Source organism: Xenopus laevis, chromosome 4L (assembly GCF_017654675.1).
Source record: "Xenopus laevis strain J_2021 chromosome 4L, Xenopus_laevis_v10.1, whole genome shotgun sequence".
Lineage (NCBI taxonomy): Eukaryota > Metazoa > Chordata > Amphibia > Anura > Pipidae > Xenopus > Xenopus laevis.
This window is the reverse complement of record NC_054377.1, coordinates 103,592,863-103,830,636: the sequence shown is the minus strand read 5'-3', so window position 1 is coordinate 103,830,636 and position 237,774 is coordinate 103,592,863. Positions and strand designations below refer to the sequence as shown.

Sequence of the window (237,774 nt, the reverse complement as noted above, 5' to 3'; positions counted from 1 at the left end):
ATATTAATGCATAGCTTATACAGACCACTTAGCATTTACCTAGCGGTGTTTTAGGAGGTTTCACCCAACAACTCCCAGTGATCAGTAATCACTCTTTAGGTCAGTGAAATACAAAATGAGGGTGATAGTGAGTGATGGAGAAACCATGGAGTACAACACCCTGTACAAGAAGGGTAAAGGCAGCCAGGTTGCTAATTTTATACCTAACCAAAGTACAGGATGGGATCCTTTATCCGGAAATCAGTTATCCAGAAAGCTTCGAATTACAGGAAGGACATCTCCATAGACTCCATTTTATCCAAATAATTAAAACATTTTAAAACTGATTTCTTTTTTTCTCTGTAATACTAAAACAGTAGCTTCTACTTGATCCAACTAATATATAATTAATGCTTATTGGCGGCAAAGCCAGCCTATTGGGTTTATTTAAGGTTTAAATTATTTTTCTAGTAGACTTAAGGTATGACGATCCAAATTACAGAAAGATCGGTTATCCGGAAAACTCCAGGTCCCAAGCATTCTGGATAACAGGTCCCATAACCTGTATGCATATCTCTAAAAAGGCATCTAATGATTTTAAACAAAAAGTTTAGTGTGCCCTGTGAAATAGCCTGGCCAAGTTAAAGGTCAGTTTTGATTTGGCAGCAAGTCATTTGTTTTTTTTGCTTTGTTTTTTTTAGCCGTCAGTAAATGCACATTCGCATGTTAGCTTTACATTTGATACAAAGTGTACAGGATGAGATGCTGGACTATTTGACTATGGTGGACTGTACTCCACTTTGCACCACAGTGTTTGCTTCACATGTGTCAGGAATTTAATTAGGTTCCCCTTTCTTAAAGGGGTTGTTCATCTTTGAATTAACTCTTGGCATTATGTAGAGAGTGATATTCTAACAGATTTTTTAAATTGCGTTTTTTTGAGTAATTTCATTTTCTATTCAGCAGCTCGCCAGTTTGGGATTTTAGAAGCAATTTGGTTGCTAGAATCTAAATGGCCCTAGCAACTAGGCAAGGATTTAAAAGAGAGGTTGGAATATGAATAGGAGAAGACCTGAATAGAAAGATGAATAACAAAAAATAGCAATAACAATAAAAACTGTAGCATCACAGAGCATTTGTTTTTTAGATGCCGGGTTCAGTGACCCCCCATTTGAAAGTCCTCTTTTCCTCTACCTCATCCTTCTTGTATGTCACATTACCTCCATTCTAGCTATTCATTTGTCCTGTGTCCTCTTTCTATTCCTCTGTTATAACTCTTTCTACCACATTCATCTTTACAGTTCTCCACAACTACTATAATTCCTAATGGTCCTTTCATTTTTTCCAAAGTTTCCTTAGCCCTAAAGCCAAAGGCCCACAGGGCATATTGTCCACAGTTGCCACTTAGTGGAAAATAATGGCAGTCAGTGGCGGGCAACATGCTGCTGTCCATCTCTCACTCAATGTATTAAATGGAAAGTGTGCTGACTGATGCTTACGGACAGGGTGTTCTTACTGCCCCTGGTTGACATGTATCCCTATGTATCATTTAAATTTACTTGCTTCTTTTCATTACTTCCACTTTACTTCCTTAAGCCCATTTTCATTCCTATATGTGTATTTCTAAAACTGAAATCCCCCTTTCACCTGTTTTTTTGTTTCAATTCTCTTAATTGTATTTCCAAAAACTGAAGAACCACACACCACTCACAGTAAATACTAATTTTGAGACCCACTGAAACGATGCCTAAAATGTCCTGTCAAGTAGTTCTTGTGTTTGCTTTCTTTATCATTTTGTTTTGCAAAAACCCAAAATAAGGAGTAAAAGGACTAAGCTTTGCGTATTTTGATTTTGGTCAAGTAACATGGTGTATTATTTAGTGATACTTGATATATTTTTAAAACAGTGGCACTAAATTCCTTTTAAATGTGTTTATATTGAGGCAGATGGTGGCACTTTATTGTTACTGGACTACAGATTGGAGAAAGTCATAGGAAATCTATTGCTGCCAAGGTCTTGTTGTTCTGCCTGGAAAATGACTCATACATTTACAGAAAGATCATGTTTTTAAGACATACTGTTATTCTGCTACTACTTCTTTCACAACACATTCATCACATTTTGTGTTCTTTAGCGTTCACTTATTATTAGGTGGAATAACCAGTATCTTTCATATTCAGCTAAGAAATAAATAAAGACACATTAAATCTTTACTAAAGTAAATGGAACATCATAGAGATAATATATTTAGTGAGCAGTCAAAAACAAGGACCTAGTTATACCAGGCGGTGCCAGACAGTTTGGCTGAATTCACCAGATTAGAATACCATAAAATTATTTGTATATGAATGATTATTGCTGACTTCTAAACTAGGAAACTACAGATAACTGCCTGTTCACCTTTTAAATTATCCACAAATTATAGTGCTAACAAACTGCTGCAGTCTATAAGGCCTGTCCAAAGGGTCAGTTATTGGAATATAGCCCCCAGTTCAAAGGGCACATATATCAAGTCCAAAAGATATATTCCAAAACATTCTATTTCAAGTTAAAAAATTAATCTTTATTTAGCATAATTTTAAAAAGAATAGGCATTCAGACTTGATGTTCCACCCTACGCGTTTCATACCCACCGGTACTTATTCATAGGCACTTTTAATTATGCCCATAGGCATTGCCACAAGTCTTTTATAATAGGTAAAAAAATTATGTTTTAATGTACGGACATACCTCATTCCTTTCTATTTACACTCTTCCTAAAAAACATGGTACAGGTATGGGACCTGTTATCCAGAATGCTCGGGACCTGGAGTTTACCGGATAATGGATCTTTCTGTAATTTGGGTCTTCATACCTTAAGTCTACTACAAATTCATGGAAACATTAAATAAACCCAATAGGCTGGGTTTGCTTCCAATAAGGATTAATTACATCTTAGTTGGGATCAAGTACAAGCTTCTGTTTTATTATTACAGAGAAAAAGGAAGTAATTTTTAAAAATTTGGATTATTTGGATAAAATGGAGTCTATGGGAGACAGCTATTCCGTAATTCAGAGCTTTCTGGATATCGGGTTTTTGGATAAGGATCCTATATTATATTTATTACCCTGTCCTGTGATTCATACAACCATGTTTCAACAAAACCAATGACTTCATACAGTGCCATTAACCCAAGCTTGTCCGTTATAACAGCCAAGCTGTTTGCATTAGTGAACATACATTTAATATTGCTGCCAGTTTGTCTTTATCTAACCTTATCTTCACAGTTATTTTCACTGCTAATGTCTAGTACAGGTATAGGATCCATTATCTTGTAACTAGTAGACTTATAATATTGTGATCCAAATTGTGGAAAGAACCCTTTATCCGGAAAACCCCAGGTGCAAAGCATTCTGGTAACAGGTCCCATATCTGTATGAAATCTCCTTCAACGCTCTAGCTATCCTTCCCCAAGACAGCCACAAAGTCATTAAGCATTAAGCTTAATACAACCCTAAGACACCCCACACTAAGCTGATCTGAATAAGATGGTGTTAACATGAGATCACAGAAAATGATTGGTAAGATGCAGTTTGATTTTGGAAACCAAGCAACTGCATTAGAATGGTAGACCGTATCAGAGACAGAGGAATACTACAAGTGAATGAGAATACATTGCTTTGGCAATCTGGGACATCTTCAGGTACCTTGTTAAGGGACTTCCTGCACTACTTACCCTTGAATTATCTGGCTTACTTCAGTAACACCACACCACAAGCTGGAAAGAAAATAAGTTGGGTGTTTCTTTTTCTTTAAAACAGGTGCCATTCCCAGACATGTCTTTGTTCTGAACCAGTGCCCCAAAATAACAAACACTTTAACAGTTAAACGTTTATGTAAAAATATTAATTTATTAAGCTATACATTAGCATCTACATTTACAGACAGTGATGATGCACTTCAATGTTGTCTTTCTTTGGGAGGTGGGGTACAACACACATCCAAGTTTCTGTGTAACATTGTTAGAAACTCAGGAATGCTCCATAGAGAACCTGTTAAAATAAATCAGCATTAGTGTGACAAAGTGTGTTATATACAATACATCATATACTGGCCTGCAATTAACTATTAATGATACTTTTTATAAAATAGTAATTTGTTATGGCTATTCCAGTGGCATAACTAGAGAGGAAGCACACCCCACAGGACAAGGCCAAGGGGGTCATGCAGGTACACATGTTATCGGGGGAGCGTGGGGGCTGGGTAGGTTTGTGTGCACGTAGGACCCGTCCGCAGACTTTTTCCCGAGGGGGGCAGCGCCCTATCATTACACTGCTGGCTTGATCTACACAATGGTTGTCTAAATCACAAATAATGATACATCTACCTTATTTCATGAAAGTCTATGGCTTGCGACAGATTGCATGTTGTGACAGCAAACAAAGTGTCTGACAGTTGCACATGAAGAAAAACAAACCGACAAACCTCGCTTATTGTTTAATCTATTCTTAGGTATTTATGACACATGGGAGTATATAGTTCCAAGGATATTTTCACCATTTTATAACTATTTCTCCACTGTAGACTGCACTGGAAAAAAGGGGATATGTATATCCACACCACTCTCTGCCTCCCAGGTTAAATACAATTATTAAATGCTGCATTAATTCTGTCTGATTTTACCATCATGAGAAGTATTATGGTTGTTTAAGGGGAAACAACAGGTTTAAATATAAAACAAATGCATATCCCAAAACAACTTATTTATAAAAATGTACTTGGTAATGTACCTTAGATATTTAAACATCAAACCTTGGTGCCATTCTGGATAAAGTACTCAGACATTTCTTTTAAAGCACGATACCGGTGAGAGATTGTATTCTTCACTTCCTTAGGGAGCTCAGCATAACTGTAAAGAGAGGGACATCACAAATGGAAGAACACTAGGTCCTCTGGTTTAGAGTTATTCATTCATCCCTCCCTCTCTGATGTTATACTACTGTGCGTATGCAAGCCTAATCTTTTACAAAGAACTCCTGGGAGAGGGAGAAGTAAAACAGCAACGCGACATGCCTTTAGAAATGTTTCAGAGCTGGTGCAGTTTTTTTTTTCTTCGGGGAAAAAACGTAGCAATTTCATTCAAGTGTATCAGCCTTTTCTCGTCCTTTAAAGCAGTCTAGTTATATTATTTTACAGCATAAATAATGAAATCTGCTTTCTGATTTCAGTAAACAGTTCCAGTAAAATGGTGGCTACAATGGAACCGGATAGCTAGGCCATAATAACATGCATATAAATGCTTACGTTTGTTGAAACCCATCAGGCTGGAAACAAGGATCCCATCCAAAGTCCCTTGGGCCTCTTGGAAATACAATTTGCCCCTGAAGAATAAAATAATTAGGAGACAAGGTGTCAATCAACCTTGCAAATTCCATATACAGATGGGCAGCTACTAGAACTGTATTGCTAAATTAATTGTACAATCTCAATGCTAAGTCTTTAGAGTCATTAGATGTGTAGAAGTTTTTTTAAAGGAATTTGTGCAGAGAGGGTGACCTGCTCATTGTTGTCAGCTGGGGAGGTCATTATTTCTCACCATGGCAATGCTGAATTCAACGGATTAAAATTATTCATACTTAACAGGCATTCTGAAAAAGGTCATGACGAATGTGTATTATCAGCCATCAAAAGGAATTTATAACCTTGTCACATTACAGCTGGGGACTACATACGCCTACATAATTAAAGCCAAATATTTAAGCAACTAGTGGAACAAATTCCTATTACTTGATATTGGGGATGTTCTGTCTCTAGAGCAGTCCAGGAAGTGTTGCTGTCTTTGTGCTTCCAGTATCTGTCATTACAGATGTAGTTTACCCTTTTTATGGTCAGTATGTAAACAGAATACTTTGTACACTTTATACAAACCATAGTTTTGCCTCTGAAAAGAAGAACTGTATCATCAGGATTTCCATTGCAATAAGCAAACGTGCACAGAGCAATGGCTGACTTGTCCTCAAATCCTTGTAGCATCTGATGCAATCCTGTGAATATATCTTATCAGTGAGACATCTAAAAAGCCCAGATTTAAATTATCTAATGAACAAATAAAAGTCAACGATAAACCTTCCAAGCCTACGTAAAAAAAACAAAGCTAACTCAGAAAAATTAAAACAATTATGATACAAACCAACCACTAAGCATATCTTTAAATTCTACCATGTTATAAAACCTGGCATTTAACAGGTCCCAAATATTCAAGATAGCTTCTAATAAAATATAGTTCAGACAGCGGCGTAACTACAGCTAACCGGGCCCCCCTGCAAAAAAAACTTCAGGGGCCCCGGCTTAGCTGCACGCACGCACGTACACCTGCATGCGCATACACGCGCTGTCCCTTCGCATACACGAGGCTGTCCCTTCGGAAAGCCTCAGATCCGCCCCGCCGCTCCATTACTTGTGGCAAGCGGCAATCTTGGTCGCCGCACACACACACAGTGTGCAAGGAATTTCAGTTCAGCAGACCCCGTGGTCCGGGCCCCTCTGTGCCCCCCGCAACCGCGGGGTCTGCTGTATTATAGTTAAGCCACTGAGTTCAGATTTAAGATCAAAAGTGTGCATTATAATGAGGATAACAAAGTGATAAAAATTAAAGGGATACTGTCATGGAAAAACATGTTTTTTGAAAAATGCATCAGTTAATAGTGCTGCTCCAGCAAAATTCTTCACTGAAATCCATTTCTCAAAAGAGCAAACAGATTTTTTTATATTCAATTTTGAGATCTGACATGGGGCTAGATATATTGTCAATTTCCCAGATGCCCCCAGTTATGTGACTTGTGCTCTGATTAACTTCAGTCACACTTTACTGCAAGTTGGAGTACACCCTCCCTTTCTCCCCGCCCAGCAGCCTAACAACAGAACAATGGGAAGGTAACCAGATAGCAGCTCCCTGGAAGATCCAAGAACAACACTAAGGGTAAGGCCAGACGAGGAAAAAAAACAAAGCTAACTCAGAAAAATTAAAACAATTATGATACAAACCAACCACTAAGCATATCTTTAAATTCTACCATGTTATAAAACCTGGCATTTAACAGGTCCCAAATATTCAAGATAGCTTCTAATAAAATATAGTTCAGACAGCGGCGTAACTACAGCTAACCGGGCCCCCCTGCAAAAAAAACTTCAGGGGCCCCGGCTTAGCTGCACGCACGCACGTACACCTGCATGCGCATACACGCGCTGTCCCTTCGCATACACGAGGCTGTCCCTTCGGAAAGCCTCAGATCCGCCCCGCCGCTCCATTACTTGTGGCAAGCGGCAATCTTGGTCGCCGCACACACACACAGTGTGCAAGGAATTTCAGTTCAGCAGACCCCGTGGTCCGGGCCCCTCTGTGCCCCCCGCAACCGCGGGGTCTGCTGTATTATAGTTAAGCCACTGAGTTCAGATTTAAGATCAAAAGTGTGCATTATAATGAGGATAACAAAGTGATAAAAATTAAAGGGATACTGTCATGGAAAAACATGTTTTTTGAAAAATGCATCAGTTAATAGTGCTGCTCCAGCAAAATTCTTCACTGAAATCCATTTCTCAAAAGAGCAAACAGATTTTTTTATATTCAATTTTGAGATCTGACATGGGGCTAGATATATTGTCAATTTCCCAGATGCCCCCAGTTATGTGACTTGTGCTCTGATTAACTTCAGTCACACTTTACTGCAAGTTGGAGTACACCCTCCCTTTCTCCCCGCCCAGCAGCCTAACAACAGAACAATGGGAAGGTAACCAGATAGCAGCTCCCTGGAAGATCCAAGAACAACACTAAGGGTAAGGCCAGACGAGGAGATTTTGTCGTCTGGCGACTTATCGGCACGTCTTTTGCACGACTATCTCCCCGAACTGCCTCAGCGTCTTTTCCCCATAGGCTACAGCGCAAAATCGCCAGCGCTAATGCACATGCGGCGATGCGTTTTCAATAGTCGCCCAAAGTTGTAATTTTGGGCGACTATTGAAAATGCCTCGCCACGTGTGCATTAGGGCAGGCAATTTTGCACTGTAGCCTATGGGGTAAAGACGCAGAGGCAGTTCGGGGAGATAGTCGCGCAAAAGACATGGCGATAAGTCGCCAGGCGACAAAATCTCCCCGAATCTCCTAGTCTGGCCTTACCCTTAAAGGGCAAGTAACACTAAAAATTTTTAAGTAAAAAATCCATTCCTCCCCCCTCCAATAATACTGCTATCCTGGACAAAGTTAACTCTCTTTAATATCTAATACATAAATAAAGCAACGAAATCTCACTTCCGGTTTTTGTAAAACGGCGATGCGGCGACCTGCACTTACGTGCGCGATCCAATGTCCTGCTAACCGGCTTCTAAAACCGGAAGTTACTGGTGATGCCGATGTTCAGCTGGTGACGTTTTATTAGCTTGTCTCCTTCGCTGTCGAGCTTGGTAGCTGCTCACTCCCCCCTCCCCTCTTCTTTCCCAGCCACCTCGTTCCCCACACGGACTCACACAGAGCAGGCTCCACCACAGCACCACATATCGACTCGCTGCCGGAAGTTGCTGGGTCAGCTGCTGTTCAGCCTCTCTGCGCTCTCTCTCTCTGCACACACACCACGTAGCGGGCAAAATTCATCACAGACTGTTCTGTGGCGCCATTCTGTGCACCGAGCAGAGGCCGAACAGCAGCTGCCCCGGTAACTTCCGTCAGTGAGTCACTATGTGATATGTAGTACTGTGGCGGAGCCCGTTCTGCTCTGTGTGAGTCTTTGTGGAGAACAAGGTGGCTGGGAAAGGAGAGGGAAGGAGGGGGGGTTTGAGCAGCTACCAAGCTTGATAGAGAATGAGACAAGCTAATAAAAAGTCACCGGCTGAACAGCAGCAACACCAGTAACTTCCGGTTTTAGAAAGAAGCCAGCTAGCAGGACATTGGAGCACGCACGTAAGTGCAGGTCGCCATATCGCCGTTTTACAACAAACCATTAGTGAGATTTCATTGCTTTATTTATGTATTAGATATTAAAGAGAGTTAACTTTGTCCAGGATAGCAGTATTATTGGAGGGGGGAGGAATGGATTTTTTTACTTAGAAAATTTTAGTGTTACTTGCCCTTTAATAGTAAAAGCCAAGTCCCACTGAGACTGATTCAGTTACATTAAGTAGGAGAAACAACAGCCTGCCAGAAAGTAATTTACTGATGCGTTTTTAAAAAAAAAACATGGTTTTCCATGACAGGATCCCTTTAAGCTTTCTAAGGTAAGAATGGTATTAAGAATACATACTAAAGCTGATTTATGAAAACAGGTGCTAAATTGCACAAGGGCAGTTGCTAATGATGAATCAAATTACAGAAAATAAAAAACATTATCCAGAAAAACTCCAGGTCCCAAGCATTTTGGAAAACAGACCCTGTACTGGTAGATTATTTTAGAGTAGTTGGTACAGGCAAACTGCACTTGTGCAATATAGAACCTTGTAGATCAGCCTGTAAACAAACATACAATGCAAGCTTAGGGCAACTGGCACATGTGATGACTTCATGCAAGTGGCCATTTTACTTTCTCTGCTAAAAATGCCTGACATTGTCCTGTTAGTCCCAGCTGGGAATCATCAGTGCAGGTGATAGTCATGAAATATTAGCCTGTGAACCCAGCCATGAATTTAGAGGGATTTCATTATGAAATCTGACTATCCCTGGGGTGATGCTGTATGGTTACCAGCTGTTTGTCTGTAAAAGCCAAACTTTTTTGTAAAAGGTACATGGCTACAAAAATAAATTAAATATTAGCAGAGGAATACCAGTTAACAGTAAAGAACAAAACCACCACAAACATAAAGAGTATCCCACAATGCTATTTACTTGTATAGGCCTTTGGCATGCGTCTTGTAAACACTTGCTCACTGTAGGGCTTGTCCCCTTAAGGGGGTCAAGTGCAGTGGAAGGGAGGGGGCAGCCTGATAAAATAGGCAGCTGAATGTTTACATAATATGTTGGACATCCCTGCAACTATAGGACAATGGCCTAACCAAATGACTGACCAAAAAGTAAGGCTTGACTAAATATTGGAAGACCTTTGCCTTAGATAAATATTCCCCTAGGTCAATTGACTCAATGTTGTTTTATACATAGGACTGTAAATATGTACCTTCTGGCTGGATCTTCTCAAGAAACCATTTTCTGTAGGATACAAAGACACTGTTATTAAGCAGCATAACCCCATTTCTTATGTCATATTAATACATTATAAATCCATTTCTTATGTATATAAAAGGAGAACAAATTATTTTTCTTAACCTTGCCTTTAAACAATGGCAGAAAAAAAAATACAAACAAAGAGGGAATTCACAAAAATGTCAGTAAAAAAAAAAGTAAAAAAGAAAATTACATTTTTGTACCATTTTTCCACCTCTACCACCAGTTTTTAAAAAAAACGTTGTTATTAAGTGGGCATGGTTACTTTCAGTCTTATGTATGACCTTTTTGAAAATGTTACACACATTTTACAAAAATGTCAAAAATATTGATAGGTTAATTTGTCTTAAGTCTGTATAAAGAACATTTTTTTGGCACAAATCCATAAAAACTACAAGATAGCTTCTGTGAATTTGTCATGATTGTGAAATTTTTACAATTTGGCGACCAAAACGTTTGTGAATTCCACCCTTAAAGAGTTAATATACTTACATATAGGGTCCAGGAAGACCTCCCAAAGCATTAAAGCACAAGCAAGTGTCCTCTACAATAACTGGGCCTTGAATCTGTCCATAAATAAAAATATACAAATATACAGAAGTCACAAAACTTGAGTTTGAATTGTTGGTGAGATAGTATATATAACAGCATGCTTATTGGTACAAATTTTGTATCTTATATTAGTTGCCCTGACTTTTCAATTATACATTATTCCTAAGCGCTCCCACCTCCCCATATACTGCTCACTTATGGGTCACCTGTTTCTTGTTCTTTATTAGCATAATAAAGCCCACAGCCTGCCTATGCAGCACTGGCAATTACACACACATCTTCTGGAGTTTAGTATTCAAGTAAAAACGTCCCAATACCAAAACATAATACCCAGTTATGAGGTAAGACCCCATCTTAGGTATTTTATATTATATATTCAATGAGTTTTTGATTATGAAATCTAGCATTTAAATGAAGATGTTAGCATTTTACAGCATTCATGAAAAACAATAATTTGTTAAAGCAAATGATGTACAAGATACCCGATAGGCTTAATCCATTCTATTGCTAGAGGATTATGCTATATGACTAAAAGTGACAAATAATTACGGAAAGAATTGTGTATTTGATTTTTTTTTTCTTTTAATTTCTGACTTGGGACCAAATATTGTAGCCGGAAAGGACTATTATACCTGCAGCCCTCCTGATAAATATTGTATGGTTGGGTGCCATAAAGAATAATGTAATGTCTTTTTATGGGACAGAGTAGTGCAGTAAAACCATAAAATATTAAGGGTGACACTGAAATACACCATGAGGAAAGTGGTATGAGCACCACTAATTAACACAAATAAAATAAAATGGAACAGGGCTTACCTGTTTTGCTGCCTCTCTGCATTTCTGAATGGAAATCTCATCTGGTTCTCCCTGATACTCTGGCACTAGATAAGGTTAATATGAAAATAGTTAGTTGCATAGCAATAATAACTTAAGTGCTTAAAGGACCAGTAACATCAAAAAATGTATTTGTTTTAAAGTAATAAAAATATAATGCAGTGTTGCCATGCAATAGTAAAACTACTGTGTTTGCTTCAGAAACACTACTATTGTTTATATAAATAAGCTGCTGTGTAGCCATGGGGGCAGCCATTCAAAGGAGAAAAGGCTCAAGTTACACAGCAGATAAGCTCTGTAGAACACAATGTTATCGGTTATCCGCTATTTAACCTGTGCCATATAGACAATTTTCAATTTCCGCCATTGCTACTCAGCAGCTTTTTTATATAAACAATAGTAGTGTTTCTGAAGTAAACATCAGTTTTACCAGTGCAGGGCAATACTACATTATATTTTCATTACTTTAAAATATTAATTTGTTGGTGTTAATGTTCCTTTAAATTCCAAGTTTTAATGGTGTAATTAACACAATGTATTACAAAAATGTACTTACAGTCAATTTTCTTGGCTACTAATTTGCATGGAAATTTGTCTCCGAGAATCTGAACAACCTGTCAAAGAAATGCGGGGAAAAAAGTGAGCGTGTCTGTAACAAGTTGAACAATGATAGGCAGTTGCTGAAGCTTTTTGTTCATGTTCAGAAGGTGGGTATGCTTTTATGGGGGTGCTCAATATAAACTGCTTTTTTTTTACCATACAGCAAAGTTATTGTATCAATTTAATAAAATCATTCATTTGGAAAAATGAGGCTTGATTCTCTTAATAGCAGCAGGTGCAAAAAGACCCAAGCAAGAACTACTCCGAACGGAGTAGGTTTGTGTGTCTCTGCACAGCATCAATGAGTCTCAAGTAAGGAGCAACTCCAGCACTCATTGCTTGAATCAGCAAAAGGGCATGCACCTGCTTTTCCTACTTGCTGGAGGCTTATTGTACATCCACCAAATGTAAATCTGCTTATTTTCCATTGCCTGCAACTCTGGTCAGTAGACATAAACAGGGTCGGACTGGGGGGACCGGGGCCCACCGGGACTGCTGGTCCAGGGCCCCCCGCCCCCTTACTGCGCCGCTCGAACGCCGCCATGCGCATACGCGAGCGCACTTCTCGGTGCGCAAGCGCCGATGCGCAAGCGTTGATGCGATGCGCATCGCAGGAAACTTTTTATACTATTAGAGGGGGTCTGGCCCGGCGGGGGCCCACGAGGGTCGGGGCCCACCGGGTTTTTTCCCGGTGTCCCGCCGGGCCAGTCCGACACTGGACATAAAAGCCACTGGTCCTCCTACTAACCAGAGAATTAACATTTGCTGTTATTGAACTTCAAGGTTCTATGGGTAAAATGAACTATTTCATTATAAAAACAGTTTTCCTGTATTGCAACAACTGTATTGCAATTATGTACATTTTTACATCCCCTTAAAACACAATCTTTTATGACATCGTAGCCAATACAGTGCACAGTGCATAACTGAACACAGGCTAAGCAGTGGTTTTCAAAAAATATTTTTCCATACAGAACTGATTTTTGTTTCCAATGGTTCCTGATCACATCAGTGCACATCAGGATATTGAACACTAGCAAGCAATATTTCATCAAAGTGTACATTTATCATGCTGTGTTAAAAGTGGAGTGGAACACTGGTGGTAGTCATGTGCAGGCTGGTCTGAAACACACTATGAGTTTGTGCCAGCATGGTTTTGTGCGTAATAGATCTTGCCAGACTAACTTAATTTCTTTTTATGAGAAGGTAAGTAGAGACCTCAATTCTGGGATGGCAGTGGATGTGATTTACTTAGACTTTGCTAAAGCATTTGATACAGTGCCACACAAAAGGTTACTGGTTAAATTAAGGAATGTTGGCCTGGAACATAGTATTTGTACCTGGATAGAGAACTGGCTAAAATATAGACTACAAAGAGTGGTGGTAAATGGAACATTTTCTAATTGGACCAGTGTTGTTAGTGGAGTACCGCAGGGCTCTGTACTAGGTCCCTTACTTTTCAACTAATTTATTAATGACCTGGAGGTGGGCATTGAAAGTACTGTTTCTATTTTTGCAGATGATACTAAATTGTGCAGAACTATAGGTTCCATGCAGGATGCTGCCACTTTGCAGAGTGATTTGTCTAAATTGGAAAACTGGGCAGCAAACTGGAAAATGAGGTTCAATGTTGATAAATGCAGGTTATGCACTTTGGCAAAAATAATATAAATGCAAGTTATACACTAAATGGCAGTGTGTTGGGAGTTTCCTTAAATGAGAAGGATCTAGGGGTCTTTGTAGATAACACGTTGTCTAATTCTGGGCAGTGTCATTCTGTGACTACTAAAGCAAATAAAGTTCTGTCTTGCATAAAAAAGGGCATTAACTCAAGAGATGAAAACATAATTATGCCTCTTTATAGGTCCCTGGTAAGGCCTCATCTGGAGTATGCAGTGCCGTTTTGGACTCCAGTCCTTAAGAGGGATATAAATGAGCTGGAGAGAGTGCAGAAACGTGCAACTAAATTGGTTAGAGGGACGGAAGACTTAAATTATGTGGGTAGACTGTCAAGGTTGGGGTTGTTTTCTCTGGAAAAAAGGTGCTTGCGAGGGGACATGATTACACTTTACAAGTACATTAGAGGACATTATAGACAAATAGCAGGGGACCTTTTTACCCATAAAGATGATCACTGTACCAGAGGCCACCTCTTTAGACTAGAAGAAAAGAACTTTCATTTGAAGCAACGTAGGGGGTTCTTCACAGTCAGGACAGTGAGGTTGTGGAATGCACTGCCGGGTGATGTTGTGATGGCTGATTCAGTTAATGCCTTTAAGAATGGCTTGGATGATTTTTTGGACAGACATAATATCAAAGGCTATTATGATACTAAGCTCTATAGTTAGTATAGGTATGGGTATATAGAATTTAATTAAAAGTATGGAGGGGTGTGTGTATGGATGCTGGGTTTTCATTTGGAGGGGTTGAACTTGATGGACTTTGTCTTTTTTCAACCCAATTTAACTATGTAACTATGTAACACGGGTCGGGCAGGTTCGGGCCGGCTACCACAAAAAAATCTTCGAGTTGCTCTTATAGACTTGTGCCTGACCCTTTCTTGACATCACATGCGGGTTGAGGTTGGGAGGGGGAAGGTGCGGATCAAGGAACACTCGATTCACACATCACTAATTGCCAGCAATGGTTCTCAGATCTTTGCTTTTGTTTTCTAACTGTTGAAATCTAATTGCCCATTGGTTGCTCTGGGCAACATCACTGATAATGCTTCACTCAAGTTTTTACACAGTATGATAAATAGGCCCCTAACTGGGAAGTAACTTGCAGTGAAACTAAACTCACTACAATGATCAGAACTCGTCTTGCCATGGTCCTCACTGTGAACAGAAGTGAGAGGGTTAAAGCAGGGGATACAGAGGAATGCTGGTCCCTTGGGCAATAATGGCAACATTCACAAGTCTGGGTTTCCTTTAAAATTAATTGAATGTTGCAGCTGGCAGTGCCCCTGTCTATCTGCTCAGATCAATATACATATAGTTTGTCCCACACGGAGCGTGCGTGCCTGAGCACAGCTCCAATGGAGGTAGCATTTTTGGGGGCAATATATGCTATAAAAATTGTGGTTCAGTAACTGCAAAAGTGATTTATAGGTGTCAACAACACATTAGGTTTTTATAGATCTATATGGGCATGAACATTTGTATTTAAATGATAATTATACTGCAAAATGCATATGCAAATATAAAATAAGAAGCAGCTATGCCAAAGAAGCAGTGAAAAACAAACCGTGAGCGAGGCTGCATATTTCCCCAAGATTGCTTGCAGCTGCTCTCACTTACTTTGCATTTACATACCAAGGCTTCCTATAGTTATGAAACTACTGAGATTGAATTAGATCTTGGCACACCATGTGATACACAGAATGATGACCTGAGAGCTGGAGGGTTGCAGGAGCAGGAAACCATATAAGCCTCTGCCCAACATCTGTGCTAAACTGGCCTTGGGGGGTACTGCTTAAATCATTCATTGTATTAACTCTTTCAGTACGTCAACAAAAATTGATTGATACTTTTCTTGGTTTATGAGTCTATACTCACACATGCAACACTATTCGAACACACCAGAAGGCTTCTGATGATTAATCCTTTAACAGCAGACAGTTTTACCATTCTACTAATAAGAGTCCTCCACACAGTAGAGCAACTGTCATATGTTTCAGCTTTGGAAACCTAGAGAGACTTAAAGGCACCACCCATTTTTAAAGCTGACAGGCAGTTTTTCCTGAAATCATTATCAGCCAGTAATATAGAGATTTACATTTGGGCTAAAAGCTATTCTTATCTTTAAAAAATGACACCTTTTTGTTCCTGCCCATAGAAACTATCTGATAGGTGTTTGCGATATACTGAGTGTGTCCCAATGCTTATTCTTTAGAAACACAGTAGCATGTCACTGGTTTAACCTTTAGCCAATCACATCTTTGCAGGCAATAAGCTGAGAAAAAATGTAAACTTATACATATGCATTTATCAAGTAGGGTGAGAGCAACTGCTATTTTATCAATACACACACTAAGGTCTTCATAAGCCAGGCCATAGAAACGACAGTCTGGTTATATATATAAAAACACAAGGGCAAACGCTGAGTACTTTTATGCAGGTCATGGAACTGCGAGGTGTCTAATATCCTCATATTTTTCAACAGGGGGTACGTTATTAAAATACACAAGTTTCAGTGAGTCAAGTGACAAATGAAATCACTAAGTCCCAATTATAACTGATGACATCAGCCAGCACCGTTTATAAGGATATAATTTACAGGATATTTATGGCTTGTGTAATTTAGTAATATATTTAAATGAGCACATTTTCCTAAGCGATTTTATTTAAGGGCCACGCTATGGGAGATTTTGATTCGATTTTATGGGTCAGAGTTTACCGGTCTTCTCTCATCTTGTGATGCAACAGCACAAAATTTTAATGGGACCCTTCAAAATCTGATCCCCACTGCTGTCATTGAAGTCAGATCAGAAGTTGTATGGTATGCTTTGTTCATATGCTTTGTTCATACATCTAAATCAGCAGCTAGCAGGACCTGATAGGGAACTGAAGCCTGTCTGTGCTTGTGTGACTGCAGGGCTGTGATTGGCTGTCCCCCTCCTACTGCGCTTCTGGCAGGGACCGTTAGGACACGCCCAGCCCTCATTTGAAACAGGGACCAGTGAATATCTATATGGAGCTTCAATAAAAGGGCACATTTTAAAGATATTATTTTTTAGCACCATGTAAAAGCAGCACGAAATATTACTTTTAATTGCCTACAAAAGGGTTTTTTCATTTATCCTATATGTCTCCTTTAACAGCAGGCCTGGACTGGCAATCTGTGAATTATATTGTATTATATTGTGTCTAGATTCAGGCAAATGCAGGGGGACTTATGTAAAATGCCACAGACATGTCACTAGTTATTGGGTCTGTGGGGGGGGGGGCTGTTTGGGCCTCTGTGTACCTGAAATGCCAGGACCTGTTTTGAATTCAAGTCCGGACCTGAATAACAGACTTATTTCCTATTTAGAAAGCTGATGGACTGTTCCTAGAGAAGCAGTATTAAGGGGGGGGGGGGCCTTGGGTGCCTATATAGTTGGGAAAAACCCCACAACTCACCAGCCTAAATTCAGTATTGGAGGTCACGTAGGGTTGCCACCTGGCCAGTAAAAATAATGATTGATCACAATATAGGGAAAAAAGATAAAAAATATAGGCAGGCCGGTATTTTTTTCCAGAAAAGGTGGCAACCCTAGGTGGGAGGGAAGGTATCCCACTTGTCTACAATTGGCTCAGACTGTACCGCAACCAGAATGATTGTGAGGCTTCTGTTTCATTACTTTTCTATTGCTTGTTATTCTATCAAGACCCTCCACAAACCATCTTCTATCCTGACTTTACTATTACCTCTTGGCTGCAAATAAAAGTGCACCTGGCATAGCAATTTTTCCCCCCTCAGAGATTTTCAGCCGTGATTCATTTAGGTAAAATAAAATAAATTGTCCCATGAAACATTCCTTTAGAATAGTTGGGGTGACCTAACCTTGTAGTTGTGCAAGTCAATAATCAGAAAAACGCAAACAAAAGACGCAAGGACTGTTTTCTACACAGGAAGGCGACATAGGTGGAGAATAAGGAAGATTCAAGAAAACTCCCACCAAGAGGCGCCAATCCTCACTAAAATCAAAGGTTTTTCCCTTAGAACGAAACGCACTGATCTCTAAATAAAGACTACTGAGAAATCCGCCACTACCTCTTCCAGCTTTTTAGCGTTCCCGGTTACAAAGACGATACTCCTGCCGGCTGCAGCAGCTATCATCAGCGCTATGTATTGCTAAGCTTCAAACCAGCATGACCACATGCCATTTCCGGGTCAGTCTTTCGCTGGCCAATCAGGGAGTAGAGAACTGTCGCGCCGGCATAGGCAAAGTACGGCGGCCTGCAGCACTGAAACTACAATTCCCAGAATGCCTATATCCCAAAACGGCGCTAGAGTGAGAAATATTACAAAATCCCAACTTTCTAGGCAACGTTGACCCGGAAGCACTGGCACATGCTGCTCATTCTGGTGACAGAATGGATTTGCTACCGAAAAGTTCCAAGGAGTTTGCTGTTCCTGAGTACTGGGAACAATTCTTCCGGCGCCGGGGCGAGCGGGCCTTTGAGTGATATGTAGACTACCTTGAGCTGTGCGGGCTGCTGCATAAGTACATCAAGCCCAAAGACAACGTGTGTGTCCCTAATGTTGTGGTTTCATCTCCCCCACCGCCCCCTTTAGCTTTCTATAAGGTGGCTGACTTAAAAACTGAGAAAGCCCTAACAGGCACTCACGTACAATATCTAGATATTTAACTATAGTTATCAGGAAGTCTAACACAGTAAATAGACTTTCACCCTCAGCAGTGGTGTAACTAGTTGTTACTGGGCCCCATAGCAAATTCAATTTAGGGCCCCAAAATATTTATAAGTTGGCCTATTTGACCAAGATATATTAAAATTGCAAACTAATTAGGGTCTCACTGGGCCCCCTACACTCTGGGCCCCCCTGCAACCGCAGGGTCTGCTTCCTCTATAGTTACGCCCCTGACCCTCAGATATGGCTGTACGACTAGCTTCAGAGTTGCCAGGTCTCATTTTCAAAAGCAGCCAAGGTCAGTAACAAAACCAGCCCAAACTAGCCAAGAGGCACTTCAAGAGTAGCCCAAAAATAGCACAATATGTACAGTGAAAAAAAAAAAGTCTAAAGAATAAATGAATATATGGGAAAATTCTGAACATTTTAACATGAAGCAAAATGGGACATTCACCCGTCACCAGGTGCATAACTACAGAGGGGGGCCCAGAAGGTATAGGTGCCCCATAAGACCCTAATACATATACAATTTCATTAAACATTGGTAAAACAGTTCAACCTTTTTGGTGGCCAGCAGATTTATGCCCCAATATTGTCTGAAATTGAGGAAAGTCAAAACCAGCCTGGTAGCCCAATTTGGCTCGAAAACCACCAACTTGGCAACCCTGACTAGCTTCTACACTGGTACAGCCCCATAGTTTGGGGACCATTGTTCTAATGCCTGTGCAGGCTGCTGCATAAGTACATCAAGACCAAAAACAAGGTGTGTGTCCCTAATAGGGTTGCCACCTTTTCTGGAAAAAAATTCCGGCCATCCTATATATTTCTCTTTTTTCCCCATTAATAACATTGGGATCAACCATCATTTTTACTGGCCAGGCCAGTAAAATACCGGCCAGGTGGCAACCCTAGTCCCTAATGTTGTGGCTTCATCTCCCCCCACCACCCCTTTTAGCTTTCTATAAGGTGGCTGACTTATAAACTGAGAAAGCCCTAACAGGCACTCACCTACAATATTTAGATATATAACTATAGTTATAAGGAAGTCTAACAGTAAATATACATTCACCCTCAGATATGGCTGTACGACTAGCTTCAGAGTTGCCAGGTCTCATTTTCAAAACCAGCCAAGGTCAGTTACAATACCAGCCCAAACTAGCCAAGAGGCACTTCAAAAGTAGCCAAAAAATAGCACAATATGTGCAGTGAATAAAAGGCTAAAAAAATAAATGAATATATGGGAAAATTCACAATTTTTTCCATGAAGCAAAATGGTACCGATTCAGCCATCACCAGGAGCATAAATACAGAGGGGGCCCAGAAGGTAAAGGGGCCCCATAAGACCTTAATACATATACAATTTCATTAAACATTGGTAAAACAGTTCAACCTTTTTGGTGGCCAGCAGATTTATGCCTCAATATTGTCTGAAATTGAGGAAAGCCACTGGAAAATGTGAGAATGCTTAAGAGGGATGGGATACTTCGGTAACACTCGACTTCTACATAAGTTCGTCCCATTGCCTGCTGGGTATTGTAGTTGTACATTAAACTTGGCAGTCAGGAAATTGTTAAACAAAAACTACATTACCCAACATGCACTTGCAGAAAATATAAGAAAGCAGGTATTTTTGTTTCCTAAAAAAGTGTGGCAAACCAAGTCTGTTCCCAACTCGTTATGTAACTGAACTGAACCTTTCAGACAGAGATCAGGACTTCTTGGCTTAAGCCTTGTACACCACTCTGTTCCTGAGTCTATATCTAGATTTAAAACAGGACTAGAAACAATTGTGAGTTAAAGGAAATCCAACCAGTAAAGATTTCTGCCTCTCAAATTGAAATGTCTTAAATTATATTCAAACTTATTTGCAAACATAGCAAAGCAAATAATAATTTATCCTCCGTAGGGAATGGAAAATCCCACTGTTAGTCAGATGAAAGCCAATTTGAATGTTGTAACTCTGTAGGAGTAGTCTTGATGAGCAGCTTCGTTTCTGCTCAAACCCTATGTTTATCTCAACATAGCGCAGTCCTTTTGTAATGATAAGCAACTCCCAGCATCTTCTAAATGGCAAAGGCTGTGTTTTAAGGTCAGCGCAGTACTGGGAGTTGCTCTATGCTAGATGCAGTTGTAGGATGGTCATCCCTATACAAAAGATAGAAAGAAACATTAAACTGTACATGCTGTTAAATAAACTATGGAAATGCATTTGTCAAACAGAATGATTTGTTAGCCGCAACAAAATTTCCTCCCATATGCAAGCATATAATAGCCATAAGTATCTCAGTAAATTAAAATAGTCGTATGTAAATGCTTCGATGTGCGGTTTAGGTTGATTACGCTCTTTTACTGTTCTGCCTGCAGTGATTCGAATGCTTACCTATGGGAATGTATCTTGGGGTGCCAGCCTGCCATTGAGGAATGAATGATTCAGCCAAACTCTTCTCTTTGTCAAATACTTGTAGTGGGCTGTGGCAACTCCGAGCTGAGCGAGCGACTTTACGATGCTGGATGTCAGAACCTGACTAATATTGATGTGAGTGAGGTGGTTATTCGTCAGATGAATGAACGAAATACCAGTCGACGAACCAACATGACATTCCAGGTAATGGATGCTACACAGACAACTTTTGATGACGCTAACTTTCAGGCAGTTCTGGATAAGGGGACTTTGGATGCCATCATGACAGACACCGATAAAGGGACATTAGAAACAGCAGACAAAATGATGTCTGAGATTGGTCGTCTCCTAACATGTGGAGGACGTTTCTTGTGTGTTTCTCTGGCCCAGGCCCATGTTTTAGAGAAACTTGTTGGAAAATTCTCACAGGGTGGCTGGATGGTCCGAGTTCATCTAGTAATGCAGGGCGGCACTTCAGAAAGTGGCAGCCAGTTCCCCATGCCAGTGTTTGTCTTTGTGATGACCAAGGTTCAGCAGATGTCTGGTTTCCCTACAGTTTTAGAAGTGATGCCAGATAAGGAGGGAGGAAACCTGCTCGCTGGGCAAGTCCTGAGGAATTAATGGAAGCTGTGAAGGAGCGGCAACGTTATGCATTGATCCGAAATAGACTGAAACAAAACCAAAGTTTTCAGGAGGTTTCATTAGACTTGTGTGATGGGGATTCAAGAAAAAGGCGTTATACCTTTTATATTGTGGATAGTCCAGCAATCAGACTATCCCATTCCAATCATTTTGCCATCTTTATCAGTGAGTATGGACCATGCACTTTGTATAAATCTGTATATTCATGCAAATACAAGGCTATTTTAAAGATATGCCACTTGTTTTTAAGAGACCTGTAGAAGCATATTCTTGTAACTACTGGCAAATATAATGGATAATTCAGAAGGGCATGACAAATGTAATTTATGTTTTTAATGCAACGTTAAGCATTTTTTTTAGTTTAGGAGCTATATTACAATGCAGTTATTGGGGTTCAATTAAGTATTAATCCTAATTAGCAGAGACATCAAGCTGTTTTTCTTGATTGATTCATAAACCTGTAATGGTGGCGGATGGGAAAAAAATAGAAATAGGTTTTGCAGAATCTGATAGTATTGTGTGCAAATGCATCACATAGTCCTACTGTGTCCGAGAAAAAATGCTAGGCGATGCACCTTGTCGAAATGGCCAGTTAAGAATTGTATTTCCATTGCCCCTTTGCTGTTTGCACACAGTATCATAATTTTTGTAGCTGTCCAGTTTTAGCAGCATGAAAAATGAGACCTACATTTTTATTCACGTTAATTGTAAATTCCACTGTAGATTCAAAACCAACTAGTTTTATTAAAATCTATTTATTTACAGTTTCCATTAGACCCACAGAGATAATTTGACACTGGATTCTTGGTCCACTTCCATCAGACAGTGATATATGATGCCCATAGACAGATTTAATCAATATAGAAATGCAAGGCATTTGATGGTGTCAGAAGTTTGTCTCTGTTTGAGAGTGCTACAGTACATTTTGAGGGGCCACAATGCTGTGAGCATTTATTATACTGCCTCTTTGCTGGCATTTACACAGTTTACATTCAAAGCAACATATTCTCCTACCATTTGTTAAAAAATATTCCGCTAAATGCAAATCTCACATATACTATAGGTCTGTATTGTGGGCATTTGAGTGCAGGAGGCATACTTAACTACAGAAAAAAAAGTAATTCATGGTACATAGAAAAGATGACTCTTGACTCATTATTATTATTTTGGTGTTTAAAGGAGAAGTAAAGGTATAATCACTGAGGGTTGCTAAAATCTTTTGCACCCCCAAACCCCAGTGATTATAATTGCTTACGTGATACCTTGGGCTGGTGCTCCTGTTTGCAAAAATCTGCACCGGCCCGTGGTACTTCTGTAGGAGCTGATCGTTGTCATCTTCATCGACTTCGTCTATCTCTCCTTTGTTCCAGTCTGTGTGCACATATGCAGTAGAGTGCAAGACAAACTTTGAAGCAAAAAGCTGTCTTTTCATTCTCCTGCACATGCACACCAGGCCTAGGATTGAAGACAAGCCAAAAGATTTGAAAGATGATGTTGTTGTCCTACAGTAATACCCTCGGCTGGTGCCGTTTTTTTTTAGCATACAGGAACCCTGACCTGGGGTAGCAATAACAATCAGTGGGGGTGCCTATGCAAGTTTATATGGGTCTATAAAGGAAACAGAAGTAAGCACTCACTCAAGTTCCCAGTGTATGTTGCTACACGTCCTATGTTTTTTTTTGCTTATGATTGAATTTATAAATTTTTCCTGCCTGTCACATTCTTCACAATGATTTGCCTTAATGAAAGTGTTTATTTCTAATTATTTTTAATGTTTGCTATGCTTGGAATTTTCATGTTTTTACCAGTCCCTCATGGAAGAGAAACAGAATGGCTATTTGGATTAGAGCAGGGGCGCAGGCAGCTGGCAGGAAACGGGTTCCGCAGACTGATAATTGTGGCATTGCACCGGGATCAGCAGTACACAGACATGAAAGCTATTCAGTCAGAATTGTCTTCAAAGGTTCTGGAACTTGCTCCTCCTGGTCTGCCAGATAATCAGCAGGTAACAAAAATCAGTTCTACCAATTTTCTGCAAGTAGCTGAACAAGCTGTCTTGATTCTCTCTTTAATCAGCTGGATGGAAAATAAAGACATTTAAGTTAGAAGATTTTTTATTTACTTGTAATAATAAAAATAGCAAAGTTCCTGTTTCATGTTCAGCTTTTGAAGTACATAAAGCAAAATTTGATTATGGTAGCAAAATACTTTAATACTAAATGCGCAATGAACAAAACTAAAATCTTCCAAATGCTTATGGATCTTATGAGCAACTGTGGGAGGAGAAGGTAAATAAAGAAATGACCTGTTCACTGAGAAGCCATGTGTATAAAGAGCTCCTTTTTATTCCAAATTCTCATGATGGTGAGATCAGTCGTCCACAATAAATCCTCTCTACTGCAGTGCAGGCAACTAATCTCCCGAAAATGCTTTCCACAACGGCAGTAATGTAAATCGCAGGTGGGAAAACGTACACTTCATTTTTTCTAAGTTGCCCCACGAAGATACTTTGGACTAAAAACAGAGTGACGCATTTGTTTCCCCAAAATCCATGGCCATGAAGGCTACAGCTGGGGGAAGCGGAGATTTTGTTTATGTTCATAGCTCATTATCTCCATTTGAATTATCCTTTTAACAGAGGGAGAGAATATGAGGGAGTAAAGGTAAAACCAAAACAATTACCCGTCAGTGATTAGGATAGAAATAAATTAGCAGAGTATAGATTATAGAGGGAAAAAAAGAAATAAAATATATTTATTGTTTTCATATTGAACCTAGGTATGTATATACTGCCACGTTAAAGACAACTGATCCGCCTGTATATTCACTCTATACTTATTTATATCTCCTGTTAATCTGCTATGCAAATGTGGATCCTGCAGCCCTAGTGAAATTTAAGGAGAATGAAACGTAAGTTAATTTGGAAGGTTTGCCACCTCAACAGTTTGTAGCTGTCTAGCTCATGGCTAAATACACATAATAGTATTATTTAGTTGTATAAAAATGTTTTAGAGCTTTTGAAGCATGCAGTCAGAAATTTACTAGTGCTAAATAACTGTTATACTTATACTTATACTAGTAACCCTTTACAAATGTTACAGGTTTCTGTTAGAGCCTGGATCAATGCTACCTATATATCACCTGAATAAAAAAAAAAAGAGCATTGGCACTGCCCAAGAGAGGTGGGTCAAATCATACCCAGTGCTGGCAGCCATATGTAAAGGTCATGCACATTAATAAATCAGAACCTTTCCAGTTTAAGAAAGTCTGTTCCAGAAAAGAGTAATGGGGTTTGCAGTTTGGCAACCTAGTCAAGGGTACCAAAGCTCCTTGGCTAAACTCTGACTAATACTCAAAAGTACACACATAACAATCTTTATATTCCTTTTAAATTTATCCTGCAACCAGATTTGAGGGCAAAAAAAAGGGGGGGGGGTTGCAGTTCCCATCATTGAAGAGGGAGACACTAGGGGATGGAGAAAGACTTAAAAACTTTTATCAGAACATCACATTTTAAAGGCCACACCTACGTAGGCAGCACCAAAACCCAAAAAGATGTAATGTAAGCAGAACCAAGTCCTTTAATGTAACAGCAAACTATTATGAAGCCACTGGAAAAAACATTTTTTGCAAAATCCTACCAATTTGGGTGGACATATCGTTTAAATTCACACAGCTGAGCTGCAGAAAACGAAAAAAATAATCATAATAAGAACATAATTTTAAAGGGGGCAACTATTAGACAATTTAAAGGGGTGGTTCACCTTTAAGTTAACTTTTAGAATGTTATAGAATGACTAATTCTAAGCACTTAATTGGCCTTCACATTTTTATACTTTTTTAATTATTTGCCTTCTTCTTTCCAGCTTTCAAATGGGGGTCACTGACCCCCATCTAAAATCAAATGCTCTGTAAAGCTACAAATGTATTGTTATTGCTACTTTTCATTACTCATCTTTCTATTCAGACATCTTCTATTCATATTCCAGTCTCTTCTTCATACCAATGCATGGTTACTAGGGTAATATGGATCCTAGCAACTGGATTACGAAATTTACAATCTGGAGAGCTCCTAAATAAAAAGCAAAATAACTCAAAAAACCACAAATAATAAAACTAATTGCAGATTGTCTCAGAATATCACTCTCTATATCATACTAAAAGTTTACTCAAAGGTGAACAACCCCTTTAATAATTAAAATGATGCATACAAAAGTGCCTGAATTCAAGAACAGCTAACTAAAATTCCAGCCTTGCAATTATTCTGCTGCATGGTAATTTGTAATCTCAAATTAAAGAGAGGCAGGAAAAGAGAAACAATATAACAGATATAAAGCAATCACTGGATGTTATCCTACATCAAGGCAGATTTTTATTTATTATTTATAGGCACTTTATTCTTGAGGACCAGGAACTTTTGGACAGACCCTTTTGTATGTGTGCTATTTTTAATTTAATAGAAAATGCTTGGTTCGTTATTTGATAAATAATGTACCCCCTTTTCTAAAATATAAGGATATTATAAGTCATCAGGGAGTTCCATGTCCATATATAAGCATAGAAATGACATCACTAGGCACACATTATAACTGATGATATCACCATGCACCAGTTCTAGAAACGTAATTTACTGGATATTCATGGCTCTTGTATATTTTAAATAGAAAATGTTTTAACACATTTTGGTAAAGCTTATTAAGAATGTTTTAGCATCACTTTCTTAATTAACATGTTGATGTGTGCACTGTCATTTTGAAATAATTCATGGGGCAGCTGAGGTTGTTAGGAAAATTCCAAATATTTTAGTTCAAATGATCTGACTTCAGCATCTCAGCTAGAAAGTGCTGTCCCACTGAACTCCAGGCTTCCTAAGGTTTTTCTCCAAGTTTTTTGCTGATTCTTTAAGTTCCAAAGAGCTGAATTTCCTTTTTGAATTTGGACAGCAAAACAATCAAAGGACATAAATCAAAGGGAAGACTTCATGGAGAACATCCAGCACCTTCAATCTCAGAACTGCATCACAGCATACCAAGTTTAGAATGAAAACACCTATGTAAAACAGACATTGTTTCAATAGCACGGGTTAGAGGAAAAGTTATCAAAGATGTACTGATAAAAGGTATTTAGAATAAATGTATAATCCATTCAAGAAACTATGATTTTAAAATGTAATCGCTTTCCCTATAAAAACGTTCATTAAAATATAAGTTCTTTTTTTACTAATAGATATTTTTTCTTATAGCTTTCACATATTAATGGTTTCTTTGTGTGGTTTTTCAGCCTTTTAACTACGGTAAAAACCCAACGATTCTGTTTGTCAGTAGTGCATTGCAAAGTAGAGCAATCAGTCAGTGACACGGTGTTGTTTGCAGTTTGTCAGACTGAGGAACCCACAAATAATTTATCAACAATATATATAAAAATAGCTGTAAAAAAATAAAATAAATAAAAACTATATGTGAAATTGATTTTTTAAGCATCTATTACTTGTCAGTAAAACAGTTTACTTAGATTAAGCAGGTTTAATATGCACTAAACCATCTGCAAGGTGAACATTCATGCGCTTACCTTGACAGAAGCTGAACCAGCTGCAGGCCACATCAAGCACAGATGGATCTATTTCAACAACTTCAACTCTTGAGCCTAAGAAGTAGTCATTTTTGAATTTTCAAATATTGACAGCACCAGTCATGGATTTCTTTGCTTAAAATGCCTTTAGTGAGACATGGGCTCAGACCCTGATACACTTGACAACGTTTCTGACCGCCATCGGTCTTTTATCAAGCTTGATCAGGGGGCTTGATAAAAGACAGATGGCGGTCTGAAACGTTGCCAAGTGTATCTGGGTCTGAGCCCATGTCTCAATAAATGCATTGTAAGCAAAGAAATCCATGACTGGTGCTGTCAATATTTGAAAATTGTGAGTGAACGGATACATGGTGGAAACCGTTGTACGTGCACCAGGCTCTAAGAATTTGGAGGCTACAGGTGCTGACTAAGAAACCTGCTTAAAGGGATGTTAAAATCAGTTTTTTTCTTAAGGATGGTGATAGAAGCATCATCCCTTTAAGGTATAGAAGGTAATTCAATGTCACAGTCGTGCAGGGTAATAGCATATAAAACATTAGCGTCTCTATTTATGGGAGCAAAATGTGCAATTAAGGCTAAATGTGTGTATATATATATATATTTATATGTGTGTTTATATATATGTGTATATATATGTGTGTATATATATATATATATATATATATATTGGTCCAACCAGATCGCACTCCATATTTAAAACATAGCTTTTATTAGCTTGTTAAAATGTATCACAAAATGGCATTCTTCACAACATAGTAGCAGCGTCATTTGTATCAAGACACTTATCTGTTAAAAGTCCAGCATAAACGCTATATCCATCCATCCGCTATATCCGTCGGGAGGGTGGAGATATGTGGTGACTGACGTGCAGATCCGGCCTCCAGGTGAGGAAGCATCATCACAGTTACTTACCACGTATGCCCCGCCTAACGAGGAAGCAGAAAGTGTGTGCAATGGAGTCCTACACGCTACTACACGATACATACGCTTGAGAAAGGGAACGGATGTGTCCCGAAACGTCGCGTGAGTGTGGATGGATATAGCGTTTATGCTGGACTTTTAACAGATAAGTGTCTTGATACAAATGACGCTGCTACTATGTTGTGAAGAATGCCATTTTGTGATACATTTTAACAAGCTAATAAAAGCTATGTTTTAAATATGGAGTGCGATCTGGTTGGACCAATATAACTAAGAAGCGGAATTACTCACTGCTATTGGGATCAGCACCCTTGACTTTGATATACATTGGGATTAGTGCATCATAAACGTTGGAATTGTATATATATATATATATATATATATATATATATATATATATATATATATATATATATGAAGCTACTTTATTTATTTTTATATTGTTGCTTTTAGTAAGATTGGAAGGATGATCGTTGTAATCAAGCCAGAACCTCTGTGATAAGTGATACATTTTTCCTACAATATAATAATGTGTATAGTTTTTATAAAGATTGAGATTAGTTGTAGTGAGTGACCACTAGATGGCACTGGATACAAATGTATTTAAAGGAAATAATAACTATGATTAGCTTGCCAAAGTGCTGTATAGGCTTGAAACACTGCTACTTTGTGCCCAAAAATTGTAAAAGAACTAATGGGTACCCACATCATGAATGGCTAAAGAATGAGTTGCGCTTAAAGCCCATCCCTCCAGCACCACAGACAGCGCCTGCCCAGGACCAGGCAGAGTACATATTCTCAGCCCAGTTCTGTACAGTGTGAGGGCAGTCAACGTCTGGCTGGGCAATAACAGAGAAATGGAGGAACTAATACCACTAGTAAACCGGTTACAGGATGCCTTCAGTGCCATTGGGCAGAACTACCAGGTGGATTTGCCACAGATCTCTGTGGTGGGTGGTCAGAGTGCAGGAAAGAGCTCGGTATTAGAGAATTTGGTGGGCAGGTAAGTGCTGGATCAAGTGTTGCCAGTCACTCTGCAAAAGCACCAGTCATATGATGATGAGCGCAGAGCTATTCAGGGAAAATGCTAGAGCCAATTGAATTGCCTTTGGCTGCATGTTATAGGTATGGGCATTCTGAGAAGCCTGTCAGGATTTAAAAAAAAAAAAAGTCAGGAACATTCTTCACTCCAGTTTATGTAATGGAGCCATAAATTTCACCCCATCAAAAATCAGCATTCAAACATAAACAAAATAGTGTTCCAGTGCAATTACATGTTTAATTCGATTTTGCATACAGATCCCCGAAATGGTAACTTTATAATTGTGTGGATATATTGATTACAGATATGTTTCTGTTGAAATCCACAATAACTCTTCTCTTTACATATGGGAGAGTTCTAAAAAGTGATCAGCTATTATTGTTACATAACAAGTGTTAATATGCAGTCCAGCTATTACCTCTGTATTGGTCATAAAATGGTTTCAAGAAGATCCTTTCTAAAATGAAAATGTATAGTAATAGTTTTAAGCAGTGCCGGCTAGTTTAGCACAGTCAATGAACTGGTTACATGTAGCAAACATTCCAAATTGTATTCCTCTATGCAGAAATAAAAATGTATGACTTAATATTTAGATGTCTATTATGAGAGTATATAGTTATAAATAATGCTTTATTTTGCAATGTTAGAATTATTACGTGCTCTTATACATTCTGATGAACTGTGCCCAAATGGATTTTGTATGAGCTAGGCTCTATCCATTACTATAAACTAGTGTGTTACTGGGGCTGCAGCATGTGACTTTTTTTAACGTTTGTAAACAAAAAAAGCATATTAATGTAGGTTTGCTGGTGACAGAAATTACATGTGATGTTTTTTCTAAAAATTAGTAAAAATGTGCAGTTTTTGCTGACCATACCTTCTGTTCATGATTGTTTCTTACTTTCTCTTTTCCAAGCAGATAAATTGTTCTTCAACTTGAAATGATACTTTTGTTTCCAAAACCAGCACTTTATACCCTAAGAATGTCAGCATTTATAACATTTCACTTCCCAAGCGGTTTATCATGTCCAATAGTCTGACTATTGACTAGTCATGACTGTCTGCATTCATTCTAGCAGCACCTGCAGAAATGGCTGGGCACAGAGCTGTTTCATAGACCAATGAGTCAGTCTTGTTCTAGGAAGTCCCAACAATGAGCCTCTATTTAGACACAGGCAAAAAGAATCTGATGCTGTTGGTTTAAAATTAGCGTTTGTATTTAAAGATTGGAGAATCTGCAAAATAATGAAAACTACAGTTTCTGAATTACAAACAGCAAAATTAAATTACATTTTAACATTCAAATTGTGGTATTTCCATTGCACTTTCCCAATATATATATAAAAAGGGAGAATTAAGAGGAGATTAAACAAGTATTGACAGGGAGACAAAATTGGGAAAAAAGTAAGGAATCCTCTGCTTGTCTTTGGAATCAGTTTTTATGGCCAACCTAAGGATGCATAGAAATCCATTACCAGAGTAGTAGTATACACCCAGTGATACAGTATACAACCCTCTGGGTTTGCTGTCCTGATGTATAAGGTGGAAGTGTGTAGTACACAGTTCATCAGCAAACGTGTGCCAAGCTGTGGTCTAACTTTATAAAATGTACCATTAAAGCATTCATCTCTGCACAAAAATACGATTTTGTTTTTTTTTTACGTGGTACTTAACTAGCAAAATATAACTTCCCAGGAAACAAAAATAATAAATGCTAACAGTGTATCCTCTGGAAATAGCATGTACAGGTACAAAAGCCAACCACTGTGTGATACAAGCAATGGCAACAGACTGGGTCATTTTTGAGAGAGCACCCCCCACATATATGACGAGTTAGATCCTTTGGGAAGAGAGTTATATGTATGAGTCAATTGGAACTTCCACCTCTCCTAATAAATTGTATATGTTTTAGAGAACCTTATTGCAAGGGTCTTTTAAGGAATAAAGCTACATTTAACGAGGTCTGGAATGCCAAAAAGCAGAACTAAAACCTAAAACAGAGAATGGCTTGAAATGTATCATATAAACAGAACATATGGCACTGGTCCAGAAGTGCAGTAGTCATAACTAATGATCCAGGCCTTCAAAGATCTCCACAGCAGCTCCCCTCTTGGATATTTATAGTCTAACCCAGAGGTGTCCAACCTGCGGCCCTCATGCTCCTTGGATGGATATGAATGTGTCCCAGCTTGAACTTCCGCTAATCCAGGAAACGTCATGTTGCAATGTCACGCACAGAGAGTGTATGTACGCGGTTGCTAATTGTGTGCATTTTTGCTTAAGATTTTACATGGGGTGTGCGGTGTGTGGCTTCCTAGACAGGGGCGATCCTGGCCCCTCCGCCGCCTGAGGCAGCAGCAGTTGCTGCTAACCCCCCCTCCTGGAAATTCGCTCTTAAAGTACCAGGAGCAGCATTTTTGCTGCCCCTGGTACCTAGTGGGGCGCTGCCACCTGAGGCGAAAGCCTCATTGGCGAAGCACCCCTGTTCCTAGAACAGGAAAAGCAGTTAACAAGTGAGCGTTCAGTTACTTACAAAGGCAGGTAAGCATTCTTCAGCGGCATCGCCCGCTATGCTAGGTATATATGCGGCGCCTACATTTGTGAGCAACGTTTTTTCAAGAATGAACACACTAAGAGTTAAATGAGAACCAAATTATCTGATGAGCACCTTGAGAATTCACTGAGAATTGCAACTACTTCCATTCAACCAGATATTGATACATCAAACACGATGTCAAAAATCTCACTAGGTTTATGATACCCTCTTTTCTTTTACTTTTACAATAAAATAAATCAAAAGTTAGCCTTTGTGTGTATTTCGAGTGTGGCCCCAGAACATTTTTCTTCTTCCAATGTGGCCCAGAGAAGCCAAAAGTTTGGACACTCCTGGTCTAATCTAACGTATGAGAGTCAGTGGTGCTGCACATGCTCAGTGTTATCTGAGCAGCTGCTGAGAAACTAGGCTTAGTGGTCATCAGAAATCAATTTCAACAGCAGAAAGTATCTGTCACAGAGGCTGGTGCTACAGAGCCGACTATTATTTATTAAGCAGAATGCAGTGATTTCTAAGGTACCATGTCATTTTTTTATCCATAAGGGGAACAACTGGGGGCATTTTAGAGGCACAAATCTTCACAGTTAAAGGGCTGGTACAGAAGAGGATTACGATTTAAATAAACAAAAATGTCATGTATGTCTGCTCCTAAGGAGTAAGTATACATATAGGGGGTTATTTACTAATATCCAAATTTATCTCATATTTTATAAAAAAAACCCACAAATAAACTCCCATGCCCGATTTTAGCTTATTTATTTAAAAAAAACCGCTATTTAATTATTAAATTAAAAACTTGATAAAATGTAGCCAAAACTCAAATCGTACAATTTTTTCAGGCTATTTTCCTAAATTGTTTGATTTTTTTGAGTTTTTGTTATAGGTGGCTCTCCCATTGACTTAAACAGGCCCGCAACAGGTCTGAGATGGCGGATTTTCAGATTCTATCTTTTTGCAGTATCGGGGTATAATAAATCCCGAAAAGTCAAGGTTTTTTTCCACAAAAAAATTGAAGTTTTGCCAAAATTTTTTTTTGAAGTTTAGTAAATAACCGTTACAAAAAATATATTACCATGCGGTCTCATCACAAAGAACCTTAGTCCAAGGGTTGCCAAAAATTGGAAACCTCAAAATGGGTGAAAAAGACCCACTAGTAGTAAATGCAGTAGCAAAAGTAGTTATTAAATGTATCATACAACCATTTAAAATGATTTGCAAATGTTTGTATAATTTCTTTTCCAGTGATTGTGCAGTCTGAGCACAGTTTTATGTTCTATAATTTCAGCTCCCAGCATTACTGTAGTCTGATATATCTGGTTTAGATGGTAAAGTTTCCATATCTGCAGGAGTGGGGTTGGATTTCTGTGTGCCCCAAAGCCAGCCATGGCCCACACCACCCAACTGTCAAAACTTTTTTGCCTCAGGGGACTGAGTTGGCCATGCGGGAGATTTAAACAAATGTCAAATGCACAAATGATAACCTTTTAACTTACAATGTGGATACATAAAAGGCAAATGTTGCAGGCCACAGTAATAAGCAAGCCAGTAAAACCTATTGGTTTAGGCAGAAATAAAAATTAGGCAGAGTAATGGTAGGTAACATGCTTGGCTGCACAAAAAGAACCCTACGAATATCATGTAGCCCCATAGTCATGCGGGGGCACAGTCAGGAGGAGTTCCAGCAGTAAAAAAACAATGCAATCAGTATGTAAGCAATCAAAAGTTATCTCTTAATCTTAAAGGACGATTTCATTATTTCAAACAAACACACAACAAAATAAAAAAAGAGAGAGTGTTTTATTGACTTGAGTCGTTGATTTGTTAGAAAGTTTCAAACGTCCGGGATTCTGGTGGCTTCTGCAATGGGGACAGAAGAGGAGATTTATATAGCTGTCAGGCTCTTGAGTTCCCAGTTATTGGGTGATGATCAGAATAGGAGTACCTTACCATGTCCAGACTGGCAATCTGTGAGTTTTGGCAAATTCCCATTCACTCTTAGGGGGGCTGTTTGAGCCTCTGTACTAGAAATGCCATGGCCTATTTTGAATCCCCCCAATCATCCCACAATCAAATCCAACCCCAATTATCTTTATTGTAATGGGTTGTTATTCCTGTAATCTGGTGACCTTTACAAGAAAATCTCTCTTTAAACTTTAGGGATTTTCTACCACGAGGATCGGGTATCGTTACACGACGTCCCCTTGTACTGCAGCTTATCACTGCCAGCACAGGTAAAAGATTCTCTTTAAGTTGTACAATACAATTATGTATATGTATAGGCACTAATAAGGGTTCACTTTAGCAAATTGCACCTGGACCACGTTTTTCCGTATATTTTGTGTCTTTGTCCATTAATTAATAACGGCTTAAGTACCCAATTCACTTGGCATAAAACAGTTGCTGCTATGAAGCCAAGCCTCTAAGTAGTGGTTGTTACACTTCTTTGGGGGGGGGGGGGGAGAGTCACAGCAATACCCCCAGCAATAGAGAAATGTTGGACGGTCTCCATACTATGTATAAACTTGGCAATGCTACCTGCAATCTCCCCATCCACATGAAATTATTTTTACCCATAATAGCAATCCTTGGGGTCTCTTCTCCCTCTGAGACCCTCTGTAGCCATGGGGCTGGCTTGCAGGTTTCTCAGGATAGCACACTCTACATCATACTAAAAATAATTTAAAGGTGAACAACCCTTTAAAGGTTTAAAATTTGATTCAGCTGAATCTGTATGCCTATAAAAGTGTTTGGATTGGGAGAAATCTGGATCCAGATCCTGAAATTGGTTTATCTCCTGTACAAATATAGATGTGTACAACATACTATCCCATTTCATCTTCTATTTCATACTTATTTTAAACAAGATATGTACTGTATCTATAATATCCTTGTCACGTTATGGTATAAACTATACAAATATATTATATTCTACAGAATATGCTGAGTTCCTGCATTGCAAAGGAACTCGATTTTTAGATTTCAATGAGGTGCGCCAGGAAATTGAAGAAGAAACAGAAAGAGCTACGGGTTTAAATAAAGGAATTTCTGCCATTCCCATCAGTTTGAGGATTTATTCACCACATGGTATGTGGGGTTAATAAAGGGAAACTAAATATAAAATTTATTTTTCTGTAAGATGCACAATGACTAACACTTTTGAAAATATTTCTGATTAGCCATAGCTAAATCTCTTTAACTTGATGTTTTTTTAGCCAGTCTTAGAAAAAAAAAATTCCCACTGGCTGTATCCATTAATTTTGGGGAAGGTTGTAAAACTCACTTAGGGGTTCTTTAAGTCTCACACTCTTCTGCAACACCATTGTGGATAGGAAGCCTAAGAGCCATTAATATTCTGTAAATGATATCCTTATAAATGGTGTAATTTCTGTCACATGACTCACTCTGAAACTAAAAGGCCTTCGGCCTTGTTGTGTTATATGGTCATGGAACTCCTTAGTGATTTATAATATCCTTTTATTTTACAATGGGGGGTTTCATTATTCACTATATATTTGACAACTTATTATATCATCGTTGTTTAATGGCAACTTATGGCGTTGATATTTTAAACATATTTTATTCAGTGTTGAATCTGTCCCTTGTTGATTTACCGGGAGTCACAAAAGTTCCAGTGGGTGACCAGCCAGCAGACATCGAGATACAAATCAGAGATATGATCCTGCAGTTCATCAGCAGAGAAAATTGTCTTATTCTTGCTGTGACTCCTGCCAATACAGACCTTGCAAATTCTGATGCTCTCAAACTCGCCAAAGAAGTAGATCCTCAAGGTAATATGCATTTTATATTGTGTAAAACAAAAGCAATAATTCCTTATTGATCAAAATTAAGGGCAGGATTGCTATTATAATATTTGAGTGTTTTTCAAGAAAGGGGGGGTTCACCTTAAGATGAAGATTTAGTATCCTGTAACTAGTAATTTTTTGAGATTGCAACTGTTTTTTTTTTTCTTTTCTTTATGGGTTTGAGCCATTTTGAGAAGATTTATTCCTAGGCTTTAAAGATGTTTTTAATAATGTTTATAGTAAGTGGCAATGGAATAGAGATGGAGTTTAAATGCCAAACTAGAATGCTGCAGCTAGCGAATATAAAAAGCACGAAACAATCAAGACCAGTTGCAAGCTGTCACACACACCTGCTCATCTAAACATTAATAAGGACACCAAGCACTTGTGTTCCATGCCCAAGTATAAGACTTACATTGTAAGATCCTGGGTCAATTGTAATTTGTTTAACTGCTTAATTTTCTGGTTCCTGTCGTACTCTACATTCTACTCTCACACTATTCTGATAACTGCCAGCCTTGACCTTTGTCTGATATTTGCATAAAACTCCTATATGTAAAAAAAGGCAATGAGTTTGCCCAGGATCAGTAAGCCATAGAAGCCAATAAGATGTTTGCTTTTTAAACAGGTCACCAGTAAATGCTACAAGCTGGTTGGTTGCTAGGGGTTACTGCTTCTGGGCAAACTTGATACCTTTTATTACATTAACCCCAAAGACTCTAAACACGGAAACTTGGCGAAAAAAAAATAATTTTTATCACTTCCATTTATTATGGATTTATGATGGAAGCTAATAAATGGCATACAGAACAATCATTTTGCTTTAGATTTGACATATTTGTGGTACAATTACATGTAATTAGTCCCAGCAATAGCTTGGTGTATGTTGAATAAGCCCTGCTGCATTATTTCTCACTTTGTCTTAATAACTGAACTAATCTGTTTTTTATTCTCTGCATTTGCAGTAAACTGACGCCTTAAAGGAGAAGGAAAGGTTAAAACTACGTAAGCCTTATCAGAAAGGTCCATATAAATATACCAGTAAACCCCAAAAGTAATGTTGCTCTGAGTCCCCTGTCAAAAGAAACACTGCATTTCTTTCCTTCTATTGTGTACACATGGGCTTCTGTATCAGACTTCCTGTTTTCAGCTTAAACCTCCTTGCCCTGGGCAAGAGCATGCTCAGTTTGCTCCTCTTCCCTTCTCTACTGTAATCTGAGCCCAGAGCAGGGAGAGACTCAGGCAGGAAGTGATGTCACACCATGTTAATATTGCAGCTCCTATTCTAAACAAACAGAGAGTTTCTAGAGCTTTTTACTCAGGTATGGTAAAACATTCTACAGAATAAATATAACATTCTAGCTTGCACTATTGCAGCTTATCTATTGGCAATAAAATACCTCCGTAGCTTTCCTTCTCCTTTAATGGCAGTTACTGAAACTAGAGTAATAACATGGTGGCGTCCAATGAATTAAGAATTAAATTAATAAGCATTTAATAATGAACAAGTGTTACTTTGTCTTCCTTTCCCTCTGTCTCACTGATGACTCAGAGATGGCATTTATATTAATACACTGTAATCTTGAACTAAAGTGAAATGGATGTGGGAAAATGATCTTTTGCAGGCTAGTTCGATTAATTCATACAGCGATATTCAATACTATGTTTGTTAGCACTGGAGTTTAAACAGTAGCATGGTGGGCAACTGGTTTACTGTTAAACCACTCTGTGAATTGTTCAATGCTTACGCAAACAGTGTAATAACAGCTTTATTCTGTTTCCTATCAGATATGATTGTTAAGCCAATGGGCTGTTAAGATTTCCCTAGGATGTAATTTTTTTCACTTTATTTTAGGAGTATGTTCATACACAGAATTTGTGACTTCCCCTTTTAAAATATATTTTTTGCACTCTAGAAGGGATATCCATGAAGGAGACCAATGTAGCAGGGATTCACAATAGTATTAAAATCTTATAAAGCCTTACTTGATAGGGGAGCATGGTGATGTTGAGCAAATTCCATTGTTATGGGGATTTATTTATTTAGACTTACCTAAGTTAGGTAAGAGAGATCACAGAGATCACAGAGATCACAGTTAAGGATTTCCTTTCATAGTCAGCTTTTTGCTCTAGGTTTGCATAGGCTTCTGAAAGTTAATGCAATAAGTCCCTATTGCCATATAATTCCCAGAATATTGGGAAATAGAAGTGGAGGCTTTGTTCATTTTCAAACACTTTTTTTTCAGTTCAGTCGATTTTAGATAGTTTAGCAGAAATAAAAAAAATTTTCAATTATTTGCAATATTCTGTGTGTCCATTTTTAAAATATTGAAGTTTAAAGTTTCATTTTACACTTTCTTATGTCTTTCTGACACAGCTATTGGGGGGGGGGTCTGTAAACTGTTTGATACATTTCTTATCTTTTCCTTGCTGAGCAGTATCTCTGAGATTCATTAAAGGACCAGTAACATCAAAAAAAAATTAAAACAATTTGTTAGTATACATTGAAAAAAAAACACCAAGACAAACTAACCTTTTAAGAAATAACTTACCGAAAACGTGCTTGGGCGATCCATCATCCGGCGCTCAATTTCTCCTCCCTGCCTTCCTAATAGGAGATAGCCAGGGAGGAGAAATCGAGCACCACACGATGGATCGACGCCCTGTCGCATTTTCTGAAGAGGAGCGGAAGTGGAGTTTCGGTGATGTATTTCTTTATAAAGGCTTTGCGATTTTAAAGTTGAATTTGTCTTTTTTTTTTTTCGTTAGTATACTAATGATTTTTTTTTAAAAAAAAGAAATTGATGTTACTGGTCCTTTAAAGGCAGATATAATTATAATTGATACAATAGTTGCTAATATTCCACATATGCTACTGAGAAATGTATCAACTAATGTAGCAAATTGTAACAGTTCAGAATTTGCACCTGAATTACTGAGCTGTCAGACTGAAACACCAGAGACACGAACATTAAAACTTTAAACTTCAAAAAAAAAAAATTGAAAAGTGGTAAGAAAATATAAAATGGAAAGCAATTGAATAAAAAAAGTCTTTATTTCTGGTGATCTGAAAACAAATGAACCGAAAAAAAGCCCCCCCTTCCAGCACTACGCTACCTGCACTGGGAGGGAGCTCCCGGTGCGAGCAGCCATGTTGTGTCACGCGCATGCGCATAATGAGCAATTTGTGGCACATTTTAATTATGCGCATGCGAGTAACCAGACATGGCTGCTCGCACCAGGAGCTCCCTCCCAGTGCAGGTAGCGCATCGCTGACGCCCGGGCATTTAAAAAAAGACCAAAAAAACTACTGTTATCCCCAACCGGAATGCGGGCTTTATGAGCCTGCACCTTTGGTTGGGGATAACATTTTACCAAACAGGTGCCCTTTAATGGAGTGCTATCTATTTTATACTAGTAAACTTAATAGATTCCTTGACAGTTGAACACATTTAAATAATCAAGAAAGGGGAAAAAACAGGGTATGGGAAGCAGTCCACTCATATCTAGTTACATTTCTCTCTGCCTCATGTAATATACATTAATTAGAAGAGAGGTGTACAAGTTTGCTCTGTAGGCATCATTTAAAACCATTGCACTAAGGGGGCTAAAACATTCCCTTGTTCTCTTACACTGAGTATGGAGGAGTGCAATATTAATCTATTATTGAAAAATAAATTACTTTTTTTGTATTAAAAAGAACTGAAAACTCTATTGCACTTATGATGAACATTATATTTTACAGGTCTTTTAAGAGCACAGTTGCCATTGTTCATTTCCTCTGACTCCATTTTTAAATGCTACCAGCAGAGTCTGGTGTAGTCTGTTCCAACCCTCAGTTTATAATAAAGCACAGGGCTACTTGAGAATCATTCTCCCTTAACGTTTACTATAAAGAACTATTCAGTGACTTCATTTGAAATATACTTCTTCTGTAGGTCTTAGAACCATTGGTGTGATCACTAAACTGGATCTTATGGATGAAGGAACCAATGCACGAGAAATATTGGAGAACAAGTTGCTTCCCCTTCGCAGAGGTATAATTCCTTATTAATGTGATTGGTAATAACATATTCTGGGGTGTTTCCATTGCTTAGTATACATCTTTGATGATGAAGATGATGATGAATTAGCTGCTCTATATTTTTTGTCAATGTTAGACTCTAATCTTTAGACCTGGTAGCTCGCACTATACCTTGGATGGAATTAGTATACAGTAAGGGGCAAATGTATCAAGGGTCTAATATCGAGGGTTAATTAACCCTCGATACTCGACTGGGGAATTAAAATCCTTCGACTTCGAATATCGAAGTCGAAGGATTTTGGGCAAATAGTTTGATCGATCGAAGGAATAATCGTTCGATCGAACGGTTAAATCCTTCGAATCGAACGATTCGAAGGATTTTAATCCATCGATCGAAGGATTATCCTTCGACCAAAAAAAGATAGCTAAGCCAATGTGGACCTTCCACATAGGCTAACATTGACTTCGGTAGCTTTTAGGTGGCGAACTAGGGGGTCGAAGTTTTTTCTTAAAGAGACAGTACTTCAACTATTGAATGGTCGAATAGTCGAACGATTTTTAGTTCGAAACGTTTGATTCGAAGGTCGAAGTAGCCCATTCGCTAGTCGAAGTAGCCAAAAAAACACTCCAAATTCGAAGTATTTTTTCTTCTATTCCTTCACTCGAACTTAATGAATGGGCCCCTAAGTGTATTATGGTGTTTTCATGTGTGTGTTTGTGACTACATGGATAATGATGTGTTTGTTACAGAATTAACAGATTTATGTGTCACGCATGAGAACTGTGCCAAGGAGCATACACCACTGCAAAATACATATTGAAAGGAAGGATACATTTCAGATTTTGCTCTAGATCAAAAATTCTGATTGAGCTGTTTAAAAAATGAAAATAAAGTTATTGAATGATCCTTTCAGCTTTTTAAATCAGTGGGGTTTTAGACTTTACCACAAGAAACTTTTACTTATTCCATCCTAGGTATAGTCCTTAAAAATGCTTGTTTGACTAATGGTAAGTTTGTACATGAAACAAATAAAGAGATCCCCAGAGAACACTGCAGCCAATATTTGCACACAAAGAGAGAGAAAATTATTGTCAATCCTGATGGTGTACTTAATCTGTGTGGCATTTAAAATGTTAGCAATATAGGTATGGGATCTGTTATCTAGAAAGCTCCAAATTATGGAAAGGCTGGCTCCCACAGACTCCATTTTATCGAAATAATCTACATTTTTGTAATAATAAAACAATACCTTGTACTTGATCCAAACTAAGAGATAATCCTTATTAGAAGCAAAATCAGCCTATTGAGATTATCTAGTAGACTTAAGGTGATGAAGATTCAAATTATTTCCTTATCCGGAAGCCCCAGCATTCTGGATAACAGGTCCCATACATATATATATATATATATATATATCTTCCCTGGTGTAACACGTGGCCCAGCTGCTCAGGCCTGAGCCTTTCAGTTTGAAGAGACGTTGTGGTGTGTAGGCACACACTAAAGACCCACAAATCAGGTGGAGTAAGAAACATATTAGGTATGTGAAAACCTTCTCGTTTCATGCTTTAAGCATAGGCACTATGACTTATTTGTGGGTCTTCAGTATGTGCCTGCTTAAATCTTGCAACAAACGGAATAGCCCATATTAACCATTAATCAGCCTTTTAAGTCAGCTGCAGTTAGAACAATGAAAGCAAGCATTTGATTGGTTGCCATGGGTTCCTGTCTAGATGGAAACTTTCCCAGTAAGTAAACTCTAAATTAGTAATTGTCTCTTGAACAAATAGTCTAAGTCATTCAGACCGTTAGGTTATGTACATAATTATGCTTTTTGATTAAATAATTATGTTCTATACTTATATAATGAATTCTTCAATTACCTCCATTCTAGGCTATGTTGGTGTTGTAAACAGAAGCCAGAAAGATATAGATGGGAAAAAGAATATTATTGCTGCACTGCAGGCTGAAAAAATGTTCTTCACAACCCATCCAGCTTACAGACACATGACAGACCGAATGGGAACATCACACCTTCAAAAGATGCTAAATCAGGTATTAGGAAGAAATGGAAACTTTCAGTTCCCAACTCAGTTTAATTTTTGTAACTTGAATCACAAAGGACATTAATGCACAACTCTTACATGACTAGAATGCAGGGGGTGTAATAGTTGTATTTTTTTGTTTTTTTTTATAAAGTGAGTTGATTAACTGATATCTATAGTAATAAGTCAAATCAACTAGATGTATTTTTTTTTTCCCTTATTACTATAAATATACCATGACCTGGATGAATGAGAACCTTTACAGACATATTGATTAACTGATATGAGTTAAAGATCAATAGCACGTGGGGAGATCTGAGGCATTTTGTGATGTTTTTAACTAAAACAATGCAACAGGCAAAGTTTCTAAAATCACCACATGTGTCAGCGGCCTAAATACAATAGAGCAATAGGTCAATTAATATAAAAATTGGCATTTGTTTATTTCCATATATCAGTCATATTTGGTTATCTTGTTTGTCTTACAGCAGTTGACTAACCACATTCGAGAAACCCTGCCTGATTTGAGAAGCCAACTCCAAGACCAGCTTCTGTTACTACAACATGATGTTGAGGTTTACAAAAGCTTTAACCAAGACGATCCATCAAGGAAGACTAAGGCATTGCTGCAGTAAGTAAGCTCTCTTGCTGTATTTATAACTTCCTGCATGTTTATTATAGAGGGCCTCCTACCCTCCAGTCCGATGCTGGTATTAAGTGCCATTGCCTCTGTTGTGCCTCTTCTACTGAATTGAGAACAAATGTGCCTGCTGATGCTGGGGAATCCTGGAGCTACTGAACATGGTGGTTACTTCAGGGTTCCCACAGTGGGTTGCATTAATAGATTCTGCAGAAGTATCAAATGCTAATGCTGTTTAATGTTGTGAGTCAGAGGTGACACAATTCCCACTCTGAAAACATTAGCCACAATTGGCATCCGATTTGTGAACACACACACACGTGCAGTTGTGGCAGGTGCAACTCCCCATCCGGCCATAAATAAACTGGAATTATGGGAAAGTAACGCTGCATTGTGGTTATAAAACATGGTGTTAAGGTGGCCATACACGATCAGATCCACTCGTTTGGCAAGGTCGCCAAACAAACTGATCTTAACCCGATATGCCAATCAAAGGCAGAGTGAGTGATATCGGGTTAATCTGATCGTTCAGCCCTAGGGCCAAATGATCGGATTACAATAAAGGAAATGGGCACAGACGGGACGGGATCACCAAAAAAACCAAGCCTGCACGCTCAATTTATGACAAATTTTTGAGCTGATATGGATCGGGGAGACCCGTAGGAATGCCTGCTACATGTGCAGATAAGGTGCCAAATTGGTCTAAAGGACCAATATTGGCATCTTTAATCTGCGCGTGTATGGCCAGCCTTACATGTCCAAAAATTGCACTTTGCACTCGGTGTTCATAAATTACCCTTTTTGTCTCGTTCTCTTAGCATGGTCCAACATTTTGCAGTGGATTTTGAGAAGAGGATTGCAGGGTCAGGCGATCAAGTGGACACCATGGAACTTTCAGGCGGTGCTAAAATTAACCGTATTTTTCATGAACGTTTTCCATTTGAACTTGTGAAGGTAAGCAGAGGCATCTCACTACTGCTTTAAACTGAACTTACAATACTATAACATTCCATCTCCGCATTCTAGAGTAAGAGAGATAAAGAGAGTAAATGCAAATTTACGGCAGCAGTCTCTAACAAATAAGGTGAATACTGGAAAATGATTAAGAAGCTAAATGGTTTCCTCATTGTACAGTACTTATGAAATAATCAAATTTTTTGTTTGACATAACATTTTTGCAAGTTGCTTGACCTTCATCACAAATACAAATGTACACGCATCTTCCCCACCCCCAAATAACCCACACACATATATTTTCCAAGGCAACTAGCTACAGCCACATTGCAACATGAAATCACAAGACAAACATATTAGATTAGAAGCATTGTTAACTACAAGTTTCCTGAACCAAACGGATGGGATTGATGATGCAATTAATTAATTGAATAGACTAATAAGGTTCATTTTTTTGGAAAAATATTTCACTTTGTGACCACTACAAGATTGCACATTTGCAAGTTGCTGTAAAGCTCATGCAAAGTGCATGAGTATCAATGTGGGCATGCAGCTGTTAGTCTTCCATTTGTACACTTTTCGGCCGCATAAAATAATCTGGGCACTAATAAACTATAGAATTGACAATCTGACAAAGGTGGATTGGGATATATGCAAATTTTCACAATAGCTGCTACTATGTACACTGGGTGCAACAAATTTGAACCGAATGACCATGGTAAATTATATGCAAATTGTAATCTCTATGGATACAGAATAGAGCATATTTATGTACTCTGCACCACAAACCAGCCATGTAGTCTGGATATTTTGAAGGAAGTTCTGCAGACAGACCCCTTGAAACCAAAGGTAGGTAAAATTAGGCATCACTCAAAGAAGCTGTTCATAAGGTAATTAAAAGAGCCGATACTGTGCTCTGCTATGGGATCATTTTCCTTTACCAGAACTTCTCTGTATGTATACTGCTAGGGCCTTGATGAAATCCTACTATGTTTACCATAGGTAGCTGCTTCATGACTCCTCGGGTAAAACTACACAGGAGATTTTGATCAGATTTTGTGGGTCAGATTTTATCTGATGTTGCCATTCAACACCACGCAACACACAATGTGATCCAAAAAAAATCGAGAATGACCAACTGTTTAGTGAAAAGGTAGCCCAAACATTTTTTCTAAAAGTTAAAAATCTTTATTAGGACATACATTAGCCTAACATTTTTAGTGCCGAGGTGGGCACTTACTGGGCCTATGAGTAAGTGAGTACCTCGGCATGAAACGCGTTAGGCTAATGCATGTCCTAATAAAGATTTTTTACTTTTAAAAAAAATGTGTGGGCTACCTTTTCACTAAACAGTAGGTCATTCTCGATTTTTTGTTTTTGATGTGCTTTACCAAATGATGTATAACCCTTGGACTGGGGGTTTTCTTGGACATGACCACTGTATATTATTCTGGACTTAACTGAGCAATAGTTTTTTTTCTTTAATTGGATTTATGACCATTGCTTTAAGGTAGAACTACACATCACAGTAATGTAATACAACATCTGATCTCCCTATAGCTAAAATGAAGTCGGATCAGATGAAGTCAGATGGTGTAGTCTGCATCTACATCCGACAGTGGGGAAAAAACAAAGACGGTCAGATGCCATCAGATTTTACCTTGATGCATCATGCAGAGTTTGCATCCGACAGTTGTGACCATGTAGTTTATACATCAGATTTTTGTATCAGTGCCATTATATTTTGACCCATGTGACTGCATCTGACTTGTAGGATGAATTTTGTCAATCTCACACCATCAAACAAAATCTCCTGTGGAGTTTAGCACCTAAGTCCATCATACTCTATCAGTTCAGGCCATTAAGCTATCTATCTAACAGCAAACTTAGACCAGACAAGACAATCATTTTAAAGTTAATGTGATACACATTAACTTTAAAATTATTGCCTTGTCTGGTCTAGGTTTGCTGTTCGATAGATAACAATGCTGAGCTAGGTAAACTGTCTAGGTTTTAAGAAGACACAAATTAGACATCTATACATGACAGTGAAGGAGTTAATATTATAAGGTACAAAGATAGGAAACATACAACTGAACAGCCGAGCACAATGAGCCATGTTTGCTAGAGCCTAGAGGGAACCATTTACTGTTCCTTTAAGAAATGTGCATTATTTATCTAGTACTTATTAGATTTGCCTTACAAGACATACCAGTGTCACCATTTGCAGAATAGTCACGGGAATCTGTACTGTATATTGACTTATTATCTTACTTTAGATGGTTTTTGATGAGAAAGAACTTCGGAGAGAAATAAGTTATGCAATCAAAAACATCCATGGCGTCAGGTAAATTCTACATTTTCTACTTTTATGAAGGATGTTTTGCATTATCTCAGTACTACTATATCTACAGTATAATTTTACATCCCTGAGTTTAATTTTTCCTCATTTTACATAATATTATGTGGCCCACCAATATATTACACATAATACATTTCCCTGTTATTACATATTCCTGGACTTTACACAATTTTTTTCTGGTCCCCTGAAACATGTAAAATGGGGGTTCCACTATAATTATTTTGTTACTATGGTTTGCAGGGTTGCACCAAATCCATAGTAGAACATAGGGATCAGTACAAAAACTATGTGCTATGTATGTATTGTACTTTGTTAAAGCAATTCAGTTTTTTTAATTATTTTCTTTTTCTTTTTATAATAAAACAGTACCTTTTATTTGATGGTAACATGAATCCATATTGGTGGCGAACAATTCTGTTCAGTTTATTTTTACATTTTTTTTTACATCCAAATTCCAGAAAACAGACCCCACATGCTAATTGATTAAAGGAGTAGTTCACCTTAACTTTTAGTATTTTGTAAAGAGGCCAATTCTTAGCAACTTTTCAATTGTTCTTAATTTTTTATTCTTTATAGTTATTTCCCTTCTTCTTCTGACTCTTTCAGGTTTCAAATGGGGGTCACTGACCCCGCAGCCAAAAAACTATTTATTATTGTTACTTTTATAACTTGTTTTTTTATTCAGGTCCTCCCTATTCATATACCAGTCTCTCATTCAAATATGTCTGGTAGCTAGGTTAATTTAGACCCTAGCAACCAGATAGGTGCCGAAATACCAAACAGAAGAGTTGAGCAAGAAGCTTAAAAATTCTAAAACTACAAATAAAAAAATGGAAACCAATTGCAAATGGTCTCAGAATATCACTTTCTACATCAGACTAAAAGTTTATTTTTAAGTGAACATGATTACTTTTTTATGTGATTGCTGTAAATAAAAAAATGGCATTTTCCCCCACATTTTGTAAACCCATGTCTTGGTAGGTTTTAGGTGGTGAGATTTTTTTTTTTTTAATTTTCTTTAGAAAAAATAAACTTGACAAAAAATGTCCATAGTTGCGGGGGGAATAAACATAATTCAAGAAAAAACTCAATGTTGAAAAATAATGAATCAGCCCTTTATTGATGGCTTTCTGTGCAGAGTTTATGCTAATGCTTCCCAGATAAATGTCTGTCCTGCAGCATCATACAGGTGTCATTATTGTTTATTCTCTGGATATAGCACCCAGACATTTATTTAGCTGAGCAAATGATAACACAAAGTCTTTATAAAACAGAATATTAGCAGATCCTACCCACTAGAGCTTACATTCTAAAGGGGGTTCCAGGAGTGAAACTGTGAACAAGGCAAACACATATTATTCCCACAAATGTAAACTGGCAGTATTAATGTTGCAATATAAAATTAATTTTGCTAATTTCACTTTCAAATGAGCTTTCCTTCAGTGAGTATTCTCTTCCTTTATTACAGAACTGGACTGTTCACTCCAGACCTTGCATTTGAAGCTATAGTAAAGAAACAGATTGTGAAACTGAAGGGGCCAACTCTGAAGTGTGTGGACCTAGTAATGCAAGAGTTAATTAATACAATCAAGAAGTGCACATCTAAGGTATTATAACAACAAAAGTTTTTTTTTAAAACAGAGCCTGGATACTTGATTCATAATCAAAGAGCAACTAAAGCCAAGCAGAAACAATGGGCAGGCATGGCAAGGGGACCTCCTAAGTACCTCTCCCCATCCCACATGAATACATTGCTCTTGAATGCAGGCAGTGCTGTATTACTGGGGTGTAAGGGTGAGATTTCACCCCTGGTAGTTAGAACACTGTTATGAGAGAGCAGATCTGTAGCAATTCAATAAAAAGGAAATTTGGGCCTTTTTTTTGCACTTTGCACACTGGTCTGCACTTTTCTGAATTGTCACATGTATCTGCTTTCCATAAAATGGTGCAGAAACCCATCAATTATACAGCACTTCCTGCATTCCAATCCTTTGTTATAACCCAACATTTTGGAAATAGAAAGAAGGCTCGAAAATTTTTCAACCATGCCTGGTTTGTGGCCACACCCGCTAATTACCATGTTAATTTTACAAAATTTGGCAGGTTATGAATGTTTCTAACATATCTCTATTGTTACCAAAGTATCTGAGTGCACCTGCCACTTATTCTGGGCTATCTGACAAAATGCCAATTATGTTTTAGAAACTTTGTATCTTTTTCTGGCTGTTCAGTTCAGGAGATCAATTCAGTTATAATCTGGGACTGCGGGTTGAGCTGTCAAAAATTGGGACTGTCCTGAGAAAAATGGAGCTGAAACTGTGTAAAAATGGCAACACTGAAACACTCCTCAGATGTTAGTCGAATGACAAACATACCTTGATCAGATTTTTTTTCCAGATTCGTTACTGAAATTTCTCTCCCCACTGCTATTTCAGAACAGAAAATAAGATTTACAGGCACGTTCCACCTCTATACCTATAGTTACAGTGGCATCTAGTGGTACATTCCAATACTAGCACTCATACAGTTTCTTACTGCCACTGGGAGATTAGTCCCCCAGTGACAAATCTCCTCTTCTTCGGGGCGTCTAATCTCCCCAAACTGCCTCCCTCCTGCTAAAATATATTTAACTTATGAGGAAACAAATATGTCAAAAGCTATAAAAAATAAAATGAAGCCCAATTCAGAAGTTGCTAAGAATTGGCCATTCCATAACATAGTAAAAGTAACTTAATGGTGAACTTCCCCTTTAAAGGAATGTTTCATGTTTTTGAAAATGCATCTGACCTTATGATGCCCAAACCAAATAAATTCTTTAGCTTTTGGTTCATTATTGAAACCCTGACTGTTCCAAAACATCTAGTCATGCAGGACAAATGACTATTAGAATTGAACTCGATATTGAATAATATAGTATTTAAATTAAATTTAAGAATACTCCTAATAAATTGATTTATATATAGATTTAGATTATCAGCTTTCTGATGCACTTGCCAATGTTTCTTGCCTGGATGTTTGGGAATACTGTCCCACTGAGTTTGTTTTCATACCACTTGTTTTAATGCACCAATGTTATTATAGTGATTCTGATCTTCAGCTTTCAAGCACATTCTCATCGCCAGATTAATAACATGCCAATATACGTTAAAGAGTCGGTGGCCTATACTTTTTAAAATTGAGTGCCATATCTTCATCTAATCCAAGCTTTTTATTGAACACACTCAATCACAAGACTGCTGGGTAATACCAAGGGTGGATAACCGGTGCCCCTAGGTGGAGTGCCCTGCAGTTCTGTCTTCCATTACCCTCAAAGTAAACCAGGGAGTTACAGGTCAGTGAGTGGATGTGTCCTGTATAAAGCCTGCACTCATAAAAGACAAAGGGATATATGCTCACTACTTGATAAAGTGCTCCAGGCAGGTCTTTATTAATCAGAAAAAACTGAAATGATAAGCAAAGAACATGCATATATTTAGATTTCTTAAAAAAAGCTTCTAAGAAAATATTTATGATGGTACTTTCTGTGCTAAAATATTGAAAAGGCTTAACTTCAAAACTGTATGTCACCCATAGGGTGGGGGGTAGAAAGTGATGGAAAGGGGCAGATTGATGATGAAAGGGTTGGAGTGATGTTGAGATGGACAGGTGGAGGCCGAATTATGCAGCATTCAGGGAAGAAAAAAGGTAAGTTTGGGGTGGATTGGTGATTTAAGTGGGTCAAGGGCTTAAAGTAAGAGTGTTAAATATTGCTACATTGATTATAAATTTGTAATACCAACGCGGCCATGGCAGGTGTTTTACCGGCCAGGTACCAACCCTAGTCACCTGCAACATGCAAAAAGTCACGGATGACACCCCAACATACAGAAAATCATGCGTGACCCACCGATAACCACCATGAGCACTGCAGCATAATCTGGTCCCTGAGCATTGTGTCACTGCCGCTCCCATTTCCTCACCAATCCGTCCCTTTGCATCACTTTCCCACCCCCCAACTCCTGAGGCCTGCTTCCTCTATATAGGAGCTCATGGGTAACCCACGATTTCACACGCATCAATGTTCATCTGCAATTTCAAAGTGGGCTCTGCTTCCTCTATAGTTACCCCACTGCCAGCCTGGGAAACAAATGTGTTCTAGGCAATGCTAAACTGCAAGCAAAATCAGTAACATATTCATAATACTTAGGGCAGTTAAGCAATAGGAAATGCATTGACCACTTAATATTTTAGGCATTTTAGAAGAAAAATACAAACAGAACATAAAATGAAATGTTCATATACTTGATGTACTTGATATACTCTACATATTGTATTTAGGGTTCTGAATCGGTCCAGGATTCGGCTGAATCCTTCATGAAAGATTAGGGATTCGGCCTAGTCCCCAAATATTGGATTTGGTACATCGCTAATTCATATATTAGCCATTATTTGTAAACACTTTTAAAAAACTTTTATTTTCTGTTGTTACTGACCCTTTAAAATGCTGGTGGCACTGCTCAGTTAAGGAATAGTAAGGGTCATTTACAGCCGCAAGTGTAGTGCTCAAACTTGCTCCTTGCACTTGCGTGCCATTGTATCTGTCCGGTTAGCTGTTCAAGTGCAAGTTCTCCTATGTGCAATAGGGAATAAGTAACTACTGCCAACCCAAATGGCAGAGATGTAAGGGTTCCCATTGGTGCTTTCTTATTATATTTCTTTTGATAAATCAGGTAAGATTGTAATTTAGCTTTTGAATTAATAATTATTTTGATATATTACTTACTTTATGTATAGATTTTGATGGAAAGTGAAAAGATGACTCACCGTATTCAACCACTAGATGTCCCTCTGACAAAATGTATAACAGGGATCAGCTCCATTGTAATTCTTATTTCTGCGTGATATAGATAACACAAATGGTGAAAACATTGCTGTTTGAAGTCCTTGCTCTTGACTAACTTGGGGAATGCAAAATCGAGCCCATCTCTAATATTTAGCAGCACTTTTTCTAATGAATCAACTTCAATTGTTGATTCTATACTAAAGAATTTAGATATCATTGAGACAAGACAGGATATAGATACAAGATAGAGTATAAGTTGATATGGACCAGCACCAATGCTTTACACATGTCGTGGTGCCCATGTGGATCAGTGTACAGGGGTAAAGAACCACTTTCCATGAGCATATGAAACATTACTACTCTGGTCCACATTCAATGCTAACAAGGCAGAACAACCTCTATCCAAACACATTTTAATGGTCAATTTATAGTTGGTGGGTTATCGCTATCACTAACCGGCAAAAATTCACCAGCGATGGCTTTGTGCACATCGCAACACTTCGCCAGGCGTAAATTCGCCTGGACAACGCTAATTCACATAGATCCGAAGTTGCGCACAGGGTACCGTACACCAGCAAAATTACGCTCAGCAGTTTGAAGTTACACTAGTGTTGGCTAATTAGCATTTGTGTGCAGTTAAAGTACAATGGGCGTGTATGCTGCAGCAAATACTTTACACTACACAAGGCCAGTGAACCTTAATAAAATTATATGGAGGTGTTAAATTGCCCTACACATGTGCCCACAGTATAGTTTAGGTGCCATATGTTAGCAAATGTAGGGGGGAAGGAGGGTACCCCAAAAAAAAATTTACAATCTTTTTCAGTCTATTACCCTTTAAACAGGAAAAAACACCAGCGTTTATGCACTTTGCTTGGTCTAAGGTGGCAAAGGCAAGTCTGGCGATAGAGGTAACGGTCAGAAAATGAAAAACCTAGTGAATTTGCGTAGTAAAGCTCTTTCGCCAGACCGAATATTCGCCTGGAGTTAGAGTGCGAAGTTGCACCAGAGTCTATCTCCTTGGCGAAATTACGCCAGCTACCGTTAGTAAATCGGCGAATTGCCGAAATGACGTCACGCTGGCGATTATTCACCAGTGTTAGCCACTTCGCCCTTTAGTAAATTTCCCCCCTGGTTCCTGCCACACTATGTATTTAAGATGGTGGTTTTGTTGGTACTTTGATAAAGGCTGAGGAGTCAGCCGAAACGTTAGTCCACAATAAATTTTACTTTATATTTATACTAAGTCCTGTGAGTGCGACTCCTTCTGACGACTATATATATATATATATATATATATATATATATATATATATATATATATATATATATATATATATATATATATTTACAGTATATATATATATATATATATATATATATATATATATATATATATATATATATAATACACAAAAGCCATGAATACCTTGTATATTATATCCTTATAAACGGTTCTGATTCTGATGTCATCAGTTATAAACGGTGAGTTTTGATGTCATTTCTGTCACATGACTCACTGAAACTTGTGTATTATCATAAATAAAGTACCCTCAGCTGTAAAATATGAGGATATTAGAAGTTACCTCGGAGTTCCATGACCTGTATAAAAGCACTTGGCCTTCGGTCATGTAGCTCCTCTGTAACTTATAATATCCTCATATTTTACAAGACGGGGTACTTTATTCACTATATAAACTTTGAATAGAGTCTGCACTCTCAGGACTTAAAAGTAAAACTTTTTTACTAATACAAGCTACTGAGAAAGGCCTCAAGGGGCCGAAACGTCAGTCAGTGTTTGTGTTACATTTACTTGATTCTGCACCCAGGCATATTATTTTGTGTTTTTCGAGAGTGCTGGCATCTTGGACTATATATATATATATATATATATATATATATAAAAATATAAATATATTTGTAAATGGGTGCACACCAGGAACGTTTAACACCAAGTTACTTAAAACATACTTTATTGTAGAAAATTATAAATATTAAGCTGTTTTCCCAAGGGATTTCGGGTCTTGATAATGGTCTGAGAAGGAGACCGAAACGTTGGCCTGTTTTTATAATTTTCTACAATAAAGTATGTTTTAAGTAACTTGGTGTTAAACGTTCCTGGTGTGCACCCATTTACAAATATTTTTATTCTACTTCATTTATGGGTAGCACCTGGGTCATTTACCTCTATTTGGAGTGCGGAGAAAACTCAAGGACTTTATATATATATATATATATATATATATATATATATATATATATATACATATATATATATATATATATATATATATATATATAGATAAAAAACAAAAAATTCCAGACTTCATATATGCGTGAAAACAAGAACATTTCTTTATCAGAGAACTTTGCATGTTTCAAGGGCTCCCGGAAGAAGCTTCGAATCGTTGCATGTTTCTCTAATAAAGACATTTTCTTGTTTTCAAGCAAATCTGAAGTCTGGACTTTTTTGTTTTATATGTAATTTGTCCACAGTGTGGACTAAGTAATAAATAGGGACTCCGCTCCATTCCATTTTGTTCGAATAAATATATATATACAGGTATGGGACCTGGGGTTTTCCGCATGGATCTTTCTGTAATTGGATCTTCATACCATAAGTCTACTAGAAAATTATGTAAATATTAAATATCTTAGTTTGGACCAAGTACAAGGTACTGTTTTATTATTACAGTGAAAAAGGAAATCATTTTAAAAATGTAAATTATATGGATAAAATGGAGTCTATGAGAGACAGCCTTTCTGTAATGATGAGCTTTTTTGCTCTACAACATATAATATACAGTTCTGTGGAACTTAGGTCCTTTGATCCATAGAACATAGATTCTATGTCTTGTGGCAATGAAACAATTAAATCATTGTAGAATTTATCAGCAAATTTCCTTTCTACTTTTGGAGCCAAAACAAATAGAACTGTGTCATTATATTGCCTGGTGCTTGTGCTATAGTGCTGTCCGAAACGAACATTGTCCCTTTGAAATATTGCTCTTCACATTTACATATATTTTTCATTTTAGCTTTCAAACTATCCAAGACTTTGTGAGGAAACAGAAAGAATTGTTACTTTTCACATAAGAGAGAGTGAAGGAAAAACTAAAGACCAGGTAAGTATCTTCACTTCATCTGTTGTACTTAGGAAGAGAGGTAATTGAACGGGACGTTCACCTTTATATTTAGTTATAGTATGTTATCGATGAACCTTCTTTTTTCAGTTGGTCTTTATTATTTAAACTGTATTTTTTTTAAATATTAGCTCTCCTCTTTTGCCTATTTCCAGCCTGCAACTAAAATGTTATCTGGTTGCCGGGGTCAGTGACCTCGGCAACCAGCAAAATAGATTATCTGTGAGAGCTCAGTTGTATTGTTAGTTATTCTTTTTAATTGCATATCTTTATTTTGTATTCCTATTCTAATGATTTTTCATTTTGATTTTCAAACTGCTGTCTTGTTTTAAGCCTAAATAAACATTAGTGACCAAAAAGCATTTAAAATTCCAAACCTGAGGCATGTAGAGATATATTTTTTTAAAAAAAAGTAAACGCTAAGGGTGAGACATTAATAATCACAATTGCAATTTTTCCACAAAATAAGCAAAATAATTGTGACCATGACTTTTACAGTGTTCATTATTTTTTTTACTGCAATTTACAACAATTTTGTTAAATTTTGCACCAGTCTCAGTTTAAAGGAAAACAGATAAAGGGGAAAATGCGATGTGCAACTTTTTCTGCAATTGTTTTTGCTATGACAATGCAATTGTCATGAACCAGTTAGAATGTTCTTATAAATAAGCTCTAATTCACAGGAACAAAACTCAATCACCTGAAAAGCCATGGTCGCGGTTAATTGTCATTTTTTTTACAGGTAAGGGACCTGTTATCCAGAATGCTTGGGACCTGGGGTTTTCTGGAGAAGGAATCTTTCCACAATTTGGATCTTCATACCTTAACGCTACAAAAAGATCTTGTAAACATTAATCAAACCGAATTGGAAATCGTTTTTAAAAATTTTAATTAAATTTAAATTGATTAAATTAAATAAAATTAATTTGATTAAAATAGAGTCTATGGGAGATGGCCTTCCATAATTGGAGCCTCTTGGATAATGGGTTTCCGTGTAATGGATCCTATACCTGTATGTCCCTAATAATTTGTCTTAGTATACTGACTGATGTCTAGACTGTTTAGCCCTCCACTATGAACCTTCATATAATACCCGAATCCTTCACGAAGGATTCGGCCGAATACCGAACAGAATCGAATCCTAATTTGCATATGCATATGCAAATTAGGAGTGGGAAGGGAAAAACATTCTTTACTTCCTTGTTTTGTGACAAAAAGTCGGAGATTTCCCTCTCCGCCCCTAATTTGCATATGCAAATTAGGATTCGGATTCGGTTCGGCTGGACAGAACGATTCGGCCGAATCCGAATCCTGCTGAAAAAGGCCGAATCCCGAACTGAATTCGGTGCATCCCTAGTTTAACACAAGAATTATTCTTCAAAATGGGCCCTTTTAGGTTCATTTGGGAGATAGCTAAGTAGAGTTAGGGCATTTGTTTTATTTCTGAGTAGAATTTTCTAGTAATGGAACAAAACTAGCAAACCTTATGATAAAGTCATTTATTTAAAGTCATGGCCTATTTTTTAAGTGGGGCTAAGTGTGATATAGAGAATGCATAGAGAATGCACTCAAGGTACAGATAAAAACAACAGGCTGAAACTAAACGTAGATAAACAGTTAAATGTATGGGAGCTGAAACCGATCCTTTACTAGGGATGTCGCGGACTGTTCGCCCGCGAACTAATTCGCGCGAACATCGACTGTTCGCGTCCGCCGAATGTTCGCGAACGTCGCGCGACGTTCGCCAATTTGGGTTCGCCTTAGCTGGCGCTTATTTTTGACCTCTCACCCCAGACCAGCAGATACATGGCAGCCAATCAGGAAGCTCTCCCTCCTGGACCACCCCCACACCCCCTGGACCACTCCCCTTCCATATATAAACTGAAGCCCTGCAGCGTTTTTTCATTCTGCCTGTGTGTGCTTGGAAGAGCTAGTGTAGGGAGAGAGCTGTTGAGTGATTTGAGGGACAGTTGATAGTAACTTTGCTGGCTACTAATCTACTTGATACTGCTCTGTATTGTAGGGACAGAACTCTGCAGGGATTTGAGGGACATTTTAGGTTAGGTAGCTTTGCTGGCTAGTAATCTACCTTCTACTACAGTGCTCTGTATGTAGCTGCTGTGGGCAGCTGTCCTGCTGCTGATCTCTCATCTGCTGACTGCTGCCTGTAACCCAATAGTCCTTATAAGGACTGATTTTATTTTTTTTTTGTTTTTTTACTTTGCTACTATAAGAGCCCAGTGCTATTAGTCTAGCTGTGTTGGGGAGTGGGACTGGTGTGCTGCTCCTAGTAGTTCAGCACCAACCAGAGTAATTTTTTTTTTAATATACATATATATATTATTTTATTTTACTTATCTTACTGTTCTTTAACGTGTCCAGTGCTGTTTGCTGTTCTTCATAGTAGTGCACTTGCAGGCATTGTTTGCCCAGTGTGTTCTTCAAACAACTGCCACCTAGCTGTGTGAGCTTGTTCACATTCTGTCTAAATATCAATAATAATACCGTCTCCAGAAACACCACCTGAGTGACGTTTTCCAAGCAGCAATAATATATTCCGTATCCACTGCTGTAGTGTATACGTTGACCTTGCAGACATTGTTTGCCCAGTGTGTTCTTCAAACAACTGCCGCCTAGCTGTGTGAGCTTTTTCACATTCCGTGTCCAGAAACATCACCTGAGTGACGTAGTGTGATTTCTGCCCTTTACAGCACAAAACGCAGCGCTGTGTCAACAATGTATTTTTCAGATACATTTTTGCCCTTGATCCCCCTCTGGCATGCCACTGTCCAGGTCGTTGCACCCTTTAAACAACTTTAAAATCATTTTTCTGGCCAGAAATTTCTTTTCTAGCTTTTAAAATTCGCCTTCCCATTGAAGTCTATGGGGTTCGCGACGTTCGCGAACTGTTCGCATTTTTTGACGCAAGTTCGCGAATATGTTCGCGAACATTTTTTCCGCCGTTCAATACATCCCTATCCTTTACTATACAGAATTTTCCTACATGAATTCTTACTACACAAATGCCCACATTAATCTTGATATTATTTCACCTTATTTAATGCATTGTTTCTGCTGTGACTGTTACAAAGAAAACATTGACACAGTTATGCAAGTCTACTTTATAACAACTACAGATGAGGGAAATCTTTTTAATCACCATCCTTTGTATTTTCTAAAGGTTCTACTCATGATTGAAATGCAGCTATCTTACATCAACACAAATCATGAAGACTTCATTGGGTTCGTAAAGTAAGTTTTCTGTAACACCAGATTAACAAATATCTAATTGTGCGGAAAAATAAATATATATATATATATATATATATATATATATATATATATATATATATATGTAAGGGCAGATTTATCAAATGAAATGAAAAGGTATTGTGATATTGATCTCAACCAATCAAAAGTTTCCTAGCAGATCAAGAATTAAAAAGATTTAACAATTTATCAGCTAGCAGTTAGGCAGGTTAAATACAGACTTAAGGTTGAACCTGATGGGCGTGTGCCTTTTTTCAACCTAACTTACTGTGTACTATGGTACTGGAAATTTCTCTGGTCTTTTCGGTTGCATTTACTCACTTAGAATTTGTGAGCTCAGACTTACTAAAAACTTTTGAAACCAAAGCATGTGCTTGAATAGAAATCTTATACAGTTTGAGGGAAGCACAAGGGATGAAAACATAATTATGCCTCTTTATAGGTCCATGGTAAGGCCTTATCTGGAGTATGCAGTGCATACTATAGATAGATAGATCAGAGTTTATGTGAGTATATGGAAGGGTCAGTATGATTGTGTAGGTTTGTGCACTAGGATTCATTTGGAGGGGGTTGAACTTGATGGACTTTGGTCTTTTTTCGACCCAATTTAACTATGCAACTATGTATGTATTAAGTGTTCAGCCTAGTCTAGGGGCACAGGATCCCAAAATCTGCCCATGGGATATATTTAGTAGGCTTGGGCTTCTGCAAATGCAGTATATTAAAATGTTCTACTTTAAGTATGCTGCAAGTTTGGAAGCCAAAGCCTACACAAGGGATCCCTGGGAATAAAAACTAAGATGTCTGTGTAGCTCTTCATTGGAAAGATTCAGGGGCCAGTGCAATTTTCTCTGAAAAGGACTAACTGATCAAGAAAAACACTTTCATTTTCGCTGGGGGGGGGGGGACGGCTAACATTTTGGCACCCTGATAGTGAATTTTCCTTTCCATGTCTTTTATATAAATATGCCCCACTATTTGAATTATACTTTAGGAGATTATTTCAGTTTCCCTTACAAAAGCAAGATATTTAGGCAATGAACATTGTATCGCAGCCTCCCCTATGCACACTGCATTTGTTGGGTCAGGGATTAAAAAAGTACAAATATGTGATGTCAAGGAGATTCAGGGTCAAAGGATTTGTAAAACTTTGCAAAATTTACGTTTGGTAGTCAGCCTGAATACGAAATGATAAATGGAATGTTTTTAAGGTACATATTAATGTAAATATATATATATGTAGATACAAATGACTAATCACTGAACTTCATTGTCATTTGCTAGCGCTCAACAAAGATGCAGCCTGCTTCAGAAGAAAACTCCAATAGGAAACCAGGTACTATTATTAATCATTTTCATTTCATGTACTTCATGGAAAATAAGAATGACAGTAATCTATTTGAGATTAATGAAAGATGATGAAGTCAGACTATGGGGCAGATTTATTAAGGTTCGAATGGTAAATTTGGTTGTGAATTTTCATTTTTTTTTTTTTGGTCAAGACTCACAAATTTGAGTTTTAAACCACCAACTCTAATTTAAATTAGAATGTGAGATTTATCACACCTCGACCCTGGAAACAGTTCTAATTCAAATATTTGCCACCTAAAACCTGACGAGTTAATTTACAAGTCAATGGCAGAGATCCGTTGAACCATTTGAAGATATTAATTGCCTTCCTGACATTTGAGTTTTTTTCGGAGGGAAAACTCGATTCAAATTTAATTTAATTTTCGGGTCGTTCGTATTCGACCGAATACTAGACGTTCATAAATAACCACCCATTCGAGTTGTGAGTACATTTGAATTTATTAGAGTTAAAAAAAAAATTCACATAACTTCAAAATTCAACCTTTGATAAATCTGCATGGGGCTAATTTATCAGCACTGGCCAGATTTGCCCATGGGCAGTTACCTATAGCAACCAATCACTGATTAGCATTTATATGGGTTACTGCCCATGGGCAAATTTGCCCAGTGTTGATAAATGACCCCCTATGTGTTTAAATACGATTACTATCCTTTAAGGTCTTGACATTAATTGACATAAAACTGGAAATTGCAAATAAATCTAGTAAATAAACTAAAGCAGCCATCTAAACTGTACATTTATTCTCCATATTTTTATTTCAGTATGTAATCTGCTTTTGCCGATAGCCCTGCAAATTATGAACTAAAGGGATAAATTAAAACATAGGCTCACATCTGCACAAACACGTATTCAGGGCAATATCAGAAATCCATTTTTACTCTGGAGCATTGAAATACTGACGCATAATAAATATTATTGCTAGACCTGGCTAACAAACTGGCTATTGGAGTTCCAGCCTTTGGTTTTACTGGTAGACTTTGTTTGATACCAGAAGAAATACTTTTATAAAACAATACTTGTTGATTATTCCTAAATCCTGAAGGCATACTCCATGCACAGTTATCATACTGACACTATTGGTTTGTGTGTGTTGAGACATGTAATAGCTATTTTTTATGTTTAAGATTTGTAAAAAATGTCTTATTTGTGATTACAAGCTATGGCAATTTTGAATTAGTAAGTACACTTATGACTCTTGTGCAAATACCTCTGTGGTTGTGTATAGTCCTGGTTAGAAACATGCTTATAGTTAGTAAGAATATTTCCTTTTTTATTACCTCCTCAAAACTCAAAGACAAATATAGTATAGCCAAGGAAAAGGAATTCACGTTTGGAATACATTCTACTGCCAGACTTGATTCTCTGCAGTTTATTTAAGGGGCAGCTCACCTTTAAATTAACTTTTTGTTTGTATAAAAAAACTTTTTTCTTAGCCAATTTTCAAATGGTCTTTATTTTTTGTTATAGTTTTATTTGCCTGCCTCTTTCCAGCTTTCAAATGGGGTCACCGACTCCAGGAGCTGAAAGACTAAGGGGCAGATTCACGAATCAGCGAAAAGTTGCCAGCGACTGCTTTGCACGATTTGCTACACCTCGGTAGACGAAAATTTGCTCAGACAACGCTAATTCACTAAAATGCGGAGTTTCGCCGTGGGTGCCGAACGCTGGCAACTTTCCGCTAACTTTACTTCAGCAATGCGAGCAATTCAAAGCGAAGTTGCGCTAGCGTTGATTTCTGCCTAGCCCAAATTCGCTAGAGGTCTTGCGCTCAGGTTAATTTGCATACAGTGGGAAATTTAAAGTTGAATGGACGTCTTTATGTTATATGTTGCAGCAAATTCATAAAATTTCCACTGTTAATTACACATGTCCAGGGAACCTTAACTAAGACAATAGAGTTGTTATAATGCCCTACACACGAGCCCACTGTATAATTAATGTTCTATTTTTTAGAAAATGTATGGGGGAAACCGGTTACCCAAAAAATTTTTTTAAGGACTTTTGTAGGAAAAGACACCAGCGTTTTTTGAACTTTGATGCTTTTTCCACTCAGAATATGATGTAGGATTGAGGAAGATCTATGCACTCCATTGCACTTTGCCTGGTCTGAGCTGGCAATGGCAAGTCTGGCGAAAGAGGTAACGTTCAGCAAAATCCACATTTTAGTGAATTTGTGGAATAACGTCCATTCACCAGAGCGAATTTTCGTCTGGCGATAGAGTGCAAAAGAGCGAATCTCTTTTGCTGGCGAATTGGCGCCTGCGTTCGTTAGTAAATCTACGATGTCCCTGTGGGCGGTAAAGCTGGCGAATTGTCGCCAGCGTTTGCCACTTCGCCCTTTAGTTCTGTGAGGCTACAATTTTATTGTTATTGTTACATTTTATTGCTTAAGTCAGTGCCAGAACTAGGTGTAGGCAGAAGAGGCATACGTCTCGGTGCCGTGGTGAAGGGGACATTAGGACCCTAGGCACATACCTCCAATTCTGGTCCTGCGCTTAGTTGCTACACGCTTAGCTGCCACTTAGTTGGGGAAGAGTTAGAGGAAGGCTTAGTGAAAGTTGTCGAGTAGTGCATTGGTCACCCTTACTTGTTGTTCTGGCTCTGGCTTATACTTATATTCCCACTCATCTTTCAGTCTCTCATTCAAACCACTGTCTGGTTACTAGGGTAACATGGACCCTAGCACCAATATAGCTGCTAAAATTCGAAACTGGAGTGCTGCTGAACAAAATGCTTAATACTTCAAAATTCACCAAAAACAAAAAATGAAGACCAATTGTAAATTGTCTCAGAATATCACTGTCTACATCATACTAACAGTTAATGTAAAGGTGAACTACCTCTTTAACATTTCAGGTTTTCGTATAAAATGTAAAAAAACAAAACCTAAACTTTCTAAACCTTGGGTTCCTCAATGCTGAGGAACTGCAATTCCCAAAACTCTTGATTCTAAATTAGAATTTGAACGAACTTTTGCAACCCAGGGTTAAGAAACAGTAGACTAAAGCTTGCAATGTAAAAATGTTATGCTTAATTCTGTATATCATTTGTTCAACTATTCTAGGGAATGAATCAGCCACCTTCAAAGCAAACAGTGCGAGCTACCATACCGTAAGCTTTACTGTTGCATTTACTTTAACCTCATCTGAAAACATGGCAAGATATTTTCTTTGTTGAAGGAGAAGGAAACCTACTGAAGCAGTTTATTGCCAATAGATTAGCCAAAATAGTGCAAGCTATAAAACTATATTAATTCTGCAGAATGCTTTATCATACCTGAGTAAACAGATCTAGAAGCTCTCTCTGTTTGTTTAGGATAGCAGCTGCCATTTTAGCTTGCTGTGACATCAGTTCCTGCCTGAGTCTCTCCCTGCTCCCACATAGCTCTGGGCTCAGATTACAGCAGGAAATTGAGGGGAAGAGAGGAGCAAACTGAGTATGCTCATGCCGAGCCCTGGAGGTTTAAGATGAAGACAGGAAGTCTGATACAGAAGTCCATGTATATACAATAGAAGACAGGGGACTCAGGGCAGCATTATTTGAGGGTTTACTGGTGTATTTATATAGACCTTTATGATAAAGCTTACTTCATTTTAGCCTTTCCTTCTCCTTTAATAACAAGCTAGCAAAAGCACATTGCAATGCTTATCCACACCATATTATGTTGGGAAACTGGTCATGTTTACCAAACTTGTCTCATAGTACCCAATAAATGTCCCAGCTAACAGTTAAGAGAGCTCCACAATTCATTTCACAGCTATACATCAGTATCATAAATGTTACATGTTTATTCTTTAATACTGTGCTTTGTCAAGGATGAGATATATCCTGTCTTTGATTTGAAGAACACTGGTTTGCTTTAATGACTTCTTGAAGTCCACAACTCCTCTCTGAATTACAGGGGGACTTAACTGTTGAGTGTTAAATGTTACTGTACTAATGGAATTAATTATGTTGAACTCCTAAATCCATGTAAGCTCAGTTAAATAGTATATTTGTGGCATAGATCTAGATGCAATGTAGATAGTTTAATTGCTGGCCCTAACTCAGGCCTTTAGTAATTATGACATACCCATAGTGCCTTAAATGATGAATACATATCAGACAAATAGCATTTTGGTTTGCCATATAGTTTGTTGGAGTTATTTTTTCTTGTGGGGCACTCACATGTAACCCCCATATATATGGAGTCACCATACTTAGTTGTACATTGCACCCAGTCTCTCCCCATACCACCGATAGAGTGACTTCTCAGACTTACTAGTAATCACCCCAGAAACTATTAGACTATTATTCTTGTCATATACATTGTCAGGAAAAAGGCTAGGCTTGCATATCCTCTTGTTATCACCATTCCTGGCAAATAAAAATTAAAATCATTTTTTTTTTTTACTTTGGAAATAACATTTAATTATTTTAAAGGATACAGATTTATGCCTGATTGGTGTGTGAAGTATTAAATGTATTTTGAGTATTATGGTACTTGTAGTTTCTGTTTTTAGAAGTTACAACAAAGTACATTTTTTGCATGTGCCAGGCGCAGAAATTTTAGCACTTCAATAAGAACCTATTAAAAGAAATGCTTGGAAATGAGACACATCATTTAGGAGGTATGTTTAGGCAAATAGTCTTACAGATAAATGCTGCAAATGAATGAATCTTATCTGCCACTTAGCAGCCCAGATTGGCAGTTTGTCAAAATCCTGTTGCAAGAATGCCACATCCTAGATGGAATTAATTGGGCTGCAAAGTTTGTGTGATATGCAAACACTGATACATTACTTATAATACTCTCCCTTAAGTCATTAATGAAATAGTCAAATAGTGCTTGTAAATGAGACACATCGTTTAGGAGATGTGTTTAGGCAAATAGTTTGACAGATTAATGCTTGCAAATGAATAATGTTTCTATATCCGGTTTTCATGGTCTTTTTTACCAGGAAAAGTAGTTTCTAGGTTACTTGTACAGTGATCCTATTAACAGTCCGCCTCATCTGCCATTATTGTTTTTATAAAGTCACAGAATAGACTACAGTATCAATGTTTTTTCCCCGTAGCACTTGTACCAAGACCCAGGAACCTGAAGACCTTCCTCGAGCATCCCCTAACCGTGCTTTTTGTGTGGTAAGGTGGCTACTCCCATTCTGGTTTTACTATATAGCACTAGAAATAACTACTTATAGGTCTTGTGGATATTCACAATGTTGATACTAGTTACAGGGGCTGAATGTTGTAGCTTTTGGCACATGAGATTTAATACTCCCCTTTCAATTTCATTTCTAAGTCTGGCCACAGACATGCCAACATTCTAAGAAGGATCAATAAAATCTGGCAATATCTGTAACTTAGTCATGCTTACATTTCACTGCATCTATGTTAATATGTCATGTGCCCTAAACATCACTTGTGGAAATGTGCCACATAATTCAAGGTACCATTGCAGAGGCAATAAGATAACAACACTGCAGCACAGTGGCTCAGTGAGTCTCACTTCTGCTTTGCAGCACTGGGGTCATCAGTTTGATTCCGGCTTTGGCACTTCAAGGAGTTTTATGTTCTTCCAATGCATTCATGGTTTTCCTGTGGGTACTCCGATCTTCTCCCACACTCCAAAAAACATACAGGTAGACTAATTGGCTCCGGATAAAATTGTCCCTACTGTGTGTGAATGTGATAGGGCCCATAGACTGGGGCAGGGGCAGATGTGCATGATGTATAATCTCTATATGGTACTTCAGAAACAATGTGATTGTTTGCCATTGGTTACTGCTCAGGTGCAATAATGGAAATCTGCCCATGTGTCACTTAAATAGTTTAAAAAACATTACATTATTATACTCTTTTTTTAAAAACAGCATCTATGATTTAATGAACCCATATCTATATATATATATATATATATATATATATATATATATATATATATATATATATATATATATATATATATATATATATATATATATATATATATATATATGTGTGTATATATATATATATATACACACACACTTTTATCCTGTGTGTAATGTTGCTGATATTCTTAGCAAACAGAGACTGCCCCTTTTGAGGAAATAAATAGAAAATATCTCTGATTTTTGACTTCAGACTTGGTCAACAGATGATTTGTTTTACTGAGTTGCAACTAACAAAACCTTTTTCTACCTAAAAATACACAGATGGAATAATGCTGATATTGTGTTCCACAAATTACTTTCCTTCCTACTATTGTCAGATTTCTGGACATCTTTTGAAATAGTATCATTTCTTATCTCTATCTCTACATGTAAAAATGTAAATATCTTAGAAACCCTCTGATCATTGTATATTTTTGTTTTAAATTATATAACAACATCATTTTTACATATCAATTGTCTTTATCAATGCTCATAATGACTTCATGTTAACAGGGCAGGAAGTGCCTAAGCAGTAACTGTGAATATCAGCTGTAGAACTGTAGGGGGAAAATGTAATAAAAATTATGTTTACTTGATTTTCTAGTAGACTTAGATCCAAATTACGTAAAGTTCTATTATTTGAAAAATCCCATGGCTTGAGCATTCTGTATAACAGGTCCCATACCTGTATATATATGTGTATATATTCTCAAAGGTATTTTGTGTCTGTACATGCTCTTTAGTACTTGCACATTGCATCAAAAATGCTGGTTTGTGCTTTTCTAAAAGAAGGGCAACGATACAAGGCAGCACTGGGTTTATCACCTACCAGGGCTTCTTTTGCCTCCTTTATATGCAACTAACTAATTAATCCGATTCTAATGCCATTTCATGCATTGACACAAATTGCCATTTTGGTCTCTAACTTGGTTTGCCACCTTTTGTGGTGGGGAAGTCTGGACAGTGAGCGGGACAGAAGACATCAGGGGTGGAATCGGGTGATGTTTCAAGATGGGTCTATGCCATCAGAGGGTGGGTTTCTGGCATGGTAATCAGTGATTGGTTGATTGCCTCACCATTCACTTCAGTTAACTTGATTAAATCCAGACAGGCCGACAGGTAGCAAACCTATTGCTAACTGATATCCGTATTAGTAAGATGTATAGAAGTTTAAGCATTGGCTACTTGGTGGCCCTTCTGTTATGGAGAAATTTTGGGAGAAAATTATACAGTACATTACTACCACCCCACCATGAATAGTAATTTGTCTTTGAAACATTTTATTAACTATGTTTTTGTTAGACTTTTGGGTGGTAGGATTCATAAGCAGGTTCCAGAAAAGCATGCTTGTAACTCCTCTAAATACAGGCATCTGTTAATGAAGCCAAGTATTTTGTGCCCTACACTGAAAGTTGAGCCTTTGCATTACTTTGTATTACTGTATTACTGAGGGGGTTTTTTTGGACATTGCAGAGTTTGAAAGTGATGATTCAGACGGCACAACTGCTTTCTCAACAATAGAAAAATCTTGTTTTCCTGTTGACCTGTTGATCAAGGGAAGGGTTGTTTTTACGAGTTTAAATAATCTATCACTCTCTCTTCCTTTTTTGCTTTTTTCACATATGTAAAGCCAATTCAGTTCAGCTCTGGAACCGAGCAGGAAGGAACAGTGTTATTTTTTCACTCATCCTGTCAAGGACCCTGCTGACAGTTGCAATATTATCTCCTATTCTAGCTACTGTTGCATAAGTTCTGGTCCATCCTTTGATGATTATATATATATATATATATATATATATATATATATATATATATATATATATATATATATATATATATATATATGTATAATATATATATATATATATAACAGTACACAATCTGCACACAATTCCTTATGAGACTGAGGTGCACAATCAATATGGTAAATGCAGAATGATGAAGGATCAGCACACTCATTTAAATCTTGTGAACTAAGTGTTTATTTGTAACACTGCTGTGTTACAAATAAACACTTCGTTCACAAGATTTAAATGAGTGTGCTGACCCTTCATCATTATATATATATATATATATATATATATATATATATATATATATATATATATATATATATATATATATATATATATATATATGTATGTAGAACCCCATTTTACATTTTCCAGCGGACCAGAAAAAATGGTGTAAAATCCCCAGATGCTTATAAATTAATCATGCTCAAAACAGACGAGATTATGGGATGGGATGGTGCAATATTTTGGGTCATTCTTTCCTCTCAATAAAACGTTTCTATGAATTCCTATGGGATTTTTAGATGCATATCAAAAGGTGAACTTTAACCCATTTATAAATATGCTTCTAAAAATCCAACAGGATTATTAGACATTGGGTTATTTTTAATGTGACAAGCTTTGATTTCACACTTTGATAAATCTGCCCCTAAATGTTGAAAATGGTTTAGGTGCAAATTTGTCTATGTTCTTTTCTATTTTTATAAATACATGTATGGGACCTGTTTTCCAGAATGCTTGGGACTTAAGGGTTAAGGGGTCTTTCCATAATTTAGTTCTTCATACCTTAAGTCTTATTGGTTATATCTTATTGTATAAAAAGAACAGATCAGAAGAGTTATATTGTATTGCAACAACCATGTGCCGTGATTATAGTGTGATAAAAAGGAGAAAGAAAATGAATGAATACAATTCATGGTGAGAAATTTCTCACCATGAATTGTGTTCATTAGTTTTCTTTCATTTTCTTTAATGCAGTTTTTTGCCGCTCCTGGTAACTGGCTGCTCCATACCCCCTGAAGCAAAGTTCTCATCATGCCTCATGGCAGGAGCGGCCCTGATTACAATATGTATAAATTATGGTTGCACCGAATCCAGGATTCGGTTCGGGATTCGGCCGAATCGTTCTGCCTCGCCGAATCTGAATCCTAATTTGCATATGCAAATTAGGTGTGAGGAGGGAAATTGCTTGACTTTTTGTCACAAAACAAGGAAGTAAAAAATGTTTTCCCCTTCCCACCCATAATTTGCATATGAAAATTAGGGTTTGGATTCAGTTCGGTATTGGGCCGAATCTTTCGTGAAGTATTCGGGGGTTCGGCCAAATCCAAAATAGTGGATTCGGTGCATCCCTAGTATAAATAGCTGTACAACTCAATTTTGTTATATTTTTAAACACTCAGTAGATGAATAGTAAAGTCACAATTGCAAAAAAGGGCCAAAGTTGAGAATTTTTATTATTTGTGCTAGTTATCACATTAGGTTAGTATGCCAAGCTGTCATTCAAAGTGTGCCATCAATTCTTCTGGTGCACTTACTGTCTACAGTCCTTTAGAATTCATTTCAGCTAAAAATGTAGCACTATCCATGCCCCAAGAGGAGCCCCTTCAACACCAGCATCCAGTGTCTGACTGGGGTGTCCGGGGCCCACCAGGGATGCCCCACCCCATGGACATAAGCTCTATACCCGATGCTGCCAAACCTGGCAAACTCCAATATTCCCCCTGCCACATGGACTGCACAACTTTCTGCATCTGCCTTCGATCATCGGGCTGATAGTGTACCCACACTTCCATAGGAGCGGGCCCAGGTTGCTGGGGATAACTAAACGCAGGGTTTTCAATAAAAAAACTTTCCAAAGTTCATATTTCCTCATAGAGTAATATCTAATAATTGGGAATACTCAAAGTTGAAAATGGTGTATAAAAGTTAAAACACATTCATGCATCATTATTAGTCAATACCACAGGGAGGTAAAAACGTTGGTTTATTGAAAACCCTTTATTTAGTTATTGAACAGGAAATACAGGTATGGGACTTGTTATCCAGAATGCTTGGGACCTGGGGTTTTCTGGATAAGGGATCTTTCCGTGATTTGGGTCACCATACCGTGTCTACTAAAAAATAATTTAAACATTAAATTAACCCAATAGACTGTTTTGCCTTCAATGAGCATTAATTATATCTTAGTTGGCACTGTACTGTGTCTTTATTACAGAGAAAAAGGATATTGTTTTTTAAAATTTAAGGTATTTGATTAAAACTGAGTCTATCGGAAATGGACATGCCATAATTCTGAGCTTTCTGGATAACAGGTTTCCAGATCCCAGACCTGTACTATAAAGCACACTCTATGTATAGCCAAGTTTAAAAGAGTAGGAATGCACATAGTTATTTTTTATTCAGCCAAATCCTGCCAAAAAAAGGTTCAGATTCTGACAAATTCCAAACCTCAACTGGGATGCAGTGCAGTCCAGACAATGCTTTTTAGGGACACCTGACCTTAGAACCACACCTTTGGGCAGATTTACTAAAGAGCAAAGTGGCTAATCATAGCGACAATTCACTAGCGTTGCCACCTGCAGGGACATCGCTAATTCGCTAGTGAACCAGACTGTTGCTATCGCAGCTTTAGACCCCATCGCCAGGGGTATCTTCGCTCAAGCGAATGGCCGCTACATCAGCAAATTCACTGTGCAGATTTTACTGAACTTTACCTCTTTCGCCAGAGTTGACTTCGCCACCTCAGACCAGATGAAGTGCTATAAAGCAGCTAGATCTTCCTCAATCAAATCAAATATGATGGTCATGTAAACCAAATCATAATCAATAAACCAAAAACAGATTTGTGATACTCTGCAGCAATGGGGCAGTTATTGCACTATATATATCACAAGTATTATGTAGGGCTATAGTGCATTTACACTATCACATGTTAGTCGATAGCATAAAAACTAACCAGCAGATGGAGCTGTTGTTACAAAATGTGTTATATTAGTTTATGAACAGCTTAAGAGCTTTAAAACCAAAAAAACAAATTAATGTAAATTGTGCAAAAGTGCTTAGAATACCTTATGTACATTTCCTTTCTTTTTAAGATTTACATATCCTTACAGTTCATTTTGTATTCTGACCTATAATTTAAGAACACTGTTAAGTGTAGGTAGATGTCCAGGACACTGCAATGTAGGTACAAATATTTTTTTTTCTATGATAAAGATGTTTTTGTAATGAAATATATATATATGTTTTTAAAAACTTGAAAAAATAGTGATGAACTTTTTATTTTGGCTAGGTAATTCGAAAGGGTTGGCTAACAATTAGCAACATCAGCATCATGAAAGGAGGAGCCAAGGACTACTGGTTTATTCTAACTGCAGAGAGCCTTTCCTGGTATAAGGATGATGAAGTAAGTTAAGCTTCATGAATATTTTGTTATTTTGCCTGTATGATTACAGTTCTATAATTGTACAATTGCAGCAAACACTTGACTGATGTTCTAGTTTCCCACCTCTTCTATTAATAGATTATAAGATCTTCAGGGTTGGAACCTCATCCAAACTGCTACTTATCCCTGTTTTCATTTACACCTTGGAAAACAGTGTCGATTTGTGGTGCTATATATAAATAAATACATAATAACATTTTGTAGGTTTCAGCGATAATATCTTTTTCTTTGAAAAAGACTGTTGGTCCAGCAGAATCGGTGTGCCTGGCATAAAGCATTGGGTTATTCATAAGCCATTTGCAATGCCGATTAGTTTTCTTGATGAATATAGAATGCAGTCAAAGTCTGAGACCCAGTTATAAGTGAATCCCTGCTTCTTTTTGTATACTAGCTTTATGTATCTGACTGTATGCTTTTGACTCTACTCATAATTAACAGAATTGCATTCACTCTAAGTAATCCTTGGCACACATGAGAAAAATCACTTGCACTTTCCTAATTTGGCCACCCATGCACTAGGCCAAAGCAGGCTGATACACCCTTTTGGCTCCTAATGGCTATTTAGACCTTTCGACAGAGGAGAACTTCAATGAAATTTCCTAACCTGCCCAATACATATCTAGATGATTTTTGCCCAGACATCAGTTGGGTACGCAGTCAGAAGGGCCCCAAACATGTACCAATAAGGTGCTGACTTAGTCTTGAAGGAGTTTTACATCCACTTTTAGTGAGTTATTGTTATACCTTCCCCCCCTTTGAAAAATGGACAGCTGTTATTGACAACAGTTCATCAAGAATAAGAAAAGTGGTATAAGACAATTTAGAATACAGTTTATATTAAGTTATGACATAGATTACATCACCTTTGTTACCAGACATTTTTTTATTTGCAGTTAAGTCATAGGTTCCCAAACTATTGGGCTCTAAACTACAAGGTTGCTAGAGGGAGTTGCCGGATTTGCTGTGAATGAAACATGTATTTCAAGTTGGTTGTAAAAAAGGATGGAGAATGGTATATTTATTTTAGCAGCACATTTGAAATATGTTAAGCAACCAATTCAAACAATTTCCCAACAGAAATTTTCACCTCAGAGGGAGAATTTACCAGCCACATTCAGTATTATTCATTGTATGCAGCTAGGCACAATTGAAGAAGTCTAAAGTAATTTGAACACAGCCTAATGTATAATCTCACACCATGAATATTGGGTGTACATTAAATAAGCATGGGAATTTGTTTGATGAGGTGGTCTGCCCACATTTATTTGTTTCTCCAAAACTATTTGAATAGTTATAGCAGATAATTTGATTCAAAGAGTGACAGCCTTTTTATAGGCAAAAGGGGGTCCAGAGCAAGTGCTGCATTTAAAATGGGGCTTTGAACCTAGGTGGCTTGTAAAGCTCTTATTTCATACAAGTAATTTGCTCTGTGTACATTATAAGGAAACAGGGATTAAAATAACTGAAAGTTATAAACAACATGAATCAGAATTAAAGACATTGCTTTATTGCTGCTTTTGATAAACATAATCGCTCCAAAATATCTCTGATTTTGTAAGGGGATGGAACTTTTTTTTGTATATAGTGCTGACTATTAAAGTGTGCTCTTTCAGATGCACACCAAGTATTTTAGTATTGTTTTTAGAAACAGGAAATTAATACATCCAGCTTGGGACTGTAAAGTCACAGCTTTTATTAACAAATAAGAACATATTAAGAAATGCAAATACCATGATAAATTATAAGCAATGGTTAAACTTACAATGGACATCAAACAGTATATGGGGCAAATTCACTAACCTGCGGAAATTCGGCAGCGACGGCTTCGCTCACATCGCCACACTTCGGCATGCAAAAATTCGCCAGGACAACGCTAATTCACTGAAATGCGAAGTTGCGTCCAGGGTGCTGAACGATGGTGAAGTTTCGCTAGCGTTAATTCGGCAAGCAAAGCGAAGCTGCACTAGCGTTAACTAATTTGCATACGGTGGGAAGTTAAATTTCAATGTATATGTATATGTTGCAGCAAGTACATTACACTACACAAAACCTTAAAAAAATAAAGTTGTTATATTGCCCTACACATGAGCCCAGTGTATAGTTTATTTGCCATATGTTATGAAATGTAGGGGGGAAGCCAGGTACCCTAAAAAAATTTACAATCTTTTGCAGCCTATCACCCTAAAAAACTGAAAAGTCGCCAGCGTTTTTTGGGACTTAGAAACATTTTCAACAATTTTTGGAGGAAGTCCTATCTACTCTATTGCACTTTGCCTGGTCTGAGGTGGCGAAGGCAAGTCTGGCGCAAGTTACGTCCATTCACCAGAGTGAAAATTTGCCTGCCTTAGCTAGTGAATTTATGCCTGCACCCTTAGTATATCGGCGAAGTGCCAAAATGCTGGCAAATTTTTGCTAACGTTAGTCACTTCACCCTTTGGTGAATTTCCCCCCTTGTATCGGAAGTATACCTTAAAGGAATGCTTGCCAAAGTAACCCCTTGACTGTCTGACATGCTAACAACCCAAGGGAGTCAGATGCACAATTTAAACCAGGCAACCATGTTACCACCTTGTGGAACTTGCACCCACATCAAGCCTGTGTCAATACCAGTTGGCTATGTTGCCATAATAATCACTGGACATGAGCCCCAAAAACGGGCAGCATTCCCTAGCCCGAACTGCTTGATAACTTAAAGAGGTTGTTCACCTTTCAAACACTTTTTTCTTCAGATTAGTTGTTTTCAGATTGTCAATCATAAATAAATACTTTTTAAAATTGCTTTCCATTTTGTATTTTTTTTACCATTCTTCCAAAACTGAAATTTAAAGGGATACTGTCATGGGATATAATATCAGTTAATAGTGCTGCTCCAGCAGAATTCTGCACTGAAACCCGTTTCTCAAAAGAGCAAACAGATTTTTTTATATTTATTTTTGAAATCTGACATGGGAATAGACATATTGTCAGTTTCCCAGCTGCCCCAGTCATGTGACGTGTGCTCTGATAAACTTCAGTCACTCTTTACTCCAAGTTGGAGTGTTATCAACCCCCTCCTTTCCACCCCCCAGCAGCCTAACAACAGAACAATGGGAAGGTAACCCGATAGCAGCTCCTTAACACAAGATAACAGCTGCCTGGTAGATATAAGAACAGCACTAAAATCCAGGTCCCACTGAGACACATTCAGTAACATTGAGTAGGAGAAACAACAGCCTACCAGAAAGCAGTTAGATCCAAGTGCAGGCACTTTCTGAAAGCACATGACCAGGCAAAATGACCTGAGATGGCTGCCAAAGATAAGAAATGATATCAAACATAAGAAATGTATCAACTAAATGTATAAATTTAGAACAGTTATACAGAGTAGGTGCCCATAACTGCTTTAGAAAGACATAAGAAGCAAAACTGAAACTTTAAACTTTAGTATTATATCTGAATCTAGCTCAATGGTAGAAAATGGTAGGTTACGGACCCCTGGAACCCTTGCAGAGGTTGCAGGCACGCCATCTGCTCCACCCACCAGAGTCCACCGAAGAAAATCGTCTGTATATAACTGTTGCTCTCTCTGTATTTATCATGCCAAGAGGTCCCTCAGGCTTTCCACTATTATTCCCCAAGGGCCCCCTCCTGGCATAGCTTCCCCTGCTGACACCTCCTGGGACATACTGGCAGCCATTGACTGGGCCTTGCCTGCTGCTCTGACCGAGTCTCCTGACCTTGTGTGAATGAGGTAAGGATGCAGTACCAGTGTATCACTGGTCTAACTCTGGGGGCTCCTTGGCATGTCTTGGAGTGAAGGCACCTGTATGGCCACAGCTGTTCTCTTTACCAGGGTTGCTGGCCCATGAATCATCAGAAACAACACTAGCATTGCAAATATCACACTGACCATAATCACCCTCTGATTCCTGATGATCTGTACTTGGTGGAATTCCCACCAGATTGGGCACCCAAGCACCCACATTTCTGCTTCCTGCCTTCACCTGAAAAATGGGATTTCTAGTGTCTCTAGTGTATTTTAAACCAAAAAAAGTGTGTGATTTAGTGAAGAATTGAATAGCCATTTATATATCTGTTAGTACTAACACCCAGCTTCCTATTTTAATATATTTTAATTTAATATCCTGGTTAACTTATAAATGAGTCGGCCAGTGGAATTTATCCCAAAATGATACAATTCAAATTACTTGGTAAATGGTGTACGTACGATATATTCGCTTAAGGAAAGTAAACTTGTGTTGAAGTGTCATTGTATAAAACTTTTTTTTAACTAACTATTCCAAAAGAAAGTTTACTAGACTAGCACCAATCTCTTTCTTGCCCCATGTTTTACCCCTGTGTTACAGGACTGCGTGTCATATGTAACACTATGGGGCCCATTTACTTGAGGTAAATCCTTCGACTTTGATATTCGAAGTCGAAGGATTTCAATTCGGCAGTTGAATATCGAGGGTTAATTAACCTTCGATATTCGAACTTAAGTAAATTTGCCCCTAAGTATAAACAGATAATAAATATAAAACATTTATGTGTGTTTGTATCATATATACTTTTCCCAAAAGGTTATGTCTCTACTTTTAACACACTTCACTTTTTTTTTTTTTTTTAAATAAAATGTCTACATTTATCTGGAATACATTTTCAAGATGTTGCGCATTTTCCAGTTGGAATTTGAAAATGAGACCATCTGGTATATAGCGTTGTTACCCTTTCTGCAAAAGAGGGCCCCCAACAAGCCATGAAAAGAAAGGCTCTGTTATCCTTTAACTGTCGCTCATAACCCTCACCACTGGAATGAGCCCAATTAGGGAGGCCTTTGCTGCTCTCGGATTGCTTTCATATGTTAACCGTCAAACTACTGGAGCAGATTCCCAGCAGATGTTGAAAATGAGGTGTTTTTTGTATTTGCTTTTGTTTTAAAAACTAATTCTAGATGCAGTTCATCAACCACTTTTTTATTTTTCAAAGCCTCTTGACCAAGTGTTTGAAAGTTTTTTTTGATTATATAGTACCTATAGCAAGCAATCAAGCCTTTGTCAAAGCTGACTTTTGATTGGCCGACTTGCTTTAGTTGCCAGGGGCAAATGTGCCTATGTTATGATCAAAAGAACCAAAGAATGTTTGGAAACCTTCGCTTTAGAAGCTCTTACCAGCTTCAAATAGAAATGCGTACAGAATCACATACAGTAGGAGAGATCTTTAATTGTTGTTGTATTGTTTTAATCTAATGCATTACTGCATTAAGCTCTAGTTTTAAATATTTGACTCAAAAACCCATGGAGAAAATGAGTTTTCTCTTCATAAGAGAAACCATACTTGAAGTCAGCTTCTATTGCCTTAAGAGCTGTCATAATCTGTTTGGCTTCAGGACATTTTAACTCTTCTAGGAACCTCTACATACAAAAAAGAAATTAAATAGTCTTCACAACACACGCCTACTGAAAAGCAACAGCATCCCCACTCACTTTAGTTGGTAGATGGATGCTAAGGATGTTAGGCAATGCATGTGTATCTGTTTTTGTTATTTCTCCGTCTTGTCTTACCTGAATCAGACAAAAGGCCCAAGTGATGTGTCTCTTATAGTGTATAAATGATCCCTTCATAGTGTGCAATAGTTCCAAGATAGCAATATTCTAGAAATCAGGGCAACAATGTACAACAATGTGTTTTTATTGTGGATGTGGGTTCATTGTAATTGGCCTAAGGATTTCAATTGAATTGGACCATATGTGAAATGATTTCCAGCTAATAAAAATGTACACACACTACATGAACAAGCAACAGAATGAAAGCACCTCTTGGTTGCTGTAGATGCATCTGATGCAGTTGAACTGCTACTCATGATGTGGTTGCTATAGTTTCCAGGGCTGCGCCGTCATTGGCTGGTTGTCATTCAGGCTGGGTTGTCATGTGACTGCCTGTCTGTGCCTGCTGTACAGGTGAGAGGATGTTCTGCACAGCAAGTGTAGACAGGCAGACACATGACAACTCCTTCCAGCCAATCCCACGGATCCATCGACACAGGGTGTTAGAAAGAAATCTGCATCACATTTTGCAGAATGATTATTTTTTGGGATAGGTAGAACAATGAGATACAAAGGAGGGAAACATACATATAAAATCTAAGTCATTACAGAACTGTTAACCCAAACATTGTACTTTATTAACTATTGGTTGCATAAAAAATATACAGAGAGTCAACATTAAAAATGATTGAATGGTATCACACTCTTGGGTAACATCATCACATCATTTTTTTTTGAATGTCAGCCTATACTATCCCACTTCGAGCAAACTGCATATTCTTGTAAAATACATGGAAATAAAATATTATTAACCGTTCTTCATTAATGTCCCATAGCAACACATCTAAATTTCCTTAAGTAGGTAGGTCACATGCCGTAGGGTCACATGCCATGCTTTTCTGTAAAAAGGCATCCCCAAACTTTTATTATATATATTGGTTCAGTTGTGCAAATGGATAAAGAACCGCAATGGTTTGAAAAAAAGTTTTAATTAGTGTGTTAATAGAAAATATGAATTGATGCCCCTTAAAATAAACCTTAGTGTAAACTTGAATCAAGCCAGAATGAAGCAGAAGTCATTTTCTTCCTAGGGTTTTCTTGTTTTTGGAATTTCCTAAGGTTAGCTTCAACCTCAAATGATTTAAAGCAGGGTAATGGGACCTGTGTACTTCCAGCTGTTGGGGAACTTCAACTTAGACAATAGCTAGAGGACTGCATCCCATTTGAAGTTTTTATTATTAGTACAGGTATGGGACCTGTTATCCAGACTGCTCTGAACCTGGGGTTTTCTAGATAGGGGTCTTTCCGTAATTTGGATCTCCATACCTTAAGTCCACTAAAAAATCATTGAAACCCAATAGGATTGTCTTCCCTCGAATAAGGGTAAATTATATCTTAGTTGTCATAAATACAAGGTATTGTTTTAATATTGCAGAGAAAAAGGAAACCATTTTTATTTTAAATATTTGAATTATTTGATTGAAATGAAGTCTATAGAAGATGGCCTTCTCGTAATTCAGAGTTTTCTGGATAACTGGTTTCCGGATAATGTATCCCAAACCTTTGTTATTATCCATTCCACTTGGAAGCATAATTTGCTTTGCCACACATTGCATTTAAAAGAAATGTGTTGCATGCACAATTCCTTGTTTAACACATTATTATTACTTTACATTCATAAAGGACCTGGGCTGCTTTTATATACCTTGAGTACAGTACATAAAAATCTAATGTCTTATTACAATGTGGAAGTGATAGACAGGTTGTTTGGGTACGTATGTGTGTATATGCTTTAAGAAGGGCCTCGGAGAGACTTTTATTAAATAAAAATTTATTTTATATATTTTATTAAGTCCTGAAAGTGCGGACTCCCATTTGATGTTTGTATTAATATTTACTGAATCTGCAATCAGCTCTTGGATTATATGTATATATATATATACATATATATATATATATATATATATATATATATATATATATATATATATATATATATATATATATATATACATACACATTCTGTCTATCACTTTCAGATTATAATATATATATATATATATATATATATACAGTATATATATATATATATATATATATATATAAATATATACTGTATGTTAGGGTATATATATACTGTATGCTAGGGTTACAAAGTTGATTGATTCTTCTTGTGCTGTAGATTTTCTCTGACAAAGGACTTAAAAATAAATGAATATATTAGCTGTTTCAGTAGCTAGAGAAAACAGCCTTTACAATACTTTATTCCTATATAACCCTCATATAAAGACCCTCGGCATGTTACATATACGAATGACTTTATTTTTTTGATTTCTTGGTTGTAAGCTGTTTCTATAGGTTAACCAGGCAGTTATACAGTAAAAAAGTTAACTTCATACATTGGGGAATTAAAAAAAAAAGAATAATTTGAATGACTGCGGATAGGTGCATTTAGTATATTGAAATTTACTATAAATTGAAAATAAACTACATAGATTGCAGTCTCTGTATTATTTTCCAGGTATTTAATAGATAATCATTTTTAGTATTCTTCTATTTCCATAGTAAACTGGTATCTTTAAAAAAAAAAAAAAAATAGGTAATTGCATTTTTGTACAGACAGCTGCAATGTATGAACTTTATTTTGTGCTCATCTTCAAAAATGAAATACCTATTTGAATAAAATAGCAAAATTACAGTATTATACATATCTAGTATTCTAACATTACCAGACCTCTATTTTAATATAAAAATGCCTCCTACAGCCTCTACTGCACTACTGCACCCCCCATTTTTCCTAAAAGGACCATATTAAAGAGTAAAGTGCTATCACATAAAATCAAAAAAAAATTCTAAATACTTACATTTTTGTTTGAAGTGTGCACATTTTCTAAAAAGAAAGAGGAACTGTACAAAACCTATTTGGAATATTGATAAAAATAATTTTAGAATGTTCTTTTCTTTTGTAGAAAATGTAGGAATGTAGAAAATATTGTAGACAATGGTAAACTCTAATTTACTGCCCTATAGTCAGGTTATCTACTAATTATACATTAAGAGATATTCTGGACAGGTCCAGTGACAGACTGCTAAAGACTATGATGGCAGACAGGGACCAAGTGTTGAGACTGATTTGCCCAATAACTGGCAGTAGCCTGTGCCTATTCACAGACTATAATTATTACTTAATGCGCCAATTATTCTTGACCATATTTCTTAAAGGCGGGCAACCTTTGCCATCCCAGATATTGTTAAACTATAACGCTCAGCCTTCTAATGATAAGCCAAAAGTTGGCAGGGATTTTGGGAGTTGTAGTCCAACAACATCTGAACAGTCATGTTATTTTGCTGTTTGATTGTATTGTGTTTTGCTGGAAATGTAAAAACTGTCTTTAGATCATAAGGACTAAACTTCAGTATTTGTGTCATACAGTTTTCAACAATGTAGGGGTTTTATTATTATTATGACTACATTTTAGAGAATTCATTGTTCTCTCCAGTGACTTCCTATAAACTCTTACCTTCCCGCTGCCTATATATGATTTAGTAACTTTGTAAACTAATGAATATGTCTGGAGTAGTAATCTATGTGTGTGGTCAGCAGAGGTACCTGAAATTCTCTTTTCTTTATATAAACATGTTTATAATGGTCTGGAAGGCCAGCCTCAGACAGGAAGTGTTCTAACCCTTTTAACAGATGGGAAACAGGAGGGAGACATATGGAAGTCTTCTTTCTCCTGAAGGCTGATTTCCCGTTACAGTTGTTAGGGCAAAGATTAGGCTTTGGTTTATGAATGCAAAACTTGAGCTACACAGAAGAGGCATCATGGCTGCTGACAGCCTATGATATTCCTTGGATGTTTAACTCTTCTGTTGCCTGTTACAATGCTAGCACACGTCACTCTAATTCATCTTAGCCCTCTGCCATTCAAAAGTATTACTATTGTAATTTCTTAAGGACATTATGTAGGCACAGACTACATTCTCACATGAGGCTTAGAGGAGTTTTTGGTGTTGGATTACTGCACTCAGGTATTCATGATTGTTGCACTCATTCCTGCACTTTATCAGGGTAATGCTGCATTTTTTTTCAGGAATAAATACATTAAATAGTGGATAGTTCTGCTTTGCTGAAAAAACATTAGCTGTATATGATCCTATATCATTCCTATGCACTTGCTCTATGTATATGTGTAGAGAACAGAAGGCGAGAAGTCTGACTATAAATAAGTAGTGTTGTAGTGTTGAATGCTACAAAGGGCAATCTACATAAACCATTTTAGTAGTTTAAAATACTTTTAAACATTTGATTAAGGTAAAAGTGAATGTCTCTATCACATATATCTTTCAATCCATCATAGAATGTTATTTTAATGCTTTCTAAAGATGAGGCTGAGCTCTTTGCTTTATTCTTTATAGGTTCCAGCGTGTATCTATAAAAATATTAAAATTAATTGCGCTCCAACAAAAATAGCAAAGTTTTTCTTTGCTCCATTCAAAAATGATACATATAGAACAATTGTCAAATTAAATCTCTGACTAATGACTTGTAGGTATCTGTTTTAAAAATATCAAAGCTTTGGTTCATCTTTACTTTCTTTTTCTGCAGCCAAATCTTTCTTGTTCCTTTGATACTGTATACACTGGGATTAAGGATATATGGTTCACAGCATGGAAACATATAATCTGATGATAAACATTAAAAAATAGTAAAAAAAAAAAAAAAGGCAAAAAGCCACAAACTACTACTATAGTTATTTTTAGATAATTAAATTAGAAAAAATCAAATATATTTTTATATCGTTGTATTAGTACAGGAATAAATATTGCTTTTTTCTAGCAAATAAAAATGAATAAAAGGAAATATACATCAATTTGTGTAGTTACAGAGTTCATAATCACTAAGGGCTCTGTGCTGTGAATACATCAGTTTTCTATTTTCCGTGTTAAAGGAAAAGTTATTTTCAATAGTTTTACACTTTGCACCGATAATACAGATTTTTTTGTAACATATATTTAGAGTGCTTTAAAAGCAGCATATTATTCAGGAATAATGCTGGGAACCATAAATGTCCTTATTCAGAGCAGTAAGAGGCTTCTCTTTTGTTGAGCCGGCCCACACAGTAAAAATTACTACATTTTACTTATGTTAACAAATTTGCAATAAATTTAAACAAACCATATTAGTCGGTTTTTTAACCTCTGCAGTGTCTGATGGCAAACAGTTAGTAACATTAACATTATCTCCCAAACACATAAAGATACAGTAGCTACTAATGCCATTTTTAAACACAAATATTTAATGTGAATTTGATTTTATAATTTTGGTTTCCAAATATATTTTTAATATATAAAAGGAAAATGTAAAATATAATACAAAAAATAAAAGTAACGTGAATTTGCTGTGAAATACTTTGTTTAGCTATTCTATTGATTAATGTTCTCCACATTTTGTCAAAGTATGTTATGGAAAAAAAATGCCAGAGAGCAAATGATTCCAAAATGGCAGGCACTCCAGCTGGCAGATGCAATAATGTACAGACACACATGGTGTATATCAGTTAACTTTAGTTTTAACCATTTTCATTTGCTCACATGGCGACTTTGAACATTTCACTATAATCCCAAGTGATCTCGTTAAAAGTTTTCTTTGAAAAAATATCAGTCTGCATGACAACATTAACTGCCCAACTGCAAGAGAATATCTAACGTTTTGTTAAATGGGTTGAATAAACAGACGATGAATGTGAATATCACGCAGAATTATTTAAAAAAAAAACAAAAAAAGTTTCTCATTATATGCAAAAAAATTAATTATGAATGATGCACTCTATGTACATCCACTATTTTGGTTAAAATATGAATGCAATTATTTTAGATATCATCATTACATTTTCTAATAACATTTAAGTGGCAGAAAAAGCTTTAGCACCTTTACACGTATTTCCTAATCATTTAGCTTTAATACTGCATATGCCTATAAATATTTTTCACTAGGATAACAATGTAGTTTATTAAGACTTGGCTACAGTTAAAGATGTAGGGTAGGATAGTAAAGCTGTAGAATGAATGAGCATGCTCTAATTGGAATAGTTTTAAGGCCAGGTTTTCTCCCAAAGCTAGGCCTTACCAGAATGCCTTCCCTTGGTCCTCTGCAAAATTCTTCTGTCCAGTCTGTCCATTCTTACCATTTCCTATTTCCCTAGTGAACAAAACCTGTAAAAAGAAACACTTCATATCAAAACATCAAAAAGGAAAAAAATACTAAGTCCCCCTCCAAGGCAGCAGCAGCCTCAGCCCCCATTTAATCCATTTCGTTGCTGTCCCATGCCCAGTCTAACCAATGTGCAGACTACTGTACAACAGCATTGTCCTGAACAGGTAGTCTGAACACTGGGGCGACGGAGCAGGTTCTTTCCGAAACATTGTTGGGGTTTTTTCCACTCTTTTGTTAAAATCCTTTTTTCCCCCAATCTTCATTGGTAAAATTTTCCCCTTTTTTTTGGTCAAAGGCGAGGAAAAAAGAAACGACAGTCCGCATTTTGGGGGGTTGTGCATTTCTTAAGACCCTTAAATTCTACCGGAGCTGAAACACATAGCTGCAGAATATGTTCTGATTCCCAGTCTTGACGTGGCACATTTGCAGCAGACTGGGGATCTGGCAATGAATTTAGGACCAGGAAAAGGGGGAGGGCTGGGCCTGAGAGTCCATATATGGGATGATGTCACCCATGGGAGGTTTGGGTATGCACTGTGCTAGAGGAGAGACAGCTAGAGTTGCTTGTGCTAAAGACATAGGTCTGTGTATAAAATGGTACCAGATGTTTTAGTGTAATGTTAAGCAGTCATTTCATCTTCAAGCCAGGTTTTTTTTTTTTTTTGCTTAAGCTAGGCAGGAAGTGGGCCCCAGAATGGAAAAGCTGTGTTCAAAAATAAATAAATAAAGCCAAGTTACAGTCAAGCTGCAGCCAAATGAAAGTGAAGAGAGAAGACTATCTCCTTTTTACATTGTTTAAAAGTACCAGAAAAAGCAGTCTGATTGATTCTCTTGCAGATTTTGTATACATGGTCAGTTCAGTGGCAAATAGGGAACTAATGGTTTGATCGCCTGCCGTGACTCTAAAAAGGATCCTGCAACAAATGTGTTAAATGCTAAGCTTTGCGTTTGCCTTTGTCAGTTTTATCTCTTTTTCACGTCATCCTTTCCCTTCAGTCGTGCAAGTGCCAGAGCAATGTGTAGGCTGCTCTGCTAGCCCCGAACTGTAATTACCTCCACTTCCTGAAAGTGAAGCCCCCATCATAAGTCTGGAGAAATGGTCTTTGTCATGGCCTCCACATGAGTGATTAGTTCCACATGTGGCTTTCCTACCCGCTTTCCCTCCTCCCTTGTAGAAGCCTCTAGCTATTTATGCTAGCTGATTGCCAAATATTTTCCTCTAAATGAGGACCCCAAAGAAGCTTCATATATTTGCTTCAGTCTTCAACTCTTAAAGTAACTATTCGAGTGTCATAATCAGGTCTGGAGCCCAAAAAGCAAGATCTAGCCATTATAGAGTTCAAATATTCATTTGATGAAAATAAATTTATTTGGCTGCACATTTTAAGGCATTTTTCTTTACAGTCTTTAAATCCATCTATTTGGATTATATTAAAACCTCCATTGCGTGAGATGAATTTCATAGATCAAATCTAAACTTTTAAGGCTTATTTGTGTATTGCACCAGTCTATGTAGGAGTGATTCTATGCGGAGAGTAAATCAAAAATATTTATTTGCTGCAACAAGTTTCTATAGCAGATTTAGTTAAATGGAGTATTAGATAGGAACAGAGTGAGTATATCCATTAGAGACCTGCTGCCTCTTTACAAACTGGGGGCAAGGTGCAAAGAACAAAAAAAGCAAGTGCAAAGCACAAGGTTTATTACACTTTGCCCGCATACCATGGGTGCAACTCTTTGTGCTCTCAGAAAATAGTTAACATATCTACCTGGATATATGTGATGTTGCTTGTACTTAGCATCAATACATACAGAAAGGGCAGGAGACTTGCATACTCTGGCACGCCTCTAGCATACACATCATTCAGAAGGAGCGAGCCTAAAGCATCACATTAGGGGTGTTAAGTACAGGGCTCCAATGTACATGTTTGCTCTGCACTCTGCATCTGGAACCAGAATTTCAACTTGGTCCAAGGTGCAGAGCATAGACCATACTGTGCAACAACTAGGTACACCGGTGCATTGTGCTCTAAGGGATGCAATGTTACCCTTTCCACTCCTTCACTTGTTCCTGGCCCTTAATAAATGACTATAATGTCCACTTGTGCTGAAACAGCAATGCAGCTATTAAAAGGAAACTATACACTCCAATAGCAGGATTTCCTCAAGACAATATATTAACTCCAAGGGTCATAATGAGTCAACTGAAAACATTACTGACTTACTGTTCAGTGAAATAGTTCTGCCTCACACACAAAGGGCAAGGTACACTTTCTTCATTTATCCTTGTCATTAATCTGGCAATAGTTTCAGACTAAACTGACTTACCTCTCTAAGCACCCCCTTTCTGTGCCAGCCCTCTTAGTGGGTAAGGTAATACAAGGTTTAAAGTTTTCTACTAGTCGTATAACGCATAGCAACAATTTGCAGATGGCATTTACTGGTCAAGGATTTGACTGCAAGCATCTTCTTTGATGTTATGGATACTAGATCTGGGTAGACTTTGCTGTTTCTATTACATTACTCCATTAGTGTGTTTTTTGTATGCTCTCTTTCGAATCTTCCTTTTTTGTTACATTCAAATGCAGTATGCAGTATTTATCCGTTCCTTCGACTCCCAGTGGAGTATAGGGCATCCGTGAAGACTCTCCATTCAGATCTATTTGTTGCTATTCTCTTGAGCTCAAATATGCAGTATTACTGATAGCTATTTTGGCAACAGTGAACTTGCATATTAATATTATTAATGTTCTTCATTTATATAGAGGTGTTACACAGAGCTTTATAGAGATTGTACATTGTCCACAGTGATTGCCCCCATAGAGCTTACAGTCTAAGTTACTAATTGTATTCATACAACACATGTACCACAGCAATGGATTCCAATCTGCATAGGGAACCCCAGTTTAGCACTCCCTAACACACTGTCTCACTGCTTCAGTGTCAAAACACACCACTTCTTACAGCGAAGACTGAGTTTCAGACCTTACGAGGAGAGATTGACAGGCATTGTCAATTTATTTAAATAATATGTTGGCCTAGTTTAGAGGGAGTCTGTAGTTACTGCATTCGTTTTTGTACTTTCAGAAATACAAAAATAGTAAAAAAAACTGGCTGAAGGGGCAATTTACAATCACTAGGTGCAATTTTTTGCTATTTAGAATCACATACACATGATGATGCATAAATATATTCATCTATACTAATAACATTGCAAATTTGCTAATTGCACCTATTTTGGACATAAGGCACAGGGGTAAAGTGATCTCTTGTACAAGGAAGCCCTGCACTTAAGACCTGACATTACCAGGTTCCCTTTGTGCTTTGTGCTTTTGCTCCTATAGCTGTTGTTACAGCAGTTGAATAAATTGTAATTGACGTGAGTATGCACCTCCATGTGACACTTAAGTGTCACACTTCCCTTGATTATGCAATTTACTAACTTTGTTTATACTATATTATACTGAAATTCTTGGAAAGAATGTTGCATTGTAGGTTAAAAAAAAAGATTTTTGCACTTTATACAGCACACAACTCTACCCATCTGCTCATTTTGGAACCTGCTGTTAGAACTCCCTGCCATTCTGTCAGCTCTCGCTGTGGCCATTTCCTCTGAAACACAACACCCTGTGATTCTAGATTAAGCATTGGAATGTATGAATAAACTAGGCATCCCATGATGCACTTTTGAGATCTACACTCACAAAGCATTAGCAGCAGTGACTGGGAGGACAGTGCCAGTTATTATGCCATTTGTGTCATATTAATTAAATTGTAGAATACTTCACAACCTATTGAATGTTAAATGATATGCTTTCAGGATTTACTCAGCTGTAGTAAATCTAGATTAACTAGAAAACAAATGTTGCACTTTGAGACTTGGGGTTATGTAATATAAGACACTAGGGTTCTATCTATTATGCTGTTTAAAACAGTGGTGAAAAACATCATCAGTGATGTCGCCCATAGCAACCAATCAGATCTTTGCTTTTGCTTTCTTACTTGTAGGTGACTATTGAAATCTAATTGGTTGGTTGCTACTGGCAACATCACTGGTGATATTTTTCTCCAGTGTTTTACAAAGCAGGATAAATAGGCCCATAAATTTGCCCAGGAACTGTAACCCATAGCAAGATTCAACAATTTAACTGGTCACCTATTGAAAAGCAAACCTTGATTTCTATTGGCTATTGCTCCTGGGCAAACTTAGGGCCTTTTATTGGGTTGGGTGTGATTAGAATGGAGGATAATGGAGATGTTGCTTCTCTTAGCAGTGTACAAACATCTGAGGGTGAACAGAGGGACATTGTCTACAGAGTAGTACAGAGTAGTAGTAAGGAAAAGTTATAATACTGTGTCAGATAGAAATAGTAAACCTCTTTCTGAATTTAAATCTGTTTTTGGGGTATGTTTACTTCCCATAGTGTCAGGTTTTTCTCCAGAAATGGAGAATTTACTTAAATGAGTGCTACATTGCAGTTACCTGTAGCAACCAATCCGATCTTCTCTAGTGTGTCTAAACTGAGAGATGATTGGGACCAGATTACATTAGAAATAGATTACATTTGGATGTTGTCTACACTATCAAATGGCATTAAGAAAAGTGAAGATTCCAGTTTATTAGCTTAGGTTTAGGACTGCAGAATGGTAAGCGGTATCGAGGGTATAGAAATCCAAATTTGAAATTTACTAGTCATCACAATATAAAGTATGTCATCAACAGGAATAATTCATTCTCAGTGTTTAAAAGCAACAGTTATGCATGGAGGAAAAATCGTTAGGTTAGCTCTAAAGTTGAGGACATGCAGACTGGAATTCTAAATCAAAATATGAGACGTACTAGGCAGCCATTTGTGATGCAATGATCCAAAGTACACATCAAAGCCCTGTCAGAACTATTTGAAAAATAAGGAAGGTGAAGGAAAGCTGTGTTAACCCCACTGAGCTGGTTTGGGATGAATTAGATAGAAAGGTAAAGACTAAGCAACCAACTCATTTATGGGCACTTCTGTAGCAGTGCTGGAGTGAACTTTCATGCAAATGCTGTGGGCCTGTACTTAACAGAATGCCCAGAGTTTATCCTGTTGTGACAACTGCAAAAAGATTAAGCCTGATTTTGTTTACTAAGGTAATGTTTGCCATGTATTAAATATTTGTCAAAAATTAATTGATATTCTGTAACCTTTTACTTTGTGTAGGCACTAATTATGTGCTTAAACAAATGAAACTCCAGATGTTCTACAGTGCATGTTAATTAATCTAGCTGACCTTTAAAGCACAGCAAAACAATAATTCACTGTTGAATGATTTGTCTCAGTTTTTTCAAGTATCGGGATGGTTTAAAAACAGGAACTTTTTAACAAACCATAAATCTTAAATAGCCGAACCATAGGCCCGTTTCGAATTACTGTGGATGAAATTGTACATCTCGGGGCCCATGGCACAGGACTCTAGTTAGATCATTAGTTTAGGAAAAGCATCAAACTTTGCTATATATTTTATCCGTTCTAGACCGCTAGCTTTATCTGAGATTTAAATTGTTGATTGCCAGTGGGTCTTACCTATAGCCATTGATAGGTGTGATGATTTACATCAGTTGCCATGATTTGAAAACTGGATACCCAAATGTCAACTGTTGTTACTAAAAAGAAATGGTGTTTCAGTTATCTACAAGTTTATTAATACTGCAGCATTGTATTCATTATTAAACTGTATTATTAAACTGAGTTATTGCTTACCAGTGAGAAGGGCAAAGAATAGACGTTTCATTGCTATGTGCCAAATTGGCAAGCAGTATAAATATCCCAGGCCCTTTCTCCTGGCCAAGTAAAATACAGTACACATGGAAAATATTCATATCTGACATTTGAATAGAGATTATTGGATGACAGTGTATATTGTTGATCCTCTGCCATTTTTATAATTTTAATTGTCATTGGAAAGGGGCCTTTTACATAATTACAAGGCCTTGCATTTACTAGACAAGTTTTTCCAGCACTTTTACATTAGTTCAGCATAGTCTGTTTCCATATAATCCTTCATCTGATATGATAACGTTTTATAGAATAAAGATCTTGTCAACAATAAATTCTATGTATCCATTGGACAGGCGGGGAGTCTTTAGAATTCCAAAATGTCTAATATGAGCTGCAGGCCTCCAGTTGGATATCCCATTGGTAAGACTGCACCTGCCTATTAATCCATCTAGTGGGCTGCAAATAGTACTCAGGATAAGTATTTTGCTTCATCTCTTATTCCTTTGGACCCTCGTGTTTTGTTACAGTGATCCTTGCCAGCTCGGAACCATTTGGTTAGTTCTTATGGCTCTTAAGCTATTATTTTGCCATTACTTAGAGGTCTTTGCTCTATGGTCTGCTGCTTTAGTAATTTCTGCTGTGTTTTTAATACAAGGATTCACTAGGCCCTAGAAGGGAAGGGGCAAACTGGAAGGCGGAAGGAACATTGGAAAAACATAGTATTTGATTATGGACCTTACAAAGGTTGCAAACTGATGTGGTACTTTAGCCGAACAGATAGTGGCAGCAGTGTAATTATAGTAGGGAGCTGTTATGTGGGTGGTGTTATGTGGGTGTGTTAGATCACGGTCACTGTCATTTTTTTAAAATGTCATATTTCACATAGAGTATTGCACAAGCTATATTATTTTATATTTGCCATGCAATCCAGGCTTATTACTCTATATAATTTACATTTTATGTTCTCATCATGGTGAATATGAATATAGGTATGAATATAGGACAAACTTAGTTAATGGAAATGGCATTTAAAGCAAGTTTACATTGTTATGATTTTAACCTTAGAAAGGTAACACAACAGGGCTCACAATCACAACTGATGTTGCAGTGGTGGCACACATTGATGCCATATATTAAACGTACTAATCTAAACATTTATTAAACGTACGGATCTAAACATTCTCCCTGCACTTGTGCATATTGGTGATACGTGGCATAGTGTCTGCTCAGTCTGTTCAAATGAATCCCACACAATAGAGCCTACTGATATAGGGGAACCCTGGAGATAGCACCACCACATAGGTGGGCAATTGAGCCCTAAGGTGACCATAATCTTGCATCAATACTAAAGATTTTTAGTACTATGTCCCTGTATGCTACTAAATGTTTGGAGGTGTCCTACTCTAGTAAATGTTCTTCATATTTGTATGTGTAATAGATTAAATATGTATGCCTGATGGGCTTGGCATCCTTACTGCTCTGTAAGTACAGGGTCAGGCTGGGCCCCTGGTATACAGGGAAAAACCCAATGAGCCCTGGCACTCCTGGGCCCCACCGACCCACACTCTCCCCATTGCCTCCTGACCTGAGACTGCTGCCCCTGGCTTCCCCCATCCCCAATAACAGGAGGAAGAGTACAAGGTAGGGGAAGGAGGAAGCCCTGGTGGGTCCTGTACACTTCAGTCCTACAATGTGTAAGCCACTCACCTTCCACAAAGTGTTGATTGATTACTTGTTGATTATTTTTCATTTGTGGTACAAGCAAAACTGATACAATAGTAGAGGGGGGGGGAAAGAAGTAAATGAGCAGTGGCTTCTGCAGATCTGTGCTTTGAGACTGTAAATGGCTTAAGTATATTACTAATGACAGTGGGATGAACACAAGAAGATGTATCAGGAGGGAGATAAGCAAGCTTCGTGCAGAGCCCTCATTATTTTCACTTTGTCTTCAATATGTTTTAATTAAATCAGTATGTCATATGAAATTTAGTTGATCTGGCTTTAATTTTTCTTTTTTAAATGTCCAACATTACATAGACCATATACATGATCAGCTAGGTTTAAAGTCATAATTTATAGTTTGTACTTTTGAACTTTTAAGTGTTTGGACTTCCACTTGAATGACATTTTGAAGGTTTTAGATTTAGCTGAAAATAGTCATGCTGGAGTTTATTCAGTCCCCAGCTTTTGGTGTAGATACACATGTCTGTGATCATTCAGCTGTTGCTGAACTACATCTGTGATGAGAAAAGCTATAGATAGCTCGGTTTAGCCTACTCTGTGATCCTGTGCAGGTTGCACCCCTCCCTACCAGGTTCCTTAGTTTGAAAAATGAGAAATTATTTATTATTTTCATTTAAAAAAAATTGTATTGTGAATACATTTTTCATATTTAGTCTTCGTTATTTATTTCTTAAAACTATACCCTTTTGCACAGACAGTCTTTACTAAAATAAAGGAAGTACTGGCCAAATACTAAAGGAAGTACTGGCTAAATACTATTATTCATGTCTGTTTGGGGGGTGGGGGTGGAGCTGAGGTTTAGGAATAGAAATCTCCTTAAATAATGGATTGAAGCACGAGGTATATGTCTCAGTAGGTGGTGCGGAGAATCTAAAAGGGTTTCTGAGGTTCAGCTTCAGAGAGTGAATTAACAGTTTAACCCCTAAAGAGTGGGTGTTACGATCCTCTATATTCCATCACTGAGGTAGTCTTTGTTAAAGTAACAATGACAAAAGGATATACAGGAACATATGTAGATTTGGTCAATGGTCTGGTCAATGATCATGGGCACTATTTGATTCATTGTTTATTGCTGACATTTTAGCTCTATAATTTGACAACTACTTTTCCATGTCAGGGTGCTGAATTTTAGTAAAATATTGGAAGGTTATAAATGAGAAAACACAGAATCAGAAACTTTAATGTGACACAGACAAAAATATTTAACTTGTTGGGAAACATAATTTCAAGAACATGGAATCCCCCTAATTCTACAGATCTTGCTTGCAACTTTGTCACAAGTGAGTGATTTATTATTGTTGCTTTTTCTATATAGAAAGCAACTGCATGATTCCATGAATCCCGACTAATCAAACTGATGTTACCACAAAGCTAGGGGGTTATGTCCTGGGCGCCGAATGATGGCGACTATTCACTAGCGATACTTCTTCAGTGTGAGCATTTCATAGCGAAGATTCATTAGCGAAAATTTGGGCTAGCGAAAATTTGCTAATAATCTTACACGTAGGTCAATTTGACTAGGGGAGGCGCATAAAAGTGGTATACTTGTGTTTTTTAGAGATGTTGGTGTAAATGCTTGAAGTGGCCCTTTTTATTACAAATGTCCAAGGGAGCTTTATAAAGACATGAAAGCTCCTCTAATGTCTTAGACATGAGCCCACCCTAAAATATAGGTGGCATGCCCCTCAAATGTGTTAAAAAAAATCTTTAATAGTTCGGACTTTTGAAGGCAATCCTGCTTTAAAAATAGAAAAGTTGCCTGCATTTTTATACACTTTTTATGACTTTCTGGGGTACAGGATATGATGTCACTGACATTTAGATTGAGGAAGATGTAGCTTTGTTTCAGCAGTTTGCCTGGTCTGAGGTGGCGAAGGAAACTCTGGCCGAAAGAGTTAACGTTCAGTAAAATCCGCAATTTAGTGAAGTGAGTGTTAACGAATGCTAGCGACAGTCTCTTTCGCTATCGCATTGTCGTCTGTGCCTGTAAGCGAATTGCTGATATCCCTGAGGATGTGATTTCTGTCGAAAAGTTGCTAGCCACTTCGCCCTTTAGTAAATCTGCCCCAATGAGTTAAAGTTATGGAAAACCAGTATAAATGTTATGTTTTAGATCATAAAGTGAAGCATTTCCTATTCCTAATGCATTTTTAAGATGTAGGGCCAGATTCATATCAATGAGAAATTTAAGGTTTATCACATGAAAACTTATGGGGAAAGTTCAATTCAGTCCGTATTGTGTTTGTTTAAACTGCAGATTAAGGGAGATGTTATTACAGTTAAAGTCAAAGAAGAACCATAAGGAAATGCAGGAAAATGACACCAATAATTAGGTAGTATAATAAAATACCCCATTGCTTCTCACACAAGGGAAACCTCACCTTGTCGACATCATCTTGTATATATCACCTCCTTGCTCTATATGGAGGTACCACTTGAGGCTCTGGAATGGGAATAATTGGGAGAATGCTTTTCTGTGAATACACACTGACAGGTCACAAGATTTGTAGGAGGGTTGAGTTTCAGCAAAGTGTAATTGACTATAACTCAAGAAAAAAATCACCCTATGTCTATCTTTGGTCTAGATATGTCTATTAACTGATTGCCAAGCTCATAACAGTAAAACTTGGTAAGCAACAGTGACAAGAAAGAGACAGCAGTGATAATATTCTATTGCTAAGCAAATAATGTATCCAAAGCCACCATCAGAACTTCCCTCTCTTTGTGGTCCTTAACTAGATGGATATTTGAGTTTAACCTGTAACTTGATGAACAAAATATAGCTTGTTTGATCTCTATGAATGATTTATCCCATGATTCCATGCCACATATGAAATGAGTAAATCCTGTGTGATTTAGTCACATGCCCTCATTGCTCATTTGTACTGATCTTATTGTTTGACCAGTGAGCTAAATGTCAAGAGTAGTTAGAGGGGGTGCAGCCACTTTCATTATGGGATCAGGAAGTGAGTTTACCCATGGGCCAGTGGGGACATCTGATTACTGAATTTTCTGTCTTGGCTCTACATCTCCACACCTGGGGTGGGGAAGGAAGAGGGTCAAATCTACCAGGAAGAAGAAGGCACACATATATTTATTTGAGTAAAAAGGAAAACGCAGGTCATTACCCTGTACGTTTTTCGTGGGTTTACATCTTTCTTTCTTTCTTTCTTTCTTCAGCAGCTGGCTAGATGAGGCAGTGTTTCCATAGAAACCATACATAAAGTGAAACAGCAGCGACACAACCGTCGGTGTTTGAAGGTGTGATCATCTTTACGAGACTTACGAATGGCTTTTCTTTTAGCATTTAATGATTCTTTCCTCAGTACAATTAACAGTTACTTGCATGCCTCTGCATTCAATTCAGTTCTTTCTTTTAATTCACCCTATTAAAACTCACCTTACCGCCAATGGTAAGAAAGTGTTGTATAAGTATTCTAAGAGTTACTTAAAGTGATACTGACACTTAAAAACGACTTTCTAAAATATGAATGTACATTAAAAGTTACCTATAGCTCATGTTGATAATCTTTCAGTGATAGTTCTGTTTTGGTAAGTAATTTCTACTTGAAGTTCCTAAACCTGACTGTTTTGCCAACCTGACTGTCCCATCTCAGCCTGTCAGTTAAAGTTTCTAATGCTAACGGACTCCTGCTGCACAAATATGGCAGCCCCCTCATACAGAAAAATGGGGCATCAGACAGGTAATGTAAAAGCATTGTGCAAATACTTTATGGCAAAGTTATAAGTAGCTTTTCAAAGGCGATATTATGAAAGATGTTGCATAACTGATTCCTTAGCAGCCCCAGAGATCTAGTCAGGCAAATTCATATTGTACCCTTATGACTATGGAGCAGCAGGCTTTGCATTGCCCAGAAATTATTTTGTTTAAATGTCTCTTGTGTATATATATCGGTCTAAATATATATAACAAGAGTAGTTTGTAGATTTTGTTTAACAATGAAGCAGTAATTCATTCTGTTTCTTGCTTATTTAGGGAGGTATTTACTAAAACTAAAACTCGGATTTATCTAAGTTAGTTGACCTAACTCCCATCCACAAATTAAATTCTTCAAATTGTAAAAGGGACATCTGCCATTGACTTCTACAGTACATGACCTCAACAGGTTTTAGCTGGAGTATTTTCAGATTTGCATTTTTAACAGCTTTGGGGTATAATAAATCTCTAAAAATTCAGGTTTTTTTCCTCTAAAAATTAGAGTTTTAAAAAAGCGACCAGAAAAAACGAGGTTTAATAAATACGCCCCTAAATGTTGGCTACATGCATACAACTAATGGACAAATGCAGCCTATTAAATGAACATAAAGAAACAATTGTGGAGAAAATATTATAAGTGCTAATGTTTTATGAAATGTAATTTTCCAACCGTTCCTTCTGCCCTGGTGCCACTGCAATAAATGGGTAGATCACCTTTCTTGTATACTTCAGATTTGTAGTATACAAACTTTCTTTTCGGTTTATTCTGTAAAAAATGCAAATAAAAATCATTAAAAGGAAAGGGTTAGATCACATTCAAAGTAATCTTAATCTAGTCTTAATTCATATTCTGAGACAATGTGCAACTGATCTTTTTATAATTTCTGAATTTTGAATTATTTATCTCTTCGTTCAGCAGCTCTCCAGAGCTGAAATTTCACTGGTGCAGTTCACCTCTGAAATTTCAAATTGGAGAGCTGCTGAACAAAGAGCTAAATAATTCAAAATTCACAAATTATAAAAAGTGCTATGGTCTAAATTACCCTACCAACCAGTCTGTGGTTTGAATGAGAGACTGGAATATGAATAAGATAGAGCCTGAATATAAAGATAAGTAATAAAAGTAACAATATCAATAAATAGTAATGGGTTTTTGGTTGGCTGAGTCAGTGACCCAATTTGAAATCTGAGTCAGAGTCATAAGTAGAAGAAAGCAAATAATTCAAAAACTATAAAAATAAATAATGAAGACAAATTGAAATGTTGCTAAGTATGCTTCTATTACATACTTAAAGGTGAACTGTCTCTTTATCAGTAATAATAGCAACTGTATGATTAGTTGCTATGGGCCTCAAGAATCATGAAATCTTGAATCTGTGTTGGAAAAAAATAAGGGCTGCAAAGCAGAGCTGTATTTTTGTGTATTTTTGAGAGGCATATGCTATAGGGTAAGGACCTGATGTCCAGAAAAGGCCCTTGCTAAAGTTACATGCTATTACATCATGTAATTAAAGCTAGTACAGGTATGGGACCTGTAATCCAGAATGCTCAGAACCTGGGGTTTTCAGGATAATTGATCTTTCTGTAATCTGGATCTTCATACCTTTATTCTACCTTTAATCATGTGAACATTAAATAAACCCAATCGGCTGGTTTTGCTTCCAGTAAGGATTAATATTTTAGTTTGGATTAAGTACTAGGTACTATTACACTATTACAGGTATGGGACCTGTTATCCAGAATGCTTGGAACCTGGGATTTTCTGGATAACGGTCTTTCTGTAATTTAGATCTTCATACATTAAGTTTACTTGAAAATCATGTAAACGTTCAATAAACACAATAAACCAATTTTAATCCCAAAAAGGATTATTTATATCTTAGCTGGGATCAAGTACAAGCTACTGTTTTATTGTTACAGAAAAAAAGGAAATCATTTTTAAAAATCTGGATTATTTGGATAAAATAAAATCTATGGGAGACAGCATTTCCATAATATGGAGCTTTCTGGATAATGGGTTTCCAGATAATGGATCTCATAACTATATACTACAGATTTCTAACATGTAGGACTGTTGAAGTTATAGTATAAAAGCTGGAAGGCCACAAGCCAGACAACTCCATTTTAAGAAGTTGGCCATACGTTTAGTGTCTTAGTGCTCTGTCTTTTTACCATTCAAACCCAAGTACATAGGACAGAAAGTTGTACCCTGACTGAGAACACTGCATACACTTAGGCATTAAACACTTGATACTGTTGCATGTAGAACTCTGTGCTCTTTTTCTTGTGCCAAATGCACTATGAGAGGTACAACTGGTGGCAGGTGTCTGAGCCGTAACTGGTGCATACACTATAGGCCTTATTTACAATCACAAATGCAATGAACAAAGCGCATAAATGAATGTAGGCAGTATTTGGTTTTTTTTTACTTATTTTATTTAAGGTACTTAATGCCCATACATGCTTCTTTAAACCAGCCACAAGTGCCCAATTTCCCCATTCAATTTGATTTAGAGAACACTATTCTGGGCATGGAGCTATGCTGTAAATTCACAGCATACTAATAAATAAAATTGGGTTATGCCAGAAAAATGTCTTAACCAGAGCATGAGTGAGTGCAGGGGGAAGTATAAATAACATGTGCAAAACCTCTGGAAAGGGTTTATCTGTTCTCTGTTCTGACCTGTACCTGTGTTAGTGAATTTCCACTTACTGTTGAGGAGGATCACACCTTCCCAATAATTGTTTGAGGCAGTAGCTGGTATACAGATATCTACAATGCCAGACATAATGAATAGTGTCAGTGCTTACTTTTTGACATGAAGGAAGTAGAAACAGTAGCATACCTGCCTGAAATATACTGTTCCATGCGACTATGTGTATATATATTATATAATATATATATATATATATATATATATATATATATATATTATCAGAACTGACAAAATGATCAGAAAAAGAATAATGAATCTAGTAACAGAATACCAATCTGAACCCATTATACTGCAAGCTGTCCAATGTATCCCTTTGTCTCTGAAATCTCTAATGCATTTTAGTCTTGTGTATTTAAGGCAATATAGTAACATTTTAGTATTGTTTATTTAAAGCAACATAGTACCATTTTAGTCTTCTTTATTTAAAGCAACATAGTATTTCAGGTGTGTAAAAAATATCTTTGAAATGAAAGATTCAAATAAAAAGATGTGCAAAGCCGAATGAAAATGGAGCATGCACTGATTATTCCTGAACTGGGTGATATCAAGGGGGGTACAATCCTAAGAGATGTAAAATCCTAAGAGATGTAAAAATGCAAGTAGTAAGCTGTGAATGGACAAGGCTTATAGGAGCATGAGTAAGGTTTGTGTGGATCAATGGCAAGGTTTTAATACAGTGGGTGTGACTGGGGTGGATCATGTATGTAGTCATGGGTTTTTTTCCCATTGGGGCCCCATTCATACTTGTTGGCATGGCTCACCCAGGGGCCCAGGAAAACAATGGATTAATAATTGGTGGCCCTTGGAGCAAGGACGGGCTAATTTAGTTGTATGGCACTACATGGTTCCTGATGTGATTCCCATTGTGCTTCACTGCAGTGATACTGTTATATTTACTGTACTTTGTATTAGAACAAGTTTTTAGAAGTTATGTACTAAGGTTAGGAATCATTTACACACACACACACACACACACACACACACACACACACAAAACCTGGGGTTTTGTAGATAAGAGATATTTCTGTAATTACCAACTCCAAAATGAAGTCAAATGAATGCAAATAATTATAGGGATGGTCCCTCTAATGCCCTTCTCTCTGCTGTGCACAAAAGATATGTTTTATATGGACAAGGTGATAAATGATTTCAGGTAGATTGGCTGTCAGTGGGATGCTGGGAGTTATAACTCCAACATATGTCGGTGCGCTCTCTATGGAGTAGAAACTTTGTATTCTAAAAACTAGTGTGCTGCCTCTAAATGTTGCCTGTAAGTGGGTGCAGTTGTACAGTCACACAAAAGTTACAAGTTATAACAACACTGCACTCAACTAATTGCTGACGGCTCAAAAAATGTAGTCCAGTGTTTGCTTAGACCCACCCATTGCTCTGCACAAGCATTGCCTACAATCAGTAGTGCTACTTGTATCATTAGTTCTATAACAATTTGCAAGATAAAGTGTATCCCTGAATAAATCACAAAAATAGTGCAGTATGAAGAAATCATTTCTTCATGAAAGCAGAAACGAAATCCTACTTTTTGTGCACTTTTTTTGTATGCGTCGAGCCGTTCAATCAATCGTATCAACGATTATTTATTGTGGGGATTTCATTGGACTCGAGCAACACGAGAGAAGCAAAAACTATGTTGAGAATTGAAAAAATCTACAAGCCACAAATATTCTTCAACTTGGTGGGTTTTAGCAAACGGAAAACAAATAAAAAATTCATATTTGTTTGTATGCTGGTCATGCTTACTAAAAAGTAATGCTAATACAATTCACATCAGCATGAACCCTTAATGAAATACAACAAACCTGTTCATTTTTACTGTACATTAATACAAATTAAATATATGAAGTTACATTGCCACATTTAAGGCGGGTTCTGTTCCAAAAAGCTTACAATCCCTACTAATGCTAATATGTATAATGTTTTTCCATGTGTCCCTATTCAAGGGAGAATTCTGGTCCCTAGTCTATGGTGCTGCCTAATCACTTTATTATAAATGATACATTATAATACAAAGCAGAACCTTTGAGGCTTCAGTAGATCCAGTCAAGTTTCTGAGACAAGCTGTTACCTTTAAAATAGGGATGGGGGGTGTTATAGTAATGAAGAATGCCTGCATGTTAAGCATAATAATCATAATAAGCATACATCACTTGCTTGGGTTTTCCCCCCGGCATTTTACCCAAAGCAGTACCACGTGTTAACCATTTAGGTCATTCTACGCAAGCTTGGAACCAGTTCTTGCCACTGACTTTGTAGCTGGGATCTATAATTGCAAAATAAAGTTTTAATATTACTGCTGATACTAATTTCAGTAGCCATGTCTGTGTTATTCAACAACCAATGTGGTGCAATAGCAAAAGGCAATACACAGCAATTGGTGCTTAGGTCCGACTAAGGGCTGTATATTCTGTGGGGCAAATATGATACTGCCTCCAGCTGTTGTTGGACTACACTAGGCTTCAGCTGTTAGGGGCTGCTGGAAGTTGTAGTTTAACAGCTATGGTCAGGACTACCTGGATTGAAATCTGTTGGACCCATAGTTTAACATACAACTGACCTCAGAAAGAGTGTGACCCACACATTTGTTCCTGCTTGCACCACCTAAATACTGTTCCAAGGAACTTTGTTTAATCCCGTTGAAATCCGTAAATGGGTGCTTTCCCTCATGCTTCTTGCCTATTCTTAGGTTTTGATAGGCTTTGTTAGAAAACTCCAATCATCTGTGTATGTGACATACTAAACTGTATTTATGGTGCATTGCCTGGATGTTTATTTTTAGTACATATGGAATAATTCCCTGTCCTGACAGAGCCAAAGGAAACAGCAGATACAGGCTTTATGTCATGATGGACATTGTAACAGCTTGTAAATAATCATTTTATAAAGAGATGCTTTACAAAGACTTTGCATAAAATTACCAGATTTGTGCAGCTACTCCTAAATTGAATAAAAATACCATTTTAAATTGATTTTGCGAATAGTTTCAGTCCAGATAATTTTTGCTTTCTAGTTGGGCTGAATTCTAGTCACTTTTTTATTACCATAAAGTGTTAAAAAAAATTTTTTTTCCTTTTTCTCTCTTTTTTTTTAACATTCAAACGTCTGCCAGGAATATCACATCCAGACATAATGATAAAACAGCACTGACAGGGGTGGGTGTGGGGGACAAAGCTCTTAGCCAGCTGAGAACGTCTGGAAGTGAGGGGCCCAGAGGCATAGCCAGGGGCTTTGAATAAAGCCAAACGTATGAACAGGAAATGCCAAACCTGGATGTCATTATTCCTCCTGAAAAAAAAGTGAAAAGCTGCTTCTTTTACCCATTAAAATGTATATACAAGTGTTTCCATGGTAATCATTGTTTGGTGACGATGATTGATGACATGTTTCTGGCCAATGAACAGGGCAAAGTGCAGCCTTGTCATGTCTTTAACCTTCTGCTTTAGAGAATACAAGTCCAAGCATAATAAGAGTATAAAGGGAAGTTGCTGAAATAGTTACTCTAGGGCTACAGAATTTCATTTTCTGCCTGATGGTTGTACAGTTGGTTCTATGCAAGAAATAATAAATATATGGGGTGTGGGTGGGGGTGAAATCAACCCTTTGATTACTATGATTTGCTGTGAATCATAATGCAGCCTTCAGTGATTTGCAGAGTCTGTTAATTCTCACATATACAACCATGACATGACACAGCTACGCATGCACGACCCTTAATTATAGTCATTTGTAGCATTAGATATTCACACCCAACCTGATTCCAGAAAAGAGCTTACTTTAGTCTAGAGCTAAAAATTCTGTATAACATATTTGAGAATTTCTATTACCTACTTCTTGGTTTGTATGTTATTAAATGCATCATGATAGTTTACACAGGTATGTGATGTGTTATCCAGAAGAATATTGCACAGAAAGCTCCGATGTTAGGAGCTTTAAGAGATGGTGCTCCAGATTACAGAAAACCCCTTATCGGAAAACCCCCCAGGTCCCAAGCATTCCAAATAATAGATCCCATACCTGTATATATTTCTGGAACATTTGCTTCAGCTTTATGCGCGCTGGGGGATTTACAGTACATGTGAGTTTGATCCAACCAGCTGGAATGATTTTAAGTCACATACCACTAACATTCAGCGTTCTTCTATGACTCCAGACATTGCACTAAATTGGTGCTACAATGCAATACTGTAACTGATGTTATTCCTCTTTTGTTTTCCTGGTTTTTAAAGAAGTTCTAGCTATTCCACTTGGAGTTTAGGGAGTACAATGTGGAAAGTAGAATACCTGAAAATGCCACAAGTCTTATGCAGCAACAAAACAGCCTTTATCAACTACTGTTGAAAGTAGATTTAGTTCTAAAAATGCAGACTTAGGTAAATGTACAATAAAAATGCAGGCACACAAGGGGTACAGCAGACCCTTTGTGCACACTGTGGGGCATAGTGGCATATTTGCAATATTTTAAGTTCTTGCCCGCCTCCAAGTGCACCGGCTGCATATTATCAGAACTCAGAGTATGAACTTCCAGTAAGTTTACAATAGAATGCATAGTGCTCTGTTGTGAATCATAGGGGAAATAGTCCCCCTCTTCTAAAGAATACTAGTCCGCAGTGAGCGTGAGCAAGAGGGAATGTCTGCGCCAACTAAATGTGCATACCATTAAAAAATGTGCTAATGCGTTTCACTGGAAAAAAATTATATAGAATGAAACCAAAACCAAAAAAACAAAAAAGTAACCTCAAGAAAGTTTCCCTTTCAGTGGAATTGTGACCTATGGGAATAATAATTGTACTACAGTTTAGTAGAAGAATTATGAGCACATTTGTTTCAAGAATACCCTCCCTTTTAGTGGATGAATATGACCATCCCTGACCCCTAAGGAGGAGCTAAGTGCCCCCCAAAAAAACTTGGAGCGTGTTTGCATCATAATTCGTGTAAATGATCACTTGTTTATCTTTTGAAATATTTGATTGTAATTATTGGTTGGATATAACTTAGGTTGAAAAAAAAAGACAAGTCCATCAAGTTCAACGTTTTGATCTAAATGAAACCTGTAAACTGATTTAAGTTTATACAGAGAAAGGCAACAAAAAAACTCATTTGTGTAAGAGGGGGAATTCCTTGCTGACTCCGTGATGGCAATTTGACCAGTCCCTGTATCAACTTTGTACTAAGAGCTTCCTCACTTGCTAAAAAGTCAACCAATCCTTTCATGAAGATCTTATGTATCTGCCAGTGTAATCACTTCAGGGAAAAACTTTTACAATTTCTCTCCCCATAAAAAAAACCCTTTTTGAATATTGTTTACAACCTCTTTTCTTCTGATTTCAGTGGATACTCTCATGTCTGCTGGAATGGCCTACTGTATCTTCCCCTTATATATTTAAACATTTTTAACATATCTCCCCTTAAACAACTCTTCTCCAGTGTAAACATTACCAGTTTGTTCAGTCTTTCTTCTTAATTGAGAATTTCCATAACCTTAACCAGCTTAATTGCCCTTCTTTGGTCAGTTCCCTAATTACACAGCATAGTCTAGATGGGCCTTACCAATGTGTCATAAAGGGAAATAATTACCCTATTCTCCTGAAAATCTAAAGTCCTGCTCACTGGTGTTTAATCTTATTTGCCGCTTAGCTGCTCAAAGTGCCAGTTTGTCCAGATTCCTCTAAATGCATACTTTTATGTCATTCTGCAAATACATTATTTCAATACCCTCTCCTAAGTCATTAATGATCTTACAACTTAATTAAAATTGGACAACATACAGAACCCTGTGAGATCCCACTAATAACCCTACTCCAAGTAGAGAATTTACCATTAACAACCACCCTCTGTACCCGGTCTTAAAGCCTCCTACCCATGTACAAACAATATTACCAAGACGAACAGACCTTAGTTTAGAAAGCACTTGTTTATGAGGCAATGTATAAAATGTTTTTCCAAATCCCAATAGATCTACTGCTCCCCCACTGTCCAATTGCTTTCTAACTTCATCATAAAAAGCAGTCAAGTTGTCTGACATGACCTATCCTTCATAAACCCATGCTGATTACTGCTCATAATGCCATTCACTAGGACAACATTTTGAATGTAATTCCTTAGCAAAATTTCGAATAACTTGTCACTCGAAGGTGTCAAATTTACTAGCCTATAATTTCCAGACTAAGAACTTGAAACTCTGACCTCTCTCTTGTATACACATCAAAATGTATGGAAAACCAGTATTTTTGTGGCTTTGTTAACCTATACTTGGCATAGCATTTCTGCCCTTTCCTTTATTTCTTAACGGGAATGTCAACTCAAAAATATTTTTTGCCTAACAAAAGAAAACATAATTCTAGGCAACTTTGCAATATATACTAGTTACACATTTTCTATGGTTTTTGAGTTATTTGTATATGTATTGCTATCAAAAGCAGTCTGTCCCTTTATATTCTCTGCCCTCATGGCTTAGACTTTTGTAAGACAATGTAAGACAAGGCAGCTGTCACCCTAAGAAATAATTCCAAATTACCTTCCATCAAGTTAATTGAGTAAAATAAACCTTTCTTACACTGTATTTATTATTTAATTTATGTTTCCTTCAGTCTTGGAATTACAAAATCACAGCAAGCAGGAAGCAGCCATTTTGTTGACACTGTTTTTAAGTAGGGATGCACCGAATCCACTATTTTGGATTCGGCCGAACCCCTGAATCCTTCGTTTTGTGCCAAAAAGTCACACTATTTCCCTCCCCTCTCTAATTTGCATATGCAAATTAGGATTTCGATTCGGTTCGGCCCGTCAGAAGGATTCAGCCGAATCTGAATCCTGCTGAAAAAGGCCGAATCCTGGCCGAATCCTGAACCGATTCCTGGATTCGGTGCATCCCTATTTTTAAGACAAATTTTGTATCACCCCAAAATCTTTTGTATGCACCAGAATGGGGGACCTAATGCGCATGTGCAGTGCCCTACACAATTATAGAGTGTGAGGAGGAAAGGGGCAATGTGAGGAGTGCAGTGACATCCAGGAATTACTGCCCCACCTCTATGCCTCAGGCATAGAGACGGGGCAAGTAATATTTGATTGACAGCTCAGATATTTAAACACCTTTATAACAAGTATGGATACTGTAATGAAGAAAATAATTTGGGTTCCATGTTTAATTTACAACTGTCTTCCATTATACAACTTTTTATGTGTAGGTGACAGGTTTGTTTTAACAGAACTGTCTTTGCTGGGGAACTCAGAGTTTTGCAACATTGTTTAAAAAAAGCAACTACTAGGAGTTAAGCAAATGCTGCTTTCAATAGCAATTGTTTTTACAAATAACTTTAAAAGCACTGACATATTTTAAGAAATGAATATTGGAAAGTTGCTTAGAAGCATGTTTTTCTTTTATTAGGCAATTTTTTATTTTGGGGTGGTTTTGCCCTTTAAAAAAAGTTATCATACATTGGAATTATTGGTTTACATTAGCAGGATAAGGAAGGGCAGGTATGAAATATCATAAGTTCTATAGTCAACATGAATGAAGGCTGAATCTCCCCAAAAATAGACCATCTGCCAACTATTGATATGTGATTATGCTCATTGGGCGCAGTTGAACTTTAATAGCCTTATTGAACAAATAACACTGCATTGATCAAGCAACTTTGAGTCTATTTATTGAATTTTAACCAACTGAATGACTGCCACCAGGAGTGTAAGTACAGAGGAAACAGGCCCTGTGGCTATAGGGGGGCCCAGGACTTATAGGGGACCCCATGAGGGCATAATTAATTAAAATTTCAACATATATTGGTAAAAAGGACAAGCTCTGGATATGTTGGGGGCCCTAAAATTAATTTGCTGTGGGGCCCAGTAACATCTAGTTACACCACTGACTGCCACTTTAACTTTTTGATATTACAGGGGTCATTAACATATACAAAAGCAGTGCCCATCTGCACCTCTTTCCCCAGTCTACTGTAAATAACTCCTTACATTTGTTAGTGGGAAAATCTGTGATGTAAATAATGTAAATATGTTACTTTGCATAAGCCTCCCCTTCTCCCTATATAACTGAAAATGTTTAGGACAATTATTTAATAAATTCTAAATATGCAAAATGATATTTTCCTTGCAGTTGCACTGACTGAACCTTGCTTAATATCCTGCTTAATATAGTTTGGCAATGTGTACTTGTTTCTAATAATAATGGCTTTATAACTTCTGCATTCCCATGTAAGTTCATGGCTGGCACACAGAGCTTTATTGATACATAGAGGGTTTTGCGGGACTTGGTAGTTCTGTGTTTTCCCAGGTACTGGCTGCCCAGCCATCCTATCTAAATGCAGGATTCATGTAGGTTTAATTGAGGTGAGGGAAGTAATACCGTGCGTTGTTGGCACCGTGTGAGACGTCCACTGTATCCAGGATTATTGGTTTGTTTTTGCTTCGTTTTTCCAAACAGGAAAAAGAGAAGAAGTACATGCTACCTTTGGACAACCTGAAGGTCCGTGATGTGGAAAAAGGCTTCATGTCCAGCAAACACATTTTTGCTCTGTTCAACACCGAGCAAAGGTACAGTACATACCAAATACCGCATAGATGGTATAGTCCAGTGTATATTGTTTTATTCTACGTTGGATAATTACTCCCTTTTCCATTTCACATGTATTATACAGTGCGACAGGTGAATAATTCGATCTGCAGCTGTTCTATTATAATACCCTTATCCTTCCATAGTAACATTTATTGTTGGAAGTCATGGCTGAGGTACAATTCACTAGGTCAGGTTAAAGTCATGGTTAGAGCACTAAAAAGCAATTGTTGTTATAAGAATTGTTTTTATTTTAGCCAACATGGATATTTGCATCTGAAATGATCATTTTGTTTGAAGTTTATATATTATAGGGGTCATTTATGCACCCCTTATTTCATTCAGCAATGTACTTGCACCGGAAAAAAATCTGGAGGTGAGTGATAAGAACAGTTAACTCTGTCTTAGGGCAGGTGGTAAGGACGGGCCCCGATGCAGGCTGTTTGTCCTACCCCCCTACCTTATGCGTCATTCTGGGGTGCAAGGTAGAGGTGGGTTGTTGGGGGGGGGGTGAGAGGGGAGGATGCCTATGTGCCTCCCCCCATCCTCCACTTTCAAATTGAGCTTGACATATTGTACTTTTTTATTTCCTTTATGAAAAACAGATCATAGCAGTGGTGTATCTTGGGAGCGGTGAGCCCCCCAGCCAAAGAAATGTACTGAGGGGGTCTGGCGCGACCATTCTCTCCTCCCCCCCTCCTGGACCATGTCGATTTTTTTAAAGGTACAAGACAGGTTAGGAAGGGGGATTATGATACAGCAGACCCCGCAGTCCCCTGTTGCCCAGGCCTCGCACTACCACGGGTTCTGCTTTATAGGTAGTTGCACCACTGGATCATAGGGCAGTAATATGAATAGGTTTCTAGTATAAAATGATGGAATTTCCCAAATAAATATATCAATGATCAGTGCCAGAACAGGGTTGAAGAGGCCCATTTCTAGTGCCTATTATGAAACTATTTAAAATTACATGTATTTTAAAGTTGATGTCCTCCCAAATAATGAAAGTTAATGTTATTCTAAACAACGTTTTAATATACATTCATTAAAAATGACAATCATTTTAATGTTATTTGTAAATTAATTTGCATCTGAAAGAAAATTCTGCCTATCTTTTGCTAGTCCCTTCTTTGTTTTCATGTAATTAATTATAATTTGAAAGTTTCTTATTTTAGCATATTGTACTTATATTAAATATTCATTTTCAAAGGCACACAAACCAGATACCCCTTAAACTTTTTAAAACTACCGTTTAGTCCCCTTGGCTTTACTGTAACTGCCACAAGAATAAAAGTGGAGCTATAGCATTGATGCTGCAGTATGGGGTCTCAGTCACGATTTCTTTTTTCTATTCATAAACTGCTTTAGCCTGTTATGTCCACAAATGTCTGTCAGCCATGCCATAGGCACATATTTAGGAAACTGTTTTTCCTCCATCTCTTGTTCCCTTCCTCCAATGTCCTGCTCTGCCCCTACACATATTATGATCTGTTCCATAGATGTTTGCAGCTGTCATATGGTTTTCATATAGTATAACTTTCAACGGTTTCCTGTTTTTTCCCCTGCCCCCCACTTAGTCTTGTATTCAGTCTTAACCAGAAAATCCTAAACCAGTAGGGAAGGATTTGTCAGATTGGAAGAGTGTGTGCATATGGATGTATGTGTGTGAGTTTTCGTAATTACATGTTGCAGGCGTGATTATTTCAGCTTTTTGTTGTTAGACCATTTGTGACATTTGTTAGTGAATTCCTAAAAAGGGTACAGTATTCAGTATACAGATTTTTTATGTTGCTACCTAAAATAAGGCAATACCTTCTGATGTAATTTATTCAAGTCTTTTGCACAGTCTGCCCAGGCTTAATATGTATCTACAATTATATGTCACCATTTCATAATGGGGAAAAAAGGTTGCAATATTTATTTCTGTATGTTCAAAAACAAAAGACAAAAGAGCGGATTTAATAAAGGGCGAATTGTCACCATCGACCGCTTTGTACACTTCACACCACTTCGCCAGATGCAAATTAGTTGCCACTTCACTAATTCACAAAAATACGAAGTTGCGTCCTGGGCGCCGAACGCTGGTGACTTTTCACTAGTGATACTACTTCAGTGTGAGCATTTCATAACAAAGATTCGCTAGCGTTCATTTATGCCTAGCGAAAAGTCGATAGTCATCTTACACCTAGGTCAATTTGAATAGGGCAGGTGCATTAAAGTTGTATGGACATCTTTATTAGAGATGTTGGTGCAAATGCTTGAAGTGGCCACTTTTTATTTCAAATGTCCAAGGAACCTTAATAAAGACAAAAGAGATCATATAATGCTCTAAACATGAGCCCACTGTAAAATGAATGTTCCATGGCACTGAAATGTCCGGGGAAAAATGTTAACCATAAAAAGTTTGTTAGGACCCCAGTTAAAAAAAGGAAAAGTCACTAGCGTTTTTTCAACTTTAATGCATTTTCGACAGACAGGATATGATGTAATTGACATAAGATTGAGGAAGATCTAGCTTCATTTTAGTACTTCGCCTGGTCTGAGGTGGTGAAGTCAACTCTGGCGAAAAAGATAACGTTCAGTAAAATCCGCACTTCAGTGAAACGACCATTCACCTGAAAAAAAAGTCACCTGATGATAGAGTGCGAACGAACCATAGCGACGGTCTATTTTGCTAGTGAATTGTCGTCTCTGCTTGTTAGTGAATTGGCGATGTCCCTGCAGATTGGATTTCTGGCGAATTTTCACTAGCTATGGCCACTTCACACTTTAGTAAATCTGCCCCAAAGTGTCTTTGATTCAGTCCACACTGTAAAACAGGGTTCTCTAGCGGTTGAATTCAAGGGTTTTAAGAAGTCAAAATGTAACCACTTTTCTGTTTAAATTAAGAGATAATTGAAGGAGTGCTCCACCTTTAGAACACCACTTAGTTTTAATTTTGTTTAAATTATTTACATTGCTCTTTTGCTTCTTTTTAGCATTCAAATGACACTTACCGCAGTAGCCAATAAACTAACCTCGCCACCAGTAAACTCATAGTTTTATTTCTGTGTGATCTGATGCTTTGGCTGAAATGCTCTTGTAATTTGGCCAGGCATGTGAATGAACTTTCAAGGTAAGTGGAAGGAGATATGTGTTATAATTTGGGTAGCCGAGGATGAGTAGAGTATAACAGTGCTTTATTAGCAGAGTCATGCAGGCATTACACAACAGTAAGCTTTCACTTTCACTTTTAAGCTACCTGGAAGTATGCACCGTATAAGTATGAGCACAGTGGCATCTACAGGCCATTTGCATGAACACCACATATTGGCCTTTGTTTCATCTACCAATGGCCTCTCATACATATTCGAGTCATTATCCCCCATTTTGTCCCAGAACACTGGCATATATCCAACAGGACTGGATTGGATCAATAATGGCAAAGTCCTCAGAATCATTTGGTTAATCAGGTTAGAACCTGCAAGGTTGTTCCACTTTGTGCGCGCAGCCTTTCCCCTGTTAACTCTCTAATTTCTACATGTTTGAGGGTAAACCTAATACAAAAATACTTTGATTACTAATGCAAAGGACGCAAGTACTTTTTATATAAAGTTCCTGTAACTTTTGTAACCCATGAAAATTACAAAAGCTCTGCCCCAGACACAAAGGGGCAATTTCACTAAAGGGTGAATTTTCGCCAGCAAAGGCTCTGCCACACTTCTTGCCACTTCACCAGACTGCTTTTCCTAGGATATTATCATAAACAAAGGTGATTTTATTCTATCTTAAATGTTTGTAAACTTTTTGGTTCAAGCTGACCTTCAATGCTTGAGCTTCATGCAGTTTTCCCCAGTGGTTGAGTTGGCTCTAAACAGGTTGATACATTCTTTATCGACACTCAACTATTTTATCCACACCTGCTTTAAAAGTAACATACACAACCTTATAACTTTTTGGTAATCTACAAATATAATAGTACAGTGGCCCCAGCACTCTATAACACTGTGACCCCAGCAATATATAACACAATCCCATCAAAATATGACATAATGGTCCCAGCAATATATTTTACAGTTCTCTTTTCCCTATATAACACAGTGACCACAGTATTTCATGACACAGTTATCCCAAAAACATACTGTACGCAATTGCATAGTTTAATTATCATACAAGGTTGCATAAATAGCTGCATGTGATCATTATGGCAAATTATTACTTGCACATTTGCTTAAAGGGATGCTTAATGGGGAAAAAAAAATTTTTCAAAATGAATCAGTTAATAGTGCTGCTCCAGCAGAATTCTGCACTGAAATCCATTTCTCAAAAGAGCAAACAGATTTTTTTATATTCAATTTTAAAATCTGACATGGGGCTAGACATTTTGTCAATTTCCCAGCTGCCCCCAGTCATGTGACTTGTGCCTGCACTTTAGGAGAGAAATGCTTTCTGGCAGGCTGCTGTTTTTCCTTCTCAATGTAAGTGAATGTGTCTCAGTGGGACATGGGTTTTTACTATTGAGTGTTGTTCTTAGATCTACCAGGCAGCTGTTAACTTGTGTTAGGGAGCTGCTATCTGGTTACCTTCCCATTGTTCTTTTGTTTGGCTGCAGGGGAAAAAGGGAGGGGGTGATGTCACTCTAACTTGCAGTACAGCAGTAAAGAGTGATTGAAGTTTATCAGAGCACAAGTCACATGACTTGGGGCAGCTGGGAAATTGACAATATGTCTAGCCACATGTCAAATTTCAAAATTGAATATAAAAAAATCTGTTTGCTCTTTTGAGAAATGGATTTCAGTGCAGAATTCTGCTGGAGCAGCACTATTAACTGATGCATTTTGAAAAAAATGTTTTTCCCATGACAGTATCCCTTTAAGGATGCACAGCTTCATATGCACAACTGCATATATGTAGGGAGTATTATAGACCCTGATTAATTTACTGCTTAATTAATCTGGCATTTCTGAGAACCAGAATTAGTGCCTGATTTAAATTGCTGCCTAGATCTGTTTCTCTATTTTGTGATTTCTACAGTCCTGATTGTGCCTGATTGACTTTACTTGTCTTCTGTCTGTGTCTAATTTTGACTTACTCAACCAATCAGTTGACAAATGTCCGCTGCCCACCACAATCCTTGGCCTTTTAATTGGTCACAGTTACCTGTTGTTTACACTGACTGTGCAGTCTGCCTTGCAAACCCTCTTGCAGAAAATGTGTTGCTTTTTATTTATGTTATTGTGATCAGATTCTGTATCAACATTTTCCAAACTGTATTTCTCATTCTCTCACTTGGAAAGCATGCTAAGCAGTGAGATCAATGCATCAGCTTTTTTTATTGGCTCATGATCATAATGCTAAAGAAAACATTTAGCAGTGATCAGTATTAATATTGCATGCTTTGACTTATTCTTGCAATCTTTTGCTTTTGTTTGATGCAAAATATTGCTAATTTCAGTGGACATGATGATCTTCAGGCTGAGATATCATACAGTGTACTAAACTTAAGTGTTTTCTGGTCAAGATTTCATTATGTTGTTAACCTCAGAATTCTCTTTGGGCTCTGTTATGTAATATTTGCACAAGTACACTGATCCCACAAAAGACTGACTTTCCTCCAAACCATTATAAGGCAGCTTTATAGACAGTTAAGTCAATCAAAAGCTGAAGGGGGTTTTTATGATTTTTTAGGCGGATTATTTTTTGAGATGGATAGACAGTCTTAAATGAAAGAGTTATAGAAATGATAGAAATTATAGGTATAAGGAAATACAAACTCTGTGGAAATGATTTGTTCTGCTAGTAGTACAGTATTAAGTTGTGTCTTTGACATAGGTTAAACAGACCCTTAAACTTGTCTCAGTAAATAAGTTGAACAATTAAAAATATGCCAAATTCTCAGTGGAGCAGCAAATGGCAGTGTTAAAATCACCATTAGAGCTTTCTAAAAGGAATTTTATATTTTAGGTTGCAGGGGTGTTTTTTGTTTTGCTTTGTGTGTTGATGTGTGAACCAACCAGTAGACCATTAAAGAATTAGAACTTTAATAAAAGAGAAGCTAACCAAACTTACAGTATATCATATCCATTTAAATGATACATAAATGTGCTTCTGCAGGCTATATCAGAGACAGAAGGACCTGTAGTAACACCTACTTCTGATAAAAATTTCCTAATGCAATTATGAGAAAACTAATGCAGTTTTTCTTAATAAAACATTTGCCAAATATGTTAGAAAGTTAGGGGCAGATGTATTATTTATTTGATGTGCATATAAATATAAATATTGCTAGTGGTAGTGACAGACATAGCATGGCTGTTAGTTTGTATAATGTGAAAAATTATTTTTACCTCTTCTGTATGTCCCCCTTGGATGAGAATTGTGTTATAGATAATGCAATGCTCATTCTTTAATAGGGACTTTTTAGCTCAGTAGCGTGTTATATTTGAGTTCTACTGGATTCTAACACCCCATGAAAACCAACTGATTTCACTGCTTAAAGCAGTTTTGAAAAACCCATCATTGCTACATATTGAGGGAGTTATTACAAAGGAGGGGGTAGAGAAAAAACAAAAGCTTAAAATTGTCTCAGTAAGTCTGGAATTGCATTTTTGAAGCTTGCAAAACATTCTATTTAGGTACAATATTTGGAGAAAAATCAATTGTTTTGTCCTCTAGCAGCTCAGGCATCATTATACTTGTACTTTCATTTTATCAGTCATTTTTCTCCACCTCCATTACACCTCTCTGATATCTCTCTTTTCCTTGTTTTATCCTTCCGATGCAAATAGTTATTTATCTAAGTTTTAGATTTATCCACCTATTATTTTTTGTATTTCCACTAGCTGTCACTGCCATAACAATGTGTTGCCAAACATGTTTTCACCAATATATTCACAAATTTTGAAAATTCACAGAGGAAGTTGTTGTGTGCCCAACTGCCAGGTACTTTAGAAAGGTTCTGTTTAAAGATAATATAAACGGTAATAAGATTAAGGCTGAGTACAAACATTAGCCCCATACCTTATCCACAAGCTGTGTTCACATAATTATGAAAACACATAATACCTAATCAATAGCTTTTTTTGTAACATTTTAAAGGCACATGATTAGCTAAGTCACTACCCAGTAAATAATTTATAGTGGACAATATACTTTTTTATGTTCTTGTTAGTAATGCCAGGTATGCTGGTCTCATAATTATGAAAAGCAGAGGGGGGTGCTCTGAAACAATGGCTGCTTTAACTCTGTACATATGTTTGAAGGGAACGTTATTACACTACTTAATCTGAATCTGTTTTGATTCTCTACATCTCTGTGTATATTAATGTTTGGTAGTGTGTATAAAAGGTTTCTGTTCTTGATATTCTTAGTGGCCAAATTTGATTATAAAGTGTCTATATTATGTAACCATATGAAAAAAAAGCAGTTGCCCGGCTTATAAATGAGATTCGGTTGCTCTCCCTCCACTGTTTAAATGATAAGACCTAGTATAACCAAGTATAACATTCCATTTAAATCCTTGTCTCACCTTTACAGCAAACAACAAAGCTCCCTTCCTTCTCTTTGCGCTCCAAAATGTTCTCACAAGCACTGCCTGAAAGATTTAATTTATAACATTTATTGAGTCATACCTTCTGTCTTTTAAATGGTGTGTCGGCCCTGCACAGGTAAAAATTGGTTGTATCAATGGAGTGGGGGGGTCCTGGTTTATAAGAGAGCAAAAAGCAAACTGAATTAGGAAAGCAGAGACAAGAAAGCATATAAAGGACATTACTAAAGGAAACTTAGCCAAGTTCCTATTAATATTTTCCTAACAGAACCCTTAAGAGATGAGTTGATGCTATAAAACACTACAGGTATGGGATCTGTTATCCATAAACCCATTATCCAGAAAGCTCCAAATTATGGGAAGGCCATCTCACATAGACCCCATTTTAATAAAATAATTCAGATTTTTTTAAAAATGATAAAACAGTACATTGTACTTGAGCCAACTATGATATAATTAATCCTTATTGGAAGCAAAACCAGCTTATTGGATTTAATTAATATTGAATTGATTCCTTAATAGACTTATGGAGATCCAAATTATGGAAAGATCCATTAACTGGAAAACCCAAGGTCCAGAGCATTTTGGATAACAGGGCCCATACCTGTATACTTTTTTTACAGGTACAAATCTACTGTGATCTTTTACTAATCTATAGAAATCAAATAAAGCTTAAATAATAGGGTACAGTGAGATGTGGGGAATACTAGTCCCAATAGATTTTAAAGGGAGGATATCCTTCTTTAGCCTGTTGAGAAAATAAATCTATTTGTTTATATATGTGTTTTAATAGTGTTTCAGTGTTTCAGTTAGTAACTATTAATAAACTGGGTTTATGATGTGAAAAATAATGACTGTGAAAATAATGCTGTAATGTAGGGTTTTCCTAATTTATTTAAAGGGCATGTAAAGGCAAAAAAATAAAATCCCATTTTTACTTTCTTTAATGAAAAAGAAACCTATCTCCAATATACTTTAATTAAAAAATGTGTACTGTTTTTATAAGAAACCTGACTGTATGCAGTGAAATTCTCCCTTCATTTACTGCTGTGGATAGGAATTGTCAGATGGTCCTTAACTGCTGAGCAGGGAAACAATCATACTTATGAACAGCAGGGGGAGCCCCCGCCTTACTTCCCAGCCAAGCAGAACTCAAGCAGCTTTGTTTATGACGATGCCTAAGTAGCCCAGCCCACACTGAGCATGTGCACAGTCTTGGTCTTGCAAAGATGTTTAGCAAAAGTTACAAGATGGTGACCCCTTGTAGCCAACTTTGAAAGCATAAATTATTTGTTTGATTAGGCTTGTGGTGCAGTAAGTTCATGTTTCTATTTAGTATACAAAATACAGCATTTCTAGCCTTATTCTTTACATGCCCTTTAAAGGAACAGTTCAGTGTAAAAATATAAACTGGGTATTAGATAGGCAGTGCAAAATAAAAAATAAAATTCTAATATAGTCAATTAGCCAAAAATTCAATACATAAAGGCTGGAGTGAGTGGATGTCTAACATAACATAACAGAACACAACTCCCTGCTTTTCAGCTCTCCAACTCTGAGTTAGTCAGCGACTTGAAGGGGGGCCACATGGGACATTACTGTTCAGTGAGTTTGTAATTGATCCTCAGCATTCAGCTCAGATTCAAAAGCAACAGATATGACCCATGTGACCCCTCAAGTCACTGATTGGTTACTGCCTGGTAACCAATTAGTGGAAACCAAGAGAGCTGAAAAGCAGAAGTAGTGTTCTGGCTATTATGATAGACATCCAGTCACTCCAGCCTTTATATTTTTGGCTTACTGACTATATTAGAAACATTTTTTATTTTGCACAGCCTATTTACCTAGTTTTTTTATACTGAACAATTCCTTTAAAGGTCTGTCTAATGCGGGCAAGTGGCCACAAACATGACAATATCAATGACATATCTTCATAAATGTTGAGCTTCTCTTGTTGTAGATTCTATAAATTACAGAATTTATTCACAAATTTTAGATTTTAGAGGACAAGGTGAAGTCCTTTGAGATGTGTTGGAGTAAAGTCATAGAAACCAGATAATACAAAAATAGGTAAAATGGAGTTGAAACTTGTATAAATTATGAAGTTTTATGTTTACTGATGTGTATGGAAGTTAACTTAATTAGTGCAGCTTTTATATGCAATTTTTTAACCAGGGCTTGAGATTTATAGATTTGTCAACTTTAGCATGGCAAAAAACTGGGTAGAAAGCAGCACAGAATTTTTTTTATTTCTGCCCCGTTTTGTTTACACAGCTTTGTAAATATTCCCTTTAGACCAAATAACTGGATAAGTTGCAAACTGGCACCAACATGAATGAATAAACTGTAGAAATCACATGGGACATGAGGGAAGTGTGGCTCTAGCCTCTTTTTGTGAGTTGACGAGTATGTGTTGATGGTGGTCATTGCCAGGAAGATCTCCAGTTCTGAGCAACAAAGTTCAATCCAGTCCAATGATAATAGCTCAGAACTGTCAGCATGCACAGTAGTCAAAATCAGCTGAAATGAGCATGACCAAAGGAGAGCGGTGTGCTCTTTATAGAGAGAGAGAGAGAGAGTGTAACAACCACGTAAGAGAAATAAGAGTTGAATGACACAGCACTTGATTTAAAGGTAGCAACAATTACAGGCCTGATTTTGAATAGCAATTAGTATCTTCTGATTGGTTGCTATTGTGTACTAGAACTTGAACAACCGTTGCAGTTATTATAATGTTAACCCTATATTATACTGTTACTTTAAACACATAAGGAGGCAAACCTACTACCCTAATTTCCAGAACCCACCAGCACACCCTGGCCTCTCCAGCATAAGTTGGCCCGGTGCACGGTCAGAAGGGATCGGCAACCCCAATTGTAGTCAGCGTAATAAAAGAAAAACTGGCACTCAGAGCTCGATGCATGCGGGCAAAGCCCTGCGTGTTTATTACAATGTAACGTTTCGGGGGCGGGCCCCTTTGTCAGGGCCCGCCCCTGAAACGTTACATTGTAATAAACACGCAGGGCTTTGCCCGCATGCATCGAGCTCTGAGTGCCAGTTTTTCTTTTATTACGTAAACCTACTACCCTGCTATAAAACATATACATAAAAAAAAAAAAAAATACAATAAATACAATAAAAATTATTTGTTCTGTAACTGGACTGCCCTATGAATGCCCATGATTTTACAATATATCCTGTGTTTCTGCCAGCAGGAGCCTATCTCAGGTAATAATAATGGTGGTGCCTACATTCTGATCAAAAACATCTGTTGAGACTTGTTTTATGGCAGAAATGTAGAGAGCCATTGTCCATAGCTGTGAACCTTCGTGGGGAAGCCCTTAAACTTGTATTGTTTATATCAGGGCTGTGAAATTGCCCATTTAGTGATCTTTTAGGAGCATGAAGCAGATAAGAAAAATAAACCAAACCTAAAAGCATATCCTGCAGTTTTACATTACAGCACAATTTGTACCTTATATACTGCCCCAAAGTTAAATGGCATTAAATTATTGATATATTTACTTTTAGAAATGTTGCTTTTTCACATAGCGTTCTCTAGTAGACTCTATGGGGCAAATATACTTACGTGCAAATTTTCGCTTCGGAAGGCTCCGACATACTTCGTGCAACTACGTCACGTTATTTTATAGCGATGAAGCGCATTTATCAAAATGCAAATCGTTGTATTGGCAAATGAACGTTGCCGTACTTTTGCCAGCGAAAATTCGTCAGTGTGAAAGTTTCTTAGCAAATTTTCTCTAGCGTTGCTTTCTTTCAAGTGAAACATATTTACACTTATGTCAATTGAAATGTGGCGGATACAAACATATGTATGTATTTATTAGCGATGTTGGTGAAATTGATGGAAGTGGCCACTTATTATTAAAAATGTCCAAGGAAGCAAAATAAAGAAAAAGAGATCCTATATTGTCCTTGACATGAGCCCACCCTAAAATAAATGTGGCATGAACATCAAAAGTGCAAATAACACATATTTAACAGTTGCCACGTGTAAACATAATCCCACAGTAAGAATTTAAAAAACGCCAGCATTTTGTCTTTTTTGGAATCCAGGATATGATGTCACTGACATAATAATGTTGAAGATGTAGTTTCATCTTATCAATTTGCCAGGTAGAACCTGGGAAAACAGACTTAGGTGAAAATGGTAACTTATAGGAAAGTTCACACTTAATTTGTAGATTAACGATTGTTTGCCTGAGCAAAACCTGGTGAAATGGAGCAAAACTTCTCTAGCGCTGAGCTTTTTCGCTAGCAAATTGTCTACTTTGCCTTTTGTTAAATTGGCGATTTTTGCTAAAAAAAAAAAAACGTGCTTCGCTCTTTTGTAAATTTGCCCCATAGTGTTGACACAGAATATATTTAATAGAAAAAATATCCCACACAAAATGCAATGTAAATATATATAAGGATCAACAGTGCTTTGGTGTTTAATTTTAAATTGAGGGAGCCAATAACTGAAGTTGAATAAATGGGTAGGTACACTCAGAAAGCCCCACAACCAGGCTAACTTCAAAAAGGTCAACATTACAGGAACATGGCCATATTGGCCTTCAGGGTTCCATGTGTAATGTTGTTCCATCCATTCCTGTGATGTTAAATGTTCATTTTAATATGCATTAGCAGCTTAGCATTGGGTGGAGTAAAGAGAAAGGTTATGGACACAGGAAGGGGAAGTGAAGGAGGAGGAGCAGTGTGGGTGTGGCAAGAACAGCCAAGTATAAAGCTGACTTCTGTGCTTCAGTCTGGCATCTCTGTGTGGATTCTTCTAGTTCAGCCTGCACGGGGCTATCCCACCAAGCCATATAATTAAACCATGTAATAAATGTTCACTTTTTAATGCTAACTTGTTTTTTTTATGAATATGATTTATGGTAAGGATGGAGCTTTGCCTCACTTACACTGCTTCCATGCTTCCTGATGAATGAAGCACTATTGTATTGATTCCAATCTGATCACTTCCCAAATGTTCCCTTTATATATGGGAAGTACAAGCTCATGTGCTCTGTCAGCTGTGCATCTCTGCACCTAATGCATGCAGCATGAAAGCACACCGCAGGCTCTCTATGCCCATTGCTGTGGAGAATTTGGCAAAAAACATCTTATTTACACCCAATCCCTGTCTAGGACTTTGGCCAAGCTGACATCTGTATTTCTGCAGAATCTGCTAAAAATGCTTTTGTCATTGCCATTGAATAGTCTTCTGTCATCCTGATTCTGTGACCATTGCCTGCCCATGGATTTTGATATTAGTCACCTGACATAACCTTAAAGACATACTGACACCAGAAATTGAACCTTTTTTTACATCTACCATAACATTGACTGCATGCTTCTTATAATGTGGCCATAAAGGATTTGCCCAATGCTTCTACTTTACCTATCTGACTCCCTTGGATCGTCTATGAGGGGGCTGCCATATTTGTGCAGCAGGAGTCCGTTAGCATTAGAAAATTAGAAACAGGCTGAGATGGGACAGACAGGTTGACAAAACAGTCAGGTTTAGGAACTTCAACTAACAATTACAAAAACAAACCTCTCAGCAAAAAACAATCAGCATGACCTATAAGTGACTTTTAATGGACATTCATATTTTAAAAAGTAGTTCTTTAGTGTCAGTATCACTTTAAGGGCCTTATTTTTCAAAATCCAAATTTTTTGGAGTATTTAAATAAAAAAAGTCTGATGACGGGGCTGTATTTAGGCCCGATGCCGCCCTAGCTTTGCACGTGACATCACATGACAGAAGAGGTCAGTGCACCGTGCACGTGACATCACACAGTGGAAGTGACGTCAGCTCCCTGTTCGCATGACGTCAGCACCCCATGCATGTGACGTCACACAGTGGAAGTGACAACAGCATCCAGTGCGTGTTAAGTCACACGGCAGAAGTGATGTCAGCGCCCTGTGTGTGTAATGTCACTTCCACGCAATTCCTCAGGCCCCCCTACCCCTTGTCCTCCCCAGCTTGACAACAGATTTCCTATGGAAATCCGTGGAGATGGGTGGGGGGATTTAAAGAAAAAACTTAAAAAATATAAATACGCCCCTGCCAACTAGAATCCATGATTGGACCTTATTTATTATTAAAAAGCAAAATTTCCTTTGATAAAAATGAGCAAAAATACGAATACGAACAGGGCCCTCTGTCCTTCGATCCCTGCCGGCGCATACCTGCTTCAAGTATCGATTCTTTTTTACACGATCGGGCGGGGGAAGTCAGGATCGCCAGCTATGTCTAGCGATCCTGTCTGGGGGGGCGGGGCCCGTGAGGGCTGGGGCCCACCGGGTTTTTTCCCAGTGTCCCGCAGGCCGATTGGAGGTAGCTCAATCCTGAGTAAAAACGTTGTAGTATATTACAATATGTTATCCTGTAATTATTTAAACTCTTGGAACACAAGCTTGCAACAACAAAAAATCCTTAAAGGGGCGGTTCACCTCTAACTTAAAATTTAGTGGGCCTCATTTATCAACACTGGGCAAAATCTGCCCATGGGCAGTTACCTATAGTAATCAATCAGTGATTAGCTTTTTAAAGCCATCTGCAAGTAGAACAATGAATGCAGCAATTTGATTGGTTGCCACGGGTTACTGCCCATGGGCAAATTTGCCCAGTGTTGATAAATGACCCCCAGTATGTTATAGGCTAATTCTAATCAACTTTTTGCTTGGCCTTAATTTTTGTTATAATATTTTAATTATTTGGCTTCTTCTTCTGACTATTTCGAACTTTCAAATGGCTGACCCAATTTGAAAGACAAATGTTCTGTAAGGCTACAAATGTACACTTATTCCTATCAGGGCCGGATTTACATAGTGGGCGCCCCTAGGCCCACTGTCGTTCGTCGCCCCTGTCCCCTTTCTTCGTGCAAATTTTCATTATCTGGACTGGAGCAATGGGGATTGGCGCACTGGAAATTTTAAAAATTATTGTATCTCCTTCGCATCCCCAGTGTTTTTTAATCAATGTGGGTGTGGTTGGGCAGCATGCCGCCCCCCTAAAATCCTGCCACCCTAGGCCCGGGCCTAGGTGGCCTTTCCACAAATCTGGGCCTGATTCCTATTTTTTATTATTCAACTTTCTATTCAGGCTATTTCCTGTTAATATTCCAGTCTTTTATTCTCTTCAATGCAGGATTGCTTAGATAATTTGGACACCCAGCAACCAGATTGCTGAAATTTTAAACTTGGGAGCTACTGAATAAAAAGCTAAAAAATAACTCAAAAAACAAAAATACAAAATGAAGACCTATTGCAAAATTGCAGAATTACACTACATCATACTAAAAGTTAATTTAAAGGTGAAAACCCCCTTTAATAGCATCTAAAGGGGTTAAAGCAATGAATGGAGCAGCCTTGGTTATGAGTGACCTAAAAGAGGGCACACCCTGCTAGAAAATCTTAGTCACACATCTCCGCTAACTCATAGCAGATGGACATTTCTAAAGCAAACAATTCCAAAGACATCACGTAGTTTCTCTCCTTTTCTGTCCCCAACTTTCTTTCTTTCTGTAATATGTCTCCCTCAGTTACACTGTTTCTGGCCTGTACTATTCCTATATACTTTTGGCAGTTTTTGTTTCTCCATTAAGGCAAGGGGTAGTTTTCTGCATTATATAAACTATGGGACTGTTTCAGAGATTTCGCTCAAGACAGAACTGAGCTAAACAGGCAGTATCATTATATGGAATAGTGTCTCTTTTCCTGGCTACTAAAGCAGAACATGTGTTCACAGATGAAGACTAGGAAGCAAAATAGGCGAGTGATACACACACAACACTGGAGCTCAGTTTATCTGCAGGAAACTTGTAAATGGCTCCAGGAGTTCTTTTTCTATCAGCTCTGTTAAAAATAGGACTTCTGAAAGGATGAGAAGTATAAATCAGATTTATTGTCAGATGTTGTATATGCCCCTTGCAACACCTGGCTAACCATTTATCATTCTATGAGAATGAACCCCACAATAGATTGTTTGGCTTAAAATGAATACTTAAAGGAAAACTATACCCCCAAAATGAATATATGAACAACAAATAATTTATATCATATTAAGTGGCATATTAAAGAATCTTACCAAACTGGAATATATATTTAAGTAAATATTGCACTTTTACATCTCTTGCCTTGAGCCACTATTTCGTGATGGTCTGTGTGCTGCCTCAGAGATCACCTGACCAGAAATACTACAATTGTAACAGGAAGAAGTGTGGAAGCAAAAAATTAACTCTGTCTGTTAATTGGCTCATGTGACCTAAGAAGTATAGCTTGTTTAGTTTGTTTGTGTGCACAGTGAATCCTAGGATCCCAGGGGGGAGCCCTTATTTTTTAAAATGGCAATATTCTATTTAGGATTATCCTATGGCACATACTACTAAAAAAGTATATTATTTTGAAAATGCAGTGGCGCAACTACCGGGGGAGCAGGCGGTGCGAGCGGGTCAGGGCCCGCATCCCCTCAGGGCCCCCCCGGCATCCCGTGCGCCACAGAAAATGCGGCCGTACGGAGGGGGCGGGGCCCGGCTGTGCGTCACGCACAAGGGCCCGTCCCCCTTTAGTTACGCTACTGTGAAAATGGTTTATTTACATGAAGCAGGGTTTTACATATGAGTTGTTTTATGCGATATCTTTTTATAGAGACCTACACTGTTTGGGGGGTATAGTTTTCCTTTAACAGTTAATCTCATATTAAGTGGCAAATTAAAGAATCTTACCAAACCGGAAAATATTCCCTTTTACATCTTTTAATTGGAACCACAATTTTGTGATGACCTGTGTGACTTGACCCCTGCCCCTATCCTGATAGACTTTCATAGACTCTGTTGTGGCCTGTGTTCGCTGGCAATCCTTAGTTTGCACATCTGAATGACACCCAGGTTAGGGGAAAGGCCTTGTTTCAATAAACAGTTATTTTAATTTAATATATTTTGTAACCTTATGGTCAAGAGGTAGACCTAACTTGGGCTTGATTGCATCTATAGGAAAACAAAGGTTTAACAAAGAGTATAAATTCTACACATTATGCATTGGTCCTGTTTACTAGCCCAAGACAACAGCAGCCCTTAAGTAGTGAAGATATCTGCCTTTCAAAATACCCCAGTGGATCCCCATCTGCTTTTCTCCTGATTCACAGCACATGCTCTTGGCTGCTGTCTGGTGCTTAAGCTTAGGGACTGATTACAATAAATACGACTGTTTATACGAATGCTGGTTTGAGATCATTACTCAAAAGCAGGAAAGATAACTACATAAATGACCAATAAACCATGCTCAGTGAATGAATTAGAATAAGAAAAATGAACCATTGAACCATTTTTTGCAAAAAAACGCTTTGCCATTGCGAGATATTAATACACACACTATGCATTACACTATGCATGTTCACAAAAGCCATTTGTTTGCAAACTTTGCAAGGGAGTCTTTGAGGTGTGAAACAGTGTAAGAATTGGTTGCAAACAGTTGCAAGAGTACTTTGCAAGCTTATTTTGCGCAACAAAACATATTTCCCCACAAAAACTTAATCATGACTTTAGTTGCATGTTTGTATTTAGTTTGTATAGAAATAGCATATAACAAATAACTTGGAGTCCTATTTATCAACAGTCTAATTTTTGTGGTTTTAGAGGTTTTTAAAACCACGTCTAAACTCACTTGAAAACTCATGAAATTTATTAAAAGATCCAAACTGAAAAACCAAAAAGTAGCATAAAAGTGGCGAAACCCACGTCTTTTTTGTATTGTTGCACAAGAGTCAGCGTCAAAATCACACATTAAAACCTCTAAAACCACGAATCAAAGAAAGATCTTCCAGTTGTAAAAGGGAATTCTGCCATTGACTTCTGCATGATTTCAACAGGTTTCAGCTGTAGTATTTTCAGATTCGGAAATGTCACAGTTTTATCTCATAATAAATCCTGGAAAAGTCTTGTTTTTTTCCCCTGTGACTTTTTTGGATCTTTGGCCTCAAAAAGCCAGACCTAAAAAAGTTGGGGTTTAATAATCTGCCCCCTAGTATATAAATATACAGATCCATATGTTTACTAGTGTAAATTATCCAAAGTAGTAACTATAGTAAAGACCATAGAGCAGGGTTACACAAAATAGTCAATCTGTTCAGATGATATTCAAGGAATAGCCTTACATTCCTCTCTAGACTCACCACTTTAATGGACTGATCCTTCTAAAGAGACATTAGCATTGATGGGAGAAAAAGTTACCCAGGGTAGCTACAATGTAAGCATCACTAAGACCTAGTAAAACACTTTACCACTACCTTCACTGTTGCTATTGCTCAGTCCGCTTACAATTGCTCCTTCAGTAGAGATTTTCAAATTCTCATCTGACTCCAAAAAATAATAGATACAAAATTATCAATAATATGAATAATACATCTAGACACTGTTTGCCTTTATAGCAAGTACCAATGGGCTGTTCATAAAACATACCTCTTTCATCAGTGGATTTTTGATCCCAGGACCATAGTTTAGTATATATTTTACTGGAGTGTACAGTTGTAGTCAGCAAGTTCATATCCATTCAATCTAATGTGTGCTGAACATTAAATACTAATACTAAGTTCTAATTTGGCACTGCTCTTCCTATTTGTGGTTTTTAGGAATGTATACAAAGACTACCGTTGCTTGGAACTAGCCTGTGACTCCCAGGAAGAAGTTGATAGTTGGAAGGCTTCCCTCCTTCGGGCAGGGGTTTATCCTGATAAATCCATGGTAAGAAGCTTGTTTAGCTACACTTGTACCCTATGTTATTGAGAATGATAGAAATACCATATTGTTACTCAGAGTCATATGACCCACAGGAACCAGCGGCAAATAGAAGTCATGTTTTCAATAGTGCCCTTTTTTGTTGCAAACAACTTCAGACTGTAGATATAACTGTGTAATGCATATCCAGGGCAGCAGAACAAGATGAAGACCAAATGTAGCTATAAACACATTAGAGACTTGGGGATTAACCTGCAAAACTTACTTTAATAATTGGATTTAAAGAAATAGACTACCTGCTCACTGCTCTACTCCTAGTACCATGACAGGCAAATTATTATAGTAAGGTCCTTGAAAGCCTGTGGGAGGCAGTAGGGTGTTATATATGATCTTTAAATTCAAAATTTAAGCCATGGCTTATAATTTTTTTTAATATATATTTTTGGAGACAGTTTTTCTAGTCCTGGACACATATAGGTGGGCTGAAGATGAATAATTTTATGGGCCATAGTTAGCAAAAAGCAAAAATAAAGTTCTGAAAGGGAAAGCAATTCAAATGATACTCTAACAACATATACAAGGGACATTTTGATTTATTTGTTAAGTTCTAGAGAATTTTAGGTTTACCTAATAAATATAAACTTTACACAGATTAATGCTATTTTTTGATTTTAGAAATTGTATTATTTATGGTTTGCATAGGAGCTTGGAATCCTACTGGTGTTGAGGCGTGTAACAAGTTTTCTTTCTGTGCATTTGCTGACCCTGGTGTCTGACTCCTGTAATATGTATTGTTGCTTTAATTTCCCCCCTTTTTTTCAAACAATATATTTGTTTCGGAATGCCAGAGACCAATCCCAAGCAGCGTCTTTTCAGCCTTAGAACAGGATATCCATTTACCAGCAAGCTAAGCTATGGCTTTATGTATGTACAGAATATCCAAATACAGTTCTGGCTCGCAGCAATAACTGCAGCTTTGTGTCCAACCTTTCCAGATTGGATTACTCTGAGGTGCACCCATGTTTATTTTGGCTTCATTTGTTGTTACACTGGACACAGAGAAATTCATATCGGCAGCTAGAAAAAGATAACTTAGGTGGTTCACAAATTCACATATTGCACTGCTCAGTCCAGGCCTCGTTTTCTCACATGCTCTATACTCCCTGACCACTGTTTGTTTTGTTTTTCCAAAGGTTTGATTCAGTGTTGGGTTTATGTGAATATTGGATTATAGAGATCTACATGTTTAACTTAACTTTAACATTTAGGAAACGTTCCAGGCAGGCATATGGTTAGTTAGTATGTTCTAGACATATTGTGAAGAATGCAGTATAGATGGAATAAACAGAAGTATGATTTTTTAAAAAAGAAACATAAACACCCTTCTTGAAAAGACAGCCACAAAACATTTTATTATGGATTTATACAAGCCTTTTAAATTTAATACAGTTCTGTTCACAAATGTTCTAATCCCTAAATAGCTACATTTGTGGTACTAGAGGCACATTGAATTTCAGTGACTTGGTACAGAAAGTGCCAAGCATAGAATTATGTCAAAGCTTTCCTACCCTGAGTAAGACTTTTCTAAAAACCACTGAGCTATTACTTTCTTTTGCCAAAGTTTTCACTCCACTTTGTAAACCTGGCAACCCCCTTGGTCTTGGAGGAAAATGACTCTAGCAAGATGGAAATGTGCCGTTCCCACCTACCAGACTTTGATAGAAACCCACAAAGGTGCACAGGAAAATAATTTGATGATACTTTGAGTTTTGACTCTTTCTCACATAGTATAAATTAAGTTATTCTTACTGCACAGAGAAATATTTTGATTTGCGGATATGTTGTGCAGAAATCAAATGCTAGTACTATGAAGAAAAACCAAGATATCGTCTTACACCTATGCTTTCACCCCCTGCCTTTTCAATTATGTGTTGGGCCCCAGGTTAGGCACTGAACAAGGCTGTCACAAAGCCAAAGCATTCCTAATGAAAAAAGGGTGGGGTGTATGGGGTGGTAGGTTAACCTGACTGTTTCCAGGAGGGCAGGAAAAGGATTTCAAAGCAAACTTCAAAGCCTTCTTGCTCTCCGACTTGCAGTCTGTTGGCCTTGCTCAGTATGGCAGGATTCTTGCTCAACTTCTTACTAATAATCCCCCTGGTTAGTTTTGTAAATTAACCTTTTAACCCATTTACTGCAAAATATGGAATAAATTAAACATCTGTTTTTCCCCTTACGGGTATGATACTGGCGGTTGCTGGCCCCTTTGGCAGTGAAGGAGGCCATTTATTTCCAAGTGGCTCTGTAAAAAATGATTTTTCCTCTTTAAACTACATGCCAAACATATTAAATAAGGAGCGCACATTATTTGGGCATTTTGTAACTATGGTTATCAGAGAAGCAGCACCTTTGTGTGGAAATGCAGAGTTTAAGGAGAATTACACCAAACTCTGTTCTGCAGTCGCCTGGATTTCATTCTCTATCACTGGCTGACTGATCCCAATCCATTAGCACACAGCTAGAAGTTATACAGTATCACTGCAGGCATCTCATGAAGTTTCTGTATTAATTCAGTGGATTGCTTTCATTGCAATTTAAAATGTAATTTACTAGAAATCTGCCTTATGCTCTGAAGTTGTTTACAATTCGTTTTAACTAGTGGTTTCTTGATGATGTGTTTAATGATTTTTCTGTAAATTATGCTCAATTCCCAGGTCATGTTATACGATTTGTCTTTACATAGAGACTGTTCATTCTAAGGCTATGCAGCTAGATGCCATCAGTCACCCTCCAAAAATGTTTTATGAACTTCTGCCTAACCAAAGGTTTCAGATAGACTTCTTTGTGTGATATAATTATAGGTATGACTTATTAGATAATGGACCCACTTTTCTGTGCAACTATTCAGGAAGTGCCTCACGCATTAAACAATGTAGTTCCAATATCAACGAAGGATCTCATCTGATGTAAGGGTCCCGTTTTAGGTATTATGGACAATGTAGTTGTTAAAGGACTTGTAAAATAGAATAAAAATGATATTCCTTAGGTAAGCCTTCCCTGACCCCCCCCCCTCCTATTTGATCACCGCATGCTCAATTTTCTACACTCATGCACCAATTGGATGAAAGATGGGTATGCCCCACAACAACTCAGCTCTACTGCCAGATTGTGTTGAGGGCAGAGAGTATAAGCACCAAGTTCTGGTGTCTGCAATTGTTTATTTTTATCAGTTGCCTAAACAAAGTTGTGCTCAATGCATTATATTCAGAGGAACTAGATCATTTATATGCTTGGCTTCAGTCAGAAAGCCTTACAAAAAAAATGTAAATTATAAAAATAAATTGCAGGTAATTAAAATGTTATGCTTGCCTTTAAATGCATATAGGACATTTATATTTTTCATGTAACTGACTGTTTAAAGGATAAATAAACCATAAAAATGAATATGTCTATAAATGCCATATATTATATACTGCACTTATTGCACCAGCCTAAAGTTTCAGCTTCTCAATAGCAGCAATGATCCAGGACTTCAGACTTGTCACAGGGGGTCTGCGACACTCACATGCTCAGTGGGCTCTGAGCAGCTGTTGAGAAGCTAAGCTTAGGGGTTGTCACAAATTATCCAGCAGAAAATAAGGTTTGTCTGAAATATAAGCTGATGCTGCAGGGCTGATTATTAAATTCTGATGCTAATTGCACTCGTTTCTGAGCTGACATTGTAATCATCTCTGTTAATTACTAATCAGCCTTATACTGTGACATTTCTATGTGTACTGTATATTGTGAGACTGTCCCTTAGCTCTGTAATTGACAGCAGCACAGAGCATGTGCAGTGAATCAGCAGAAAAGAAGATGGGGAGCTACTGGGGCATCTCCTTTAAGAAATTTCCAGTCTCTGGGGTTATCCCAAGTTGGAGGGCCCAGAGCAATTTAGAGGTAATGCCTTAAACCAGTAATAGTGAGAGACATATGCTTTGCTATATATCCCTGGAACTATAGCAGTATTATTTCCATTTTCCCAAGTTAGAGGGCCCAGAGTGGTTTGGAGGTAATCCTGTTACATATTGCATTCAAAGGTAAATTTGAACAAAAAAACTTCTAGTTAGTTCATTTTTAATATGGTGTACAGAATACTTATCTACAATTAGGTTCTGATTTACTAAAACTCAAATTTATCAAATTTTTTCCTGCAAACAAAGTCGACCTAACTCGCTTTCCATGAATTGAACTCATTTATCAATATCTTGAAAAAATCGGAGTGACAAAACATCACGAAAAAATTGAGCATCAATTCTTCTCATAAAATTGACCCTCCTGCTGTGAAAACTTGACATTTTGGGATGATTGGAAAATAATTTTTTGTATTACCCAGTGCAGGTCACGCTGTCAAGAAACAACTTTATTTCTATATGACTGAAACAGGTTTGAGATGGAGTATTTTCGGATTTGGATTTTTAGCAGCATTGGGGTATGATAAATCTCTAAAAATTACAGGTTTTTTTTCCATGAAAAATGTGAGTTTTACCCCTAAAAACCTCGACCAGCAAAAAATCGAGGTTTAATAAATGGGCCCCTTAGTCTACTAACCTTCAGGAATGTCTCTTTGGTAAATATCTACTGTTATTCAGAACTAATCAACAGAAATATATTGTGATTAAAGAACACCTGGTGCTCCTGTTCACCGCATGTGCTTGTATTGGTCTTCCAAATAGCAAGGACCCATTGTGAGCAATGTCTGAAGTGTAGTCCATGGCTCTGCCTGCAAAGCCTGGTACGTTAGCACTAATATATACTGCTCAGCAGCAGCATTTTACCTTTAGCACCTCACATGTAGAAATGAATGAACTGCTTGGGGTTAGTTTCACTGCAACATTCACCAGTCCAATGACAAACAACAAAGTAACTTCATTAATTTCATTACTTCTCTGTTTGATGGCATATGTGAATGTGTAGCATGCTTTCCAGCTGCCAAAGTCAACAGTTTCTTCCCTAAATGAAAGCATTTGAAGAAAGTATGTTTAATTACATTTTTCCACAGGATATATTGCCCTTCGCATTTCAGAAAATGTACAAAAAAGAAAAGGAAATATTCCCCAACATTTTAGCATGGTGCTAAATTATAAAAAATAACTCATTATAAAAATCGTTGTGATTTCAAAACTTATTATAAAAAGCTTTGTGAGTTTCAAAAACATCTAAAAATCTAAAATTTGCGCAGTCATTGTCAGAATTATTAAGTCAGCAATATTTTTCTATAGGGAAAGTTACATTTTTTTTTTACATCACTTCTAATTTTCTAATCCCTTATAGTTTTAAGGACAATGCAGATAGGTGGGGTAACATTATGACATGGCTACTGCAACTTAAAGTACAGGGGCGTAACTACAGAGGAAGCAGACCCAGCGGTTGCAGGGGGGCCCAGGCAGTATAGGGGCCCCATGAGGACCTAATTCATATACAATTTCAATAAATATTGGTCAAACAAGTCAATCTCTAGACATTTTGGGGACTGAAAAATAATTTGCTGTGGGGCCCAGTGATATCTAGTTACGCCACTGTTAAAGTACCTCCAACTAAGAAAAACTTAATGAAGGATCTGAAAGTAAAAAAGTTGGGCATGGTTCAAGTAAAAGTAAAAGGTTGTGGCTCAAAGTAAATTGTTTAAATGTCTGGTCACTTATATTCATACTTATATTCATATATATCACAAGGGCAGGTTAATGCTTTCCCTATTTTATATTAAAATGTCACATTCTTTTAGTATATATATATATATATATATATATATATTTTTTTTTTTACATATATATTATTTAATGGAGCACATTACACTGGACACAAGTGGCACAGGGGAGGCAAAAGGGAATTTTTCACATGGGACTCAAAGTGTTTTTTTTACATTAATCAATAAAGCCATAAGTAGGCCAGAAGTTTTAGGGTTACAAGGAACTGAATCAGAATCTCTAGAATAAGATCCCACATCATTGGCTGATCATTTAACCTAATTTAACCTACACAGAGTCGGACTGGGACACCGCGAAAAAACCCAGTGGGCCCCGGCTCTTTTCGGCCCCCACAGTCCAGATCCACTCCCTGAATTCCCTCTCCCTGCACTCCCTCCCTGAACCTGGTTGCACTGACATGCCGAAAAGAGGTACATGCACGCTCCGGGGGGAGTGCAGAGAGGACTTTGCATTTGGGGGGCCCCTGAGGTTGCTGGCACGTTGGGCCCTGGACCCTCCAGTCTGACAGCCATTACCCTTAAAGCAGCCTTGTACCTAAAGCATGCCATAGACAAGCTTTAATATAGGTTTTCTCTACTCTTTGTGGCCCTTGGCACTACATAGTCTAGATGTCTGAATGATATGCAAGCTAGGGGGGCCTTCCTGAAGAAACCCAAGAGCTGCCTATCATTCACCCCTTCTGGATGCAGAGCTACAGGAGGCATCTCTGCATTCAGAAGGACAGGGTGGCTATGATCTAGGAGATGTTGCAGTGCCCACCATCTACTCCCTCTAAATGTGGCTCTGACAAACACAAGCAGCGCTGCATCCAGGAAAAAACACATTTCTTTGGTCTCTCCTAAGGTGCACAGAGACCTGCACCTTAGGACACAAGAAGAAGAGCCAAATGGTTAAAAAAAAACACGGATGCTTTGCATTTTTTACTTTCCCAGAGTTTCTCCAGCGAACCTTCTTGTATCACTGATGAGAGAATAGGTCTGGGAAGGCTCATTTGAGCTACTATACTACTCCTAGGACAAAGTGATCTTATGTAGAACAGTAATTAGTGAATGTGGAAAGATAAGCTTGCACAAGCAACGCGATCTGTCTTGCTTGCATTACTAATAAGGAATACTCATGTAACCCAGGGGCATTAAAGGGTAACCTAAAAACTAATATTCCTTGGTGAATAAAAGCTAACGGTCCGGTATTTTAGGGGATATTAGGGATAGTAAAGAACATATTTATAAAGCTGTGTGAACAAACCAACATTAAAATACCGCAAACATTGCCACTCGACCTCATGGTATAACATTTAAAATGCTGCGTATTTATAAACCTGTGCAAATATTTTATGTGTATGTGTAGCTGGGCGTAAAATTCTTCTGTAGCAAGAGGTGTTTGCTTGAAAAGAAAAGCCTGTGTGGAAATTGGCACTGAGCACTTCCGCTCTTTACATAGCATTTTATACCAATTTCTGTGCCGCCTGAATTTGTCCCTTTAACTTTAATAAAACAAAATCATGTCATAAATTACTGAATAGTCTGGTGAAAAGAAAACTAGTGTATAAATAGCGCAGGGAGCACAATTAGCTCTTGTTTCCAAAGTGCAAGTTGTTAATTCATGAACAATTTATTTGAAAAATGTCACTTACTTTTAGTTAGAAACTTATTTATACTGTATATAGGATCATTATTATTATTATTATAACAAGTGTTATCAATGTTATTACTGATCGACTTCATTATGAGAAAATCAAATTCTTTAAAACTTATTTCCATTTTCTCTGTAACAATAAAATAGTAGCTTATACTTGATCCTAGCTAAACTGCATGAATCCATATTGGAGGCAACACAATCCTATTGGGTTTATTTAATGTTTAAATTATTTTTAGCAAGCATAAGGTATGGTGATCCAAATTATGGAAAGATCCCTTATCTGGAAAACCATGTGTCCCAAGCACTCTGATTGATAGATCCTATACCTGTATATGGCTCTAGGCTCTGCTAGCAGAGGTTTAGGACTCTGCGCAAGGCTCTGCGTAACAGGTACATGTTTTAATGTTTATATTAGCATACTGAAGTAAACTCAGAAGGTACCACTACCGGGGGGGTAATAAATTCAGGCATAAGAACCTGAGCATGATGCGTTAATCATAAAACAATACAACTTATATAATTCTGCTCAGCGAGACCCAACCTAAGCTTTTTATCTTAAGAAAATACATGGTTTTTTTTAAGAAATAAGGTAAGGTTGTAAAGCCAAACGATGCTCACAGAGTAAATAATTTTGCTGCTGCTACCGGGGCTTTTATATGTGGGATGTTTGCCCATCCACTGCAATTAAAGCATCTAAATTCACAAATGATGTTACTAAAACATTTTTAAGATAAGAAACCCCTTTCCATGAGTGTGGTTTTGTCATTCAAGATGCTGGAAGGTACTGTTGGCTGCAAAGCTTATATTAAATGGTCCCAGATGAAGCTTCCTGGGAGAGTTATAATAGCTTTGTTATTCCTAAATACTAGCTCAGTTCCTCTTGTGTGATTTGATACGTATACGTTGTATGTATTTTTGAGGTGGCAGTGTTACTGCAATTATTCCCATTTGATTTAATGCTGAGCTTTACTACCACCTAGATTAAGATTATTTCAAGGCCCATTTATGAAGAACTAGGTGCAAGAGGGCTTATGATTGCAGAATTGTAGCCCTTACAGTTTCATGCAGTTCTTGCTCCTAGCATTTCCATCACTGATTCTGTACTCTGCACCCTTTGCCAGATTAAAAATCATAATCAAGGAGCAGAACCAATGACATATTTAACATATGAGCACTTGAGGGCCTGTGCCTATGGCAGCAGCTTTAAGGGGCGGCCCTCGGATACCTATACGATAAATACATTTTACAATTTTTTTTGAAAAAAACCTCTCCTCCTGCTGCATGATATATTTTTATGAAATGTGGCAGTAGACATTGGCAGGGGGGGGTAGGAGGTATAAGCATGCACAGTATGTTATGATGTCACTTCTGCCAATGTCATGCACATGCACCGATAGGCGCAAAGAGGTCCGGTGCTGCAGCTCTGAGCAGAGCGCAGCACTCTCTTACACAAGGGAGTCCTGTAAAGATCTGCTACAGGCAAGAGGTAGTTGCATGGGTTCCCAGTGTGTTGCATTCCCAGGTTCTCCCCAGCTTGACCTTTCTAAATAAAGAATACTCTAGAGGCATTACGGAGAACCCCATGTGTCACCTACCCCCTGCTCCTTCAGTATGCAGCACGGTTGAAAGCAGACAGCACTGCATACAAAGTAAGGCACTAATCTTTGTGCTTCATTCTAGGAGCCACACAGAAATCTCCTTTGTTCAAGGTGCAAAAAACCAAGGTGCTTTGCATATTTTTAACACTTTGCACAATATATATATATATATTATATCTGTGACTATGTTTTGAGCTAAGGCCTGCCCATGTGTTGGACAATAAAAGGCATGGTTTCATTAGTGGTAATGTGGCTTTGAAAACTATTCATTTATTGCTTTCATCTGGCATTTATTTTGTTGGACTTTCCCAGCCTGTGCCTGGATAGTGAGCTCATGAAGCCTGATTCCATTTTGCATGTTGCTCTTCAGGCAGAACCTCAGTGATCAAGGATAAGTGCAAACACTGCCCGCTTTTATTATGGCAGCTGCTGTGAGCTGTGCGTGTGCTGCTTGCAGAAGCGGATTAATGCATAGGCTCCCCTAAATTATAGTCCAATGTGATCAGGGGTCCATCTAGCTTTTTTTCAATTATTATTTCTATTTTCTTTTAATATTTATGTTGCTGAGTGCTGATCCAGTGACACTACTGGTGTGCGCCATACCCAACCCAGCATAGAAAGCTTGGGTACATGTGTGCCTGATTTTGCATGTATGTGGGCACATGCTGTCCTTCACCTATTGCTGAACTAGAATATCGGGGAGCTCTTAGGATACTTGGGTGGTTCTGAGATGCTGAAAGCTATAGTTCAAATACTGCTAAAATGCACCTGCCAATCATTCATAGGAAATCAATACAGAGAAGGAGTAATGTGGTGTTGAAGAGTATTATTCAACACCTAAAGTAAAGGTGCTAAAAGAGGAATTGCAGGATTTTGTAGATTAGTTACTACTGCCCCATTTAAACTCTGCCGCAGGTTAGCACACTCCATTCCCATAGCTGTTATCCCCAATGCAATGGTTTTAATCCACACAGCTACTGTATGCCTAATACAGGAAAAGTAATCTAAATTTTTAAATGGGGCAGTAGTGAGACTGGGGCCTCATAGAAAGGCACAGTTAAGGGGGCAGAATAGTTAATCCTAAAAAGGCTCAGTGTCAGCCTGGGGCATGAATCTTACAGCAAGCGCCAGACTGAAGGGGCTAATCTGCTGTAGGAGCTTGTGAGGTTGGCTGCAGAATCCAAAAATCAATATTTCTGTGGGAGGCTGCGGTGGAAGGGTTAATACTATTGCAGGATTTTAAACGTAAACTGTAATAGCCAAGGCCAAGAGTTGTATCTTAGAACTAAGGCTCCAGGTTAAACATCACAGAACACACTCCTGCTGCCTCACAGCAATTTTTTTTACAAATCATATGCTCATCTCTGTCTTTTCATCACTTCTTTCTCGTCTGTGGATTCTGAATTACTTACACATCTGTAGAAATTGAGACAACATCTATATTTATCCAGCCAGGTTGTTATAATGTCTAGTCATCTTATTTAAATTCTCCTATAAAACAATTTAATAGAAGCTACACAGAACAGCTCAGCTCAGGGATAGAGACAGATATTATGCTTTTCCTGCAAGTGCTGGCAGACTTTGTATTTCCAATATTACAATCCTGGATGTCAGTCGTTGTATAATAAGTTAATTAGAAGAAAGGGACAACAAATTAGATTTTTTTCTGGTAAAAACAACTTGTGTGAGAGTATTGTGCAACAGAAAATATGGCACAACACCATAAAATTTCCGTAATTCAGAGCTAATCTAATGCATTTGGCACAAGTGAAACCACCCCTTGACTCTAATGCATTTGGTGCAAGAGAAAATGCCCATTGATTGTAATGCATTTGGAGTAAGAAAACAGCCCATTGACTCTTATTATTTTGGTGCAAGAGAAACCGCCCATTGACTCTAATGCATTTGGTGCAAGAGAAACTGCCTATTGACTCTAATGCATTTGGTGCAAGAGAAATCACACACTGGCTTTAATGCATATGGTGCAAGAGAAAATGCTCATTGACTGTAATGCATTTGGAGTAAGAAAACAGCCCATTGACTCTAATTATTTTGGTGCAAGAGAGACCACCCATTGACTCTAATGCGTTTGGTGCAAGAGAAACAGTCCATTGACTCTAATGCATTTTGGTGCAAGAGAAAATGCCCATTAACACTAATGCATTTGGAGTAAGAAAACAGCATATTGACTCTAAGGGGCACATTTACTATTGGCCGAAAATGCACGACGGCTTAACCGCACTTCGCCAGGCATAGTTTTACCACGGCTGCTCAAATTTACTAAAATACGAAGTTGCGCCCATAGAGGCAAAAGGTAGCGAAGTTGCACTAGCGTTAATTCGTCAAGCAAAGCGAAGTTACGCTAGCATTGCCTAATTTGCATACGGCGCCAAGTTAAAGTACAATGGACGTATATGCAGCAGCAAAAACATTACACTACACAAGCCTGGGAAAGCTTCATAAAATAAAATAGAGTTGTTATTTTGCCCTATACATGTGTCCACTGTATAGTTTATGTGCCATATGTTAGGAAATGTAGGGGAGAAGGAGGGTATCCCCAAAAAATGTACGATCTTTTTCAGCCCATCACCCTAAAAAAGTAAAAGACGCCAGCGTTTTTTGGGACTCTATTGCTCTTCACTTGGTCTGAGGTGGCGAAGGCAAGTCTGGCGCAAGAGGTAACGTTCAGTAAAATCGGCAAATTAGTGAATTAGCGTAGTTACGTCCCTTCGCCATACGGCAACTTCACCTGGCGTAAGGGTGTGAAGTCGCGTTAGAGTATGTCTACTTCGCTAGCGAATTTACGCCAGCACCCATTTTTAAATCAGCAAAGTGGCAAAATGACGTCATGCTGGCGAATGTTGGCTAGCTTTAGCCACTTCGCCGTTTAGTAAATTTGCCCCTAATTCTTTTGGTGCAAGAGAAACTGCCTATTGATTCTTATGCATTTGGTGCAAGAGAAGTCACTCACTGACTCTAATGCATTTGGAGTAAGAAAACATCACATTGACTCTAATTCTTTTGGTGCAAGAGAGACCACCCATTGACTCTAATGGATTTGGTGCAAGAGAAACCACCCATTGACTCTAATGCATTTGGAGTAAGAAAACATCACATTGACTCTAATTCTTTTGGTGCAAGAGAAACCGCCCATTGACTCTAATGTATTTGGTGCAAGAGAAATCGTCACTGACTCTAATGCATTTGGTGCAAGAGAAAATGCCCATTGACTCTAATGCATTTGGAGTAAAAAAAACAGCCCATTGACTCTAATTATTTTGGTGCAAGAGAGACCACCCATTAACTCTAATTGACTCTAATGCATTTGGAGCAAGAGAAAATGCCCATTGACACTAATGCATTTGGAGTAAGAAAACAGAAGTAAGAAAACAGCATATTGACTCTAATTCTTTTGGTGCAAGAGAAACCGGCCATTGACTATAATGCATTTGGTGCAAGAGAAAACGCTCACTGACTCTAAGAAAAAATGCCCATTGACTCTAAAACATTTGGAGTAAGAAAACAACCCATTGACTCTAAATTCATTTGGTGCAAGAGAGACCACCCATTGACTCTAATGGATTTGGTGCAAGAGAAACCGCACATTGACACTAATGCATTTGGAGTAAGAAAACAGCACATTGACTCTAATTCTTTTGGTGCAAGAGAAACCGCCCATTGACTCTAATGCATTTGGTGCAAGAGAAATTGTCCGTTGACTCTAATGCATTTGAAGTACGAAAACAGTCCATTGACTCTAATTCTTTTGCTGCAAGAGAAACTGCCTAGTGGCATTTTTCCACTGGATAGAACACTATGAAAAAAACACCTATTGGCTCGAATGCTTTTGGTAAAATTGAAAATTATACATTCTCCAGCATTTTCTAATCTATAGTTTTTTTTTTAAATACTTGTTTACCCTACAAACCCCCAGTCTGATTGAGACAGCTAGGAATTTCTGGTCCATACACATGGGGAAGGGTTTTCCTTGTATGCTGCCATTAACTGGGTGGAAAAGCAGTGTCTATATTTTCAAACATTAAACCAAACATTTGATTTACAGTATATAAGCTGCCATAAAGAGTAGGGGATTTAGAGAAAATAATAACCATACAATTTGATATTCCAGCACTGCTCTATGTGTGGCCTGCAGTGCCAGAGGAACAGGTCCATTCAATCCTCTTGTGGCATTCTTGAAATCAAGTGAAATGACGCATTGATGTATTCCTTGGCATTGAATCACAGCTCCCCACCAGGGATTTTTTTTTAAAAAAGTCAGATTCGTGCCATATTTCAGCGTGCATATGTGTTTGTAACTTGCAGGGAAATGTACTTTAATTAACAACTTGACAAGTGAGTGCCAATTTATAGGCTGCAGAGTCTAATGGAAAACACTGCGATTTTATTACTTTGCCTTCTTATAAGATACATGCTATTGTGCTGACCTTTTCCCTAATTTCCAAAAATCCATTGCAACTCACCTTTTTTTTACTAATCTGCCAGTGTTTATGTATTGCTTAGCAACTAAAAATACATCTGTGAACTTGTATTCCTTTAAGTAAGGCTAAATGGAGAATTTTTGAATCCCTACAACACAATTCTGATATTGGTCTTTATCTTGGGACTTCATGGAATTATGTCTGAAGTTTACTTTTAATTATTATATTTTTAATTCTTATGATGGATAATCTGGAAAGACTCTTCCCAGTGGCACAAGTTCTAGAGCAGGGATCCCAAACCTTTTGAACCCATGAGCAACATTCAGAAGTAAAAGGAGTTGGGGAGCAACACATGCATGGGGTGTCAAACAAGTGCTGTGATTGGCCATTTGGTAGCCCCGGTGTGTATTTTCAACCTACATTGAGGCTTTGTTCGGCGGTACATCTGGTTTTTATACAACCAAAACTCACCTCCAAGCCTGGAATTCAAAAATAAGATCCTGCTTTTGCCACCGGGAGCAACATCCAAGGGGTTGGAGAGCAACATGTTGCTCACGAGCTACTGGTTGGGGATCACTGTTCTAGAGCATTAAGGAGCACAAGAGCCTGCTTTTTAGTGCTCATTAACAAGCACTTTTGTTCTAGGAAAGCTGCACACTGCCATTGTTACAGGACAAAGGTGAGCCCTGCCTTACCCCCTGCCCCATTGTGGTCTGCACCTCCTGATACTCCCTAACTTGTGCATCTGAGTGACATGCAAGTTATGTGGCAGGATGGGGACACCTACAAGTCTCCCACAGCCCCTCTTGGATAGAGTAGTATGGTTTCCTTTTAACCTGTGGAATTAGGCATGTCTGTATAAAACCAATACATTTATATTTATTTTCAGCAGTTCATGTAGCTTTTCTACATATAGCCAACTGAATGAGCTCATGTCATAAAGGGGGGTATATTTTACCTTTATTGGGTATTTGTTGAAACAGGTCAATAACAAGAGGGACTGATGATTTCTAAACTATCGTTTGTAACCCCAACACAGCTAGTTACACCCTCTTATCACACAATATTTTACATGTGAATTTAAGATCACTGATTTATCAATTGACAGAAAAATTAAGAAACTCCAAATGGCTAAATTCCTCCAATGCAAAAAAAATAAAAAATGTATTTACCATAAGAACCAAATGTTAAACCTATCATGTATAGGGCTTCTGTACCAGCGCCATGCCACCACAGACCTTTAGCACTGGAGATCTGTGCCTCCAAATCTGCTCCCAGTAATATTTTACTATATTTAATCCAGGTACAAGGCTGAGTAGTAATTACTTTACAATGACATTATACACAGTGTCGGACTGGATGCTCTAAGGCCCACTGGAGCTTCCGCCACAGGACCACCGGCCCCCTTCCTCTAGGCTCCACCATCCCCACCCATCTGGGCTCTGCACCCCCCCCCAGGCCCCACTACATTTTTCACCACCTGCCTAGAGGCCACAACCCCCTGCTCTTACATGTACGGTAGTTGCTGGGGGGGCACATGATCAGGGGGCAGCGTGAGATATAGGTGGTTGCAAGCTCAATCCTTATCTATAGTCCCATATTCATACTTGTCTTCATTTGAGTTATACATTATAATTCGTATTTAACTATTAATTCTACATTTACCTGTAACAAAAAATATTCGTCATAAGCCATCAGATGCGGTTTGCATATTTTAGTCATTTTTCTTGGAACCACTTTTGCTACAAATCATTTTTGGAATTCAAATGTACCCTTCAGCTGTATGTTATAAACTATAGGAATGATTACTGTCTGCTGAATCTACCCATTAGAAAAAAAATCCTAACTCAATATGTGCTTGTAATTCTTTCTTACATGTCCTTTATCTTCCTCCAATTTATTTGAATATAGTGTATATATATATATATATATATATATATATATATATATATATATATATATATATATATATATATATATATATATATATATATATATATATATATATATATACAGTGGTGTGAAAAACTATTTGCCCCCTTCCTGATTTCTTATTCTTTTGCATGTTTGTCACACTTAAATGTTTCTGCTCATCAAAAACCGTTAACTATTAGTCAAAGATAACATAATTGAACACAAAATGCAGTTTTTAAATGAAGGTTTACGCTATTAAGGGAGAAAAAAAACTCCAAATCTACATGGGCCTGTGTGAAAAAGTGATTGCCCCCCTTGTTAAAAAATAACTTAACTGTGGTTTATCACACCTGAGTTCAATTTCAAAGGTTATAAAGCCATTTCTAAAGCTTTGGGACTCCAGCGAACCACAGTGAGAGCCATTATCCACAAATGGCAAAAACATGGAACAGTGGTGAACCTTCCCAGGAGTGGCCGGCCAACCAAAATTACCCCAAGAGCGCAGAGACAACTCATCCGAGAGGCCACAAAAGACCCCAGGACAACATCTAAAGAACTGCAGGCCTCACTTGCCTCAATTAAGGTCAGTGTTCACGACTCCACCATAAGAAAGAGACTGGGCAAAAACGGCCTGCATGGCAGATTTCCAAGGCGCAAACCACTTTTAAGCAAAAAGAACATTAAGGCTCGTCTCAATTTTGCTAAAAAAACATCTCAATGATTGCTAAGACTTTTGGGAAAATACCTTGTGGACCGACGAGACAAAAGTTGAACTTTTTGGAAGGTACGCGTCCCGTTACATCTGGCGTAAAAGTAACACAGCATTTCAGAAAAAGAACATCATACCAACAGTAAAATATGGTGGTGGTAGTGTGATGGTCTGGGGTTGTTTTGCTGCTTCAGGACCTAGAAGACTTGCTGTGATAGATGGAACCATGAATTCTACTGTCTACCAAAAAATCCTGAAGGAGAATGTCCGGCCATCTGTTCGTCAACTCAAGCTGAAACGATCTTGGGTGCTGCAGCAGGACAATGACCCAAAACACACCAGCAAATCCACCTCTGAATGGCTGAAGAAAAACAAAATAAAGACTTTGGAGTGGCCTAGTCAAAGTCCTGACCTGAATCCTATTGAGATGTTGTGGCATGACCTTAAAAAGGCGGTTCATGCTAGAAAACCCTCAAATAAAGCTGAATTACAACAATTCTGCAAAGATGAGTGGGCCAAAATTCCTCCAGAGCGCTGTAAAAGACTCGTTGCAAGTTATCGCAAACGCTTGATTGCAGTTATTGCTGCTAAGGGTGGCCCAACCAGTTATTAGGTTCAGGGGGCAATTACTTTTTCACACAGGTTTGGATTTCTTTTCTCCCTAAATAATAAAAACCCTCATTTAAAAACTGCATTTTGTGTTTACTTGTGTTATCTTTGACTAATAGTTAAATGTGTTTGATGATCAGAAACATTTTGTGTGACAAACATGCAAAAGAATAAGAAATCAGGAAGGGGGCAAATAGTTTTTCACACCACTATATATATATATATATATATATATATATATATATATATATATATATATCTATATCTATATATATATATATATATATATATATATATATATATATATATATATACACACACATATGTCTGTTTATCATTTCTATCCATCTATCTATCTATCTATCTATCTATCTATCTATCTGTCTGTCTGTCTGTCTAGCTATTATTTGTCTGTTTATTTCCAATTTAAAGATCATTTTCCAGTTAGTACTTAACCATTGTCAGACAATGGGGTTACAGTATTGTATTTGAATGAATCCGACCATCTTAAAAGAGAAGGAAAGGTTTGCAGCACTTGGGGGTGCCAAATGTTAGGCAAGTGATTGTAGTTACTTACCTGGTATAACCCCGGGCCAGTGCAGTTTTCTGCTGATAGGAACACCATCCCGGGGTTTCAGGTAAGTAACTACAATCACTTGGGGGTGCCTAACATTTGGCACCAAGTCCCTAGCACACTGTGCACACCAGCAATAATAGCCACAAGTTACATGAAAATCAGTGAAGTTGCTCAACATTAATCCTGCTTTAGATTTTGCATCTCCGGCAACTACCTTTGCCTTAAACTTTCTATTTGCTTTGACCTTTCTTAAAGGAGAAGGGAAGGCTTTGTACACTTGGGAGGTGCCAAATGTTAGGCACCCCCAAGTGATTGTATTCGCTTACCTGAAACCCCAGGCCGATGCTCCTATCAACAGAAAACTGCACCGGCCCGGGGTTATACCAGTGAACACCACGGATCGATCTTCTTCCGTCTTCCTCTTTCCTTCGCGCAGCTGCGCATGCACAGTAGAACAAAAAGCCGAACTTTAACTAAAAAGTCAGCTATTTATTTCAACTGTGCATGCGTTTCCCCTGGGAAATTTGAAGAAAGAAGATGCCGGAAGAGGTTCGCTCCGTGGTGCTCACTGGTATAACCCCGGGCCAGTGCAGTTTTCTGCACAGGGTTTCAGGTAAGTATATACAATCACTTGGGGGTGCCTAACATTTGGCACCCCCAAGTGTACAAAGCCTTTGCTTCTCCTTTAAACAATTCAGTCACAGATTTAACCTTTGTGGGTGAATACATGCAGGTCCACTTCAATATTTTACAGTTATGAACCCTTTAAGTAACCTTAGGAGTACCTTTCCCTTCTTGATCACACTCTGTTTTCTGCTGCTTTTTCTATATAAATGTAAAGTTCTCAATCTACCACCCAGGTTTATGGCCACAGTAATCTATCTTTGTCAGACTCTGCATTTTATCATACTCAGCGTCATGTCGTTTTCATTTATATAGTCCAGATCACCAATATGTGTCAAAAAACATGTCCAGAATTAATTTTTTCTTGTGTGTGACAGAGAATGCAACTGAAATCAACAGACAGTGGAAGATTTCAATTCTTTAATTTTTTTTAAACCACTAAAACAATTTTAAATAAAAAGGCTGAAATAATGTTACTGTCTCTTTCCTTCTGGGATCAAATGATGTATTTATACCATACTTGTGATCCAGAGCACTATAAACCAATGAAACCAGAAAGTTAAGCCTGTTGATAAATATAAACAAATGTATACATAAATATCTGAATTAAATGTGCAACATGTAAAAGTGAAACGGCTACTGCAACAAGGACTTAATAGCATCAACAAGAAGAGGGCAGGAGACTAATGGAACAAAGAAACCAAATTCATAGGACTCTCAAAATTGATTTTATGGAAATGGTACTGCTAGTTACTATATTGTATCCCCACTGCACTTAAAATCTATTTTCAAAGAATATCATTATTATATCAGCACCAGCCTATAAAACCTTGCACTAGTTTATAGGCCAGGACACATTTTAATTAACTGTTTCCCATAAACGTCTGTTTTATACAAGCAATCATGTGTAACCAAATTCACTTAAAACACACTTGTATTTCCCTAAGGGCAAAGTCACCTGTGTCTTCTGTCAAAATATAATCTTCAGTTTTAGGACAGTTGTTGCCATGCTCAGTAAGCTGAATGAATCAATCCAGCTAAATAAACTGCACTATGCTTATAAACACATTCTCTAGTAAGACCAGATACTTTGGGGTATATTTATCAAAGAGTGAAGTTAATAGTGAAGTTCCGCCACTAGAGTGAAATTCCGCCACTTTCCATTCATTTCTATGGGGTTTTTAAAGGCGTATTTATCAAAGGGTGAACTTTCAATTCCACCCATTGATAAATATGCCTTTCAAAATTCCATAGAAATGAATTGTGAGCTGCGGAATTTCACTCTAGTGGCGGAACTTCACTCTTTGATAAATTTACCCCTTTATGTTTTTGGGATACAATAGAGAACACTGAATAATTTGTACTTCTATCTGTGTACAGATGTATGAACTGTATTTGCTCATTTGCAAACACCACGAGGTTCTGGTGAGTTCTGCGCACTGCTCTGTTGTCTAGTTCCTTTGATGAAACAGCATCGCTAACTATCTTTTGAATCTATTCCTTTTGTAGTTATTCTATTATATGATCATCCATCTCCAAATTAGAACACCATTTCCAGGACTGTAATAGAATTTGCTATTTGAAACATATGTCATTTCTGATTATATAAATGGGGAGAAATGGGGTAAAAATGTATCTGTTTAGCATGTAGTGATCCAATATATATATATTTCTAGTAATATACTGTATACATTTCAGATTGTGTGGTGTTGTTGCTTTATATTTTAGTATTAACTGTATATTTCAAATATGTATGCAATATGGAGAGCTCAGTCCCCTTGAAATTCACCTATGAAGGTGCCAGGTGCTAGTACTGGAAGACCCTCGCCTACGGAACGCATTTTAGGACATGCTTCAGCGAAATACCTGTCCTGCATGCAATGTCCTATGCCTTCAGAATGGCGCATCGGTTGCTTTTGCCGTCACCCATCGTCCTAATCTACAATCACACCTCCATCTTCTACCCTCCCTTCTCAGCCGTCAGTAATACGAACTCCGTCCTCATCCTTCTGCCCTCAGCCTTCCGCCCTCAGCCCTCAGCCCTCAATCCTCCGCCTTCAGTCCTCTTCCTTTTAGTCCTCTTCCTTCCACCCTCTTCCCTCCTCCCTCACTGCTCAGCCATCCCCCCTCAGATCTCTCTTTTCAGCAGACAATCTTATCCATAAGTTTCTAAAGTGGTGAGCGAGGGCGGAAGGAAGAGGACTGAAGGAAGAGGACTGAGGGCGGAAGGCAGAGGAATGACGGCGGAAGGCAGATGACTGAGGGAGGAGGATGGAGGGCTGAGGGCAGAAGACTGAGGTCAGAAGTCTGACGGCAGAAGAGTGAGGGTGGAGTTCGTATTACTGATGGCTGAGAAGGGAGGGTAGACGACGGAGGTGTAACTGCAGATTTGGACGATGAGTGACAGTAAAAGAAACCGATGCACCATTCCGAAGGTATAGGACATCGCATGCAAGACAGGTATTTAGCAGCAGGATGTCCTAAAATGCATTCCGTACTCGCCTGCTTTGGGTCAACTGATACATAGGAAAAAATCCAAGGCCATGGTCATGGAACTTTGAGGTGACTTCTAATATTCGTATTATTTTACAATAGGGGCACATTATTAGTGGTGCTTGCGAAGCAAAGCATCACTACTGTTATCTTGCAAACTTATTTAGTGGTGCTTGCGAAGCAAAGCATCACTACTGTTATCTTGCAAACTTATTTTTATTCTTCTTCCGTATGAAAGTTTGGCGCGTAACTAGTCCCGCACCGTTTGTCCTAGACCCATGAATGAGGTGTCAAATCGTGCGGCTTAATCGGGAATGGGGTGGTATGACTTTTCTAAGGGGTGGGTGGTTAATTGCCCCTTGCGAGGGCAATTAACCACCCCGAAAAGTCCCATAGATTAACATTGAGGCCAACTTTTGACGGATTCTAGCGCAGAGAGGGAATCTTGTAGAAACGTTAAATTTACCACATTTGAAGAGGTTTGCGACCTGTGTCAGATGATACCCCACACGAGGGTATAAGTTTTACCCCCGGGGCAGGAGAGGTCCCCAAATTTGCCCCATTGACTTATAATGGGGAATTTATCGAATAATTAGTTTGTCGCAGACCCATGAATGAGGTGTCAAACCGTTCAGCTTATTCGGGAATGGGGTGTTGTGACTTTTCTGTCCTATTTTGGGGACCCAAAAAAGTGAGCGGAGCCGCAAACAACCAATCAGATTTTCCCTATTGACTTCAATGAGAAAATGTAAACAGCTGTAATTCTCACAGTAATAAAGCCAGAGCTCCCAAACTTGGCACCGTGGGTCACTGGGTGACTGCAGGCAAAATTTACAAAAAGTGGGCGGAGTCTACAACAGCCAATCAAATTTCAGCCATTCAATTAAATAGGAAAATTTTAAACTGCTGCCGCTCTTAGACGGTTAATGGCAGGGTCCTCAATCTTGGCACAGTTGGTCACTGGGGGACTGGGATTAAAATTAAGAAAAGTGGGTGGAGCCAAAACCAACCAATCAGATTTCTTTGATTGGTTTTAATGGGAAAAATTAAGAAGGCTGCCATTCTCTCAGTATTGATGTCAGGGACCTTGAATATCACAAATGTGGTCGCTGGGGGTTTCCACTTCAAGTTTAGAAAAAGTGGGCGGAGCCACCAACAACCAATCAAATTTCATTCATTGATTTTCAATAGAAAAAAATAGAAATGCTGCCATTTTTACACATTAAATGACAGCATTCCCAAACTTTGGTATGTTAGTCACTGAGTGACTGTGGTTCACAATTAGGAAAAAAAGGGGCGGGGCAACAACAGCCAATCAGATTTGGGCCTGAGTTTTGCCACGGCAAGCACCACTCACATTTTCTTCAGGAAATGTACCTCTCTAGTTAGTTATAATACACAGGTTTCAAAACATTTTGAGAAACAAGATTCTATTTTCAATGTTTCTGTTACATACTGAGTCATTTGTCTGTGGAATGTACAGACGCCCTGAGACTTTTCTGCAGGCCCTATGCTACACCCCTACACACATGGCTGCCTCTCCTGGATCGCTAGTGTAGAGATCACAATTCAGAGTATTTATGGTAAACAGGAAAATGTGATCTTAAGGTTGCCCGTGTGGCTTTTCTGCCTCCACTTTAAAGTTCTGCAAGTAGTTCTCACCATGCCTCATGGCAGAATTCCCTTTGTATATACTGTTTACACTCCTGTAGGATCATGGACCCTGAGAATATAAGAGTATAAGTTCAAGTGCTTGTTTTTTTGCCTCTAAAATAATTACATAGTAACTATTGGAAATGAAAATCCATGCCTACCAATGTCCATGCCTGACTCAATAAGCATTTATAATGACATAAATTATTTGAACTTTTAAATCACTTTTTAAAGCTCAGCAAGTCTTTCTGAGACCTTTGCTTGCATTATTTTACAAAGCAACAGTAAGGAAAGTCCTGTATTTTCACAGACAAAAAGCTAAATCTTCTCATACTGTTCACACTCTGAATTCCCGCTCTCTAATACCTCCCTGTAACACAGTCTTCTCCAGATCAGAAACCAACAGCTATTTTTATATTAACATTCTCTTGATGGGGAAAATGTTAAACATGTGTCCCTTCATTGCTTAGCCAGCAAAAGTCTCTTATTGCAGCCCTGTAATTTAAACAAAGAAAACTCCTAAAGCACACACAGGATATATGTGATGGAGGGGGGAATAGGAGCCAAGGGGAGGAGAGCAAAAAAATTCCAGCCTGATTCTGGGGGCGGACACAGGGGAATATGCTGTCTACAAGAAGTGGTTTGGGGGAAAATGAAATGAAAACTACATTTTTTTGGTATGAGTGTACTTTGTAGATTGATTTTTTTATTTGTTACAGAGCAGCAGTATACTGTTTAAAAGATCGGACAAGCTTTACAGAGGGGGTTAGTTTGCAAACTATACTGGACAGAGCTCTTTTATAATGTAAAGTAGATCATTTAGTCACAACAGGCACAACAAAGCCACTTAGTGAATCTGCAAGAATTCCCTTCCATGGTTCATATTTGGGGGAATTCTTTACTTCTTGATGACAGTATGGTAAGAAAAATATATTTAAAACAACCTGAAATAAATGAAAAAAACAAAATTCGCTTTCATCTGATGTGTGACGTTATAAAATTCTTCCTAATATGAGGAAGGTTATTAGAAAAAAAGATTGTCACATAATCCTCTGTATACATTAAATACTGTTTGCTATACTCAATATACTCAATATCACAAATTGCTTTCAGGTACAGGTATAGGATCCATTATTCGGAAAACCATTATTCAGAAAGTTCAGAGTTATGGAAAGGCCATCTCCCTTGACTTTATTATAATAAATAATTAAAAATATATAAATGATTTCCTTTCTTTCTTTGTAATAATTGACAAATACCTTATACTTAATCCCAACTAAGACATTGTTAATCCTAATTGGAGGCAAAACAACCCTATTGGTTTTATTTAAGTGATTATTTAGTACACGTAGTGGCACATTTACTAAGGGTCGAATTTTGAAGTGCTAAAACTTCGAAATTCGACCATCGAATTGTAGAAATTCGATAGTCGAAGTTTTTTTAATTAAATTTAGCAGTTTTCAATTAAATTCAAATCGTTCAAACGATTTTCAAAAAAAAACTTTGACTTCTAAAAACTTAGCCAAATGTTGGCTATAGGTTCTAGGAGGTCCCCATAGGCTAACATAGCAATTCAGCAGGTTTAGGGTGGCGAAGTGTCGAAGTCAAAGTTTTTTAAAGAGACAGTACTTTGATTTCCGAATGGTCGAATATTTGAAGTTTTTTCAATTCTAATTGGATTTTGGCCTATTCGGTGGTCGAAGTACCCAAAAATTACTTCGAAATTCGAAGTTTTTGAATTCGAAAATTCACTTCGAATTCTCTTCGACCATTAGTAAATGGGCTCCTAAGGGGCAGATTTATTATGTGGTCTAAAAACGGCAGAATAATTCACCACATATTGACGGACATCACTGTTTTAAATAGAGTAAAAGTTGCACTTTTTCTTTGAGCAAAACACGTGAATACATTTGTCATTTTTTTACACATCTTTTTACACTGTTTTCCTGGCTAATTTTATTTAACACAACATAATAAATAAGCCCGTTAAGATACAGTATAAAGATCCAAATTACAGAAAGACCCCTTATCCGAAAAGCCCCAGGTCCCAAGCATTCTGGATAATATTGGGATATATTATCCAGAATGCTTGGGACCTGGGGCTTTTCGGATAAGGGGTCTTTCTGTAATTTGGATCTTTATACTGTATCTTAACGGGCTTATTTATTTATTATTATTTGTATAAAAGAAAATGTTGTAGGTTGATGAAAGGATCCATGTAGGTATTGCTTGCTGTCATATTGCTTAATATGAACAATATCTTACCTTCCAGTGTTAAACTGGTTGCTAGTGTAAATCTACAAAGAATCATACATTTAGTAGCGAGGTCTTTTCTAGCAGTTCTCATTATGACTCAGCTTGCATGTTTAGCATGTGGTCACTATGAGCAGCTGAGATTGTTCAGAGGTTCCGGTTGAGCAATCTTACATTGCCCCCAGACCTGACCAGCCTCATGCTGTTAGTGTTTATTTAATGTACACAGTCATTCACTATTTGCTTACAAATTGTTGCTCTAAACAATTTCATAATAATAATAATTCAGTGACTAAAACTGCTATTCTATCCAATAAAATACTGTAGTAATAACTTATCGTAGTCAAAACATCACAAACACAATTTAGGAGTTCCATGCAATGGTCTACTGGTCTTGCAGTGGCTTCTGTATATTTAAAATTAGGGCAATACTTTATCGGGGGAATATGATAAAAGTCGGTAACTGAAAAAACTATTCGCTATGCGAAAAGTTATGCCTTTGCATGAACAAATTTTGCTTTCCATGAATTTTTTTTTTTTTTGCAAGCCCAGAAACTGTTTAGCGACCACTTCCGTCAGTGGAAGACCGTTGCGAATTTTATAGTTTGCGCCATTGCGCAGTAAATGTAATTAAACTTCTAACTGAAAAAGTCATTATGTTTGCTCCAAAAGATTACGACACCTTCAAGCACTTCTTAAGAGTGCGCAATTGAAATTCGTAATGAAGTAACAGTTTAAGGAACAATATTACATTGTGAGATGTGGATTTTCATTCTGATTGGTGAGACCTTACATTTCTTCCTAAATCTTTAAATGCATATTTCAAGTCATGTAAGGCATCACTGTGGGTCTGATTGGAGTCAATGGGCACCCCCAAATGATTGTATTGACTTACCTGCACCCCGGGCAGGTGCTCCTATCAGCAGAAAACTGCACCGGCCCGGGGTTCTTCCAGCAGCACCATGGAGCGATCCTCTTTCTGCTTCTCCTTTCTTCTTCCCACTGGGCATGCACATTAGTGTGAAAAGCCAAACTTTATGAAAAAGACGACTATTTTGTTCTACTGTTTATGCGTCTGCCCCGGGAAATTTGAAGAAAGAAGAAACAGGAAGAAGATTGTTCTGTGGTGTTCCCTGGAAGAACCCCTGGGCTGGTGCAATTTTCTGCTGATAGGAGCACCGGCCCGGGGGTTTCAGGTAAGTAAATACAATCACTTGGGGGTGCCTAACTTTTGGCAAGTAAAAATGCCTTTCCTTCTCCTTTAAACATTAAATAAACTGAATAGAATTGTTTCCTCACCAGTAAGGATTAATTATATCTTAGCTAGGATCAAGTATAAGGTACTGTTTGTTATTATAGAGGAAAAGGAAATACGTTTTAAAATTTTGAATTAGTTGATTAAAATGGAATTTATGGGAGACAAATTTCCCATAGCTTGTCACTTTCTGGATGACAGGTTTCTGAATAACTGATTCTATACCTGTATATATTTATTTTCCCAGTTTATTAAAACATCCAAGTTTTTAGCCTCATTGAAAATGAATGAAAGAATGTGAATATACTTTTTTCTGAGAATACCTGAGAATATTATATTGTGTTTTTTTCCTTAAATGAGCTAGTGTCCGAGAAAAAAAAAAGTTGTTTTTGGTTGCTGCTCTCATTTTTTTCATAGAAAAGGAGTTAATAGGACTCTAAATGTATATATTATTTTTTATTGCGAAACAGCGAAAAGTTTGCGAAACGCAATGGGCGTCAAAATTATTTTGATGCGCGGCAATTTCAACACCCGCGACAATGGGCGTCTGAATAGTTTTGATGCTCGACAATTTTTATGCGCTCAACTATTTTATAGGTGAAATTTATATTCACCTAGTTCTGGCAGCTAATATGTTTAATAAGGTAAGTGAGAACCCAGTGTTCAGACATTGCCTGCCTTCAAATAATAAATGCTCCTATATTCTGTACATAGTCAGAACCATCACAGCACAATAGACATGACAGCTTTTTTTTTTTTTTTTTTTGCAGTATCGCTACTTTGCATATTTTGCTTAAATAAATTGGAGTTTCTGGATTACTGATGCTTTATAGACTAAAAGAGTATATTCAAATATGTTTACCTATAAAATGTTGTGTTATTAAGAATTTTGGACAGTAACTACTGAATGAGGGTGGGTATGATAGTGAAGGTGTATGTGACTTCTAAAACAAGCTAGTTACACTTCTAAAATAAATGAAGAGGAAACTACAAGAAATACTCAACAAGAAAAGTTTTTTTTCCTCAAAAAATGATTCGGGAATTTAGTCTTTTCTTAAAGAGGTGTTTCACCTTTAGATTAACTTTAAGTATGTTATAGAATGGCCAATGCTGAGAAAATTTTCATTCTTTATTATTTATTTTTCATTGTTTTCTTTTTAATTATTTGCCTCCTTCTTGTGACTCTACCCAGCTTTTAAATAGGGGTCACTGACCCCATCTAAATACAAATACTGTAAGTCTACAAATGTATTGTTATTGCTACTTTTTATTATTCATCTTTGTATTCAGGTCCTCTCCTATTCATATTCCAGTCTCTTATTCAAATGAATGCATGGCTGCTAGGGTAATTTGGACCATAGCAACCAGATTGCTGAAATTACAAACTGGAGAGCTGCTGAATAAAAAGCTAGGTAACTCAAAAACCACAAAAAATAAAAAACGAAAACTAATTGCAAATTGTCTCTGAATATCACACTCTGAATCATACTAAAAGTTAACTAAAAGGTGAACAACCCCTTTAAATAAGATAGCATTCAAGAAAAAGTTTTTCCCTGCTTTTTTTCAGTTTTTTTCATGAACAAAATTTTTTTATAAAACTGCTCTATAGTTTATAAATTAATAAGTAGCATTGTTTCATAACACTGAACATTGGATTGTCACAGGTGGGTGATTTGTGACTCAAATATATATACAGTAACAATAACAAGGAATTGCAGTATCTAAATGGAATACAGTGTATTTATGATGTCTTTCACTGACTGGGCCGTAAAAATCTAAAAAGGTCATAGATTTGAAAATAATGAAAAAATGCTTTTTTTTCCCTAAGATTGATTTAGAAGAAAATACACAAAGCGATAACTTCTCAATGGATCCGCAGTTGGAAAGGCAAGTGGAGACGATTCGTAACCTGGTGGAGTCTTATATGACAATTATTAACAAAGGCATCAGGGATCTGATACCAAAGACAATAATGCATCTGATGATCAACAGTGTAAGTAACACAGAGTATGTTTTATACAATAAGCTTGAAATCATTTTGTAAGCTTACTCCTGGGTTGGCACATTTTTTCAAGGATGACAGTTGGGACACCAACAGGTAATGATAACAATATACAGGTATGTATTGCCCTGCTTATGGCAACAAAAAAATACCCTATTGCACAAACATAAAACTAGGGATGCACCGAATCCAGGATTCGGTTCGGAATTCGGCCAGGATTCGGATCGGGATTCGGCCTTTTTCAGCAGGATTTGGATTTGGCCGAATCCTTGTGCCTGGCCGAACCAAATCGGAATCCTAATGTGCATATGTAGATTAGGGGCGGGTAGGGAAATCACGTGACTTTTCGTCACAAAACAATATTTTTTCTCACTTTTTCCTTTCCTGCCCCTAATTTGCATATGCAAATTTGGATTCGGTTCGGTATTCGGACAAATCTTTCACCAAAGATTTGGGGGTTAGGCCAAATCCCAAATAGGGGATTTGGTGCATCCCTACATAAAACATACAAACATTGTGCTACGATATAAGTGTCAGGTGTAATTTACAGAATAGAATATTCTGTAGATAAAGAACTGGGCTAGGATATGAAAGGAGAATACAGGGTACATTTTTTAGCTTATGCAACTCTACTATGTGCTTGAAATAGACAGAAATTTGTGCCCAGAAATGTACAGTAGAGCATAAAGCCCCCTTGATCAAATAATGATTGGCTTGCGCTATGCAGATCTGGTGAGGTGTAAACCGTAATGTCCTACACCTAAATCTAATGATGAGAGGACTAAGGGCATTGGGCTTCTGTGCAGCAGCTACAGAAACATACATCTTTAGAGATAAGTGATGTGTTCCATTACTCCTCTCTCTGGTTCCAAACTGTTTTGCATTATGTTCTAGAGGTCTGGCTGTTAAGGTGGCCATAGACGCCCCAATAATTTGGTACGAAACTAATTTTCGTACGATATTCGGTGCATCTATGGTGGGAGATGAGCCGACCGACATCATCAAAAGACTTGGATATCTTTCAGCTCGCCAATCAGGCACTTTTGAAGGCACCTGAACATCGGCCATTTTATCTGAATCATCAGATACATGTAGAATTCTATTGTTTCTACCTGTATATCTGACGATTCAGCTCTACACATGTCTACACTTGTGTATCTTTTCCAGGGAAGATAATAATTGTAACGTCTATGGCCACCTTAAGAAAGTTACAAGATTTTTTGGAATCATGACCAAGATGGTTCATTATTATCACATGACATTTCTATCCCTTTCCATATACTCTGGGTTTGTTTATTGGAGCAGCTTTTTGGAATCAACATTATCTTTACTGGGAATGACAGGCTCTTCCCCTGCTTAGCCTGTGTTAATTTAAAAAACGTACTGGTAGCACAGGTTCCTAAGAGGTAGAAAAACATTTGGAGACACTTGCAATTGTGTCTTTATATACCTTTTATATAACACGTACATATTCTGCAGTGCTTTACAGAGATTATACATTATATATATATATATATATATATATATATATATATATATATATATATATATATATATATATATATATATATATATATATATATATATAGTCAATAATAGATGACACCTAGCTATAAATGATATATTTATTATCTTTAACACCAGCTTCTCTTCAGAAGAGTGACCATACATGAAGCAGCTTCAGTGTTAGATGACAAATTAAAATGACTAATCTGTGGGCATTTTCCACATGGAAGGCACATTATTAGAAGACATTTTCAGTCCAAGCAGATCTGTGTGTCAAAACAGCTCCCTGTGGTGCCATATATGTAAATAAGAAATCGAGCAAACTATTCAATCAAATCACTACACGCACGCACTACTTGTATTATTAAGTATCACTTTTCAAAACAAAGCATGACGAATGTTTATATTGTTTATTGTTGCTAACATTATGAAAAGTCTTCTGATTTTGATGAGTTCCAAGTGAAAAGTAATTTGGGTGTCCAGTCTTCTATATGGTACCTAAGCAATGGTATGATGCTATGTAACAGGACAACCTGAACTCCGTTCTCAAGATTGTGGTGCCCTTGGCCATGTAGTGACACCATCATCTTTCTCCGTTTTTGCATGAAAATTCAAAATAAAATGAAGCCAGAGACCAGATTCAATGGCCGGATATAAGTATTTCTGGGTGTTCCTAAATTGCTACTTTGCCTTGGTCCATCGGTTCCTGACCTCCTGCCTTGATTTTGCCTTCGCTAGTCACTGCCTTCTCTGATCTTTTGCTTTGATATGACTATGAACTTTCTTAACCCTTCAGATACTGCGAAATGAAATTTTCTGTTTACAGCTTCCTCCTTGGTCCCATCTCCAACCTACTAGAGCCACTATGCCCTGACACCTGTTTAATAAGGGGGTTATAAAATTCCCTTTAACCTACCTGACTGCCAAACCCAGTGCAGCTCAGAAGCATGTACAAATGGAGTGATCCAGCCTTCCATTTAAGAATTTCTAACATGGATATTTCCAGCATCAATGCAGAAGATTTCTTTATCTAGGTGTTCTACTTTTGTTTCCCAGAACAGTTTACAATATTAGAAGAAGTTAATTGTTAATATCTTGCTATGCATCTATCCAGCTTTGGTATGCTGTGATTCATAAAGTATCCTAACGTTCTTTAAATTATATCATAAGGACTACATTTCCAATACTTGGATAAATACACGCATTACAGATTTTATCTGGTTAAGCCTTAATTTAATTTGATACCATTTTTTTTTCTAGTTGACATTTTCTTCCCATGATATTTTCTATACCTTAGCACTTCTGTGCACTGGTTTCCCTTGCATATCTGATCCTCAGGAAGTGCTTTCTATGGCATGTTAAAGCACAGAAAAGCCCTTGAACTTCTTCTGTTTCCTTCAAAAGGCCTTAAGGCTGCTCCCACCAGACGGCCAAGAAGGCTGACTGCATCTTATCAAATACTTCCCCCTGCATATTACAAGACTTTAGATTATAATGCAGAAATCTCTTCATGGGAAGAATCAGACAGGGACTTTAAAATGATTAGTCTAATAAAAGAGCATTTCTTGTAACCAGCTACTGCTGTAGCACATCCAGAACACCCAGCTTGATACTAACTCTACTTCACTCACAGTCCCGGTGTACATAAAAATAGTAGAACTTGCTAAACAATACTCAGATATTTTAATTATACTGGCCTTTATTGGAAAATACTTTTCTCTTTAATAATAAAACAGTACATTGTACTGGATCCAAACTAAGATATCATCAATCCTTATTGGAAGCAAAACCAGCCTATTGGGTTTATTTAATATTTACATGATTTTCTAGCAGACATAAGGTATAAAGATCTAAATTATGGATGATCCGTTTTCAGGAAAACTTAAGGTCCTGAGCATTCTAGATAACAGGTCCCATGCCTATATCTTATGTGTGATGGCGAGTTAGGGTCCTTGTTCAGTCTGTGTAACCCTGTGAATTGCTTTTTAGGAGAAAGAATATAATTCAGCAGTGGTCACTAGGATTTATACAGTGCACTTTACAAAATGGGGCCTATTTATTATGCTGTGTAAAAACAAAATACAAAATACACCACACATTACAAGGTATTGATTTTTAAAGATCCGTACCTCTGTGTAAAGATCCAGTGTAAACGGAAGCAGCTGTTTGAAAATGCTATGGAAAAATAATGTGTTAATCCATTGCATTTTTTCTGTGTTTTTTTCCCACCAGAACTTACTTGCTGCTTGAATTATTTGGGGGCACATTACTAAGGGTCGAATTTCAAAGTGAAAAAAACCTTGAAATTCGATCATTGAATTGTAGTAGTTCGATATTCAAAGTCATAGTTTTTTCGATCGAATATGGGAAAAAATAGTTGGCTATAGGTTCTAGGAGGTCCCCATAGGCTAACATAGCAATTCGGCAGGTTTAAGGTGGCGAAGTGTCGAAGTCAAAGTTTTTTAAAGAGACAGTACTTCGATTTTAAAATGGTTGAATATTCAAAGTTTTTTCAATTCGATTCGAAGTCGAATTTGGCTTATTTGATGGTCAAAGTACCCAAAAAATGACTTTTTTAAAATTCGAAATTCATTTCGACCCTTAGTAAATGGGCCCCTTCGTGTCAAATAATGGTGTCAAATCAGGGATTTGGGCTACATAAAATAAACACAAATCTTTACATTTGGCATTTATTTTAGACAGCTAGCGAATTTCTCCCGCTTCGTCAAAAAATTTGCAAAGTACCAGCAAAATTAGCGAAACTCGAATTTTTATTCCTGCGTCAATTTTGACGCTGCCGTTAATCTCAATAGCCGTCCGAATAGTGTTGAAGCGTGAAGGTTTTGGCGCGAGTGACTTTTCCGAAGCGTGTCAAATTTTTTTTGACGCTGCCGAATTTTCGCGACCAATTTTTGCAAATTTATTCACCGACGGCGAAACGCGTAGATTCGCTGTGAATTTGCGTCTGCCGAATTTATTCGCCCATCACTATACACAGCTTTTTATATCATTTTTCTAGCGTTGAATGTTTAACACAGTTTGATAAATCAGATTCTATGTGTAAATAAACACTTTCTTTAATTGCTTAATGGAGAACGAAAACCCTAAAAATGAATAAGAATTGAAATGTTGCATTTTACACACTGAACTTACTGTACCAGCCTAAAGGTTCAGCATCTCTATAGAAGTAAGCATTGAGGCCTTCAAAGTTGGCACAGGTTTCCATCTTGGATTCTGTTAAAAGTGTCAGTAACACTGCACATGCTCAGTGTGCTCTGGGTAGCTGTTGAAAAGCTAAGCTTAGGGATCATCACAAAAAAAAGCAAAAAATTCTGTAAAAAAAACGCTGATGCTACAGGGATGATTATTACATTCTGATCCAGACTGCACTGGTTTCTAAACTTGTGCTGTGAATGTAAGTTAGTTTGTACAAGCCTTCTTTTATAAATGAAGTATATTGTGAGTGGGTCCTTAAGCTCAGAAACTGACAGCAGCACTGAGAATGTGCAGTGAAACAGCAGAAAAGAAGTTGGGGAGCTACTGGGGCATCTTTGGAAGTACAGATCTTTAATGCTAAAGGGCTGTGGTGGTTTGGCTGGTACAGAAGCCCAAAATATAATGTACATAAGACTACTTTATTGTTAATTAGTTCTGCTTTAAGGAATTCTGTTTCAGGACTGATTTTTAGGTTTTCAGATAACTAGGTGAATTAATGTTTTCTATTGCTTGCATTAAAGGTGAAAGAATTCATACACTCAGAACTCCTTGCCCAATTGTATTCGTATGAGGACCAAAGTACATTAATGGAGGAATCTACTGAACAGTCCCAGAAGCGTGAAGAGAAACTGCGGATTTATCATTGTCTTAAAGAAGCCTTAAATATCATTGGTGATATCTGCACATCCACCACCTATACACCAATACCCCCTCCTGTAGATGACTCTTGGTTAAAACCACACAGGTAAGCCACACAGTTTTGCAACCGATTGCAAATTGCAGTCACACAGTTTTGCAACAGAATAGCAGTGGCATTTGCTAAATGCTGTAGCTGAATTTTTTTTACCACACAAAGGAACCCAGAAATTAAACTGAGGGTAAAGAGTGAATTTAATTGAGACTGCATAGAGCAGTTACTGAGTGTGAAGTAGTATGTTATTTAGTGGGCTACAACCCTTTTAAATATGAATAACCATTTTAATATTTGTAAAGAAAATATGAGATATATGTATATTGATACAGGTGTAGGATCTGTTATCCAGAAACCCATTATCTAAAAGCTCTGAATTATGGAAAGGCCGTCTCCCATAGACTCCATTTTATCCAAATAATCCAAATTTTAAACATGATTTTTTTTTCTCTGCAACAAAAAAACAGTGACTTGTACTTGATTCAAACTAAGATAATTCATCCTTATTGGAGGCAAAACCAGCCCATTGAGTTTATTTAATGTTTACATAATTTTCAAGTAGACTTAAGGTATGAAGATCTAATTTACAGAAAGATCCATTATCCGGAAACCCCAGGTACCAAGCATTCTGGACAACAGGTCCCATACCTGTATATATGTTTCCTGTGCTTCTAATTCTGCTCGTAGGATCTGGCCTTGGCTGTAAAGGCCATTGTATTCTTATCCAACTCTTCTTAATTTTCTCCAACGCTTTACTGTCAATTTTATTTTTTGAGTGAAGATCCATTACAGTAGAATTGCAATTGCTTAGCAGGTGAGGCCATTAGAATAAATCATAGAAGGCACGATGCCACAAGTCAGAAACCAGTAATGGCAAAGAGCAAGTATTAGAGTGCAAGATAACTCAACCTACGTTTGCTCATAGCCTGTCTAAAGAAAGGAAATAGAACTATATCTAATATAGTACAGTTAGGCCCATAAATCTTTGGACAGAGACAACTTTTTTCTAATTTTGGTTCTGTACATTACCACAATGAATTTTAAATGAAACAACTCAGATGCAGTTGAACTGCAGACTTTCAGCTTTAATTCAATAGGTTGAACAAAAAAATTACATAAAAATGTGAGGAACTAAAGCCTTTTTTCAACACAATCACTTCATTTCAGGGGCTCAAAAGTAATTGGACCATTGACTCAAAGGCTATTTCATGGGCAGGTGTGGGCAATTCCTTTGTTATGTCATTATCAATGAAGCAAATAAAAGCCCTGGAGTTGATTTGAGGGGGGGGGGTGTTTGTATGTGGAAGATTTTGCTGTGAACAGACAACATGCAGTCAAAGGAGCTCTCCATGCAGGTGAAACAAGCCATCCTCAAGCTGCAAAAACAGAAAAAAATTTCAGAGAAATTGCTACAACATTAGGGGGCAGATTCACTAAGGGTCGAATTTCGAAGTAAAAAATACTTTGAAATTCGACCCTCGAATTGAAATCCTTCGACTTCGAATATCGAAGTCGAAGGATTTAGCGCTAAACGTTCGTTCGATCGATCGAAGGATTTTTCGTTCGATCGAGCGATTAAATCCTTAGAATCGAACGATTCGAAGGATTTTAATCCAACGATCGAAGGAAAATCCTTCGATCAAAAAAAGTTTAGCAAGCCTATGGGGACCTTCCCCATAGGCTAACATTGACTTCGGTAGGTTTTATCTGCCGAAGTAGGGGGTCGAAGTTTTTTTTAATGGGAAAGTACTTCGACTATCGAATGGTCGAATAGTCGAACGATTTTTCGTTCGAAAAGTTCGAATCGAAGTCGAAGGTCATAGTCGAAGGTCGAAGTAGCCCATTCGATGGTCGAAGTACCCAAAAAATACTTCGAAATTCAAAGTATTTTTCATTCGAATCCTTCACTCGAGCTTAGTGAATCGGCCCCTAGGAGTGGCAAAATATACAGTTTGGTACATCCTGAGAAAGAAAGAAAACACTGGTGAACTCAGCAACCCAAAAAGACCTGGACGTCCACATAAGACAACAGTGGTGGATGATCGCTGAATCATTTCCATGGTGAAGAGAAACCCCTTCACAACAGCCAAACAAGTGAGGCCTCCAGAAGTGAAGTGTATCAATATCCAAGTCTACCATATAGAGAAGACTTCATGAAAGTAAATACAAAGGGCAATCCACTCATAGGCATCAAGAATAGAAAGGCTAGATTGGACTTTGCTAAAAAAAACATTTTTTGGACAGATGAAACCAAGATCAACCTCTACCAGAATCCACTCATAGGCATCAAGAATAGAAAGGCTAGATTGGACTTTGCTAAAAAAAACATTTTTTGGACAGATGAAACCAAGATCAACCTCTACCAGAATGATGGCAAAAAAAAGTATGGAGAAGGCGTGGAACAGCTCATGATCCAAAGCATACCACATCATCTATAAAACATGGTGGAGGCAGTGCGATGGCTTGGGGGTGCATGGCTGCCAGTGGCACTGGGACACTAGTGTTTATCCATGATGTGACACAGGACAGAAGCAGCCGAATTAATTCTAAGGTGTTCAGAGATATACTGACTGCTCAAATCCAGCTAAATGCAGTCAAATTGATTGGAAGGCATTTCATAATGACCCAAAACATACAGCCAAAGCAACCCAGGAGTTTATTAAAGCGAAGAAGTGGAATATTCTTGAATAACCATGTCAGTCACCTGATCTGAACCTAATTGAGCTGCTTTTCACTTGTTGAAGACTAAACTTCAGACAGAAAGGCCCACAAACAAACAGCAAATGAAAGCCACTGCAGTAAAGGCCTGGCAGAGCATTAAAAAGGGGGAAACCCAGAATCTGGTGATGTCCATGAGTTCAAGACTTCAGGCTGTCATTGCCAGCAAAGCGGTTTCAACCAAGTATTAGAAATAAACATTTTATTTTGAGTTTTTTAATTTGTCTAATTGCTTTTGAGCACCTGAAATGAAGTTATTGTGTTAAAAAGGGCTTTCGTTCCTCACATATTTATGCCATCTTGTTGTTCAACCCACTGAATTAAAGCTGAAAGTCTGCAGTTCAACTGCATCTGAGTTGTTTCATTTAAAATTCATTGTGGTAATGTACAGAACCAAAATTAGAAAAAAAGTTGTCTCTGTCCAAAGATTTATGGGCCTAACTGTACATGTCCCTGTACTCAGCACTAAGACCATTTCTATGTCTGAGTGATTTTAGGAGTGTTTAAAACAATTAGACTGACTGAACAGAAGAAAGAAAAGGTGATAGATAAGTTGATTAATACATTTATTGTAGAAATTGTATGTATGTATGATTTTTTAAAGCTGTAGATGAATGTAATACTGCTTCTGTTGTAAACATTTTTGTTTGGTTGATACTAGATCTCCTTCAGAAAGTCCAACTTTCCAACATTCCTCCAGTGTCATTCCTCCAGTGTCCACCATAACTGGACCATCTGCAGTTCACGGTCTTTCAACTGCTATCCCTCTTCCAAGTACCCATGTTGGAGCTCCTCCAGTGCCAACCCGCCCAGGCTCTTTGCCTACTCTTCCTAATATCAATGACCTTGCTGTGATGCCACCTCAGATACCTTCACGACCCACAAGAGCACCACCGAGTATTCCCAGGTGAGACTTTTTTTCCTCTGTGAATGAAATCGGAAGAGATGGAAGAAGTAACCGGAAAAAAATTATACCAATACCTGTAGTTCAAAAGTGAGGTGTTCCCAGTTTCCCACTTTTGAATTAAAAGTATTGGTATAATTTTTTTCATAGGATACTTACAACTGACACGTGAAGTGGCCAGCATCAATCCTTTCATCCCCAAATTAAGTATTTTTGCAGAAGGCACATCTATAGAAATCCATTATATTCCAAAAAACATGTTTTATGAAAGATAGATATATATATATATATATATATAATATATATATATATATATAATATATATATATATATATATATATATATATATAATATATATATATATATATATATATATATATATATTTATATATATATATATATATATATATATATATATATATATATACACACACATACACACACACATATCACAAGCACGGCATAACTATGCATAGCTATTATCTTAATATCCACACATGTTTATTACACATTTTCCCCTGAATATTAATTGTAATAATTTACACTGCGGAGCGGTAATGAAACATTCCCTAGGGAAAGGGAGAATTTTAAATAAATTGTTCCCATGTAACACAAATGAACAACAGGGATTCGATTTCATGGATTACATGGGGATTACATTACATGGAATTAACTTCCAAGTAAAATGAAAAAATGTATCTACCATTTGTAATGCTGGATTTGAAAGTTTGAGTGATATAATAGTTGTTTTTCAAGTAGAAGCTCCGATAAAGGGCCATTTTTATTATATTAAAATGACATTTATATAATATAATATAATTTTTTTTTATCATAATATGACTGGAGCAGTGTTATCAGTAAATTTTTATTCTATTCCTAGAAAAGAGTGATGGTAGCATATATTTGGTGAGACTGACTCATGCATAATTTGGCAACACGTGTATTAACATGTATTAATAAGGTAGAGCTCTGATTTGAGAGTAAATAAATGCAGTCTGCTCAGCTTTCTCAGAACTTAGATTTTCTAAGATTTGTTAGAACACTGTTATTAGGCAGGTGACTGCAAGCAATGCCAATAAAGGATCCAGAGGTTTACAGGAACCTTGTAAAAAGGGACCAGAACATCACTGCTTTATAGTTAATTAAGTGGTAGTCTCCCTGCAGAAGCAGTCATAGCCAGCTAAGATTTTTATGAGGGTGCAAGTTATTTAGTTCCCACTAATCACTAGGCTTAAATTGAAAACCAAAGAAAAACGTACTTCTAAATGTTTGTAGATCCATTTATTTGGCTCATACACAAATACAACTGATTGGAGTGTGAAGTTGAACAGGGGATTCGAGAAAAATCACCTTTTTTTACAGTTATGGTTAAGAGAAGGGAGTAAAAATGAACCTCCATGTAAATGCAGGCTGCATCAGGGCCCTAAACTTACCATCTTCCCTACGACTGGCGGTAAGACCAGGGCTGCCTTGTGGTCGTCAGTATGGTCAGACCCTAGATAGAAGTGCATTTGTGTGCCAGGCTGTCTTGAAGGACAGTATAGATGTGTGCTCCATGTCTCTATCTGTTGCTAGCTGCCACCGTGACTGAGATTAAACCAAGTTAGGCCGGGGCAAAAGTTGGATGTTCAAGGGTCTCTTTAAAAAAAACAAAAAAAAAACAGTTTAATGTTTTTTTTAGAACAGATATTGATCATTCTTGCAGTTCTTTTCATGTTGTAAGGGAGAAAACAACTCAGCGGGGGTCATGCATAAAGTTAGCTTAGCGCATATTTATTCGCAAATGGTTGTATTGCCTGTGTTTGTTCCTGAATGTTGAAATATTGCACTGCTCTGCCTGTCTTTCCTTTATTTTTTTGCGAATTTGCATTGCACAAAAATAATAGCAAATGGCTCACAAATGAGATGGGTGTTTGTGACTGTGCGAGGTCTTTGTGCGCAAAAATCGCAATGAAAGTTATTTAAATTTACAATTTGCAAAAACTGTTTGCCACCAAAGTTCTGGTGTAACTCAAACGAAGAGTGTGTGCATAAATATTCCCAATTAGCGATTATGCCATATTTAAAAAGTCACTATGGACATTATCAGTGCAGAAAATTAACAATTCTGTTTGCGTATTAAATATAACCAAGTATTTTCACTATGCGAAGTTTACAACCGAGCCCCAGTGACTGTTTATTAACACCTGGTTAATAAGAAACAGTTTAGGTGTTACTTTCAAAGTAATTCAGCTAGCAACTAGATTCAAAAAGAAAAGTAAAGAGAAAAAGGAAATAAGTAACCAAGAAAACTTTATATCTGTATAAATATAAAGAAACCAAAGCCAACTTTGTACCTGAGAGAGGGAAGAACAAAGGTAGTTACTTATTTTGTGTCCAACAAAGCTAGCTAGTTTGCAGATTCTATTGGTATTTAGTGGGGTAACAAATGGTTTGTCATTATTCCACAAGTAATTCTTTAAAAAAATTGAAGCAGTAATACAATTTTATTTTAAAAAAAACACACACTGTATATCCAAAATAAATCATAAAATATATAAGTCCCCCTTTTTGTGCCTTTAAGATGCAACTCAGGTATGGTCTTATGGTCTATAGAAGCTGCCTATCATTATGTGGAGAATTAAAAAAAATTACAAAACTCAAAGACTACCTCTGGGAGCACCGGGATAACACCTGAACTGGCACTTATATAACAGTGTAACAAACTGTAACCCACAGCACCTTCATACCCCTCTGAATTGTGTCTGTATGTTACCCTCCCATTTAGACTGTAAGCCCTACGGGGTAGGGTCCTCTAGCCTTTTGTTTCCTTGACACTGAGCATTGTAATTATATTTTATATTTATGTGAATTGTATTCTAATAATGCACTTAGGGGGCCGATTCACAAAGGGTCGAATATCGAGGGTTAATTAACCTTCGATATTCGACTGGGAATTAAAATCCTTCGACTTCGAATATCGAAGTCGAAGGATTTTAGCGCAAATAGTGCGATCGAACGATCGAAGGATTATTCCTTCGATCGAACGATTAAATCCTTCGAATCAAACGATTCGAAGGATTTAAATCCAACGATCGAAGAAATATCCTTCGATCAAAAAAACTTAGGAAAGCCTATGGGGACCTTCCCCATAGGCTAACATTGAGTTTGGTAGCTTTTAGATGGCGAACTAGGGGGTCGAAGATTTTTCTTAAAGAGACAGTACTTCGACTATCGAATGGTCGAATGGTCGAACGATTTTTAGTTCGATTCCTTCAATTCGAAGTCGTAGTCGAAGGTCGTAGTAGCCCATTCGATAGTCGAAGTAGCCCAAAAAACACTTTGAAATTCGAAGTTTTTTTACTTCGAATCCTTCACTCGAAGTTAGTGAATCGGCCCCTTATTGATACTTTTTATTCCAATGACCCCTTGTTTGTTACTATTTTGTTGGTTTGTTGTACAGTGCTTTGCCCTCAAGGAGCGCTTTACAAATAAAAATATACATACATACATAAATAAATACATACATACATACAAAAGTGGCATTTGATGAAGTGTGGTTCAATTAATCACAGTCAGTTGCCACATGATGAACTTTCATGCTCCAGTAAGGAGACACAACATATTTTCCCACTTTGGTCTTGGTGGAATGGGAATCAAATATTTGTGCAATGTCATTGGCCTTTTATTTCTACTATAAAAGACATATTGCTTCTTTGTAAGGGAAACATAATCAAATGCCCACCCAGCCTTGGACATGGGACTTCTGAACACGCAAGTGTAACACCAGAAGAAGAGAAGGATTAACTAAGGAGAAATCAATAGTAGTCAAACATTTGACCTTCACAGGTGGCTGAGCTACAATTCTGAAAATCCCCAAAAACCTTCAGCAACATGCAGAAGGCAAGATGAGACCAATGTACATACATAGGGGGGTATTAACTAAAACTTGACTATTTCTTACAAAAAATAAAAAAAATGCGACCAAACTCCCAAACCCCCAAACCCAAATCCCATTAATTTACCAATAAATTCTCCTCCAAAAAGTCAGTGTGAAAAAAAGTTGTGACAAAATCGTGCGTCAATTTGAATTGTGTGACTTGGCGCTCTGAAAACTCTACTTAATTAAATTGACGCTGCGACAACTAGAATGTATAGGATTATAGAACGAAAACCAGCTCAAACAGCCTGAAACGAATCCTGAAGGTAAAAATCATGTTCCAATTTTAAAGGGCCCATCTGCATTGATTTCTACATGACCTCGACAGGTTTTAGATGGAGTATTTCCGGAAAAATGTGAGTTTTCCCCTTTCAAAATTCGACCAGAAAAAAATCGAGGCTTCATAAATAGGCCCCTTCATGTGTGGAAATGATATTGTCCCAATGACACCTAAAGCACCGACCTTGAAATCATCTGCTATTTATTTATCTAGATCTAGACTTTTCTTCCAGAATAAAAGGGGAACTGTCTGGAATTGAACAGAGTAGAATGTATGAAGAAAAACAAAGGTTATTGTAGCATGGATTTTTTTTACATTAATTCAGATTTTATTATCCTGAAAGTTATTAGCAGACTTGCACATAAAATCTCACATTCCTTTGTGGACTGAAGCCTAATAATTCTTTTTTAACTAGCCCCCAAGTACAGTCGATTCTGTAAGAGTATTATATGTCTCCCTCACAGAGGAACCTTTTCTTTTCAGCTTTTACTTTGCACTTTCAAAATAGAGTTATTCCTCCTCCTTTTCTTTCCCGCTTCAGATTTCCCCCACTAAGTCCCCCTTGCTGGAATGCTACAGCTGTGACACGCCACCATTCATCATTAAATAGGAAACAATCTGCATCTTGAGTAAACTCAAGCAACCTTTCCCTTTTCTGCATTCGCCCCCTCCAAGCCTCTTCCCCACATTTCCTTTTAACCTCAACAGTCAGACTTATAGCCAGCCTTTCTACTACCATCAATGTTTCAGGGCCCTTAAGGAAAAGAGTAATAGCTTCCCAGTGATAACTGAATGAAGGAATGGTATCCCTCCAGACAAGAAACTTCCTTTTTGCATTGCTAATTTATAACTAGCTGCTGTATTCAAAAGGAGGGTTTATTCGCCTATAAAGCTTGGATAAAATAGTCAAAAGGTGATTTTGGTTTAAACATATTATTTTAGAACACATAATTGTAAGTTACCAGTTGGTCTATTATCCATTATAGGATCAGGCTTTTTCAACAATTGGGGGCACATTTACTAAGTTCTAGTGAAGTATTAGAATAAAAAACTTCGAATTTCGAAGTTTTTTTTTGGCTACTTCGACCTTCGAATGCGACTTTGACTTAGAATCGAACAATTCAAACTAAGAATCGTTCGACTATTCGACCATTTGATAGTCGAAGTACTGTCTCTTAAAAAAAACTTCGACCCCCTACTTCGCCACCTAAACCCTACCGAGGTGCAACGTTAGCCTATGGGGAAGGTCCCCATAGGCTTTCCTAGGTTTTTTTGATTGAAGGAAAATCGTTCGATTGATGAATTAAAATCCTTCGAAACGTTCGATTCGAAGGATTTAATCGTTCGATCGCACGATAATTCCTTCGATCGTTTCATCGAACGAATATCGCTAAATCCTTCAACTTCGATATTCGAAGTCGAAGGATTTAAATTTGATAGTCGAATATCGAGGGTTAATTAACCCTTGATATTCGACCAATAGTAAATGTGCCCCTTGATGTCAGAGGCTGACTAGAGATGATGGAAAATCTTGTCCCAAAAGAGTTTTTTATATTAAAAAAAAAAAAGCAACAGTGATTTTTTCTAACTGAAAACATATTTAATTGCATTTATGACACTACACATTAATAATCCCTTTTAAAAGAGTTAGCCCTGCATAACCCTGCTTCCAAGAGTCCCTGCTCTACAATATTTGGAACAGAACTGGCATAACTAGTGAATAAAGAGACTCAAAGTCTCAAACGGTTAATTCAGAAGAGGGCTGGGGACTTTTGGCAAAGAGAATGAAGTGGCCCGCAAACAGTAGTTCCTTCATTGAATGTTTAGTGACTCACTCACTTTGCGGGCAGCGTCCCTCTTTGAAATTGAGCAGGGTGGCCCAATTTCAAATGCCAAATACCCACACCCCTCCCTTAAATTATTATAGTCTTAATAATATTAAAACTAGAAAACAGTCCAAGCTAATATTCTGAGGGTTATATGGAAGCAGTAACACAGCAGTGCAGATTTTACTCTCTTTTATATATTTGGCATAAATCCAATACAGGTATGGGACCTGCTATCCAGAATGCTTAAGACGTGTTCTCCTGCATAATGGACCTTTCCGTAATTCAGACCTTCATACCTAAAAAATCATGTAAAAATTAAGTAAATTGGGATCAAGTACAAGGTACTGTTTTATTATTACAGAGAAAATAATTTGGATTATTTGGATAAAATGGAGTGTAGGGAATCGGCGCAAAAGCATTGCCCTTATCCTTGTAATGGCAGAAGCACAGAGCCTGTGTCTGTGTGCTGTAAGCTGTTACCTAGCAACTAGCTATTCAGTGATCTCAGTACAACAGGAAGTGACACAGCAGCTAAGGAGTGGCAGGCAGGAAAAGGAACAAATATAGTTACCAGCTTGCACACCCTGGCTCTCCAAAACGTGTATTGCCCGGTGCCCGGCCGAGAGGGCTTCGGAAACCCACAAACTTCCAGAACGAATAATTCCACCGGCACACAGGTCTTTAGTTGCAAGCAGGGATAACCCTTGCTAAATTTTTATTTGCGTGATGCAACGTTTCGGGGTGATCCCCTGTGAAATATCAAGGTGAAATATATCCAACTCCAAAAACAAACAGGCAGGTTGACTGGCTCCTAATGAAATTGAGCATCCTATATTATAGGAACTAGGACTTTAAACTCGCTGGGGCAGGGACTGATATGAGTGATGTATAATCTCTGGAATATGTTGGTGTTTTTTAAATATTAATATCACACACATCCACCCATACAGACAAACGGGTTTATATATCAAAGAGTGCGTGATTGCCACAGTACTCTAGAGTGCAATTCCACCACTCTCCATTAATTTCTATGGGATTTTTAAAAGAGTATTTATCAATGGGTTAAAGTGAAAATACACCTTTTGATAAATATGCCTTTTAAAATCCCATAGAAATGAATGGAGAGTGGCGGAATTTCACTCTAGCGGACTGTGGCGACCTCTAACTTCACTCTTTGATAAATATACCTCAAAGAGATATCAGGAATAGACTTACATACCCTCATGTTTCATAAGAGTGCAATTCCACCACTCTCCATTAATTTCTATAGGATTTTTAAAAGAGTATTTATCAATGAGTGAAAGTGACAATACACCCTTTGATAAATACGCCTTTCAATATCCCATAGAAATGAAAGAAGGGTGGCAGAATTTCACTCTAGCGGACTGTGGCGCTCTCTAACTTCACTCTTTGATAAATATACCTCAAAGAGAGATCAGGAATAGACTTACATACCCTTATGTTTCATAAGTATAAAGCAAAAGTTTAGCTGCAGGGTGTCTAAAAACCTAACAAAACACAACTATAGATATTCTCCAGAAATGTCACAGATCTGAACCCTAGCTCTTCATGTGTTAGAGTGAATAAAAATGGCCAGCTTTGTAGAGACAGAATTCTTTAAGACAGGCTCAGTCACTCATTAGGAATATTCCACCTTGCTGGTAATATAATTTACATAACACAAAGTCATGTCACTGTGGTTTATCATCTATTTATTATCTATCGATCTATCTATCATCTGTCTACCTATCTATCTATCATCTATTTTATATATATATATATATATATATATATATATATATATATATATATATATATAGAAAAAGTACTGGATCAAGCACTCCCACGCTCTAGTTCATCAATTCACCCAGGTGCTATCCATTTGTCTGGTATGTAGAAATATTCATCAATTCCGGATGCACACAAGGATTTTTGGAAATAAAAAACGTAACTTTTATTTAATATATCATTAAAAGAAAACAGGCCAACGTTTCGGTCCCCATCTTGGACCTTTATCAAGACATTGTTTTCAGGTTAAAATCACAATAAATAGGTAAAAGCAAATTGGTGAACCAATCAGTACACAACTGCGTCAAATGACACCACTGGACCTTGTCCATTCAAATTCTTAGAAAATACTATTAGATTTAATGGGTGTGTCATTGTTACAATGTGGCAAAAAAAGTTGTTAATAGTGATTCGCAAATAGTTACAAAAAAAAAGTTACTTCGATAAAGAGACATATATTATCTTTGATTAAGAAAACATGAAAGAGGGCAATTCTCATTTAATCCAGCAGGTGACAGAGTATTCAATTTCTTAATCCAAAAAACCTCGCGTTGTAATAAGATTTTTGACCTGTCACCTCCTCTCCTCAGTGGGGGGATATGATCTATCGCTATATATTTAAAAGTAGGAAGTCTGTGTCCACTTTCTAGAAAGTGCTTCGCCACTGGTTTTTGAGTTTTACCATCTCTAAATGCAGTGCTAATGGCGGACCGATGTCCGTCCATTCTCAATCGTAGAGTTAAATCAGTTTTCCCTACATACGATAAACCGCATGGACAGGTAATGAGGTAAATGACATGCGTCGTGGTACAGGTAATGTAATGTTTAATAATTAACCTCTCCCCTGTATGTGGGTGTCTAAAACTGGTACCTGGGCACATGTATCTGCAAGATGTACAATTTGGACACCGGAAACAGCCTTTTTTGTTGTTTTTTAACCAATTATTGGAAGTATTTTGGTAGCAGTATAGAGGATCGTTTTTAACCAGAATATCCCTCAGGTTAGTCCCTCTCTTAAATCCCACCATAGGGGGTATTGGAGTTTTCAGAGCAAGGCTACTGTCTGCCGTGACAATATTCCAATTGCGCCTAATGCTGTTGCATATTTTCTTAGAGGCGTCGTTGTACTGAGTAGAAAAAAATAAGTTTGATGTATCCCTCAGGGGTCTGGTCTCCCCACTGATCCTCTTTTTAGCTATATATTTGAAGGATACCCCACATCTATTGCAGTGTCTGGAGAGTGTAATAATCCCTGATAATGAACAGATATTGCTTGCAAGTATGGATGTTGTGAGCCTCTACACTATTATACCACACTCCCAGGGTATAGACTCAGTGAAACGATTGTTGGAACAATATGACTCATATAGTGGCCCACCCATACCATTTGTGTTAGAACTTTTACAACTTACCTTAGGTCTAAATTATTTTCGATTTGAACACGATTTTTTCTTGCAGATTGCTGGGACAGCGATGGGTGCGGCCATGGCGCCAGCATACGCAAATTTATATATGCATTTGTTTGAGTCTAACTATATCATACCTAAGTACAGAGACAAGATTATATTTCTAAAACGTTTTATCGATGATATGCTAGTGATTTGGCGTGGGACTGTGGATGAATTCACAGATATGGTATCTACCCTAAATGCTCTACCATCACCGGTAAAATTTACCTTCACGGCGGACCCCTACTCGGTCAATTTTTTGGATGTGAATATTTTTCGTAAGGGCGTACACTTGGGGTATACCTTATATCGCAAGGAAACTGATAAAAACGTTTTATTACAATATAATAGCTATCATCCTTGGGCTACTAAACGTTCACTTCCGATCTCACAGTTTTGTAGAGTATTTAGGAATAACTCAGAGGATCTGGGCGCACAGAAACAGATTAAGGATATATGGAGCCGGTTTAGACAAAAAGGCTATCCCAGTAAAATTCTTGGCCAAGCCTTAACTATAGCTAAAAAGAGGATCAGTGGGGAGACCAGACCCCTGAGGGATACATCAAACATATTTTTTTCTACTCAGTACAACGACGCCTCTAAGAAAATATGCAACAGCATTAGGCGCAATTGGAATATTGTCACGGCAGACAGTAGCCTTGCTCTGAAAACTCCAATACCCCCTATGGTGGGATTTAAGAGAGGGACTAACCTGAGGGATATTCTGGTTAAAAACGATCCTCTATACTGCTACCAAAATACTTCCAATAATTGGTTAAAAAACAACAAAAAAGGCTGTTTCCGGTGTCCAAATTGTACATCTTGCAGATACATGTGCCCAGGTACCAGTTTTAGACACCCACATACAGGGGAGAGGTTAATTATTAAACATTACATTACCTGTACCACGACGCATGTCATTTACTTCATTACCTGTCCATGCGGTTTATCGTATGTAGGGAAAACTGATTTAACTCTACGATTGAGAATGGACGGACATCGGTCCGCCATTAGCACTGCATTTAGAGATGGTAAAACTCAAAAACCAGTGGCGAAGCACTTTCTAGAAAGTGGACACAGACTTCCTACTTTTAAATATATAGCGATAGATCATATCCCCCCACTGAGGAGAGGAGGTGACAGGTCAAAAATCTTATTACAACGCGAGGTTTTTTGGATTAAGAAATTGAATACTCTGTCACCTGCTGGATTAAATGAGAATTGCCCTCTTTCATGTTTTCTTAATCAAAGATAATATATGTCTCTTTATCGAAGTAACTTTTTTTTGTAACTATTTGCGAATCACTATTAACAACTTTTTTTGCCACATTGTAACAATGACACACCCATTAAATCTAATAGTATTTTCTAAGAATTTGAATGGACAAGGTCCAGTGGTGTCATTTGACGCAGTTGTGTACTGATTGGTTCACCAATTTGCTTTTACCTATTTATTGTGATTTTAACCTGAAAACAATGTCTTGATAAAGGTCCAAGATGGGGACCGAAACGTTGGCCTGTTTTCTTTTAATGATATATTAAATAAAAGTTACGTTTTTTATTTCCAAAAATCCTTGTGTGCATCCGGAATTGATGAATATTTTTATATATATATATATATATATATATATATATATATATATATATATATATATGCATAGAACAGTATAGTAAATATATATATATATATATATATATATATATATATATATATATATATATATATATATATATATATACCAAATGAACAGGAACGCACAACCAAAAAGGATCCAAAGGCTGGGTGCCAGTCTGTTAAATATGCAAATCTTTCCTTCGATGACGGCACTCCAAATACAATCAAGCTTAGACAGTCAATTCAATTCATATAGGTTTATTTTGGTGGACCAACGTTTCGATTCCGCACAGGAATCTTCGACGAAGATTCCTGTGCGGAATCGAAACGTTGGTCCACCAAAATAAACCTATATGAATTGACTGTCTAAGCTTGATTGTATTTGGAGTGCCGTCATCGAAGGAAAGATTTATATATATATATATATATATATATATATATATATATATATATATATATATATATATATATATATATATATATATATATATATATATAGTATAGAACAGTATATTATAGTAAATATATATATATATAATATGAATCCTATACTTTTATAAAAACTATATTTTATATACAACCATAGAAAACAGACTATATTTGTACATTTTAAGTCAATAGTTGTACTTCTAGGGGCAGATTTATCAAGGTTCGAGTTGTGTTTTTCTCAAAAGTTTGAGTTTTTCAAGTAGATTTTTTGGTAAAAATTCCCATTTTGGGGTTAAAAAACTAATTTTTTTCCCTACTTTTTTAAAAAAAAAACTCTAATTTTTCAAGATTTATTATACCCTGATCCTGGAAATAGCTTGAATCTGAAAAAATCTAAAACTTGTCAAGGTCATGTAGGAGTCAGTGGCAGCAGTACCTTGAACCATTTTAATATGTTTATAGCCTTCGTGATGTTAAAGTTATTTTGGAGGCTTCTGCCCCAAAACTTGACCAGTTTGAGTGATTTGAGTTTTTTCCGACCGAACTTACTGATTCGAGTTTTTTTTTAATTAAAAACCATTTGAGTTGTGAGTTCATTCAAGGTATACAGAACTCTAAAATTTGACCTTTGATAAATGACCCCCTAAATGTAATTATTGCATTAGTAACTCAGATGATTCTATAAAAGAAATGATGAACTGGGGTTATTCTGCGAGAAGCGCTGCTTAGTGTATGGCCGGCACGAGGACTGAGACAATGTGCCTTTGTGTGAGTCCAACAGAAGCTTGGCAAGTACCGTAGCTAAGCAGGACTCCTCCTCTCAACAACAGAAAATAATTCCTTCATTATAAGCTTCTTTCCCTTTTCCTTGTCTCAGTTACTAACAAAACAGTGAGAGGGAAAAGTCTTTCTGGAGGTCAGGAAAGTCAGGGCCTCCTGTTGGACTCTCACAATAATTCTTTGAGTAGATAAAGCAATTATTATATGCCTTGTTTTTCTACATTGCATTTCTGGAACGTGGGTTAATTATTTATAATCTTCATACAATTTACAAGGCAAACAAACGTGATTCAGACATAAATGACCATATATAAACACAGAGATGCAAATTACTGAAAGAAAACCGAAGTGACAGACTGGGAAAAGCTTATAAATCCGTAGTCTATAAAGCTGCTCTAATGAAAGGAGCCCTTGTTCTAAAGAGCTTGCAGTTTATTAAAAAAAAATTAGATATATATACATTATAGAAAGTCTTGATTCGTAGAGTGCATATTTTAAAGAATCTTCTTTGCTTAAGTATTTGAGACACATGGTTTATAATTCTTTGTTAGATTTTTGTTACAATAATACACAGAGCAATCCAATTTGTTCTATAGATTGGTCTCTAATCCTCAATATAAAGACCTCTTATGTGCCAGTAAAGCCTGCATGTGTACTGTATAATTTGATGAAACTGTATAGCACAAGTAGCACAATATGGCTTCACAAAATGTATTAAGTTGAGGGTCAGTGACAGTATTTTAATTTGCAAGCAACCAAGGTAAATTTTTCAAACCCTCATGTATAAAAGTTCAAAGTTACAAGTATGGGATCTGTTATTTGGAAATGCATTATCCTGAATTATGGAAAGGCCATCTATCATAGACTTTATTTTATCCAAATAATCCAAAAAATGATTTCCTTCTTCTCAGTAATTATAAAACAGTACTTTGTACTTGATCCAAACTAAGATATAATTAATAGGCTTGGGCGAAATTAATCCTTACTGAAAGCAAAACAATCCTACTGGGTTTAATTCATGCTTAAATCTTATTTTAGTAGACTAAACTTATGAAGATCCAAATTATGGAAAGATCCATTAGCCAGAATTTCCAAGATTTGTTTTAAAGACTAATTTTTAAAGTTCCATAGATCATTTAAATAGTAATTCAAAGGCATACTGAAGCTATATTTATGTTATTAAAGGGCAGGAACCTGTTTCCTATTGTGTTATTAAACATGTGATAAATAATAACTAGAATACCTTCAATGACAAGCATTGCTAATATGTATTCAAAGAAATGGCAAGGCCTGTACTTACACACTTTCCATACTGATAAGACCAAAACCAAAGCAATTTGTGTTTAAAACATCAAACACCCTAAACATATCTTGTGAAATGCCAACAGCTACAGCAGATCTTTATCATACATGATATTAAAACCAACAAAGAATAAAATACTGTAATTATCATGTCATAAAATACAGAAAATAATACATTACTACTCCAAACAAGAATTAAATAAGCATATAATGAAAAGTATGCCAATGTGCAGAACTACTCTCATTCTTTGTAATATAGTAACATAGTAAGTTAGGTTAAAAAACCTTTTATGTCTATATATAACCTGCTTAATGGCTAGTTGATACAGAGGAAGGCAAAAAAAACCTTACAAAACCCTAATCTAATCTGCCTCAGAGAGGGAAAAATTGTGTTTGCCATAAATATTATAGTCTGAAGGGAGTCTTCCAAATTGTTATGAATTGGCTGCAGGGGTTACCTGAGCATCAGTTTAATTGAATATAATATGACTAGCATTTTCTGGTGACTTAATGTCATAAGTGATACAAATAGAGCACATTTGGTGCATCACAATTTGTATCTGCTTGATAAAAGGTAATGGAAACTGTCATAATTCCTATTAATTGTGCCAATAAACCCATTTTTACGGCCATAATTGGGTGCAGCAGGTGATTCCCTTGTTCAGGTGTGTGCAAAAGATCCATAATGGTGACTTAAAGGGCATGTAAAATAGAATAAGGCTAGAAATGCTGTATTTTGTATACTAAATATAAACATGAACTTACTGCACCACAAGCCTAATCAAACAAATAATTTATGCTTTCAAAGTTGGCTACAGGGGGTCACCATCTTGTAACTTTGTTAAACATCTTTGCAAGACCAAGACTGTGCACATGCTCAGTGTGGTCTGGGCTGCTTAGGGATCGTCATAAACAAAGCTGCTTGAGTTCTGCAGGGCTGGGAAGTAAGGCGGGGGCTCCCCCTGCTGTTCATAAGTATGATTGTTTCCCTGCTCAGCAGTTAGGGACCATCTGACAATTCCTATCCACAGCAGAAAATGAAGGAAGAATATCACTGCATACAGTCAGGTTTCTTATAAAAACGGTACACATTTTTTAATTGAAGTTTATTGGAGATAGGTTTCTTTTTCATTAAAGAAAGTAAAAATGGGATTTTATTTTCTTGCCTTTACATGCCCTTTAAGTGGGGCATCTGTGCACGTATATATAACCACATGTAATATGATAAAATGAGATACCACTATTTTTCAAGTATCATCTGTAAATGAGCTGTTCTGCAATCATAAAGCCCAACCAGTGTGCATTAGTTCTATATGATAAGAACTGCCTTATAGACTTACTGGAGCTCAAACAATAGCATTAAAACCTTCATAATGAAATCTGAGTTCCCTGAGGGTAGGGTGGGGGGAAGCTGTTCTCATCTGGTTTTGATCAACACAGAGAGCCCAGACTGGCATTTTTGTCATGGCAGACCAGGCTCTCACAGTAACCAGCCGGATTCATGTTTCTCAGCGAGTTTCTTTAGCACTTTTCAGAACTTGATTTAGATCTGGTGCACGGCCATGCCAACCATCTCCCTGGGAATTCTTTTCAGGGCCTCCGCTTACGAGATGCTGGTTATAATTAATTTTTTGTGGGTTGCTAGAGGGCAACAGGTGGAGTCAATAAAGAGTATTTTGGCCGCACCAGAAAACCATATAACAAGGAGGCTCACCTTTCCTCTATTCAGTATTCACCTCTTTTTTTCTCTGCTTCTTTTTCATTGTTTGGTTCCTTCTTTTGGTCCTTCTTCACTTCTTTCTTATTCTTCTGCTTTACCCCTCTCTTTATTTCCTTCATGCTTTTCCATGCTGTCCTCTGCTTTTCCTACATCTTCTTCTCTTGTGCAGAGTTAAAAATGGCAGTAGAGTCATAGAAAGCAAAAAGCAGGCTAGAATATCAGAAATATCCAATCCCATGAGCCCATTTCTGACCTTGGCAAGTACATTGCTGGATTATTGCTTTAGGAGGTGCCTAAACAATATATGCCTGATATTAATGAAGAACATACTACTGTTTTTAATGTTATTATTTATTAATTTATAATTAGGTTTATTGTTTAGTTTTGATGTTGATCAATCTATAACTCACAGCATATGTACTTGCCTATAATTTCTATAAGAATGTTGTTCTGCTCTTGCTCTGTGCATGTGGGGGGCTTTGATAGCTTCACTGTGACCTTTCAGACTTGTATTTGTTGCTTTTTCCAGTGCAGGAGGCTGTATTTTGTTTTAAAGGGGAAGGGGGGTCATTTCCCCATGTCATATAAACAGAAGATTGATATTGACCACACAGTAGGATTGCCTTTTGCCTTCATTCTGTTTAACCTCTTTAAGAGGATTGGAGGTTATGTGGGTATTTTATTGTCATTTTAAAACTGCACAGAACTAGTTTTAAAAAGTCCATATACATCTATATTCAACAGGAGTCCAGTGAAAAGGACTTACAACGATCACGTGTTTAAATTGTACAAATCCGCTAACTGTGGACAAAAAGAATGGTTTCTTCTAAAAGGATAACTACACCTTGAAAATTTAAGCAGTTTTTTTTCTATAAATTAAATGAATTTCTAGTGTTTTAATGTCAGTTGTAAATGTAATTGCAATTGAATGCTGTATTTGCTTGTCCCTTTCTGTTGTCTGGTTCTGACTCACACGACAATTTAGCAAACTCAGTTCTCCTCTGCTTCGAATTCTGCCATTTTAAAATAAATCTCCTTGTTGTTGTCATTTAAAGCAACAAGAAGTGGATACACTTGCCAAAAAACAAAGGCTATTATGCGGAAACGTTGGGGCTATTCTCATGTTTTGGCAAGTGTATCCACCTCTTGTTGCTTTCTTTGCCTGGAATGTACAATTGGGTGGTATGTATTTATATCCAATAGCATTGTGCATGTATATATGTTTGTGGCAAAATACTGCTGTGATTGACATATTGTGTATTGTCTCTATATAAAGAATTCCTTTTTTTGTGATACCACCATGTTTGTAATTTATTTGAGTGTGCAAGCCCAATGTATGGAAATAGTGTTAAATTTGTGTGGGTGTATTCTTTTGGCTGGTAGCACCTCACAAAGCATTTATTATTAACATTAGCTTTATTTGTGTGCCCTCCATTGATCTGTATTTTTGACTGCTTTTTGTTTAGCTAGAGAGTATTTAGGGCACTATCCTCCCTATTCCTATCATTTCTTGAATCGTCATTAATTCATTTTTGGTGAATTCCTCCTCTTCATTTTTGCATTAATACATTGGAGTATGAGCAACATAATCCTAGCCTCAGTTTATAAATAAGTTGTTAGAATGTATTTATGAATGTATTTCAATACCTCTTCTAAATGAACCAGCAAGACTAGACTCAATTATCCTAATTAATTAGTCACCCATCTGATTCCACACAGCACCTTATACATGCACTTTAAATATACTGGTATATTTTGTATTGGCTATATAGTTTTTTTTCTTTGGCACTACAATAATGCCTGTGAAATACCTGCTTATGTGCTGACTCAATGATCCAAACTGTTATCAGTATACTATAATGGACGATAAAGTATTAAACTAACCCTGCCGGTGCCAATACATTTTGATCTTAATGACATTATATGCCCCCAGTATTTATTACATTGGATCAAAGAAAACATTGATTTTTTGCATTGCCAGTCTGCGAATTTATACATCAATTAAACATAATTAACTCAAACCAGGTAGGAACTGCACAAAGAAGGAATCTCTGTCCTAAATGTTTGTATTCAATAACTGTGTGGTGTACAATGCCATGGGGTGAACCCTTTTCTTTATGTACAACACAAGAATGCAATGCAACAAGGGGACCAACAGGAAAAGGATGTGACATTAAACATTATGTGGCTAATATTCCCAGAAACACCACCCACAAATTACACAATTAAAACAAGTAATTATATCATACAAGTGAATTACAGTAGTTTTCCGTAACACAGTGTGTACCTACTGATAAGACACATGCTAAAAAGAAAAACCTTAACAGCTGTACTTTACACTCATTAGTACAGATCCTGATTAATCTTTTCCACTCACTGCTGTTCTGTGTTCTGGGCAGCCAAAGTCCATTTCTGTTGTGGTCCCTTTACCCAAGCCCCTGTGGTTTCACATGCCAATTCATTATACCTGTCTATTACATGGTACAGGCATGGGACTTCTTGTCCAGAAACCTGATATCCAGAAAGCTCCAAATTATGGGAAGTCCATCACTTATATGTTTTAATTATTTCCTATAATAATAAGCCAGTACATTATACTTGATAATAACTAAGCTTCATACATCCATATTGGTGGCAAAAAAAATCCTATTGGGTTTATTTCATGTTTAAATGTTTCTTAGTAGTCTTAAGGTACAGAAAAGCCCTTTATCTGAATAATACATCCAATGCCTGTTATTTGAATGTCCCTGTCCTGTGCTCATGGTGCCTATGTGTTTTGGCCCCAGATTTTAAAGCCCTGGGACTATAGTTAATGAGGCCCTGGTGAGGACAGAACGTGTGCTTTCCAAGTCACTGTGTCCATAAGACACTTTCAACTGAATTTCACCTTCCTGTAAGAGCATCTATACAAGTGCCATATTGTGCTAAAAACTGAACCATTCATAACAGGAGCTGTGGCTTCCTTAAGCGAATCCTCAAATCCAACCCTGAGCAGGGGTTTACTAAGCCTTATTAGGTCCTCATTTGTACAGTGTTATGGAATATGTTGTCACCCTTTAAATGTCCCATAATAAAGCATTGTACATCCTAATTACTGTAGCCAGTGTTGTGACAGATTTAACGCAGCAAAGATTTTTTTTCACACTGCTTGAAATTTCTTTCCTGTAACTTAACACTTTCCCACAATTTACAACAATACCCCCTCCATGGGTGTTATATTCACGCATGTTACTAAATCCCCTTTATATATAGGAGCAGCATCTATTTACACCCTTATATCCCTTTAAGCTGTCAGCTATTCTCATAACTGTCATGGTAACTTAAAAATACTTTGGAAAATAGTTGCATTTGTCCCAAAAGTCTGCTCCATACTTCTCCTTACTTGACAAAATTTCTTCTCCGAACACCTTCCAGATGGTAACAATTTTTACTCTCTTCCATCCTGCCATTGAATGCTCTGGCTCCACATTCCTGTGTTTGCTCACACAATTTCCATATGCTTTTTGCCAAAGCCGGCTTCATGGGTCATTCTGACGACTACAATGGTAGAAAACACTGCTTTGTGAATATAGTAGTTGCAGGATTTTTCCCCAGACTGGTTTAATACTGAAACTGACTGATTTGCTAATCTAATAAACATACAAGATACAAAAGGAGAATGTTCTAAACAACAGCCTTGTCTGTTAAAATTACCTTTAAAAGATCCCCTAGGATGAATCATGTCTTCCATCACTTACCTACACATGCCATATGTTTCTCATTCAGTCATCCCCCTTAAATTGCCATCAAAGGCAAAGTTTTATGAAACAGTCTTCTTTATTATATCAGTCAGACAAAACAATAATTTACATGCAATGTTTTGCTGTTTTTTTCCTTCTTTTTGGTCCGTTTTCTTTCTCAGCTTTTTAAAAAGGGAAATAGTTAAAAAAATTCCAAATTAAAAGATCAGTTGGAAGCAATATAAAACAGAGTCTGATAGGAAATACATACCTCCCAACTGTCCCATTTTTCACGGGACAGTCCCGATTTTGACAGCTCAACCCCTAGTCCTGGATTGTTAGTGAAATGTCCTGACTTTCTCTTTGATCTCCTGCACTGAACAGCCAGAAAAAGATACAAAGTTTCTAAATCTTAATTGGCTTTCGTCAGAGAGCCCAGCATCTGTGGCAGGTGCACTGAGATACATTTGTTACAATTTAAGATAAGCAAAGAAACAATTGTAACAATTTAAGATTGGCAAGTCTCCTGGGGAAACTGTGACTTTGCAGCTTAAAGGGCAATTCACCTTCATTAACAAAACTGTACTTACATATAAATTAGTGACGGGCGAATTTATTTGCCAGGCACGAATTTGCGGCGAATTTGCGCGATTCGCCGCAAGTGAATAAATTCGCAAAACGCCCGCAAAAATTCGCCAGAAAAAATTCGCCGGTGTCAAAATTGGGCGCCGGCATCAAAAATGCCGTTTCGCGAAATTCGCTAATTTTCCGGCGAAGCAAAACGGCGCAAATTCGCCCATCACTAATAAAGACCACAGAAATGTGTTCAAACTTTCATATCCTGCCAAATTGTGTAAAATGAACATGATAATTAGGGGGTGTGGCCACAAAAATGGACATGGTCAAATAAAATATGCACAGCAAATCTTTTTGTCCCTCTTTCTATTTTCCAAAATATTTGGAGGTATGGAATTTTTTTACACCTATTTCATGACTAATAAACACCATATATACAATAGTATTGTTATTATGTGTTTATATAGCGCTGGCATGTGAAGCTTACAATCTAAATTGCTGTTCTCATTCACTCACAATAGCACTGGTTTTATCAGGAGTCAGTTTAGGAGTAACTGTAGAAAAGCCACACAGAGAACATACAAACTCTTTGGAAAGAGTATCCTAAAAGAAAGATAGGCCCAAGGTTCAATTGTGTCCACAAATCCCAGCCGGCTCCCACTTGTATCCCTCCAAGTCCGCAAATTTGTCACTGAAATAAAAAAGCCAGCGCCAAAGGCACGGGAGACAGATATATATAGGGTAATATTGTTTTGCGATGTTGCCACCTCTTGTGTGAGAAACAGACCACTTGTTTCACCATATATGTGTTATATGACATCCTTGCAAAGAGTGCCAAAGTTGGAATCAAACACATTTATTTTACAGAGCTGCGCAAAAGAGCTGCACTCTAAAAATACATAATAATAATAATAATAATAATAAAGTATTATTCCATCAGCAATACCCAGAAACATGGTAAGTGTGCAGGCCAGAATTTAGGGTTCTTTCAGGCTTGTGATTATTTCCCCCTAAATCATTTCATCATGCAAAACATCCACCTCATGTAAAGAAATATCTCAATTGCCTTTAGCTGTCAGTCTTGATGGCACAGCTGAAGTGGTAACCTTTCCACTCTATGTGAAGTCAATCGCTAGAGTGAATGTTTACATTGAATTAGCTTTAATAAGGAACTCAACTATCTGCACGTCCATAATGCCTTTAGGTGGCCATACATCTGCTAATACCTGAAGGATGTATGAATGTATGAAGGACCTATGTGCCGGGCCATATTGGGCTGATTTGATGATTTGGCCCTCGGGACAACAATTAGATCATTACAGGACCGTCATGGTCCTTGTCCCAAAGGGGTTTTCAAACCTGCTTCACAGATATCTTTCCAATTTTCAGTCTCATATCTGTTGGGGAGGCCCATTATACAGGCAGATAAGCTGCCTACTTGGTCTGAAGTAGCTAAATCAGCTGTTTAAATCTGCCCGTGGCCATCTTTACTGACTTTGATACTGAGCCTTTCTGTGTGAGTGGAACCTGAACCCTAATTTGCATATTTGTATTTGAGATACATAAAAATGACTTCATCTATGAACAGACAATTGTCTCATTTAGTTGTATAGAACTTTATAGTCAAATAACTTTTTTCACCCAAAGTGAACCCTAAAGATTCATATCAATCCAAATTGCAAAAATTGCTGGTGTTTGGATGAATGCTAAACTAAATCCTCAATATAATTCATTCCTTCTTGGAAACCTCAAAAGTGCCTGTATATTTTATTCTCTTGAACATTATATTATACAAAGGTGATACTGTACTTACAACTTGATCTCTTCTACAAATAGCCATTCCCATTTGATCCACCCACAACTCTACCTATTATGTATATGAATATATATGATGTAAATATTACATGGTCACTTACATGGTCCCACATGGGACTTTTACTGTGTTAGGTATCAGAACATTTGTATGTAAAGCTTATGTACACAATGCAAACTGCTCTGCTCCCTTCAGGTAATTTGAATTAGTTGTTAGGGTTCGAATATCGAAGTTGAAGGATTTACCGCAATTATTTTGATCAAACGAAAAATCGTTCGATTAAATCCTTCGAATCGAACGATTCGAAGGATTTTAATCCATCGATCGAACGATTTTTCTACGACCAAAAAAAGCTTAGAAAGCCTATGGGGACCTTCTCCATAGGCTAACATTGAGGTTCGGTAGGTTTTAGGTGGCGAAGTAGGGGGTCGAAGTTTTTTTTAAAGAAACAGTACTTCAACTATCGAATGGTCAAATAGTCCAACGATTTTTAGTTCATATCGTTCGATTCGAAGTCGAAGGTTGAAGTAGCCAATTCGATGGTCAAAGTAGCCAAAAAAATCATTCGAAATTCGAAGTTTTTTTAATTCTATTCCTTCACACGAACTAAGTAAATGTGCCCCTTAGAATTAAGGTGGATGATGCCGAAGGGCTGACATTGGATACAGAAATGCAAAAGGAATCCCTGACAGCAGATGGATGGTGGCTCATGGAAAAGAGCTGATGGTGGAGACAGAGCCAAATCACAGAAATGTTATTTAACAGTTTGCAATATGTATATAAGGATTATGAGATGCTCCAATATCTGAGATAACCTCCAGAGCGTTCTAGATTTACACAAGTTCTTTGGAATCTCCTTCCACTTTAACATTTTATGGCAGATGCAGCTACAATGATTTCCTATGTACCAACCGCGCACATTCGCTCTTTGCATGCAATACTACAAGATCTCTCTAGAGCTGCATACCTTCTCTAAAATTCCCTTCCACTTTCAAACTTTCCATTTCTTATGGCAAATGGGACTTTTAGTCTGCTGCTGATACAATAAGGGGGTTATTTATCAAAGTCCGAATATATCTCAATATTTTCTGCTGCAAACTCTGATCAAATCTGCTGGGGTTTTTTACGCTTATTTATTATTACGTGTTCCCTAAAAATTTCCTTTGGGGGAAAAAAAACAGATTTTCAAAATTTTTTCGGATTTTTTTTATCAGATTTTTGTGGGGTTTTTTCCATATTTTTCACCCAAAAGAAATCAGATTTTTTCCTGAAAACTTCGGGGTATTGCACGAAACCCAGCGCACATCAAAAAATCATTGGGACTTCTCCCCTTGACTTATATGCAACCTCGACAAGTCTGAGATGCCGGATTTTATGATCCATCCTCAGAGTTTAATAAATTCCGAAAAATTTGTGAAAATTCTAAAGTCAGATTTTCTAACGAAAAATCACAAATTATTCGTGATTTTTGCATTTGGAGTAAGATAAATAACTCCCATAGAGTGCCCCAAACAACACATAGAATGCTGGGCAAAAAGATAACTGTGTCTATAAAATAGACTTCTTGGTGGAATGATTACTTTCTATATTATGATATGAACCCGGATCTTCAGCTTAAACTAAACCTGTATGTCAAAATCATATGAAATGATTAAAAGTTTAACATTAAAAAGAAAAATCACATTCCCTAAATGTGTGACTAGTCATACCTGTGAAAGGATCACAATCTATAATGATTCATCCAAACTTGCTTTTCAGCTTTTAGTCACTTTTCACTAAACTATTTTGTTTTCTGCTTTTGGATGAATGAAACCTTATGGTGTGCTGGGATATTTCCAGCATACTGATGTGGTTATTAAAATATGTTTATTAAAGTGTGTACTGTATTATGAAAGTGTAAATAAAGGGAGCAACTAGAAAGGGCCATACAACTCCCCCTTTGGCCTTTGTGTATATGAGACAGTCACACTAGGAATATACAGACAATCTTTTATGTCTGTGGTGCAATCAGAACTAATGCAGTGTTTTCTTAAAGAAAGAGTTCAGCAACGTGAGATCCAACTTATTCATTACATTTGCAATAGGGTGACCAGATCATTTGAATATTCAGGGATACTGCTAATAAATGCATGTCTCACGGCTACACTATTTGCATATAGTTAATTAAATTGCAATCACTGCATCCCTTCTAGCCAGGTTTTCTAGATATGTCTCTGAATTTTCAAGTGATATGAGAACCTTAATTTGCAATCTATAATGGTTGTGATCAGTGTGCTCCGATGATTTCAGGAGTTCTGCACCAGGTCAGGTACCCTCAGAATATCTGCAAAGTTGTTTTGATTCCTTGGCCGTGCAGCAGTACGCAGGTAACCTGTCTGGGTACCTGGCTAAGGTGTGGACCTGTGGAGGATGGATCCCTCCCACCCTCCCTTGTAGTTTTGGCAGCTTTGTCTTATTTGCAGATTCAGTGCCGAAGTGAATGCACTTCCAGTCCACAGTGATGTCACTTCAAGCTCTGTGTGCCCAGGGTCAGAAGGTTAGTTGACCTATTGTGGGCCGGGTGAGATTAGCAGATCAGTGGGGGCAAATTGCGGGTATGGGTCAGGTACAGTCCAACAAATGTAACATTGTAAAAAAACTCACCAGTATGGAACAGTGGGCGAGGTGCACAAGCCCCAGGCCCTCAGCTCAGGAGAGCAGGTAAACCGTATATATAGAAACAAGCAAGAGGTGTTGGGCACTCTGGAAATCCACAGAAAGGCCATCAAGAAATTCATGTCCATATGACACGGGGAGGCACAATTATCAAGGGTTGCATTTCGAATTCATGTGGGTTTTTAAAACTCCCATAAACTCAGAATTCGACTAATTGAAATTTATTAATATAATCAAATTTTCTCAGCTTTGACGATTTGAATTGAACCGAAAACTCGAATCAAATTCGATTCGAATTAAAAGCACTCGAATCTAAATAAAAAAATTCTCTGAAAAAAACTTGAATGTCAGGAAGGCTGCAAAGATCACCAAATGGATCCCTGGACCTCTCCCATTGACTTATACAGTTATCCAGCAGGTTTTAGGTGGTGAATAGTCAAATTCAAGTTCTTAAAGGGCCAGAGTATGATAAATCTCTAAATTTGAATTTGCATAAAAACTCAAATCGTGTTTGGATAATTCACAATTCGAATTTGAGAGTTTTGACCAAAAAAAAATTAGAAAATTAAAATTTTCACTTCAACCTCTGCCAGTTAATCATAGCCTATAGCCTCTTGTTTGTTTCTATATATGGGTCGAGTACAGGTCTAAGAAAATTGACCCGCAGGACTATATCACAAGGATCTCATTGCTGGTGGTCCAGAGACTGATGTCTTAATCTAAAATATAAATAAATGTATTATACTTTAAAAACTCCTGTATTTTGTGTGCCCAGTGGATGTCTAAAATATAAATATCTGCTTTAAAGCTGCAGTTATCCCTTTTGCCACATTTTCCCTCTTGCTTATATGTGAATATAATACAGTTAATTGATGTATAATATCATGGGGCCTCCTGCTGATGCTGAACACTGAGCAGAAAGTTGAAGGAAGTTCAGAAGCAGCTGGCAGGGCCCAAGCTGGGCAGCATTAGTACAAATACTCAGTCCTCATCTAGGTAGCTCTTGCAGGCTGTTAATGTTGGAGAATCTATGTAATGAAGATTTTCTAAGTACAAATGAGTTTGCTTACAGACTGTTGTATTTATTGAGGCTAAAATGATGATGCGTTCCTACATGTTTTTAAGGCCAACGAGAGTGTTGTGCCAAAGCTCTTCTCCTCTATTATTTTCAGCACATTTTAGCCATTCTAAAATGAATTGCCACTGGGGTTGGGAACCTGAAGATCATGATCATTAAACTGTCTGTGCAGTGTAAGCCACCGCTAACATGGAAAAGAAAATTTACGGGATGAAAGGGAAGTCTTGGTTGGCATAATAAATCCTTGTTTGACCTACGCAGAGCACAGAATAGGCTTTTGATCTGTGAGGTCTTAATAAAATGAGTGCACTGTGAACCGACTCATTCATGATGGAAATTCTATAGATGCTTATGGGAAATTATATAAATATTACATCAGAATAAGGTGGATAGCAATCAAGCTGGTCGCCAAACTGCGTAAAGCGCCTGCAGACCCCCTACTGACATTCAGCAGCTCCTTCAAGTAGAACCTAGTAGGCAAGGGCTGGGAGCCCACAACCTGGACATCTCTGATGTATAACAAAAATGCCTGTCAGGGGTATTGTGTTTCCAAGTGGCTCTTACAGGTATGAAAGCAAACACAAGCAGGCCTGCACCCATAACTCCCAACTGTCCCATTTTCTGCAGGACAGTCCCAATTGTGACGTCTCAGTCCGCAGTCCGGGTTTCTTACTGAAACGTCCCAACTTACTCTGTGATCTCCTGCCCTGACTCGAATAAAAGATACAACGTTTCTGAAACGCAATTAAAATAAGAGGCTTTTTAGCAGAGAGCCCAGAACAGTCGGCAGCTGCACTTAGATACTTTTGTAGCAATTTAAGATAAGCTAAGATACAATTGTAACTACTTAAGATAAGCAGGTCTCTTGGGAGACTAGCAGCCTGAAGGGCAATTTACTTTCATTAGAAAAATTATCATAAAACATTGCATTAAAAGTCTCAGAAATGTGTTCAAACTTTTTCCATTTGTAAAATGGGCATGGTAATTAGGGGGGTGTGGCCATGTAAAATGGACGTGGCCCAAAAATGTTCACAGCGCGTACAACTTTTTGTCCCTTTTTTTCATTTTTCAAATGTTGGGAGTTATGCTGCACCTACAAGTAAGAAATCCCTAAAGCATGTTCCTTATACTTACTCTTCAAGGCCAAACCTTCTAGCCATTAAATGAAAACGACTGCTGTGTCCATATAATAGTGTTTATCATTTCCAAGGAGCTAACACTGCAATCTAAAGTTAAAAGGGAAAGTCATTGTAAACCACAAGAACTAAGAATATTAGGGGCAACACCATCTTTCTGTGTTCTCCCCCCCTCAGCCCCCCCCCTCCTTCTCCCCTATCCTCTAGAGACTGTCTCTTGGCTTCAGACTAAACATATAATGGGGCTGAGTCATTTATTTACTCAGAGTTGTGGCAGCAGAAGCAGCAGCAGTGGGGAAATGCTTTCAGTTAACAGACTCTGTATCTGGCAGTGACCTGACATGCTGTGCGGGAGAAGGGGATTTTTGGTTTAGTACTGGAGTCAGGGCTCCCCCTGCTGCTATTTCCAGGCAACTCCAACTACTCCAACTCTGCATTTCTGTAGCATTCTGGTCTCTAGTGACCAAGCGTGCGGTTTGTATGTACAAATAAAACATTATTACATGGAGTTTTAGTTCTTATTCTGTTGTTCCAGCATGGAAATTACAGACACACAAAAAAACATTATTAAAGGCATGATATCCCTGTTACTAAAAAGGCTTTACTAACATTCATTTTATTCTCCTATAAATGATAAGTAATTGATTTTGGCACATACATTTTTCCGTGAAGTCATTTGTATCTGCATATTAATCTTTATCTATCTATCTATCTATCTATCTATCTATCTATCTATCTATCTATCTATCTATCTATCTATCTATCTATCTATCTATCATCTATATGACATCTATCTATCTATCTATCTATCTATCTATATATATATGTGGAAGGAGATACACCATTCTCATAGATTTATCCGACAAAAAATCCAGCAAACAGCAGCCTCCAGTTGCCAAAAATTAGAATGCTTGGGTACGTTCTCCTGCAAATTCATTCTTTGTATGATTAGATGTCGACATTCACAAATTGCAGTTTGTCTTTGTTTTTGTATTTCTGAATTATTGCCTTTATGTTCTGCCTCCTCTTATCTGTTTTTTCAGTCATCTATGGCCTGCAAACTCGAAAACAGATTTAAGTTGAACTGTAACATTCTTTGCAAACAAATCTGTGACCAGTATTGTATTAATGAAGTTTTTCAATATTGAGGCAAGATGGAAAGTGGAAAAAAAACTTCTGCGTTTTTTTCCCCTTGGTCCACTGCTATTCCTCCCTGTAAATTCACTTCTACGCATGCGGCACGAGCGCCAACTAGTTTGCACATGCGTGCGCTCAGCCGGCGCTGCGAACGGCCAGGTTGGCTAGTGCCCCTGAGCGGCCAGGCCTGGCTCTGATAGATACTGTAGATAGATAGACAGACAGACAGACAGACAGATAGATGAACCCCAAAGACAGACAGATCCTGAGTATGTACAGGCTGAGTGACCACAACTTGGAGATTGACGGCACAGACAGACCTACAGGCCCAGGGAGGACAGATTGTGCCAGCAATGTGACCAGGAGGCAGTGGAGAACAAGGTCCACTTCTTGCTACAGTGCCCCAAATACTCAGCACTGAGGGACACCCACTTCCAGAGATTCTCCCATCACATCCCAGACTCCACATCCATAAAAGAAGAGAGGAAACTTCCCAACCTACTGAGAGAAGAGGCACTGACAGTAATATAGTTGCACAATATGTAAGAGACTGTCATAGACTGAATTCTCCAATTCCCATAAACGGCATCCCCCCCAAAACCCCACCAATTTCACCCCTCTACCTGCTTTGGAAATGCTAAATGTATTTTAGCAATGCCAATAAAGCTCATTTGATTTGATTTGATAGCTGATAGATTCATTCACTTATTTTAAAGGGTAACTACATCTGAACTATTTACATAAAATATCTTATCAATAACAAGATCATTAAAAACAATTAAAAAGCTGTAGTGGTATCATGATTAAGAAGTTTAATAGCCTGAGCATAAAAACTTTTTCTAAACCTTTTGGTTCTAGCCTTAAGACTCCTAAAATGTTTTCCTGATTTCAATGAATCAAACAGATAATTAAAAGGATTCTAATTCTAAATGCTTTACGTTAATATTCTACATCTCCTTATATACATTTCTTGTAATGATGGTAGAGCGAATCTAGTGCAACATTCTGCTGCATGTATCACCCTGTGTAAATCATTACGATCTAGGACACAGCAATTCCCATGAGTCAGAACACTCTCCACAGAACCAAAATAAAAAGTCATTTAAATTTCTGGTGAAGCTCCAAATTTCTGCAGTTGTCCAAATAATAGAGATGCTGCCTGTCTTAGACTGTGCTTGGTTATGTTGAGACCATGTTAAGGGCTCTTACACACGGGCGGTTTTTCTTGCGCTCCCCTGCGTTGCGCTTTCTTCCGTTCAGCCGCAGGGGAGCACAGGAGTAGACGCACTCATTGATTGTGAAGGGGGCTGTACACACACACAGGCACATGTATGCACTGAACGCAGGTGAAATGCAACATGCTGCGTCTCACCTGCGCTTGACGCTTACAAGCGCAAGAAAAAACACCTGTGTGTAAGAGCCCTAAGTCCTCATAAATTTAAAAGCACTCACCCTCTCTACTGGAGCCCCCCCTAATAGTAAGGGTAAAGTAGGACCTCTGCTGTTTCCTACTACTAAGTCCACCACCAATTCCTTAGTTTTGTTGACATTCAAATTCAGACAATTTTCTTGACACCATGATACCAGATTCTCCACCTCTGCCTTATAAGCCGACATTATTGGAGATGAAGCCCAGCACCAGTTTCATCAGCAAATTTTACGATGGAATTAGAGTTTAATGTGGCGCACAATCATGGGTATAGAGAGTATAGAGCAAAGGACTAAGTACACATCCTTGGGGAGCACCTGTATTTAGTATGATAGTATTATAGAGACACAACCACCAACTCTCACCACCCGTAATCTTCATTATACAATCATTAAAAAGTTAAAAACCCAGCCACACAAGCGACTATTCAGTCCCAGATCTATCAGTTTAGTGAACAATTTATATGGGCCAATTGTGTTAAAGGCTAAACTGTAATCAATAAATAGTAGCCTCACTAAGGTGTATATTTATCAAAGAGTGAAGTTAGAGATCGCACAGTGAAATTCCGCAACTCTCCATTCATTTCTATGGGATTTTGAAAGGCGTATTTATCAAAGGATGAACTTTCACCCATTCAGATGAAAATACGACTCCAGTTACTCCAGGTACCGTTGTTTTGCAACATACAGTTACCCATAATGAAGCCTCCTTATAAGCATTCATATTACCAGTGATAAGACTTACATTATGTGCAGCAGTTCTACTTCTGCATTAAACTCTTCAGCAAGTGTGTCTTGTAATAACATATCTGATTGGACAGACCATCGCTTTACTTTTCTTATAACTGGAGCTTCCTGAACATAAAACATAAATAATTGTTACAAAATGTGATGTTAGTACCAAACGTTGGGCAAAATATGTAAGCTCATGTGCCATGTCAAGGCACCGTAATGTATGTGAGTCCTACACTGACTGTTAGGGGGTTATTTACTAAACTCCGAATGCATTTATATATATAATGGAAAAGTCCGAATCTGAAAATCCGGCACCTCAGGCCTGTCGAGGTTGCATATGCCATAAGTCAATGGGAGAATTCCCAATGATTTTTTGATGTGCGCCGGGTTTCGTGCAATACCCCAAAGTTTTAAGAGTTTTCAGGCAAAAAGCATAAGAAATTGGCGTTTCCGAGTGCAAAATCAAAAAAAATCATGAAAAACGGATGAACAATCCGAAAAAATCGTGAAAATCAGATTTTTTCCCACAAAGCAAATTTTCAGGAAAATGTAATAATAAATAAGCATAAAAACCCAAGCTGATTTGATCGGAGTTTGTAGCCAAAAATATTGAGATAAATTCTGACTTTGATAATTAACCCCCTTAGAGTACTAAAATGATGGCGCATAGAAGCAGTGCTCCCAGAGTTAGATGTAAAGTTTTAGCGTATGGGATCTCCAGCAGTTCTATCTAGTCCTGTATAAATGGACACCTGTATTTTTTAAGCCTGGTGTACATGAGAAAATCTATTTTTTTGGTCAGGTTCCCCTGATATGGCCAATGATAAAAGCTACCACCAGCACCAGCTGCAGGACACTGAGCGGATGTTTGAACGAGCCGGCCTAGATGGTGAAACCATCATTTTAGGACTAAACATGGTGGCGGATATACTGCGGACTTCGACAAAGGAACACTATATAAACCTATAAGGCAATGCTTAAAGGAACAGTAACACCAAACAATGAAAGTTCATCAAAGTATTTCAAATCTAATCTACTGTTGCCCTGCACTGGTAAAACCGATGTGTTTGCTTCAGAAACACTACTATAGTTCATATAAACAAGCTGCTGTGTAGCCATGGGGGCAGCCGTTCAGTCTGAAAAATGAGAAAAAGAACAAATAGTAGATAACGGAAGCATTCCCATTGTATTCTACAGAGCTTATCTGTTATCTGCTATGTAAACCTGAGCCTTTTCTCCTTTGAATGGCTGCCCTCATGGCTACACAGAAGCTTATTTATATCAACTACAGTAGTCTTTCTGAAACCAATAAAAAATGTTTCCAGTGCAGGGCAACAGTACATTATAAATAAATTACTTTTTAAAACTTTCATTTTTTGGTGTTACTGTTCCTTTAAAAACAGAGAGCAATCAAGTATGTTTTTTTAAACTTGTTGCTATTCTATTCCTGCAAATGGCAGTATCCCTTTAAAATATGGCATTATGGTTAGATGTCCATTACTTAAAGGGGTTGGTCACCATTGCATTAAAATTGAGTTATTTCGCTTTTTATTTAGCAGCTCTCCAGTTTGCACTTTTAGCAGTTTGGTTGTTAGGGTCCAAATTACCCTAGCAACCATGCACTGATTTGAATAAGAGACTGGAATATGAATAGAAGAGGGCCTGAATAGAATAGAAATGTTGCTTTGCCCCTGTACATTATATCTAGATGCTGCCTTAAATATCACACAAGAGGAAATACTCTTGTGTATTTGCCAATGACAAGGGTGACCAAAACACTGTTTAACACCATGACGTATGACTGCCATATTGGTTAGCACTAATACACCTCACTCCCTCCTCATTAAATACTTCCCTGCCATTATTCCACTTTCAATTGTATGCAGGCAGATTAGCAATCTATTTTTTTTTTTTTCAACAATATTTTTATTGTTTCACAAACAAATGCCAAGTGTAGGTTACAAAAGTTTGACAGGTTATCAAAAATAATGCAAACAGTCGAAAGCGGACACAAGTAAAATATCAGTGCACATTGACACAACGTCAGATACTGTATCAACAGTGAATAGACAAAATAAAATCGTTGCAAATTATTATGAGACCATGTGAGTCTGTTATGTTGCATTGGTTATCAACTTTAATCGTTACACAACTATGAAACAGTGAAATCAAAGAGCCACCTAGTCATTAGATTGCATGGAAAAGACTGATAAATAGCGAAATAAAATCGAGTGATAGTAGGAAAGTCAAATGGAAAGGAGCTGATAAACATTGGGATCACTGCGTCTGTACTCCAACCAGGGCTGCCAAATCCTTAGGAATTTATCATGGGTGTTGTTGAGAAAACTAGTTAATTTTTCATTTACCATAATCCAATCCATTTTACGTTTAAAGGCTAGAATAGGAATAGATCCAGCTTTCCACGCCTTAGCAATGGTTTGTTTTGCAGCTAAGAATATACACGTCAACAGTTTGTGTTGTATTTTAGAGAAACCGTCACATTTACCATTCAAAAGTGCTAGCATTGGGTCTCTCCTCACATTAATGTTAAAAACAGAGAATATGATAGTGTGGATCCTGATCCAAAATCTAACCACCCTAGGGCACGTCCACCATATATGGTACATGGAACCAATTAGTTGGCAGCCTCTAAAGCAATTGGGATCTGCCGTAGCAACACCTTTCCTATCAGGCGTCAAATACCATCAAAATAATACCTTGTAGGAGGCCTCCAGCAAAACAGTATTCATAGAACTGGATTTAGTGATTTCCCAACACTTTACCCAATGTTCCATATCATATGAAAACGAGACATCCTTTTCCCATGCCCTAACATAAGTGTGATCTCTTGGGCTTGACAGGTTATTTAAGCTGAATACAACAGCGAGATCATACCCGTGCGGTGGGAGGGGCGGAGAAGCAATCTGTTATTTAACTGTACAGGTATAATGCCAAGGGCTTGCAGGAACAGGGTCAAGGCTGGTGAAAGATGATGTCTCATGCTATGCAGAAAAGTTCAGCATTTAGAGTATATTGAAGAAATAGGATATATATATTGGATTTATATTAAGCTTTCAAACTGGTATTTTATGGGGGGGGGGGGGATTTAGGGTTTATACATGTATTTAATATGAAGAGTCTGACATTGCACAGCCAGGAGGTGCAAGTATCTATATGTGTGTGTGTGTGTTTTCAAGTATATATTGCTACAGCCGTGACGGAACAATATAAAAAGTCTAAGTCAAAATTGTCCTGTTATGTGTGCTTCTGGCTAATTAAAGATTATCAATGAAATATGTTGTTTGCTGGTTACTGCATACAGAACATGTTCTTGTTTCCCTTGCAGAAAACCTCATCACGATGGTTCATCTCCTCCAGAGAACACTGATCTCTTGTTCAACCACTGATATATCAGCAGCCTGCTGTCTGTATTTCTGCAGCCTACAAGCACAGCAGGAAAGCAGAGAAAACCAAGCAAGATGAATGATATCTGCTAGCCACTAGCTATGTGTTTGTGCCAAGCTATGCCATGCTTCCAAGGCTGGGCATTTTCCTGTATACCTACACTTGCACACCAGTACATACAAGCTGAGGCTAGGGCAGAGTTGGATTAGGCCGTTGGGACCCCGGAAAAAACTCAGTGGGCCCCTGCTTTCATGGGCCTCTCTGACCCAGGCCTGCTCCTTTGTTCCACTGTGGACGCTCCCCCACCCCTTCTTACCCAATCACAGGAAGGCGGCAGGGGATGTGGGAGTTGCTTTTGATGTAAGAAGGAGGGCCCTTGAGGTCATTGGCCCAGTGGGCGCTAGACACCCCAGTCCAACACTGGGTTGGGAATCACTTAGGGGAAGATGTATCACTGGCAGAGTGCAAAACCTAAGTACAAATGCTATCCCCCTCCATTCCTTGCAAATGTTGTTTTTTTTTTCATTATTATTTTCATTAATGTTTAATGTTTGTTTTCAAATAATCTACTAATGCTTTTTACTTTATTTTGCTTTTCGAGCATATTTAGTGGCTCTGAGTTGGCACAAACAATTATCACCCATGGCCCTTATAGTTTACTTAGAATTATATCAGTTGATCAAGTCAATGGTGGCTCCTGCAGCAGGTATTTTTCCAGCTCCCAAAAAAATATTGGTCTGTTAAGCTACAATTTTATCAGTATTATTACTTTTTATTGCTTTTCTTTCTATTCATTTCCCAGTCTCTCGTACAAACAACTTCTTCCTTTAATTTTCAACCACAAATAGTTTCTAGTAATAGCAGCAAACAAGACAATACTTAATCCAACACATTATATTATATCATACAGGTATGTTAATAGGCTTTTGATGAAATTGACCCTGTGTGTGAAATTAATAGCCTAGACTGTAAGCTCCGCTGGAGCAGGAACTGTTGCATAAATACACACTTGAACTTATTTATAAACACTGGGCATATTTGCACCTGGGCAGTAACCCATGGCAACCAATTCAATATTTGATTTCTTTATTCCATCTGTAACTGGCTGAAAAAATGGTTGCTGCCCATGGGCAAATTTGCTCAGTGTTTATTAATGAGCACCACTAAGCTTCGTTTCCACAAAACGCGTCTGAATAGAATGATTCATAGAACACAAAATAAAACAGTATGCAGTAGAATTTTACTGGGGTATCATTTGTTATTCAAGAGGAACCGTTAGAGACTGGGGCTTATTTATCAACACTTGGCACATTTAAACTTGTAACCCATGGCAACCAATCACAATTTTGTTTTCATTGTTCTACCAGTAGCTGAAAAAAAGCTACTTACTAATTGGCTGCTACGGGTTACTGCCCAGGTGCAAATGTCCCCATTGTTAATAAATAAGCCCCAACGTCTCCTTTAAAATACAGGGAGTCATTTACAGAGACATTGAATGTAAGGGCAATAGCATGGGGGCACCTTGTAGTGTTCATTTGAAAAGGTCTGGTGTCCGTGGTCTGTCTGCCCTGAATGTAGCCGCAAATTCAGCTTTTACTGTATCTAAATCTCTAAGACAATTTCCTGTATCACCACTAGAGGGCACTATTTTGCACTTAATTTCTTGCAACATAGTAAAGACCATTGTTTTCAGTGCTATTTATTTTTGATTGCTTTTTTGTGGCTTACAGTGTATTGAGGCATGTAAAGACAAAGAGCAAGAGCTGTGAAAGATGCTTTTGAGGAAACTTCTGCCTGCTACAACAATAATAAACGTATTTACTTCCGAGGGAGAGAGAAGCAGACACAAAAGAGTACACCTGGGGACTGCAGCTGCAGAAGTCTGAACAGGCACAGAACAATAATGGAGACACTCCTCGAGAACCTCAGAGGAAATATCTATGAATCCATCGGCAAGACCTGATGTGGGCACAGTGATTAGTATTGCTGTCCTGAGCTCAGACATTTGGTTTGGTTGCAGGCACAGTTATGTTTACAAACACAGTGGGTTCTGATTACACTAACTGGAGTATATATGCCAGGGCAAATATCCTTTAAAGGGGAACTAAAGTCTAAAATAGAATAAGGCTAGAAATGCACGTGCTCAGTCTGGTCTGGACTTCAGTTGGGAGGTTAAGCTCAGGGATCGTCATGAATTATCAAAACAGCACAAGTCAAATAATATCTGCCATAGAAGCTGATACAGCAAGACCGAGTATTAAACAGAATATGCAGACTGCACTAGGTCTACGGATACAAATCTCTACACGGTTGCTGGCTGCTCTACAGGGAAACAAACAGGGGCGTAACTACCGGGGGAGCAGGGGGTGCAAATGGGCCAGGGCCCGCAACCCCGCAGGGCCCCCCCGGAAGATCGTGCGCGCTGCAGCCGGCTGGAGTCGGCTGCAGGCACAGAGATACATCGCGCACGAGGGTGGGGGCGGCCCGTCTGCACGGTCCGCACCAGGGCCCGCCCCCACCAAGTTACGTTACTGGAAACAAACAAAGCTGCTTGAGATCTGGGAAGTAAGGTGGGGGGACCGTCTGAAGTTTCCTATGTGCAGCAGTCAGAGCAAGTAAAATGAAGGGGGGATTTCACTACATACAGTCAGGTTTCTTAAAAAAACAGTACACATTTTTTATTGAAGTATATTGGAGATAGATTCATTTTTCATTAAAAAAAAGTACAAATTGGGTTTTATTTTTTTGCCTTTACATCACCTTTAAACTCCTCTGTAGCCTACATTCTCGCTGCCTCTCTCTCTCTTGCTATATATATATATATATATATATATTGTGGTAGAGTGACCAAAACAATGTGGGAAAATGTGTGTTTTACCTTTAAGTTCTCCTTAGTGGGAGAGGTAGGTACCAGGAAGGGTGTTCATAAAGAGAGAATAGGTTCTCTCGATAAAGGTTTTGGCGGCCAGGTTCTGGAAGCTGGAGTATTCTGGAAAGAACAGGCAAGCCAGGTACTCCGATCCAGTAGTCCAGCTCATGGATTAGAGCTCATCTTCCACAGGAAGGCTGTTCTGTGGAAAGGTATTTAGGAAGCTCTCTCAGAGCAGGACACAGAGCAGGAAGGATACTGCCTGTGGGAGGAACTCCCAGAGGGGCTGGGGGGTGCCATTTGCTACTGCAAGGTGCAGAGAGAGGAGACCAAGTGACAGAGGGTCTGTCTGTCTGACTGAGGAAGGCCAGGAGGCTGAGCAATCCCCCAGGAGATTCGTGAGTACAGGGGTGACCCCTACTTATGTGTTTGCTTACTGGTAGTCCACAAGGGGCCCAGTTTAGTAAGGGAACTCTTCATGTGTAAAGGTAGCGCCCAGTGGGCAGGATTTATTTTTATTATTTGTTTTGTATCCTGAAATGGTCACCCCTGTGTGTAAATAAACTGCCTTAAAGAGAAGAGAATTGTCTGTCATGGATCCCGCAGCTTACAAAATATATATATATATATATATATATATATATATATATATATATATATATATATATATATATATATATATATATATATAATATCATACTGAGAAATAACAATGGTGACAATATTTGTTTGTAGATGCAGTTTTGCTGATTATCTGCCCAAAATAGTAATATTTAGGGCTGAACTACACAGTGCGCTTACATCAGACACGTCGCCATGTAATGACACACATGCGACGTGTCGGATGTGCAGAAGAGAATAGCACTTAATGTAAAATTGCGGGTACAAATTACATGTATCCGACTGTCGGATGAAAACGCTGCACCATGTAAACGCATCGTGTAGTTCAGCCCTTAGATGTGAGCTGCACTCTGAAAAGTGTTCAACGCCATCAATTGATATTAGCAAGCCCATCTGTGGCATTTACTAATACAAAGTGCACACGATAATCATCATTTTTGTTTTCCAACAATGCTGCATTATTTCTCCAAATTCCAGAGCAATTGCAGACACTCACCAAAAAAAAAAAAACATTTTAGGCAGCTTGCATATGATGTACTCATGTATTTAAAGTTTTTGTACTAGGAAAGAGCCCAAGCAGGGTTTGACACTCAAACATGTTGTGTAAATAAACACACTTTGCAGTCATATCTGCTTGGGCTCTTTCCTACTACAAAAAGTTTAAACTGCAAGTCGGGATGGAAAAAGCCACGCTGGAAGGTATTGGTTGTGTATGGGAAATTAAAGGCAATTTGTATGTAAATTAGTATCCATTTTTGGTAAACAATGTGCAAGGCGTGCTCTCACTCTTTGCTGGCATCAATGTGTGCGCAGTATTTCTAGGGATGCACCAAATCCTCTATTTTACTATTACCAAACCGAATCCGAACCCTAATTTGCATATGCAGATTAGGGGTGGGAAGGGGAAAACATTTTTTACTTCCTTGTTTTGTGACAAAAAGTCACGCAATTTCCCCCCTAATTTACATATCCAAATTAGGATTCAGATTCGGTTCGGCCGGGCTGAAGGATTCAACCAAATCCGAATCCTGCTGAAAAAGCCGAATCCTGGCTGAATCCCGAACTGAATCCTGGATTTGGGGCATCCCTAATTATTTCTGGTGTGGAAATTTTTATATGCATTTGAAATTGCATTAGTTAGTTAATGACCCTCGTACACAAATAAAGATCTGTAAGGCTACAAATGTATTCTTACTGATACCTGTATTCATTTTGGTAATTTGGACCCTGCTGAAATTGCAAACTGGAGAGTTGCTGAATAAAAACACAATTAATAAAAAATGAAAACCAATTGCAACAGTTAATTTAAATGTGAACAATCCCTTTAAGAAGGGCTTCCCCAGTGACTTACAGATTTACCTTTCTTTTCATCCCAATATAGGCAACTGGACGGTACCTTTCTTTTCATACCTTACTCAAAAAAGAAGGCCCAGGACAGTGTCTGGGTACAGGCAGAACAAAAATAAATATCTGGGGTTACTAGAAGCCAAAAATAATAATTATAAGCCATAAAAAAAAATATCTGAATTAGAATAGAGGTGAAATTACAAATCTTTTAGCTAATTTTGCCTTCATGGTACCAGATCTCTAGTCCAAGAAAATGACCGTGGGAAATGGAGAAGGATTTGTGCTATATGGCATAAGCAGTCATTTACTAAATGCAAAATATCTATACAAAGATGCCATGGATTTTCTTCTGCATTCCCATGGTAACAATGGCCACCACTATCTATTAAAAGTCACTGTGCCTGATTCCAGAGGCAGAGATATTTGCAGTATACAGGGAACAAGGGCACAACTTGAACCAACCTTGGGGACATCTGCATTTGTGGCCCTGGCTAATTAGCACACTATTCATTATGTTCTAGAATGGACAAAGTAGAATAAGAGCTCAGTATTTGCCCTGTAAGGGAGGTTCTTCAAGTGTTTGCATTAGCTTGCCTATATGAATTCCTTAGTTTTAGAACCTTAAAGGGGGCATGTCCACATTACTAAGCTAGCCTGCAATAAAAACTGTTATGTGGGGTAAAAGTGATAGTAAATAATATAATTAACGGTGATGACTGCTAATATAGTAAGCATGTTATTGTTACATATTAAGGCCGAGTCACAGCAACCTGTTATTATTGGCTCTTGCTACTTCCCCTATGTGTCCCATTGTGTGCAAATGTCACTGTAGCTCATGATGATTTCCTGCTCCTGCTATTTGCTCTAATATTTATCCAGCACCTGAGCCAAACACTACAACCTTTTGTGCAGGTTCTTGCATAGGAATGACACTCTCGTGGCAGCTGTCCATTCGTCTGCTAGTGCCACAAAGGTAAGAAAATGTAGCCATACTGTGCCACTGAGAAAACAAAACAGAAAGCTTACTTTTAGAATGGGATCTATTATCTGGAAATCCATTATCCAGAAAGCTCTGAGTTATTTAAAGAATAATTTATTAAAAGAAACAATTCTTCATTTTTGAATGATTCACTTTTTTTCTCTATAATGATAAAGGACTGGGGCCCACCCTGCTATGTACATGTATATTAGTCATTACAGCATTGTGCTCTGAATAATGGAATAAACCTTATGTGAAAAAAAACCCAGATTTCAATCTAAAAATTCCCTTCTCCTTTAACACATTGGAGGTTATTTATAAACACTGGGCAAATTTGCACCTGGGCAGTAACCCATAGCAATCAATCAGATTGCTTCCAGTGTTCAACCTACAGCTGGCTGAAAAAAGCTAATCACTGATTGGTTGCGTTGGGCTACTGCCCAGGTGCAAATTTGCCCAGTGTTTATAAATGAGCCCCATTGTGACTAATCAGAAGTAAGCATTTACCATTCACATGCTCTTAAAATAATGAAAGAAAACATCTGATTGGCTGCTCTGGGTTGGTGATCTAAGGCAAACTTTCCCAGTGTCCCCACATAATCCTGTAACTAAACAAAGCCATGACCCATGTATTTATGTATTCACAACTGACATATTTCACACATTGGAGTACTTGGATATTCCCCATTGTGGCAATCTCATTGGATTAATACAAATCTGAACCAGGAACTGTGCTTTCATTTCTGAAATCCTAAAACACCCTCTATATATTATTAAATATTATTTAGCACAAAATCTACTCCTCATATCTTTGATTTAACAGTGTGTGTCTGTGTCACCTCCGTTCTGAAATAAAGCTGGATTGTACAGTTCCCATCTCACCAGCACAGATAAAATATGTCCATCTTTAGCCGGGGATTTACAATAAATACACAGCTCGTTGTGATTGGGATTAGGTAGTTGCTACATGGGCGAGTTCACATCACTTCCCCAACAACATTTCAATGAACAGTGAAATGAAGCAGTTGCTTTCAAAGCAGTTTGGGGAATTAAGCAGAATCGGCATATCTTGTTTAGATAGAAACTGTTTTTGCGAAATGCCTAACTGGCTTTAAAGGGTCACTCACCCTAGAACACAAAAATGCTACATTAAAAACATTAGGGGGGAAAATCATTTTAAGATATAAGTTTATGTATATATGATGTCTATGAAACATAATGCACAAAATATCTCCATGGTGATTAACTTGTATAACTTGCTGGCTTGTAACTTGAAATGTACAATGGGGAACAATGAAGGTAGAAAGATGGAATATATTATCCTTAAAGCTTTAAAAAGCTCTTGCATTTATTCTATAATAATTAGACAGTACCTGTACTTGTAAATACAGCAAGCTGCATAAATTTACATGATTGATGGCAAAACCAGCCTGAGGTCTTCTCCCGGTCCTCTTCTCTTATGCACAGCTGAAAATGATCAGACTTGGTTTCAACTACACAAGCTCAGTGTCACTGATTGTATAAGAGGACCTGCCAAGAGTCTACTCAATAACATCACTGCACTACTCACTGCACTTTTCAGAACATGGCACAGTAAACAGACATATTTATGGGGTCCCCAGTGGCACAGTTTGGAGGGGGCCCAGTTATAACTCGGGCTTTACTTCGTCTTCGGACTAAAGCCACAAATTAAATTTTTATACTATGTTTTCGAAAATGAATTCTGCAGCATAATGAGTCCAATAATGCATTCACATTAAAAATAAAATAAATTACATAACGCCTTTAACTTTCCATGAGTGTTGATTGCAATGCAAAATAATAACTATCACACGTAGAACAAGAAGGGAATCAGATGGCACTCACGCATGCAAAATGTGCTGAATATTCTTAGTATATGGAGATCTCCATTGTGTGTGGAGTTCTTAATAAACCAAGAATATTCAGCACATTTTGCATACGAGCGGGCCATCTGATTCCCTTTCTTGTTCTGGCTGCAATTGAAACTCCTGAGCAACAGAGTTCCCAGATAGAGCACCACCTAAGTGATTAACTACCACACGTGGCTCAAATACATTGTGTTCAAGATGGCGCCATTCTCTAGAGCAGGGATCCCCAATCTTTTTTACTCCTGAGCCACATTCAAATGTAAAAAGAGTTGAGGAGCAACACAAGCATCGAAAATGTTCCTGGGGGTGCCAAAGATAAGATATTACTTTTTGACTGAAGCCTCCATGTGTATTGGCAGCCTACAAGAGGCTCTCTTTGGCCATCAATCTGGTTTTAATGCAACCAAAACATGCCTCCAATGCAAGAATTAAAAAATAAAAACCTAGTTTGAGGCCACTGGGAGCAACATCCAAGAGGATGGTGAGCAACATGTTGCTCAAGAGCCGCTAGTTGGGGACCACTGCTCTAGAGAATGTGTTACTGCATCATATCGTGGAGCATAGTACTTGTCTTTAGTGGTACACATTACATTTATAAAATGCATCATTGGGAGCGAGCCTAAATGGTTAAATTTAATTTAGTAGCCATAGAGAATTGTACTCTAAATTATGAAAAAATCCCAGTATTTGGAAATACATAGGTCCCAAGCATTCTGGATGCGGGATTACACCAGTGACAGAGCCTGATTTAAAGCCACAGATTAAATAATGTAGGACTGAGACATTCACAGGTGTAATTAGCAGAGTGAATGGGATGAAATATATATTTATACAGTGACCATGCTGCTGTCAGGAAAGGGTATAATTTACCGACTATATTTAAAAAAAAAAAGGATTACATTTAAATACAGTTTACAATCGAGTGCAATAAATAATAGTAAACAAAATCCCTGCAGTTTTCCAAGAAAGAAAAAAAAAGGAACACGCAGCAGAAACGTACAGAATTGTTGTGCAAACAGAACCGCCAGACGTGTTTAGGGCCTGTTGACAGAGTTTCAGTTGAAAGGAAACACAGTTCTGCACAATCTGAAGCCTCTGAAGTGAGAATTTTGCACAAACCTCCAGTCAAAGAGAGAAGGATTTAGTGTTGCGTTTGGTTGACAGTAAAGCCTATGGCACACAGTGTGTTTAGCCATGCCTTTACTTTTTTTTTTACTGCCCCTTACTCCTACAGAAAGCAACAGCAGTCCAATGTCCCCTCCCTAATGTATCTTAATGTCAACATTACCCACTGGTAATAGGCTGATTGGGGTGTTAGAACCACCAGGGTTTCTACAAGAGCACAGCAACAATTCAGACCAAGAGGTATATTTATCAGAGCACAGGTATTTCGCTGCTCGTAACGTTTCAATTTTTGTTACAATGCTCCTAATTCTCTCTCTCTCTTTCTCTCTCTCATTTGTTTTTTAGAAGGGAGTCAGTGACGCCCATTTGAAAGCTGTGAAGAATCTGAAGAAAAAGGCAAATAACTATAAAACTATACAAAATAAATTAAAAACGATTGAAAAGTTGCTTAGAATTGGCCGTTCTATAACATACTAAAAGTTACCTTTAAGGTGAACCACCCCTTGAAGTTGAACTTCCATAAATAGGTGCATAAAACCATCTGAACATTCAAATATAAATGTATATAGATTTTTCTTTTTACACAGACAAACTGGATGCTGAGGAGAAACCATGACAGTCTGTACAAGTCAGAAGCAGACTATTTCTGTGCCACCCTTATGCTTACACAGTCATTAAACCCCTCCCTCACCAAGCTCCATGTTGCTGTTATGGACTCTAGCATTTGAAATCCTAGAGGGAAGCAGAGGGAATTCAAATCCCAGAATCATTACTTTAACATGGAAAAAGATAAGGGTGGTTGGGCTGAATGACTTCCAGCCCGAGGGAGGTGTGGAAATGGTGTGTTGACAAAGGCAGACTATCATGGTTTCCTTTTCTATCTGAGGAATCCTTTATCTCTGTGTAATATACAGGAAATTCATATTTATAATTGGAATTTCAGATAGTGTTTATGCACCTCTTTTACATAAGCCCAACTGAATAAGATCATGTTTTTCCCCTTTATGCTACTGGGCTACAGCAGGTGATGATCAGAAACTGTGCATTTTAGTTATTTTCTGAACGAAAACAAGAAATGTAGTTTCCTGTTACAGACATTTGTGACACTGATCCTGCAATGAATTCAAGGGCAAAGTGCACACTGCAGTGCACATATAGCTGACAAATATACATTTGCTTTATATGTTTACCTACCTGTATTTGTTTCCAGGAGTAAGACCATTTCCCAGAGTAAGGCAAACACAACTGACAGGAAAAACAAAGTGCTTTCCCTCTGAGAGCAACATAGGCCTCTGCACTCTCTTCCCCTTCTATCATACAGATCTGCATACACGTAAAGCCTCATTCGCCATTTTAGCCTAAGCTCAGTGAAATTGGAACCGATTATGGATTATTTGCTAGTCTCCGAATAACAAAGAAACAACAGAATACAACCTGTTTTTGCAACTGAAAGTTTAGGGGCCTCCAGACTCAAGCATTCGGGTACTAACATCACGTGTGAATTCCTAAACTCACGTGTGGTTTTTGCATCCGAATACCTCAACTTGCTGCCTTATTCTTTTTTTCTCCAAAAATAAAGCTCAGCAGGTGCCAAGCTTTTTATGTAAAAAACAAAACAAACACTCAGGGAAGGGGGGAGGATGATCGGCAGAAGGTATTCGGATGCAGAAACCATCAAGAGTTTGGGCACTCCAGTGTGTTTTAGTGCTACAGTCTTTAGTCTTTATGGGATCAGAAAAAAACACACAAAGACATACAGATGCACAAAATGATAAAATATACAAAGTGCATGGGTATTTAAAAAAAAGACATTAATGAAGATTTAGGGCTGGAAATAAAGCAAAACAGCATGTTACATTTATGTATTGATTTCTACTAAGTCCTTCAGAAAATTATTGACAGTTTCTCCAAAAGAATAAAAACCGAAATATTTTAACTATATACAGGTATGGGATCTGTTATCCGAAAAACCCGTTATCCAGAACGAATTAACGAAAGGCAATCTCCCTCAGACTCCATATTATCCAAATAATCCATATTTTTAAAAAGGATTTCCCCTTTCTCTGTAGTAATAAAACAGTACCTTGTACTTGAGCCAAACTAAGATATAATTAATCCTTATTGGAAGCAAAACTAGTTTATTGGGTTTATTTTCTAGTAGACAAAGTATGAAGATCCAAATTAAGAAAAAACCCTTGTCCCAAGCATTCTGGATAACAGGTCCCATACCTGTATTACATTTTGCCTTAATTTGCATTTCCTTTTTTAGGCCACACAGAGTTAAATTAATTTCAAAATTCCATTAATTTATCTCTTATATCACATGGTCATGCAATAAAAACAATATTTGCAATGGTCCAGTAGAAATGTACTGTATTCGAGGTACAGGTTCGAGGGACCTGTACCACAATGCTCCGGGCCTGGGGTTTTCCGGATAATGGATCTTTCCATAATTTGGATCTTCAAACCATAAGTCTACTAAAAAATCATGTAAACCTTAAATAAACCCAATAGGCTGTTTTTTCTTCCAATAAGGATTAATTATATGTTTTGATAGTTTTGATAAAGTACAAGGTACTGTTTTATTATTACAGAGAAAAAAATTATCATTTTTAAATGTTTTAATTATTTATATAAAATGGAGTCTATGGGAGAAGGCCTTTCCGTAATTTGGCGCTTTCTAGATAACAGGTTTCCAGATAACGGATCCCATACCTGTAATACTAGAAACCACTAAGCGATGCCACAGATACACAAACTATTATATACCATAGATACATTCTAAGTGCATTTATATGAGGCCCAGTACTCCAAGGTTACTTTCAGTTGCAGATTTATCAAAATGTGAGTTTAGAGCTCACCCATGTTTTATTCATTCCTATGGGATTTTCAGAACTGTCTTTATCAAATGGTGAGTTTTAACTTTCACCCACTGATAAATACAATTCTAAAAATCGTATAGGAATGAACAGAATGTGGGTGAATTTTTATTTATTAAGCTCTAAACTCACATTTTGATAAATCCGCCCCCAATATCTAGTAGAACATTATCTGTGTTTGTTGTAAGGATTTTTCCAACGTACAGTTTAAAACATGCAAGACTGATTGTAAAAAGAATAAATATACCTTGCAGCCACAACAGGTTTTGTGGTTGTAAATTACTGTACACGAGCTAAATTTTTATTTGAATAAAAATGGCAAGTTTGCAGAGGTATTACTGTCAACCAACCATGACGCCCACAATAACCCGAGCACCTAAATTTGAATGTGCATGCCAAGCGTTGAATGTTTGCCTCTCTATTTGCAAACTTAGATGCTCATGTATGAAAAGGGGAATAATTATTAAAGGAAAACGTTCCCTTTAATATAAAATTCAGAAACAAAAAACTATTTATTATTAAAAGAAGAATTGTACAATCATTTGCCACAGCCAAGGTACAAAAGAGGAAAATAGGTCAGAGTTGAGCTGGGTCTTTCAGCGGGTGAAAATGGACCTGTTTGCCATACTGGGGTTAAATTAATTTAAAATTATAAAAACAGACTAGCAGCAAGGCAAACTCCCTACACCAGAAATCAGGTCTTCAGAATATATTATAAACCCACAAATGTTATGTCACACTCATGTGGAATATGGACGTAAATAAATAGATTAAAAAGTAATTGATCAGGCCAATAAATGGCTATGTAGTCTCAGGGGAGGATATCTAAACTCTTGCAATATGAGCCATAAATATAAGCTGTTCTGTCCTGTTTCCTTGTTTTACTTAAACGGGTGCTGCTTGAATTAATTATATTTAATTGCAATTTATGGGTCTCAAAACACAAAACCGCTCACCCTGTAAATACTATGACCTGGGTGTATAAAACCCAGGTCCTCCGCTTAGGTATGGAACACCTTTTGGCAGAAAAGCACTCACCCAAATTGTCGAGTGGCCCGGGTGCATCGCCCGAACCCAACGTTTCGTATACAAGCATACGTAGTCATGACTATGTATCCTTGTATACGAAACGTTTTTTTTACCATAAGAGTGGAGTTCGGAGTGCTTGCCGTTTCTTATCTAAACTCTTACTAAGAATAACTGACCAACTCCATAGAAATAAAATCAAAAACTGTAGTAAAATAACCCCCAATGGTTAAAAAAGAAAATTGTCCCTGTATTCTTCCTTACAAAGCTGTCAGCAATACATCATATTTACTTGCACATATCTAATTAAGGAAGCGAGAAAGGTCTTCTTTAATTTCTGCTTCATCCCACGGTCCATGAATATTATCTTTAAAAAGCTGCAGCCGAATTAAGCAGTACGGACACAAAAATGCCACGGAGAGGAGGAGGAGAAAAAACAGCAAAGCCCCCACACCCGAAATGCTCAATAATCCGGCCAAGGCAAAAATGGCAAAGAGAAAGGTTACGCCTATGTATGTTCGAGGAGTGTTAGCCCTCAGCTTTCTTTGCAAGCTCGGCCACAGAGCAAAAATCTGAATGGCAAAGGTGACCATAGCAAAAGCATGAAGGGACCGCGGAAGTCGTGAAGCAAGGCAAACTGAAGCAAAAATGGCCATGTTTATGGAAAGAGTACTAGAAACTACAGCGGCATTGGCTCCAAAGTCGAAGAAGACCAGGTGTCCAAGAAGCATAAGGACTGACATGGCATAAATTGTGTCAGTGCTAATAGATTCAGTCAGTGTCTTAAGCACTGGGGAAAAACCATAAGTAAACGCTACAAATACTAGTGCGCTCTTCAGATCAGCCCAGTGAGTTCTTCCACTGTCTCTTCTTCCTTCTCCTTGGTCTACAGCATCAAATAATATGTAGCCAAGGAGTGTGAAAGCCAAGCCAACCCCACACAGCTTCTGAGGAGACAGCAAATCCTGGTCCATGTACCACCAAATAAAAGAGAACACACAAACACTGCAGAGCTGTTGGATTACTACTCCAGCTTCAAACACCACTGCCCAATAGTGATACCGACGTACATAAATGTTCTTCCTCAGTTCCTCCAGGAAGCGGTTATCCACATAATTATCAGGAAACGGCTGATGCTCATATAACACCTTTTTCCAGATAGGCGGGGAACCCACTGGAGCTGGAGGAGGATTTCCTGCTCCCCATGACAGACTGGAGTAATGGTCAACACCAGGGTTGGGACTTTGCAGCACTGGGCTCATACCTCTTCTTTGCCAGATGCTCTCAGTGTAAAACCAGACATTTAACTAGAAAATAAGCATAATGTAGGTTCCTTGTTACACAGAATGTAATGGTACAAAAGAACAAGTTGAATATACAATAATGGTTTATGGCTCTATCTCAAAACAATAAATGAATTCATTAAATAATTAAAGGTCCAAAGTAAAAAAGTATAATTAAGTTTGTGAAATGGTTTTTCACCAGGACCAAGGGTTGACAATCAATTTTAAATGTGCAAAAATCCAGGTAAGGTGAGATCCAAGTAAAGCAGTAGCTCAAGTTTTGATGCGTTCAGAAGACTTTATTAGGACATGCATAAGCCTAACGCGTTTCGTGCCTGTGTGGGCACTTACTTATCAGCTATAGGTCTTCCCTTGGTACAATCCTTTTAAAGGAATGTTGACCAATTAAAATACATTACATCACACATAGTATATGTGAAAAAAACCCAATTATTATGAATTGGAAATAAAGTAGGAATTGAAAGCTGCCTATTCCACCTGGCATGAACCTTTGAATGGGGTATATATAGAGGCTCTCTATATATACCCCATTCAAAGAGAGATGCAGAATAGAAAACTTCAGACCATAAAAATTGAAGACAAACTTGTCTTACAGTTTTACTGCCTACTCCATATATCTGTCGGTGTTTAAGGTGAACTGTCTCTTTGCTTCATTTACATGTTGGTGTGCTTTGGTTTTGCCTTGCTTTGTATCTGTTGTGTGTCTGCTTGAATTTCTTTACTGTGGTGGCCCCCACCACATCTACAGAAAGGCTGTTCTGTTACTCTTTTAGGCTGCCCATTAGGCTAGAATAGAACTTGTAAATGGTTCTTCACAGTGAAGGTAGTGAAGCTATACAATTCTATGCCAGGAAATGGTGTGATGGCAGATTCTCTTGGTGCTTTAAAGTGGACCTGTTACCCAGACATAAAAAGCTGTATAATAAAAGTCCTTTTCAATCTAAACATGAAATCCAGATTATATTTTTTTTATTAAAGCATTCAAAGCTGTTGTAAACTCATTAAAAAATCTCAGCTGTCAATCAAATATTGCCTGCCCCTCTTCTACGCCTTAGGCAGAGAGGCAGTGAAAGCAATTACTTTCACTTTCCATTCAGCACTTCCTAGATGTCACTTCTCTCCCCACATTCCCCCAGTTCTCTTAACCATTTAATTGTGTGCCTATGATTAAGGGAATGTTTTCCGAAATGCGTAAGGCGATGCTGTTACCCTAATGTTGCAATAAATCCCCTCAAATCTATCTGGAGTGCCTCTTGATTTGCTTATTGGGACATTTAATTGTGTAACCAGTGCATGGGGATGGACCTCAGGTTCCCCATTCTGGTGCACAAACAAGATTGTGAGATGATACACGGCTTGTCTTAATAACTAACTGCTTGCTATAATTCCGAGTTACCAGACTGATGGAAACAAGAGTCAAATAATTTATAAAGTGTAATTAAAGTTAACTAACATGATAATGTGTGTGTGTATAGATATGTGCATATATATATTTACATACCGAGGTGCACAGTTTGCAAGCTTTTTCCTTAACTTGGGTCAGTGATGCTGGGGGACACAATGAAGGCTTCAACTTGATGAATAATTTCTTTTGTTTAACTGAAAAAACATGTAACTGGAAAAATCTGTACCGTGCAAGAACTCATAGCAGCCAATAAACAATTAGCCTCCATCAACCAATTGCTGCTAGAATAATAATGGCAAATCTCTTATTGCTTGCCATGGGTTACTGCACTAATGCAAATCAGTGAACTGCTTGCAAATGTGCCTATTATGAGTGAATTTATGGTTTTTCAGTAAATGAGACATGTATAAATATTTATTCTACTCATGTTTCGAAATCAATACATTTTTATTCAAGATGAAAATATTAAGCAGTTGAATGTATTGCCCTGAAATAAACAGCAATGTAGGTAACCCTTTTATTCTGAATATATGTTAAAGTGAAAATCCATCTTTAAATTAACTTTTAGTATATTATTGATAAATTACAAACCATGTGAGTTATAGTACAAACAATAATAAAATCAACAACCGCCAATGAAAAGAAGACTGACTGCAAACAAGCTTAGAATACTGCGGTTTACATGATACTAAATGTTAATTTAAAGGTAAACTGTCCCATACATCTAGATAATATATATTTTGTTGTTAAAATCCGAAATAAAAAAAAGACGAAGTAAAATGAAAGTGTAAAACTAAAACAAAAATGTCATGAAATTCACTTTAAATCTCAGAGAGGTTTGCTGTAATAATGTTTTTAATGAACAAAATGTCAGTTTCCTTTTAAACCCCCCCTCTCCTCCTTTGATCCCAGTGGTTGAAAAATTACCTGTAGCAGCCTGTCTGTAAGAAAAGACTTGTATTTCTGCTTTTGCAAATGATTCCTGGCTTCAGATATTACACACCTATTCCAAGAAGAGAGAGAGAAATATCAGTCACTGTACATGAGTAATTTACAATTATGCCTACATATCTTCTTATGAAGAGGCTATTGAAAGAGGTGGTTCACCTTTAAATTAACTTTTAGTATGTGTTATCACAGCAACTTTGCAAATGGTCTTCATTAATTTTTTTTTTATAGTTCTTGAATTGTTTGCCTTCCTCTTTAACACCCATTCGAAAGCTGGAAAGATGTAGAGACCCTGGCAGTCAGGGTTAGCTTACAATTATTGTTACTTTTTACACCTTAAAGGGGTGGTTCACCTTCAAGATAACTTTAAGGTGCACATTTACTAAGCTCGAGTGAAGGATTAGAATAAAAAATACTTTGAATTTCGAAGTTTTTTTTTGGCTACTTCGACCATCGACTACGAATCGAACAATTTGAACTAAAAATCGTTCGACTATTCGACCATTCGATAGTCGAAGTACTGTCTCTTTAAAAAAAACTTTGACTACCTACTTCGCCACCTAAAACCTACCGAGCACCAATGTTAGCCTATGGGGAAGGTCCCCATAAGCTTTCCTTGCTTTTTTTGATTGAACGGAAATCGTTCGATCGATGGATTAAAATCCTTTGAATCGTTCGATTCGAAGGATTTAATCGTTCGATCGAGCGATTTTTCCTTCGATCGAATGAAATGCGGTAAATCCTTCGACGAATAAATATCGAAGTCGAAGTATTTTACTTCGAGGTTCAAATATCGAGGGTTAATTAACCCTCGATATTCGACCAATAGTAAATGTGAGTTATAGAATGTTGGGCCTTAGCAACCAGATTTTGAAACTGGAGAGCTGCTGACTAAAAGCTAATTAACTCAAAGCCCACAAATAATAACAAATGAAAACCAACTGCAAATTGTCTCAGAATATAACTCTCTACGTCATGTGAAAGGTAATTTAAAGGTGAAAACCCCCATTAACTATCTATTCAAATCCTCTCCTATTCATATTTTAGTCCGTCATGCAAACCACTACCTGGTTGCTAAGGAATACAATACCCAGTAGCAGTCTGAATTCCAAACTGGAGAGTTGCTGAACAAAAAGCTAAATAACTGAAAAACCATAAAGAATAACAACGTAAACCAATTGCAAATAGTCTCAGAATATCAACCCCTTTAAATACAATGTTGGACACCAACAGAAAGCAGTGACAAGGGAACATTTTAATACTGCTATGCCTGAGTGGCCTCGAATACTATCACAGAAAAGAAAATGCCTATAAAGAGGTCACTTGGCTTTGAAAAGTAAAAAAAAGATATTATTGAAGCTCGCTGCAAGACAAAATAGATTCATTATGTCTCATTGTATAATTTTGACAATACAAGTTTAATACAATGAATTCTGCTGCGCGCAGTATAAAGAGGATGGTGCCCCCAATAGCAAGCAAGAAATCTAAATCTGGTACTGTATTGTGGGGAAAAAATCTGAATACAGGATAGACTGGAGGATTCTATGAAGAATTGGTCTTCTGGGAACTACTGTCTTAAGCGTAAAGGAGGCAAGTGAAACCAATTATGACTGCTCTATATATCATGAATACAAGGATCCTAAGCATACATATTTACATAATCTCTGAGTAATACATTACAAATTGCCGTTAGGGTAAACTAACCTATTTTAATGAACAGTGCTCTCTGCCCCATAGTAATAATATAATTCTCTAAAAGGAATGCAGTCATGCAGATATAAAACTGGTTCTGCTGCCTTTCCCTACAGTGCAAATGAAACAAGCTTTTATTTTGCAGTGCACTTCTAAAGATTTCGAAGAAAAACGCTTCCAGTGAATGAATATTTTAAAACAATACAGGTTTTAAACTGAAAGCCGGAGGTCAGTGCTTTCTAGTCCCAATGTGCAAAAAATGTGCAGAAGCGCAAAACAAATGCACAGAAAGGGTGCCAAAACTAGCCCAAACTTAAAAGGAAAAGGTCCAATATTGGAATCCCACTGGCCAAAAAGCACATGCGAAAAAAGGAGTCTTCAAGCCCTCCTTCTCCGTAGCTAGGGAGGGCCCCTTAATCCCAGACCCCCAGGACAACAGGTACCAAGGGACAAGGGTCTTCACACTCTCTGTCACCTCCCTTGCCAAACCTTCCCCCGGGTTTCTTCGAAGTTCAAAGTCAGTGATACACACAAAATACTACAGTCCTATGAATGTTCCTTATAACTTGCATATAGTGGCAATGCACTGCTCTATAGAATATCTTTTATTTGCACACAAATGCAAAGTACAATGCAAACAGATGCAAGGGAGCCCTGTAAAGTAACATAAGTTTTGAGGAGGCGGTACTTCCAGGATTCCATTTATATGCCGCAAATGCCCATTTGAAGCAGTACATCCCTAAACTGCAGGATTGTGGGGTCTGACTAATAAGCAGTTCTAATATGACTAATAAATATGAAAAATCCAAAATTTAGGAGGGAGGGAACTAAAATAATCTTTGATGAGGAGCCCAGTAAGTTCTAGTTTGACCACTAAATGCAGTTGTATAATTAAGGCAATATATGAGCAGTGTTCAAGGGTTACATTATTGCAAAGTCAAGGGGGTTATTTAACAAAGGTCGAGTTTTAGAGGTTTGAGGTTTTTTATACAGCGAATGAACTCGCAGCTCGAATGTTTTCCAATTGGGGTAAACAACCTAAAACTCGAATTAATCGAGATTTGCCAAGAAAAAAATAATCTTAAATTGGTCAAATTAATCGAGTTTTTGAGTGAAACCCAACAAAAAAAAAACACGAACATTATGAAGGCTACAAACACCTTCAAATTAAAGGGACCTCTGCCATTGGCTTCTACATGACCTCGACAGGTTTTAGCTGGAGTATTTTCAGATTCGAGTTATTTACAGATTTGGGGTATAATAAATCTCGAGAAATTCAAGATTTTTTTTAAACGCTAAATTTTTTTTTTTTTTTAACCCGAAAATTTTGATTTAAAAATACACTCGAAAACTCTTTTTTTGGGTTAAATATAACTTGACCTTTAATAAATCTGCCCCTAAGTTTTGTATATATTACTTCCTGCACTCTAGCTATACAAAGCCTGTGGGTATGTAGGACTATTATACATTACCAAATGTCATAACTTTTCCACAGGTGCCCATTTCAACCACTGACCGGACCCCTATGGACAACCCAACAGACAAAGCACCCCTGGCTTCTACTCTCAAGGGTAGACAGTAAGATTTGAATACGCTTGAAATGCATTTCAATTACATGTAGAATATCTTTATCTAGGTGTGTATGATGATTACAAAACACACAATATAAAGGTGAGAACCATAGCTGACGGGGAAGCATAATGTGATCAGTTGGTATTTGCATGTTTATAAAACTTGCTGCAAATAATATAAATGAGACATTGGAATACTTCTGTTACTTAACAATAAGTAATGGGACCTGTTATCCATAATACTCGGGATCTGGTGTTTTCTGGATAACGGATCTTTCTATAAGTTGGATCTTCATACCTTAAGTTTAATAGAAAATCATGTAAATATAAACCCACTAGGCTGTTCCTGCTTCCAATAAGGATTAATTTTATGTTAGTTTGGATCAAGTAAAAGGTACCGTTTTATTATTACAGATAAATAGGCAATAATTTTTAAAAATTTGGATTATTTGGATAAAATGGAGTCTAAGGGAGATGGCCTATCCATAATTTGGAGCTTTATGGATAAAGGGTTTCTGGATAACAAATCCTATACCTGTACTCGCACATGCGCACAACACTGAATGGCTACCAGCACATGCAGACCCCTACATTACCACACCTCTGGATCTGACTATGGTGCTTATTAGATTAGTTGTGTTGGATTGTTTATTAACCTGCCTGACTACATATTTAGAACACTGCTGCTTGTTTTGCTCTACTACTCGAGTATCAAGTATTTTTGTTATGTGAACATTGATCAAACCCTGGGGTTGTTTCCCACTGCCAGCAAATCTGTATTGCAATGATCAAACTTCTCCTGGCAAAGTCTTTATAGTTTCTTTGTACATTGAATATTAAAGGGGGATTATGTGCGTATGCCCGGGGGAAAAGCAAATGTTTGCAAGTGTTCATCCACCAAAGATATACAAAGAATGATCATTCCGTTTGCAGGATAAGCTATGCCCATCTACTGTTTCAAAGGATATTGAGAAATAGAACTGAGAATGAACTAAGAGCAGTCATTGTTGGGAATCGGTGGCACAGTAGATGCTGCCAAGTATTGTTATATAATACACAAGAACCATGAATATCCTGGAAATTATATCCTTATATACGGTGCTTATGGATGTCATTGGTTATAATCAGAGCTTAGCAATGTCATTTCTGTCACATGACTGAAACATGTGTATAAATAAAGTACCCCCTTTTGCAAAATATGAGGCTATTAGAAGTCACCTTGGAGTTCCATAGCCTTTGGACTTCTGCTTTTATATGGTCATGGAACTCCTCGGTAACTTATAATATCCTTATATTTTACAATAGGGGCTACATTATTCACTATATAAACATTGCCATGCCTCCTTACCGTCAGTACAGGTATGGGACCTGTTATCCAGAATGCTTGGGACCTGGGTTTTTCCAGATAACGGATCTTTCCGTAATTTGGGTCTTCATGCCTTAAGTCTACTAGAAATTAATTTAAACATTAAATAAACCCAATAGGCTGGTTTTGCTTTAAATAAGGATTAATTATATTTTAGTTGGGGTCAAGTACAAGCTACTGTTTTATTATTACAGAGAAAAAGGAAATCATTTTTAAAAATTTGGATTATTTGGATAAAATTGAGTCTATGGGAGCTTTCTGGATATCGGGTTTCCGGATAAGGGATCCTATACCTGTATTAAAGGCTGCAAATAACACAGCAGAATTCATTTAACACGCCTTTTAATCTAGATTTAATAAATACATGCAACACAAATCTGTTTATATGTGTCTCTTATTATTCTGGATAACAGCCTGCATTTGGCTCTATTTAGTTCAAATCAATCTCTTTTGCTTTTTATTAAAATGCAGCTCCAACTAGTCTGCTGCTCTTTCAGCCAATGTCTGAGCCATTGGTAGTGTCGGCCAGTCACTGGGCAGGGAGGGGGTGAAAGGGGAACTTTAATTCCAAAAAAAAGTGCTAAATATTTAAATTAACTATGCAGAATCACTTCATGGCTCTCTTGTACATGCATCAGAGACACTTCTAGACACAATGCTGTAGACTAGCACTGAAGTGAATTAGCAAGAGCAAACAACGATTATGGGGCCAATTCTTATACACAATATAAACGGTTATATTTTTAAAAGACAGGAATACAGAAAATAGTTCTACCTGAACAGCCAGTGTTCAACTGAGGTGCAAATGTGACATGTTCAAATAAACTGGAAGTTGGCAGAGTCTGTTTTTTCGAGTATAAAAGACATTTGGTGCGATTGCAATGTGTGATTGCTGTAAATTATACTAATAGAATTGGTTGTATTTTCAGTTAAATCTTTAGTGGAGAATTCAGAATTTGGCTCAGTTCTACATTTATGGATTTAGTTACGTGCTTCACATATTGAAATTCAATTAAACTGTCTTATCTAGGGAAAGATTTATTCCTCACTAGAACAGGTTTATTTATATTACGGATTTGTGGCTGCAGACCCCATGTGACCTTTACAGTTAGGGTGTTATTCATCAAAGGTCGAGTTTGTGAGGTTCTTTGTACTTTGAATAAACTTACAACTCGATTGTTTGCATATTTATGAAAAAACTTGAATGTAAAAAAACTGAAATCAATGAAATTGAGTTTTCGAGTGCAAACCATCGAAAAAAAACCAAAAATTGTGAAGGCTAAAAACATCTTCAAATGGTTAAAGGGACCGCTGCCATTGACTAATACATGACCTCGACCGGTTTTAGCTGTAATTTTTTTCAGATTTGAGCTTTTTGCAGCTTCCGGCATAATATTATATTTCAAATTATGTTTAATGTGTTTAAAAAAATTACATCCCACAGTTCTCAAAAAAAGTGTTAAGTGTTAAGTTCCAGTCTGCAGAAAGAACTCTTAGTGAGGCCTCTCGGCCTGCCCAGCCAAGCACAACATTTAAGTGGGAAATAAAGAAAACAGAATCTGTCCAAAGTCAGAATACCAATGTTATTTTTCAACAAACTCCTCCAAGCTTCCAAAGTACTAGTAATAGATAAATGTTTGTATGTTTAAAGCTAGGCCCAACGACTGGATCACAATGACAGATTTACAGGCCGTTGTAGCGAGGGCCACATCCACAAGCCAATGCGGTCCTCACTACAATGGGAACTTTATCCCAGTGGTTTAGGATGCCCATTGAAGGTCCTGGCGACCCGTGTATGGCCACCTTAATTACTAGCAGTCAATCTGTGCTACTATGGAAGGCAAATACCTTCCTCTTGCCTAACATTTGAATCACTGCATGTGAAACTAATTACTCATCTGCCAGTACCCTTACAATACAAACAATAATTCTAAGGCTAGGGCCAGATGATGTATTACATTGAGGATTCTTTGGAAGCGGAAAATCCCCTGCCCTGCTGTGCCCCTAGCCTTTTGAACTGTGGGCGGATTTTGACGCAAAATGTCGTGTTTCGGAGCCGAAACTCGCTATGTCTGCCTGCACCCAAGCGTAAACAATGCTTCCAGATGCAGGCAGACCAGGAGCACAAGCGCAGCAGATTGTCTGCTATTATCTGGCCCTGGCCTAATACTTTGGTTTACAGAGCAACACTGAATATAATGTTAATGTGTATAAATAGTGATAAAAAGAGAAGAGGAATGGTTCACATAGGAGATAACAGATTCACTCTGAGCTAATTTATTTGCTATGTACCCTGTGCCTCGTCTTCCTTTCCAGCTTATTTGGCTGCCCCCATGGCTACACAGCAGTTGGGTTATATGAATGGTAGTCGTCTTTCGCAAACAAACACACAGGGGCAAATTTACTTACCTTCGTAAGTTTCTCCAGGGCGCCGCTAATTCACTAAAATCCGAAGTTGCGCTCAGGGGGATGAAAAGTAGCGAAGTTGCACTACCGTTAATTCTTCAAGCAAAGCGAAGTTACGCTAGCGATGCCTAATTTGCATACGGTGCCAAGTTAAAGTACAATGGACGTATATGCAGCAGCAAATACATTAAACTACACAAGCCTGGGAAAGCTTCATAAAATAAAATAGAGTTGTTATTTTGCCCAATACATGTGTCCACTGTATAGGTGCCATATGTTAGGAAATGTAGGAGGGAAGGAAGGTACCCCCAAAAGAATTTACAATCTTTTTCAGCCTATCACCCTTAAAAAAGTAAAAAAAAGCAGGCGTTTTTTGGGACTTTTAAAGCAAGCCCTATCTACTCTATTGCACTTCGCCTGGTCTGAGGTGGCGAAGGCAAGTCTGGAGCAAGAGACTAAAATCCGCAAGTTAGTGAATTACTGTAGTTACATCCCTTCGCCACAGCGCAACATCACCTGGCATAAGGGTGCGAAGTAGCGCTAGAGTAGGTCCACTTCGCTAGCGAATTTACGCCAGCACCCGTTAGTAAATCCGCAAAGTAACGAAATTACGTCACGCTGAAGAATTTTCGCTAGCGTTAGCCACTTCGCCCTTTAGTAAATTTGCCCCACAACCTCTACCTGTGTAGAGCAACTTTAATCAATTTAAAACTTATTTTCTGTTGTTACCACTCCTTTAAGAGTTTCTCTAACAGTAGCCATAAGGCTCATACCTATACAAGCCTCTGGCTAAAGAGTAGCTATTAAGTTTCTGGTAAGTAGGTGAAAGGCTGTCTGTTGAGTCCATGGCTCACAGATTATCCTTGATCTTTGTATGCTATTAATCCAGGACAATTAACAGGATGAATCATTTCCTTTGGTGTTTCAACCTCACTAGGAAGCGGCCCAAAGCCTTTCTATTCTTTTCATTTGTTGCTTGTATGTAGCATCTTCCTCATAATGAGCAACCTAAATCTGGGTGATATCCACAAAATGAAACAAAGGGGACAAGAGCTGATTGGCACAGTCAGTGCAAAGAAGTTCCCCATGTCATGGATGTTAAAAAAAAGCACAATGAGATCAAACAATTCAGCTCAGGATCATTGCAGATGTGCCCTAGTCCTTATTGGACCAGTAACGTCAAATTCTTTTTTTTATTTTTTTTTAAAAATTTGTTTGTAGAGAACGAAAAAAAAGACACCAAGACATATGTAACTTTAGAATTGCAAAGTCTTTATTAAAAAATAACTCCGCTTGCGCTCCTCTTCAGAAAAGGAGACAGGGCGAAGATACATTGTGTGGTGCTCGATTTCTCCTCTCTGCCTTTTATATGAGATAGCCAGGGAGAAGAAATCGAGGGCCGCACAATGGATCGTCACCGTCGGGTTTTCTGAAAAGTAGCGTATGAGGAGTTTCGGTAAGTTATTTTTTAATAAAGACGTTGCGATTTTAAAGTTACATATGTATTGGTGTCTTTTTTGCGTTCTAGACAAACAAATTATTTTTTTTTAAAAAAAATTGGCGTTACTGGTCCTTTAAAGAATGACAAATATGAACCCGGGAGATAATAATGCAGACAATGATTGTACTAGATCCACATTTGCTATGTTAAGCCTCCGGCCATGGCCAAGTCTGTTCTATCATGGGGCATACTGAAACCACATCCATGATGCCACTAAGCATGGATACCCCTATGGTTGTCAATTTCATTTGCCCTCATCACAGGCAAATTGAAGCTAAGGACTTTACAGCTAGGGTTGCCACCTGGCCGGTAAAAATGATGGCTGATCCCAGTGTTATTAATAGGGAAAAAAGTTAAATATATATAGGAAAGCTGGTATATTTTTACAGAAAAGGTGGCAACCCTATCTACAGCACTGTTAAAGGAGTTGTTCACCTTCAAATTAACTTTCAGTATGATGTACAGAGTGTTATTTTGAGACAATTTGCAATTGGTTTTCATTTTTTATTTGTGGTTTTTGAGTTATTATCTGGTTGCTAGGGTCCAAACTACCCTAGCAACCATGCATTGATCTAAATAAGTGCCTGGAATCTGAATAGGAGAGGGCCTTAACAGAAAGATGAGTTATAAAAAGTAGCAATACTGATACATTTGTAGCCTTACAGGGGGTTTGTTTTTAGAAGGGGTCTGTGACCTCCATTTGAAAGCTGGAAAACGTCAGAAGCAGGCAAATCATTAAAAAAACATAAAAAATAAATAATAAGGACCAATTGAAAAGATGCTCAGAATTGACCATTTTATAACATACTAAAAGTTAACTTAAAGGTGAACTACCCCTTAAATTGAGACTTTAAAAGAAAAAACAAATAAGGCAGAGACAAAGGTATCACATGAAACCCAGAATCAATACCAAGTAGTACAGACTGTAGTCCAAACCACTGACCCATAAATAAGTTAAAGCAAATGTCACAGAGCTGGGCAGTTACAATGGCTTACTACTGTATATTATGCAATATTTTACAGCTGGTAGAAAACATTCTTCAGCACAGCTCTTACATTGTGCAATTCAGTCAATGATAACATGTGATGGGTGCCAAGGCTTTACCAGGTAACACTAGCTTCTTTTCTGACAAATCAATGCAGGGCTTCATAAAGCAAGTGCAAATGTCAGTATATATTTAGCCCACGGCGTGTCTGCTCGCAGGCAAAATTCATAAATCCAAACTCTGTGTTAAAGTATAGAGTATTGAAGGCCAGCATATATTTCCACACAGACCTGCCACATGCACTGGCACCCAGTCAGGGAAGCATTTTTACAAGGTTACTTTGATCGCCTTTGCATTTTAAAGGACAAGATTTATGACAGTCAGAAAAGACAGGGAAAACAAACAAATATGCAAAATCCACTGAAGCTTGCTCCTGTTTCAGAAAAGTAAGGAATCCTTTTTACACATTTATTCAGGCTGAGATGCCAAAAACCCTTTTGGATTGGTGTAGGCCAATGGTGTTTGGTTATTGTAAGTTGCCATACAAAGTCAAGTTCTCTCTGTCAATTTGGACAATATCAACCATACTTTCCAAGTATCGGGACATATATGGCACCTTGGGACAGGGTGGTCACTTCCACCAGCTCTTACTGTTCTTAATTTTAAATGAAAATCATATAGGCCTTATCTTGATCGGTAGATAGCCCACCATTTTGAGACCGCTCCTAATGATTGGATCTTCATCTGCTGTGCGAACGGCCTTTTTTAACAGTTCTCTCTCTTTTAGGATGAAGCCTCTGCTGCCAATGCATTCCCATAGTCAACCAAGGGATTGGCACACTTGCCAAGGAATGCTATCAGGTGTATTACTTCACACTTTCACAATATAACATCATAAACTGCAAGCTTAAAGCAGAAATAAACCCTAAAATTGAATATGGCTAAAAATGCCATATTTGATATACTAAACTTATTGCACCAGCCTAGTTTCAGGATCTCAATAGCAGCAATGATCCAGGACTTCAAGATGGGGTCACCACCTTGGAAAGTGTCTGCGACATATTCAGCTGAATTAGAAACATACGAATCGAAGGAATAGCGCATTTGATCGAATTCGATTTAAAAGTTTTCCCCCAAAAACTTTGCTTTTTCAAAGTCCACCAATTGATTCCAAATAGGTTCTAAAACTGCAATTCGCCAGGTTTTAGATGGCAAATGGTGGAAGTCGAATTTTTAAAGAGACAGTACATGATAAATTTCGATATTTGAATTTTCGAATTGTTTTTCAAATTTGAATTGAATTTGGACTGTTCACTAGTCAACGTACACACAAAAAAGCTCAAAATTTAAAATTTTTTCATTCAAAAATTCAACTCGACCTGCCCCTAAGTGTAATTCGACTAGGGAATAGTCCAAATTCGATGTAAAAATTTAAAAAAAATTTGAATTTTGAAATTTATCATGTACTGTCCCTTTAAGAATTCTAATTCGACTATTCACCATCTAAAACCTGCAGAATTTGTGTTTTAGGCTATGGAGGACCTCCTGCAATCAATTTGTATTTTAGTGGACTTTTGGAAACCTTTTTTGGTGAAAACATTCAAATGGAATTCGATCAAAATTTTTTTTAATAAGTTGCGATTGGTCATTTCCCCCCCCCCGCTATTTCAAGTTGATGGGAGTTTTTAAAAGCTCCCATAAACTCAAACTTCGACCCTTAATAAATCTGCCCCTTTTAGTTTAGGATTTTATTTAATTTTTTGCCTTTTTCTCTTGCTTTTCTTCATTTATTAAGGACAACATTGAAATTCAAGAAAAAGAAACATCACTGAGCCCAGAACCTACAGTTGAGAAAGCTCCAGGTAAGGAATCTATAGATTTATATATATTTATTTCTAAACTATATTTTACTCTTTTCATAACAGTATTCACTTTCTGTCCTACTGTATCTATTAATTCCTCTAAATAAAGATATTTTTATTGTCTATTTTACATTATAGAAGAAACCAGGAAGCCTGGAAAGCTCAGAAAACTCAGAAAGAGAATTTTAAGACTCTTTGGATGTAGGAAGAAGGTAAGGGTGAAAACTTCTAGGGAATGGGAACATAAATCATCTTCCAATCACACACAATTCCAGGGCAGAATCTGATTGGCATTTTCTTTTATTGGAGCTCAGTGCTTTAGTGGTTGGTATTTAGCCCTTGAGCCAATACTGTTTGTGGGAGTCTTTAAGTCATAAGAGCAACACAATATACAAATACAATATACAATATTCAAATTACAATAATTGATTAATTGTGACTTTCCCTTGTCTCTTCCATAGCAATGCAGTAGCGATTTTGCAGATGAACCAGAATTTCCCCAAGAAGATGTGGAAGAAGCAGTTACTCCAGGTAAAGATTTTTAAGGAAAAATAAAGAACAAATATGATCACAACCCTGCCTAAAACATTATGTATCCCTAGATGCTTAATTTCCAGCTCAGTGCATCTAAATACATCACTCACATGCAAAATAATTCTAAATACACTCTAATATAAGGGATTGAGCTGTTCTAGGCAGTGATAGTTATGTCCTTATATACATATTTCCTACTGTAGTATTAGAACCCCCTTACTAAAAACCAACAGGGATTGTGGTTTTGACAAAGGCTCTTGGCCTCACCCAATTGGGATATGTACTGTGGCGGAAACAAAAAATTGGTATTGGAACAGACACGGAACCCAGTATTCTCAATGTTTGTAAGAACACATTCTGTAATATTAGTATGGCTGATATTATATATATATTTGTTGTTGTTTTCCCAGTTTCTTCCCAGGAAGAGGAAGATACTGAAATCATTATGCTTGATGAAAGTCAAAGATGGATGGAGGATGAGCAAGAGCTCTTTAGGCCGCTCACTCCAGGTAAGATTAGTAAAGAATTGGAGTCTCTGATCATGAGCCCATTTATGTACATGGCAAAGTTACCATGACCTGGTAGCACATCAAATACCTGGAACTAAATCAAGTCCTGCTCGGTCTGTAAATTCCTTTAGGCCTATATCCATTTGCCCAATCATTTTATCTGTACAGTTTCTAATGATGTTTGGTACTAAACAATGATCTATTTCTTTTTATTCCCCAGCTCCTTTTAGGAGACAGTGCTGGATGGAAAATGTAGACCCTGCCTGGAACCCACTGGTGAGTTTTATGTTTGAGAAGGATAATAACTATGGTTTTATTCTGCTCATAAATTATTTACTGCTTGCCTTTATTTTCTCCTTAACATTATCTTTACTTGCCTTCACTATAGGACTATAGCACAGATATTGCCTCTATACCTGTTTGCTACCAGGAAGATGACTATATTGAAGTCATTTGACTTGATGACACTGAAAGCAAGGAGATCGAGATAGAAGTACTTAGACCCATCACTCCAGGTAAGGTTTAAAAAGAAGAAGAGGTTAGGATCAGAAAGGGCAAATATGATCATAATCATATTTATGTAAATACATCATTTAATATGTAGAGTTTCTAATGGTGTTTGGTACAAATTGATGACTTATAGTGGAACCATTGTTTGTCTTTTTCTCTAGCTTCTTTTAGAAGACATCGCTGGATGGAAAACGAAGATCCTGCTTGGAACCTGCTGGTGAGTTTGGTGTTTGGGAAGGATAATAAGATGCTGCTTTATTATTCCCATGGTATTGAGTAAGTGTGCTTCTTGCATTCATTGCAATTTTATTTTCTCCATTAATGCTTAATGTTATCTTTTTTTATTTGCCCTTGCTATAGGTCTCTAGTAGCAATGTAGCATCTTTACTTGTTTTCTATGATGATGATATTGAAGTCATTGTGCTTGATGACAAAGACAGAGAGTGGATCGAGGAAGAGAAAGAAATAATTAGACCGGCTTTTAGGAGACAGTGCTGGATAGAAAATGAAGATTCTGCTTGGAACCCACTGGTGAGTTTTGTGTTTGGGAAGGATGATAAAGGAGATACGAATGGAATAATATCCATGAGAATTGAATAATATCCATGAGAATTAGATTTTTGTCTAAATAATAATGATATTAGATCACATAAAAGAACCAGGCTGCTATTGTCTTTATACTGGTCAGGGAACTGCAATGTGGGGGATAGGGAGCATTATCTTTAATTCATTAATAAACTATATTGGATTATTGTTGTACTGACTCCATAACTTGGTACTTATAAACGGATCTTAGTATGGATCATATACTATGAACTATGCTTTTATTATTCTCATGGTATAAAAACTGTGTACTTGTTGCATTCATTTTAGTTTTATTTTCTCCTTATTTTCTTAACAGTCTCTTTTTTTATGTGCCCTTGCTATAGGTCTGTAGCAACAACATAGAATTTACACCTGTTGTCTACCTGAAAGATAATGAAACTGAAGTCATTTCACTGGATGACATAGTGAGTCGATCGAGGAAGACATTATTAGACCGATCACTCCAGGTAAAGTTTGTAAGAAACAGGATATTAATGTAAATGCAGGGGAAGAGCATTTCTAAATGTAAGGTCTTGGCCTACCCTAAGTAGTAATATGACAGTTATAAAGTTCTTTACATATTTCTACTACAGTGTCCAAAGAATGTTGTCTCTTGATCAGAGGGTCTTGGTCTGACACTACTTGAAGGCTTGTTTGTTTGTTCAAACTGCTAGTAATATTATAAGACAGACTTTACCCACAGCAGAAGCCTAGTAGTATCTGGCTGAGGCAGCCAGCATTATCATTTCCTAATAGCAGATTAAATGCCTGGAACTAAAACAAGTCCTGCTCTGCCTTTAAAACCCTCTAGTCAATAAGAGAGGCGTTTCCTTTGCCCAATCATTTTATCTGTATAGTTCCTAATGGTGTTTGGTACATAGAGATGACTATTATTTGTTTTCCCATCAGATTATTCAAGACGTTGCTCAATAGAAAATGAAGATCTTGCTTGGGAGCCACCGGCGAGTTTCTTTTTTGGGAAGGATAAAATCCTGTTTCCTCCTTGGGAAATTGCCTTTATACAGGTCTTACAACTGCAAGATAGGGTTAGGATTAGGGTTAGAGTGACTTTTAGCTTTGTACAGTGAGTCTCAGTGCTACTTACTACAAACTGAGTCAATACACTCATCACCACAACTTTACTGACACTATATTATTTTTGTACTGACAATAACTGATACTCATGAAATGGGCTTTATCTTTTCAGTACATTGTAGACCTTGGTTTTATTAAATGTTGTACTTTTTAGCACTCGGTTCTTAACATGCTTTTTTCTTTCTACTGACTACAGCACTGCAGTAGCAACATCACACCTATGCCTTTTGGCTCCCAGGAAAACGATGAAGTTGTATTATTTTAACTTAACAACAGTCAAAGAAAGTGGATCGAGGAGGAGCACGAGCGAATTAGAATGATCGCTCCAGGTAAAGTTTCTTTAAGAGCAAATATGATCCAAACCCCATTTATAGAACTGAAATGTAAGAGATGGGTTTGGTCTGGCACCACTCGGGGACTGGTTGGTTGAGAATTGCCAGTAAAAGAATACGTCCAGCACAAATCACGTAATTTGCACAAACAGATCCCATAAATGATCACTATGGCTACTGCAGGCTTAACATGTTCTGCCAGCAGCTCAAATGCCTGGAACGTATTTAAATTTCTCAATTGAATGTCAGATTCTTCTATATTCCAATCATTCCATCTGTACATTTCCTAATAGCATTTGGTAGAAACCGGTGCTCAGTAGGTAAACTGCGATTTGTTCTTTTTTATTTCAGCCTCTTTTATTCAAAGTTACAGCAATGAACATGAAGTACCTGCTCAAAATAATTCGGTGAGTTTAATGTTTGTAAGGGAAAACCCTAGGCTGTGATACCCCGAAATTACTGCTTATACTAAGCTATAGAACTTCTTTCAATAGCAAGGCTTAATGGCACCAAGTGCTACACATACTCTAGTATTCTCTTTATTATTATTATTATTTATTAACACATCTTTATAAACAATATATATATTTATTACTAGGGATGCACTATCCACTATTTTGGATTCGGCCGAACCCCCGAATCCTTGGCGAAAAATTCGGCCGAATACCGAACCAAATCCGAATCCTAATTTGCATATGGTGGGAAGGGGGGAACATTTTTTACTTCCTTGTATTGTGACAAAAAGTGACACGATTTCCCTCCCACCCATAATTTGCATATGCATATTAGGATTCGGATTCAGTTCGGCCTGGCAGAAGGATTCACCCGAATCCGAATCCTGCTGAAAAGGGCTGAATCCCGAACCGAATTCTGGATTCGGTGCATCCCTATATATTACATTACCTTACCAAGAAATGGGGACTGTAAGTGATTTAACAGAAGTGTTAGATACAGATATATTTTTACAATTCTGACAACTTGCATCTTACATTAATGGAAGTCAAATTAAAGAATCATAATGATTAACATTTTATTTTCTCTAAAAACGTATTTTATTCATTCGAATAGGACGCTAATAGGGACGAGATACTCTTCTCAGTGTTTGCTCCGGAGGCAGATGAAAATAAAGAAGAGAGGGCAGAATTTTATTCAGTGAATCGAGATAGAAATGAGGAAGAAAAGATGGAAAATGTAGAAAGGATAGCTAGCGAGAGAATAGCTCTGACCCCTCCAGGTGCAGTTTTTTAAAATAAATATTTGTTATTCTGAGTTTTATTCTGCTTTCCAAGCACAATGATCATCACAGTTAGATCCCTATTCTAAATATATAATGGGCTAGAGATCTCCATTTCCACACAATATATATATATATATATTCACATCACAGACAGAGCAGTTAAACTTTAAGTATATGGAAGGTGCAGGTATAGGATTGGGATCAGCCCTTCCTGGACAAAAGTCCTGTATAGCCAAGAAACTTACAGACTTTAGGCGTAACCTAAAGAAGAAGCAGATCCTATGGCTGCAGGGGGGCCAGTAGGTATAGGGGCCCCATGATGCCCTAATTAATGATCAATTTCAACATATATTGGTAAAACAGGACAAAATCTGTATATGTTGGGGGCTCTAAGATTAATTTGCTGTGGGGCCCAATACCATCTAGTTACGCTACAGACTTCACTTCCAAAATATTCTGGTGGATGCGGCGGCTTCTTTCTAAACCATTTCTTTTTTTTCTTTTACAGTTCTTCTAAGCTTTGCTCATCCTGAGAACCAGAGGGTAAGTCTTCATATTTGATATTTTAAAACAAACTTCCAGGAGATTTTATTCTTAAATGACATCATGAGCCTAAATTAATGGTATTCCCTTCTCCTCCCTAGAATACTCGCTTTGATACTACAATCCAAAGGATTGATACTGCCCTGAACCACACAAGGTATGGATATAAGATTTGTCTGTTGCTTTCTTGGCATATTGCATGAGGTCTTGTTGATGGTGGATATATGTTCCATTAGATTGCCTGTTATACAAAGGATTCTTAGTCTAGAACTGTGAAAGTTCTACCAGTGAAACAAACAAAAGGGTTAATCAAGTGTTTTTATTTGCTTTCAGGCTTGTGTGCGGAACCCCACCATCTATTGATGACTTCAACATCCAGGCACTTCTTGGTGAGGGATCATATGGAAAAGTGAGTTACTTTGCCTTTAAATACGATAAATCTTTATGAACATACTCAGGGGTTTTACACTTGGAGGGTTATTTGCTTAAATCCGAATTTTTCTGATTACTTAAATAAAAAAAGTCCAACCAAACTAGAATCCTAGTTTATTATTGAAAAAGCACAATTTAATTGGACTGGGGAAAAACTTGATTAAAATCGCGCGAAAACACGAATCGTGCAATTCTTTCTGGCTTTTTCTTGAAAAGCCCACATTTTTCAGATTGTTGCCTGAAATAGATTTTTGGGCTAATTTCAGTGCAGACCACATAAACTTCCAAATAGGATAGGGACCTCTCCCATTGATTATATACAGGTCTGAGATTCCGGATTTTTGGATTCAAACTTTTTGCAGCATTGGACTTTATTAAATACCAAAAATTTGAGTTTTGCACCAAAAAGCCCAACCGGACTTTAGTAAATAACCCTCTTGGACTTGAAACACATGAGCAATATATTGCATAACATCCTACTCTTACACTTTTGGCACATTATGGGGGACATCAAAAGTCTGCATAAAGTTCAGTATCCCCTAGTGGCTATAAGTTACTATGGATTACTAGGCAAAGTGCAAACTGTCATTAAATGAACCCCTAAAATACCAGTTTTGCAAAAAAGGCATTACAGACAAGTAATCTACATGAGCAACTCTTGTTGCTAATTCATTTAATTGTGTGTAAAATGAAACATGCATTGTGTATAAACGCTGCACTTTTTCATTTCAGGTCTATAAGGCAAACTACAGAAAAACAGGAAGGGCCGTTGCCATTAAGACTATTGAAAGCTTTTATATGGATGAACCTACGGCGTTTGCTGGGTGAGTTATTCTTAAACGAGAACCAAATCCTAAAAATGAATGTGGCTAAAAATGCCATATTTTATATAGTGAACTTATTGCACCAGCCTAAGTTTCAGCTTGTCAATAGCAGTAATGATCCAGGACTTCAAACTTGTCACAGGGGGTCACCATCTTGGAAAGTGTCTGTGACACTCACTGTACTCACATGCTCAGTGGGCTCTGAGCAGCTGTTGAGAAGCCAAGCTTAGGGGTCGTCACTAATTATCCAGCAGAAAATTTGGTTGGTCTGTAATATAAGCCGATGCTACAGGGCTGATTATTAAATTCTGATGCTAATTGCACTGGTTTCTGTGCTGCCATGTAGTAATTATCTGTATTTATTTCTAATCAGCCTTATATTATGACATTTCTATTCTATGTGTACTGTATTTTGTGAGTGGGTCCCTAAGCTCAGTAAGTGACAGCAGCACCGAGCATGTGCAGTGAATCAGCATAAAATAAGATGGGGAGCTACTGGGGCATTTTGGAGACACTGATCTTTACTGCTAAAGGGTTGTTGTTGCCTTGGGCTGGTACAGAAGCACAAAACATCATGTACAACATTTCTAGTTACTTCTTTAGTTAAGCTTTAGTTCTCCTTTAAAGACTGAATTTAAGGCTTTAAATAATATTATATTTTTCCATAAAAATATATATCATTTGCTGCCCTGTAGTTTTAGACGTGATGCTTTTAAAATAGGAAAAGGCTTCACATAAATTCATGTTTATTAATTTTGGGGATCACGCCATAATTGTTTTAGGTGGGTTTATATTTGATTTGTATTTGATTCTTAATACAGCTATGGAACTATAAACCACAAACCCATTACTTTGAGTTAATAAATGATATATTGGGGGGGGGGGTGACTTTATAAATGGGCCTCCCCATTAAAGGCTCTGCCCCAGTCTCAGTTGTAGAACTAGTCCTGTGTATGATTCTCCTGTATTGAAGCTGACGTTATTTCTTTGCCAGTGTTCTCCGAGAGCAACGCATCCTGCTATTGGCCAAGAAGGAAAATTGCCACTTCCTTACCAGATTATTCGCCTCTTTCTCTACGGAACATTATATCTGCCTGGCTATGGAGTTTGTAGAAGGGGGAGACTTGGCATCCTATTTGGTCAGAAACGGAATGTCACAGGAGAGAACAAGGTAAGCACCACTGGGAGTTTTAGGGAAGGTGGCGGGTTTTATCCTTATATTATTCTCACCATTGCACCTAAATAGCACCATTGCCATTGCGATATCCATAGACTGTGTATGGGAGATTGCTTCTTTCCCACTAGACAAGCTGGAACTTTTTGTACTTCCAGTATTTCCCTGGGAATTAATTCCATAATAAGATCAGTCGACAGGAAAATGCTTTGATCATTCATGGCCCAAGGAAAACATTTTTATAAGAATATCTAGATCCCAAGAAGTAAAACCCAGCCCTACATTCATTTCAGTGGGAAGAAAGAGTATGGCTGTGCTCTAGAGGATTTAAGAAAGATTTCCCTACCATTAATATCCCAATCTAGGTGCTCCGTAGGAAGGTGATGCAGACAATGACCTGCTGAATATTTACGTTCAGGAATAACTGCCATTTGTTGCAATTATAAATGAATTACACTAATATATTTGTGTTTTTTTGTCTTTACAGATTTTATTCCGCCTGTATTGTACTTGGGCTGCAGTTTTTGCATGATTGGAACATCACCCATAGGTAAGTACTACTGAACGTTACACACAGCGTTGGACAGGGGGTCTAGGATCAACCAGGGCATCCCACACAACCCCCCGGCCTCAGCCACAACCCCCCTCTCCCAGTCCCATGCCCCAGTCACAACCTCCTCCCCTGGTCCCTGAGCTCTTTTATGTCTAATCATGATGGAATAGGGGTCAGTAGAGGAGGCTAGGGAGTGGCACAAGTAGTGGGTCTGGGTTTGCCCACTGGGTTTTTTCCCTCATAGCCCCACAGGTCCAGTCTGACCCTAATTACACAGCCGCGTCCCCAAAGTCTTTGACATTTCTGCCTTATTTAGCTTCTTTCTACTTAATAGAAATGTTTTTATTTAGTTTAATTTAAATATGTTCATTTGTTTTCCTTGCAGGGATTTAAAACTAGAAAATGTATTACTGGATAGAGATGGATACGCCAAAATTACTGACTTTGGCATTAGCAAAGAAGGTAAGATTTCTAGTTATAATTCCATAGCACTAAACTCCAGACAGGGGGATTTATTCAATTCGTTCAAACCAAATGGATGAGGAAATGGACACAACAACGAGTGATGTATCTGCCTCTGACACACAAACACAACTTTCCAATCACACACTCATTTTATTTCAAGACAACAAAGAACATGGTGATGTTACTTCTATGTATATGTCACTTGTAAGGCAAAAACACATGACTAATGGGAAAACTAATTTAACCAGTTAATAGAGTCATTTTAAGGCGGCATGATGGGCAGAGGTAGAACTGCTACTGGAATTTGTACATTTTCCCAGTTTCTTCCCTCAGTTCAAATGTACCCCCTTACATGCAAGTTCATTGTGACTTAATTGAAACTAGTTTGTGTATCATGCCTGTGACTCAGGGGCAGAGACCAATAAAAATGATCATCTATGTTCACGCTCTATAAATAACGGAAAATAAATGTAGAAAATGATCCAACTTGACTGACTTTTTACTTTCTGCTTTAGGAATGAGCTTTACAGACAGAAGCCAAACTCAATGTGGAACCTTGCCGTATATGGCTCCGGAAATGTTTACACAGTATCCCTACACAAGATCAGTGGACTGGTGGGGATTGGGAGTGTGCATTTATTTAATGCGCCTCAGTCAGGTAAGTGCACTTCAATAGATGCCATGGTGCTTGCTCATAGATTTAGCCTGTGTCATTTTTTTAAACGTCTACTTATTATTGGGGTTATGGACTTAACCCTAGAAACACAGGCCTATAAATGAAAGTGCTTTGCTATTGTTGCAAGTTAATTCCCTAGAAAACCCAAGTGTTGTTTTTGTCTTGCAGATACCCTTTACAGGAGATGACGCTGAAGAAATTATTCATAAAATTGTCTACGAAGAGCCGATATATCCGCCATCCCTAACCCCAGAAATCTACAATATAATAACACAAGTGAGTTCTAATGTGCAATGTGAGACGACCCCTCCCATTATCACTCACACCCACGCTATTTGTCCTTACTGTTAGACACACAGTTTTACATTCTAATTCTCAAATTATATTAGACTCTTTTCCCCCCGATTTCCTGGAATTCCTTTACTAGGTGGCTTAAAACTGCCAAATATTAGGCAATTTGGGGCATTAAAAAAAAAATCATCCTCAGGGAATCAGGGCTGTGCCATGGAAATGTTTGTACAGGCATGGGACCTTTTATCCAGAATGCTCAGGACCAGGGTTTTCCAGATTACTGTAAATTGCATCTATATACTTAAATCAGTCTAACGATCATTTAAAGATAAAATAAACCCAATGTGATTGTTTTGCCACCAATAAGTATTAATTATATTTTAGGTGGGATCAAGTACAAGCTACTGTTTTATTATTGCATAGAAAAAGGAAATCATTTTTAAAATTGTGGATTATTGGGATAAAATGGAGTCTATGGGAGACGGCCTTTAAATAATTTGAAACTTTCTGGATAACAGGTTTCCGGATAACATACCCCATAATTGTACTGTTTTATTATTACAGAGAAAAAGAAAATCATTTTAAAAAAATTAATTAACTATTTGATTAAAATGGAGTCTATGGGAGATGGCCTTCCCATAATTTAAACTTTCTGGATAACAGATGCCATACCTGTTTCTGTTTAGCATTTTATTCTTCCATTAAATAAAATATATGTACAGTTACTATTTCTGAATGTCCAGCCTATAGCAAAGGTCCAACTCATAAATGATTCACCCTTTGATGACATTGTGGTGGTCAAGTCCCCAGTTCCATAGGTTACAAATCTCTTTAGATTGGAATGGTCGGGAACCCACTTATAATCTTAACTTGTTGCTAAGACGATGCTGTCTGTGTATTATTTAATTAGTTTTAATTTGTATGTTATTTCTTTTTTGCAGCTATTGACCAAAACCCCATATCGTCGCTTTGGGTCTGACATAAATGGTGCTGAGGATGTAAAGAAAAGTGATTTCTTTGAGGCAAGTTGTTTAGGCATCTTGATTAGCCTCCATGTTTGAAGCGATTGATGCAAGTCCCTCTGTTTATGCCTTTTATTTGATATTACTTACATCCTCTATACAGTTTTACTCTGAATTTATTTTACTAGCAGAGAATTGCTTGTAATTGCCGTTTTCTCTCTCCTCTAGGGATTAGACTGGGAGGCTTTACAGAAAAAAGAAGTCCAGCCTCCATTTGTTCCGAAAATAAAAGTTCCAGAGATCTGCACTGAAGGATTTGCATTGGAACCACCAGATTTGACATTACAGCTGTTAAATGAAACAAAAATGGCCTTAAAGGAATTAGATTATCCAGTATATTCAGAATCTTCAGAAACGGAAACCTGAAAAAGTATACCTACGGAAAATGCCATAAAAGGAAGACGGATCTAAAAGATGGATAGAAAAACCAGAGCCAGAGTGATGTTCATGAATTATTCCAGTTAAGGACGGACAACATATGAAGAACATCAAGGGACTTTTACTTGCACCTGGCTAATTCATTAAAAGGAGTGAAGACTAATCTACAAATACCAAATAAAAATGGACGTCTCACGTCCAATTTAAAATACATTTGTTTAAATGAGTATTATTTGTTTGCACAATGTTCCTTATCTTTACGCCATGGCGTTTCTCGCAAAAAATGTTTTCACAATTCTGTGGGCCAAGAGTGTGACTCCTGGCCAATAGCATGCTTTCCTTACTTGTTTATAGGGTAGTCCTAACCCCGCAATGGTAACTAAAACACACTCCCAGCCCACATATAAGTTAAATACATACTCCCCAAGTGAGTGAAGTGACACGTTTTGTCAGGGCAGGCATCAGGTGGGACAGGGGGTACAAGTGGAATCTTGCAGGAGTCATTTTGTGGACACTGTTGCATCATCTCAGAATCTTGTTTGTGCACCAGAATGGGGGACCTGATGTCCATCCCCATGCCCTGGCTACACAAGTAAATGGTAAAGAGAACGGGGGAATGTGGGGAGAGCAGTGACATCTAGGAAGTGCTGAATGGAAAGTGAAATCATTGTCTGCCCCACCTCAATGCCTGAAGCATAGAGGAGGGGCAGACAATATTTGATTGACAGCTGAGATTTTTAAATGCGCTTACTACAGCTATGAATGCTTTAATAAAAAATAGAACTTGGATTTCATGTTTAATTTGAAAATTACTTTTATTATACAGATTTTTGTATACGGACAGATCCACTTTAAAGGGGTGGTTCACCTTAAAGTTAACTCTTAGTATGTTATAGAATGGCCAGTTCTAAGCAGCTTTCCAATTGGCCATCATTATATATCTTTTATAGTTTTTTTAACTATTGTCCTTCTTCTTCTGACTCTTACCAGCTTTCAAGTGGGGGTCACTGACCCCATCTAAAAACCAAATTTTATCACTACTTTTTATTATTCATCTTTCTATTGAGCCCCTCTCCTATTCATATAGGAAATCTAGCTGTGATTTTGTTCCTTGTGGTGCTACAGGAGTCCTGTGTCTGGGCTACAGGGGAGAGCACATACACTATGACTGGGGTCAGGACAGACTGGGCTGTGAGACCCCTCCCTGGGCCCTTTCCTGAGCCAAAATCACACACAGAGGAGAGGGAGGTTGGGGGGGTTTATTTGTAGTACACAGTGATATACACACAGCCTGCCAGCCAGGAGCAACTTCACATAATATTTCACATGGTTTTATCTCTGAGCTGCTGAGGGGAATCCCCACCTATGTGGCAGTTACTTCAGAGTTCTGAGAAGAACTCCCTGTGGCTTTCCATGCCCTGAGAAGAGCAGTTTTGTTCTTCGGAGCCCTGACAAGGACCCCCTTTCCTTCCACACCCTAAATAGAGTGAGCTTTTCTGCCTACTGACTTGTCACACACAATAATATGTGTTGCCACTTTTACTGCCGCCTAAACCCAAACAAAGGGGGTTGGGCGGATAGCATTAGGGGTGGAGCAGTGGTGACATAAGAGGCAGACACATTGAAGTAGGTGGAGTTATGACCCTAGGGTGGGGTTATTGCATCACTAAAGGCCCTATACACAAGCCGATAAAAGTTGGCGATAAACAACGTCAGAAGCTTATTGGCCCGTGTGTGAGGCCATCCGACAGGGGTCCCCAATCGATATCTGGCCCGCGATCTGACCTCCCGTATTGCCTCCATTCTGAGCCGATCGTAGGGCCCACGATCAGATCATCCCGATATCGCCCAGCACAATGTGGGCATGTCGGGGAGAGATCTGTACGTTTCTTAACATCTCCAAACAAGTGGATCTCCCTGTGGATGGCCACCTTTAGACGCAACTAGCTGGCTTTCCATCCAGTTTTCTCAATGTTGAAAACCGAACAGAAAGTTTTGATGTACAGTTCAAAACCACACTGGTGGCAACCCTATTTCTTATCTCTTATCGATATTCTGCCTGATGAATAAGCCCAATCCTTTAATTAAAGATATGGGATCTATTATACAGAAATCAGTTATCCAGAAAGCTCTGAAATCCAGCAATGCTAATTTAGAAATACAGCTTCTTATTTTTGATTGATTTGCTCTCTTGTTGTGTTCTGTAATAAGACATTAACCTCACTTGATAATTTATTGGCCAGATTAGTGTTCGGTTTTCACAAGGCTGAAAACCGAACAGAATCTTGAGACCTGAACAGGCCTTAGAAAAACCGAACTGTTTGGGTCAAAACCGAACAGGTGGCAACCCTAGTTACTCGTAATCTTTAAAATAATGCTTGAAAGATACAAACTATTATAGGCTATTTGCAATTTTTTTTTCCTGTACTGCTTCTGAAATTACTGACTATTGTAATTCTCCTGAAGCAAAACATTATTTGAATGAATAGCATCCCACAGACAATGAGGAACATTAAATATTTAGTTGTGGGTCAAGTGCACCCAGTAAATAAGGTGGAGGAAGTATTATATATTTAAAACACAGATGCTTCACTTTCCCCTTGTTTGCCCTTGCATAATTTACTAACATGTGTGCACTAGTTTGCAGAAACATGGAGATATGCAAACGCACCAGTCCTACAGCTATATGTTTACATAATAGTGCTCATCTTTCTCCCTTGCAGAGCAAATCCAGGCTAATCCAGCTTTAGATGGCCTGACCATGCTACAGCACTTGTTTGGAGACCCATCCATTCACATTCTTGTCCCGAAGACTGCAGAGACTTCACATTATACCTCCCTTGTTTTTCTTTCTGGGCCTCATATGGAAATAAGTTCAGATGGAACACAATAATGACGCTTATAAACATACAAAATGGGATGCCCAAACTGAACTACAGCTGCAAAAATGTTTAGGCAAAGTCACAGTTGCAACATTATTATTGTAGTACTTATAATACTTATAAACATGTTGTTTACAAGGCATGCTTTGCAATGGATTCCAGTAATATGCAAACGAAAAAACAAAGTGTAATCTGTTTAGATGTTGCAGGGCAATGCGCTGTCAAATGCAGATCAAGGGCTAAGATTATTTACTAATCAGTTTCCTTTGTCCGCAATCAAAGCTCCCATTAGTCCCGTTAAGGTGATCCCTGCTCCCAATGAGAGATGAGCCCTAAAAAATAGGACTTTAGATCTATGCTGGGGCATAATGATGGTTGATTGGAGCATGGCCAAAAATGTTGGGATAGAAGACTGAAAAAACTGGACATTGTGTCAGACAAACTGCTGCATGCTGTATAACATTACAGAACCCATTTAATAACTACAAAAGAGAATCAATAAATGCATACAATTCGTAGTTTAACAACATCAATTTGAAGAACATATACAGAAAATTCAAATCTGGCAATCTTACGACAATAAATCCATTATAGTAAGAGCAACCTCATATCATGGCCATACCTTATACTACATCTATACCTTACAATAAATGCTTCGGGAATATTTTAACTTCCCTGTGGAAGAAACTGTTTATCTGTAAACGAACAATTAAAGTATATTATAAATAACATGACAGGCTACATTCATCATTAACATTCACATTTGCGTTTAAAGTATTGTCCCTGGTGTAACTTTCTCCAGTGTTTGTCACCTTAGCTATTAAACCGGGTGTTTGTTTCCGAGAAATGTTTGGCTAACAAGGTGTATTTTTTTTCTTTATCGTCATTACACAGAGGTGTATAGCTTTTGATCGTTGATATGTGTTCATTCAACCTTACTTTTATTGTGCGTAGGGTTGCAACCTTTTCTGGAAAAAGTACTGCCCTTGTTATAGGTTTTCCATATCAATAACAATTGGCATCAAGCATCATTCATCAAGAGAAGAAAACAGCTCTCTGTACTAGCAGAGCTGAAATTCTGATTTCAAAATCAGAATTTTGGCACTTAAAGTTACCAGGAGAGGCTTTTTGCTGACCCTGGTAACTCATGGTTTGCTGCTAACTGAGGCAAGTTTCTAAACTCTTATGGCATCTTAAAGTAGAAGGAAGGGTCCAATCGATGGGGGTGCCAAATGTTAGGGCACCACCCTGAGGGAGATGTTAGAGAGCAATCATCTTCCTGCCTCTGTTTTCATGCTGTTTGCACTGCACATGCTCAGTAGAATTGTCAGGTATCAGGTTTGTGATTACAATACTTAGGGGGTGCTCTAACATTTGGTACCCCCCATCGAATAGACATTTCCTTCTCCTTTAAAGGGATACTGTCATGGGAAAAAATTATTTTTTCAAAATTAATCCGTTAATAGTGCTGCTCCAGCAGAATTATGCACTGAAATCCATTTCTCAAAAGAGCAAACAGATTTTTTTATATTCAGTTTTGAAATCTGACATGGGGCTAGACATATTGTCAATTTCCCATTTTCCCAGCTGCCCCAAGTCATGTGACTTGTGCTCTGATAAACTTCAATCACTCTTTACTGCTGCACTGCAAGTTGGAGTGATATCACCCCTCCCTCCCCGACCCCAGCAGCCAAACAAAAGAACAATGGGAAGGTAACCAGATAGCAGCTCCCTAACACAATATAAGAGCTGCCTGGTAGATCTAAGAAAAGCACTTAATAGTAAAAACCCATGTCCCACTGAGACACAGTCAGTTACATTGAGTAGGAGAAATGACAGCCGGACAGAAAGCATTTCTCTCCTAAAGTGCAGGCACAAGTCACATGACCAGGGGCAGCTGGGAAATTGAAAAAATGTCTAGCCCCATGTCAGATTTCAAAATTGAATATAAAAAAATCTGTTTGCTCTTTTGAGAAATGGATTTCAGTGCAGAATTCTGCTGGAGCAGCACTATTAACTGATGCGTTTTGGAAAAAAAAAAATTTCCCATGACAGTATCCCTTTAAGATGCCATATTTAACGCAACTATTCGAACACTCTGTACCTGGTTGCACAGAGAGCTCCAACAAAAGGGGGCCCTATATCTAACACTTGCTTTGACCAGGCGGTAAGATTATGCACACTGTTAGGGCTATGAAGGAAGCTGAGGAACAGGCAAAGCAGGCAAAGTCCGGTCTGGAAGTCATGCTGAACAGGTCCAGTAACAGTTATAATAATGTGGTAAGAAAGGAGAAAAGCAGAATCTTACTCAAGTTCGTGCACAGGTCAGGACAGGCAGAGTTCAGGATTAGTCAAAAAAACAGGCCAAGCGTCCAACAACAGAGTCAATAGCAACATTATGCTCAGAAACAGGTTTTAGACCTAAGATCAGGCCACTGTGACATCTGATTGGTCCCAAGCCTGAACTTCATTCCCAGCATTGGCATGATGACGTAAAAAAATTTTAGGCTGGGGAGAAGAATAGATATTAAAGTGCCTGGACAGCAAGTGACAGTTTTGGAATTTCAACACACACCTTTAGCGTGGTGGCACACGGCGAGATTTAGTCGCCTGTGATAAATCTTCGCTACTGCGGTCGACTAATCTCCTGTAAATGCCTTCCTACTGGCAAGAATGTGACTTGCCGTTGGATGACAGAAGCGCCACTTGGGTTTTCCGAATTCGGCCGAAGTTGCCTCACAAGGAAACTTCGGTCAACTTTGGAAAGCCAAAGTGGTGCGTATGCCATCCCGCCCACAGTCCTTTAGTAAATGAGCCCTCTTTGTGCTCTATCCCTATCTATTAAAGGAACAGTCACACCTAAAATTGAAAGTTTTAAATGAAACCTGAATACACAGCAGTTAACAAATATGTAGCATACAAAGTTATTCTTTAGAACGTATCCGTTATCTACTGTGTATACCGTGCTTGAATGGCTGTCTCCATGGCTACACACACTGTCTGGTTAAGATAATATACACTTTTGGCTTAAATAACAACAGTATTGTGAACTGTTGTCTATTTTTGCCATAATGGTTTAGTAAATATACCAGATATATTTGCACCTTATCCAGAGTGCTACAATCGCAACTTTCTATCAGGGAAGAGGGTTTCTATATCAATCAATAAGAATAAACCACAGCAGAAACGTTATAGTAGGGAAAACAGTGAGAAGAAGAAAGAAACATAAGAATGTAGGTGTAGCTAAAGATTTGCCATGATGGGAAATGAAACCAATAATGGAAAACAACATACATATGTACTGCCTAATAAAGGTGGCCATTAAAGGGCCGATATGAAATGCTATTTGACCGATTGGTGCATGGAGAAAACAGATGAATGAATATGAAGAGGCAGCACATGCTATGGCTTCCTTTCTTTGTGCCAACAGCCTGAACTATAGGAAAAGCAAGAAGTGAAGAGGAGCTGCATCTTCTCTTCAATTTATCATCTGCCAATGTACCATTTATTAACAGATAAGGGGTATCAGTCTTTTAAACAGGCCCAATCCCTGAGCCACCAATATACATATTACATGGGGCCCTCCTACTCATACAATCTAGTATGTGTATGACCAGCTTAAAGGAATTGTTCAGTGTGAAAATAAAAAAACAGGATAAATAGATAGGATGTGCAAAATAAAAAATGTTTCTAATATAGTTAGTTAGCCAAAAATGTAATGTATAAAGACTGGAATGACTGGATGTATAACAGAACATAACAGAACATAGCCCAACTTCCTGCTTTTCAGCTCTCTTGGTTTATACTGACTGGTTACCCTGGTTACTAGGCAGTAACCAATCAGAAACTTGAAGGGGGGCCACATGGGTCATATCTGTTGCTTTTGAATCTGAGCTGAATGCTGAAGATCAATTGCAAACTCACTGAACAGTTATGCCCCATGTGGCCCCCCTTCAAGTCACTGCAAAGGAAAGATTAAAGTTGGGAAATATGTTAATAGCTAAACACAGAAAAATATTTATTTGCACAGAATACAGTTCAGGGTTCAGCTAAACTCAAAATGTGCTTAATCCATAGCCAAACCCAAAGCCTTCATGGGACATATATGCCCTGAACAGATGAATATGACAAACTTTTTTTCCTACGTTTATGAAATGGTGATGCTTTTATACGCAAACTAGTTTGTATAAGTGATTTAGTATTCTACAAACGTTTTTGACTAGGATACTTTATCAAGAGGCATATGCACACAAACAACTAAATACAAGCACATTGTTCCTCAACACTGTGGGGGTTATTTATCAAGGTCCAAATTCACCTTATTTATGAAGAAAAAAGGCCAAAAAATAGGGTTGGGCAAACTTCTGAGCTTTCCCCCGAAAACTCGGATTTGTTTGCAAAAACAACAATTTTTGTCAGAGTTTTTTTGCGGTGAAACCCCGAAATCATTGGATATTGGTACAGACATCAGAGCAGACACTGGGATCTTCCCCTTTGACTTATACAGGACCTCAGGGTTTCAGATTTGGAGTTTTTAGACCATTGGACTTTAATAAATCTCAAAAAACTCCTACAAATTATTCAAGGTTCAGATATTCGGACTTTGATAAATAACCCCCTGTATGTCATCAAAACTTAGTGATACAGTTGCAATGGTAAGTGGCTAACTACCATTAAAGAATAAATGTTATTTTGGTAATCATTAAAGTCGACACCATTACCTCACTGTTCAAGATTTTCCCATATAAATGTACTTTGTTTTCCCGTTCACTCTGTTTGTCTTAGTATCTGAGATTAATCTTAGGCAAGCATTTATCATCCTTCTTATCATCAGGCTGACAAGTTCACTACGTGGCTTTGGTTAAGTAAT

At 37.7% G+C, this 237,774-nt stretch overlaps 3 protein-coding genes and 1 pseudogene across 4 annotated transcripts; 2 read left to right on the top strand and 2 right to left on the bottom strand.

The window, feature by feature from the left end:
• Nucleotides 1-3,851: 3,851 nt before the first annotated feature.
• Nucleotides 3,852-18,061, bottom strand: LOC108714409 (inosine triphosphate pyrophosphatase-like). 2 transcript variants are annotated; one of them, XM_041590556.1, is made up of 9 exons: nt 17,905-18,061; nt 12,104-12,161; nt 11,530-11,594; nt 10,654-10,727; nt 10,115-10,146; nt 5,889-6,004; nt 5,265-5,341; nt 4,773-4,869; nt 3,852-4,012 (listed from the first exon to the last, which is right to left on the bottom strand). In XM_041590556.1, the coding sequence occupies exons 1-9, from the start codon at nt 17,968-17,970 to the stop codon at nt 3,983-3,985; spliced, it is 615 nt and encodes a 204-aa protein (XP_041446490.1). In that variant the 5' UTR covers nt 17,971-18,061; the 3' UTR covers nt 3,852-3,982. The 2 variants fall into 2 exon arrangements, with proteins under 2 accessions (XP_041446490.1, XP_018114098.1); XM_018258609.2 differs by having other exon boundaries at nt 4,751-4,869; nt 17,905-18,060.
• A 54-nt stretch (nt 18,062-18,115) lies between these two features.
• Nucleotides 18,116-25,239, top strand: LOC121403076 (annotated as a pseudogene).
• A 3,380-nt stretch (nt 25,240-28,619) lies between these two features.
• On the top strand, nt 28,620-191,588 carry LOC108713546 (dynamin-3). The gene is made up of 22 exons (XM_041590555.1): nt 28,620-29,060; nt 33,811-33,884; nt 34,588-34,737; nt 35,238-35,441; nt 39,395-39,493; nt 41,373-41,533; nt 42,012-42,154; nt 42,982-43,117; nt 45,397-45,464; nt 46,948-47,086; nt 53,340-53,426; nt 56,626-56,696; nt 57,999-58,050; nt 61,151-61,197; nt 63,144-63,210; nt 69,072-69,185; nt 103,353-103,462; nt 121,646-121,757; nt 149,086-149,250; nt 154,503-154,726; nt 158,052-158,297; nt 191,028-191,588. Exons 1-22 carry the CDS (start codon nt 28,915-28,917, stop codon nt 191,086-191,088), a joined length of 2,676 nt encoding a protein of 891 aa, XP_041446489.1. The 5' UTR covers nt 28,620-28,914; the 3' UTR covers nt 191,089-191,588.
• An 11,699-nt stretch (nt 191,589-203,287) lies between these two features.
• Nucleotides 203,288-207,533, bottom strand: pigc.L (phosphatidylinositol glycan anchor biosynthesis class C L homeolog; the record flags this gene model as incomplete). Its single annotated transcript, NM_001094990.1, is given in 2 exon segments — nt 203,288-205,128; nt 207,458-207,533. A coding segment is annotated over 1 exon segment (960 nt). The 3' UTR covers nt 203,288-204,123.
• Nucleotides 207,534-237,774: the final 30,241 nt, after the last annotated feature.

Coding starts and splice junctions, on each gene's coding strand:
- LOC108714409 (XM_041590556.1), bottom strand. CDS start 17,970: ATGATAGCTGCTGCAGCCGGCAGGAGTATCGTCTTTGTAACCGGGAAC. Junction 12,162..17,904: donor ACGCTAAAAAGCTGGAAGAG/GTAGTGGCGGAT, acceptor TTTCTTTGACAG/GTTGTTCAGATTCTCGGAGA. Junction 6,005..10,114: donor TGAGAAGATCCAGCCAGAAG/GTACATATTTAC, acceptor ATATATTCACAG/GATTGCATCAGATGCTACAA.
- LOC108713546 (XM_041590555.1), top strand. CDS start 28,915: ATGGAGGAACTAATACCACTAGTAAACCGGTTACAGGATGCCTTCAGT. Junction 47,087..53,339: donor TCAAGAAGTGCACATCTAAG/GTATTATAACAA, acceptor TTTTCATTTTAG/CTTTCAAACTATCCAAGACT. Junction 63,211..69,071: donor CTAACCGTGCTTTTTGTGTG/GTAAGGTGGCTA, acceptor TATTTTGGCTAG/GTAATTCGAAAGGGTTGGCT.